This window comes from Sceloporus occidentalis, unplaced genomic scaffold (genome assembly GCF_023333645.1).
Source record: "Sceloporus occidentalis isolate IW3139 unplaced genomic scaffold, rSceOcc1.0.p SCAF_4, whole genome shotgun sequence".
NCBI classification, from domain to species: domain Eukaryota; kingdom Metazoa; phylum Chordata; class Lepidosauria; order Squamata; family Phrynosomatidae; genus Sceloporus; species Sceloporus occidentalis.
In genome coordinates this window covers 44443124-44731481 of record NW_028316984.1, presented here as the reverse complement: position 1 = coordinate 44731481, position 288358 = coordinate 44443124, and the positions used below count along the sequence as shown (strand labels likewise).

The following is a 288358-nucleotide window of genomic DNA, read 5'->3' as shown; positions in this document are numbered from 1 at the left end:
GCTCCATATTTAAATCGACCTGTAAGCAATCCCGAACTCAGGTCCCAAGAGGCGGATTAGTTGGCTGAATCCGGGAGGGCCTTTGCAAAACTACCTACCGGCTCCATTCCCTGAGCATCGTAGGCCGCCTTTCAGGGGTGTGCCGTTAGAGACCTTTCGGCTGCATTCGCACTGAAGAAACTATCCAGTTTGATACCACTTTAACAGCCTCGGCTCAATGGTATAGAAATCTGGAGTTTGTAATTTGGTGAAACATTTAGCCTTCTCTGTCAGAGAGCTCTGGTGCCCCAACAAACTACAGTTCCCCCCAAAATTGGACTATGACTCTAGAGGCCAGGGAAGCGCTGCCCAGCTGGGCCACGAAAACCCACGGCTCCCAGCCTCAGGGGAAGGCAGTGGCAAACCTCCTCTGAGCAAACCCCCGTGACAGAGTCGCTTTAGGGTCACCATGGGTCAGAAACGACCTGAGGGCAGCACAAACTGAGCCATGGCAGTTAAAGTAGTGTCAAACTGGATTATTTCTGCAGTGCGGATGCAGCCTTCGAGAACAGAATCAAGGGACTATTCGGAGTTAATTAAGCCAGGATTTTATTTTTCCAAAGGGGTGAGTGTGTATGCAAGCATCTGCTTCACCCATAGAAACCAATAGCCTGATCTCTATTGGAAGTCGCTTCTTCTTACTCTGCCTCGGGCTTGGACTCTCCTCTAAAGGAAACATTCAGAGCCGGCCAGAAATGGTCCCCAGAGGACATTGCTAAAGAAAAGCTGAAAACATACACATTTATCGCATATCAATATACATTCATCCCTTTCAAAACGGAGGGAATTTTTGGAATTGTTTTCCCCCCCTGGAGAGAAGGTTGAAATGTAGGACAGGTCCTGGGAAAGGAGGACGCCTGATCGTAGGTGTTCTTTAAAAACCCCATAACTGTAAGGAAATCGTAAAACTCTGGACAGGGAGCGTTTCAGACTCGTTTCTTTGGAGCTTTATTCAAAGGAAGCCTTTTTAAATACATATTATATATCTATTTAAGGGGAGGGGGAACTGGAACGTGTGACTTTAGTGAACCTGACATAATCCAATCTTTCCTTGTCTGGGTTAGTTATCAAGCAGATGAGGACTCAGTTGATTGGATTCTGGGCTCCAAGCCAGGCAGCGACCCTCTTCCCCTCTGGATCTCCAGGTGCGCTGCCTTGTCTGAAGCTCTAGGCTTCTCTGAGCGGGATTTGGCTTTAAAGGGGGGCAGGAATGCTGTCTTTCCGAAGGGGGAGGAGGAGGAGGAGGAGGAAAAGGGGGCGGTGGTGGATGGTTTGCACTGTTTTGGGTCCCCTGGATTCCCCCCCCCCCTTTCTTTTTTTAAAGAAGTCTCCCAATGTATGTCCCCTTTGCTGGCTAACCAGGAGAGAAATGGAAACTTTTCCTTGAGTGTTGGACTAGGACTCTGAGGACCAGGGTTCAAACTTGGCTCGACCATTTAAACTCATTGGGTGGCCTTGGGAAAGACACACTGTCTCAGCCTAAGGGTAAGTCAGTGGCAAACACCGCCTCGACGAAATTTGACAAGGAAAGCTCATGGTATGGCCGTAGGTATGGTATGCTAATGGCCCCATGGTATGGCCTTAGGTGAGCTATAACATGACCCCATGGTATGGCCTTAGGTATGATATAATGGCTTCATGGTATGGCCTTAGGTGAGATATAACATGACTCCATGATACGGCCTTAGGTATGGTATGCTAATGGCCCCATGGTATGGCCTTAGGTGAGCTATAACATGGCCCCATGGTATGGCCTTAGGTATGATATAATGGCTTCATGGTATGGCCTTAGGTGAGATATAACATGGCTCCATGATACGGCCTTAGGTATGGTATGCTAATGGCCCTATGGTATGGCCTTAGGTATGGTATGCTAATGGCCCCATGATAGGTTTGCCTTAGGCTCGCCCTAACTCGGAAACGACTTGAAGGTACACAATGACAACAACGAGAACAGACTAAACCCCACATATAGTCTTCCTGCCCCTCACTCCAACAAGGCCTTCTGGAAGTCAGCTGCCCAGCACTGTTAATCCCGGTCCTCTCTCTGCTGGTTCCTAAGGGCGATTGGTTAGAGCTAGACCTAGTTGGGTTCAATGGGCTTTACTTCCTCGGGGCCCCTGCTTAGGACTCCTCAGGCAGTCTAGCGTCAAAGGTTTACATACTGCCCAGTTTCCTGGATCTCCTGGCCTCTGGTTATTTATTTATTCATAAACTATAGTTATATGCACTTTGCCTGCCATGAGTTGCAGGTAGATAGTGAGATCCCTATGAGAGCCAGTCTGGTGCAGTGGCTTGAGGGTTGAACTCTGGAAACCAGGGTTTGGATCCTGGCTCGGCTATGTAAACCCACTTTGGTCGAGTCACACTCTCTCAGCCTCAGAAGGGGAAAAAACCTTCTGAAGAAGCCTGCCAAGAAAACCCAAGGATAGGTTCACCATAAGTCGAACATGACTTGAAAGTTGTACCTCTAGGGAGGAGAGGCAGAAAGAGAGAGGGCGAGAGAGCCTGACTATCGTGGAGTTTTCTTTGCCGTCGGCTTCCTCTGAAGCTGAGAGAGTATGACTGTCCATCCAGCGCGGTTCCATGGCTATGGGAGGATTTGAACCGTGGTCTCTCAGAGTCCTAGACCAACACTCTGGTTCCCAAGGGTTTTGCAGAAGAGGGAGTTGTAGCGGGTTCCACTTGTCCTTCGGGGCCTTAGGCTTGTCACTCAAACAGCACCGGCAGGGATGTCTTTCCTACCCAGACACTGAAGGGGTGGGAAGCCTGTCCCTTATTTTACTACTTTTTAATTCATTTTCGGACTTGAACGCTTGCTTCCCACGAGGCAGCCTAGCCTAGCTTACCTTACCCTCCATGAAGGACCCTCCCAGAGCATCCGAACTAGTCTCGATAGGAAGCTTTTGTACTTATTGGCCTGTTACAGACAGCCAAAATAAAGCTGCTTCGAGTCACAGTGGAGGTATGGTGTTTCAATGATGCATGCGTCCTAAGAGTCCAGAAGTCGCACCAAAGCCACACTCCAGCCCTAAGGACTGGAGCATGGCTTTGGTGTAGCTTCTGGACTCTTAGGACGCATGCATCATCGAAACACCATACCTCCACTGTGACTCGAAGCAGCTTTATTTTGGCTGTCTGTAACAGGCCATTGTAAAGTTTAAAAAATGATTTTTTTATCTTGTGAGTCGCCTTGGGTCTCTTTGTGGGAGAAAGGCGGCATAAAAATGAAATAAATAAATGAAATTAAATGTATGCTTGGAGGAGAGAACCTTATAATAAGTCACCCCCGTCCAATATTCTTATAGCACTTTGCCCAATAATTTTAAAAGGAAGCTTTCCCACATCATCCCTTGAATTCTGTCTCAAGTCGACCCTTCCCATAGAGAAGCCTTTAAAAGAAGCCCAAGAGGAAGACCTTATTTCGGTCCCCAGTTACTGGGGATGAGAGGCGGTTATTAAGCAGCAAAGGGCAACCCCAAATTGGGAGCCAATGTTCTGCCATCTGGGGGCCTTTCTTCCCCTCCTGTCAAGGTGTCACTCAAAGAGTCTGGTTGGGGGCCATGGAAAAGCCAAGGGAACTCAGCACATGCTCAGACGCCCCCTGTCCTTGAGAGCTTGGCCTAAATCTTGGTGTAGACCCAAAATAGGACCTCCGTCATCCCTGACACTGATGGGAGCTGGAGTCCTACCATCTAGAGAGGTACAGGTTTCCCACTGGTGGGCCAGGCAGGGCTAGATGACCCATCCATGAAGCAAAACCAGGGCTAGATTAATAACCATTAAGCAAGATCAGCAAGGGAAGGGGAGCATCGCCGACATTTTCTGATCTGAGCAAAGACTTTGCAACTAGGAAAAAGTAGGAGAAAACTTTTCAAATAGAACTAAAGTGGAAGTGTACAAACATGAGTTTCCGTCTTACTGTAGGTTTGGGTTCCTTTTTACGATTTATTATTCTTTCTATTTCTGTTTTAAATTTATATATATAGGAAGGGCATCAAAATCCATTAAAGGCTCAGGGCCTCTAAAAAAGGTCTTGATCCAGCCCAGGGTTGAGCTCAGCAGGTTTATTAGGCAAGGGGGCACCTATGTCCCCAGCCTGGCCATTTCTTCCTCACAACACCCTTGCGAGGAAGGCTGGGCCCAAAGGAGGGACCACCGCACCTTTGGGCTTCCTGGCTAGCTTACAGTGGGGCCAGCCTGGGGTAGTGGTTTTGGGCCCTAGGATACTGGGAGGCCAGGGTTCGAATCCTGGTCCCAGGGTGATCATTTAAACAACCATGAGAGGAAGGACGCCATAGCTTTGGGTTTTTTGACTAGGTTAGCGTGCTGCCAACGCGTCGGACTAGGAGACTGGGAGAACAGGGTTCGAATCCCGGGTGGGATTAGGGTGGAATTAGGCAAGTCACACTCTCTCAGCCTCAGGGGATGGCAATGGAGAAAGATTGTCAAGAAGATGATAGGTTTTCCAAAAGTCGGAAAGGGCTTGAAGGCACAAGTCAACCCCCCGGGCTGCGTGTGAGGGGCTTGGGGAAGGGGCTGAGGTTGGCCTGTGCCTTGCCCCTACTGACCAGCCCCATTCCTGCCTCTCCCTCTCCCTCCCTCTCTCTCTCTCTCTGTGGGTCCTTCCCCCCTTCCTTCCTTCCTTCCTTCCTTCCTTCCTTCCTTCCTTCCTTCCTCCCTCCCTTCCTTCCTCCCATCCTCCCTCCTTTCCTTGCTGCCTGCCAGGATCTACACGGGCTGCGACATGGACCGCCTGACCCCTTCGCCCAGCGACTCCCCTCGCTCGCAGATGGTGCCCGGGGCCCGCTATGCCATGGCTGCGGCGGCGGCGGCGGGCTCCTTCCTGCAGGACCAGTTCGTCTCCAACTACGCCAAGTCCCGGGGCTTCCACCACCACCATCACCACCACCACCACCACCCCTCGGCCACGGGGGCCACGGCAGCAGGATCGGGAGCCACAGGAGGAGCCAGCGGCGCCGGGGGCAGCCTGGGGGCCGGCAGCGGGGCCGGAGGGGGCTCCGGCGGCGGCCTGGGACCCGGAGGCGGCCCTCTCCCGGAGCGAGGGCTGCCCCACCCGAACGGGCTGCTCTCCCCGCAGCAGGCCGAGGAGCCCGGCGCCCCTTCCCCGCAGCGCTGGTTCGTCACTCCGGCCAACAACCGCCTGGACTTCGGCGCCGCCGCCGCCGCCGCCGCCTCGGCCTACGACCCCGCGGGGGAACTGGCGGGCAACGCGGCCACCCTGCTCTCCTACGCCGCCGCCGGGGTCAAGGCGCTCCCGCTGCAAGCGGCGGCCGGCTGCACGGCTCGCCCCCTGGGCTACTACCCGGACCCCTCGGGATGGGGCGCCCGCAGCCCCCCGCAGTACTGCAACGCCAAGGCCCTCTCCTGCTGGCCAGGCCCCGCCGGCCCCGCCGCCCGCCTGCCCTACCACCTGCCCGGCGGAGGAGGAGGAGGAGGAGCGGGAGCAGCAGGGGGCGCCGGAGGAGGGGGCAGCGGGGAGGAGGGCGAGGGCCTGCCTCCTCCCGAGAGGTCCCCGCTGGTGGCGCCCCCTCCTCCGGCCCCCGAGGACTCCAAGCCCCCCAAGGACCTCTCCGACTCCGGATGGATCGAGGCGCCCTCCTCCGCCTCCATCAAGTCCATCGACTCCACCGACTCTGGGATTTACGAGCAGCAGCAGCAGCAGCAGCAGCAGCAGCAGCAGCAGCAGCAGCAGCAGCAGCAGGCCAAGCGGAGGAGGCTCTCCCCCTCCGCAGCTCCCTCGGCCTCGGCTTCCTCGGCCTCGGCCCCGGAAGGCGCCCCTTCCCCCCTCAAGACCGAGCCGGGACCCCTGGCCCCCAGGGACTGCGACAACAAGCCCTGCGCCGCCGCCAAGGACCTCGGGGGCTACTACGGCTTCTACGCCCACAGCTAGAGGGAGGGCGGGGCCACGGACAGGCCACGCCCACGCCCTCCCCTCCCTGGACCCTCCCCCCAAAGAGCCCCGCCCCTGGACCTTGACCCCTGGACCCTGGCTGGACCCTCCCCAAAAGTGGCCCTGACTTCGCCCCCAAATGGCACTAGCCCCGCCCACAAGTGGCCCTGGCCCCTCCCCCAAGTGGCCCTGGGGTTTTTTGTAGAAGCCCTGGCCCCTCCCTGAAAGAGCCCCCCCCCCCCAGAGGCCCTGGCTAGGCTTTGGCAAATGCCTTTCCCTCTGCCCTCCTCCGGGTCTCGGAGGCGGATGGGGAGTTGGGCCCAAAGCAGAACCCCAGGCCCCGGTGACTCCTCCCCCTCTAGGCCAAGGATGGGTAGCCCTCTCCGGATTCACCTCTCCCCTCCACCCCCCAACTCCCGGGGCCCAAGCCCTGAATGCAACAGTAGTCATCCAGGTTGACATTGCCATGGCCACCTTGTCTCAGGGCTAGGGAAGCCTGGGATTTCTAGTTGAGCTGTGGCCCCCCAGCTCTCTGACAGAGAAGGCCCCCTGTCTCTCCAAACTATAATCCCCAGAATTCCATAGCATTGAGCCAGAGCAAGTTTAAAGTGGGGTCAATCTGGATGATTCTTGCAGTGTAGACACAGCCAGGGAGGATCCCTGGGCCTCATCTTGCCAGTAGAACTAGGAAGCAGGTCGAATACTGGAGTTTTCTTAGTATGGACTACTAGGCAGTCCCCAAGGACTACAGAAACCATCCAGTCTGAGACCCCTTTAACCGCCCTGGCTCAGGGCTAGGGAAGCCAGGGAATTGTCGTGGATTGTGGCCCTACAGCTCTCTGACAGAGAAGGCTCAATGTCTCCCAGAACTACACACCCCAGAATGTCCCTAACATTCAGCCAGGGCAGCGAAATCTGTCTCAAAGCGGCTCCTTTCTGCAGTATGTTTTGGACCTGTGTGTGGAGGACATTTTGCTTCCTAAGACAATCCTTAGACAAGAAGGGACTTCTGTTGTCCCCTCCAAGGCTGAAGGTTTCCCTCTCCCTAGCAGCGAAAAGAGAGTGACAGCATGCGAAACAATCCAACTTCTTGGCCTCTTCCTAATCCCAGATTCCCATGGGTAGCTTGAAGCAGTGACCCCCCCCCCCACCTTGCCCCATGTGGCCTGAGATGTGGCTTGAAAAGGTGCCATCCCACCCCCAGGCCTCCCTTTAAATGCAGTCCGACCTCTCTGGCCCTTGGCAAGCCTTCAGCCTTGGCCTGTTTCCTCTGGAGCCTCCAGCGGAGGAGCTTACTCCCAGGTAAGTAGGGGAAAAGGCACTTAAGACAGTTTCCCAGGGAATGGAGATCCGGTGACTACTCTGTGTTTATTGCTCTGAACGTCAGACTGCAATCCGATCCCTCCTTACCTGGAAGGAAACCTCACTGGGACCAATGGGGTTGCCTTTCTGTACACCTAGAGATGGCTCCCTTTTCCTAGCTATGTGCAAATATGCCTCTCCAAGCCCTCTGTTTAGTATTCTGACCAAGGTTATATAGTACTTCTTTTTCAAAAGGGTCATTGGTTCTTTCCCAAAGAGGCTGACCACAAAACCCCAAAAGGAAACCAAAGGTTAGTTCAGATTCACTGAACAGCCTGCTAGTAACCCTTTTGTGAAATGTTTGGTTTTAATGCTAGTTAAGATTCCAGTCCTAACTCACATTTAACCAACATTAAACCTTATTGACCCCGAATAGGGCTTATGTCTGAGTAGACATGTTTCGGATTGGTTGTACCTTGGTGCAGAGACTGGGATCTGAGGTCCGAAACACACTGTAGAGAAGTAATCCAGATTGAGACCGCTTTAACTGCCCTGGCTTCTAAGGCAATTTGCCTTTTTCCGTTGGAGTTTCTTTTCAGGTATAGTTTTAAAAAGTCATATTTCTTAGCCATATTTTCTTAGCCAGGAAGAGATCCGGAACCCAACCCTTTTCCGGAAGACTTGTTTAAAAAATGGAAGTGAATCCCGTCTGGGATCAATACGAATTAACGCTGTGGTGCATAGGGATTAAATCTGAAATCTCAAGTGATTTCGAATCCCTTTTTGGTAGCCAAAGGGGGTAAATCTAAGCCCCTTGTATCAGAACTGACTTCACATCCAATTTTTTAAATAGGTGGGCATTGTTTTTCAGGCTGTAGTCTTGCAGTTTCATCCGGATCCGACACGCTTTTATATAGAAGTAAAACACATACATTTCCAGATTGTTCACATAATTCAGATTTTTCCCCAGCCCTCGTTTTTTGTGGGGCCGCAGATTGAGAAGGGCCATACATTTAGACGTCGCTAAATAAAAGCAATCCAATAAATTCAATAATAATAATAACAACAACAACCGGATTACTTCTGCAGTGTGGTTGCAGCCTCCGTTGTCACTGCTGGAAAGGGACTTGGCCAATGTAGAAAAATGTAGAAAAGGCATTAAAACAGTTTTCCAGGGAATGGAGATCCAGCGACTCCATGTTTACTCCAACTCTGCATTTCAGGCTGAAATCTGATTCCTCCTTCCCTGGAAATCAGGGTTATTTACAAGTCCAGTTTATTTACGTTAGCCGACCAGGCTTTTGTATCCAACCACAAAACAACCCAATGCCATGTTAAAACCTTGATCAAAAAGGGACAATTAAATTGGTCATAAAACATGCAAGATAAGAGGCTGGTCACTAGACAATTGAAAAGTTTCACTTTTTGCCAGAGCTAACCTGCTGTCCTTGGGCCGTTGGACAGGACACTTAGTAATCCCTTTCTTTCCAATAAGCATACCATTTTGGACCTGGAAGTAAGCTTTACAGTTACCAATGGGGTTGACTTTTGGGGCCACAACAAACTGCAGTTCCTAGAATCGCATAACATTGAGCCAGGGCAGTCACAGCGGCGTCAAAACCGGATTGCTTCTGCAGTGTGGATGCAGCCGTACCACTACGGAAGAGGAACAACAACAATTACAATTCCTCTTTGTAGGCTGCATCCGTACTGAAGAAATAAACCGGTATTATTCAGCTTGTTTCCCTGGGGGCCATCCCGAATTAATGGTAGAAGCTACCTGTCAATCGTTATTGATAAGCAACCAGTTTGATGCTCCATTCGCTGGAAAACTAGCCCTTATGGAAATCAATGAATTTCTTCAGCGGGTGGGAAATATGCTTAGGGCTGCCCGGTATGTTCCCCACCGATTTCTGTGGGTCCTGAGCCCATATTTCGCCCAAGAAGGGCCCCAAGTGAGCTGGGAATGAAGGCTAGGACCCTCTTCCCAGGGAAAGGTCCCTTGAGACCTTTCCAAACCTTGGAGGATGGTTTTGAACACACTGCAGAAAGAATCCAGTTTGAGACCGCTTTCACTGCCCTGGCTCAAGGCTCGGGAAAAAAATTCTGCGGCTTGTAGTTTTGGGAGACATTGAACTTCTCTTTCTGGGGCCACAATCCACTGCAATTCCCAGGATTCCCTAGCACTGAGCCAAGACAGTGAAAGAGGCCTCAGACTGGACTGTTTCTGCAGCATGGTTCGGACCTCGTCGGTTGAGTGAAGGGGACTTTACAGAATTAAAAAAGGGTTTCCTTTTCTGCTGGGTAGTGTCCTACTGTTTGCTCAGAGAACCCCCCCTCCATTGCCTAAGTCCCCCAACAGTCTGATTTAAGCCCTTCATAAACTTAGGACAAGCTTGCCGTCTTTGGGCTGCATCCCCACTCCCCACGAAGGAAAAAAAACCCTCGCGTGGGCCAAACAGGCCCAGCCCTTGCAACAGGGACCTTTCTCTCCTGGGCATTCCACGGACCCCCAGCCCTGGGTCCCCCACCCTTTCCCCTCCCCTGGTTCTCCTGCAGGACCCCTCCGACCCCCTGCCCACCTCCCCGGACCCCCAGCTCCTCTCCCCCTTCCCTCCCTCTGGAATGATTTCTATCGCTGTAAATCTTTGTAATGAACAAGCTACCACCGGTAATAGACGACTGACTTGTTGGTACCCATAATAGTGTAGTCCAGTGGAGATGACTTCGTGAGCTGTACAGTTCTTTTCTGTTGGGATTCAATGGCATTTAGTTTGGAGTTTTCTTTTAATTTATATTTTTTTAATGGATAACGAAAGGACACGAAAACAGCCTTCCTCGGGGATAGTCTAGGCAATGCCAGTTAAGAGTGACTTTTCTTTCTTCCCTTCCCTTCCCTTCCTTCTTTCTTTCAAAATATCTTTCTTTCTTTCCCTCCCTCCCTCCCTCCCTCCCTCCCTCCCTCCCTCCCTCCCTCCTGCCTTCCTTCCCTTCCCTTCCTTCCTTTCTCTCTCTCTCCCTCCCTCCCTCTCTCCTTCTTTCTTTTTCTTTCCTTCCTTCTTTTCCCTTCCTTCCTTTTGACTTTCCTTTTTTCCTCCCTCCCTCCCTCCTTCTTTCCTTTTCCTTCAATCCTTCTCTCTCTCTCTCTCTCTCTCTCTCTCTTATTTTCCTTCCTTCCTTCCTTTCCTTCTTTCTGACTTTCCTTTTCCCTCTCCTTCCTTCCTTCCTTCCTTCCTTCCTTCCTTTATCTCTCTTCCTCCCTCCTTCTGACTTTCCTTTCCCCCTTCCTTCCTTCCTTCCTTCCTTCCTTCCTTCCTTCCTTCCCTTCCCTTCCTTCCTTTCTCTCTCTCTCCCTCCCTCCCTCTCTCCTTCTTTCTTTTTCTTTCCTTCCTTCTTTTCCCTTCCTTCCTTTTGACTTTCCTTTTTTCCTCCCTCCCTCCCTCCTTCTTTCCTTTTCCTTCAATCCTTCTCTCTCTCTCTCTCTCTCTCTCTCTCTCTCTCTTATTTTCCTTCCTTCCTTCCTTTCCTTCTTTCTGACTTTCCTTTTCCCTCTCCTTCCTTCCTTCCTTCCTTCCTTCCTTCCTTCCTTCCTTTATCTCTCTTCCTCCCTCCTTCTGACTTTCCTTTCCCCCTTCCTTCCTTCCTTCCTTCCTTCCTTCCTGCCTTCCCCCCCCCCTCTCCCCCTCTCCCGCTTTCCTTTTTCTTTCCCCCTCTTAAACCGTCCCTTTCCTTGACCCCTCATAGATGTAGAGTAGCGAGTCTTCGGACTTTGTGTAGGAAACCTGTATGACCCACCCATTTTGGATAGTGGGGGATGGGATTGAAAAATCAAATAATAAAATCAAATAAAAGAGAACCGTGAAATATGCATCAGACAAAATGATTCATTCTGCGCTCCAGTCGAAGTGGGAGACAGTTCTCCAAAAATAGAAATTCAGGTTTTTTCATCGTGTGTATAATTTTGGGCTCTTCTGTAAACGATGGTCGTGATTTGGGTTTTTGGTTTTTTTAACGAAAACGAAACAAACCACACACACACACACACAAATCTTTTTTCCCTTCCTTTTTGTTCCCCTTTGGTTCGTTTTGTTTCGGTTCCCGTTATGTCTGCGCACCTGAAATGATGGTTTGTACAAGGTGCAGATGCCACGCGGGGGGAAAATGTTTTGGTTTCTTCGCCCGTTTGTATTGTCTGTGTATTATACAAGAAGCATAACAATAATAAAACCTGGCAAAACTTTTGTTTTTGCGGACGGTCTTTCGCAGGCGGCGCGCGGCGGGCCATTTGGCGGAGACATTTGCAAGCCAAGCAAAGGCAAGCAAAGGGGGTTTAAAAACAAGCTCTGTGTGTGTGTGTGTGTGTGTGTGTGTGTGTGATTTCTTCTATCAACACAGCCCTTCATTAAACCCTCCTCCGGTGCTCACTTTGGTGTTTTGAAAAAAATGAAAATTACTCCTCTGTTTTTCCCCCCGGCTTCTGCCTTCTCAGTGGAGTTGGTACTACTTGGGCAGAGAACTGGATTGCTCGCTTTTCCTTACTTAGTCTCTGTAAACAGACGATCAGAGATGGATCTAAGGAATTTTAGGGGGCTTTGGTTCTGGGGGAGAAGGGGGGAAGAAAGGGAGGCTGCATCCACACTGGAGAAATAACCCGGTTTACAGCTCTTTAACTGCCCTGGCTCAAGGCTATGGGATTCTGGGAGTTGGAGTTTGTTGTGGGCCCAGAGCTGAGCGGAGCAATGCCACAGGGGGTAGGTTTATTTCATTTCATTATATAGATTTCCTGTCCACAGACAGGACCAGGGCCACCCTGCCCTATGCCTTGGAGGTTGCAGATCCCAGCATCTTCCCAGGTAGGATCGTAATTGCTTTCGCCCAGTAAAAAGATCCTCTTTTTTTTGGGGGGGGGGGGGGTTGGGTCCGCTTGAAATTGCCAGGGGCCTCTGCCTGAAAACAGGAAAGTTTGAGGAAAGGACTGACCCTCAAAAGCAAAGCGAAAGTCGAGTGATACCCAAAGTGGCCGCTAGGGGGCTCCTCAGGAATTGATGATGATGATATTCGTCCACCTTCATCCGTTTCTTGCCTTTAAGGGGAAAACATATCTTTAATGGGAGATCTTAATACCCCAAAGGCACCAGATCTCTGAAACTAAGCACAGTTAGTACTTGGGAGGGAGCCGGCCTAGGATTACTAGGGACTGCTGGCTATATTTCAGAGGAAGGAACTGGCAAAACCAACTCTGAGTCTTCCTTTCTAGAAAACCCTGTGAAATTCCTTATTGATTGATGGATGGATTCATTGATTAATTTCAAGGATTTCTATCCCGCCTCTCTCCCACAACAATTTAAAAAAAGACGTAAGTAAAAGCATTCATGGGGTCGCCTTAGGGCTACCGCCAGCTTGAAGGCACATGAATTACACCTTCTTTTAACGAGAACAACAACCGGATCTTTAATAAAGAAAGAGTTTCAGTTGATCAGCCACCAAATATTCTACATCAGTGTGCTTCTGGAAATTATTATTATTTTGATCTAGGGTAGAAACCAATCCAAGAACAGGGATTAGAGGGCGGTCAGTGGGCAGCTGTTCTCTTTATCTGGGATCACTGTTATTACTGATACCTGCTTAACCTGAGCTTTAGGTAGTGAATGAGATTAACACACCTTGCAGTCATTGGGCTTTAATGCTCTGAGGAGGCTGTCACTCTTTTTTCAGGTGCTTTTCAAGAAGCAAGAGAACAAGGACAAATTTCCATAGCCTTCATAGTAGACTGAGATCCTCTGCTTATTACTCATGGTTAGATCTCATAGGATCCAGTGGATTCTCACTTCTGGGTGGGGGGGGACTATTGCAGAGTTCAGTTGTGCCTAATCTTGTCAATGTTGGACCCAGGGAAGTGGGCAGAGGAGCCTCAATGCACAAAAAACCCTCAATGCACAAAACATTTCAATGCACAAAACCAGGCGTTGTCTTGTAGGTTCTCTGTGTTGCCCCCCCTCCCCCCCCCCCCAAGATCTTTCTAATATTTTGGCAAGCAAAGTAACTTTTCTGAGAGTCCCATAATCTGAGTAGACCACTGGGCTCCGGATTCAAGGCACTTCTGCAATGAAGTTAGGTTTGCCCTGGAAGAGATGAAGAAGAGAGCCTGGCCTTTTACTAAGTCAGAGGTGGCCCTCCAGGTGTCTTGGGACTGCAGCTCCTATCAGCCAGCATAGAGAGGAATGTTGGGAGTTGCAGTCTAGCAGCTTGATAAAACCCTTATGAGCAGATGTTGACCTACTACAGACAGCAAATGCATCCCACCTGCCGTAAACATGGACTTATGTTTCTAGAGTGTTTCGAGCTTTCTTTCCCCCTTGGGCCAGGTCCTCCATGGTTCCTCGAAGGTCCTCCATTTTGCGGTGCCTTGTCCTCCTTTGCAGTGAGGACGTCCACTGACCACTCCAGGCACTTGGTGGTCACCCTCCAGCGGAACCCACAACGAAAAGGAAGCAGGTCAGAAGATACACTATATATATGTATGTATGTATGTATGTATGTTCCAGAGCAGTACATCGCTTTTTTTCCCTTTATGAATTTATTTTTGTAGCTTTAAAAAAAAACTTATCGGGTTTAATGATGACCTTTGTGAATGTGTAAAAAAAACTTAATAAAGGGATGCTCCTATAGAACCGAAAATATAATTTTGATTTAACAAACAAACAAATACAAAGTGTTCAGCTCCATGTCTTGTCCGATCCAGCCCCGTAATTCGGACTCCTGAATCCGAAAGAATATAGTTAACATTATATATATATATATATATATATATATATATATAATTGCATTAGGTAGATTTACACATTTGCATTGCTTAATTGCATATTCCAGTGCGTATACGTATTCACAATTATTTCAGTATCTCTTACGCTCTTTTTCCTTCCATATGTCATTTTTTGTGGTTATTTTACATTTAATTTTTCTACCTTCTGCTTCTTAGACGTCCCTTTCTTTCTTTTTCTTTCCACACCCCTCTGCATTTCCCTCATTCCTATTACTCTGTGTCCTCATCCCTCCTTCACTTTCGTCTATCCTCTCCATCCCTACACATGCCTTCTTTTCACGTTCCAGAAAGATTACAGTTAACGTGACTCTCTGTGTCTGCAGTTACCTATGTCTAGGCCAGTGTTTTTCTTCGGAGAGGATCGCTGGATAAATGCTGGGAAGAAATGGCCAAGCTGGGTTTCAAATCAGAAAGAGAAGGAACAGGGAAGAAGTCTCTTGTCCTCCCTGGCTTCTCCTTTTCCCCCTTTTTCAAGGAAACAAATCATTTAATAATGAGCATAATTTTCTGTCTAAAATCCGTATCAGGGCCATGTATTTTTTATTAGTCCACAAATGTATGTAACAACTCCTTTTTGGTCTCTTTTGAGATTACCTCCTCTTCTTTCGCCTCTCCAAGAACTGAGGGATGATGATTTATTTTATTTTATTTTATTTCAAGGATTTATATCCCGCCTTTCTCCCACAGTGGGACTCAAGGCGGGTCACAATAATTTTAAAAAGACAAAATAATTTTTAAAAGGCAGCCGTAAAAGCATTAATTTACAAAAGTTAAAAAATATTAAACATTATTAATGTGGTATTAATATTATTGAGGATATCCGTCCTCCTCCACCCTGGTCTTGCCTTTCAGGGAAAGATATCTTTAATGATGATGATGATGATGATGATGATGATGATGATGATGATGATGATGTTCCCCAAAACTGATTCTCCCATTAGATATCTTTAATGGGACACATACAGACCCGGAAGGCATCAAGTAAAGGATTTGGATAAGGATTTTTGAATTGTAAACCTCCTGCTTGGCTTTCGAAGGGTTCCGCCGGGGAATCAGTTTTGGGGATCATCATCATCATCATCATCATCATCATCATCATCATCATCATCATCATCATCATCATCATCATCTCGAAATTCACAAAGTGAGGAAGGCGATTCACTTGGTTAAAACAGACAGCATGGGTAGCCTTCCTAAACATTCGGCCTTAAAAAGAATTGGGGATCTTTTCCCTGCCTTAGATGGAACAATCCAGGCTGGATCCTCACTGCAGGAATATAACCTGGTTTGACCCCGCTTTAACTGCCTTGTCTCAATGCTATGGGATTTGGGGAATTGTAGTTTTTCTCTCTCGAAGGTCTTGCAGTGCCGTGTCCTCCTTTGCGGTGAGGACATCTGGCCACCCTCCACAAGGGGCAAGAGGAACCTGTGTCCTCACTGGCCGTCCTTAGGGTCTAGAAGCCAGTTCCCACTTTCTGTTTGAATCCTTCAACCCCCATCCCTCCCATAAACTCTTTGCAGATCGTCGACGGCTGGTTGCAATTTCTCGCTTGGGAAGGAGGATGGTTCACTTGTAGCTTTGCCACCAAGTTTGAGCGTTGGACCAGGGCTCTGGAGACCAGGGTTCGAATCCTGGCTCAGCCATGGAAAACCACAGGGTCACCTTGGGGAAGTCACACTCTCTCAGCCTCGGAGGACGGCCCTGGCAAACAGGGAGGGCGGCCTGAGCCCCACCGAGTCCCCCATGGCGATGGGGGGAGTTTGGTCCAAAACACACTGCAGAAATAATCCAGTTTGAGACCGCTTTCACTGCCCTGCCTCAGTGCTGGCTCAGAGTTTGCTGTGGCACCAGAGCTCTCTGATAGAGAAGCCTCAATGTGTCATAAACCTACAGTTCCCAGAATTCCCTAGCATTGAGCCAGGGCAGTTAAAGCGGTCTCAAACCGGATTATTTCTGCAGTGTGTTTGGGACCAAATTGGTTTCCTCCCTCTCCCTCCCGAACAGACCCTCTATGGGGGAAAATACTTCTAGTATACTAATAGTATGGAGGCACAGGCAAGAGTCAATCCCTATAAAGATATTGAGCTGGAAATTTCCCCATGAGGGCCTGATCTATAGGCCTGGGTTCCTTCTACGCTTTACTCTCAGGGAAGTTTTGCAAAGTGACAGAATGCCTCTTGGTTATATAAGGAGTCTGCTAGTCTCTTACAAAACAGTAAACTCCAATCCGAGTTCCTGCTGTTTCTAAACATAAGCATACACTTAGGGCACATCTACACTGCAGAAATAATGCAGTTTGACACTGTTTAAAAAAAAATCTTTATTCAAAGTAATCAATAACAACAAACCAACAAATAAACAAAAAAATATATGTTTATAGCTAAAGCAGCATGAAAAAACCCCATAAATCATTCTCAGCTTCACATACCTTACATACAACTGAACAAATCACGAAAGTTATCAGCTTCAACCATAACATCATAATGGCTTGAACAGAAGAAAGAAACATCCTCTACAATACAATAAAATCAATAGAGTAAAATACATAATAATGTATTTTATTGTATTGATTTTATTTTATTTTGTTGTACTGATTTTATTGTATTGTATTTATGTATTGATAAACATTTTCATTCCCCCAACTTTCTCTTCTCCCTTTTCCTTTCTTATTTCACATTTTCTTATTTCTCTCTTACAATCCTTCTTCCCCCTTCTACTAAATCTTTCCTTATTCCTTCCAGATCTTAGTTTGACACTTACTCTTTGCCAGAGAAGGCTAAAGTTCTTGCGAAACTACAAATCCCAAGGTACCCTAGGATGGAGCTGCAGCACTTAAAAATGGTGTCAAACTGCATTATTTCACCAGTGTCGATGCACCCAGTGTTTACATTTTTTCAGCACAAGAGAAAGACTATTTGTGGGAAATGGCTAGAAGAGAGATATCAGCCTACCAGAAAGAAGTCCTGGGTAATTTAAATGATGCCTAATGGACATATCCAGGACTAGCCATGTGGGCCATATAGCAAAGCACAATGTTATTCCGAACCCACAAGACAGTGACACTTTTATGGTGGCCAACCAAAATGCATAGTAGATACATTGCAAGCTTTCGGAGCTCCACTGGCATCTTCATCAGGCAAAGGTGTCTAAAATCATACAGGAGAAAGAAAGAAAATAACTAAACAATGTAATGTAACGTGCATTTCGTAGACCCAATAAAGGTATCACTGCTCTGTGGATTTTGGATGATGCCCAATGAGTTTGCCTACTTCCCATTGCTGTGGCAGGAATTTCCTTTTGCTACCTGTCCTGAGTTTTATAGAGGTCTGTGTCTGCAAAACTGTATTGACAACAGCCAGTAGTTACTGCTGGTTTAGTGGACCAACAATTAATTCCTTTACAAATGTACTCAGAAAGAGATCCTATTCTTGGGACTTAATCCCAAGTAAATTAGGATTCATGGAAGTAAATCCTGATCAGAGTATGTGCCAAAACACATTGCAGAGATAATCCAGTTTGACACTGCTTTAACCGCCTTGGCTCAATGCTTGGGAATTCTAGGCTTTGTAGTTTTGGAAGGTATTTAGCCTTCTCTCTCAGAGAGCTCTAGTGACACAACAAAGTACAAACCCCAGGATTCTCTAGCAGCTAAAGTGGCCTCAAACTGGATTATTTCTGCAGTGTGTGGCTCCTTCAGCTCCTGGATGCTTTCAAGTCAGTGAGGATAAAGTGGGGGAGGAATTGACTGCCTGCCCATTGAAGCCTGGAGAGGCAGAGTGGCTTAGTGCTTTGAGTGTTGAACTACAGCTCTGGAGACCAGGGTCTGAGTCCTAGCTGTGCCATGAAACACACAGGGTGACTTTGGGCAGGTCACACTCTCTCAGCCTCTGGGGGAACTCCCTTTGAACAAATCTTACCATGAAAAGTCCATGATAGGGTCACCTTAGGGTTGCCATAAGTCAGAAATGCCTTGAAATCACAATAAGAACAACATTGAACCCTGAGAACCATTGTGGTCTAGTGGATTGAATGTTGGCCTATGGTTCTGGGAGTGCAGCGTTCAATCTTCCTCACCCATGGAAACCCATTGGGTGACCCAAGTGGAGGAAGGTAATGGCAAAGCTCCACTGAAGAAACCATGGCCCATGAAAGGGTCTCCAGAGGTCAGAGTTGACTTGGAAGTACATACCAAACATTTCATCTTGAAGGTGGGATTTCTGAGGCAAGAAATGAGTTTTGCTTGGGGTTATCAGTTCCTGGACAAAGCAAGCCTGTCATGTTCAGCTGAAATGAAAAATGAAGCTCACTCCCTTGTAAGAATCCAAGATTGCTGCTGCATCTGTACTGCAGAATGACTGCAGCTTGACACTGCGTTAACTGCCATGTTGGGATTTGTAGTTTTGTGTGGCACCACCACTCTTTGGCAGAGAAGGCTAAAGACCTGGTAAAACTATACATCCCAGGATTCTGTAGCACCAAGCCATGGTGGCTACAGTGGTGTCAAACTGCATTACATCTGTGTGTGTGTATGAGAGAGAGAGAGAGAGAGAGAGAGAGCAATGGTTCAAGCATTGGACTATGACTCTGGAGAGATCTGGGTCCAATTCCTGCTGCAGCATAAACACCCATGGGCAAGTCATGCTCTCTCAGCCTTAGAAGATGGCCACGCAAAAACCCCTCTGAAGAAGGTTGCCAAGAAAACTCTACGATTTCTTAGGGTCACCACAAGTCAAAAATGACCTGGAGGCACACAACAGCAACAAAACAGAGTCCCCCCAGGTCTATCCATGATGTAGAAATACTGCAGTTTGACACTGCTTTAACTGCCATGGCTCCATCCTACAGAATCCTGGGGCTTGCACTCTTTGGCAAAGAAGGCTAAAGGTCTTGCAAAAGTACAAAGACCAAAATTCCCTCAGATGCAGCCCTCCAAGTGCTGTCAAACTGCATTATTACTACAATGCAGATGCACCCTTAAGTGTTGGGTCTCCAGGAGGCCTAAACCCAGTTTCCAATCCCAACTAGAGCAGGCCCATTGAATCCCTTACAGAATGGCCAAGCAACCCTTCTGTAAATCCTATTAAGTCTATGGGTTTACTCTGGTTGGCTCTGGCCATTGGCTCTGTTAGGCCCTGGTGCAGTCAGCCAAAGAAGCCTAGAAGTTGCTGGTCTCCTGGAATGACACTGGAGGCTCCTTTTGAAAGTTTGGGATTGTTATTTAAAAACAAAACAAAACTCCAAACATTCATTTTTTAAAATTTCCCCCCTTAGAAATAGTCTCTGGTGTTTAAGCAAAGGATGGGAAGCAGGAATGGATTCTGCTTCCATTTTGAGCCTGCAGCAGGTTTCCTGGTATTTTGGAAATTACCTCTTTGAACACTTCAAGGCAGGCTTAATATTTTTTAATATGAATTAGTTCCCATAGAGACAAAAGCAGCAATGCCAGAAGAAATCCTATCCTTGGAAGAAGTTCTATTAAATGCAAAGGAGTCAGGCAGCATGGTGTAGTGGTTTGTGCATTGGCCTATGACCCTGGAGACCAAGGTTCGAATCCTGGCTCAGCTATGGAAACCCACTGGGTGACCTTGGGCAAGTCAGCCTCAGAGGATGGCAATGGTGAATCCCTTTGGAAGAAACTTTCCAAGAAAATCCCACAACCTTAGGGTTGGCAGAAACTACTTGAAGGCACACAACAACAACAGCAACAACAGTCTATAGACATGCGTAGGATAGTAGCTGAAGCTGAATAAGAAGGTGTCTTATTCCCAAGTAAAGTTTCTTGTTTACTCCCAAGTAAGTGTGCATAGGACTGCAGTTGCAGAGCACAGTGCCTACTCAGAAATAAGACACACTGAATTTAGTGGGATTTGTTGTTGTTGTTGCTGTTGTTGTTGTTGTTGTATGCCTTCAAGTTATGCCTGATTTATGGCAACTCTAAAGTGAACCTATCATTTTCTTGGCTTTTCTTGGCAGGATTTGTTCAGAGACCGTTTGCCATTGCCTTCCCCTGAGGCTGAGAGAGTGTGACTTGAATGACTCCCAGGTAAATGTCAAATACCATGAGAGTGCTTGTTGGTGATATACAGGGTTTAGGAGTGGACCCAGTGTGTAAATGTGTCCAGGATTGTTTGGGTGTTGCTGTTTGTAGAGTAAAAACATATTCAGGAGAGAAAAAGTTCCATTGTTGTGCTAGCATATCATCATCCTCAGATCAATGATGCAGTGCTATTATAATAGTTTTCAAACAAGTAGCGTTGTTAGTTTCTTGTAGCATAAAAAGGAGGAAGGGAGGGAGGGAGGGAGGGAGGGAGGGAGGGAGGGGGAAAAAATCAAAACTGTGGCAACACTTTTCATGCTATATATGGGCTTCTTTATGAGTAAATCCGAAGGAACTTGGTGGGGATGGCTTCTGAGAAGGTTCCAGAGCAAAGGGGCTTCAGTTCCAGGGGGTCCCTATTTCACTGGAAGAAGGATCACAGTTGTGGCAATGGGAAGGCAATGGAAATCTTGAAATTCAGTCGAGGCAGTGACAGTGGCGTTGATAGGGTTGGTGTCACACCGCCCTCCACTGACCTCCTCCCATTTCACATCACATAGAATTCTTTGTAATACTTTTTTGCACTAATGTTACTTGTAAATCCTAATTCCCATATACCATTAAATATACTAATAGTTGTGACATTAACAGCTAGCAAAATTGAAATGATACCTGTCAAATTACAATATCATATGCACAACCTAAATGTATTTTCATATACATAGTGAAGATGTGGTTAAAATGTAATGTTTTTAAAGAAAATTTAAAAGAATGATTTTGTTTTAAAAAAATAAATTTTAAAGGATGTTTTAATTTTTTAAAAAAATTCTGGGGCCTCTCCTTTCTCCTCCCACTGAGCTTGACTCCACTTCCACCATCTCTTAAAGGATTTTAAAGGGAAGCAGATGAATGTCACATCCCATTTCTTCCAAAAGGTAGGTGTTTGAGGAAAAGTGGTGTCACCCCCCTCTGTTAGGGTGTCACCAGGTGTGGTCCATGCCCCCTGGACCCCCCTAAGTGATATCACTGGGCAGGGAGCCTTGGAAGCACTAGACATGAACAGTAACTTGTGCCAGCATGTGCCACTTCTACTCAAAAGCGAGTCCCATTGACACCAGCCAATGGAGACATGGCTCCAGAATTGATTGTATACAGGTGTGTGTGTGTGTGTGTGTGTGTATCTCCGATATATATCACTTAGATTTTTCAAAAATCTCTTAACCCCTCTCTTAACCAAGACCATCAAAACATGAATAACTAGGTGGGATTTCAGTAGCCTCGTCAAAGAGGCTGCATCTGCACTACAGAATTAATGTAGTTTGACCCAACTTTAATTGTCATGCCCCCATGCTGTGGAATTCTTGCATTTATAGTTTTGTGAGCTACTTAGCTTTCTCTGTCAGAAAACTCTGATGTGACCACAAACTACAAATCCCAGGATTCCATAGGATGGAGCCATGACAGTTAAAGCAGTGTCAAAATGCATTAATTCTGCAGTGTGACAGCTTTCCAACCCAGGCCGGTTTCAATCCGAGGGCAGTCCTCCCGACAACAGACCTGCTGAAAACAGTGGGACAAGTTAATTGTGACTAACATTCTTTTCAATTGACTAGGTTTGGATTTAGTCCCCAGACACCTCATGTAAAAGCCTAAGGCCTTTACGTTGCTATAGGAGAGAATAAAACAGAAGGGGTAGAGTCCAACATGGTTGTGACCCTCACTTCACCCACTGCTAAAGTCAACTTTCTGAAATGTGGTTTGGTGAGAAGAGAGAATCATATGGTCAGTGTGTTTTTACCTCTGCATTTTTCTAAGGATTCTAGGAAGGTCCAGAACAAGAAAGGTTGTTTACTGTGGACTACTTGTAGATGTAAGCAACCAACAGAACAAACAGCTTGTTTTAATATACACTACCAAAACACAATTGAGCCAACACAGTGCAGTGTATCAAAGTGGAATTCTTCTTAAAAAATGAATGGCACCAAAAATGAATTGACTACATGGCATCCAAGAAACAACTATCGAATATTTCTGTAACAATGGCGTTGTACAGACCGACGAAAGCGCTGGCCTGCATACGTACTAGGGTTGCCTTGGGACACTGCTTATATATGCCTCGCAACCCTAGTACATAATCTGTATGTCAAAATGGCGGCACCCAGTACACATGGGCACCACCATTTTGATGTGGCAGATGCTTAGCGTCCGCACATCCTGGCGCTATTGTGACGCTGCAATGATGTTGCATAAAGAACCCGATTTGTACGGGTTCTTTTTGCTCTGCGGGGAAGTCCCGTGGTCTGGAGGCTGCAGCTTCCTCGCGGAGCAAACTAGGGCGACGGGATCCCGCCATTGTCTGAAAGTGCTCAAAATGCATCAGACACACATTTAATAAGAAAGTAAGACATTGCAATTTATACCCATTTCCTAGTTAGGAAGGCTGAGCCTGAGTGAACAGTGGCTGGCCTAAATGCCATGAGTTCATGGCTGATCTGAGGCTTGACACTCTAGCTCTCAGTTTTCATTGATAAAGTCACCAGCTTTGGGTTCAGGTTTGCTCTTCTCCTCTATATTCCCTTTCACACTTATGGCGGAAGCTACTGTGTACTTCATGTTAAGGTCTTAATTGAATTTTTAAAGAAGCAATTTGCTATTAATTCCATGTGTGTAAATAACATTGACTTTGCTTGGAGTTATGCATGAGTAGTTACTGTGACCTGCATTTTGGCCTTAAATGGGTCTTGCAATCTCCAGTATTTTTTTTCTCCTTTTTTGACGTGGTGATGACTTTTGAAAAAACTGTATATTCACTATTGAAGCTGATGTTAGCAGTCCTTTTCAGTGTTAATCACATGCCATTTAAATGTGTTGAAATTTTAAGAAAAATAAAGTGTGTGTGTGGGAAGCTGTTTTTTGTGATGTTTGTGTGTGTGTTATACTGTGGGTTAAGGAGTGTTTTATGATGCTCTGGATTTGAAGGACACGGTGGATTATGAACTAACAAGAAATAAAAGCTCTCTCAACTGGTGAAGAAGATTTGGAGGCAGGAATCCACCAAAATCTGCTACGATCACCTCAGCTGTGAACTCCCTAAGACTAGGAGTATAGAAAATCCTTGCAGTCTTTTTTAGCACCTTAAGTGTTTTATTGAAGTGTTTTATTAAGCAAAGAAGATGGTACTCTCACAACTAACAGAAGCCCTGCTTCACAGATATAGGGCCAATGAATATTAGGATCAGCAGTAGGTTTCAGTTGAAGGCTCTGACTGCAAGAGACTCTAGTTCAGGAGTGAGAATTGTACAAATGTTCAGATGTTACTAGACTGCAATTCCCATCAGCCCTAGCCAGCATAGCCAGGAATGCTGGGAGTATATATGCAGGAATAGTATAAGGAAAGCCAAAGCTCAGGATGGCCTGAATCTGGCTTGGCAAGCATGGAGGAACAAAAAGGCTCCCCTACCCCAGATACATTTGGGACAAGAGAATGACCAAGGAGACAGTGGAGTGTCTCTTCAGTAAGAATGGTAAAATGCTAATGGATCATAATAAAAAGACAGAATACTGATTTTGCTTTACTTTTCAGCCAAAAGGGAAACTATGTGCTTCCTTGCAGCAGCAGAGACATTGGCAAAGGATCTGAATTGCAAAACATGATTGATAAGGAATTGGTCAGGAATAATCTAACTAATCTAAATGAGTTTGGAACTGCAGGGGCAGACCAATTGCATCCCAGAGTACTGAAGGGATTTACTGATGTACTCTCCGAACCACTTGCCATCATTTTGGGAAATCATGGAGAATAGGTGAGGTGCCAGGGGACTGGAGAAGAGCAAACATTGTCCCTCTCTTCAAAAATGGCAAAAAAGAAGATCCAGGAAACTAAAGGCCAGTAAGACTGACTTCACTAACAATACAAATATTTTCCCCAAGAGGAAAGAATGGCCAAGGGGGATCAGGAGGAAAAGCACAGAGAAAATCTCTCAGCAGCCACTGCATGAAGCTTTTCCTTCCCATGGTAGGCTCAGTTCCAATCCTTTCTGTACCTAGTTTGTCTAAAATTCTATTACCATCTTACCTTTACTTTTGTTACACCAGAGAGTTTGCCCACCCAGCACCCACCACCTCAGGTTGCTACCTGACTTTGTCTAACGACAAAGACCAATCTTTCTTCCTAGCTTTAATAAGGATTATTGAGATACAAAGAATTGCACACACTCTAAATCAATAAAAAGTGACCCTCCATGTGAAGTTGGGCTGCAGCTCCCATGATCTTTCACCATTATTATTATTATTATTATTATTATTATTATTATTATTATTATTATGTTTTATTTATATAGTGCTATAGATTTACACCATTGGCAATGTTGGCAAGGACTGCTGGGAGTTGCAGGCCAACCATATATGGAGGGCTCCTTGAGTCCCACTGTGTTATGATGTACAGGTATATTACTGTTCTTTGTTGTGGTGACGATTGCTGCATTTGCCTATAACAGAAGAACAAAAGATCCTGTGACACCATAAAGACCAAGGACAATATTGTGGTATAAATGTCTGCAGATAACAGCCTACTACCAAGAGATTCCTGAATCAGTTCCTGAGCTACAGCAGAAGAGATGTATATATCAGGTTTGCCCCAATGTCCCACTGAATTCTCCCACTGATTTTGCTTTTGGGACTTTCTACACCAAGGATGTGATCTACCACTCAACAATAGCTCCACCTCAAGTCAAATGACTCACAAGAGGAAGAGGAATTTATTGAACAATGAAAACAGAATACTTATTGGACAACATTGTGATCTGATTTCTAAAAAGAGTGTGCAAATTCATTTCTTCACCTGTTTCTAATGAAAATTTGGTACTTCACAAAGAAAAAAAATTACATAATTTGTTAAATAGTGGCTAAAAATAAAACCCAGAATGTGAAACTCTAGTTGAAAATAAATGAGTCTTTTTTTGGCAAAGCAAATTGCAATTATAGTCTCCCCACCATTGCAATCTTGGTCAGAAGCATAGGGAGTTAGAGGATTAACCTGCTGAAACTCTGCTATTAGGATCACAATATGGATTGGTTCCCCTGAGTTTACTTTTGAACTGAATGGCCTGAGTCTTAAAGAGGAATACTTCTTCACAGATCCTGTTGCAGCACCCCATCCCTCTGCCACTGGAACAATACAGCTGAGGGAAAATTATGGGCCAGAGATACACTTCCAAGCAGTTATTCGCACCATCATTATGATACTGGCCCTAGCCAGAGAAGCAATAGGCAAATGAGTCTTTTCTAGTCTGAGGTGAGCCAAATTTCTCTTCACTAGTCAGGCTAAGAGTAACATCTGGAACCGAGACAACAAGAAAGCAGCACAGCAAGAAATGAGGGGGGACAAGAAAGGAGGAGCAGAAAGGAGTGGAGCACAAGATTTTTTTTTAGTTCCCTCTTTCAGATACATAGAGGACTCATTTTTATACTTCTGAGCTATAAGTTAAGATATAATTATTCCATGCAAGGCCAAATTAAGATGGTTGATTAGCAGTTTCACCAAGAGGCTTCCTTTGGTGAAGGTGAATACACTTCCCCACTGGCAGGACGATGGTTTTTTGCAATGCAGTAGATCAGGGGTCCTTTCATAGTACACAGTTAAAATGTTATGATTCCACTTTAACTGTTGTGGTTCCATCCTAAGGAATGCTGGGATTGGAGGGCTATTGAGAATCCTCAGACAGGGAGCTCCTCTAGTGCCTCTGACTAAACTAGAAGCCCCAGGTTTCCATGGGATGTTGTCATGGAATGTGGGTTAGACAAAGTAACTGTTACATGGATTTTTATTGGCTGAACCCAAAGGGTGCTCAACAATGGCTCCTTTTCATCCTGGAGAGAAGTGACCAGTGGGGTCCCACAGGGCTCTGTACTGGGCCCAGTGCTATTCAACATCTTTATCAATGACTTGGATGACAGAATTGGGGGCATACTTATCAAATTTGCAGATGACACCAAATTAGGAGGATTAATTAAGACCCCAGAGGACAGGATCAAGATTCAAAATGACCTCGATAGATTGGAAAGCTGGGCCAAGGCTAACAAAATGAATTTCAACACGGAAAAATGTAAGGTATTGCACTTAGGGCAGAAATATAAAATGCACAGATATAGGATGGGGGACACCTGGCTGAATGAAACTACATGTGAAAGGGATCTGGGAGTCCAAGTAGACCACAAACTGAGCATGAGTCAACCGTGCAATGCAGCAACTAAAAAGGCCAATGCGATTTTAGGCTGCATCAATAGAAGTATAGTGTCTAGATCAAGGGAAATAATAGTGCCACTCTATTCTGCTCTGGTCAGGCACCACCTGGAATATTGTGTCCAGTTCTGGGCACCACAATTTAAAAAGGATGTTGAAAAATGGGAGCGTGTCCAAAGGAAGGCAACTAAAATGGTAAAGGGTCTGGAAACCATGCCCTATGAGGAACGACTCAGGGAGCTGGGGATGTTTAGCCTGGAGAAGAGAAGGTTAAGAGGTGATATGATAGCCCTGTTTAAATACTCGAAGGGATGTCATATTGAAGAAGGAGCAAGCTTGTTTTCTGCTGCTCCAGAGAACAGGGCCCGGAGCAATGGATGCAAGCTCCAGGAAAAAAGATTCCACCTTAACATTAGGAAGAACTTCCTGACAGTAAGGGCTGTTCAACAGTGGAACACACTCCCTCGGAGTGTAGTGGAGTCTCCTTCCTTGTAGTTTTTTAAACAGAGGCTGGATGGCCATCTGTTGGGGATGCTTTGATTGAGATTTCCTGCATGGCAGGGGGTTGGACTGAATGGCCCTTGTGGTCTCTTCCAACTCTTCCATTCTATGATTCTATGAATCGTAGTCCTTGCCAGAGAGAGCCAGAGTCAGAAGCAGCCATTCTTAGGTCCAACAGGTGCGAAGAGGTGGGGACATTATTATGGTTATTTGCTATTGTTCCTCCAGTGAGCTTAATAGTTCTTCTCCTCCCTACTCTGTGAGGTGGTCAGTGTGAGATGGGCCTTCTTGACCCAGTGAGTTTCCTAGTTGAATGGAGACTTGAACCTGGATCTTCTAAGTCCCAGGCCAATACCCTAGCCACTGCAATATCCTGGCTCTCATAATGTGAATTCCTGCCTAAAATGAGCTGAGCAAGGAACAGTGAGGAGTAACCCTCCATTTATGAAGGAAGCAGGTGAGCCATGAATCCAACAATTTTTATGAGCAAAATGGTCAACATTATATAACACGCAATAAGAGTTGAAAAAGAGTTCTGTGGATACCATGGACTGCTAAAATTACAAATAAAGGGATCCTAGAGCAAATCCAGCTTGGACTCTTCATAGAAGTTAAGATGACTAAACTGAGGCTGTAGTATGTTGGCCATATCATGAGAAGACATGACTCCCTAGAAAAGACAACAATGCTTGGTAAGGTAGAAGACAAGATGAAAAGAGGAGACTACATTCCAGATTGTTAGACTCAATCAAGGACGCTAAGACCCTGAGTCTACAAGGCCTGCGCATGGCAGTTAATGATAGGGAGAATTGGAAGTTTCTCATTTATAGGGTTGCCATAAGTTGAAGTTGACTCGACAACAGTTAACAACAACAAAAAGAGATTTGTGCATTGGACCCACACATCTTTACATCATGAAATGAAAAACCTAGAGTCATGAATCCAATGACTCAAAAGTATGCAGGAGAAAGTCACATAATTCAGCATCAGAGGTGGGAGTCTTCATGTAGGCAAAATTTGGACTAATGGCATTGATGGCTGGTGGCCTCCATCTCTGTGGAGCAATGAATCCAAACCAAGGTTTGTGTCTGAACTTTAAAGGATCTGTCCAGTGTGCTAAATCCTATATCACAAATAGATTTCACTCCTTGAATAGCTTTTTCAAAGTCTGGACTGTACTGGATTCATTGCTTCACTGGGTATGGGAACCACCAGCTGCTCCTGATGATCCATCTACAACAATGATAGGAAGGCCTCCGTAGCTGCAGCTCGCAGTAGCTGTAAGCTTGCTTTCCTGAGGCCAATAGACACAAGCACCTGGGATTTGTACTGAGTTTCAAACCCAGCCCACCTCTGGAAATGTTACAGCAGTTGCCATGGCTGAACCACTGTTTGAAATTGCCCTTTCTTTCCTCCTCCTGAGTATCCCATGATATGGGCTGGGAAGAACATAGGGGGACTGGCCACTCTTGTGTATTCAAAGAAGGCAGAACCTTCTCTTGCACTTCCCTAGCCTTCGTCAAATGACATACTATAACTCCCATCATCCCACTGGGTGTTTTCCTGCAAGCCCTTGCTAAATATCTAAACGTCTGCCCTTTGGGGCAGGGAACAAGATCCTTCTGAGGATGGTGGGGCTGTGGCCCAAACCATCTGGAAGATTATGGTTTAGGGAAGGCTGTGTATGAGGGGGTATTGTAACGTTTTAATTATCACCTTTTAAAAAATTTGACAGAAAGTTTGTTTTGATTTGTAGTTGTTAACTTGTGTCTATGTAGTCACCATCCAGATTTACACATTTCCCTCAGAGTTTCTTGACTCTCCGAATACTGTTATTGTAGAAGTCTACAGATAGCACCTTAAATCACTCTTCCACTTCATAAATGATGTCATCTGTGTTGTCAAATCCATGACCCCACAATGGATTTGTCATTTTTTTTTGGGACAAGAACAAGTCATGGTGCAAGGTTGGAAGAATAAGGCAGATGCTACAACATCTCAAAGCCAAATGGCCTTGCTTTGTTAACTGCAACTTGAGAGGAGTGAGCTGATGCATTGTCAGCTAAGAGACAAATGCCTCTGGAAAGCATACCACGGCGTTTTTTTCCCCAGAGCATCTCACAACTTTTCCAGAAGGTTGCTGTAGTATGTGCCAGTGATGGTTTGTCCCTTTGCAATGTAATCTGTGAGAATGACTCCACGACAGTCCCAAAAAACTGAGAGCATGACCCTCCCTGCTAACTTTTGCACCTTTGCCTTTTGGGGGGAGGGGAATCGGCATGCTGCCACTCCATGCTCATGATTTTAGTCTCTGGATCATACTGATAGATCTAAGATTCATCCATGGTTACCAGATGACCAAAAATAAAATAATAATAAAAAATCCTCTTTATCCTGTACCAACAGTGTCAACATCTGTCTCGAAAGGTCACACCATGTTTGTTTCTGGAAAGGGGTTAGCAAACATGGAAGCCAGTGTGGAGACACCTTAGACATATGCAGTTCATCATGAATAATTTTCCACCCAATATCATAACTGAGACCAGTTTCATTCATGATCATTTGGATAGTTGCTTGTCTGTCTTCCAGGATTAAACACTCCACTTTCTTCACTGTAGCAGCATCATCTGTCAATGATGGTCTTCCAGGTCTTGGCTTGTCTGTGAGGGACATGTGACCAATTTGGAAATTCCTTCTCCACCTCACAATAGTGTCATAAGATGGGCAATCGTTTCCATAAACTACCATCATATCATCATGAATTTGCCAGACACTATTACCCTTCATATGCAGGAACTTTATCACACTGCGAGCCTCAATCTTCTCCGTCTTACGCTTTAGTCACTTCTGGCACAACCTGTAACAAATATACAGGACACATGGAGCTGATTTTCTCAACATCATGCACTTAAGGACCCAATGAAGACACTGACAAAATTTCATCAATATACCATAATAACTTCCAGGTGATAATTAAAACTTTATGATACCCCCTTGTAAGCATCCCTATATGCTTTTCAGATGCATGAATTGATTCCCTTTATTGACACTAGGCGTGGGAATGCTTTCCAGTCATTTTCAACCTTTGGCTCTCCAGTTGCTTTGGACTTCAGCTTCCAGAAGCTCCAGACAGCATGGCCAGTGGTCAGGGATTTGTGGAGTTGAGGTCCAAACCATTTGGAGTACTAAAGGTTGAAAAACAATGCTATATTTACTAATGATGAAGATTAGAGAGTTTGATTAATGGCTATAGAGATGCCATTGGATTTTTTGACTCATGAACAAAAATATGTGAGACTGGTACTGTACATATCTTGATTTGGTCCAATTCACCTGATTCCTCCTGCCTTGCTCTGTAATGCTGCCAAATGTCTTTTATCATTGATAACCAATCCCTCTTCATAGTCCACAAAATATCCTTTGCACTGAACATAAAACATGCTTTTTGTTCCACAATGTGACAGCCCCAGAAACCTCAATCCAATTTAAGCAATTCCACTTGTATGTCCCTGATTTATTTACTTTTTTAGTGGGGCTTGGATCTGCGTTAGGGAAAAAGTGTTAAGTTGTTAAGAATTATTTTTAAAACCTTAACGCCTTTATTTCTTTTTAAAAAGGGAAAAATTCTACATATTTACTTTAAAATGCTAATAAACTATTAAATGAACAAGTAACACAATATGCAGCAATTTTTACACCATCCCTCTAGTGCCTAAAAATTGAAGGATAAAGTTGGTGTATACTTGATAACAATTTACATGTTTGTTTTACCATCTGGTAAATGTGTAAATGATATTTTGGGAAGCACATTTCAAATTCACTTTAACAACTTATCCTCGACAATATGCATCCTATCTTATGTATTGACTAGTAGGTGGGGTTTTTTTGGAACTGTAGAGGGGATATCTTGAAACATGAATGCGGGGCGTCGGGGGGGGGACTATTTTTAAAGGATTTATGTATGCAGTATGAGTGCAGAGTTAAGCCCAAGTTTTGTTCATGATGGATGGTTTTTCTGTGTTGTGAGTCTTTCATTAATTGAAGCAGTTTGGAGTGTTTAAGCTTTTCTGTGTATTACAGTTCAGCAGTGATCACATCAAATTTCTAGTGGACATCAAGGAGTACGGTGTGTGTCTAAGATGTAAGTAATGCATCAGACACAGTCATAGATTATTATATCCTTTCCAAAGTGTTTGAGTTGTCTATCCAGACTGTCTAACTATGGGAAGCTTATTATTGGCTGTGCCTGTATTATGTATTTTAGCAACATTCTGACCCTTTAATGGTCTGTCTCCTTTTCCCATCCACTTCATTTTCCTGTTTACTGGTCTCACTAGATTACATGCATTTTCACATGTTACAAACCAGGAATGTGCCTTAACCCGTTTCCCATCACGCTCTTTATTTATTCTTTCCTAGCTGGAGACAATCTTGTTGTTGTTGTTGTTGTTGTTGTTGTGTGCCTTCAAGTCATTTCCAACTTATGACAACCCTATAATCATTTTCTTGGCAAGATTTGTTCAGAGGAGATTTGCCATTGCTTTCCCCTGAGGCTGAGAATATGTGACTTGCCCAAGGTCACCCCATAGGCTTCATGGTCAAGCTGTGAATTGAAACCAGGTCTCCAGAGTCATAGTCATCTTCCTGAACCCAAAGCAGTGGTTCCCAAACTTTTGTCCTCCAGATGCTTTGGACTCCATATCCCAGAACTCCTGCCTGTTGGCCTGGCTCTCTAGGGCTTCTTGAAGTAACAAAACATCTGAAGGATAAAAGTTTCAGAATGATTGCCCTAGACTTCCAACATAGTTTGTCCACTCCAAAATAAGGGTTAAAAGAATTGTTTTTCTACTAGTTTTATTCAGATTTTGGACATTACTGGAAACGGCCCATAAATTTGGCCCAAGAGATTCTACTCGTGTCATTATCTATCACTTTTTTTATTTATTGAAAAATTAATAAAAGTTATCGTCCAAAAATAACTTTTCTAAGCTTTGCCCAAAGATCTTGAGCTGCATCTACACTGCAGAAATAATGCAGTTTGACCCCACTTTAAATGCTATAGCTCCAGCCTATGGAATTCTGGAGTTTGTAGTTTTACAGTGTCTTCAGCCGTTTCTGCCAAAGAGTGCTGGTGTTCTGTAGGATGGAGCCATGGCAGTTAAAGTAATGTCAAATTGCATTATTTCTACAGTGTAGATTGCACTCTTTGAACAATCTATCCCCCTGTAAGCAACCAGGCTGTAGCATTTTCAGTGCAAGCAAGGCAGTCTTTACCTGCAGGCTTACAATCTGAAAGAAGGGATGCAAAAGGAAAAACAACTGAGGAGGGAAAAGCAAACATAGGCGGGATACAGACCGCCCCTTTGGGGTGGCCTGCACCCGCCCCCTTCCCTGACAGCGGCAACCCCAGAGGCCCAGATCTGCCACTTTTCCAGGCCTCGGGGAAGCGGCAAAATGGCCTGGGAAGGGGTGTCCTTGGGGCTTCATGTACCACGGACACCCCGACAACAGTGGGGAGACAGAGAAAGGGGCTGCTTGGCACCTTTATCTTCTGTATTGCTGGCACGGTCATGTAAAGGCCGCACCAGCAATATGCGCAGCAAAAGGAGCTCTGTTTTGGAGCTCCTTTTGACACCGCTGAAAGGGCGCCATAAGCGCCCTGCAGTGGCACGCGTACATCATGCCCACACTGTGCCGTTTGACTGCGGCACGGCCGTGACATCATAATGGCGGCACCCATGTAGGCAGGGCGCCACCATTTTGATGCCGCGGTTATGTGCTAGGGTTGCAGAGCGTCTGTAAAGGATACCCCAAGGCAACTCTAGCACGTATCCAGGCCGGCACAAAGCACCGGTCTGGATACTGCCATAGTTATCAGTTTTTAAGGTTACATTATTAGTTCTTATAATGGAAAGGAAACAGTTCCAAGAAAGGAGGCGTCCAAAGGGGTTGGTCTCTTAGCAAGGGAGATCAAGTGCCAGTACTGCTTTCCCTCTTTCCTTCTATGGATGGTCTCCTCTTGGGACATCTGTTGGAATGATAAAAGCAGTAAGAGCCTGCTGTTAAATATGATGATGAGAATCTGACTGAAGGAGTAGAATTTTCAGCATTTGATGCTGTTAACTTTATGATTTATTTGGCTAAAGTTAGATATTGGTGACAGTATACAAATACTGCACCACTCTGAAGTCCCTTAATTCACAAGCATAATGTTTTTTTAAAATAAACATTTTAATGTCACAAGTCAAACAAACAACAAACAATAAAGATACATCTACACCACTGCCTAAATTTTCTTACAATGGCTAAATAGCTTAACTTGGATACAAAATAAAGTTTATCACAAGAAGAGGTGATCAAAGAAAGATCTTAGATGTGAAGTCAAAGGCCTGTTACAGACTACCAAAATAAAGCTGCTTCGGGTCTCTTTACAGGTATGCTGTTTAAATGATGCATGCATCCTAAGAATCCTGAAGCTGCACCAAAGCTGCACTCCAGTGCTTAGGAATGGAGTGTGGCTTTGGTGCGACCTCCGGACTCTTAGGACCCATGCATCATTTAAATAGCATACCTCCAAAGAGACCTGAAGCAGCTTTATTTTGGCAGTCTGTAACAGGCCAAAGTCTCTGAAGATGCCAGCCACAGATGCTGGCAAAACACCAGGAAGAAACTCTTCTAGAACATGGCCACATAGCTCAAAAAAACCACAAAAAACTAAAGATCTTAGAATTTCATCTGATTTTATCCAGTCAGATCTCTCTAGAGGTTCATGTGAGATGTACTACCAAATAATTCAAGTGTGAAGCATTTGATATCACAAAACATTAAACACTTTTCCATTACTAAGGGCCTGAACAGACAGGCCAAAATAAAGCTGCTTCAGGTCACTTTGGAGGTATGCTGTTTAAATGATGCATACGTCCTAAGAAGCCATAAGCCATGCCAAAGCCATGGTCCAGTCCTAAGGACTGGAGCACAGCTTTGACGCAGCTTCTGACCTTTTAAGATGCATGTATCATTTAAACAGCAAGCCTCCAAAGTGATTTGAAGCAGCTTTATTTTGACCTGTCTGTTCAGGCCCTATGTTTCTGAAAATTGTGACAACAGAAGACCCTGTAATCCACCAGGTTTCTTTAGACAAAATATTGTACAGCCAAAAATAGGTGATGGGGCAGCAATGAATAGATATTGACATATCAGCCATGGTCTTCCAGTAGATGGATGGTTTAATCTAAACTTCAAACAACCAGCTCTTGTCTGCAGAACAGAATTTTTGAACAGTATTTAGAGAGGTGAAAACTGCCAGGTTGGATCCCTAGTTGTAAATGAGAATCTGGATAGCTTATGGAGAGACATGTTGTGCTAACTAGAAGTGTAAAGACTGAAAGAAAACTTCTTTCTTGTTAATATATGGTATGTGTGATTGAGTTGATGTAGACTTAGTCATGTTTAGCATAAATAAATGGAACTCAAGCTTGTCATGCAAATTCCACTGCCTTTAGTGGGCCTACAGAAAACATAACTAAGGCTGGATTCAGTCATATGTTTTTCCCCCGTGAGAAGAATCTGAGGTTTTTGTGTGTTTGTCATAAGTAAATTCTTTTGGAGATAAGTAAAGAGAGACCAAACAGGAAAAAACAAAAAAGTGGTGTGATCAATCTTTCTTTTAAGTCATATTATAGGATCCATTAATAGCAGGAGGCTGTGAACTGTGAGAGACTTGAAGCATTCACACAACTTATTGTCCCATTTTTCTAGGCATCATGAAATGCGTTGAAGTTTTGAAGCACTCTCTTTACATAAGTACAAAAAGACATAGTTTCAGATTCAGAATGGTGAACCAAACTACTACTGTTTTAGAAATTATCCTGAAAATCAGTCTGTTAAATTTATAATATCTGACATGTTCAGAGGGAAAAAACTGTACTAGTTACAAGAAAGAAAAGTCAAAAATCTTCACATAAAGCCATATGGATGAGGAAACAATTGTGTGAGAATCAATGGTATTAATGTTGTAATGTTTTCACTCCAATTTTCCCTTGGGCCCCCAATGCAAGTTCTTACTGAATGTTGTGTTTGTTGCATATATTTTTTCTCAATATGGAAACAGTACAATATTGGAGCCAGCATGGTGTAGTGGTTTGAGCCTTGGATTATGATTACTACTGGGTGACCTGGGGCAAGTCACACTTGCACAGCCTCAGAGGAAAACAAAGGCAAACAATTCTTGCCAAGAAAACCCTTGTGATAGGTTCACCTTAGAGTCGCCATAGCCATACGTTGGAAATAATTTGAAAGCACACAGCAGCAACAGCAGCAGCAGTACTAGCAACAACAACAAAAACAACAACAAGAAATTGTTTCTCAACAGTGATAGTTCATACAGTCTACATTTACAAGCCATCTTTAGAAAGCCACCTAATGCAGGGCTAAATTATCAATTGCTCTAGGCCCCTCATTTGCAAGGATCCCAGTACTAAAGAGGAGGGAAAAGTTACTTGTTTCCTCTTCTTCTTGGGATAAAGCTGTTAAGTCCCATCAAGTAAAAGCAGGGCTTGTAACAATTACTAAGTTAAAGAAGAAAGTGCAAAGGCAGGCTTAATGATGAACGTTAAAAGAGACAAAAATGATAATCATAGAGGATTTACATAAATTCAATCTAGACACTGAAGAAATAGAAATAGTAGAAGATTTCTCATACCTTGGATCCATCCTTGACCAGAACGGAGAATACCATCAAGAAATCAGAAGATTAGGACTGGGAAGGGCAGCTATGAAAGAACTGGGAAAAATCCTAAAGAAATAAAACTAAATACTAACTACAAAAGAACTAGAAAAGATCCTAAAGAGTAAAGCCATACAACTGAGCACGAAAGTTAGAACTGTACAAGGCACTGTATTCCCCATCACCATGTATGGGTGCAAGAGCTGGACAGTGAAGAAAATGGATAAGAAGAAAATAAATTCATTTGAGATGTGGTGGTGGAGAAGAGTTCTGAGGATACTGTGGACAGTCAAAAAGACAAAGAAATGGGTCCTAACACAGTTCAAGCCTGAAATCTCCCTGGAAGGCAATTAAGTGAGGCTGTCATATTTTGGCCACATCATGAGAAGGCATGACTCACTGGAAAATACAATAATGTTAGGAAACGTGGAGGGATGTAGAAAGAGAGGAAGACTGCATGTTAGATGAATGGACTGTATTCGGTCACTGGTATGAATTTTCAGGAACTAAGCAGAGCGGTGGAGGTTTCTCATCCACAGGGTCACCATGAGTTGGGATCAACTTGAAGACAGATAACAACATCAAACAAAGCAAGGGTAGTCCAAGCCACTGCTTTCCCCTATCACCATGTATGGATGTGAGTGCTGGACAGTGAAGAAAGCAGACAGAAAGAAAAGCAACTCATTTGAGATGTGGTGCTGAAGAAGAGTGTTGAAGATACTGGGGACAGCCAGAAAATCGAACAAATGGGCCCTTGAACAGATCAAGCCTGAATTATACCTGGAAGCCATGATGATCAAACTGAGGCTGTCATACTTTGGCCATATCATGAGAAGGCATGTCTCATTAGAAAAGACAGTAATGTTAGGAAAGGTAGAAGGTAGCAGGAAGAGAGGAAGGCCGCACACTGGATGGATACACTCAACCAGGGAGGTCACACACCTAAACCTGCAGGACCTGAGCAGATCAGTTGAGGACAGTCTCAGAGGTGTCTCACTCATGGGGGCACCGTGAATCAAAGTAGATTCAAGGACAGTTAACAACAATAACAACAAGGATTCATAGATGAAGATTTTTTGTTGTTGCTGTCTATTGTAACATTTAACTGCTTTTCCGCCACTCATTGATTAACTCACACATGTTCATGGCCTTCAGCTAAGAAACAATTAAAAACGCATCTATTTCAGTTGGCTTTTTCACTTTAGGTAATAGTGTTTTTTCTCTGCTCCTTGCCCTCTGTTTTTCGACCCCGGATTAGTGCAATATATTGTCTTTTTCTTGCCCCTAGTGAATTGTGATTTGTATAGATTCCCATTCCTACCCCTAGTAATGATGTTTTTAAACTTTTTATATTGTGATGTTTTACTTGTATTTTATCGTTTCTTGTCTTGTAAGCCGCCTTGATCATGCAATTGGAAAGGCGGGATATAAATAAAAATTATTATTATTATTATTATTATTATTATTACAAAACTAAGCTGCTATTGGTCAAACCGATTTCAGCTCCCAGATCTATTCTTCAGTTCATCTATTCTTTCTTGAATCATACATTTACTAGCTCTCCACCCCCTGAAAACTAGCTCTCCACCCCCTGAACACACAAATTCATGAGAGAATAGACCCTTGCATTTAGTTAACCATCTTCCAGTTAGCTGGCATTTTCTCAGTTCCTTCTGAGCTTTCAGATATTTTAATTAAAACCAACTCCCCCTTATTTTAGTTATTCAGCTTGTTGGGTTGTAACTTTTTTTTTTGTTGGCTTGGTGCCTTGGCATCATTTGGTTTTTCTAATTACATATCTTATCTAGGCTCATCAGGAAGCCTTATGACTTCTTCTTCTTTGGGTTTGCATTGGTACCAGCCATGGTGGCCATAAACTACCCACTCAGGTCTCCTTAAAATACCCTCTAGTAGATCATTAGCTATTTTCTTTAAATACATACTGATGTTCTCTTTCATATACGATATTTCCAATCATGCTGTAATATCAGCCTTCAGAAACATCTACTCATCTTTTCATAGAAGACTTTATATGTCAGCATAGTACAACTATTGTACTAATTATTTATCATTGTTATTAACACTGGTTAACAGGAATTATATATATTGGTGCCAAAGATGCCAGGCTGCAAAACTAAAAGATCTGAGTTTAAATTTTGCTGCCTTAAAAAAACCCAAATGTATAGAAAGTGAAAAGAAAAGGCAGGGCAGCATGCCAGAGATTAATGGAGAGATAATTCAAAGCATACAGAGAATGAAGGTGAGAGGCAGAAGAAGCAACCTGAGGCCTTTTGACAAAAGAATTATCTTGAGGAGACAACCCAGTACTCCCTTACATGGAAGTAAGTACTACTGAACTCAAGTAGTAGGCATGTGTAGGATGGTGCTGGGCAAGGAGAGGCCACAGCCAATGGCAAGAACCCAGGACTACTGCAAGTGCACAGTTTCCAGGGATGAGACAAGGCTAATGAGTGTAGGAGGCAGAAGGGTTACAGAGAGCATTCAGTGTAAGGATGACATGGTAGAGTGGGAAGCGAACAGTCGGGGGCAGATGGTAAAGTGACGTGACCTTCTGGAAAAGAGAGCCTTAAAATAAATGAGAACAAATTCATTTCCTGGAGGAAAAACAATTAAAACAACAGTGATGCCTGATTGCCTCCCCCATTGTGCATTTGATACCATATTAATATGATGATTGTTTTGCTGCAGCTGTAGAAATGTGTCTGGAGACAGGTCATCCGAAAAAACGCACTTCTTGTGGTGATGGGATATGCTAGAGAAGGATAGTGTCAGAGCTTGGTGATAGTCTCTATTTCGAACTACAGTTTCTAGAATCCCTCAGCCAGCGTGGACACTGGCCATGTTGGCTGGGGAATTCTGGAAGTTATAGTCCAGGAAGGGGACTAGCTCTAAGCTCTGGTTAGTGCAGGATCAGACTGTAACTATCTTCATGAAGCACTGAATGCATTCAGGTTTTTATTATTTTTGAAGGAAAAATCATATTTTCTTCCACTGATCTTGGTATCACATCATGCCATGGTGAATCCTCTTCAAGAATTGGGAATCTTCCTCTGTAGGATGGAATGGGTATTAAGACTTACTTTTATGGGTCTGAGATCTATAAATGGCCTTTGGCTACTCTTTGTGTGACCCATGGAGCTACAGAATCCCACAGACTTTCTCCCTCAGTCTAGCTAGGCACCAAAGGAGGGATCGAGGAAGGGAGAAGCAACACTATTCTGCCTCTGTTAGCACAACTGAGATGGCAGTTTTGCTCAGGATTGCTAAGGAACTGGAGAAGTGAAAAGATTGACTAACCCTTAGAGGTTGTGGTGCTGAGCAAAATTTCCCCAAAGTCTTTGGGAATAGAAAGCTTTTCCTCTTTACCCTTAACAATTCCTACATTGAGATAATGAGAGAAGAGAAGCTTAAATATCCTCAGTTTTCTACACTGTGTGAATGGAGTCTGTGCATGGGTGCATGCTCTGCCCAATGCCACATACAGCTGGAAAGCTTGCCACAAGTTCCAGTAGCTGCTACTGACTTCCATGATAATATCAGTAAGGAGGGAAACCCTTTAAAGTTGGAAATTTAAAGAAGCTATCCAAGATGATGAACTTATTTTGGAGAAAGGATTTAGCACTTTGGTTCCTTTAAATGGAATGAATTCACCACATTACTGACAGTGGAAGCTCCAAAAGTCATTGAGTCTTCTCCATGCAGTAGATTTCTCTCTTAGGTCTCAGGCTTACAAGGTATTTCCTGGCCTCCTACTTGCCAAAGCCTCATTGACTACAATGCTGTTTTTTCGTAGGTGACAAACTCTTCCAAAGGTGCTGAGTCACCAGCCATTTTCTTCGCCCTTCTCTCTGTGATGCCACACAGTCTTGAGATAATAAGCCTGGGTCCTCTTAATGACTAATGTCAACCTGCTGTTCCACCATTCAGCCAAATCATTGACACTGCAGCTGTCAAGACAGTGGGTTAAGGGACTTACAACTGTGGGGCAAAGACCAGAGTGATGAAGGGGTTTGAGTGCTGGACTCTGAAGACCAGGATTTGATTCCCTGCTTGGCCACAGATCCCATGTGGTGACCTTGGGCAAGTCACATTCTTTCAGCCTCAGGGGAAGGCAATAGCAAACCTCCTGTGAACAAATCTTGCCAAGAAAACACCATGATAGGTTCACCTTAGGGTTGCTATAAGTTGGAAACAGCTTGAAGGCACACAACAACAAACAAAGGATCTGAAGTTGTGACTCAGTTGTATGGCCTCAATAGCCAGTCTAGAACACCCCACGCTAAGGTCATTTAGAACAATAATGAACATATAATATGCTGATAAAGAAACCTCTCTATGCAGGAATCTGTGTGAAACTGTCAGGGGTTGTCCTTGTGCAAAGTGAGATGACCACCTTGGACAACTTATATTAGAAGTCATAAAAGTAGAGCAAATGGTAATCTACTTTGTTAGGGATGAAATCCTGAAACAGCAAATATATCTCAGGTACATAGCTACTGTTGTTTGAATATTTTTTCTTTTACCTTTTTTGGGATAGACATTTCCTGTATTTAAATATATTTTCATGATCACATACGCCAGAATCTTTCTGTTAAAATGATGTTTTCAGGAATCGTTGCTACATCAGATTCCATGTGAAACTGTACATAGACTAAACCCAGGAAAATGAATACCACCACTGAGCATAATGTTGGTTTTCCATACAATGTTAGACAGGAAAACACATACTTGTGACTGCATCTGTTCTGCAGAATTAATGCAGAGTTAAAACACTGCTTTCACTGCCATGGCTTAATGCTGTGAAATCCTAAGATCTGTAGTTTGTTGTGGCACTGAGAGAGAAGGCTGAATATATCACAGAACTACAGATCCCAGAATTCCACAGCATGGAGCCATGGCAGGTAAAGTAAAGTAGTGTCCAACTGCATTATTTCTGCAGTGCAGATGCAACCCAAGATCTGTAGGCAAAGCTTGGAAAACTACTTTTTTGGACTATAACTTTATTAATTTTTCAGTTAATAAAAAAAAACTGGTAGATTATGGCATAAGTAGAATCTCTTGTGCCATGAGGGGTGCCGTCTGGATCCACTGCTCTAAAACAGCCATGTCTTGGGTCAGCCTAGGCAGGAGATTTCTGGGAGATGTTTTGCTTATTACTGGTGCTCTAACACTGAGGCTGCTTCTACACTGCAGAAATAATGCAGTTTGACACTGTTTTAATAGCTATGGCTCAATGCTATGGAATTCTGGGATTTGTAGTTTTGTGAGATATTTAGCCTTCTCTGTCAGCGCACTCCGGTGCCACAATAAACTACAAATCGCAGGATTCCATAGAAATCAAACTGCATTAATTCTACAGTTTGGCAGCATCTATTCCTTTCAGCTCCTTTAAGTTATGAGCATGTTACTTTACTGGTATAAGTTAAGTTACTTTTAATAAATGCAAGTCACCATGCTGGCATTCTGAAGTTGTAGTCCCAGCTCTGTGTTTCCTTTAAATTTACTGCCAGTTTCTTACCAAACAGCAAAAATAAAAGTGGAATTTTCAAGCACTGCACAACTATGCCATAGCAAGGCCCCAATTTTAAAAATGTCAGGTAGAATCACTGACATTGTGATTCTTTTTAGTGCTTCTTATTTGTCTGAGAATTTTAAATGGTTAAGCTTTCTCTGTCTGAATACTTATTCCTCTCCATTTTGAACTGTTGCTTAGTGATTTATGTTGTTTTAATCTATAGTTCTCTGGCTCTTTCCAAGGACACTGTCCTCTCACCTGTTCAGACTTCACCTGCTGAATTAGATTTTTCGGAAGCATGGAAAGCTGCAATGGGGAGGACGAATCAGGTCCCCCAGCTGTGTCCATTGCATTGGTCAACAGACACTGGTGTGCATACAAAAAACAAGGCTTCCATTTATACTACTGTGACATCTGTTCCTTTCTGGAAGAAGGTGCAGTTTCTCTAAACAGATGCACTACACGATGGCAGTCAACATGAAATATGTAGAATAACCAATTCTTCCCTTCAGCCAGGATGTAATAAATGCTTGATATGGGTGATTTAAAATTGCAACACAATATTCTAGAGATCTACCCAGAATTAAATCCTGCCATTTTCAATGCAGCTTCTTCCCTGATAAAAGTGAGGCCTTGATTTTTATATCATGTGTACAAGCTGTTTGAAGATGATCGCACAGGAATACAAAATGAACACTATTTTCATAAAGAGAAGTTTTTAAAAATAGGAAAATACAGCAAGCTAAATCTTTTCCAGGACGTTAAAAAGATTGCTCAATGCGAATAAAACTGATTGGCCTGATTATAGTCAATTGGCCTATTGATCATAATTTTAAAACACTAGAGAAGCTGTATGGAGAAGAAAACTCTTGCTCTTTTTTCTGTCCTTAAACTACCCACTCTTAATCCAGGCACATTCTTATGCAGCACAGTAGCCTGCCCCCTGGTGGATTAAACTATCTTTATATTTATTCTTTCACTTCCAAATTTTGGGATGAGGAGTTCATCAGAGTCTCTGGTACATACAGAACACTGCATGAATGCATTTCTGCCTAGACTTTCAGCCCAGGGGCATCACTTTTCCTCTTGTCTGTCTTTCAAGTTATTTCAGCCATCATGGCGGGTGACTGTCTCCAGTAGTTCCTTCTAAGAAACACCTTCAGTTGCTCCAGCAGAAGAAATCTTGATTCCAGTAATAATAATTAATAATAATAATTTGTTTTATTTATATCCTCTGCTCACGTATCCTCTGTGTGCTAGTAGGGAAAAGATGCCTGTGTAGCATGGGCATTTCAGTGGACACCACAAAGCAAGGGTAACAACTGCCATCAGTCGCATTGAGGAGGTGCTACTTGGCATGTACTTGATATGAAGAGGAAAACAGATTGATCAGAGACAAATTACCTCCATACAATTCAGAGTTTCTTCTGAATAAAGAGCATAAGAAATGCCATGCTGGGTAAGACTGAAGGTCCATCTAGCCTAATATCCTCTTCCTACATCAGGAAACCAGTTGCCACTAGCAGTGGTTCTAAACCTTTGGTCCCCAATTTGTTTTGGGCTTCAACTCCTGGAAGCCTCAGCCAACTTGGCCAACAGTTAGGGATTATGGGAGCCAAAATGACAAAAGGTTGGGAACCCCTGTCCTATGGGAAGACCCACTGCAGGACACAAGATCATCTGCTCATTCCATCTTGTGTTCCCTAGTAACATCATCTGATACTGGAACTGATAGCAGTGACTAGTAACAATTAATAGTCTTATCTTCCATGAATTTGTCTCTTTTTAAAGTTCTTCAGGGTGGTGACCATCACAACATATGATCAACATTCACTAAAGTAGCGTGGGAGTCACTGCTGGATGAGTTCTCCTGTTACACTTCTGGAATTATCTATCTTCCCTTATCATGGTGCTGCCTGGAGTATGTCACTTCCTCCTGGCATGTGCTAGGGCCAGCCCAGCATTAAACTAATGTCTGAAGAGGTCCCACAGAGTCCACCATAATCTTACATACCTCTTACCCTAAATGGAAACTGGTGTTTGCAATCATCCACAGCAAATCATCAAATAGGTTTACTTATTATTAGAGGAAATTACGTGTCTGGAAGAGAACAAGAGAGAGATGTAGAACCTGCTACTCCTGTCTATACAGCAAAGGAAGAGAAAATATGACATGATGTGGTGGAAGTCAAGCCTGAGGAAACAAAAAGACAGTCAAGGCAAAGAGGGTGCCTTAACTACTTGCCTCTGCTTCTGTTGCCTCCTGGAGAAGAGGCACATAGTCACTTGCACAACAGTGGGTCCACAGGTCCACCCTTCTAAGATTACAGAGACATTTCTATGACTCCTTCTCCCTAAGAAATCTAAGGATAGATGTGACTTTTGCTATAAAACATGACCCAGGATATTGCCCACCTGCTCTGGTACTGCTTTCTCTTAGCCAATCCCTTCCTCTGTATAAAACTAGAAAGCCCATCATTCTCATCTAGCATGTCCAGCAACTTTTGATTCCCTATGAATGATGGAAGTTCTAGTCCGACACATCTGGAAGGTATCAGCCCAGGAAGGGCTGCTCTAGTGAGTAAAATCAAGAGAAAGAATAGGGAAAAACTCTCTCTCTGTGTGTGTGAGAGAGAGAATGTTTGTGAGTATGCCTGTATGTGCACATTCATGTGTGCATAAGAAGTCCAGGCACTTTACCATTTCCCTTTCATTATCTGCTCTAAGAGTTTTTAAAAGTTTAATTAATTTGAAGGCTTTGGGCTCCTCTTCTCCATCACCTGGAAGCCATGAAAGGACTTTGTCAAAGGATAACTTTGGGAGGTGGGCTCTGTTTTTTTCCTCTTGTGAGAGCTGTCTCTCTCCATCCAAAAGCTACTTCTGTCAACCCTTTCCAACTGGATACAGATTTTCCTTTGTTTGAATTAACACTGACCCTTGGTGACCTGAGTGAGCTGAAACAGTTGCCAGTGCATATTAATAGCAGTCAAATTCATTCAGTGCTAGTAAAGAGCCTCATGCGTGAATTTAAGTCCAGTTGGCAAGGTAAGCTAGAATCTGAAATGTTGTTGGCTCTGCTGCAGCTGTCATTCCGTGCCAATCCGCTCTATCCGATAGTAAGCAGGTGGCTCACGCACACTGTTTTTACTACATATCATTTTAATTTTGCAAAGTCTCACTGAAATAAATAGGGCATTTGTGCTATTCATCGCAGGGCATTTTTTCCCCCAAAAGGAAATGCAAGGACCACATTTGAATGTGCAGAAATATTACTTCCTATGTAGAATATAGCAGCTGGTGAACCTGCTTATTCCCTTTGGCTGCAGTTGCATACTACCCTAAAATATAGCTAATTAACTTGTATTAATTAGGAGGGGGTTTACACAAATGTGCTCAAAGAGAAATACAAGTCGAAGCCTGTCTTCCTTAATGTGTCTTTCTAATTGCTTATTGGAGGGCTCTTGTTTCTTTTTTTATGAAAGTATAAAATGTTCCAAGGCTATATGCATCCTTGCTTTTCTAAATCCTAGTGTCTTGTGAATATTGGGAGAAATACATTGATTAGAAAATTTCACCATACAGAATAGCAATATCTGAAGAACTTGCTGTTCTTGTGTTGTGCCTTCAAGTTGTTTCCAACTTATGACAACTCTAGGGATACCCTATCATGGGTTTTTCTGTGGCTGAGAGTGTGTGGTTCACTCAAAGTCACCTAGTGGGTTTCCATGACTGAGCAAGGAATCAAACCCTGATCTCCAGAGTCGTAGTTCAGTGCTCAAGCCACTACATCACACTGGCTCTAGTGTGAGAGGTATCTGTATTATACTGAATAAATGGATATTGATGTTGTAACATTTCATCATGTTTCATCAACAGACAGGTGCATGGCATGCAGTTACATTGGATTTAATGCACAAATGTGAGCAGTGAAATGGGAGATGCTTATTTTGCTGTTTGGCTGTATAAAGAGACCAGATTCACAGTAGTAGCTGAAAGGAGTGTTTGAATGAGATTGGCCATATGTCCTCCTTTCAGAGGAGGGTCCTCTCTTTAGTAGTCAATTTCAGTTCAAAAGATTCTATTTATTTATTTAATATTTCCCATTTTTACCAGTATTGGGAGGGAGCCCGTGTAATGTAATGGCTTGAGCATTGGACCAAGACTCTGGAGACCAGAGTTTGAATCCTAGCTCACCCATGGAAACCCACTGGGTGACCTTGGGCAAGTCACACTCACAGCCTCAGAGAATGGCAATGGCAAACCTCTGAACAAATCTTGCCAAGAAAAACCCCATGATAGGTTTGCCTTAGGGTCGCCATAAATTGGAAATTACTTAAAGGCACACAACAACAATAATGAAATGGCTGCACCTGTTCCTTGAGAAGTCTGGCTATAGTGACACATGCCTTGATTACATTCTGTTTGGACTATTATAATGCACTTTACATGGTGCTGCCCTTGGAAACTGTTTGGAAACTCCAGCGGGTGCAAAATACTGTGGTCAGGCTGTTGACTGGGGCTGGCTACAGGGATGATGTGACTTCCCTGTTGAAACAGTTGCACTGGCTATCAATCAATTTCTGGGAAGAATTCAAGGTGCTGGGTTTGACTGTTAAAGCCCTAAATGGATGGAGTCCAGACTATTTGAAGGACAGTTACCTCCCTATATGAACCAGCCTGAGCGCTAAGATCGGCAGGACAGGGTTTTCTCTGAGTCCCACCACCTTTGCAGGTGCAGCTAGTAAGGACTCAAGAGAAAGCTTTCTCAGTGGCTGCTCCCAGACTATGGAACTCACTTCCATGGGACCTCAGGTTGGCCCCCTCCCTGCTCTCCACCAGCAGCTGAAGACTTTTTGGTTAGGCAGACATTCAGTGGGTGAATTTTACCTGTGTGCTGTAAATGCTTTTTACAGTTTTACTAGTTTTAACTCTGTGTTTTAACTTACTTTTTAATATTAATAATTTTTAATTAGTTTTTTGTGGGTTTTTCAGGCTATGTGACCATGTTCTAGAAGAGTTTCTTCCTGATGTTTCGCCAGCATCTGTGGCTGGCATCTTCAGAGAATGCTTGCCTGGAAAGGAGTTGGGTATATATAACCCAACTCCTTTCCAGACAAGCATTCTCTGAAAATGCCAGCCACAGATGCTGGCGAAACATCAGGAAGAAACTCTTCTAGAACATGGCCACATAGCCTGAAAAACCCACAAAAAACTATGGATGCCGGCCATGAAAGCCTTCGACTTCACAATGTTTAATTATTTTTTAACTTTTGTAATTAATGTTTTTACTTGCGTCTTTTAAAATTATTCTGGCTTTTTTAAATTGTTGTAATCAGCTTTGAATCCCATTGTGGGAGAAAGGTGGAATATAAATCCGTGAAATAAATAAATAAATAAATAAATAAATAAATAAATACATAAATAAATGCCAGAACAGATTAAAATGCTATTGAATGATAACTCTTAGTATCAATCACCACTGGCAAGGTTGGTCAGTTTCCTTGGGTTCAAACCTCCTCTAAGGAGATTCCTTCTGCTAAATGTACCATAGTGATGCCAGCATGGTATAGAGGTTTGAGTGTTGGACTCTGGAGACCAGGATTCAATTCCTACTTGGCCATGAAAACCTTGAGCAAGTCACATGCTCTCAGCCTCAAAAGAAGACAATGGCAAACCCTCTTTGAACAAATCTTGCCAAGAAAACCCCAGGTAGCTTTTGGTTTAATATATATATATATATATATATATATAGAGAGAGAGAGAGAGAGAGAGAGAGAGAGAGAGAGTGGTCAAGTTGCCTGTCAATGGTATGACCTTCACACAAAACGGCGGCGGCCGTTCCACATGGCTGCCGCCATTACAACGTCACGACCGCGCTGCCTCTATACGGGGTGGCGCGGACGTGACATCGTCACGCCGTGCCAGCGTGCATAGTACGCCCCTTCCCTGGCCACAAAAGGAGCTCCGTTTTGCCATTTGCGTCGCTGGGCGCAGCCTTCAGACAGCTGCGCCCAGCGACGCAGAGGAGAAAGGGGCCAAGCGGCCCCTTTCTCCTCCTCCCCGCCACCGCGGGGTGTTCTTGGGGCTTGAAGCCCCAAGGACACCCCTTTCCAGGGTGCGGGGAAGGGGTCTTTTGCCGCTTCCCCGCAGCCTGGAAAGCGGCAGATCGGGGCCTCAGCGGCTGCCGCTCTGGCCGCTGAGGCCCCGATCCGGCAGGGAAAGGGGCGGGTGCAGGCCGCCGCTTTTCGGCGGTCTGTAACCCACCTGTAACTCTTTAGACCATTTAAAGTTTTTGAGCACTTTTCAAAGGCAGCTTCATGTATATTCCTCACAGGAATATAAATGGGATGTAACCAAGGCATGTATTACCATGGCTGTATCCATCTTCTCCAGGAATGGGCACAGTTGGTGCATTAGCTTTAACTGTGCAAATGAACTCCTGGTCACAGCTGAAACCTGGGTCTCCAGTTTCAGGAGTGAATGCAGGAATATCCCCAACTATGAATCTGTGTTTTCAGGGGGAGTGTAATTTCATCTAACACAGGCTGAATCCCTATTCCCTGATCTGGCTTTCAACTGACCAAGGACACTTGTCTAAACATGGAAGTAAATGTGCCTTTAAGATTTTAAGATTCACATGAGTTTATAAGTGCAACAAATAACAAGAGAAGAAAATGAGGTGATCTAGTGCAAGTTCTGATCAAACAGGACAAAAATGATGGCATGGAAAGAATACCTTTCAGGTTATACACAAGACCATTAAGTGAGTGGAGATTCCAGAAGGGTGGGAGCACTTTTCCCACAAAGCATAGATGCTTCCTCTCTAGATTGCTTTTGCCAGTTTGGAAGGATGCTATTAATCTAGCAGGCTTTTACATTCCAAATACAGTGGGACCTTGTTATCTATTGGGGTTTGGCTCCAGGATCCCCCCGTGCATAATAAAATCCATGGATGCTCAAGTCCCATTAAATATAATGGCAGAGCAAAATGGTGTCCCTTATGTAAAATGGAAAAAATCAAGTTCGCTATTGGAATTCATATTTCTTTTGAATATTTTCAAACCGTGGATGCTTGAATCCATGGATAAAAAATCTGTGGATAAGGAGGGCTGACTGTATCTGTTTAAATGTAGTTTCTGCACCTCGTGGCCTTTGTTGCATTTGGATGTTTTAAATTTAATTTTATATTTTATTGTATTTTATGAAATCATTATTTCAAATTGTTGTAATTGACATTTTACTTATGGTTATACTAGGAGAGGGGAACAGAACTGTCTAAATAAATAAATAAATAAATAAATAAATAAATAAATAAATAGTTTTAAACAGCCTACTCAAATAATTACTTTGCATTTCTACTTGCTGACCACAGAGTGGCACTGCAACCATGTTACTGAAACCGGAATACAATGCTCAGACTGAATTTTTCATTTGATCATGTTAAGTGGCAAACTGAAAACAAGCACTCCTTAAGCCAAGGCAGATTCAGTATAATAAAAATGCTTCTTATATACTCCTTCCATATAAGTACAGCTATTTGAAATAACAATGATGGTGGTGATAATGATTTACGTGATTCTTTAAGGTTGTGTTTAATATACATAAAATGTAGTAATTCTTGCACCTGCTTTTCAAGGCTATCGTCCTCACTTTGCAGATGTGGGCAGTGCACAGACAGTTGTTTGCACACGGCTTGGATACAGAGTAATGCTATAAGTGTAATTAGGATGGAACAAATTAATGGAAGATCCAGCTGTAGATACTTTTCATCCATAATGCTAGATACTGAGGAAGAACAACGTGCTGTTACCTTCTGGCTCTGCTTCTAGATGGAGCCCTGATCCAATCCAGTAGATATTTTCTTCTGTTTCTGATATGCAGAGCAGCATAAATGCTGGCAGGGAGACATTGGGCAGTAAAGGCTTGCAGATGTCCAGACCTGCTGGGCAGAGCTAGCTTTGCATATACTTTGTTAGGTGAACTACAAGTGGTACTTTGCCATGGGAACCAGTGACTTAGGTAGTTTCTCCTTAATATAAGATAATGTGAAGGATGCAAATTTGGATAAGAAAATCTATCAGAAAACAAGGCAGATCCACATGTCAGCCAAGGGGTCTATAATTTAGGTCTCTCTGTGAGAAGAAGTGAAAGAAATATGCAATTTGAGTTTTGGATAAAGCAGAGATTCTTAGAAAGCAAATAATTTTTTCCTTCTGTCTGTGAGAAACTTTGGCAGGATGGGTACCAATTTTATATCTTTAGAAAGACCTATGAATTGGGGGGGGGGGGGGGTAGGCTCAACTTCTAGGCAATGTTTTGGCTTGGTTTTCAGTCCTCCTAATTTGTCTTGTGCTACAGCCCAACATCTTACTCACCTTTACTGCTGGGAGCTGCCTTGGGCAGGAGAGGGAGGAGAAGTCAGTGACTTTAGAGGTGACTCAGTATGGGGCTTTAGATAGCAGACTGCAGCTCCCAACATCCCTCACTACTACCTGTGATGGCTAGGTGTGATGAGAATTGCAGTCCAATAACATTTGGAAGGCCACAAGTTGTCTGTTCCAGTGTGTATGAGCAGAAGGCTTTTGAAGCAGTTAACTTGAAAGTGTGTGTGTGTGTGTGTGTGTGTGTGTGCGTGCGTGCATGGGCATGTGCACTACAGGAAAAAGAGGGGGATATCTCCATTGGTGGCATCAAAGAGATTGTTGTTGTTTTGTGCTTCAAGCTGTTTCCCACTTATAGCGACCCTAGTGTTACCACACCCTGCATACCCTGTGTTATTTTGGGGTACAAATATTTTGTTGCATTTTATTATAGTAGCAGTTACAGAGAGGCCATAAGCATGAACCTGAAAAAGTCAGATGACCTTTAAGTGCACTTCTGACTGGTCATAGACCTGAGAGCATGTGGAAGGGACCCCTGTAGCTTTATGGCTGTGAATACTGCTGCTTCCCACCCCTTGCCATGTACATTCCCACTTGAAGGTCACAGAAAAAGGTTTGTCAAGCCTTAAGCCTTAAGCAAATCTTTCTGCTAGCCTCCATTTTACTTACCGACACCTATCCTATCCCAGACTCCCTGAGGTTGCCTTGATCTTATTCTTGCATGATTAAATCAATGTTACTGCCATCAACCAAAAATATTCCTTTTGAAACTCTGAAGTTAAAACCATCAACCAGATGGGAATCCCATTGTATCTGGGATTTCTGGAAAATTCGCCCAACTGCGTGAAGACTATAAAAATCCTGCCTTGTCACTCACACATTGGTTCAGTGTGAAATCAGGTAGGAATGCTGCCAGAATTCATATTGGCACCTCAATATAGGGTGCCCCCCTCATTTCAGGCAGCCTTCTTAAGCCACTATCATCGCCATCATCCCTTGATTGGAGCTCTGCTTCTGAACTGGTAAAGTTTTGTCTTACCTCAATCTTGCTAAAAGCTACTAACTTTAATTTCATTAGTTCGTGTGTGTGTGTGTGTGAATGCTATTGCAAGAATGGTGATTTTCTCCTTTGCTGTTAACCAATAAAACTGAGTTGTACTTTGCAGTCTGAGAAGTGTACTTCTTGGACCTGATATTGATAGGCAAGATCCCAGCTATCATTACCATAGCCCTCTTACTGCTCCCAATTGAGCTAAATTAATTTTCCCATTGTATACAATTTGTGGGTGCCCTCTTGGAACTCCATGCAATTTAGGTGATCCTATCATGGGGTTTTCTTGGCAAGATTTCTTCAGATGGGGCTTCCCATTGCATTCACCTGAGGCTGACAGGGAGTGCCTTGACCAGTGGGTTTCCATGGCCAAGTGAGGTTTGAACCCTGGTCACCCGAATCCTAGTGTTACACCCAATTCACTACACCTTGCTGGATCTCAGAGTACATTTTATTAAAATTGGCTACTATGCCTGCACAGCTGCCTCTTGCTTCTTAGTCATAAAAGCCTGACTCAACATGTTTGCCATCAGTGTATTGCAGCAGTGGGGATGTGAGTCTCAAGAGAAGGACTCTGCAATCTTGGGAATATTTTCTTTAAACCAGTGATTTCCTGGAAATGTTACCCAAACACTAGAACCCTGTTTTACAGCTTGGAGAAGGTTTTAGTGTTGGACTCCAGCTCCCACAATCTTCCTTGCCCGGATGGACTTGGAAGAGTTGCAGTTCAAAGAAATAACTTCTCCAAGTTTTGCTCTTTAGGAACATGAAGGACTGCCATGCTGAATACAAATTGGTGCCATCTTGACTTTTGCCTCAGGAAAAATCTGCAAGCCTTTGAAAGGCTCAAGTCTCAGTGGAGATATTCCACAAGACAGAAGGAGCAGCAGCTAGGTAAGTCGTCCATCAGAGATGCTATTAAGCAGTATAAAGGAAAAGTACAATGAAAAGTGGCTTATATTCACCTGATTCTGTATTTCAACAGCCATTGGTAAGGGCATGCATGCAAATTGCATCTTAGGCCTCATGCATGCAGTGCCCTTGAATTTTTATTTATTTATTTATTTAATTTGTATGCCGCCTTCTCCCAGAAGGGAACCAAGGTGGCTCCCAGATAAAAATGTTAAAAAATAATTACAATAAAATAGAAAACAATTAAAATAATATAAAAACAGTATAAAATTGCATTAAAATATAGAAAAGTTAAAAGCCACATCCTTCAGCTGACAGCTTTGAGGATGAATTTCTGCCACTCAGGGAGTAAACAAACACCACTGAGTTGTTTAAAGACAGGGAAAATGAAGTGATGGAATAACTTTGCCTCAGACTGGAGTCATTCCAATATATTTGGTTCATCATGAAAGCCAGAAACATCACGCCTGACTTTGTTTAGAAGTGTGGGATTATACTGTATTAATACAATACAGCAGAAAGTATAACCTGAAAAAACCTGAGTAAAAAAGATACAGATCTTCCTCAGTACAAACCAGGGATCTGAACAGCCTGGCTGCTGCCTGACACAGCTCCCCTCAAAGTGTTTCTGTCATGGTTGTTGTGAAACGCAGAGTAACCAGATGTGATAGTCACAAAGAAGGACAAGGCATTACAAAATATAGGACATTCAAGAAAAATGTAAGGCACCACAACCTAAAAGCTAAAAATGCTTTTAGGTTATGCTTGAAATGGAGGACCTTTTTGAATTCCTCCTGGACAGAAGGTTAAAATGAAACATTTTAAATCCTCACTGATGTACTGCAAACTACAGAGATCTACTGACACATCCTGTTCTAGAAAAGTATGGGTTCAGCATAGTAGCTTCAGCACCAAGCAATGCTTAAATAGAAGGAATGGCACGATCTTTCATGGCTGACTGACCAGATCTTGCTTGTATCTTAAATAAAATCTTGGTTAGAACTGCTCCACGTTCTTGGCATATTGCTGCCAAGGCACTCTCATTCATCTCTTCCCAACTCCTCAGCCCTGCCTTGCCAGAGTAACTCATCAGAGCTGCTCACTCAAGCAGAGACAGTGAGTGATGTTCAGGCTTTGATATGCTGGACAGTACTTGAGATACGATCAGTTCCACATTCAATCAGGGCTTAGAATAGCATGGGAATATGACATTAAAAAATACAGAGATGGAATGGGCTAAAATGTATTCTTTAGTTCTGTCAAACTCAGTGTCCTTAAATATAAGATAATCCACAATAAAACTCATATATAGATGGCATTAAACAAGAATAAGTAAACTTTATTCTAATGTAGGCCCATTCTGTTGGAGAGGTTGTAATACATCACATGTGGGTTTCATGTAAAAAAAAAAAAATCAAGCAGTTTTGAATGGGTGTGATTAATTTCATTATGCAAAGGATAGAACAAAAATGATTTTTGTGAAAAGCTGTTATTTTTCATCTTCACAAAGGATAATTTTTAATCAATTATTTTATTTAGAATATTTATACTCTGTTCTTCAGCCGAAAAGAGCAGCTTACAAATGGTTAATTAGATAGTTCCCTGCCCTCAGGCTTACAATCTAAAAGGACATGACACAAAAGGAGAAGGGGTCAAGTCTAACGATTCTTCTCTCCTTCTGAGGCCAGGGTGATGGCAGATGGATTAGAGGGAGGGCTCTTCTTCTTACTCTGGCCTGCCGCTCTCTTCCTCTGAGGCCAGATGATGGTGGATGGAGGGAGGGCCTTCTTCTTACCCTTACTAGGTTCTTCACATACACACACAGGTAGAAGAGAATTAATGGTACATTACACCTGTGCATCTGGAGCTGAATGGCAAGGACTGCGAAGGTGGGTCAATATACATCTGTCCATCCTCCTCTCTCTCCGGCTGACAAGAGGGCAGAAAAAGCAATGGAACTGACACTTCTTATCCTCATCCTCCATCTTTTACTTTCACTTTTACTTTCTCTTTCTTGCTGAGGCACCACTGTGTGGGTGCAACTTTTGAGTGGGAAAACAAAGAAGCCTGGCTCAGTAAGCAAAGTGGGAGGCTGACGACAACCAAATAATCGAAACAGACCCAACCAATCCAATCAAATGCCCCACAAAGCAGAGGTGCTGCTGCACAATTGTCCATTTCCACTTAGAGTAATTCAGAGGCGAACGCAAAAGCAGAATTGTTAATAAAAAACACAACACAGAGCGCATAAAAATGATGTTGATATCAGTGAGACAAGAAATACATTGTTGGTAAACTGCAAGATTTATGTGTTAACAAATGGTTGAGTTTGGCATATCACTTTCATGAAAAAGATAATAATAATATTTATTTGTATCCCGCCTCTCCCTTTTGAGGACTGAGGTGGGTAACAGCAAGAATTAAAACAAATATAGAAAATAATAACAAGAAAACAATCCCCCAAACCCTCACCCCTTCAACCCACTCTCCCTTCAATACAAAATTAAACAATAAAATCCATATAACTACAGAAATAATTAAAAACAGTTTAACAAAAGTTGCAATACCTAGGGGGGCAGATCAAATGGGCAACTAATTCAGTTCTGGGCAGAGGTCAGTCTGGGAATGCCCTCCGGAAGAGGATTGTTTTTATCGCCTTTTTAAAAGCATCGAGGGATGTCATCTGGTAAGTCTCCTCCAACAGGTCATTCCAAATTTTTGGAACGGCAGCTGAGATGGTCCTCTGGGAAGTCACCACGAGTCTAGTTTTTCTTGACTATAGTACTTCCCAGAGGACCTGAGTGTGCGGGAAGGATTATATGGGAGGAGCCTTTCCTTCAAGTAGGCTGGGCCCAAGCCATGTAGGGCTTTATAGGTAATAACCAACACCTTGTACTGTGCCTGGATGCTGACAGGCAGCCAATGTAAAGATTTTAGAATCAGTGTAATCTGTTCGAAACTAGATTTTCCTGCAACCAATCTGGCTGCCATGTTTTGCACCAGTTGAAGCTTCCGAATGTGGCACAAGGGTTTGCCCCATGTAGAGCGCATTGCAGAATTCGAGATGAGAGGTTACCAGTGCATGTACAACCATTTCTTCACACATGCACAGAATCAGTTCATTACAATTCCTTGTGAATTTATTGGAAGATCGGAACCCGCATATTACCAGGCTAATTATAGCTTAAATTTTATAATAATGATCTTATTATTTATTGTAAATGTATATTGTTATGTGCTTAATAAAGGTTGAATGAATGAATGAATGAATTCTTTGTCTTGATTTCCTTTTCTCAGTTCTTTTTACAGGAATTAGTCTGTTAAGCATGTTTGACATTATGGCAAACTAACAGAGACAAAGGACTTAGTAACATGCACCTTTTAAACCACAATAAAAAATAAATAATAGCTCCTTTGGTGTTACTATCACATGATGCTGTCTCCCTCTCCTTGCTGTCTTGTCTTTCAATCACTGAAAACCTGCAGATTGTTATTGACAGGGAACAACAGTCAATAAACTCTTAATCTTATCAGGTGCGGTAAATTATCAGGTGCGTTAATTTATTCTGTTGCAGTTCTAGGATTATTCTGCTCTGTTGCTGTTCTGGGATTGTGAGATCATATGGTGTCAGTGTCTCCATCTCTCCCCCACTGCCATTCCCCTTTGCTATTCCAAAATAGCTAGTTTTTTTTTAAAATCTGACTTTTATTTTTTAAAACCATGGTGTTTAAAACTGTGGATTTAGCATAATTCAGGAACTGCATTAAGAAAAACAACCTCCTACAAATGAAAGGCTTGCTGGGTAAGGAATAGGGTAGGGAGGTGGGGTGAAGGACAAGTGTGGAAGAGAGTGTAATGAGGCCAGCAACATTCCGATCGCACGAATGGAAGGAAATGTGGTAGGGATGCTGCTAGTCCAGTATGTATGCACTTCCCTTCATTAATGTGATCATGGTAAGGGTGGGGGTCCTCATTCTCACACAACGAGAATGTACATATTAGTTTTCTCTGTTTTATGTTGATAGTTTCTTCTATTTTTTATTGTTGTTTTTTGCTTGTTCTTCAAGTTGGCAAAACCAAAAGAGGTTTGTTACAGTGCCTGATCATCACATAGCTTTGTTTTTAACAAAAACATTGTAACAAAGTAAGTGCAATTTGTAATTATATTTTTAATAAACTGTTCTTTTAATATATCAATTTTAGGCCAAAACTGAGCCAATTAAAAAATTTCTGCTCCTAAAGTAACATAGTGATTTTCAGTCAGCAAAAGTGCTAATATTGCATTTCTCAATTTTTCTGAAAATACCAACTTCTCCCCTTAAAAAAAAACATTAATGAAGAACTATACCCCACTCCCCATGGCTTCTAAATTTCTGGAACCTTTATATCTCTACTTACTATTAAATCCACAAGCTGTAATATCAAAATACATATAAACAGATTCAGCCAAATCAAAAGGAATTTAAACTGAAATAAAATAGAGAATCTCTCCCATTGAGAAGTCCTGCAGCACCCGGTCTGATGGCTATCTGAACGAAAACATATTTTTGTGTAGTGTAGTGTAGTGCAGAATTTCACTATTGCTTGTGTTTAGCAGGATGATGTCATCAGAAGGGGACACCTTTGTGAATTAGTTGCAATTGGCCTTGCCAGGTGTCAGGCTTGGACATCTTTGGGTTCATACTCAGGCCCTAAAACAAAGGTGATTACAAAGTATGGCCTCTAGGCCAAATGCACCCCAAAGCTGTGTTTGTGGCCTTCAGTTCTTCTTGACCGTCCTTCTTTCAACAGAAAAAGGCAAAAAGGGCCTCCAGAAACAGTGATTCAAGTTTTAAATTCATTTTTAAAACAAAGTTGCTTTTTGACTACGATTCTTAGAATCTCCAGACAGAATGGCCTCTGGCTGGCTGGGGAATCTGGGAAATGTGTCATCAAAAGGAACTTTTTCAAACTCTGAAAATGTGTTAGCCCATGATTCAGTGTCCATGACACAGTGTGTCCTGCAGAGAACAAGAAATGTGGTTTCCTGTTACTTTTAAACTAGCCCATATTTTTCTCTTTCAAAAGCTGAGCATAAGAACAAGACAGGATCTATGGCTAGATTTCTCCTTTGGGATACAGCTTCATTCATTTCTGACTAAACTTTTGTTCTTGCAGCAGGTCAAATGATATTAATAGCCTGGCCAATTACCATACCCAGGCACATTCGAAGTGCCCTAGATTCACATACCAGTCTGAATTGGTTACAAAGCAGATGTTCACTGTTAATGGTTATTAATTTCCTATAAAGCGACACAGCCACAATGTCCATGCTGTGCTTGTTAGATTTCTCTTCTGCCTTCTAAGTACTGGCTGAGAGAGTTGATTAACAGGCTGTCACACCATCCAGTGATTGCTGGAGACACTTGGGATTGATTCCCTTCTCTCAATGAAATAAAACAAAACTACTTCCTGTGGAATTGTACAAATAAATGAGATGTTTTGGTCTGTAGAGATACATTAAAAATACCACTAAAACTTAACATTTATTTCTGGATTCCATGCTGAGTTTTAAGAACACTCACAGTAGCTGCTACCAGTTGCTACTGCCCTGCCTTACAGCAATACTTATGTAACATTAAGGATGTACAGCTGGCCCTCTGTTTGCGTGGGGGTCCATTCCACCACCCCTCCTGCAAAAACAGAGGATCACACGTATTCAATCCCCATAGGCTTGAATAGGGCACGCCCCTGTGTGCGTGGCCCGGGAGTGTGCGCCATTAGAAATAATGGAGGTCGCCCCTCCGCACACAATTTTGGTCGCGGATCTCAGATCCGCAAGGTAGGAGAGGTGACTGTACTTTCATTTAAAAAAGACCAAGAAAGGGCCTGTATCAAAGGTTAGCACTGAGGACTTTATCACACTGGACTGCTAGGATTTTACAATCATGAGCCTCTACAGACCAGCTTTATATACCAGCGTGGGGGCATGGGTATGCATACCAGCCACCCCCCATGCTGCCCTTCACACCGTGTGCCCAACTGCACAGCGGGGGGCATCATGATGCTCCATTGGTGCAGCATTTAAATGTTCTGCACCAAAGGAGCATCAAAAAGCCAGGGCGGTGGCTGCTAAGGTGTCCTTTCTGTGGTATGAAAAGCAGCCACTTTTTGCTGTTTCTTTTTGTGCCATAGAAAGGCCAAATTGGGGCCACGACATGTGGTTGCCATGGCCCCAATCTGGCAAGGAAAAGGGCGGCATGGAGCCGCCCCTTAGGGGCTGTCTGTTAAGCCCCCTACATTAGTGTAAGAAACACAAACATACTGGTTTGGGTACAGTCATTTTTTGCACAGCTCTTCAAAAGTGCTACAGTGCTGCTATATTCCCAGGCTCTGTTTTCTGCATGCCGACTTTCATTACCCTGCTTTCCTGTCTTATGCTCTTCCAAGCATACCTTGCTGTCTGTTTTTTAATTACTTTTTTTATTTTCAATTGCTCAATCACAGCAATTGATTAAGTAAAACAGAAATGAAAAGAAACTGGAAAAAAGAAAACCAGCTTGCTTGGGAATAGTGAGTTACAGGGGTGAGAGGGGGTGAGGAGCATAATCATGCCCATTCCTCATCACCTGACTGCCTGCATATCAAAACTGCAGTGGGAAGAAGTTATCACTATCACTCAGTCATGCAAAAACAGTGCAGTTGAGAGGTCTCAATGGGTTTTGGCCATCAGTGAAAAGGAGAGCTCCAAGAAGGGATGGAAGACAAAACAGCTACAGCCGTGGTTCTCAAACATTTTACCCTTGTGATCTCCTTTACATCTACATGTGGCCATTCTCCCTCCCCCCCCCCCCAACATAGTACAGGGTTAGGGTTAGGGTGGGCTCTTGAGATTCGCAGGAAGCAGTGTACTTTCACTGCTCCTCTTTAGCTGGGTAGTCCAACATGCCATTTGCCCATGAGCACAGCCACTGAGGCTGCTTCTCCTAGGCCTCTGAGAGGGCCCAGTCAGAAGCAGGTAATGGCAGCAGCCTTGATCAAGAAGTGCTGCTAACCTCTCCACTATCAGGGGCCATCACAGATGCTGGCTCTTCTTCAGACACTGTGCACCTAGGGCACACTAGACTAAGCAGGCACATCGATTGAGGCTGCAGCAAAATCTTGTCTTGAGTACTGGGGCAGTGATGGGACAGGTAGGGGAAGAAGAAGCAGTGGCTTGGGATGGGTCATGATCCAGTGACCTTTCCCATTCTCCTCCTCCCTCAGGCAGAAATGGCTGCTTCAAGTGGGATAAGTGTAGTTGGGGTCCAGGCTGCATCCTGGTTGCACTTGTCCCACCGTGGGCACGTGCGATAACACCTGATTTTGAGTTTTCAATCCTGCATTTCTCCATGTGATAATCCCCTTAGTTTCCACTTTTTATATTACTTTTGAAATGCAATTTCATTATAGTCTCATTTTATTTAGTAGTAAATCGTTACAGGTAGCTGTATTACTTGTAACTCATTATTCCTAAGCTTGGGGGGGGGGGGGCTAGAGGGGACTGAAGAGGTTGCTGGGGAGCGTAGAGGCACATCTTCAGGGATAAGATGTACAACACAAGTTGTTAGACTAATTGGGTAAACTATAGCTGACTTTTATGTGCTAAGCCTTCTAGTGTTTACTTAGCATGTGCGTTGTTGACTCTTGGAGCATCTTGCTTATTTATTGCCATGAGAGGTTGGAAAGTGCCAGTGTGATTTTAAGTGCCCAGCAATGACATCTTCCATTGATTTACAGTGGAGACACACCTTGGTGAGGTTGTGTTAGTGGTATGATGGTTAATTGCTACTTTCCTTCTATAAATAAATTATCAGGATATCTTATTAGTTTACACTCACCTCAAGCACTACGTCAAGGAGCTGCTAATAGTATAGCTGTGAATAGAAGTGCCATGTCAAAAGGCATCAAACAATGATTATAGCTTTCTGGAGATAAGTCTTTAAAGAGTAGAGTGCAGTTTCCTTTTCCTGCACCCCCAGGCTTCAAAGACCATATATGTGTCTTTTAAAAAAAAAAAATCTGCTGGGCAAAACATGGGCAAACTGTTGTTAATCACTGCTTTAAAGCGGTGTATTCAGCCCTGTGTCTGTACAGGCCAAAAAACAAACAAACAAAATCCTCTCCTTGTTTTCTTGGCAGGGAGTCTGGATGTTGCATGGCCCAGACTGAGGTTCTGCTTCAAACATCCAGCCCATTAATCACCAAGCCTGGGGTATTTTTGTTTGTTGTTGTTGTTAACCACCCTCAAGTAGATCTTGACCCATGGAAACCCAGTGGATGAGAAATCTCCAAGACTCCCTATCTTTGAGTGCTCTGTTCAGTTCCTGTAAATTCATACCCCTGACTTCCCTAATAGAGACCATCCATCTAGCATGCAGCCTTCCTCTCTTCTGCTTCCCTCCACCTTTCCTAGCATTATTATATTTTTTTTCCCTAATGAAGCATGCCATCTCATGATATGTCCAAAGTACAACAGCCTTAATTTAGTCATCTTGGCTTCCAGGAAGATTTCTGACTTGATCTGCTCTAGGATCCATTTGTTTGTCTTTTTGGGATCCTCACCACTCTTCCCCAGCACCACATCTCAAATGAATTGATTATCTTCTTATTTTCTTACTTAAGTTACTGTCCAGCTCTCACATCCATACATGGTAACAGGGAAAACAATGGCTCGTATGATTCTAACTTTTGTGCTCAGTTTTATATCTTTGCATTTTATAATCTTTTCTAGATCTTTCATAGCCAGTCTCCCCATTTGTAATTTTATTCTAATTTTCTAGCTGCAGTCCCTGCCTCAATCAATGTTTGATCTCAGGTATGAGAACTCTTTTACTATTGCTATTTCTTCATTGTCTAGGTTGAATTTATGTAGATTCTCCATGGTCATTATTTTTGTTTTATTTATGTTTAACAGTAAGCCTGCTTTTGCACTTTCTTCCTTGATCTTAGTTCCAATTCTTTGAGGTTTTCTGCAAGTATTAAGGTGTCATCGGCATATCTTAGATCACTGATATTCCTCTCTCCTTTTTTTATTCCTTCTCTGTCCAAGCCTCCTTTTCTTTCATGTTTTGCATATAAGTAGGGTGATAAAGATGCAGCCTTGCCTGACCCCTTTTCCAATTAGGAACCCTTTGTTTTTCTGTGTTCTGTTCTGACAGTAGCCTCTTGTCCTGAGTACAGATTTCTCATCAAGACTATCAGATGTGTTGGCACTCCCATGTCTTTAAGGACGTTCCATAGCCTATCAGACTGGCAAAAAAGATGAGAGCATAGCAGTATGCTCCCATTAATATCATGCAATAATGCAAAGACTATCACATGACGTTGTGCCATTATCCCATGAATAAACAGGCATTCTGTTTTCAAAAACCTTTTGTTTCTTGGATTGTATGGACAACTCTTTGTGACCTGGAAAGAAAGACATATAAATGTTTATTATAAAAATGTACTAAATGGAAATGAAATGTATGCTGTGAAACTATAATGAATAAGTAAGCAAGATTTTTAAATCTAAAGGAAGGGTGAAAAATTGAGCAAAAGGTTTTTTTATACTGGGAAATTTATCTATAAACAATTGGACAAAATTCACCAAAACTAAATCAAACCTATAACCTATAGAGAAATAATTAAGGGAAAACTCTTAGTGAACGTAGAGGAACATACTTCTAAGTAAACATACATATCACTCTTTGGCGTCTGATGAAAGGTAGAAGAAATACACATTTCTAACATGAAGTTACAATAGTTCAGCTTAAGTGCCACTGAAATGATTCTGTATAGCAAGCAACAAGGGTTAGCAATGGTGCTATTATGAAGTCCTTTTTATGGACTGGATATTTAATTCAATGATGTGTACAATGCAAGGAGAATAGCGCATAGCGCTGGGCAGGCCACACAGATGGTCACATTCTGTGTCACCCAAGTCACTCACCTACACCATGATCCATATGTCAGAACTGTTTGATGAATTGAGTAATGTAGGTTTGTCTTGTGAAAGCAAGAGGAAGGTCTGACCAATGGCAGGGAGCCATTGCATACAAAAACCAATGAAAGATGAGGGCAATTTTTTTCATACACTTTGATTAAAATGTGAGAGGGTTGTCAGGCATTCTATCAGAGACTCACCAAAACAGAAGTGAAAATTGGATCAGCTCCATGGATTACTTCTTGTTCATCTGCAGGTTAGATGATAGCTGTAGTTGTTGGCTCAGTTTGGAAGTAGGCATCTAAGGATGGTAACAAAAAAACCCAGAAGGTAGAATCAATGTTTCAAAGAAAAAAAAAAAAAAGGGGGGGGGGGAGGTAGAAGATCAGAAGACCTATTTACTCCTTCTCTCTACTCATCCAGCTAGCAATGTTGTTGCTGTTATTATCATTATTAATTGCCTTTATTTATATCCTGCCTTTTCTCTGAGATTGAGCTCAAGGTGGCTTACAAATTAAAATAATCAAAATATAATTAAAACATACAAAAAGTCAGCCTTCAAATAGAATTAAACTATTAAAGACATTAAAATAATTAGAGGCATACACTTACAAATATTTTAAAAATTGAAACAATACAATTTAAAATACAGTCGGTACTCCTAACTCATGGATCTGGGATCCGTGCCCTCGATTACCCATGGAAGGACAATACCTGCTGTCTCTAATGGCGCTTGCACCTGGCATGTGTGCCCGGCTGCGCACATGGGGGTGCACCCCATTCAAGCCTATGAGGCTTGAATATGTGCAACCCTTCATTTGCATGGGGGGGGGGGGGTCCAGACTGGATCCCTACAAAAATGGAGGGCCAACTGTAACAGAGCACATTCTTATGGTCCTTTCTTTAAAAGCCTTACATTCTAAAGACCTGTGTGAATGAAAAAGTCTTCTCCTGTTGATGGAAGGACAGAAATGAAGGGGCTGTTCTAGTCTCTTTAGAGTTTGGGGCAGCCATGGAGAAGCCCTATCTCACGTTCGCACCAACTGTCCCTGTGAAGATTATGGGACTGAAAGAAGAGCCACTCCTGTAGATCCCAGGGTCTGGTGGACTCACACAGGGAGATATAGTCTGTCAGATAATCTGTACTCATATCATCCAACTTTTCACAGATCAAAATGGGAGACTTGTGGCCAAATAACATCAGACTGTGATCAAGATGGCAAAAGTTATTAATGATGAAGCACACACACACACAAGCTAGGAGGGTCTGCAGCACTTTGCTTTTGCCTGAGCCTACTGAGAAGAAGAAGAAGACTTTGTCCTTCCTCATCTCTCCCCATGGGTGCAAAATACTTTTACACTTTTAACTCAGGGTTTGTCCACAGTGACAAAGAAAAAATCCAGCTTCACATTGCCATTTCCTGCACCTCAATGACCCCATAGTGAACCTGGTAACGCCATACAAACCACACATGAAGTCAGATCAGCTTATCCAGCCACACACTCTCCACTGAATTTACTTTGGTGCAAAGGGGTGGCCCACATCTCTGTTCCTTGGCATTATTTTTGGCCACACAGCTGTGTCTGCTCTGCATTTTTCACCTTCCAATATTCATCAACCTATCAACCAATAGCCATTATTCTCTGCCTGTCAATCTGCTGTGCCACCTTGCTCTCAGTTTTAATGTCTGCCCCATCCAATCCCCTTTCCCCCTTCGTCTCCCAGTCAGTGATCATAAGTAAGGGAGGGAACTTTGAATGTCTCCCCCCTCCACACAAACACTCGCAAAAGAGGAAGAAAACAAAATAAAATGTTTTCTTCTCCTTCTTAGGAGAAGGGCCTTAGGGCTTTCATCTTCATCCCAGCTGAGCCCAGCTATGAGCTCAATGGTGAGGGTTGATCAGGCTACCCCCTATTACTTCCCCCCACCTAAGTGAGCAAGCAAAAAGTCAGCAAGTGAATACCTCTTTCCTCTTCTTTACCCACACCCAGCCCCCCATCAGCCTTGTTTTGATATTTGTTCTACTTCAGTGAATGTCTGTATGCAGATCGCTGCATGAGTAAGTGAGTGAATAAGCGAGCAAACAAATGAGCCAAGAAGAGCACACACCTTTCTTCTTCATTTCTCCTACCCAATTTTCTTCCCACCTGAGTGAGTGGCTAATTGGAAGATAAGAGGATTAGATGGTGGGAAATAAAGGGAGAGGGGCACTTGCTGGTTGGATCAGTCACTTGCTTGCTCATTCACTCACTCATGGAAAGATCTACATTTGTCTGCATACATACACTGAAATTAAAAAAAGAATGGCAGTGCATATCATGCTTGGAAGAACTAACCAGTTCTGCCCACCCAAACCTCCTCCCCTCAGCTCCACACTGATGCCCCCTGAGAGTGCTGACCACATATAAGATTATCCCAGATTTTCTAGAAAAGTGCTGGGTAAAAGGTGAGTTAAAGAACTCAGGCACCCCATTCCCTATGAATTGTCAAGAACACTGTGTGCCCAGCTCATGGTGACTGTGAGGTGAGTATTTATTTTGTCAGTGCAAACAAGCCCCCAGTTTGCAGCGATGGAAGTAGTCTGAGGAAAAAGTGGGAATCAGAGAGAAGGCAGGACATTTTAAAAGTAGCTGAAAAATTGGGACAATGGAGAATTAATCAGGACTGTCAGATTGGGTCAGTTGGAGGGTATGGACTTTTTCCTTTTCACTGCCACAAAACTTCAATGGCACATTGTGTCAACAGTTGTGAATCTGATGGTGGCCTTTCAGTGGTGGGCAGTGGCAAACACAGAAAGCAGGGATAGCCAGAATGGGTGCATGTTGTCCATCTGTCTTCTGGAGCTTCACATATTGTGCTTGCTTACAGTTTAGCCTACACACACACACATTTTCCCTTGGTTTTTAACTCCCAATCCTCTTATTATGTAGATTGGATGACCAGATAAAAAGGGAATTATGATTCAACCTACTTCTGTAAACTCTGCACTACAAAATGAATTGTAATCTTGAAATGTGCGAGACTATTTATTGATCATCTGTATTGTCTGTTAAGCCTTTGGCATTGACTGGATTCTGGGTCCACACAAATATTTGTATACAACAAGCTCATTTGTATAGGTACAGCATCCTAACCAGCCTGCTGCTCTTCAAATGTTTTTGGACTTCAATACCATGAAAAATGTATATGATTTAATTTAGATGATGAAGAAACAGAAACAGGAAAATAGTTCCTCTACCTTGAATCAATAACTGTAACTGATCAGAACAGCTATTGCAGTCAAGAAATCAGAAGAGGACTAGGACTGGGAAGGGCAGGTATGAAAGTAGACAAGATCCTAAAGTGCAAAGAAATAAAACTGAACACTAAAGTAAGGCTAGTCAAAGCTATTGTGTTCTCCATCACCATGTATGGATGTGAAAGCTAAACAGTGAGGAAGGCTTATGGAAAGAGAATCAACTCATTTGAGATGTTGTGCTGGAAAAGAATGCTAAAGACAAACAAATGGGTCTTAGATCAAAGCCTGAACTCTCCCTGGAAGCCAAGATGGCCAAACTGATACTGTCATACTTTGAACGCATCATGAGAAGGCATGACTAATTAGAAAAGTCAATAATGCTAGGAAAGGTGGAGGGAAGTAGAAAGAGAGGAATACTGCATGACAGATGGCTAGACTGAATTAACAAGGCCACAGAACTGGGTCTGTAGGACCTGAGCAGAGTGGTTGAGGACAGGGGGTCTTGGAGGTGTCTCACTCAAAATGTTGCCATGAGCTGAAGGTGACTTGAGGACAGTTAACAACAACAACAATAACATTATCAACAACATTATTCCCAACCAGCATAGCAAATGGATAGTAATGATGGAAACTGTAGTTCAAAATATTGAGATCCCAACTACATGCATTTGCTGACAGCCAGTTTGCATTAGTTTCCCTCAATCCACCATCATCCAGAGGGAGAAAAAGGAGGCCAGCTCCATCAGGCCTTGCCTGAAAAGAAGAAGGTCCTCCCTCTATCCACCATCATCCAAAGGGAGAGAAAGGCAAACCATCCGGCCAGGAGGGAATGAAAAGGCAGGCCCGTCTCCATTGGGCCTAGCCTGAAGAAGAAGAGCCCTCCCTCCATACCATCTGTCATTATCTGGCCTGGGAGGGAGTGAAAAGGCAGAGCCAGCTCCATCAGGCCTGGCCTCGATTAAGAAGCAAAGCCCAGTCCATCTGCTTTGGTCCAAGCCTCAGAGGGAGAGAAGAAATGCTGGGCCTGATCCCCTTCCCCACTGCCATTCCCTTCTCCTTTTGTGTCATGTCTTTTTAGATAGTAAGCCTGAGGGCAGGGAACCGTCTTATTAAAAAGATCGTATGTACAGTGCTGTGTAAATTTACAGCGCTATATAAATAAAGCTTTACTACTACTACTACTACTATTATGGTATCTTCCTGTTTCCTTGTTTTACAATACTCACTTTCTTTTTGCATCACTCTACAGCCATTTTCTTTTCTCCTGTCTTTTCCCCATAAGACTGTATTTGATTATGTACAAATAATGTACTACTTTGTACTAAATGAAGCTACTTTTACATGTCCTTCCCTCCTGCTCAGAAGACTAAACTTGTTTCTTTCTCTCCTAGACCTTCTCTTTGTGTTTGTGTCAGCATAACACTGGTTGCTGCTGTTCAGCTTCTGTCTTGCAGTTTGATTACTCTGCTTGAAAGATCCACTACTATTTCTCACATTTCCCAACAACCATTTAGAGGCTGCTCTAAATATAGTCTTGCTATAACATGTTTTCTAGTTGGAAGCATGTAATGAGACTGTACACTGAATTCACAGTGCCTAAAAGACAAAACACTGCAGGCCAAGCTGTGGAGAGTGAGGAAAGGAGAACTATCTATAACTCAGAGTGGTACAGAAAATCCAGGTGAAAAGGTGAAGTGTAAAGGGAGAAGTATGGAGACAGAAGTTAGCCCAAAGACAGAAAAAAAAGATAGTGATCAGAAGTGTGCATGACAAAGACTTATATAGCTGAGAAAGATTACATGGAGAAATGTAAGGTACTGCACTTAGGCAGAAAAAATGAAATGCATATAGGATGGGGGATACTTGGCTTAACAAGACAACATGTGAAAGGGATCTAGGAGTCCTAGTTGACCACAAATTGAACATGAGTCAACAGTGTGATGTGACAGCTAAAAAGGCCAATGTGATTCTAGAACGTATCAGTAGAGGTATAGGCCCTGTTAAGGTATTAAAAGTGGAAAATATTCAGATGTGGCAATGTCTGCAGAAGCCTAGATTGGCTACACCTGGAGCCCTGAGCAGCAGCCAAATGCTCAAGGTCAAATGTGCTGGAGAGCATGTACAGCAAATGTAAAAATGCTATGTCATCACACGGAAGAGGAATTGGTATCCATGGTACATAGAAACATGTACAGGAAGAGGTTGGGCTAAGTGGTGGCCTCATGGCAATTGTGTATATAAGCCCAGACACTGTTTATACTGTGTGGGGATAGTGTGGTGTGATGGTTGGTGTGAGATTTGCACAGTGGTGTTTAGTATTAGCTCGTGTGTTTGGAACTAAGAACAAATAAAGCCCTCTTGGGAGTGATAAGCTGGAGAGTGCTGTTTCTTTGATCTGGCAGCTGTTTCTCCAGGCATTCTTCCAAGCAAGCCAGAGGCTTCTGTTTGAGGCTTCGCTCTGCTTCGCCGTGGGGAGATAACCGACATCCGTCTTCATCCAGTTGACACCGGACTAGATTCATCAACAGGCCCGGTACAGATTAGAAGAAAGGGGCGGCCAGAGACCGCCCCTTTCTCTACCAGATCGTTTCCATTGCAACTGCATGGCCGTGACAATCATCCACCTCAAAAAAGAGCTCTGAAATGGAGCTCCTTCAGGCGACGCTGCCAAACTGCCATTATCGTTCTGTGGTGCATCTATGATGTAAGTGCGGCGCCCGGACGTCTGGACATTGCGCTGTGCTTAAATCATGGATACGTGCCTCATTTGGTTGGGGCTGCGCAGTCATGTCATCTCCGGCACAAACTAGTTTTCTGGAGCGTGTGGTTGCTGCACGCTCCAGAACCCTAAAATCAGTGCTGCTATGCCGCTTCTCACCGTCTGTATCAGGCCATAGTGTCTAAATCAAAAGAAATAATAGTACCACTCTATTCTGCTTTGGTAAGGTCTCACCTGGAATCCTGTGTCCAGTTCTGTGCACCACAATTAAAAAAGGATGTTGACAAGGTGGAGCATGTCCAGAGGAGGGTGACTAAAATGAAGGGTTTGGAAACCATGCCTTATGGTGACAGCTGGATATGTTTAGCTTGGAGAAACAGTTAAGATAGCCCTGTTTAAGTATTTGAATGGGTGTCATATTGAGGATGGAGCAAGCTTGTTTTCTGCTGATCCAGAGAATAGGACACGGAACAATGGATGTAAACTACAGTAAAGGAGATTCCTCCTCAACATTAGGAAGAACTTCCTGTTGGTAAATGCTGTTCAATAGTAGATCAAACTCCGTCAGAGAGTGATGGAGTTTCCTTCTTTGGAGGTCTTTAAACAGAAGCTGGATGGTCATCTGCTGTGACCAATTTAACAACTTCTTCATGGATAAAACCTCTCGGATAAGGGAAGGTCTCGATGCCAGCGTTAGAGCAGAAACCAGAATAGAGGTGTCCAGAGCCTCCGTGGTCTCGGTTATACTGGATCATTTTGAGTCGGTGAGTACCGAGGATGTGGACAAGATCCTTAGAAGTGTTAGGAAGACAACCTGCTCCCTCGATCCCTGTCCCTCATGGCTAGCGGCTCAGAGGGGACCGGTAGTAACTCAAATGTTACACCGGATTATTAATACATCTCTGAGGGATGGGCAATTTCCATCGAGCTTAAAATTGGCCACAGTAAAACCTCTGCTCAAAAAGCCATCCCTTAACCCCCTGATGCATAACAATTATCAGCCAGTTTCGCTATTGCCATTTTTAGGGAAGGTGATCGAGAGGGCGGTTGCAATCCAGCTTCAATCGATCTTGGATGAAACGGATTATCTAGACCCATTTCAAACCGGCTTTCGGGAAGGTTACGGGGTTGAGACTGCTATGGTCGCCTTGGTCGATGATCTCCGTCTGGGCATGGACAGGGGGAGTGTGTCCCTGTTAGTGCTCTTAGACATCTCAGCGGCTTTCGATACCATTGACCATGGTATCCTTCTGGAGCGCCTGGCAGAGTTGGGAATCGGGGGCACTGTGCTCCAGTGGTTCCGATCCTACCTCTCTGGGAGGTTCCAGATGGTGCAGCTGGGGGACGTGTGCTCCGACAGGAGGGCCCTTACATCTGGGGTCCCTCAAGGAGCCATTCTGTCTCCCATGCTTTTCAACATTTACATGAAACCGCTGGGAGAGATCATCCGGAGACATGGGGCGCGGGGTTATCAGTACGCTGATGACACCCAAATAGTCTTCTCTATGTCTCCGACTGATGCAGTGACCGGGGATGGCATCTCTCCTCTCGTGGCCTGTCTGGAGTCGGTAATGGGCTGGATGAGGGAAAACAGACTCAGCTTGAATCCAGAGAAAACGGAAGTACTCGTGATAGGTTCCCCCGGTCCGGGAATGGCGGTGGTTCCACCTGTCCTAAATGGGATCACGCTTCCTGTGAAGGACTCGATACGCAGTTTGGGGGTGCTCCTTGACTCGTTGCTTCACCTTACATCTCAGGTGAATGCGACGGTCAGGAGCACCTGTTATCAGCTTCGGATGATACGCCAACTGTGTCCCTACCTGGGCCGGGCTGACCTAGAAACGGTAGTACATGCTCTGGTAACCTCTCGCTTGGACTTCTGCAATGCGCTCTACATGGGGCAACCCTTGTACCATACCCGGAAGCTACAATTAGTACAGAACATGGCAGCAAGGCTGGTTACTAATACACCTAGAACCAGCCATATAATACCAGTCTTAAAAGACCATTGGCTGCCTATTCGCTTCCGGGCGCAATACAAGGTGTTGGTTGTTACCTATAAAGCCCTAAATGGCTTGGGCCCAGGGTACTTATAGGACCGCCTCTCCCCGTACAATCTGCCCCGCACACTCAGATCAACTGGGCAGCAATTGTTAAGGGTTCCAGAGGCCAGATTAGTTGCCACCACTAAGAGGGCCTTCTCCATCTCGGCCCCCAGCCTCTGGAACGCGCTGCCCTTTGAGCTCCGCTCAGCCACCTCCCTTACCCAGTTCAGGAAGGGGTTAAAAACATTCTTGTTCGAGCAAGCTTACCCCTGATTCCCTGACCCCTAAAGTATTCTCTCCTCGCCCCCTTCGTCAGCATGTCAAGCTGGCACAAATTGTGGTGCTTATTGTTTTATTGTAAAAGGTTTTTAATGCTATGTTTTGATGTTTTTATATTGCTGTATTGTTATATGTATGTTGGAAACCGCCTTGGTCTTATAAAGGCGGTATATAAATAAACTTTTACTTACTTACTTACTTACTTACTTACTTACTTACTTACTTACTTACATCTGTCAGGGGTGCTTTGTGAGTTCCTGCATGGCAGGGGTTGGGCTGAATGGCCCTTGTGGTGCCGTCCAACTCTATGATCCTATGATTCTATTTCAGATTGAAAGAACCCACTCACCTTTGGCTGGAAGTCACCTATTTGTATGAAAGGTTCTCGCTGCTGTGAGTGGATCTGTTAAAATGTCATACAACAGAAGTTTGCATGGTCAGGCTCTTGAACATTCTTGCTTTTCTTGCTTTTAATTCCATTCCACCCCCCCCCCACCCCCAACATTTAGTTGGAATGAAGGCAGGCTTGCTCTAATTAAATTGTGAAAGGATTACCTACTTGTGTTTTCAATCTTCCTTAGTGAATAAAAGAATTGAGGATTTAACCTCTAAATAAGCTATACTCAGGATAAACAAAAACACACTGTGTGATCCAATGTCCTGCTTTAACTAAAAACAAAATACTGCTTAGGATCACAGGAATCATAGTGGCAGTCCTGTGCTGTCATAGATGATATAGTGGACCTGAGTTTCTTAGCCAATACCATTACAAAAAAATATCAATTTGGTATTATTTTTCCATCTAGTCTCATGGTGGGGGAAACGTGAAGAATATGGAGAAAGTATTGTCATGATGAATTTTATACATATAGTTCAAGTGAAAAAAAAATGAGAAGACACAGATGGAAGCTTGGTCGTTCTTCCTCACCTCATCCAGGATTTTAAACAGCCCCCACCCCCACCCCCAACTGTGAGAGTCCATTATATTGTGCATATATTTTATTTTAGTTTCTTGCACACTGTTTAGAAGTCTGTTTTAACTGTACTCTATAAATACAGTGGGTTCTTCATATCTGCTGGGAAATGTTTCTAGGACTCCCCCCCATACCAAAATCTGTGGATACTCAAGCCCCATTAAATACAACAGCGTAGAGAAATGGTTCCCTTATATAAAATGACAAAAACAAGGTTTGTTTCTGGAATTTATATTATTTTTGTATATTTTCAAGTCTTGGATGGTTGAATCTGTGGATAAAAAATCCATGGATACAAAGGGCACACTGAGGAGCCAGAGACGTAGCCAAGGGGGGGGAGTCCTTGGGGTCCGGCCTCCCCTTCCAATAGAGAAATGAATGGTGTGTGCTGCTGCGCCGCTGCACCCAAGCCCCATTATAATGGTGGCACTTAGTCTGGACCCCCCCCCCTTTCCTAAAATCCTGGCTACATCCCTGGAGGAGCCCAGGTGGCATAGTGGTTAAATGCCTGTACTGCAACCATTCACTCAAAACCATAAGGTTGCGAGTTCAAGACCAGCAAAAAGGCTCAAGCTTGATTCAGGCTTGCATCCTCCCGAGGTCACTAAAATGAGTACTCAGATTGTTGGGGGCAATTAGCTTACAGTTGTAAACCATTTAGGGAGTGCTTAAGTGCACTGATAAGTGTTATAGAAATCTACGTGCTATTGCTATGTATGCAGTATTGTAAGCACTGGTTATGCTGCTGCTATATAAAAGGTTTTCCCTCATTTTTACATGTATAGCTTTTTAATTTAATTTCTGCAGTTAGAATACGGATCTGTGTTCCTTTCTTTTTGAATAGAGAAGAAAAAACAATTAAGGAAGTAAAAAAAAGTTACAGTCAAGGATAACTAAGTCTGAGAGATACAGCCATGTTTTAGTCTGGAATATCAATATGCAAAGAGATCTTGTAGCACCTTTGAGTCTAATTTGGCAAAAGAAGTTGTAGCATAAACTTTCATAGACTTGGTGTACTTTAGATGATGGAGTCAGCTGCTGCCCATTCCAACTAGAGTATACCAGAGGTTTTGGAAAGTAGTGGTTCTTCCTTTTTCCCATCTACAAATATGAAATCAAATCATCTTTAGGATCCCCCCTCCTACTTCCAAAATAACTCAGTCCTAATCTACTGCCACTCACCCATATGTCTAGTCACCCTACAGTTGCTGAAAGCTTTCTTTGTATCAGCCTTTGAAAATTATGTCAGTCTGTGCGATGATGGTTTCCTCTTTCTGGAAGCAATGGAAATTTTTCTATTCTAGGCCACAGATGTAAAAATGATAATTCATTATGAAATTATTAATTTCAGGTTTCTATACATTGAATAGCTTTTTATAGCCTCAGGGATTTAAGCCTAAAACTATGTGGATTCTGTCAATTAGCCAATCCTTTATTTGTAGTTATAAGCTTCATTTAAATCGATAAGAAGAATAACTGAGTGCTATCCAAATATTTTCCTTTATTGAAGAATCAGTTTTAATTGTAAAAATCTGATTAGTTGTGTGCCATTTTTGTGCACAATGTTTAAAAGGCTTAGTTCAAGTGTAACATACATGGCATGATATTTGACATTTTATGAGACCTGTCCTGAACGGGATCACACATTTTATGAGACCTGTCCTGAACGGGATCACGCTTCCTGTGAAGGACTCAGTACGCAGTCTGGGTGTGCTCCTTGACTCGTCGCTCCACCTAACATCTCAGGTGGATGCGACGGTCAGGAGCACCTGTTACCAGCTTCGGCTGATACGCCAGCTGCGTCCCTACCTGGGCCAGAGGGATCTTGAAACTGTAGTACACGCTCTGGTAACCTCTCGCTTGGATTTCTGCAATGCGCTCTACATGGGGCAACCCTTGTACCATACCCGGAAGCTGCAACTAGTGCAGAATATGGCAGCCCGACTGGTCACTGGCACGTCCAGGGCCAGTCATATAACACCAGTGCTTAAGGATCTGCACTGGCTGCCTATTCGCTTCTGGGCGCAATACAAGGTGTTGGTTATTACCTATAAAGCCCTAAATGGCTTGGGTCCAGGGTACCTAGAGGACCGCCTCTCTCCATACAATCCGCCCCGCACACTCAGAACATCTGGGCAGCAATTGTTAAGGGTTCCAGTGGTCAGATTAGTTTCCACCTCTAGGAGGGCCTTTACCACCTCGGCCCCCAACCTCTGGAACTCTCTGCCCGTCGAGCTCCACTTGGCCACCTCCCTGGCCCAGTTTAAAAGGGGGTTGAAGACCTTTTTATTCAAGCAGGCATACCCCTGATGTGCGCCCCGAACACCTCCCTCCTCTTCTTCTCGTCAGCAATGGCAAGCTGGCTGGAGTTGTTTTACTTTTATTTTAATTGAATGTATTTTTATTTTATTGTTTGTATTATTGTATTGTATTATGAAATGTTGTACACCACCCTGATTTTTTAGAAGGGCGGTATATAAATAAAGCTTTTATTTATTATTTATTTTTACAAATGCTAATGTGCATATTTCCATCAAGCTGACGGTGGTAAAAATATGTTCAAAGAACCTTAGTAGGATAGGCTTATGTGCAGGTGACAGCTTGATCTATACCGGACATAAACAAGACAAACAATGTTAATTATTCATGCAGTTTGAAACATCACTTTTTGACATTCTGTTCACATTTCCTATGTAATTTTATCTTAAAAATAAAACACAACACAATATACACTTTACAAAAATCAGAAATATATAACAGAAAACAAAGGCCCCATTCCCACCTACCCATTTAACGTGGGTGGAACTGGGTAGATCCGGATGCCCCTCCCTCGAATCTCTCTGTTAGCGAGTGCCCACTAGATTTGAGGGGCATTTTAACTCGAATGCCTTATTGACTTTAACTCGAAGGTGCCTGCTGTCAATCAAGCGATCCGTCATAGGTGACGTTTGCAGGGGCATTGGAAGTGTGGTTCCCCCCTCCTTTTTTTTAAAAGAGCCATGCACAAAATGCCCCAAAGTGCGCACATTTTGTCAACATTTAAAATCTGTGTGTGTGTGTGTGTGTGTGTGTGTGGGCATTTGGGTCAGTGCAGGTTATGATCTGCCCTTGGCCCCATTTTCAACCCCAAAATACAAGTTAATGCATCCTGTATCCCCCACTCCTTGCCACCCCAGAATGCCTCTTACACATGTAATAATAATAATAATAATAATAATAATAAATTCATCACCTCAGAAATGCCAGAAAAGGATGCGATTGTCATGCATTCTTTTTTGCTTTTAAAAGCAATTCGGGGCTACCCCTGAAGAGACAGTAGCAAAAGCATGTATCATTTTGCCAATTGCCTAATTTACAAGAGCAACAAATGTAACATTCGAATTGTAGGATTGATTCGCAAAGGAAAAAAAGTCTAGTCCTTTTGCAACATTTCCCCTTTGCTGGAAGCCAGCAAATAGAAGGGAAAGTGAAAAAGCAGCTAGCCATGTTCTATGCATCTATATATCTGCCTCAAGAAAAAAAAATGCGCATATTTTGTGAAAAATAATTTTAAAAAATAAAAAAGGGTGGGGAAGGTGCCTGATGGGAGTTCCGTTCGTGCCCTGCCTGTGACCTGACCTGACCCTTTTCCTCCTGCTAGAGGAGCTTTGCCATTGCCATCCACTGAGGCTGAGAGAGAGTGACCTGTCAGTTTCAACTCACCCATGGAATCAATTGGGAATAAAAGGGAAATGCAGCGCAGGCATCTGACTGTAGCATCCGCATATAACACAAATAATAATAATAATAATAATAATAATAATAATAATAATAATCCAGGAGCAAGAGGAAATGAAAGTAGAACAAGCAAGCAGCCAAAAAATCATGCACATAAATTGTCAAGAGGCTGCTTCTGCTGCATCCATTTCCCTACATCCCCCAGCTTGGCCCCACAGCCCTATTTCACTGGGCAATCCTCCTCCTCCTCCTTCCTTCCAAACCTCACCTCCTTCTGAGCTGCCCTGGCTCCTTCATCATCCTCCTCCTGCTCCATTATAGGATGCCATCCATGGCTCCCTTCTTCCCAGGGCTCCTTCCTCCTCCTCCTCCTCCTCCTCCTCCATCACTTTCTCCACTCCCCCCCACCTCCCTCTGACAGCCCTTTGCAGCCCAAAAGTCACCCTGATTTCCCCTTTTTGCCTCCAGTCACCCTTTCCTCCAGATTCCCCCTTTTCCTTCAGCTCTTTCCTCCTCCCCCTCCCCCTCCCCTCCAATGAGGGGAGGGAATGCTCTGACCGCTGCCTGCCCTCTGACCTTAATCCCTCCCTGGATTTGCCCCGAACATGATCGAGGGCAAGTTCATATTTCGTGGAACCCGGGTCTTTTGAGAAAAGACGGATTTTAGCCCGATTCTGGATACCCCGGGGTAAGGGGCATTTCCTTGTGCAAGCCTCGACATGGATTGTGACAGAATAGGGCCCAATATGAACTTCACGTGGAAGAATCGATTTCAAAACTGGTGTAAAAGGTAATGTGAATGGCCCCAAAGTGTGTATACATATCTTCTCCTGTGACAGGCCAAGATGGTCCTAGCAGTAATAGTGGCCTTAAATTGCCTTCTTTTGGAAATGGAAGCAAGGCTAAGCTTTCTTACAAATTAAGGAGCTGACAGTAAAAGAGATTCTGGTCATTGAATTTGGCTGTGATCTCCAGTGGAATCCTATAATGTAGATTAAAAAGGATGATTCCAGAAGAACTCAGTGGGAATTAAAATGAAAGAAACACACCACTCTTAATACCTGAACAATACTATTGCCTGCCCTGGTCTGTATCCTCTGTTCACATGCCTATATGCTAGCCCATATGGAAGCTACTTTGGAATCAGCAAAGCCTGGTCTTCTAAAGAAGATATTTATCAGAGAAGTTGATATTAGGGATAGGTGAGAGAGAGACAGTAAGATGACTACTGTTGCTGGCTACATGATAGAAAGCTAGCGAGAAAAGAAAGCCTAGCTTGGAAAATGTTTATCTGTAGTTAAGGAACAACAGAACAGATAAGACAAAGAGGAAATATCCCAGAGAACCCTTGTCTGCCCTTGGCAGCTACATAAGGTCCTTTTACACTACACGCATATAGCACTATAATTTTACTTTAGCTTCCCTGACAACTTCTTATGGAATCCTGAGACTTGCTATATAGGAAAATGCATTTGGAATTCTCAGCTAGCCTCTCACCTAACTACAAATCCAAGGATTCTATAGGCTTCAGCCATGACAATTAAAGTGGAATCATAATGCTATAACTATGTAATGTGAAAGGGCTGTTAGTCACTTATTCAAGTGTGGTTGTATATTTCTCTACTTCCAACAATATGTTCATCACAACATGACTGCAACAGATGGAACATTGCTGATAGAGGTTTTATATTCCTAGTGAAGACAATTCTCACATTCAGTTGTGTATCATCATAGTGTGACCAACTAAGTTGTGCACTTTGCAAGTGTAGAGAATGCAACATTTATTTAAGTTCATGCTCCATGACCCTGTGCATTCAGAAGCCCTTTTCAGTTCAATGGGATTGGTTTTTTAGTAAGTTATTTTTGGGGGATTGTAGCCTTAGCAGAATTTTTCTGGTTGTAAGTGGCCCATTTTATTTGTGTATTTGTATTATCATTATTGTGGTCTTGCTATTATTGGTCTTGCATTATTGTGGTCACTATCACACCTTCTCTGGAATTGCTCAGTGGTGCCACTTTGAAGATGCACATTCCCACAGTCTTCTGTGCTGCCTCACTCACCTGCTTTCACCCTATTTGGGGATAGGAAGGAGAGAATAGTAAAGCCAAACCTATTCACACCACAGGATTGCTGGACTATTGGATCCGCTGTGGAATGAAACAACCACAGCAGAAGCAGGAGTTGAACAGCAGTGATATTGGAGCCATTAATGGGTTTTTCCTGTCAATGAAAAGATGCAATCCGATAGCGATAGCAATGGAAATGCAATTCAACAAAGGAAGAGTCATTGACATCATGTGATAAGAAAAGATCAAACATGGAACAAAGTCAGTGAAATCATGCAAGAAAACTATTAAAGCCCACACACATACTTCTCCAGTAAAGCCTACTTGCAAGAGAAAATATCATTTTGAATGTTAGATCATTTTTGAGGCTCCCTTTGTACCAAAATGAATTTTGCATTCAGATAAAGGGCCCATGGTTGTGTATTTATATAATACAAAGCACCTTTCTTATTTCAAACATTTACCCATTTCTAGTGAAGGTTAGTGATTATCTTAAAAGAGCCAGACTTTCAGGGGTGTTATATTCAGCCAGAGTAAATAAAGCAGTTTGACACGATGGCTCCCTCCTATGAAATCCTGGAAAATGTAATTTGGTGGGGCACCAGAGCTCTATAACCAGGAAAGCTAAATATCTCCCCAAACGACAAATCCCATAATACTGTCACATGGAGCCATAGCAGTTAAAGCAGTGTCAAACTGCTTTATTTCTGCAGTGTGGGTACACCCTCAGTAGGGTTTTGATTTTTCAGGGCAACATGAATGGGAGAGAGGAAAAGGAAGTGAATTCAGGTACACACCTCTTCTTCTTTGAAACCCCATTGAGCATGTGTGTGAAAGTGGAAGCCAAATAAGAATCAGATTTAGCCAGAATCCTTCAAAGCAAGTTTAGAGTTATCAGTAAAACAATAAGGCTTAGACCACTGGAACATATCCTTTGCTTGTAGATTGGTGGATTCTGGTTGGTTACTGGTAGTATTGCAAATACAGGAATCCTGAAGTATAATAACATCCAAAATCCACAAAACAGCGATATCTTTACTGACAAACCAAAATGTACAAAACACATGTTGCAAGCTTTGGAATCTCCACTGGCTTCTTCATAAGGCAAAGATGTTAAAAATAATACAGGAGTGGGAAAAATATTATAATGATGTTAGTCCCATGCCTGCATTTTGTCAAGATGTTGCTGTTCTTGGTTCAGGTGTTGTTGTAGGGGCATTCATGCAGGCCAACCCCTCCTCCTTCTGGCCAGGATTTTTTTTAAAGTTCAATTAGTAAGACAAAAAGAGATGCTCCTCTTGGGATCCAAGTTGCCTCCATCCATTGTGAAGCTACAAGCTCCTTTTTTAGATAAAGAAAGGGCCTGACCATAATGAATGTCCTTCCAACAATACCTGAACAGCAACATCTTGACAAAATGCAGGCTTGGGACTAGTCATGATAATTCCCCTCCCCTCCTCTGGTGTCAGCATGGCATAGTGGTTTGAACATTGGACCAAGACATGGGGAAATCAGGGTTTGAATCTTGGCTTAGCCATGGAAACCCACTGGGTGACCTTGGGCAAATCACACCCTCTCAGCCTCAAGGGAAGGTCATGGCAAACCCCCTCTGAAGAAGCTTGCCAAGAAAACCCTATGACAGGCTCGCCGTAGGGTCCCCAAGATTTGAAGGCATGAAGTGACAATATTTTTTATTTTAAAAACCTTTGCCTGATGAAGAACCAGTGGAGCTTCAAAAGCTTGCAAACATGTATTTTGGGCATTTTGGTTGGCCCATTAAAGTATCACTATTTTGTGGATTTTGTTATTGTACTTTACTATATGGCTACTGCTGAGAGCCAGTGTGGTGTATGATTTGAGTGTGGACAATGACTCCGGAGGCCAGAGTTTCATTCCTTGCTCAACCATGAAACCCATTGAGTGACCTTGGGCAAGATCCTTGCTCTCACCCTCAGATGATGGCAATGGCAAATTTCCTCCTAAATATCTTGCCGAGAAAACCCTATGACAGGCTTGCCTTAGGGTCACCAAGACTTGAAGGCAAGCATCAACAACAGCAACTACAATGATTTTTAATACCTTTGCCTGATGAAGAAGCCAGTGAAGCTTCAAAAGCTGCAAACATATATATTTGGGCATTTTGGTAGACCAATAAAGGTACCCCTGTTTGGTAGATTTTGGAAGTTATTATACAGTGAACCCTTGGTATCTCCTGGGGTTTGGTTCCAGGACCCCTTGTGGATATCAAAATCCATGGATGCTGAAGTCCCATTCAATACAATGGCATAGTAAAATAGTGTCTCTTAGATATAAGAAGTTGGTAGTATAATAATAATATAAGCTTTCCTAGACTTGAGCCTCCTTCCTCAAATGCATACTTGAGATTAACTGAAAGAAAGAAGTCAGGCGCATGAGCTTTGGTAGAATTCTAAAATCATAGAGTTGGAACAGACCACAAGGGCCATCCAGTCCAACCTCCTGCCATGCAGGAACTCTCAAACATACCCGACAGATGGCCATCCAGCCTCTGTTTGAAGACCTCTAAGGAAGGAGACTCCACCACCCTCCGAGGGAGTTTGTTCCACTGTTGAACAGCCCTTACTGTCAGGAAGTTCCTCCTAATGTTGAGGTGGAATCTCTTTTACTGGAGCTTGCATCCATTGCTCTGGGTCCTCTTCTCTGGAGCAGCAGAAAACAAGCTTGCTCCCTCCTCAATATGACATCCTTTCAAATATTTAAACAGGGCTATCATATCGCCTCTTAACCTTCTCTTCTCCAGGCTAAATATCCCCAGCTCCCTGAGTCGTTCCTCATAGGGCATGGTTTCCAGACCCTTCACCATTTTTGTCGCCCTCCTTTGGACACGCTCCAGTTTCTCAATGTCCTTTCTGAATTGTGGTGCCCAGAACTGGACACAATATTCCAGGTGGGGCCTGACCAGAGCAGAATACAGTGGCACTATTACTTCCCTTGATCTAGACACTATACTTTTATTGATGCAGCCTAAAATTACAACTTGTGGTCTACTTGGACTGCAATATCCCTTTCACATGTAGTCTCGTTCAGCCAGATGTATTCCATCCTATATCTGTGCATTTCATTTTTCCTCCCTAAGTGCAGTACCTTACATTTCTCCGTGTTGAATTTCATTTTGTTAGCGTTGGCCCAGCTTTCTAATTAAGATCATTCTGAAGTTTGATCCTGTTCTCTGGAGTATTAGCTATTCCTCCTAATTTGGTGTCATCTGCAAATTTGATAAGTATGCCCCCAATTCTGTCCTCCAAGTCACTGATAAAGATGTTGAATAGCACTGGGCCCAGGACAGAGCCCTGTGGGACCCCACTGGTCACTTCTCTCCAGGATGAAAAGCAGCCATTGTTGAGCACCCTTTGGCTTTGGCCGGTCAACTGGGGGGAGAGAAGAGTTGGCAACCTGTGCATCCACCTCTTTCAGCTTCCTACCCAGGAATGGTAGGCTCTGCCTTGCAGTATCATTGGTTCCCAGATGGAACAAAAGGAAAGGGTAATGGTCAGTAGGCTTAGCAAGTCTTGTCAGCTTCTCTGTCATATCACGGATCTCTGCCCCAAGGAGACAACAAAACTCCCCAAGTAGGTGTGAGCCTCCTTCCTCAGATGCACATTTGTGACTAATTGAAAGAGAGAAGTTGGAAGCATGGTCTTTGGTAGACTTGAGCCTCCTCCTTCAGATGCATCCTTGAGCAGAAAGAAGTTGGAAGCATGGTCTTTGGTAGACTTGAGCCTCCTCCTTCAGATGCATCCTTGAGCAGAAAGAAGTTGGAAGCATGGTCTTTGGTAGACTTGAGCCTCCTCCTTCAGATGCATCCTTGAGCAGAAAGAAGTTGGAAGCATGGTCTTTGGTAGACTTGAGCCTCCTCCTTCAGATGCATCCTTGAGCAGAAAGAAGTTGGGAGCATGGTCTTTGGTGGACTTCCTCAGGAGCCTAGGGAAGCTCCTGCTCCCAACTTCTTTCTTTTAGTCTCCAAGGTGCTACAAAATGGTAGTAGAGGGAAGCTCCTCCTCCTCCTCCTGCGCCACCAGCATCCCGGAGGTGGGCCAGGCAGGAGGAGACAAGGGCCACCTCTGAGGCTGAGAGAGTGTCACTTGCCCAAGGTCCAGGCAGGAGGCCTCTCTCTCTCTCCCTTTCCTGGTCCTGAATCTGGGGTCCTCTCCCCTTGGGGGTGTCCAAGGGAGTCCCTGCTGGAGGTGGGATGAGAGGAGCCCTGCGAGGAGGGACTGTGAGGCGGGAAGGCATGTGACTTGGCCGGTGAGGCTGCCTTTTCCTCCTCCTCCTCCTTCCTCCTCAGAGCTACCTGAGGCGAATACTAAGCGGAGCAAGACAGAGGCTGCTTGGTCGGGGAACGACGCCGCCACTGCGGAGAAAGCGAGAGGCACCCTCCCCAACAAGAAGGCGCCGAAGATGGAGATGAAGGACCAAGGCGCGCAAATGGAGCCTCTGCTGCCCACGGTAAGGACGCACAGCCAAGCCAGACGGGTCTCTCTCTCTCTCTCTGCCTCTGTTTTGTGTGTGTGTGTGTGTGTGTTGGGGGGGGGGGAGACCAGGCATCCCCCTCCCCTCAAAATGGAGGACCTTCCAGGAAAGAAGAAGGAAAAGGGAGGACCTGCCCAGAGCCAAAGCTCCAAAGGCGCCCTGAGCAAATGTCAAGGCAGGCGTAAAATGGAGGAGCGTTTTGGGGGGCTCCCTCCTGGAAAGAGAAGGCGGAAATGGGGGACAGGTCCCGGCAGAGGAGGAGGAGGAGGAGGAGGACCCCCTCTGGGCCCCTGGACACGTGTCTCTCTCTCTCTCTCTCTCTCTCTCTCTCTCTCTCTGTGGGGTTGTGTGTGGGGGGGATGCCTGTAGTGAGCTTTCCGTGTCAGGTGTCGGGAAGGCTGCGCAAATAAACGATTGTTGTTGTTGTTGTTGTTGTTGTTGTTGTTATTATTATTATTATTATTCCCCCAGGGCGGAAAAAACATGGCTTTTCCCTGTGTGTGTGTGTGTGGGGGGGGGATGCAGAAGAAGAAGAAGCCGGTGGTTTTGGCGTCGTGAGGCGCCCAGCGTTTCTCTCCTGGTCTTGTTCCTCGGCCCCAGAGAGGAGGGAGGGGGGCTGGGGGTGTATGGGGGGGTGTCTCTGTCCTGTGGGGGAAAAGGCGGGAGCCCTAAGAGGAGGGAGGGAGGGAGGGGAGGGCAGGGCAGGGCGGGGGTCGCGCCTCTGCTGCAGACAGAAAGAGGCGAAGGGCGGGCAAGGCAGGCAGTCTGCTTGGGAAGGAGGCTGGGCTGCAGCAGCTCCCCTCCCTGGACCTTATCAGACAAGGGAAATGGAAGCATAATGCAATGGCAATGCAAACGCAATCATGGCGTTTAGCGTTATTGCGTGATAGACTACCACACGCAACAAGTGCAATAGATTACCACAAAGTCGGGCAATGGCATGCTATTTTCAGGCAATGGGAAGGCAGTTCGAGCGCAATTCGCATTCACATAAATTCACTGAACTAGCGAATTCACGTAAATGCGTTCTGTCCCCACTTTCTTTTCATTCAAAATTAAGAGAAATTCCTCCCGTGTGATAAAGCCTCCCCTTTAGGCTCATTTGTGGCATCTCTGTGCAGCTGGGGGTGGGGGGGTGGGGGGGTGGGGGTGGTCTCCCTCTGGCACACCAAAGGTCTCCCATGGGCATGGCAGGCCAGGGGTCTCTCAGGGATCTCTCTGCCATCTTGGGAGAGACAGGCTGCTGGGGGTCGTGTCTTGGTGCAGTGGTGTCCCCAGGGCTGGTGTCACCCCACCCCCCATTCACCTCCTCCCATTTCACCCCATACAGAATCCTTCGCCATGCTTTTTTGCGCTAAGGTCACTTACAACTCATAATTCCCCTATTACCATCGAATGTCATGCTAATAGTTGTGACATAACTAGCAAAATTAAAAATTAGACCTTCAAGTTACAATATCATGTGCACAACCTATATGTATTTCCGTATAAGTAGTGACAATATGGTTAAAATTAAAGAAAAATTTTAAAGAAATTTTTTAAAATCAATTTAAATTTTTTTTAAAATAAATTTTATTTCTTACCAAAAAAAGGCAAAAAACAATAACAAATGCAAACAAAAACAAGCTAAAATACAGATCCTTACAAACCAACTTTTTACTCTTGGAGACCATTTTTAAAAATTTTAAAAAATACATTCAAATTTTGAAATTTGACATTGACAAAATTCTGAGGATGGGGCTCCTTTCTTCTCCCACTGAGCTTCACCTCACACCCACCATCTCTTAAAGCATTTCAAGGAGATATAGGCAATGTCATAGTGTTTGAACAGCACTGGTGTCACCCTCTGCAGAGAAGCCCTTATGGCGGTCTGTTGGGGTTCTCTCTCTCTCTCTCTCTCTCTCTCTCTCTCTCTCACACACACACACACACACACACAAACAGGTCTTTTGGTTTGTGTGGGGGGCTTGTTTTCTCCCACCTGCGAGGCAGTGCGGACTGGTTGCTATCATTCCCCCCCTCCCCTCACCTTGTTGTGCACCTTCAAGACCTTCCTCACTTGTGGCCACCCTAAGGAGAACTGATTCTGGGATTTTCATGGCAAGGTTTGATCTCAGAGGGTTCGCCATTGCTTTCCTGTGAGGCTGAGAGACTGTCACTTGCCTAAGTGGGTTTTCTTGGCTGAGTGGGGATTCGAACCCTGGTCTCCAGAATCAGAGTCTAAGAATCAAACTACTCCACGTTGGCTGTTTACACTGTGCTGGTGTTTACTCATGTATGTGTGTATGTGTGTGTTGTGTGCTTTCAAGTCATTTCTGACTCATGTTGACCCTAAGCCTACCCTGTCATGGGGTTTCCTTGGCAAGATTGGTTCAGAGGAGGTTTGCCATTGCCTTTCACCGAGGCTGAGAGAGTGTGATTTGCCCTAGGTCTCCCAGTGGGTTTCATGGTGGAGCTGGAACTCAAACCCTGGTCTCCAGAGTTGTAGTTCAACCACTAAATGCCATGTTCTCTCTCACACACGTACAAATTGAAGACTAGGGTTTTCTGGAGCTCATTCTCACTCAGGTACAGGTGGGCCTGTGAAGCCACAGGTTAGGCTTCTTTTTGTCACATACAAACTCTCTAGTGAAGGATTTCCCCCCCTTTCCCACAGACACACAGCCCTAAACTACCCAGCTCTCTGGTTGTGAGGATTTTCTCCTACCCACACAAACACAAGGAGATGAGCTCCCTGTTGGAGGTTTTCACTCAAACACATATGCTTCCTTGCATGTAAAGGTTGCCTGTTAGTCTTTCCCTCCTTTCTTTCCTTTGAAAATCTCTTGCCTTTGAGACAGATGCTATGTTGACTTTTATTCTCTGGGAGAAATGCTTATCAGTGCACCCACACTACCCTGGAGTATTTCTAATTCACAGAGATGCAGTCCAAATGAAAATGGAAGTGTTGTGCCCCTTTCCCCTTAATAAGGATGCCTAGAGGAAGAAGTGTTTGCTCTCTGAACTTTTGTAGCACCGTGAACTGATGTTTGCCCTGTATTATACAAGCACAACAGCATCTGTATGCTGAGAAATCAAAAGGGCTTCCTCAGAGTTCTTCCTTTCTAACAAAATGCTTTTCACTGTAAAATCAAGATCCCATCCTCTTTTATACAATATGTCAGTGAGGGTTATAAGCTCACTATATATCTCACTATATATATAATAGAAGACCAAATTTCTGGAAAAAAAACTGATAAGTACGGTGGAACAGAAGCAGTTTAAAGATCTTCACCATTCCCAATATAGGGTCTTGTCATGTTGTTCTGGACTCCACAACTCTTGTCATCTCTGTTCACTGGTTATACTGGCTGGGGTTGAGGGGTGTTGTAGTCTACGGATTTCTGGAGGGCACCAACTTAGGGAAATTTTGTCTAGAATTTCTCAAAAATGTAAGAATACTGTAAGGGTTGGACTGGCTGATACAGTTTGGCGAAAAAGAGCTCTGCGTTCATAGAAATGCAAGATTTTTAGGTATTATAATAACCAGTATGGTGGGTTATTCAGCATATGCACATTGGAAACCTGACATTTCCCCTATGGACTCTCTTCCCCAAAGGGAAAAACAACAACAACATGGATGCCAAATTGAAAGTGTAAGGTTGTAGAAACCAATGAGTGGTAGAAATGGTAGAAGAAGAAAGGAGTGACTATATGTGAGAACATGAGTATTTGTGTGTGAGAGAGAAAGGCTTGTTGTTGTTGTTGTTGTTGTGTGCCTTCAAGTCATTTCCAACTTATGGTAATTCTATCATGGGGTTTTCTGAGGCTGAGAGTGTGTGAATTGCCCAAGGTCATCCAGTGGGTTTCCATGACTTTCTGGGGAACCGAACCCAGATTTCCAGTCATAGTCCAGCACTCAAATCAGTACACCACACTGGCTCTCAAGCTGAGAAGGGCTGCTTGTGCATATTTGTGCTATTGTGTATAGAAACATAGAATAATAGAGTTGGAAGAGACCACAAGGGCCATCCAGTCCAACCCCTGCCATGCAGGAACTTTCAATCAAAGCATCCCGGTTTTACATGGCTGAGACAGAATTCGAATCTTGCTCTCCAGAGTTATGTAAAGTGTGGGTCTGTTGCATACCGTATGTGTATATGATGAGGGAGATAACAGATAGAGAATGCATATTAGTCAATTTATCTTTGCTTCTTCTTTCCTACCTGTATGTTTCACACATATTTGATTTTGTAAGTCATATTGTGACTTCAGGTGTAGCCTGTAGTTTCATTCACTGTCTTCCTCAAGTGATCCCATCGATCTTTTGTGTACTATGTGGATTTTATACCTTTTGATGATAAGAGATGATTGCATCCAACCATTGTTGAAAGCCACTCCATCTTGGCTTTATTTCCCCACTTCTTCCTTGGGGTCGCAGAGGAATGATAACAATAGATTACATTGTGCCCCTAGTAAACTTCTTGAACCACTGGATAAACAAGTAAGATAAAGGCAGAGATAATGTAGGAATCTAAACACAAGTACCTACCTATTATTGCTCAAGAATTACTGAGAGAGAGAATGTGTGTGAAATATTTTTGAAACTTTAAAATTTTAAATACTTATGTACTAGAGTTTCAGTGAATTTTTATCCTGTTTCCTCCAAGAGGGTTTACATAATTCATTGAATTTGTTCTTTAAAATTATTTTTAATTCTCTCCTTAAAAAATTAAGCAAAATAAAAATCTCCATATTAATGGCAGAGTTATAGCATTTATAAATTAAACCATGCACCAAAAATATGGAAGTTGTCAATTGAGGCCACTGCCTTTTGTGCTTATGTGGTGCAAAGATTAACATGTTCTACACAGGTTCTATAGTTGGGTTCATTTATCTACAGTTTGTGTGCCAAGAATCCACATGTCCCTTTGGTTTTGGGGCAGATGAATATTAGCAAGAGGCGGTAGAAGTCATATGTCATGCACTTGACAAGTTCCTTGTTCTTGGCTCTTTTAAAAGCCTAAATGAATCAAAATGTTAGAATTTACGAAGATTGCACAATTAGGTAGTGAAGAAGATTAGGATTGAATGACCATGGGAGAGTATGAGCAAATGGAGGTCTAACAGTATGTGATGGTATACAATGTGTTTACTGTTTAAGTGGTACAAAGTTAAGGTTGTGGGTCCCTTAGCATTCTCATTCTTTTTAGTTTCGGAGATTATCATGTGGGGAAAAAGAGGGGAGTGAAGCAGATCACTCCCATCCTTATTGCATGATTGCATGAAGATTATCAGACGTCACATTTATTCTGTCCTTCTCTCATCCTTATGCCATCCTTATCGTGCGATCACGCAAAGTTTATCAAATGATGTTGTGCTTATCCCGTCCTTCCCCTGTCAGTGAAGTGGAATGATCCCCTCATTTCGTATTGACGGAAACTCCCACTAATACAAAGTGACGGGGCCATTCCACTTCACTGATGGGAGAAGGACAGGATACGTGTGATGCGATAAGGACAGGATAAGGATGGGAGTGATCCACTTTACTCCCCTCCTTTTCCCCGTATGATAATATCCATTGTGAGTGAATCTGCAAGTGCCTAAACAGCCTTCTTAAGCCAAAATTTTTTTGGGAGGAGTGGGGAATCCTTGAAACATTTTTCTGGATTTAGAGTTTCTATTTCATTGAGGCATGGTGAAAGAACATGTGGGTTTTCAGAAGGTGTTGATCCATACTTCCCTTCATCCCCTGGCCATTGGCCATCTGGTTAGGACTGGTGAAAGTTGCAGACCAGTAATATCAAGGAGCCACACATCTTCCAACATTACCTTAAAACAGAGGATCACTAGCATCCCAGCCATTCGCATACACTTTTGAATTTTGAGAAGTGCTGTTTTTAGGATGGTGTTTCCATTCTAAAGAAGAGTCACTGAAAGCCTTGTTTGGCTATTCAAGCATTCTGCCTGACTTGGAAGATACTCTCAGTTCCCAAGAAAGTTCCTTTTGTTTGCAAACTTGCGCAAAGGAGTTTGTGGACCACTCTTCACCACCACATTGTAGGCCAAGAAATATCAGGTAAACAGTTCTATAAACCAGGGTCATCTGCCTCACTGTCAACCAAGAAGACTCAGGCAAAGAGTTCCATGAGGCACTGTCCTGTACGCCAGTGTGAACCAAACTATTCCAAGCCAGGGGCTCTGAAAGGCACTTTCTCCCATTTCCGTGAAGATGACTCAGGTAATGGGCTCTGTAGGTTGCTCTTCCTTGCCACAACAAGAGCCAAGAAGTAAGTGTAGGGTGCCAGGAAAGCCTCTCTTGATGTTGCACAGTGGAGAAGGGGTCAACATACCCTTTCTTTTTGTGACTACCCTCTTGGGAGATAACCAGTAGAGAACAAAAGTGTTACAATATCTGCCCTTCAATATGTGTCCAAGTCAGAATATGTCCTTTCAAAGTTGTCAACTGTAGAATGTATCTCTGAGCAGAGGTAAACTATATTACTGTTAATGACTTGTGAGCATTTGTGGACATTTCCTGTGAACCAACAGCTCCATGGCAACTCTTCCAAATGAATGTGATTTTAATTGCCTGCAATTTATACCGAAAATTAGGTTTCCAATGTTGTATAGTGCTTCTATTCAGATTATTTGCTTCTTATCAGTCCTTGCACAGACATATAAGTTATAGTCCCTTGTTCCAGGTTATTCAAATTAAATTTTACAGAGAAGGATGAGCCTCTGGTAGTCTTGAGGGCAGAAAACAAACAAACAAACACCATGTTGGATCACAAGAGCAATTCTCGAACCGTTCCAAAACCTATAGTTGGACACTACCTTTTACAGTCAGCCCTTCTTATACACGGATTTGTTATACACAGGAGGTCCAGAACTTCACTGAGTTCTGAAGGAACTCCAAGAGGCATTCCTGTGGGTGGTTGCAGAAATGGAGCCAGCTGCCCATCTGCCTGCTTTTTGTCTGCCCCTATCTTCCTCTGGCCATTGGATGGATGTGTCATGTATGCTCAGCCAGAAACAGGCAGAAGGCTCTGGGAGTGAGTCAGATGGCAGGGCTGAACTCCTCTGTTCACCACAACCAATACACCCCCAAAACACACACACACACACACACACACACACACACACACGGGTGTAACTTTCAGTTATGCCTGCATGTTTTACTAACAGGATGCCAGCCATTATATGAATATTATGTGTATAGGTAATGAAAGTAGAGATTTCTCATTATGTGCCCTGATCATTTTGACTGTGCATGGACTCATTTTCTGGAGCCATTATTTTCTCCTCTCAAATACATGATGGGAGCATATGCATTCAAAATGTATCCGTATTGATGGAATGCTCTGAATATTGCACTTAGAGAGGAGAAATTTGAATGGCAACAATAGCTTATTTTAAAGCTTTTCTGTATTGTTATGTGCCTTTAAGTCAACTCTGACTTATGATGACCTTATCATAGGATTTTCTTGGCAAGATTTATTCAGAGAAGATTTTCATTGTTTTCCTTTAAGGGTGAGAGAATGTGACTTTCCCATGGTCATTTAGTGAGTTTCCTTGGCTGAGTAAGGATTTGAACTTTGATTTGCTGAGTCCCAGCCCAACGTCCAAACCACTATAACCCTATTCTAGGGTTTTCTTGGTAACATTTATTCAGAACAGATTTCACACTACCTTCCTACAAGGTTGAGAGAATGTGACTGAAGGTTATTCAGTGAGTTTCTATGGCTGAGCAGGCATTTGAACCCCGAGTTCCTATGGTGCTAGTTCAACACTCAACACACCATGTTTGCTCTCATTTCTATTAGTTCTTCTACATTGTTTCTCCAATTTCACTGTCTTGCTTCAAATAATGGCCAAGGCCTTATAATGTAGCATAATTTTTAATGTAGCATAACAATATGCCAGCATCCTTATTCTAGATTGCACCGTGGCATAACTGATTGTGAAAGGAGGACCAGCCAGTTTAGCTCAGCTGATGCACATGTCAATTTTAACATGCTAGTCAGTAGATGTGTTTGCAGAATGATTGGCTGCACTAAAGACTTTGCATACACAACCCCTGAGAAAGGGCAACGTCTTGAGCAACTTTTTTAATGCTGGTTTGTTGTCCAAGCAAAATTCTAGATATTTTGTTAAGCCATAATTTAACACTACTTGAACAGATCTGATTCTCCCCTCCTCCTGATGTTGTCATGTGGGGTACATTGTTGTTGTTAACTGCCTTTGAGTTGACTTTGACTCATGGCAACGCCATGAATGAGATGCCTCCAAGACCTCAACCTCTCTCCTCAGGTGCTGCAAGCTCTGTACCATGGCCTTCTTCATTGAGTATCCATCTGGCATGTGGTCTTCCTCTCTTTCTACTGCCCTCCACTTTTCCAAGCATTATTGCCTTTTCTAATGAGCCATGCCTTCTCGTGATGTGGCCAAAGTTTGACAGCCTCAGCTTAGTCATTTTGGCTTCTAGGGAGAGTTCAGGCTTGACCTATTCAAGGACCCGTTTATTTGTCTTTTTGAATGTCCATGGTATCCCCAGAACTCTTCTCCAGTACCACATCTTGAATGAGCTGATTTCCTTTTTATAAGCTTTCTTCATTGTCCAGCTCTGGCATCCTTACAAGGTGATGGGAAATACTATGGCTTGGATGATCCTAACATTAGTGTTCAGTCTTATATCTTTACACTTAAAGATCTGGTCTAGTTCTTGCATATTACATGGTACATACAGTACACAGAAGCATCAATTTTCAGCAAAATGTGATCTGTGCTTTTGTCTAAACCTGGAAGTGCCATTAATTGTACCTGTTGGTTTAACCTGAAAAAGCCAGGAAGTGGCTTGTTTGGAAAACTGTACATAAAACTAATCATTGGTTGTCCTAGTTTGCAAAAAACAACAAGCTTCAATAAGTGCAAAACAGATGTGGAAACTTCTAATCGTCAGCCGATGACGGTGTTGGGAGAAGAGAGGTGAGTTCATGCTTCATTGTGCTTTGGTTTCAGTGGCTGGTGAGATAAGTATATAATAAAGTGAATATTCTAGCACTTTCATGTACCTGTGACCAGAGATGATTTATCTTATTGTATCATACTGATGTTAAGTAGTGGGATTATTCATCTCTGGTGAACGCACAACACATTTCACTGTTACAGCTCCTGATGTTCTCTGTTCTTCATACATCAACTTACTGAAATAGTCTTCCATCTATTCTGAACTGCTCCTCAGAACTTGGAGAAGTAAGGCTCATATAATGTCTGCTGGAGTCCTCATGAGATTAGTTATGGCCTCTCCATACCCTTTACCAAGATATTCATCCTCCTCCTTGAGAAAGAAGGAGACAATTCTGCTTCTAGAGCATGGATTGATTTTAGATGGAGGAATTACTCATGACTGTTTGTCATGGGACATCATCAATCTAAGATGACTTTCTCCTCCTCTCCTAGTGTGATTTTAGCTCACTGCGTTAAGTCATATCATATTCTGGCCCCACACTGAAGCTTTTATAACGCTGCTTCAGATGGGAAGTTTACAAGTAAAAATATATTGAGATGCCATATAAACTAGTTGCTAGAAGTATAGAAAATAGAAAAGCAGATAAAAGAGGGTAGGAACAATTGGGTACTTTTTCATATTTGCATCCAAAGTATATCTACTCCTGCATAAATGGTGCAGTCTCCACTAGTCCTATTTGAGATGTGGATGGGTGGACGTGAAGTGGACATTCTTCTTAACATGAGGACTGCAGTTGTTGAAGAAGAATGAAAAAATCATTTCAGGGCCACAAAATTGTCCTGTTCTTTCTTATCATCACCATCATCACTATCTCATACTATACTGACCCTTCCCTTTTTTTAAAAAATAAAAAATAACACTGTCTTACTCTGTTCAGTTGAAATACTATATGTTAAAAAGTGTCCTACCCTTTCTTTAGACAATCCTTCTTCACATGGTAGCTGTGCATTGTACACATTTAAAAAACTGTTCCATCTTATTTCTTTATTTTTAGCAAAGCTTAGTAGCATTGAATAGGCAGAAACTGACCAGGATTGCCAAGGAATATTCAGGAGTAATGATTATGTAGACTTCAAAAGTCTTTATGCAGACTTTTTAAAACTAACAATGGCCCATTATAGATGGGCGTAAAGTACATCCTGGGGATGTACTAGGGTTAGGCAAAGTGCGTGCCTTATGCACACACCTAACCCTAGTACGTCCCCAGGATGTACAAAATGTCAGCGCCCTATACACATAGGGGCTGCCATTATGACGTCACGAACGCGCTGCCTCTAAACGGGGTGGCGTGGACGTGATGTTGCGCTGCATGAGGGCACCTAGAGCGCCCTTTCCACAGCGTGAGAAGGTGCTCCGAAAAGGTGCTCCTTCCGCAACTTGTGTCGCTGGCGCAGCCTTTAGTTGTATGCATTTTGTTTCTCTATTTTTGAGAAACCGGTTATAAGTGTCCCACCATCCCAGAATAAAAATCTATGCTAGTACATGATGAAATATTTATGTCATGTTATGATTGTCTATCATAGGAGCATTCAAAACCATGCATAAAACTTTAGAGTCAGAAAAAATACCCCTTTGTCTAATTGCTTGCCCTAATCTAGGGAAGGGATTCTGGTATGTGTTTGTCTCACAAACCGGTGCCCTCTAGGTATGTTGGACTGCAATCTCCAGCACTCTGACCAGTAGTACTATTGCCTTGGGATAATGGGAGTTGTGGTACTATACATCTAGAAGTTCCAGTGGAAGGGGCTTCGGCTGTTTTAGTGTGATGAATGAGACAAAGCTGGAATGTTCACTTTTGAGAAAAGAACCAAAGCAATCCCTCCTTGGAAGTACAAAGTGATAAGCCCTCAAAGTTAGACATTTGGACACAGTGAGGTCATGGTATATAGCAGTGCTACTCTAAGAAGTGGTCCATGGACAAATGTAGATACTGAAGCCATTTAGCTACCAGGCTCTGGGGAATTTCCAAGAAAGAAAGAAAGAAAGAAAGAAAGAAAGAAAAGTAACCAATGGACATAAATATGGTGCCGGTTCCTGGCACACTGTGGAAAAAAATTGATGGCTCCCCACATCAGAAAGTTTAAGAAGCAATGACATATATCTTGCCTGCATATCCTTAACATCAGAACAAAAGTATATTTACAGTAAAAGAGCTGGGATAGATCAGACCAAAGGCCTATCTAGTCCAGCATTCTGTTTCTTACAGAGAGCAATCAAAAGTATATCTACATTATACAATTATATCAATTTGATAATACTAATTTAACTACCATGGCTCCATCCCATGGGATGTATTTGTAGTTTGATGAGGCACTTGAGGTTTGAAGTTCAATGAGGTACTTGAACTTGTCTGCTGTGAAGGTTTTATGTGCACATTCTCTTAAACACCAACACTAGGGCTCTAGCAGCAGAGAACTCTTAAGTTCCTCACCAAAATACACATCCCAGGTTTCCATAGGATGGAACCACATACACTTAAAGTGGTATTGAACAGCAGTTATTGTATCATGCAGGTGCACTCCAGATTATTTTGTTAAACATGTAGATTCTATACAGCCCTTATGACTAGTGGCCTTTGATCATGCTACTCTCCATGACTTTGTCCATACCCCTTTTAAAGCAATCCAAGCTGTCACCAGAGATTGCAAAATTCATCAGTTGCTTTTGTATTGTCCTAAGTCACCTGCCAATCAATTTGATTAGATGACCCCAAGTTATAGACAAATGTGCTGTATGTGTTCTAGACTTATGTGATCCTTGCTGTATCCCATCAATCTCATCACATGCTGGTTACATATCTGAGGTAGGATTGGATGAAGCCCATCATATTTGGAATGAGTGCCTGCAAAAACAATCAGCAGCGCCACAAGACCTTGCCAAGAGAAAGAACAGAGATAAGTACGCTGTATGAAATTTCAGAATGCAAGTCAAATTTGAACATTTACATTTCACATTTATTACTTATCCTGTATATCTTGGTATAATTTACAGTTTCTTTTTGCAGTAATCCGATTCGCCTTCCACATCTTTCTGCTTAGTTTTTTTGTATGCCTAGTTAGGCTGGTGAAATAAAGAATTACAAACAGCAGGCAGGGTGGGAAGAGAGAATATGTGTTTCAAAGAGGCTTTGTTGTTCAAATCATTTCAGCTTTAAAGACAAGAAAATAAACCCTTAGTTGTTTATCTTCAGTGAGGTGCCCCAGTAATATGTTAATTAACAATCTATTTTTTGCATGTTTTTTTTTAAAAAAAGAGTTGGTTAAACCATATAATAATATAGTTGATTCTGAAAAATAATCAGGGTTTAACCACAATATCTCTTTTTGGTGCCAGAACTCTGAGCATGGCTAGAATGCACTTCAGCCATGAAATGGTAATTATAGTGCACATACACATGAAGGTATGGTATAAGTGTTTGGACATGCCATGCAAAGGAAAGCCTAGATGCTTGAAATCTGTCCTGTGCTTTGCTCATTCACCCCATCCCTCAAGATCTATGTTGTTCTGTCAGTCTGTTGCTGAATCCCAGTTTGGTTCACAAGAAATCAACAACCATTTGTGACCTGGTTGTGGATGAAAGGTTTGACTTGAGTGCATCTGTAGTGTAGAAATAATGCAGTTTGACACCACTTTAAGTGCTGTGGCTCCATCCTATGGAATCCTAGGATTTGTAGTTTTACAAGGTCTTTATCCTTCTATGCCAAAGAGTACGGACTGGTGCCTCACAAAACTACAAATCTCAGGATTCTGTAGGATGGAGCCATGGCAGTTAAAGTGGTATCAAACTGCATTATTTCTACATTGTAGATGCACTCTGAGTTTGTATTCCTGAGACCTGACACCTATATGGATGAGATGAGTGTTGTGAACCTGTCTCAGCTTTGTCTACCTTGGTACTCAGTATAGCTCCAACCCATATTGGAGGAGTGGAAGGGGGTTGCTATCATCCCTAAGGCTTTCATTTTCCTCACAAGGAAATCATCTGCCCTGGCATTCATTTTGAGGGTTTGTAGCTTGTTTTGGGCCAAATAGAACATCTGGCTTTGTTGCAATCTCTCTGTCTGAACTGGTGGGGTGGTCTTGGAGGTGATGCTGGAGAACCCCAGGACAGTTCTTTTAAGACTTCAATATCCATGCAGAGACTGCCTTAATAGTCTTTAAGGGCCCTTCTCAACATCCCACCAGTATTTCACACTGAGGGTATGGGAGAGGGCCTTCACACCTGTGGCACCCAAGTTGTAGAATGCCCTCCTCATTTGGGCATCCAGTTAAAACTTGGCTTTCTATAAAAGCCTTTGGGGCCTAATGACTTCACCCAATGTGTAGACATATATGACTTTATATTGTTATAACCTCAGCTTTTTAAACTCTGCATTTGATGTATATGTTTTTAGAATAGTTAAATTGTTTCTATTGCAAATGTTATTGCCTTCCTTTTTTAAATTGTTCAGCTAAACTTTTGTAAACTGCCCAGAGAGATTACTATCTGGAGGGTTGATCAGAATACTATAAATGCTGATGCTGATCTTGATGATGGCCAGAATTGAGGAGCTACAAATGCATATGAACAGTAGTTAAGGTGGTATGGAATGAATCTTGTCCCAATCCCCATCTATTGAGCAGCAGCCGTTGTGATTGATGTTTCCCTGCTCATTGGAAAACAGTTGACTGCTGATCCCACACCTTGCTGTAAGCATTCTCCAGTGTGATAAGCAAACATGGGGTTCCTATTGCAATTCACCCTTGTGCTGGAGATTGTGTGCATGTGGGGTGATGGTGGAACCAAATAGGCTTCTATCAATCACAGTGTCCACTGCCTCATAATTGGAGATTGAGGAACTTTCACAGTCCCCATGTAGCTCCTAAATTAGTGACTACCAAAAAGTCATGAGTGCATAATTCTTGGGCACACATTCATAACTGCACATAGATTCTAGTCAAAAATAATAATAGCCATGATTCTCTATTGAAGTCTACATTGTGTAAGTTTATGCATACTTAGTTATGTGGTAAAGGGGCTACAGAACCATCATAGTGAATTGTGAAGATGTATATCAGCACATCAGCAAGTGTCCTGATGTGCATTGGGCTCTACCAGTGAGCATTGGTAGCCCCTAGCCACTGTCCCTATCCTCCCTGAAGACCATTCTTGTTCAGTCTTTTCCTGATTGTTGAGCCAGTCTTCACTTTACTGAGGAGCAGCTCCTGTGAACGATGGGGGTCTGTTCCGTTGTTGATCAGGAAGCAGTGGCTGATTCTGGCACAAGAGAGAATTGCAACAGAGGTTTTGTTTCTTCCTGCCACAATGGAGATCACTCATGGGAGAGGATGAGACTGTCATGGGAGGGGGTGAGACTGAACATCAGCTCCTTCCCAATTGACTGGGCAGTGACTGCTCCTCAGTAAGTATGTATTGGGGGGGGGGGATTGGAACAGGGTTCACTGCAGAGCACCATCACTACAGAATTTATGCTTATGTGTGTCCCCAACAATATTCTGGCCTCTATGACTGACAGTAAATTGGTTGAGCACAAAAATGTGCAATCGTCACTTTGTTGGCTCTCCTATATACTAACCTCATAGTAGCCATTTGCCGAATATGAACATTGCAAAACTTCTCAATTCTGGTTTCCTGCAGATGTAGACAATTTCCATGCTGAAATTCAGCGGATAATAATAAACAGGAAAAGACTATAGTTCAGCACTCAGGAAGGCCAGTTCAGTCCCTGGGATTTCCAAACAGTATTGATGAAAACCTCCCCATGGAGGGCTGTTGCCATTCAGAGAAGATAATACTGAGCTAAATGGGTCAGTGTCTAGCTTGGTATAAGGCAGTTCCATTTCACTGTCTGTCTTTCTGTCTCAATGCAGCAACTGTCTCTGTACAGTCAGAGCTGTGAAAATTGTTGTTTTATGAAGCATTTAAAGAGATGCTGCCAGGAACTGCAGTTCTGGGAAGGATGTTCCCAAAGTCTCTAGTACAATATCTGTGTCCCATCCAGGGAAATGTTGACTGCAGTAGATCCCCTGAACAACTAGTTCCTTGAGAGAAAAGAAAGATTGCCTAAAAAGAAAGCCTGATATGGCTGGAAATACAAACATCTATAGATAACTGCTGGGAGAAATCTTCCAGAGGTTTGTACTGTAGGCTGATGGTAGACTGTGCTACATCTCATTCCCATTTGCTAATATCTGGGAAACTGGGGAAACAAATGACTAGAGACAGTTCTCAGATGCATGAGGGATAACAGGGTAAGATGGAGGTTCTGCATGCAAACAAAGTACTCATCTGGATAGGGAAACCAACAGTTAATCCAGTCAAAGGTCAAGTAAGCATCTTGGAGTTCTCCTGTCCTTGATGTTACCAGTGGTTGGGCAAGGGGACATCAGTGCTTATGCTTAGTTTCAGGTGATTCCTTAGCGGTGCCCCTAAGACAGAAAATAGACCTTGCACAGTCAAAGGAGCCCTGGTGGCGCAATGGTTAAATGCCTGTACTGCAGCCATTCACTCAAAACCACAAGGTTGTGAGTTCAAGACCAGCAAAAGGGCCCAAGCTCGACTCAGGCTTGCATCCTTCCGAGGTCGCTAAAATGAGTACCCAGACTGTTGGGGGCAAATTAGCTTACTTGCTAATTAGCTTACTTGCTGTTCACCGCTATGATCTTTGGAATAGCGGTATATAAATAAAACAAATGATGAATGATGATGATGATTTATGCCTTAATTGCATCCAGACTGGACTACTGCAATGTGGTTTATGTGAGCTTGCTTCTAAAGAGATTGTGGAAGCTTCAGCTGACACAGAATGCAGCTGTCTGTGTGGGATAGGTTACTGGAACAAGTAACACTGTCTTATGACCATACAGGGAACCATTACCATATCCTCCAAAATTCACAGATGAATGTGTGGCCAAGAAACATCAGAGTGTGGTCAAAATGGCAACAGTAATTAATGAGAAAGAAAATACATGCAAGTAGAAACTGTAGCAATTTGTTTTTGTCTGAGTCTAACGGAAGGGCAAGTCTCTGCCCTCTCCTCTCCTAACTTGAGAGTGGAAACTCATCTGGATAGGGAATACTGGATACTTTGAACTCAGTTTGCAGCAGTTGAAATAAGCAGAGGACAAAGAGGACAAAGAGGGAAAGGGGAGGACAAGAAAGTAGCTGAAAAAGTAGGATGACAGAATTAATTAGGACTGTCCCTGCCAAATCAGGACAGTTGGAGTATGCTGCACAGTTTTAGAGCCAACTCAGAATGCTGGTTGTTATTGGAACCAGTTCACACACATATAAAAAAATGCTACCTACCTACAAGCCTGCCTAGCTCCTAAAAGAGTTTCTGGGAGGCTGGTGGGCATAGGAGACAGGGGGTTCTTGGTGGTGGCTCCATCACTATAGAACTCCATTGTATGAGAAGTTTATTTAGCCTTATGAGTGAGTGTTTTTGAACAGGTTTCAAATAAAAGGTTATTCTCAAAACAGGAGCTATCAAAGGATTGGGGGAAAATGCTTCTGTACCTGATTAAAAATGGGGTAATATTGCAACAACTGGAGCAGAATTAGAACAAGTGTAATACAGAAAATGTTTACATAGACTATAGATGTTAAGATCACTGCTATACCTGCTATTTTAGATTGGGGTATCATCACTAACTCTTCTTAAACATAAAAGAGAAGGAGGAGGAGAGTGAGCATTTAGAATTGGTAGTATTAATGGTTAGTAAAGAAAAGTAGAGTAAACAAAATTGGAAGACACAAAGCAAGATAGACTTAGTAATATTGGATATCAAAATAATTCCTAATCCTGTTTGCATGCTGGAATGTTTGCATGCTGGAATGTAATCAAAATAGTTTGCAATGAATGTAAGTTTGTATGTTTCAATTTTTATGTTAAAATGGAAATAAACAGATTTTTTAAATAAAAAATTCAAGAATGGGTTATTTACATTTTCTTTGCTATATCTGAAGATGGCCTGGACAGCTAAGTAGAGAATTTTTAAAATATTGCTGTTTTTTGTATATCTTATTGATTTGTACATTATAAATATTGTAAGCATTATTATCGTTTATTTTATAGTGATTTTTGTGTGCAAACCATCTTGGGAAGGCTGCATGGCCCTTAAAGGCAGGCTGCTAAGATAATGAAGACCAACCTGGAATATCTGTAAAAGGGAAAGAGCAATGTGATTTCCATAGTTTAATTTGGAGATGCTGACATTTGCAAAGGTTTCTTCTGGAAATGCATTTTATCAGCCAAATGATCATGCAAACCAGAGGAAAATGGCATGCTGAGTAGTCTGCTGGAAGGGTGAGCCAATTTGTTTCCTTTAACATTTCCTCCCTAAAGTCCAGTTTCTCATTAAACACTTTCTTCACTAAAATAGGGGGAAAAATTGTGCTGGGACGTTTTGCAACTGACTATTCATTTAGTTACCATTCTAAACTCTGCAACAAAGGCTTATATTAAACCATACCACAAGTCAGAGGATGCATCTAAACTGTTTGACCCCACTTTAAGTGCTGTAGCTCCAGCCTATGGAATCCTGGGGTTTGTAGTTCTACAGGGTCTTTAGCCTTCTCTCCCAGAGTACTGATGCCTCACAAAACTACAAATCCCCTGATTCTGTAGGATGGAGCTGTGACAGTTAAAGTGGTGTCAAACTGCATTATTTCCATAGTTGTAATCCAGGTTCCCCCTGGAGTATCCTGGCCAGTGCAGAGAAGGCCTGTGTCCACAGGAAGAGGCTGGGTAAACAGAAACCCAAAGGAAGCAGGCTAGTGTAATATCCAGTGTAATAGGCTATGTGGAAATAATAAGAAATGTATGAGCCCTCCCTCACACATCCTTCTATCCTATGGCTTCTTTCTGTTTTCCTTCATATCAGCAGTATGTTAACAGAATAGCTGACAAGACTGATGCCGCACTCCTATGCATGTTGTCCTGAGAGTAAGATTCATTGAATTCAATGGAGTTTATGTTTGAGTACATGTGTGTCGGAGTGAACAGTAAGTAACATATTAAAATATCTGAATGAGCTCTGCTTCACCAGTTGTCAATACTATGGGCCAAACAGATTGACTAAAGTTTATCAGCCTTGGGATGAGGGTCTCATAACTCAGCTGTGTCAAAGCAGAATGCATTGGAAGATTTCTATCTACAGGACATAGAAAGCAAGAACATGTAAAGTAGTACCAGTCCAGAAGGTGCAACATTTAACGTACTCCAAACTAAAGGATCTGTTTCTGTCATACAGGGAACATGGAGAGATGCAATAAAACAAGGTGCCTCATAGGCCTTCTAATACAGGGATTCCCCCACAGGTGCCATGACAATTTTAGATGTTTCCAATGGCAAACATCAAGTTTCTCTGCCCATCATATGTTTGGTTTTAGAGTTGTTTTTTTAAAATGTTTGTATGCCTGGCCAACAAAGTGCCTTTCTGTTTTGCAGCCACTTACTACCTTCGTTTTCTTTCCCCGTGATGGTTCTGTGTCCCATGTATTTTTACAGGTAGCCTTAGGGACTAGACAACTAGGCCTGTTTGGTAGGAACAAGGGAAGAGGCCTTCATGGTGGGTGATCCCAGTCTTTGGAACTAATTTCCTAGGAAAGTAGGATGCCTCCCTTCTTGCTCCCCTTCTGTTGGTAACTGAAAACATTCTTGTGCCACCAGACTTTTTGAAAATGAATAGGATGGGCTTTTAATGTGCTTTAAAATGCTTCATGGTACATATAATATTTTAATGAATTTTAATGTTTTTATTGTTTAAGGTTTTAGATATAACTTTAGATAACTTTATATTTATATTTTTATCAACATTCTTGTATAGTTCTAAATATGTTTTAGATATATTAGCCACCTTGAGTCCCATGGCTGGGAGAAAAGTGGGATATAAATGAATATAAAAATAAATGGGAAGTGGCAGAAAGATTGATATTTTGCTTTGTAGTGCACTGGGTTTAAAAACAAAATGCTAAAAACAAGGAAACTAGAAAAAAGAAATAAAAGGTGATAAAATTCCCTTGCTGCTGCGCGGCTGGTAAATTTGGGAAGGGCTGTCACCATATTTATTTATTGATGTATTATTCCATCCTATATCACAAGATGCCTGGATGGAACACAAAATCAATTTCAGACAACTGTGTAATCTAATTTAGCATTAAAATAATGTAATAAGTGCAGTATAATAGAAAGAAAATAAAAGCACATTCAACAAGTTCAAACAATTTAAAGCCATATGCAGCTACACCAGATAGTCATGTAATCTTTAGGCCCTCCCAAGAATTGAATAAAAAGCCACTTTTTAACTGATGCCAGCTGGGCCTCCAAAGGTGAGGGCATTCTACCAATTGGGTTCCACAGCAGAGAAGGCTGCCTTGCACGTTCTCACAGAATGAGTTGCTTCTACTGATGGGACACAGAAGATCACCCCTCTGGCAGACCTTAGTCCTCCTTCATCAGACACATCAGGCACACCTCTAAGTACTGAGGTCTCAAGCCATTTAGGGCTTTAAAATGTTCTTACCAGTACAGTACTTTAATTTTAGACTGGAGGCAAGTTGGCCAGCCAATGCAATTCCTGTAAAACAACTGTCATATAGTTTCTACAAGATGTTCTTGATATCAGTGTATTCTGTATTAGCAGCAGCTTGTGAGTCATCTTAAAGATTAACCCTGTGTGGAGTACATTACAGTCTTCTGACTGTACTGTAACCAGCTGAGTGCAAGCTGTGCTCTGTCAGCAGTTTTTAGAAGTTGGAAAGCTTACCGATTTCTAAAAAGTTCTGGTGGAGTGCGGCTTGGACCCAGCCTGATGGCGGCTGGTGATTCAGCAGTGATTTAGTGTGCAATAATCCCCGCCTCCATCCTGTATCCCAGCTGCAGCCCGGGAGGCTGGAGCCAATTTAAAATGCCAAGAGATAAGCTCCAAAGTTTCAGTATTGGGTTGCAGCAGTGTGTCTGCAGTAAGCAATGTAATACTGTAGCTGTGTGTGCCTGCCTCCAACAGGCAAGTTAAACAGCAGCTAACTCCAGATTTTCTCACTGGGCATGTGTGAACAGCAAAACAGAGGGAGAAGGGGGAGAGTGTTTAAGCCTGCCTACTTCATTAGCTGCCTCCTTCTTCAAAAATGCATGGATTCATAAATCTGGCTAACAAAATAGAAATAAGGAAAGTGGATTAAAAATCATCTCTGGATGCATTTTGGAAGAAGGCTTCAAGTGGTCTCTAGAAGCCTGTTCCATCCGGTCTCTAGAAGCTTCAAAATATTTTTGTTTACTTAAGCAAGGCTTACCTGACCTTGTTGTTTCATATTATTTAGTTTAGAATAAAACACTTGCTGAAACATGTTGAACTGCTCATCTTTTTTTCTTTTTTTATTGTGGTATAGGAACCCATCCCTATTCTTTCAGTGTTATTTCTGCTTCTGATCCTAAATTTTCTATTGAAAAAGTGATGCCCAGAAACGTACCTACTTCATAAACTCAGACATACTTGTATCCTGTGTAGCAGATATACTTAGCCTTGTGCCCCCCACTATGTTTTACAGTATAGTCTCTATATCCCTAACCATTGGCTATTCACTCTGGGGTGATGGACTTTATAGTACAAAACAATTACCTGGCACCAGATATGGGGAGACAGCTTTTTTCTGAGAATAGGTGCTGCAAAATAGGGCATTATGGAACAGGCCTGAGAGATGCTTCATTCCCTTTATTGCCCTCTTTATGCTACCCTGAGAAAACCCAAGATACCTTGGGTGGAACAGTATATTTTGCTATTTTATAATATTTCTATTGGATCAAAATGTTTTCCATCAAGATGTAATTTGCTCTATAAACTTTTAAAAACTGGGCTGCTATTTTTATTGCTCTTCCAAACATTCCATGTATCAGGTGGTAAAAACAGAATACAAATTCACATTTAATAGCTCATAGTGTGTAATCAGCTAGACTAATGAAAACAAAATGGCCAATTCTATACCCTTGCAAACTTTGTATGTTTGAACAGCTCTTCAAATGAAAGTTACTGTTTTGAGAGTTTGCTCAGTGCTGTGAAAATCAAGATTATTCCGAACATTCAGTTCAGTTCTAGTAAGCGTATACTTTCCCTGCTGATTCTGTTTACTCTGGAATTGTCCTATTGGGTATGATATGAAAAAGAATAACTCATCAATTCATAATTGCTATCAAGTTATAACTAAGAAAACGATGGAAGTTAGGGAGAAGTCAAATCACAGCTGCAATTCAAATGCCATTAAAATCTTTTTGCAATGCAGCTCTCCCTGTTATTTTTCTAACCCTTTAAGTTCTTGTGGGCCATTATTTAAATCTTTCTATTTTACTTAAATATTTTGGGGAGTGAAGTTACATTTATTTGGGTGTTTAATATTTGTGCTAGAACTTTGGATTTTATTTTATTTTTAAAATTCAGTATAATTTGTAAACGGAAAGGTTGCTTTTTGTTATGCTTTGTTTTGTCTGCTCATTATTTGTGTGAATACAAAGACATGATGTGTTGTAATAAAATTATTCCATATCCTCTTCAGAATGCATCATATCTGTTTGCGCACTGAGTCTACATTGTATCGTATATGTCTTAGTACTTGTTTCCCCCAGCTTTGAAGGAATGAAACAAAACCTATGGTCCCATACACCCAAACAAGAACAAATCAGATAAAACTGGCAAATCACATCACAGCTGATGCTAAATGCAAGAATGTGACACCATCTAGTTACAAGATTGTTCTCTGTTAAAATTGCACTAGCCAATCCCTCTAGCAGTGGTTAGTTTATAAAAAGATAAGGCAATGTTCCAGTCTGTATTTGGTTCAAGAACATTGACCTGGAAGCTTTGTGTCTTCATCCCGTGGATCTGTGAAGTGTGCAGTTGTATTATTTGAAGAAGACTGTGCACTGTGGAGATAGGAGAGAATCCTTTTGTGTTGTCAAGAGACCTGTAGGCTAGAAGTGAGAAATCTTTGGTCCTTTGGATTTTTTTTTTTTGAACACACAAACATAATTCCTCTCAATATGGAAGAAGTTGGTTTATTACATAGATTAATACAGAACACAGCTAAAGCCAATCATGGTATTAAAAACAATTAAACTTATGATACTAAAAACATTAAATAGCAAAAGTTTAAAAGCATTTAAAATATAACAAAAGAAAAAAAGGACAGAACTCTTCATTAAAAAACAACTACACCCTTCTGAATCAATGAGTGCTCAAAGTGTGTCTGAATAAAGAGAGCAACAACAAGGACGACTGAGCTTCCCTTGGGAGAGAGTTCCACAATCTGGAAGCAGCCACTGAGAAGACTGTCTCATGTCTTCACTATACATGTGAAGGTGGTGGGACCAAGAAAAAGGCCTCTTCTGAGAATCTCAAAACTCAGACAGGGAATCTCAGAGGATGTTATGTGATAGAATCCTGTTTGTTTTTTTACCCAGGGGCAAGTTCTCCTTAAGGGATGCAGTGGCTCAGCAGTTAAGATGCTGACCGTGACAATTGCAAGATCGGCAGGTCAGCAGGTCAAGACCCAAGCACTGCATGATGGAATAAGCCCGTTATTAGTCCAAGCTTCTGTAAACCTAGCAGTTAGAAAGCATGTAAAAGTGCAATTAGGTAAATAGGTACCACTTCAGTGGAAAGAAACAACATTCTGTGCAGTCATGCTGGCCACATGATCACGGAGTTGTCTTTGACAATGCTGGCTCTTCAGCTTAGTAACAGAGATGAGCACTGCCCCCTAGAGTTGATCACAACTAAACAATCTTGTCAAGGGAAAACTTTTACTTCTTAAGTTCTACAGAGGCAGATGGACCTTTTCCCCCTGACATTGAGTATTGAATTTCTGTATCAATTTCAAGGTTGTGGAAGTGGAGTTTGTGTTACTGTGGTGCATAAGAATGCATACACTGGGTTGTTCAATGCTGCCATTTAGCAGAAGGATTGCACGACACAGTTAGTGTACAATCCCACATGTGAGATCTCTGCCACTGTCTTTCAGATAGTCTGGACCTGAGCTCTGCAGGGCTTTATAGGTCACCACCAGCACTTTGAAGTGTGCCCAGAAATGGACTTGTAACCAGGTCAACATGTTACATGTTCCTTGTCTTATTTCTGTTATGACTGAACCTCATGTTGATGTAGTTTGTTATTGTTCATATCTGCTGTCTGGCTTGATTTCTCTTAAGATTGCAGCTTGTCAACTGTTTATTGAAGAATTATCCCATTGATGGCAAGGATATTTGTCACTTACCTGGAGGATAGTGTCCCAAGAGTTATATACTGAATTTTAAAAATAAAATAAAATACTAAGTTCTAGCACAAATATTAAACACCAAATAAATAGTGTGTACAACAAGAGGTTGACATAATGTACTGTTCTTTATAAGGGAAAACTTCTTTATTACAACAAGAAACAGCATTAAAAATATCTATTGTAAAACGAAAGAGAAAGAGTTTGCAGTGGAGAGAGAAAGAGCATGCTTTGGAGAGATGCTACTTTATGTTCTTAATACTCAGACACTGAGTATATTAATGTTAAATTAAAATGTATTCATTACAGTAGGATTTACTGCTTGGTATAACCAAATGCTGTGGGCTGTATTTCAGAGGAAAGTAATGGCAAACCATCTCTGAATATTCCTTATCTAAGAAAACCTGTGAAATTCATGAAACTAGACAGGTGATTTGAAAGCATTCATGCACACAGGCAAATTCATATATTAAAATACTTACATTCTTCCCCATCCCATTAGAATGTGTTGTTTACCAACAGTTTTTTGCTATCTGAGTGCTTATAATTAAATAAAAAGTGGAATCCCCTATGCAGGCAAGACATAATCTGCTACCGATGCTCTAAATTAAATATATTTGTGTCAGATAATCCAGATGTTGCAATTATTACATTCTTCATTATGATGTCACAAGTATTGTTCATTTAGGCATAATGTCAGCTGGTAACTTCCATGTTGGTGGGACACTGAAACCACTTTGGCTTTTGGGCAACATTATTATTATTATTATTATTATTATTATTAACCTTTATTTATAAAGTGCTGTAAATTTACACAGCGCTGTACATACAATCTTTTTAATTGGACAGTTTCCTGCCCTCAGGCTTACAATCTAAAAAGACACGACACAAAAGGAGAAGGGAAAGGTGGTGGGGAAGGGGCCTCTCTAGTAGGATAATACAAATAAAATACATAGCAATACAGGAAATGATTCAATAAAACAGACAACAAAAGAACATCAAATAGCCAGTGACATTTATGCAATGCCTGGGAACGCTTCTCTGAACAGGATGGTTTAAGGAACTATCCAAGATAGGGCACCTGTTTTGGGGTAAAGCCCAGGCTCTTGGGTACTTTTTAAAAATTTCCTCCATAAAAAACATAAAAGATGTATATATGATAAAATCATATACATTGTATACATACAAAACCAATTGGTTGATTGTAAGGTCTTGGGTACTTTTAATGTTTTCACTAAAGCCTGGAGTATATTCACCACCTCACTGACACAGGAGCCACCAGTTGCCACCTGTATAATCTTTTCTGGGCAGCCCTTAATGCAGTGGCCCCCAAACTGTGCCCTTTAAGAGATTTTTGACATCAGCTCCCAGAAGCCTCAGCCATGTTGGGCAATAATCTAGGATTCTGGAAGCCAAAGTCCAGATCTCCTGAAGGGCACGGTTTGGGGACCACTGCCTTAATGGACTGAAGCCTTGGATGCAACAAACAGGCTTGCAAACTTTCCATTAAACAACTCCTCTAATACACATGTACCACAAATGGACTTAGTGCCTTTGTTTAGGAATTGCCAGTTATTCACTGTCCCTTTATGACCTGGAAGATACTGTTCCCTCATTTCTTTCTCAGTGCTGTTCCCCAGACGCACTACTGGCACTCTGACAGCTCACCGACAAACCTCCCACTACCGTCTGTCAAGCCCTAACCATCATTTAAGAATTTCTCAGCAAACCCATTCCAATATAGGCCTTTATTAATAGGCTTGGTACCTCTGCCAATACAAGAATTAATTAGTTCTGCATCGAGTACATTTCAGTGCGAACAAATATACCATATGGTAGTATTAGACAGTAAATGTTGGGGATACTTCTGGAGTCTAGGTGATTCTACTTTTTAAGAAGACTTCCTCTTGCTTCCTGCTTTCCTCAGATGTTCATGAAGGAATTTATAGGTTGTGTATTATAAAAAAAATGGGTTGGACAAGGCAGAAAGCAAGCAGTAAGACATATGTGGGCTTCCATCTTTGTACTTACATCTACTTGAAACACCCCCCACCCCCAATCCCTCACCCTTGGAGGTATGTTTCTGGGTTATAATTAGGGATTAGGAGTACAGACAAGGGTAGATTATGTCCACTGAGTTCTCTGGGCTTCCTTCAGCTTCTTGCATCCCACTCCCAATCCACTCTGGGATATTGCAAGATCTAACCTTTGATGGAAGTGGGCATTATCAGAAACCCCCAAGTCTAGATTGCAACCTTGGGTCTTATTATTATTATTTTTTGATGGGGGTGAGCAATTGCCTCAGGCCTCACATGTGAGTTGACTCTCACAGATTGGGGGGGGGTACATTAACACTAGCATAAGTGCATTGTTGTCAACTAATTTCAGAATCCCATTATCCAAGCTTTATAAATATAATAGAACAGGAAACACTGGGAGCGGGTCACATATGAACATTCTGCCCTGGGGGCCTCTCAGTGTCTTGAAAAGGCCATGTTGCAGTCCCGTCTGTGAATCAAAAGGATCCTTCTGTTGATGGAAAGATTATATAGGGGATATTTCCCCTATATACATACCACTTGTTGGGAGCATTAAAAGCTCTGCTGGAGAACCAGTATTAATGGCTGGAACTTCATGTTAACAGGCAGACTTGAACCAGTATTATTTGGAGCCTTTTTCTTACCCTGAATTCCAGAATCCTTTGATTAACTGAAGTTTAATATCTTTCCAGCAAAGAAGTCTAAAAAACTTTCCTAAAAATATGGATCTTCCTTAATATAAACATACATATTCATCTACATGAACCTAGCTCATGTTCATGTCCCGATACCCATAATTAATATTCATAGTTTTTATTTGTATCTTAATATATATAGTTTTTATTTATATCTTAACTTTGTGTATGTTTTTAGCTACAGAACAAAAAACTTGGAAAGCATGTACAGTCGACCCTTGACATTTGCAGCTTTGGCATTTGTAAATTTGGTTATTCGCGAATTTTGGAGGGGAGGTGGGAAGGCTTTTGTATGGGCTCCCCTGGCCCCTCCCATTCCCTTATCTGTGAATTTTCCACATTCAGGGGGTCTTGTTCCCCTAAAAGCTGCGAATGTGGAGGGCCGACTGTATTTACAGTAGAAGAATGAAAACAGACTATGTCTCACATGCTATAACAATAATGGCAAACCTTTTAGAGACTGAGTGCCCAAACTCAAAGATGTTCCTGCACTGGGTGTTACCCGATGCCAGGGGTGGGACTTCTGGGGGGACAGGACTTCTGCCCTCTGGGGGCAGGACTTCCCCAGAAACAGCTAAAGGCCTGGGAGGGCGGGGAGAAGAGGAGGAACAAGCGTGCACCTGTTCCTCCTCTTCCCCATCCTGCTGAGCCTTTAGCTGTATCTGGAGAGGCTTCTGTTCCTACTATTCCCCTGCCCTACCGTCTCTCTGTGTGCCCTCAGAAATGGCTTCGCATGTCATAGGTTTGCCACCATGGTGCTATACAATAGTCAGAAGCCTTTATCTCTTTAAAAGCCCAATGAGTTTTGTCATTATCACCAAATGACCTTCTTCAGAGGCAATTCCCAGAAATTTCTGGAGTTGTGGCCTGTACTCTTTGCAGAATGGGACCCTTGAGTATTATTAGAAAGGAAGGTCCTTAGCACAGGGGTGGGTAATTTGTTGCCTTCCAAATTTCATTGGCCTGTAACTCCCATCAATGGTAGCCAGCATAGTCTCTGGTGAGAGATAATGGGAGTTCCAGTCCAGCAACTCATTTCCCTGTCTCTTGTATAATGACTCAAATGCCTAAGGCAGCCCATGGGAGAATAAATATCATCCCAGGCATAGGTCAGCAGCTGCAGCCATTCAGCCGAAGGGCAAAAAAGCCACCTTTCTGAAATGAAATAGCCAGTGATGGCAGCAGCCTAGCAACGCCAAGCAGCTAGCTTCACTGCCTCAGTTCCTAGGGAGGGCTTGGCAATAAGAGAAGAAATCATAGCTCTGCAAGCTTGAGCTGGAAATTCAGGAGTCGATGCAAATAATTATTTTGTTTGGTGCAATGGCACAAATGAAATAAAAGCTCCATCACAGGAGAACTCAAAAAGACTGACATCTGTTGCCTGGCATATGTGAAGCTTTATTCTGTGTAACACCAACACATACATTGTGGAAGTATGTGGGAATGTGTCAGGGACTCTGGGAATTGCAAGGGACTTAACTTTGTGTACTACCACAGGCTCTGCTGTGGCTTAGGGTGTAGACTGAATTTGGATTAGGAGGCAAGGAAATCTGGATTCAAATCCTCACTCAGCTATGAGACTCTTTGGGACAGTCCTTCTCTCCCAGCCATGCTGACTATTTCACAGGGTTGTTGTAAGGATAAAATAGGGAGGAAGGGAGCCATGTGTGTTGCCTTGAGCTGCTTGGAAAAAGGGTGGGATATACATGTAGTTGTTAATAAATAATAACAATAAGAAATGACAACATGAATATAATTCCTGAGAAGATGATTCAGATGAATAACCATAAATATTGTGTCCACATAAAACTGTTTAACTGAGCAACAAATACACACACACACACAACATTTCTCATTGAGTTGGTGTAAATCCTGCTTGCTTTGAATACAGGTGATCATAATGGTCCTCCCACTCCTTTCCCCCCACCATGGATGAACAGTTATTGAGCCTTGTCACGTTTGTTGTTATGTGCCTTCAAGCTGTTTCTGACATAATGGGATTTTCTTTGCAAGACTTTTTCAGGGTGGGTTTGCTCTTGCTGTCCTCTAAGGTTGAGAGAGTGTGATTTCCCCAAGGTCACCCAGTGGGTTTCTATGGCTGAGCAGGGATTTGAACCCTGTTCTACAGAGTTCTAGTTCAACACCCAAACTACTACTCCACACTGGCTTTCAGTTAGGTAAGGAAGATCATCCTTGTGTCTTGTAAAGCTCCGCTAACCTGGTCCATTGGCAGCTAGTAACAACTTTCCTTTGGTGTTGCTTAGACTTGGTGTAAATCTAAGCCATTTACCTGTTCCAAAGAAAATAGTTGACAGGAGAAAAACTTTCTGCCTGCAGCTTCAAGTCTGGCTTACTGGCCAAAGGAACCCAGAGGTAGAGAGTATAACCTCCAGGCTTGAAATTGGGAGTGGATTCACATTGGCATAGTCCTGCCAATATTGTATATTCAAGACACTTATGCTGGGGGTGGGGAGCAACTGTACTGGGAGAATGTCCTAGGTTTTGCCCCTACACTTTCCCCCAAGCAGGCCATCCTCATGTTAAGACCAAAGCTAAAACAGCATAGGAAGCCACATTTGGATCTATTTTTGCAGTGGTTTGGGTGGTTATTTTTATACCCGGATTTTTAATTCTAGGGAGGGTGATCTAGGAGTTTGGGATGTGTCCTAGCAGAGACGTAGCCAAGGGGGGGATTCTTGGGGTCTGGACCCCCCCTTCCATTAGAAAAAAGAATGGTGTGTGCTGCTGCTCTGCTGCACCCAAGCCTCATTATAATGGTGGCACTTAGTCTGGACCCCCCCCCCCCTTCCTAAAATCCTAGCTACATCCCTAATCCTAGGAGGTTTGAAGAGCTGTGAAAAGCAGCTGGGGCCCACAAGCAGCATGAAGTCACCGTTTCCCTAATCGTGACAAGGTGTAGTTTTTTGTTTTGTTTTTTAAATGTGCCACATATCAAGAATTCCTCTTTAAGAAAAAGAACAAACACGTAAGAAACCCAGTAAAGGATATTGTCTCTGTTGCTGCAGTGTACTGTATGTATTTATGTATGCGTGTGCATATCTGTGAAAATTCCCTTGGGAGAAATACTTTCAGCTTAATAGCCAAGCCTTTTAATGGGTCAGTGAAGATACTGCAAAACCTCTCAAGAGACAGATCCACGTTTACAAGAAAGTGAAATTGCAGCAATGTTCTATTGCGTAGTGAGATACCTTTCCAACATATATCTATGTTGTGTGATCACAGGATGAATATTTTTTCACATGGGCATGGCAATAAATGTTTAAACCTGGTGTTCCTTTTGAGAATTTAATTGAGGCTCCTGGGAGGCTATGAGATGTTCAATATTAATGTGACTAATATCTTTTACCAGGTGCATTGTTCCTTCCCATAGTGGTTCATTAAAAGATTTGTCACTAACTGTGACTGAAACTTTTAAGAGTTCTGTGTTTTCTGGCTGATGAGCCATCTTGATTGGCACTTGGGACTTAGTAAGTAACAGTTCATGCCTAAATATCCTGAAGGCACCAGATTCCATCTGAATTTGGTAAGTAAGCACAGTCAGGTCTGGGTAGTACTTGGATGAAGGACTTACCAAGGAATACCAGGTACTGTAGGATATATTTCAGAGCATGGCAATGGCAAACCACTTCTTAGGGTTCCTTGCCTAAGAAAACCATATCAAATTTGTGGAGTCCTCTGTTCGTTAGTTACAGTTATAGCTGCAGTTTTAAAAAGTAATTATTTACTTTCCTATTTCCCTGACATAACTGAAATATATACTTGCAGTTACTTTTAAAGACCTCTGATTGCTGTGATTTGCTGGCCTTTGATACAAAACACACCACTTTCTCAATCACCTCATCATTCCTTTAGCATCCACACCAGAATTTGAGGCTGTGGAACAAGAAACGTGATATTCCCAGAGATAGGAGCTATTGAAGTAAAATCAATTAAATTGCAAATTATCTAACAGAAAACTGCAATTTAATTGAATTTAGTTTTTAACTGAATCGATAGACTTTGTACAGGAATCTTAACATTAATCTAATTTGAGAATTAAGTTACTAATTAATTAAAATGTGAGACAGTACTAAGGAGCCAACATTTTTCACAGCAACCAGCTGGTTCCAAAATCTAGTTCTGTTGGATTTTTGCAAAACAAACAAACAATACAAACAGCTTCATTTATATATTGCTTCATACTGAACTAGCAGTGTCTGGTTTACAACTGTAAACTAATTGCCCCCAACAATCTGGGTACTCATTTTAGTGACCTCCTCGGACAGATGCAAGCCTGAGTCAAGCTTGAGCCCTTTTGCTGGTATTGAACTCGCAACCTTATGGTTTTGAGTGAGTGGCTGCAGTACAGGCATTTAACCACTATGCCACCATTTTCCCCAAGCTCAAAGTGTGGCAAATGTGGTCAGGGGAAGGGGATATAAAATGGATGGAGTTTTTAGCTGGTAAATTAGTAACTTGGATAGGGGATTGCCAATGAATATCAGGCTCTGTTGGCTATATTTCAGACAAAGAACTGATGAAAACCACCTCTGAGTAATCCTTGCCTAAGAAAACTCTGTGAAATTCAGGAGGTCACTATAAGTTGACAGGTGAGTTGAGGGCACACACACAGAGTTTATAGCGAAGACTTAAATTCAGCAAACAAATTTAAATGGCAATTTAACATGAATTTCTTAGTTGCCTTTTTTGCCTTTCTAACATAAATGTAATCAAATTAGATTTATTTACCTTCTTAATAATCAATGAAGCACACTAATAATTTTTCTACTGACTTCCTCACCTTTGGATATTCTTCCTTCGCCATTTAGTGAGATCACAACTTTGTAACTATAAAAGTAACTAAAAGGTACTATTACACCACAAAAGAATACACCACTATATTACAGTTGTAACTAAGGTGGGGTACAGACCACTCAGAAGAGGCGCCTCCTTGGCACCTCTCTCTGCTAGACAGCTGTGCCGCAGCATACAAAGAAAAGGAGCTCAAAAAAGCGGCTCCTTTTTGCTGTGCCGCAAAGCACCAAAGAAGCAGCTGCAATGTAACAATTACACGCGCCGTGTGTAAGGCGCTGCGTAACGGCAGTGCATGCATGGCATGCTAGGGTTGTGGGGCATGTGCACATGCCACCCCGACACAACCCTAACACGTCGTGGACGCACCACAAAGGGCCCATCTGGAGAGGGCCATAGTTTTGTTGGGAAAAATCCTCTATGACAATTTATGAATCCATAACCTAGACTTACGTAATTGTGACTGTTACGTAGTCACTATACCTATGTAGCCCATAGGTTACTGCCCCAAATCATACTTAGTGGGCACAACTGCTGCGATTGACAGAGGGTTTGTTCCCATTAGTTGAGAAGCAGCTGGCTGATGTTCTCAGCCTTCCTTGTGCAAGCATTTTCCAGAATGAGGGAGAATTGCAACAGGGCTCCTGTTTCTGACAGTCACACTGGAAATTACTCATGGGGGGGGGCATGGCAGTCTGCTGCTTCCTAGGCAACAAGGAATAGCTCCACATTAATCACAGCTGTGGCTTCTTGTTAGGTGGGATGGGGGAGGTCAGACTAGGCTCCCTGTGTAGCATTATAGCTACAGTACTTACACATACATATCTCCGATGTAGGATTCTGGCTGTTATTCCTTAATTATTGGGGGTGGGTGGGTGGGGGAGAATTACTTACAAATACTTCATTGTTCGAAATAAGTTACTTCCAAGTTCTGCATACCAGTGATCTTGATTTACTTGGACTTAAGTCAGACTCATGTTGCTTCAGTGACTCAACTTGGACTCGATTCTGCAATAAATGACACAATGACTCGACTTTATTCACGGCTTGTATATTTTAGTGACTGACTTGCTGGACTTGATTCAGTAATATAACACACTCATCCAGAAACATTATTGAATGAAAATGGTCTGCTGAGTAGACCTAAATCTCTGCCTCAAGTCCAGAATGCAAGGTGCATTTCTTGGAGGGGGAAGATAAAATGTGGCAGTGGGCTTGAGATGGAAGGATTCTTCTAAAGCTTTTTAAAAGTTTTAGAAAGCTCTTTCAATATGCAGTGGGGACAGACTGCTGAGTAGACCACAATCCCTGCCTCAAGCCCATTGCCTAATGTATTTGCCTTTCCGCTTCATGCTGTAGGTTATATTTTTCAAAGAAGGCAAAACCACCTCTGAGTCTTTCTTGCCTAAGAAAACACTATGAAATTCATGAGGTTGCATAAGTTGACAGGAAACTTGAAGGTGTGTGCATGTGGGTGCGGGTGCTTATAAACACACACACACCACACACACACAATCAATCTTAACTGTGCTTTATTGAAACTACGGCCCGTTACAGACAGCCCAAAAAGGGCGGTCTTGGGCCGCTGCCAAACCGCAGCAGCCAAACCGTGCGACTCCTCCATGCTGTAAAGAAGGAGCACGAAAATCGTGCTCCTTCCGGCAACCTGGAAGAGACGCCACAAGTGCCAAAGCGCGCACTCGTGGCGTTACTTCCGGGCCGCGACGTGCGGACGCAGAGTGTCCGCTATGTCAAAATGGTGGCGGCCATGTGGAACGGCCGCTGCCATTTGTTACGGACTCTGTCTGTAATAGGAGTAGGGGCATCTAGAAGAGACGCCCCTTTTTCAAACTGGGACGTCCTGAGGACATCCAAAATGGCGGTGTGTAACGTGCCTACAATTTGATTTAACCCTTTTGAGTAATTTTGAGTGCTATTCTATAAGGTGAAAAAATAATATAAAGCAACTGTCATGAAACAAAAAGTTCATTATATTGGTTTATTTCAACAAAATGTAATCATAATCACAGTTTAGAGGTCAGATATATGGCTAAACTGAGGCTAACTTAAGATATACCTCTACTGAAAGAGGAAAGGGGGAGGGAGGAGTTGGAAATGCAAGAGCTCCAAGCTCTTCTGTGTTTTGCTCTTGTAATGCTAAGCTATGATTTAGGGGCTGTGCAAACAGCCAGATCGAGTCTGTGGCAACCGCACGCGACAACCCAATCTGGCCTTTCCAGGGCTCAAAAAAGAGCCTCAAAAAGTGGTTCCTTTTTGCACCCTGGAAAGGGCATGATAGCTGCAGCACCGCAGCCATACAGCAGTCCTTCGACGCATCGTTCTGCTGATGCAGCGTCGAAGGAGCACTGTGACACTGTGCGCCATGTGGTGTGGCATGATGCATCACAACGCCCTGGGGCAGAGCCAGGGCATATGGCATGGAGATTTTATGCCCCGACTCCGCCCTCCCAGCCATCCTTTCAGGCCAGTTTGAAGAGCCCCTTAGTGTCACTGGAGGCTTCCTTGCTAGTGGGACAGTGAAATCTCTCTGGGTTAATGGAGTTGTCCAAGATGCTGAGCCTATTTTGGATACTGGGTATCCAGCACTTTGGATAGCTCCTTGAAAGTTCAGATTACAGCTTGGAGCCAGTAACATGGAAGCCACCGACCACCACTGTTAACATCCAAATACAGCTGCTGCCGCTGCTGCTGTGTCCACACCCTGCACATAGACATAACCCTGTGTGCATGTGTAGCGTCCATACCCTGGAAAAGAATTATGAGGTGGAATATTCTAGAGAATTGTCTTATACAGCTGAAACAGTCATGCAAAAACATTGTTCATTTGCCACCTTGTGTTATGTTTTGCCAGCCATGTGCAATATCAACTACAGTGTATATTCGACTATAAATTGACCTCATGTGTAAGTCAAGGGCAGTTGTGGGGGCCAAAATTATTGATTTTGACATGACCCATGAATGTGGGTGTATGCAACAAAGGATGTAAAACTTGAGGGCATATAACAAAGGATGTAAAGAATGAAGAAAAGGAAAATGATGCCAAAGAACTACAGTAAGTGGTGGCTGTGTGATATATGTGGGAGGAAACCAGGCATAGGCAGAATCAAGACATGTCACATATGTCAAAAAGGATGAAAAGGCAATGCAAAAAAGGCAACTGTGTTAGCAATGATTACAGACTTTATCTTTAATGTGATAACTTTGCCTAATTTTAATCCAGAAAAGGTGACCAACATACAGAAACGTCTTATTCAAAACCTGATTCCTCTTGGTCCACTTTTGATGGAAAGCACCAAAGAGCTGCCACCATTGCCATTTTCCCTCCCAGGCATTCAAAACGGTAAAAAGTGGTGCAGCAACAGATTAGAGTGAGTTGGTGCTTCTTTTAAGTGCTCCCATGACAAACTAAGCTCTTGACTTTGGCTGCTCTACTCAGTTAAGGAGATGGTTCCTTTTTTTGGATAAGAGTTGAAATACAGTATTTACATTGAGCCATGGTAAAGTCGAATAAGGTTTTTTTGGGGTCAATTTTTGGACTAAAATTTCTAGATTTATACATGAGTATATACAGTACTGCCTATGAACTTAATTGTGCTTGAATGTGATAGTTTTATCACCTGAAGCAAAATGTTACAATGACACCCCTCCTCCCATACAGGAGCACAGAGAGGAAGACTGGAGGCAGGAAAATTATGCCTCCTCTGGAATCAGCTGCCCAAACTCTACATCATCATGTCACCTCATGGTAAGAATGACCCTGAGAATAATAACGTTTTATAACTGAATGGTTAGTCTTTTGGTCATGCAACAACCAGTGTGTGTGTGTGTGTGCTCCTCTCCACTGGAGCCCCTGGGCACCCCAAAAAAGTGAAGGAAAAGAAAGTTCCATCAATAGACTAAAATCATATTCAAGTAGTTGTGTTGATTATTTCCCAAATGTGAGTCATTTTATATAGGATCTGTGTTTGTGTGGTCGGCCATTTTTCTTTCTTTCTTTTGATCTGATATATTTATTAGTCACCTTTGCAAGTCCAGGTCTCTGAAGGCACTTTGCAATATGAAAATAGGAAAATTCCATATCATATTATAAAAACATTTTAAATTTAAAGAGGTAATTTATGCTTTAATTATCTTTCTTTTAGATTACTATAATGTACGTTATGTGAGGCTGCCCTTGGAAAGTGTTTGGAAACTACTCTAGTGCAAAAATTCTGTGGCCAGACTAGAGATTGTAAGCCCCCCACCCTCCCACCCCCTCAAAAAACCTGGAAAAAATCAGGGGAAAAACCTGTTTTATCCCGTTTTTTCCTGGAAGATTTTTTTCCCCTGAAAAATTGGAAAAAAATGAAAATGGAAGAAAATCAATTATGGAATGTTTTATTTTAATGTGATGAATATTATCTTTAAGACAAGGTGTTCATCTATTCTCCAGATTATTTCTAAAAACTATTTACAGTATCAGATTATTCTAATGCCTGTGCACTGAGTGAGGGGAAGCACTGAGTGCATTTCTTTTCCACTGAGTGAGAACAGACCTAGATTACAAAATGAACTCTCCAGTGCAAGAACAAGATGCATTTTGTAGACAAGATGACACCTGAAGATCAGGAAAAAATTGATCAAGCTCTTGCAAGAGCAATATGTTCTTCTGGAACACCATTTTCAATAACTGAAAATACATATTGGCAGGAAACTTTGAATTTATTAAGACCATCATACCATTTGACCAGCTGACATTCTTTGAGCAAGCCTCTTTTGGAGTCAGAATATGAGTGTGTAATGGAATCTGTTCAAGGAAAAATCAACAATGTGCTGTGTTTTGCACTACTTACAGACAGATGGACAAATGTGAGAGGAGAAGGAATTACAAATTTTGTGATATCAACACCAGTTTTTGGAAGCATTGAAACAGGAGACAACAGACATACTGCAGAGTATATCAGTTGTAAAATATGGGAAGTCTTACAGAAAATTGGGAGCAATACAGTATTTTCCCTTTGCTGATTGAAAAGGCCAGCAATATGAAAGCAGCATGGGAGATCATGATGGATAAGTATCCACATATTACTGCAATAGGATGCACATCTCATAGGGTAAACTTGCTTCTTAATGATATTATGAAACTGAACACCCTTCAAATGATCTATTGACAAGCAAAAGAAGTTATAAAACATGTCAAAACTACTCATATTGTAGCTGCAGTTTTCAAGAAGAAGCAAGTAGGAAAAAAAGCAAATAATAAAATAGTGACACTGAAGCTCTGTAGTAAAACTCAGTGGGGTCGAGTTGTGATCTCCTTTTAAAGTTGACTAAAAAATAAAGAAGCTCTTCAAGAAACAGTAATAGTTAAAGATCATAAAGTACCCAGGTGTGTTAGAACATGTCTTCTCGGTTCAACTGCAGAATTCCCTAAAGATTCTAAAGCCAATTTCTGCAGCAATCACTGCATCTGAATCAGACAGAGCATTTCTGTCAGTAATTCCTTGTCAAATGGCCAAGATAAAAGAGAATCTCAGTGTATCTCCACTTACAGCTGTAGAAAAAAAATAAAGTGAAAGATTTTATTTTAAAAAGAGAAGAATTTTGTTCGCATCCAATTCATGCTGCTGCAAATCTGTTAGATCCAAGATTCAAAGGTGGTAATATAAGTGACAATAGCACTGCTACTGAATTTGACTGGATTACAAAAAAAGTATCACACTTAAGGACTTGATTTTGGGAAGGTACTTGCAAACATTGCAGGATATATTTATATATTTATTTATTTTGAGTATTTATACTCCACTCTTCAGCCACAAAAGCTCTCAGAGTGGCTTACATTTTTTTTAAATTAGACAGTTTCCTGCCCTTAGGCTTACAATCTAAAAAGACATGACCCAAAAGGATAAGGAAATGGTGGTGGAAATAGGATCAATTTATAGAGTATCTTCAGTGATTTGGTCCAGGAATGCAATCTGGGATTCTGCCAAACACATCCCTCCTGCAACATGGTGGCAAGGTCTTTGCACATTGAAGTCTCTGACTCCTCTTGCTTCTTGCCTTCTTCAGATTCCTCCACCTTCTGCAGCATGAGAAAGAATCTGGTCTATGTTTGTAAACACTCACACTAAATCAAAAAATAAACTGACATATGAAAGGGTCGAGAAACTTATTTCAATCCGGGCAAAACTTTGGTTTCCAGAAATCCATGATAACTGTGATCATGACAAACGTAACGAAGCAGAAGAAGAGATTGAAACTGATACTAATAACTATAGCTAAGAAAACAAATCTGATTAAATTTCGTGCCTATTCATTAAATCTCAGTCCCTCCTCTTCCGTTCCACACACTTCCCCCCTCTCAATTATTTTTATGGGAATGGGTGCTTTATGTCTATTTAATACCATGGAGAAGAAATATATATATATATATATATATATATATATTACTAATGTTGATGATTTCTTCTGTGTCTTTCTTTCTTTTTCACTACTCCACGTAAACTAACAAAACCAAAGTTCAGGAGATTATTATTCCATTTGTGTATGTGTATACACACACACACACACACACACACACACACACACACACACACATATATATATATATGTAAATTCTGTTTGTATAATTAAAATCTACCACTGATACCTTTATTGGCCAACCGAAATGCACAGTATATTCATTGCAAACTTTTGAAGCTCTTTGGGCTTCTTCATTAGGCAAGATATTACAACAGGAGAAGGTAAAAAAACAACAACCAACAATTAGAGATGTTAGATGCCTACATGTTGTTTCAGTCCTTAGTAAAGATGTGATGCTGGGGAGGATATCTTTTGAAGGCATGCTCCTCCTCCTTCTGAACATACAGCAATAGGGAGATTTTCAAAATCCAGGAAATTTAAAGTCCATTTGCATCTCAACAGGAAATCCTCTTTTACAGTCCAATATGTCTCCATACCAGTGAGTTTGAATATAGTGTATTTTAATATACCAATTGTGATAATTTATACCAAATCAAATTGTACATACAGCCAGCCCTTCTTATACATGGATTTTTTTATACATGGATTCAAGCATCCACGGTTTGAAAATGTTCAAAAAAGTATAAATTTCAAATATCAACCCTTGATTTTCCATTTTTTATAAGGGATGCCATTTTGCTTTGTCATTATATTTAATGGGACTTGAGCTTTCACAGATTTTGTTATCCATGGGGGATCTTGGAACCAAACCCCAGCATTTAACAAGGGTCCACCATAGTCACATTTTATGTTCCTAAAGTAACAGAGTGACTTTCAATGTATAAAAAGAGCTAATGTTGCATTTTTTCAATTTTTCTGAAAATTTATCATTTTTTCTGAACACATTTGGACATGTTCTGAACATGTTTGGATGCTGTGTTTGGTGGTCCCTATGTAGCATGCAGCTGCAGACAAGTCCACCAAACGCAGCATCTAAACACGAATCAAGTAACACAAGAGACACTGCAGACTGGGTCAGCCAGAAAAATCAGCAGTGGCAGAACACATTACAAACCATCCTGGGCACAAAATGCTATTTGAAAACACTGAAATTCTGGACCATGTCAACCACTACCAGGTCAGGATGCACAGGGAAGACATTGAAATCCACAAACACCTGGACAATTTCAACAGGAAAGAGGAATCCCTTAAAGTAAACAAGGTTTGGCTACCAGTCCTGAAAGATAGCAAGATAAAGACAAATGCAAATGAGAAATCTCCCAGGGTCAGGGGTTTTCCCAGCAGACAATGAGCACTAATCAAGCAGACATTAGTCCTCTTGTGCAGACCCTCACACCCCAGGACTGCTATTAGCAACCAACAATACACATGCAAATCACTCCTGCCTTTCCAGATCACACAATATATATAGCCATGTCCTTTCCAGGCAAACATTCTCTGAAGATGCCAGCCACAGATGCTGGCGAAATGTCAGAAAGAAACTCTGCTAGAACATGGCCACATAGCCCGAAAAACCCACAAAAAACTAAGTTTAAAAGCCTCTTCAGAAGAACCTCAGCAGTCGTGAGTGAACCTCTATTCGGGAGCAGGGGTTTTTGTCTCCATCTGTTTCCAGACTTGGCAGTAGCATTTGCTTTCTTGGCTGGCAGTCTTCTGCATGTGGACTCAATTTTCCCCTAGCACTAACACAGCTAGCCATGGGGGAAGGGAAGGGGGCAGGCTTTTCCTCTGTTCCCCCTTGTGTTGGATACTGTCAATGTTCAGGCGACTCTGGGGCCACCATAGAAAATAATGGGATTTAACTGTACACGTTTTTCCCCATACGCACGGGATGTGTGTGTGTCTAGAATGGATCCCCTGCATATAGGAAGGGGCCACTGTATTAAAGTTAGAATTGTACATGCCATAATTTTCCCCATTTCTATGTATGAAAGTGAAAGCTGGGCAGTGAAGAAAACAAATAGGAAGAGAATCAACTCATGTCAGATGTGGTGCTGGGGAAATGTTCTGTGGATATTGTGGATTGCTAAAAAGACAAAGAAATGGGTCCTACAGCAAATCAAGCCTGAACTCTCTCTAGAAGCCAAGATAACTAAACTGAGGCTGTCATTACTTGGGACATATAATGAAAAGACATGACTCCCTAGAAAAAACAATAATGCTTGGTAAAGTAGATTGCAGTATGAAAAGAGGAAGACCACTTTCCAGATGGAATCAAGAAAGCTACAGCAAGACTTGAGCAGCGTGGTTGAAGACAGGGGGACTTGGAGGTCTCTCATTCATAGTGTCCCCAGAAATTGAGGTCAACTTGACAGCAGTTAACAACTAATTTGTTTCATACTTGTGATTCATTCTTTGTTCCAGAATGAAATCTCCCTGGACAATGCTTTTGCTAGGGTCAGAGTCCCAGTGCACTTCCAGAAAGTGGCTCTTTCTGAATGTGGAATTGCCTGTAGCCTGAGCTCCCTTTTCCACAATCTCCAGCAAGATTGCTGTCCCAGTGCCAGTAACACAAGTCTTGGGACAGTGGGAATTGGAGGTAGTGAAAATTGAGTGGGGCCACATCTGAAACGACCAAGAACTGCATGTGGTGCCCCAAGTTGTGCTCCTTTCCAATAGAATATTTCATAGAGAAAACAAAACTACATGCCAGGGGCTGTGAGGCAACTTACATAACCCTTTTTATAAGAAGAGACAAAGGCATAGCTACAGAGGAAAATATCTGTTATAGCCTTGTATAGAAATGCAAGCTCTTATTGTGTGAGGGCACTTCTATTTGCAGGTCTTTGGATCCAAATAGTGGTGGGCAAAGCGTGGTGCTTCACATGCTGTTGTGCTGCAACACTCATTTTTCTTCACTGCTGGCTCTATTGGCAAGAGCTGCTGGGCATTGTAGTCCAATCATGCCTAGAAGTCCACACTAAGCTCACTCCCGCAATCAAAGTTTTCTGAATTCCTGTGTTATAATTTGTATTTACTTTATCAAATATGGCATATTTTGTAGGAACGTTAGTCTCAGATTATTAATCCCAGGAAGGGGGGCAAAATGCTTGTGACATTTGTTTGGTTGGCTTTGGATACTGTCTACTTCTAATTATGGGTGAGGGTGGTACCATTTCAGGATAAGGGTAGCTCTGCCTTTTCAGCAGGCACTGCATCATCTTAGCTTTGATGTTTTGACCCAATGGCATCCCCGCACCAGGTGACACCGGGTGGGAAGGGAGGGCAGGACCTCTGGGAGGGGCAGGGCTTCTGGTCCCAGACTTCTGGTGGAGTTTGTGGAAATCTAGGGCTGGAAGGACATCCGTGAGGGCTGCGGCCACATCACCGCGGACCCGGGGAGAGTGAGTGCAAGTCTGGGGAGAGTGGGTATGGGCCCAAGGGAGTGCCGGCATGGCCCAGGGAGAGAGGACATGGCCCAGGGAGAGCTGTCACATGCCACAGCAGCTCTTGCAGGGGGGGGCAGAGGAGTCCCATGTGGGCCAAAACAATTCCTGAGGCGGTGGGGAGATGACTGGCTATCACCCTCCATCCTGGGGTGTCACCCCCCCTTCTAGTGTGTCACCTGGTGCGGTCTGCATCCCCTGCACCTCTCCAGTGACTTTATTGCTCTGACCTCTCCCAATGAAAGATACGAAGGGATATAGAAATGGATTAAATAAGAGAGATTAATTTATTCCAGCACAATATGCCCCAAAGAAGAGGACAACATTTTACTCAGGCCTAAATGTGACATCATATTAGTGTTTGTATGTACAGCACTGTGTAAATATACAGCACTATATAAATAAAGTATAATAATAGTAATAATGGAGAAAAACAGTATGCCAGGGAGTTTCCATTGTTCCCCCACTTGCACAAGCAACATTACATTCTGCAGTTATATGGACATGTTCTAGGGCCAGTTGTGCAATCTGTTGTGCATCTGGAAACGGCATTAGATTCTGTCCATGCGCACAATATGAAACTATGTGCTCATGGATGCAATGGTATTTGTATTTAATACAATGTATTACCTTAGTGTTCAAAAATAGAGAAATAATGCTGGATCAGTCCATCTAGTCTAGCATCTTGATCCACATACCAGAAAATTGGGGGGAAATAGTAGGTTTGTGAAGGGTCTCCAACAAGTCTTTGAAATCCTTTGGCTTCAGATTCATTGCATTTTGGAACCATTATGGTATAGTAGTTTGGGTGTTGAATCCTCAATTGGTCTTAGAAACCCACTGGGAAATTCACATTCTCTAAGTCTCAGGGGAAGGCAATGGTACCCTCCCTCTGAACAAACCTTGCTAAAAAAACCCTGTGATAGGTTTGCCCAAGGGTTGTCATAAATCAGAAATAATTTGAAAGTGTACAACAACAAAACTCATTCATGTTCTCCATGTTGGCTGTGCTGAGTAACAAACTGGCAAACATCTGGAATCAAGTGCTGATGGACATGTAGATGACTTGAGAAATTCAGAGGCTCCTGAATTTAAAAATGGCCTGGACCTTAGATGAACAATGAGGAAGGAGTAGACTTATTTCACCATTAGCTGCATCAGGGAGGATCCTTGCAATTGTTTCATTCTTTCTATTGACTGAGAATTAGCCCTCTTCCACTTTTGCACTCTTGTAACCTGAAGGTTATATATTAATGCTGAGCAAACATTAAGTCTGGGGTATGAGACGCTTCCTTTATGTTGTTTTTTTGAGTTCTCTGTCGTTTTTCTTAAGAAAGCTTTAGCTTGTTCTGGATTCGAGATTTTATTTCTTTTCTGACTCCACCAGAAGGTCAAATCTTCTGGTGTTTCCCATCTATATGGAATGTTTTCTTTTCTTAGGAATGTTGTTAGGGGAATATATTCTTTTCTTTTTTTCAAGATACGGCCTGGCATATCTTTCAAAATTTCAACTTCATGATTTTTAACAGTAAAAGGAGATTCATTATGCGTAGCCAGAAATAAGTCCTGTACCCTTTTTCTTACAAAATAGATGGCCACATTGCGAGAGAATCCTTTTTGTCTAGAAATCATAGAATTAATCCGATAAAGTTTATCAATTTCGTCATTGAAAAAAATAGGGTCTTTTTTCAAAAAATTTGCAATTTCTGGTATTAATTTTTCCCCCAAATCTTCATTTTGTTCTTCTGGGATTCCTCTGATTTTAATACATTTCTCTCTTAATTTTTGTTCCCAGGCCGCTTTTTCGTCTAATTCTTCTTCTTTCTTATTCATTAATTTTGCAAATTCTGACTCAAGTTTCTCAGCTCTGAATTCCACGATTTCCACTCTTTGTTTTATCTTATGGTTATCTGCTATTAAAGTGCCTACTTTCTGATTAAGTTCTCTCAAATCTGCACGTATTTCCTGCTTAATTTCTTTTTAAAAATTATTCATTTCTTTTGCTAGATTCTGGGAAAGACTAATTGATAAATTGTCTATTTTGTCCATCAAAAGTTGATTCATTTCTAGTATTTGTAGTTTGTCCGTGGAGAGTTTCCTTTGATTATTTACTTTCTGAGATTGTTGTCTAGTATTCATAGTCTTTTATCGCCCCACCTGTAAAACAGTAGGGGTACAGAACCTCTTTTCCCCAACAAAAGGAAAGATTAGTTAAGAACAGCTTATGCAATTTCACAAGGTAAATTACAATCTCTTGAACAATAGATACAATTTTATCCCTCTGTAGTTATCAATTCAAGAACCCATAAAATTATTAATTAATCAATAATAAAAATCACCAATATAATCTACTGTAATCTAACTGCTTAGATACAATACACTTAATCTATTTCCTCTTAATATATATTATTCGATGACCCAAAATCACAATATAATACTTTAAGTCTCACTTTCTGCCTTTTTGTTTCTCTGTCCTTTCACTGTATGTTCAATTAAATTACCATACTATATCTACTAAACCCTAGTGTTTTCAAACTCAATTTTCCCTCCCCTGTTCCCTTTGTCCAAATATCCCAAATATCTTCCCTTCTTCTCAAGAAAAAAGGCCCTTATTAATAAGTCCTCAGTTTAAGTTCTTCAATTTCAATCCCAGTTCAATCTATGTGTCTATTGTCTCCTATTATCTATACCTCCAAATCCTCCTTTCACTGTTCCCCAGTCTTTACAGACCCGTCTGCTCTTTCAAACTTTTCTTCTGCTACTCATCTACCTTCCCGCTTGACTCCTCTATCTTGGTCCTTCTGTTGTCTTCTTTCGTCGCACTGTCTTGCAATTTATCATTTCCGTCTCTTTCCTCCAGCTATTCTTCTATCGTTACACCTTCCTTCCCTTTATTCTCTCCACCTCAGTCTTCCAGCTCCACTTCCGTCATCACTCTATCCTTCAATTTGTCTTTCTTTGTCTCAATCCTCCAACTCTAGTTCCGTTGTCACTCTATCCTTCGCCTTGTTATCTCTATCTCAGTCCTCCGGACTCTACTTCCGTCGTCGCTCTATCCTTCCCCTTGTTATCTCTGGTTCAGTCCTCCAACTTTACTTCCGTCGTCATTCTATCCTTCACCTTGTTATCTCTGGCTCAGTCCTCCAACTTTACTTCCGTCGTCGCTCTATCCTTCGCCTTGTTATCTCTATCTCAGTCCTCCGGACTCTACTTCCGTCGTCGCTCTATCCTTCACCTTGTTGTCTCAGTCTCAGTCCTCCACCTTTACTTCCGTCGTCGCTCTATCTTTTGCCTTGTTGTCTCTACTGCAGTCCTCCAACTTCACTTCCATCGACACTCTGTCCGTCAAAACTTTTTCTTCAACCCTTCAATCTATTTTCCGGCAATGCTCTATCCCTTCACTCCTCTTTCCTTCCAGATTCCTCCACGCTCCATGCTCCATGCTCCACACTCCTTTCTCTCCTTCTTCCTACCCCTCCCTTCCAGAGCACCACGCCACCCCAGACTAGAGACTCCTCCACTTCCAACCTTTATCCGGAGGGAGTGCTTCTTATCTTGACACAGGTGGGTTCTCAGGGACAGCGAGATTAACTATTTCTTATCCGCTGAGTCTCCTTGTTACTAATAAAAATTTCTAAGTCCTTTGAAGGTATCCTTTAATTTATTAATTTAATTTATTGTGTCCATCTATAGTTCGTTTTTGTTCTGCTTCTTGTTGAAGAAAGTGCTTCAGGGCTGAAATTGTATTCCTTATATTACTGACTCTATTTTCTTAAACTACACAATCCATTCAAACAGTATTTTTTTTCTTCTTTCCCCGGTCTAACGTTTGTAGTGAAGTTGTTATTCGCCCGGATCCGGTAGCCTTATACTTTATCCAATTCCTACTAGCAAGCCAAAAGTTGTCTTAATTGGTGGTGTCTCTGTGCAATAAATCACTTTTGCCTATATATCGAGCGTGAAATGCTCAACAGACCCCTGCTCTGGATCTTCCATTCTCCCCACTTAGCGGTTTGAACTTACTCTCTTCCAGCCGCAGTTGGGTCTTCCGAAGAGTCCCCTCTGATTCCCCCAACCGTCAGGGGAATTTCTCGGCTAACCAGAAATCCCTTTCTGGGACCGAGGCTTGACAATGGTAAAGACGTCTCCGCAGCACCCTCGGAGTTCGTCTTAGCGAGGCGCCATCACAACCGGAAGTCCACAATTCAGAGTTTTAATATGTACTGTTTTTAAGAGCCTTTATCTTTTTAATTGTATTTTCTTTTAATGAGTAAGTGATGTGTTTTAATACTGTACTAGTTTAATTCTATTTTAATGCTTACTTTTGTATATTTTTAATTGTATTGTTCTTTTAATTTGTAAGCCACTTTGTGCCCCAATTTTGAAGAAAAAGCAGGGTATAAACAAATTCATTAATAAATAATTACCATTATGTAAGACAGGCCCTACTAAGAATTTGGTTAAAATTTAAGCCTAGATTGTGCAAAAAACATCCTTCATAGGCATCTCCACACAAACCATTATATAAAAGAAAAACAATTAAAGAATTTGGCGGGGCAACATATAAAGAATTATTGGTAGTGGATGGGGATTAAAAACAAGAGAAGAATTAGCAGGATAGGGGTTGAATTGTACCTTGTATTTGCATAAATAATTTACTGAAAGATTCAAAATGGACTTAAAATTAGAGGGTTTTGAAATTAATGTCAGATTTTGATAAGATTGCGTGTTTAGAAAACAACCACACTATTGTAAAAAAAAGAGAGAGAGAGAGCGAGTAAAACTATTGCTAAGTATTGAAATGGAAGGATAACTTGTTAAAGATAATATGATTAAATTGGCCCAGAACATTGGTCACTCAGTTCAGCTGGAAAACTAGGAAAGGGCTGAATTATAGATTAAAGGAAAATTGGTATAAAATGCTTCACAGATGGCAGCTCATTGCAGTTAAACTAGCAAAGATGTTCAAAGACCAAAGCAACAAATGCTGGAAAGGTACAATTAGTGTTGGAATATTTTGCCATACCTGGTGGTCCTGTTCTAGGCCGAAATCAACAAATCAATGTCAGATATCCTAAGGATCAAACTTCAGTTAAGTCCAGGATTTTACTTATTAAACATGATTGATGAGCACATTGAAAAGAAGCACGAAAGAATGGTTTTATACATGGTGTCTTGCATTTGCACAGAAATGGAAAGACAGCATTCCCTCTCTAGCGGACTGGTTTCTTAATTTGTAAGACCTAGGTGAATTGGACAAACTGTCCTGTCTACTTAGACAAGGATCAACAAGCTTTACTAAAGAATGGGAACCGTTAATAACTTAATTACATGAAAAGCGGGGTGTTGCATATACTCTGGGATTTGATGATTAATGTTTACTTTATCATTATGTTCTTTAAGATTTCAGTGTATTTTATGTTTGGATAAGATAATGCAGAATCACCATTAAGAATTTAATAGATAATGATACAAAAACTGGCTTACCAAATTGTCAAAGATTTGTAACAGAATTAATGACATACTATGGAAGTATTAACAGTAGGCATAATTTGATAGGAGATTTTGTATATAGGTAGAGGTCTAAGTACGAAAACAGAAATGAAAGCCAGATTAATTAGCACCAACTCGTTGAAGATAGGATGTAATTAATGAATGTAATCGTACATTTGTAGATCAAGAATCTACTTTGTATATTTTAATACTGAAATTAAGAAAAATAAAGTAAAAAAATGGTTAGTGCAGGCCCTTCTTGCAACATTTCAAAAAGGTGAATCACTCCTCTTGGAAGGATAATTTATTCCATTCCCATGAAGAGGGTTCTGGGAAGTGGGTGTAGGAGAGTTAAGGACTGAATAAACAGCCTCAAGGGTGACTTGTAGCTGCAAGGCTTCATTTTTGTCCACCGCAATCCAGATTCACCAAGAAAAAGCCAGAATGAAGGATGTCTTTGTATTAGCTAATTTGCAGACTTAGCACAGAATTTAATCTGTTTTTAATCTTTAAAATGCAGCATCTTTAAAAGAGGTAAGACAGGAGCAAGACTGTTAGAATAAGACCCAGAATGATTTAAGGTGACTTTGAATGTTTAGTGCACTCATACATGCAAGGGACCTCATGGAATCCCATGCCTTTGTCCATGCACATCACATGTCTGAAATGGGACTCTCACACCTTTGTAGGATCAGAGAATATGTGAACATGTGATCCATATAATTGACAAGATGTATTCTCTTTTGTATGGAAAGGAGTAACAGATAGTTTGTTATCAACTCATAAAATTGAGAGAGGGAGGAGATGAAGGGGACTAAGTCACAGCTGGTGCATTTGAAACGATTAGAAAGCAAGTAATGCAGTCATCCAAGTACTTCAGAATCTATGGTGGAGGAAGGTAGGGAAGGCATCTCTGCCCCTCCCCACTCCCAAGAAGCCTAGAATTGACAGTTTAGGAAGGGAGAGGAGGCAAGGACCATCTCTGCCCGCCCCCCCACTCCCAAGCAGTACAGAATCAATGGTGGAGGAAGGGAGGGAAGGCAAGGATCAACTCTGCCCTACCCCCACCCCACCACAGTGCAGGAATTTCAAAGGGTAATAGAAGGGAGAGGGAGAGGTAGACAAAAAGAGAAGGGTAGGGGACATCAAATCAAATAAAGGGAGGTGGACACAGAGTGACCAACAGCTACTGGGCAGCAGCAGTAGTGATGGGTGGCACTGATGTTTTGAGAACAGCAGTGACACCATAGCTAATACTTGTTAGTACTGTGCACTGGGAGGTGAAGGCGATTCTCCTAGCAAGACCTTCTCACCAAGAAAACCCTAGAATAAGACAACCCCAAGAAAACAAAAAGAAAGGCCAGAACATGAACTGTGACATAAGAAGGAACAACAGAGAAGTCACAACAGACAGATGAACCGAACACATAGGAAAACTCAAAAGATGAGAAGGCAAGCAGCAGACACATTCAGTAACAAACACTATCTGAAGCAGAACCAAACATATTATAGGAACATGGATTGTGAGCCAAGGAAAGCTAGAGATAGTAAAAAAATGAAAAAGAAATGGAACACATCAACATAGCAATACTAGGAGGGAATGAGCTAAAATGGACAGGAATGGGTCATTTTGAGTCGGATAACTACACAGTGTTCTACTTAGGAGATGAAAACACAAGAAGAAATTATGTGGTCTTCATACTAAGGAAACATATGGCAAAAGCAGTCAAAGGATATAATGTTAAATCTGACCGAATCATGTCAATAATGCTCCAGGAATGGAAAACCTATAAATATCACCATAATCCAAGTATATGTACCAACCACAGAGACAAAAGAAGAAGAAATTGACATATTCTATGAAGGCGTCCACAATGAAATTGATAACATATCAGCATGGGACATCAAGCTGATCATAGGTGATTGGAACACCACAGTAGGAGGCAAAGAAGAATCAAAAGCAGTAGGAAGATTCGGATTAGGCATAAAAAATGAAGCAGGTGAGCATCTGATTTTTATGAGGCCAACAGTTTATTCATTGAAAACACCTTTTTCATACATCCAAAGAGAAGATTATACACATGGACATCACCAGATTGACAACACAAAAATAAAATAGATTATAAAATAGGAAGCAAAAGATGGAGAAGTTCCATTATGGTGGCCAAGACTAGATCAGGTGCTGTATATCCAGAGTAAGAGTAATGCTGAAGAAGAAACAAAAACCAGCCATTTTACCCAAATATGATCTGAACAACATTTCAACAAAATTTACTGATAATATAACGAAAAGATTTGAACTGTTAAACATAATCAACCAGGAACCAGAAGAACTATGGTCAGAAGCCAGAGATGAAATAAAGGAAGAATGTGAATACACACTTTCTGTGGGCAATAAGAAAGGGAAGAAACAATGGATGACAGGTAAAACATTTCAAGCAGTAATAGAAAGAAGAGAAGCAAAACAAAAGGGTGATAGGAACAAAATTAAAACCGTGAATGCAATTGTACAGTGTGCCCGCGTTATACGCAGGCGTGCCATACATGGCTTCCAGCATATGCTGGAAGCCTGCGCCGGAAGAAGCCTCAGAGCACCTGGAAGAAGTAATGGGGTGTGTGCCTGTGGTGTGCATGCTTCGCGTAAGGGAAGGGTGCACTGTACTAGTGCAAAAAGATAAAGACAATTACTATAATGATCAATTCAGAGAAATAGAAGACAACAACAAAAAAGGAAGAGTGAGAGACCTCTTCCACAAAATCCGAGAAATCAAAGGGAAGTTCAAACCAAGGCCTGGGAATACTATATGACAATAAAAAGAGCATAATTCAAGACCAGGAAGAAATAAGTAACATTGGAGGCAATACACAAAAGTCTTATAGAAAAGAGATGAGAAAATGAAAGATACATGGAATGAAGAACCATACAAAGATGAACCCTGAATTCTAAAAAGTGAAGTGAAAACTGCAATAACACTTGGGAAAAATAAATCACCAGGAACAGATGATATTCCTGCCAAACTGCTACAATCTACACTGACAGAATTTACTCTAGTGCTAACCAACATATGTCAACAAACATGTAAAACAAAAAAGTGGTCAAACTTATGTAAAACGAAAAAGTGGCCATCAGACTGGAAATGTTCAATATACAGTCAGTTCTTCTTATACACAGATTTTTTTATACACGAATTCAAGCATACACGGTTTGAAAATATTTTTAAAATGTATACATTTTCCAATATCAAACCTTGATTTTCCATTTTTTATAAGGGACACCATTTTGCTATGTCATATTTAATGTGACTTGAGCATACACAGATTTTGTTATACACGGGGGATCTTGGAACCAAACCCCAATTTATAACTAGGGTCCACTGTACATCCCAATTCACAAAATGGATCCACAAAAGACTGCAGCAACTATAGGACCATAGCATTAATTTCCCATGCAAGCAGAAGTATGCTAAAAATTCTGCAACACAGACTCCAACCATACATGGAGAGAGAAATCCCAGAGGTACAAGCAGGGTTCATAAAAGGAAGAGGTACTGAGACAATATTGCAAACAGAAGATAGCTAATGGAGCACACAAAAAAAATTCCGAAAGTAGGTCAGTGTTTGTAGACTATAGCAAAGCCTATGGCTACATAGATCATGTGTTTCCCAGTTGGCAAAGGGGTCAGGCAAGGCTGTATCCTTTCACCCTATTTGTTCAACTTGTATGCAGAATATATCATATGAAGAGCAGACATGGACACAGAAGAATGAGGAGTGAAGATAGAAGGAAAGGGGTATCAATAATCTGAGATATGCAGATAACATACTACTAACAAACCTGCAACAACTACTGAAAAAGATCAAAAAAGAAAGTGCAAAGGTAGACTTAATGCTCAACATAAAGAAAACAAAAATAATGACCACAGAAAATCAACACAGATTCAACCTAGACAATGAGGGAATTGAAATAGTAAAAGAGTTCCCATGCTTTGGGTCAAACATTGATTGGAATGAAGACTGCAGTCAAGAAACAAGAAGAAAATTAGGAATAGTGAAGGCAGCTATGAAAGAATTAGAAAAGACCCTAAAATGTAAAGATATCCTACTGAGCACAAAAGATTGAATCGTACAAGCCATTTCTCTGAAGATGCCAGCCACAGATGCAGGTGAAATGTCAGGAACAAACTCTTCTAGAACATGGCCACATAGCCCAAAACACCTACAAAAACCTATGTACAAGCCATTGTTTTCCCTATTACAGTGTACAGTTGTGAGAGCTGGATAGTGAGGAAAGCAGATAGAAGGACAATCAATTCATTTGAGATGTGATGCTGGAGAAGAGTGCTGAGGATACCATGGGTAGCCAAAAAGACAAACAAATGGCTTCTAGAACAAATCAAGCCAGAAATCTCCCTGGAAGCCAAGATGATAAAGCTGTGAATGAAACCAATGAAAATTGTGGGAAAATTCTAAAGTCATGACTTTCAGGATCTATGCCTGTTCGTCTCTTTGACCCACATATAAATCTGAGAGCAATCAATTCATTGTGATCACAATTTAAAACAACAGTGTGATTTATACTACAATATTGTGAGATGTAATCGGGTTGCACTTGCGTCTTGTTAATAAATTATTCACAGCTCTTCAAAAGAGAGCAATAAAATGCTCTGATGAAGTAAAATATGTGGCAAGGACTGAAATTCAGACATGTGATTGTTCTGTTTGGTTTGTCCTGTCATAATACTGGCATGTTTACAAGCTCTGTTGATTTCTGGGTTACTACCAGGGAACAGTGCAAAAATGCAATGAGGATACAGCTTTTTTGAAAATGCGCACACATACACAAACACACAGAAAATATAAATACATATGTAGTAGATCTGCCTTGTTAGATTGTTGCACTAGCACTTCCAGAGTACCTTAAATATCTACCTGCTTTCAAATTCCTTATAATTTCTTTCTGGTAATGTGCTTTTGCCTTACAATGGAGAGCGTTCTGTTCAGAACAGCAGCATTGCATGTTAAGAAGTGGTCATGCAAGGAAAATTGGATAACCTGGATATGTCATTTTGCCTGGCACTGTGTGTGTGTGTGTGGGTGCGCATGCATGTGCCTCTGTCTATGTCTCTCAGTTATCTGTCTGTCGTTCGCTCTCTGTTTCAGTCTCCCTCAAAGTGATCTGTGTTGTATAATGGCTGTTTTCACCTTTAATTGTCTAGAGATTAAGCAACAACATCATCATCATCCATTATGGCAACCCAAGGGTTTATAGTAACGCCAGTGAGGAGCTGAAGGATGTGGCTTGCTCTGTTTGGATGATGCAGGATTGCTTTAAGCAATAAGCTTAGTGTTTTCAGATAGCATTAACAGCATCACTGATGTAGCTCTGCCAGTCCAGTTTCGCTAGTAGATGAATGTTACTGCACTGGGAGGTGAGAGAAGTATATTGAAGATCTGGTTATTTTGAAAGCAGCACACTAATTCCTTATCAATGGAGAGACCTGATGTTTTCTTTGCCAGCCCAGAAGATGCCTGAGAGATAGCTAGCTGTGTGTGATGTTTTGTTGTAAGGCAGGGGATGCTCTCTGGGAATAAAAAGGTCATGCAGCTTGGAATCGGTGAGCCATTCCAGTCTCTAAGTCATCAGGTATGGCCTTGTTGTTTATGTTGCTTTTTCCAATTTAGTATTTCCAGTATTGTCTTTTGGATATCTTTGTTGGTTCATTTTAAAACAGCAGAAAGTCAGTGGACATCTTTATTTCTAGATGTCAATGCAGAATAGCAACAGCTTTTCTAAAATGCAAGAAGGTGTGTGTAGTTTAGATGTAAAAAAAAACCATAGCATTTTAAAAGAGGGAAAATATTTTAAACATTTTGAAATATTATTATTAAAAAGGTATTTAAAAAAAAGAAATCAAAAATGTTTTGTGTATGTTCATGTCTGTTAACGCCTATCTATCAGCAGCATAGCACAAAATATATACTATGTAACATGGTATAATAGATGAGAACCACAGGACAATGAGTAACATAGGCTTGGGACTTAACCCAGCATATATGATTACCTTTACAAAGTTCATTCACACAGTAGTATGTTAAATAGGGCTGTACCTAACTTCCATGAGAGCCCATTGTGAGCCATCCCTTTGATGAAAAAGGCCTGAAAACAGCTGATTGCACTCAGTAAGAGGACTAAGTTATTTGCAGAAGCCAGACCTTTTTCTCATTTTAAAGCCATAGCCAGAAACCTATTTGTTTCTGTTTTGTTTCATCATGGGTTGCCTTGCTCCACAGAAGAGAACTGGCATTCTCCTGCCTCTCACTGAACTGCTCAGAGAGAATTGCACATGCAAATGGCTGGTCAAAAAGGAGTCCTGGGTGATTTTAAAATATTAAAATTTTTGCCCTTTTGGGCTATGCATGTGAGCAGATTACTGTAATATTCTTTATTCTTTTACATGTAACCTTCTTCAGTACCGTTGTTATTACAGGCTAGGCTAACTGAGGCAAAGTTTCCGAAATAGTAGGCAGCTGGGTCTGTGTTTTATGTAACCTTTAAACCACCACTGTGTCAATAGCAGACTATTTTTGTGTGCTGGTGGGGGTGGAAAAAGAAAATTGGAAACACTGTAATCAGCTTAACCATTTGCATTGCAAATAGTGCTGAATTGCCAAAGGAAGAGGCTGTCGTTTGTGCATCATGTGTAACGTGTAAGGAGATTATATTTGAAAGTAGGCACAAATGTGTATGTTCTGGCAACAGTTTTGTATATCAACTTATTTGCTTCTGTCTTGTTTGCTGGACATTTCCATGGTAACTGATCAGGACAGCTTTTAAAGTGGAGAATAATATTGAGGACAACATTACCCATATCGATGTACAGCTGATGCTCAGTTTGTATAGCTGATGTTCAGACAAGTCTATGAGGTGAACCCTGAAGCCTAAGGATAAAAAATTAAGGGTTTTTGAAAGCTCATCTATATTTATAATTCAGATGGAGAGTTATATTGAAAGGGCCCTTTACTTGAACTGAAATTTAAATTTTGGATGTTTATTGCTTCCTTGGCCACTTATGTGGTCTGAAGCCATGGCTTGCTCAGGAATCTGGTTCATTCAAGTCAATCATTTTTAATTAATATATATATATATTAAAACAATATTTGGCTTGCTGCTGGTAACTATAATTGATGTGATGCCTAGTGTACTTATCCAGCTTATTTTTTTTTATTAACAGTAGGGGTGATAGACACATTCTTAATCTTGATTAGTTTTAGAATGGTTTCAATGTTACTTTTTCAGTTGCTACAAAACCATGTTTAATCTTTCAGAATTGAGTTTTGGAGAATTTTAATGCAAGGAGTACATTCTGTTTCTTGGCAGCAAACTGAAATTCCTGTAGGTTCAGGTATTTTAGTGATTTATCAGGCTAGCCTTGCTTCCCTCTCATAAAATAAGGAGCACATCGTTCTTTTGATCCCTCATAAAATCTTGTGAAGAGCTGTTTTGAGATTACTCTCAGTTCCAGCAGAAGAATATCTATGCTGTTGAAAGAAATAATTACTTTCTTGGCAAAGTTGTGAAAATGAATGTCTCTTCATTTACCTTACCCCCTTCTGTCCTCTCTCTTCCCATTTGCTTTGTTTGTCCTTAGTGACACCATCAGACATGATCTGATTGTTTGTGTGGTTTAATGACATCATATCTCAACAACATGATCTCTGATTGGCTTGGATTGCCCATGCAGGAAGATAAGAATGTCATTGAAACTGTAATAGCACAGAACATGCTTGCAGAAGAAAATATGTTTACAAACAGGGATTTACTTGAGATCATTCCCCCTCCTACTTTTCACCTGAGAACTGAAACAGGAAAAGGTCCACTATGGCCTTGGGCCATTAAGATATAATATTCTTAATCCATCAAATCATGGTCTGAAGGATGAAGAGTGTTTGGTTCATGCAATTCCTTTTTGTTTCCCCACTCTAACAAACCAGCAAACAAACCTTAGTTTATTATTAACTTGCTTGAACTGTTTTTGAATTCTGGTTTGAAAGCAAACTAGTTTTGCATAAGCCATAGGTTCCTTAGTTCAACTAAGTGGTGGCAAACTACATTTTCCTGTTGACTAAGAGGCTAAACAGACCAGCATGTGGCATGTTCACAGCATCTGGGAGGTGTGGTGTACACACAATGCATGCCCCAAGGCGCTGGGAACACCCCATGAAGCAACCCCACTGCCACACAGCAGCAGTTTTTTTGGTGCTCCGGTGGCATGGCATTTAGATGCCGCACACTGCTGGAGCTCCAAAAAACCGCCACAGTGGCGGTGGCAAAGGCACCTTTTTCCTGGCGCAAAAAGGAGCAGCTTTCTGTCCCTTCTGTTTGCGCTGGGAAAATGCCGGGTTGGGGGTGTGGTGTGGGGTTGCTGTGGTGCCGCAGCTTGTGGCTCTGTGGTGGTCCAAATCTGGCATTTTTGGACCGTCTGTTTCAGCCCTAACTAAGGGAGGCAATTGTTGCATTTAAAGGAGAAATAGGACAAGTCCCATGTTTGGCATTATGTTTGAACAAAACACATCTCTGGAATATGTTGACATTTTAAAATTTATCCATACCATCCTTAGAGATGAAGCTTATGAACTTTGGTGCAGTTCTGATATCATATAAGGATAGAAACCAGTGTTGGTAGAAGGAGTGGTTCTTTTCTGCTATTACTGTTTGCTATGGAAGAGATTGGAGTGAGTTTTGTTGTTGTTGTGTATCTTCAAGTCATTTCAAATTTCTGGCAACCCTACCATGCAGTTTTCTTCTCAAGATTTGTTCAGAGGAGGTATGCTGTTGCCTTTTCCTGAGGATGAGAGAGCGTGACTTTCATGACTGAGTGGGAACTCAAGCCCTAGATTGGAAAGGAAAACAACGGAACTGGAGTTCATTCAAAAACTACAGTCCCTACCAATGGATTGAACAAAGAAAATGGCTTTGTAAATGGTGTAGGGTAGCCTCTTGAGGATAGGGTCAGATAGTGTTGAAACACACATTTCAACGCTATCTGACCCTGTCCTCAGGAGGCCGCCCTACACCCATCTATTTTCCCTACCTACAGGCTAGTTTCCAAAGCCAAACTGGTCTTGCCACTTCATTTCCATACATAAAGGCTTGTTCCCAATGCCTTTGTTCACCATAGTTAAAACTGGTTTTGCTATTTCATTTCTATACACAAAGGATTTTTAATTTGAATTGACATTCTCACATACCAATGGCATATATTTCTCTGTCCCTGGTTTCCACTCCACCAAAATGCATCTGAGGAAGTAAACTGAAGTCTATGAAAGCTCATGCTGCCAGCTTGTTTCCTTCAGTTAGTCTCAAAGGTGCTACAAGATTTCTCTACATATTGATTTCACAGAGTAATATAGCTATATATTTGAATCCTGGTCTCCATAGTTGAAGTCCAATACTCAAACCATTATGCCACAGAAAATGGAGTGGTGTTATGACTGTAGATGGGCAAGAACATCAACACTGAGATTAACATTAATACTGACAAATGTCAAGAGAATTCTACCACTGACAAATTTCATAAATTTTGGACCTTTTGTCTAGGCAGCACTCTGAGAAAACCATATAAAAATGATCTTATGTAGAAAATAGCTTGTTATATATTTATTTTTTGTTCATAATAGTGAAAATGTTTTTTGACAGGAAATGACAATAAAACAGTGACTACAAGTTAGATTGTTTGTTTGATGATCAGTAAAAATAAGAGAGCCCTTGTTCTCTCACTAATGTTACCACTTTGAGAGGAAGTTTTGAAAGAATAAACACCGTTCAGTAAAGTATTGATAAAGAAATCAATTAATCCATTGGCTATGATGAGTTGAGTTTAAAGATGGTCAGCATATAGGATTGACTTTTATTTCTTTTTAAGTCTTGTACCTTATAGAAAATTTGAAAGGGTTTTTGGTTGACTTTCCCCCCCATGGAACCTCAAGATTAAGTTTTGAGACCCAACTAGAATAGATGCACTGTATCAATGGGATTTGCATCAGTGTTGGCTTACCAAGTTTCCATTGATATAATAAATTTAGGCCTGAAACAGACAGGCAAAAAAGTCCACTTCCTGGCTGCTTGGGGGCATGGCAATCACATGACGCACATCACAAGCCACCACCAAGTCACCCCAATCTGGAAGAACCACCCTGGAAAGGAGCAGTAAAAAAACTCTTTAAAATAGCAGCACTGGGCTGGATTGGGGCCATGTGGTTGCCGTGGCTCTGGGGTGGCCCTTATTCTCATTGAGACTAATAATTAGATTTAAGTCTGTATCTTTCCATTGTAAGGTCCAGATGTGGCAGGTCAGTGCTCTTGAACAAGGTACCCTCACTAGCAGCATTTGGAAAAATTGCATTCTGGCCATGGTGGATGGGATGTTTTGAGAATTTTTGTCCAAAGATATAATGCTTCCAAATTTTCCTCGGTAAATACCATTGATGGCTGACAGGTTCTAGTCAATGGGGACAGTGAATCTGCTCAGCAGTTTGGTCTGAACCATAAAGGGGCTATCTGAAGTGCTACATCTGTTTGGAGTGTAGGTTGAAACACCTTGGAATAAAAGTGAGGATGGATTTCCTGCCATACTGACAAGGGAGCCACCAACTATCATGCATCGATGTTATGCCCACCACGCATTGGCATACCTCCACACAGGCCTTGCCACTGACCAAGAAGAGGCGCCTATTGAAGCTGAATGGGGAAAGATTCAGGACACACAGAAGGAAGTATTTCTTCATATAGCACATAGTTAAAATTGCCATGCAATATAGTAATGGCTGGCAACTTTGATAGTTTCAAGGAGTGTGTGTGTTAGATGAGCTGATGTTAGAAGAAGTGGGAAAAGTGTAGAAGTGTATTGATTTGTCTGTACTAACAAGACCATCTTTGGCTTCAGGTTTATTACATCTGCCATGTGTCTATTTTCTCCCCTGAGCAACAGGATCGCTTCATCTCATAATCTATATCTAAAATAAAGGAAAATTTATCAATGTGTATTCCTGTAGGCACTCTGTTGTACTATACTAGTAAACTGTCCATGAACATTATTAAGCGTGAATTAAATTTGTGGCATTTGTGAGCGTTAAATGTTTTCCCAGCATTTCTAGGGGGAAACAAATGGTAGTAAACAGAGCAAAACGGCCCAGAGCAAGAGCATACCATCATGATCCCTTTAAAGGCAGTTTGAATATTGGTACTTGTGTTAAAAACAGGTTGTAGTTTCTTAGGACAAGAAGCTACTGTTAGAACAGAATATGGAGAAGCAGAATGGTTCCCAATTGGAAGGAGTTCAGGCAAAGCTGCATGATATCATTTTACATGTTTAACTTGTATGCAGAAAATATCATATGAAGACAATGTCATATGGAAGAAAGAGGAGTGAAGATAGGAGGAAGGAACATCAACAATCTAAAATATGCAGATGACACTATACTATTAGGAGAAAACATCATAGACTTGGAACAATTACAATGTGCTGAGGGTTTTCCTCCTCTAATCACAACATGCATGGGATTAGGGGATTGGGTTTCTAGATCAGAAACAGTAACATGGTTTCCAGCTGTTATTTTAAACAGCTGAGGAGACACAAAGATGCTACTCTAATCCTTAAAATCAGAATATTATTCCCCCCACATGTGTTCTGCTAGATCAAGACCCCCAGTGGTGACATGCTTGGTAGTTTCCAACTTTTCTCTTTCTTGTAGCTTTAAATGCCCTTACAAGTGAGGCATTAGGACTGAAGTTAAATGGGTCCTAGAGCAAATCAAGCCTGAACTCTCCCTAGAAGCCTATAGGATAGCAAACCACTTCAGTGTATTCTTTGACTAGGCAAACTTGTCCTGAGGCTTGTGCTGGGAGTAAGGCAAGATAAAAATAAAATAAACAAAAAACCTATCATAAGTAGTCAGGCAACTTAAAGGCACATACATACACACACAAAGTGAGGGTCAAGACAAAGAATGACTTCCCTACTGCTTTAACCATTTCCCCCACTGTCATCCTTGTTTCCTCATCTTGAACCAAATCCAAAACATTCTCATCCAATTTGCAACCATGGAAGCAGTCTTCTACACATGCCATACCAGAGTGAATCACTGGGTGGTTGGATCAGGCCAATAGGCATAAATTGGGAGCTTTATACCCAGTGAAGAGCTTTGGACATTACTGTTTAAACGTTTTGAAAATAACTCATTGTCACTACTTATAGTAGTGATGAAAAAGTAACTTATTATGCTCCTTGTGGGGCTGATTATTTTACTCTTGCTTTCCACTACTTTTTTGAGAGGAAAAAATTGTTAGGTTTGCAAGGCGTATAAACTAATGGCATAAAATTTGAGAAAAATCTGGTCTAACTACATCTAAAAATGCCCTTTAGAAGTGACTTTTAAACATGATTAGATATGGTTACTCATCACACCAATAAAGGGACTTCACTCTTAATCATTATATTAGTGATCTTACTTATATACTATCCCAGCTTATGATATGCTCATATGCTATCACTGACTTAAGATACAAGTCAAGATCTACTACTACTATTACTACTACTAATATACTTTTGAATGCTAGAGCCCTGTTTCCCTTGAAAGTAACTCATTACAAGTAACTTTGTTATCGGTTGCTGCTTACTTTCAAAAATTAGTTCAGTCTTACAAAGCCCTGTCTGATGCTTAGATGTGTACCTGTCTTGATCTTCATCTATTCAAGAAGTGGGAATCATGTTGCCGTCCAGATGTTGCTGAACTGCAACTCACAGCTGAACTGCTGAGGTGTAGAGTTTGACAACATCTGGAGGACTACACAGTTGCATGCATAATAGGAAATGTTAATCATTTTGCTATTCATAAGTTGAATTCAGTCTTTGTTACTGTTTGGTCTTGCCACTCTGACTGCAGGGTCTATTCTCTGTAGGGACAGAGTTTGCCTCAGAGTCCTTTCTGTAGGCCTTCTTTAAAAGAGCATCTTGAAATCTTTGGGTCTGCATTTTGCATTATGTCTTATGCCTGGCAGAACACTAGTCCACTCACTTGAACTTCGAATTCAGTACCATGTCATCAATCCAGCTACAGTAATAGGCTATTGGCATTCACATCAGCAGAGTTTAAAAAGAACAAAATGAAGATTCAATAAAGAAACACCAGGAGCAGCAGTATTAGTTTACTATGTTAATGAAGTTTGGCAAGCAGGCATTTGCAGTTCTTGCCTTTTACACATAAAGGGGAGAAAATAGGAAATTATGAAGAGCAGATGTGTTTGCAATAAGATTTGTTGCAATTCCAAAATCAGTATTACATTAATATCCTATTTAATGAGCTACTTTTCTATTGCACATGCTTATATTGTGACCCGGTGTTTCCACACTCTGCAATTTTTGACCCTGCTTTAACTGCCATGGCTCCTAATGAAATACTAAGATTTGCTGTTTGGTGAGGGACTTTGAATCCTCTGCCAGAGGGGCTGTCATGTGTGTTGTGTGCCTTCAAGTCATTTCTGGCTTCTGGCAACCCTAATGCAAACTCATCATGGAGTTTTCTTGGCAAGATTTGCTTAGAGGTGGTTTGCCATTGCCTTCCCTTGAGGCTGAGAGAAGGTGACTTGCCCAAGGTCACACAATGGGTTTCATGGCCGAGCAGGAATCGAACCCTTGTCTCCAAAGTTGTGGTTACTCAAGCCACTATGCCATACTGGTTCTCATGAGAGGCTGGAGCTCTAGAAAATTGTAAGTACTGCAATAGAGGTTACAGATCCTAGAATTCCACAGGATGGAGCTCTGGGGCTGAAATGGTGTCAAACTGCTATTAATTGTACAATGTTCATACCACTATCCTTAATTCTTATTGATATTGTGGCGCAAAACAAATAACCCCGAAAGGGTGGGCTGGAGGTGGCCGGTTTTCCTCCAGAGGGATGCTGCAGCAGCCAAACTGCATGGCGTCCCTCTGCCCCAAAAAGAACCTGGAAAAAAATTGGTTCTTCTTTGGATTCCGTGTGGATGTCACAAGTGCGCCATTGGTGCAGTCATGATGTAAGTGATGTGCAGCAATGTCTATAACAGTGGTCCATGCCCTGGTAACCTCTCGGTTGGATTTCTGTAATGTGCTCTACATGGGGCAGCCCTTGTACCAAAGCCGGAAGCTTCAGTTAGTACAGAATATGGCAGCTAGGCTGGTCACTGGACGCGCCAGGGCCGACCATATAACACCAATTTTGTATAATCTCCATTGGCTGCCTGTTCGCTTCTGGGCACAATACAAGGTGTTGGTTATAACCTATAAAGCCCTAAATGGCTTGGGCCCAGGGTACTTGGAGGACAGCCTCTCCCCATATAATCCGCCCCGCACACTCAGGTCATCTAGGAAGAGTTTATTGAGGATCCCTTCTACAAGATATAGGTCAACCTCTCAAAGGGCATTTTCCATCTTGGCCCCTGGGATCTGGAACACCCTCCCCGAGGAGCTCCGCACCGCCACCTCCCTGGATCTCTTTAAAAAGAGACTGAAGACCTTTTTGTTTCATCAAGCCTTCCCTGATGTTCCGTGATATGTGTGGCCCCCCCATATGATTAACATCTTTGAGTATATTGCTGGCTTGGTTTAATGTTGATTTTATGTATACTGTACACTGTTTTGTAAGTTTTAATTATCTATTGCAATTTTTATCTTGTATTATATCGTTATTGCAATTGTTGTACACCACTGTGATCGAATGGAATAGCGGTATATAAATAAATTTTATTATTATCATCACTTACGTCATGATGGCAGCCCCCATATGGATGGGAGGACGCCATTACGATGCTGCCGTGACGTGCTAGGGTTAGGGACCCTGTTGTTGGTGCACAGTTCCTAACCCTAGAATCACTGCCTGAACCTCTTCTTGGCGGTGTGTACCAGGCCTGTGTGTCTTCAAGTTGTTTCCATCTTAGGATGACCATAAGGTGAACCTGTTATGGAGTTTTCTTGACAAGTTTTGTTCTGAGGCTGAGAAAGTATAACTTGCCCAGGGTCAACCAATGAATTTATGTGGCACAGCAGGGATTTGAATCCTGGTGTTATCAGAGTCTACTCATACGGCTATACCATGCAGGTGTCTCCCTTATTTCTTATCCCTAATATAATCAAGATGAAAAGATTTAAAATGGCTGTATGTAGCAACAAAATGGGAGGATTTATGCTCACTCTACTTCACAAAGGATGATATGGGGGAGGGGGTGGGGTCCCAGGTGCTTTCAGTCACTGTGTCCAGTACTCAGAAACAGCACGGTATCTGTGCACAACCTGTGTTGATTCCTGGATAGGGTAACCTTCCCTGATAGGGAAACATGGTTGCTTATTATGGTCATCCTTTGAATTTGATCTTGCAGAATAGCTTTAAAGAGCTTATTTTAATTGCCATTATATTTTCTAGCATTCTTGGGGGAGCCTATGTTTTTCATGCTAGAGATCCCAAGTTCAAGGAAAGAATCAGACTGCAACTAATGTGGAGACATGTAAGTTAGGATGTTGGTGGTCTACAGAATTGATGCATGCAAACACTGAAATCCACATCAGTATGTTTCACAGTGGTTTCTCTGTGACTCTCAAGACAAGCAGATGGGAACTATACTTATTGCTGGATTTTAATCAGATGAAGTTCAGATCATAGTTCCTATGAGAAAGCCTTGGGCAAATTTCTGCCTCTCATCCATAACTATGCATTATTAAAGGGAATGATACAGATCTCTTTCCAAGGATGCTCATAAGATAACAAATCAGCAAAGCACTTTCTCCAGTAAAAGTGTTGTATGAATAATGGTTGAAAATCTGAACTAGGAGAATATTCTTCATTTGTGAGAACTGTAGTGAAGAAACAAATCACTATTTTTGAACTAGCATAAGCTGCACAAAGTTGCATTCTCCTTGTGCAGTCAAAGCATTTTAATTTGAAATTAAGATAGCCTGGAGTGTATGACTCATACTAGTTTATTTTTAAACTGTAGCTTGTTCTACAGGCACTGAGTTTTGCTGCTCACTCCAGTGTATGAACTTGTGCATGCAGAAATCAGGAAAAAAACAACTCCGAACCCAACAGTTTCCCCCTTGAAACACTAAACAACAGTTCTGTGAATGAAATCCTAAACTCACTTTCCTGGGAGTAATCCCACTTATTATTATTATTAAACTTTATTTATTTTGCAAAACAAAAACTGCAGCAGCAACAAAAAACAAACCTCCCCCATGGTAATGATTAATGTCTGGCCAGTCTCAAATATTCTTTTCTTTGGAAAGGTTCAGGAGCACAGGGTGCTTCTCATATTCAGGGGTGTTTGAATGAAGAATACCCAGTGCCACTTCACTCTCTTATGTGGCATTAGGGAAAGACATGGATGTGGAGAGGGAAATATAACCTTACCTTCCTGTGTACTGTAACCTGGATTGGTGAACTCTCCATTTAATTCTGGCACACACACACACACACACACAGAGAGAGAGAGAGAGAGAGAGAGAGAGAGAGAGAAACACACACATAGACATAGCTGCATGCCATATATTAATAGCAATGTGCAGTCAGGAGCACAGTTGTGGTTGCAGCTGATTTTCCATGCATAAAAATGGCAGTGCTATCCCAAGAGCTAGAAAATGAGGGCTTGGTACAGATTAAGGACAACTGTTTTGGAAAGAAAGCTTGACTAAAACAATTGAGAATGAAGCCTGGGGTTGTGCCAGAATGTAACACTGAGAAGGAGTCATCTTCACAGTGACCTTTCCCTCTGACTGAACAAATTGATGCTGTTGGCTGTTTACCTGTGGCTACTCCTCGGAGTCTGGAGATCAGAAAAAACCTGCCTCCTAGCATGAGCAGGCCACTGAGTCAGCACATTATCTCAGGGGCTTCCTACTGCTGTAAACCACCTTGTGTCAGCTCAGATCAAGGCAAAGTCCATTTGGATAGGAGGGCTGTTTCTTGGCAGGGCCAGCACAGAAAGGATGATACCAAGAGGTAGGTTCTCCTTTTGGTAGTCTGTGCAAGTAAGGACTGTTCTTGTTGGATAGAGAAGAGGAAAGCATGATTTGTTTATTCCTCCTTATTTGTGTATGTCTGCCTGCCTGAACAGTATTATCTTTGCCAGCCATAAAAACTGGAGTTATTATTTTCCTAGGAGATACTGTGCTTTTTTCAAAAGTTGAGGTATATGTGGGAGGGAGAGGGAGCAGCTGCTGAGGGCAGAGCAAGAAGATGCAAGTGTGTGTTGTGTGTGTATGTGGGAGCAAGTTTGCCATTGTGGAAGAGGGGCATGCAAGAAAGTGTGGATTGCTTACAAAACCATCCCCTACATAGTGGCAGCTGGTGGCTCCATTGTCAGTATGGCAGGGAATCCACTCTGGTTTTCAGTCTGAACATTAAAGGAGTTGTCCAGAGCACTGAACCTTTTTCTATGGATTAACAGAATTATTTTGACACTGATTTTGGATCTGGTAGTGACCACTTCTTTCAACCCAGTCCTGTAAGTCTTTATAACTTTGAGGACAAGCCCCCTCAGTTGCAGATGCACCTACTGATAAATAGAAAAGTAAGTGTAATAGCCTCCAGGATTTTATCTTGTTCTGGCTGTATTACCCAAATGTGGTTGGGTGAAGCAGGGAAGAGGGGATATCTCCTATATTTGCCTGGTGGGGATTCATTGTGGTACAGCAGGTGAGGCCTAAGCTGGAGAGATGGAATATAATTGTGGGGATCTAATGTGATTCCAGAAAGCCAGCATGATTTATTGTTTTGAGTGTTGGACTATAACTGTGAAGACCAGGATTCAGTTTCCTACTTGGCCATGAAAACCTATGGGTGATTTTGGGTAAGTCGTATACTCTAAACCCCACAAAATCCTGTTACATTTGTCTTTGGGCTGCCATATATTTAAAACAACTTGAAGGCACATAGCAGCAGCAGCAACAACAATATAGTTCCAGCTCCCTTAAACAGCTAAGTATCTCTTCATTTTCCTATTTTGACTGTACCTGAGGGTGGGTCCCCAGGAAAGAACTGAAATTCTGGTTATGATCTGCTAGCCAATAGTCTCTTTGCTGATTTAACAAGAAAGGTCTGGTGTCTCCTGGAGTCTGTGCAGCCCAAGAATGTAGACAAGATCCTTCTAGAGTTGTGGCCAACCATATTATGTTTGACTCTTTCCATTCCCAGCTTTAAAAAGCAGGGAAGGGGATTGGCCTAGTCGTTAAGGGTAGTGGTGAGCATTACTTTGTAACAAGGCATGGTTCCATCATGCTCCAAAAAGGTGGCAGTGAAACTCTTTTAAAAACAAAAACAGCAACAACAAAAAATCTCCCTCTAACCCTATGGTAACATCTGGCCAGTTTCAGTGTGTGTGTGTGTGTGTATAGATAGATAGATAGATAGATAGATATAGATATAGATATAGATATAGATATAGATATAGGTTTCAGATCTGCTTATGGTCGGTTATGAAACTGTTTTAGTCACCTTTGTAGAAAACCCAAGCCAGTACCTGGACTGTGGTTGAGCATGCTCTATTGGCTCTACTGGAATGCTCAGCAGTTTCTGATACTGTTGATCATGGTATCTTTCTGTGTTGCCTGTTTGGGATAGTTCTTGGAGGCACTGCTTCATGGGTTTAGTCCTGGAGGGTCAAATTCAGACGGTGTTGCTTCTGAGGAAATCCTGTTTAACACCAAGAATATTCGGTCCATGTCTTATTTCTTATGCTATTTAATACATGCATAAACAGCCTTTGAGGTTTTTGAAAGTTTGGAGTTAGGGCCATAAGGATAGTGTGGATACTCAGTTCTATCTATCTTTTACAAGTTTGTCATGAATGGGCAACATGTGATCCCCACAGACATTTTATTTATCTGTCCTCAGATTGGCTTGGGCGATTTGTGCAAATGGGAATTGCAGCTGAGCAATATATATGTGGAGAGAGAGGGGTCACATGTTAGTCTCCCTGAATAAAATCCAAGGAAGTTGTTTTGGTTGTAAATCAGTACCTGATATTAATGATGTCCTGAATGAGGATGAACAAATTAAAGCTTAATCTACACAATACTTTACATCCTCATCCTCCTTGTCATCCCCATACCTATTCCATTTACCTAATATCTTCCCCTTTTTTGAAGATTCTGGATTCAAGACCTAATAGTGGTGCCATGAGAACAGGGATTTTAACTTGTCCTTTGAGAGGCAGGCTGAGCTCATCCTAAAATTCAGTCCTGAAACTGGCTGTCTAGACTTTGGTAGTGGTCAGAAGTGGATTTTCACAGTTACAGTCAGTGATGGTGAACCTTTTAGAGACTGAGTGCCCAACTCAGTGGCATTCCTGCACTGGGTGTCACCTGATTCCAGGGCAGGACTTTCCCAGAGACACAGACTTCCAGAGGCAGGATTTCCCTGGAGACAGTTAAAGGCACTCAAGGGTGCGCACCTGTTCCTCCTCTTCACCTGTCTTCCCATGCTTTCAATTGTCTCCGCATGCCCTCAGAGATGGTTTCACATGCAAGAGAGGGCATGTGTGCCATAGGTTCACCACCACAGGTTAAGGCTATTGGTGTGCCAGCTTCACCTGTTCCTGGAATGTCAGATTTGACTATGGTGACACATAGCTTAGTTCATTTAGTTTTGACAGAAATGCTTGTTGTGTGTTACTGTTTTAGAATACTTTGTAAACAGAAACTTTAGCTGGTCCATAATGCTGAAGCCAAGATGGGGTTGGTTAAAATGAGCATGTAAAAGGACAGTCTTATTCTAGGCATAATTTGAAGTGTTGGCTATAATCTGTAAAGCTGTATACAGTTTGGGACATTTGGCCAGGTTATTTGAAAGATATTTTCCACTCTTCTGGTTGCCCAAGTGTCAAGTTTTTCATGGAGGCCCTTATTTCAGGTCAACCACTTCAGAGACATGTTTGGTGGAGATGCAAGACAGGGCCTTCTTGGTGGCCTGGAATTCTCTGCCAAGGGAGACTAGACTGGCCCCCTGTCTGTTGTTCTGCTGGTAGGCAAATTCAAAGAAGACTTTCACATTTAAAATAATCCACAGCTGAAGAGGTTGTTGTTTCTTTCTGTTGATGTTTTCATTTGTGTTTGATCTCTTTTTGAATTTTAACAAATTTTAAAGTTTTTATTTCAACTTCATTGGTTTTCAGCACTTTGAATGTTTGGGGTTTTTTGGCTCAAGGGTGAAATATTAAATAAATCAATGAAAGAAGGAAAGATACAACTCTTGAAAAGCAAAGCTATCCTTGAATTTTGGCAGGTTCCTCTGTGTAGGAAAAGAATGCTGAGTCATAGAGGAGGAGGAGGAGGAGGAGGAGGAGGAGCTGTTGGTGTCCGGGCAATCTTCCCTGTTTCTTCCATCTAATGGCTATGGGAGATTATTCATGATGAGACAGAGAACTGAAAGATAAACAACAGAAGGGAAAAGATGGCCTGTGAACATGACTTTCAGCCCCTTCAGTTTTCATTGCTTTGAGGGATGATGCTTTCATCTTTCTGAAGAGGCAGAGCTGCAGTGCTGTTCACATGGCAAGCAAGCTCATTTGCCTCACTGATTTGAACAAAACTTTTTCCCCCAGTACGTTTGCCAAGGTTTGGAGTCTTTCATTTAGTGAATGTCTTAATGATGATAATAGCAAGAAGGAGCAATTCTAGATTTAACACTTGTTTCTTACTTTCTAATAAAACAATCAAATTAAACCTTACATGTAAAAATATTAAGCTATTACACATATCCTAGATTTATCTTTTCAGTTTAAAAATGTAAAAAAAAAAGAGAGAGAACAATTAAAACACGGCCCTCAAACAATATCATTGAAACTATATTACTAACCACAGGTGGCTAGTAGCTCCATTGCTTTGGCCCAGTGAACTCATTGTGGGCTTATCCAAGAGCCATGGAGCTGTCCAGGGTGCTGAACCATATTCCCAAAACAGATTGAGCACCTTTGATCGCTCCTGAAAAACCAGAATAGTACTTAGAAAACCCAACTTGGGTTCATTGTATAAATCCAAAGCCCTGATGGCTTCTGTAAAACAACAAAAGATGTAATCTTAGCCTGTGCCAAAAGTACATATGTGCTAGAATAAAGCATTCTTAAGAGCCTATTTAAAAACGGGGAAGAGGAATCAAAGTAAAACTTTGAACTAGAATACCCCAGCCAACATGGCCACTGTGTGCAGGATACTTGCAATTGGTTGGGGGATTCTGGGAGTTTTAGTTCAGAAGTGTAACAATGTAATGCTTTGCTTCTTTGGGAAGGCTATGAAATAACAGGACTAAAATTGTTGTGCTCTGCTGCTCACCAACTTCATGTGTCTTGCAGTTCTTTCACTTCATATTTCTTCCTTTTAAAACATGGAATATTACTGATATTTAACACAAAATTTAGAATGTTATTAAAAGAGGTGGAGTACAACTTCATAATACAACAAACAGCACCTTGGAAATGAGAATCAGGGAAGATAAGCAAGAATATATATCATGCATTGAAAAGTACAGTGTATTCAGACTTCTATGGCAATATATGTTGCAAGTCTCCAGGTTAGTAAATGTGCTTCTAACATGGCCAGTTCCATTTTGGAGTGGATTTTATTAACAGTACATAGCTCTAATCTGCTCTGCAGAAATGATGCACTTTGACACTGCTTTAATTGCCTTGGCTCAGTACTACGAAGGGATTTGTAGTTTTGTGATATATTTAGCCTTCTCCGTCAGAGCTCTAGTACCACAACAAACTACAAATCCCAGGGTTCTGTTGAATGGAGCCTTGACAGTTAAAGCTGTGTCAAACTGCATGCAGATTAGACCTAAATCACACTCTGAAAATTTAATTATTCCTTGAAGGAAGAAGCATAGATCTCACCCAGAGCCTTGGTTCTCCCTCCCTTAAAACCATGTTATGCGTTATCTTGTTCTTTTTAGATGTAGTATATCTGTATGTAAAAAACAATCACCTTTTAATAAAAGTTCTGGAAGTTTTCCAAAGATTAGTTTTGGATGGAGTAATAGAAGGATTTCCCTTCTTTTTACAGTTCAACTGACATTGAAGAAAATCAATAAAAAGCAAAAAAATGCTAGCTCACTTTTGGTTATGAAATAATCAATAAATTAGACCCAAAAATTTATATTGTTTCATTATGAGTTTTTGTGCAGAAGCATTGGTGTGTCAGTATGTAATGGAGTTAAAGAATGCTAAGAAGTAACATAATATAAAATATATGGATTTGCTGATAAGATTATTTAAAAATAGTAATTTCTAGCTATAGCACATCCAGTTTCTTACATGTATTGGAGGAATGTATGATCCATTTTTGGAAGATAAATATCTCTGATAAAATATTATTATTACTTTAGGATGGACGAAGGAAATTATATCTCAAACATCATGATGTAGATACTCATTGAAGTCTCACAGTTGCAAGACACTTTGCCTGAATTATGGAAAATTTAACAAACAGTGTATGGGATGGATACATCACTTTTGCCAAATCTCTTCTTATCCTCTGTCCCTTCTGTCACTATATTCCTTTCATTTTCCATTCTGCTTCCACTTTTTGTCATCATCTTAGTACAGTTAATCTTTACTTTATGATTCTTATAAAGCCCAAAGCATTTTATGTGTACAGATTTATTTCTGTATGGCTGGTGTCTGAAGGAATCTATTTTTGTAAACTGGCAAATTATTTGAGTGTTTGTGTGTGTGTTAGTGGTCAAAACATTACCAGTCAAGGGCCTGAGTTCATTTGTTAGTCCCAACCAGAATTTTCAATACAGAATAGTATAGTGAGCCCTTGGTATCACCTGGGGTTTGATTCCAGGAAACCGCGCCCCCCCCCCCCCATGTATACAAAATCTATGGATACTCAAGTCCCATTATATACAATGTCATAGTAAAATGGTATTCCTTATATAAAATGGCAAAATAAAGGTTTGCTTTTGGGGTTTATTTTTGGACTATTTTTAAGCCATGGATGGTTGAATCCATGTATGCAGAACCCGTGGATATGGAGGGCCAACTGTATATCAACATGTATACAAATCCCATTGATTCAATAGGTTTACTCTAGTTGGAGGTGTGCATGTGTACATGTCTTCCAAGTTGCCTGTCAACTTATGGCAACCTCATGAACTTCATAGGGTTTTCTTAGACAAGGAGTATTCAGAAGTGATTTTACCAGTTCCTTTGTAGCAAATGGGTTTAGCACATGGTATTTGCAGAATTAAACATACATAATTTTTGAAGGATATCGAGGTTCATGTGTGAAGCTGACAATCAGCAGCGTAAGGAGATAACTTCCAGAATTCAAGGAGCCATATCCATTTTTGGGACTTTGGAGGGCTACCCCTCCCATTGTCCTCCTCCATCTCAATTCTGGTGACTGAAAATGGCAGCTTTGTAGGTGTCTTTGGATTCCAAGGTCTTTGAGCCCTAGCCAAAATGGCCAGTGATTTAGGATGAGAAAGGTGAAATCTGGGAACATTTGGATGACCACCCATGGCCTCCCCTTGTCTTAGAGAAGTGTATTTGGATCCCAAATTTCCTTTTCAGAATAGCACAGAGTTTATATCCACAGAATAGCCTTTTCTGCTATCCGTTCCTCTTTACAGTCACCTGAAATTTCACAGATTTCCAGGTGTTAGAGGAATTGTTGGCAGGCTGGTTTCAGAGGCATAGGATTGGCCCTCTAGTACACACAATGTTATCCTCCAACAGAAGAGAATGACCAAGGAACTAAGAAGAAATGAGTTGCATGCATGTCTCTCATAATCTGGTACCAGGGGTAAAATAGAAATATTTAATTAACCAGGCAATTTTTAGAAATGTGTGGAATCTAACAAGCACCATCTACACCAATAATTCTCAAAGTCTGGCCTTCCAGGTGTTTTGGACTTCAGCTCTCAGAATCCCAGACCACGGGACAAGATGAATGAGGCTTCTGGGAGCTGAAATCCAAAACATCTGGAGGACCAGACTTTGGGAATCACTGATCTACACTGTACACTGGGTGGAGTCTTGTATGTAGTACAGTGTCCTTTTATGGGGAGTTCCCTAACTGTAAAAGTAAAATTTTCTGAAGGCTGACTAGAAATACGTGGAAAGAGAACAGGAGACAGTGAGTGTGAATGATAGGTAACTGCAGGTGCATAGCATGGCATTTGTTGAGTAACCCCTAGGTCCAGCTGACTGAGACCTACCTCATCTACATTGTAGAAATAATGCAGTTTAACACCACTTTAACTGTCATGGATATGGAATCCTAGGATTTTTAGTTTCTTGTGATACCAGAGCTCTCTGACAGGGAAGGCTAAATATCTCAAAAAACTACAAATCCTAGAATTCAATTGAGCCATAGCAGTTAAAGTGGTGTCAAACTGCATTATTTCTGCAGTGCAGATGAGGCCTGAGACACAGTACATGGGGGTGGTCACTGTTGCCATGGAATCCTGGGCAGCGTATGCATGTACAAGTATTAGTTCCCAACCATTTGAAAGGAAAGCGTTGGAAAAAAGCAGGGTGCCATTATATGTTCAATATATATATTCTTGCAAGGGGAGATTTTAAGAAGCCAATCAAACTGTGACTGTCGCATCTTCTCTCCCATTTAGGCTCCTGGAATGTATTTAGGTTCTCATGTAGCCATCCCAATTTACCAGCTGAGAAAAGTGCTGCAATGAATACAATGAAGCCTTAGTGCTTGTTAGATACCAAGGCCCAGTAACCATGGAAACAAAACTGAATTGGACTATGATTTCAGGCAAGATTGCTTAGTCATATGAACCAAAACATTATTAACGTCCTATAACCAAGTTATATTCGAATTTCATCAAGTCCAGGTATCTCAGCATGGGTGCCCCCCGTTCCAAACGGATAGGCAATGAGAAAAGCTGATCTTTAAATTAATATACGAATGACATAGATTCTACACTGTAAATCTCTATAGAGCCAGTTTGAAATAATAATAATAATAATAATAATAATAATAATAATAATAATTTCTTACTCACCACCCCTCAAGGCTCAAGGTGGGGTACAACATAGGACCTTATCACACTAGATGAATTCCTCTCAGGAACAGGATTTAAAAGTAGAAAAAAAACTAGAAATACAGGATGATTTTCAGACGCGTTTCTGCCAAACTGATATAATACGAAAATAAAGCAAATGAAAAGTGGACAAAAACATCACCTTTTTACTTTTGGGAACTTCCTGAAAGTAAACAAAAAAGTGTATTTTTTGTCCACTTTCCATTTGCTTTATTTTTGCATTATTTCTGTTTGGCAGATGTGTCTGAAAATCATCCCGCATTTGCGTGTTTTTTTCTACTTCTAAAATCCTGTTTCTGAGCGGGATTTGTCCAGTGTGATAAGGCTCATATATCAGTCTTCCCCAAAATGTGCTCTTTAAGGGATTTTGGACTTCAGCTCCCAGAATCCAGACTATTGGCCAACATGCCTGAGGCTTCTGGAGCTGAAGTCCAAAATCTCTTAAAAGGCACAGTTTGGGGACCACTGACATAGATTAAAATACAGAAAACCTTTTAAACAAACAAGCTAAAGCACACAAGCATTGCTGTTGTTGTTAACTGCCCTCAAGTTGATCCTTATTCATGGTGACCCTGTAGATGATACAGCTCCAAGATCATTTGCCCTCCCCTGTTTGCTTAGGTCCTGTAAATTTAGACCGATGACCTCCCTGATAGAGTCTATCCATCTAGTATGTGGCCAGGCCTCTCCTTCTGCTTCGCTCCACCTTCATTGTCTTTTCTAATGAGTCATGCCTTCTCATAATGTGGCCAATAGCCTCAGTTTTGTCATTTTGGCTTCCAGGGGGAGTTCTGATCTGTTTGATCTGTTCAATTACTTGTCTTTTTGGCTGTCCATGGTACCCTCAGAGCTCTTCTCCAGCACCATATCTCAAATGAGTTGATTTTTTTTCTATCCATTTTCTTTTACTGTCCAGATCTTGCATCAGTACATAGTGATGGGGAATACTATAGCTTGGGTAATTCTGACTTTAGTGTTCATTTGTACAAACATAGGACACATAGGATGAGTAAAACCATCCAGGATAAAATTAAAATATGCTAATTTAAAATTCATAGTTTAAAATTGACTGGGTAGGCCTGATGGAAGACATAGGTCTTTAATACTGTTTAAATTCAGTCAGCATGTTTAACTGTCAAATCTCTTCCATAGTCTAGGGGCAGATATAGTGGTTAGAGCATCAGACTGGAACCTGGAAACCCACTGAATCATGAAACTCACTGGATGACTTTAAGCCAGTTACTTTCTCTCAGCCTGATTACCTTGAGTCCAGGGTATGCATTTAACTAATAAATAAATAATAGATATTAAAACATTGGGGAAATGTTGAGATCCAGTTTTTTACAACTTCCAAATTTTGACTTGTGTTGTAAAATTTGATGCAAAAAAATGATGTCTGCAGCACAATCTTGGTTGTGGACTGTGGCAAGAACAGGCAACTGGAGAGATTCTGCAGGGTGCTGCAGAAACTGCTTGTCCCCATGACTGGGAGAGTGCTGCAGAGGTAATTTCCCAACACTCCAATTTGCAGCACCTCAGAATCCCTTCAGATGGGGCACAGTCAAGCTCAAAAGGTAGATTTTGGGGTCATGTTCAGGAATTAACAACTGGAAATGCAAATCTCTAGCATTACAAGATCATGGGTCCAATTTGCAACCTCATAAGTACTTAACAGGATGCTGTTTGGTTCAGTTAGAGCTTTTTCTTCCAGGCTATTCCAGTTTCTAAGAAGCCCCCAAATGTTTAAAAATTAAATATTAAAATAGTATTTTTGTTCTGTTTTGCCCATTTGAATGCATGGCTGGTTTTCAAAATAGCTTTAGGGAAGAAATCTGGTGTCAGCTTGATACCATATAGGTTTGGCTGACAGGGAATCAATCCAATCCAATCCAATTGATTATACATTAGGCATGCATCTGTTCATGCAGTGCCGAAGGTATCCCCTAGACAGGAACCACTGCTTTTTTGACAGTGTAGCTTATAAGAAAATTAGAATGTTTTAAGCCTGGATTCATTTGTAACAGTTATGCTTTGGGTTGATTTAAACTGTCAGCCCTCCCTTTCATTCTTAGGCTTATTTTGTGCCATCAAATTTATTATGTTGGTTTATTACTTTAGAATTAATGAGAAGAATGATAATCTCTTTCCATCTATCAAATTAACTGTGCATTTGCAATATTAACTATATGTGTGATTGGAATTCAGTGGCACATCAGTTTCCCAAAGCTAAAGTTGATTTGCACAAATTTTAGCATTGTTACAGAGGAGGGTATTTGAATGTTCTCTTAGCTATGGGAGAGGGGAAATGTGGAGCTGTCCTTATGCATATGACATGCAGCCCTGGGGAAGATATAAATCTGGAATGAAAACTAATTGCTTTCTACTTTGTTGCACATCCTGTACTATGTGGTACAGGGCTGGCCAAAAGAAGCACATCCATCCATTGACCTCAATACAGAAAGCTGTCGCAGTTGGGTCCTAATTAAAAATAAAAGCAGTTTTAAAACATTACTTTAGACAATCTTGGCTTAATTGCCTAACCCAGCCATCCTGGACCCTCCACCTTTGAAGAGAAATGGTGTATGTTAGGTAGATAAAATGCAGAGTGCTTTATTCAGTTGTTGTGTGTTGAATGCAATAACACATTCAAATGCATGAGGATAATATAGAAGAAATGAGAGTAATTGTGGCACCAAATGTGTAAATAAATATTAGCCACAGTCAACCAGTTTTGCAGCATTCTGTCCTTTCAAGGACCCTTCAGATGGTGGAGCTGAACAAGGCAGCCATTAGGGATTTCTTTTGTCTCAGCAAACAAGACACACTGTTAAGCACTGTCTTTAAGAAGATGCTTTTCCTCATATGCTCTTATGTCTTCTTATTTCCAAATAGCATGCTGATCTTTCCTTGACGCTAGTACAGCCACTTCTTATAAATATCAAGGTGAATGTGAACAAAAGTCTAGAGTACAACTAATGCCTTGAAACCAAAAAGGCAGGCAGGACTGTGTTCAGTTAGTACTTGATAGTATAGAGTCTAGAAATGTCATATAGTTTCTGAAATAAATGTTGTGTGGTTGTTGGGTTTTTTAAACATTGTGTTAATCTTTAAACATACAGAGCTAAATCCAGCGGCTACTTCCAGCTAGAGTAAACTCACTGACAGTTGCTGTACAGCAAGTCAACATTTATGTAAATCCTATTGATTCAATGGGTCTTCTCTAGTAAGGATTAGTTTTATTTGTCTTAGGTCATAGTAAATTCAATGGAATGGCTGGGGTTTTTGGAATAGGAAAGGCAGAACAGTCAGCAATCCTGCACTTCTTACTAGTAGCATAGTGACTGTTCATTCTGAACATAAAACTGTGATTTATCCTATACGTCTTATGATTAATAGTATCTCAGTCAGCACCACCACTTAACACGCAAAACTAGTATTTTGATTTCTAATAAAAATGCATGGCTTGTCTCATTGAAATCATTACTTCTTGTCTGTCTATCTATCTATCTATCTATCTATCTATCTATCTATCTATCTATCTATCTATCCATCCACCCACCCACCCACCCACCCACCCACCTATCCTTCAATGCCTACATAAAGGTTTTCCCCCACTGAGAGATGGTCTTATTAGAAAGTAAGGATGTAGTGAAGGTTTTCCAACTGAGCTTGTTAGAAAACCTCAGATCCTTCCTCTGCACTAACTGCACATGGGACTGAATGTAGTGAAAGCCATCCAGTTACTATCTAAAATGAAGGCTTTCCTATGCTATAATGATGTTTAGTGATCTTATTCCATCCTTGGATTTGGAGATATGAAAGGGAAGGAACAGAACAACAAAATCTTTTGCTTTATCATTATAAATTCATAAGTGACAGAATGCCATATTTAGACATTGCAAGAGATTGTGCAACATATTCAGGGGCAGCCATGTTAGCCATGAAATAATTACAGCAAAATGCAAAATCCTCAAAAATGATAGCTTTATTGACCAACCAAATTCAACAAAATATATCATGCAAGCATTCAACAGGCAAAAATGTTAAAAATTATACAGGACAAGAAAACTGATGATGTCAGAGACACAGGCCTACATTTTGTCTCATATGTTGCTTTTGTTTTAAGTTAAGATGGTCTGAAGGGATCTCAGTACAGGCAGGGGCACTCCCCTTGTTGTCCATGTGCGGACTCGGGACAAAGAGCAACAGGGGAAAACTTTAATGCCATAAGTTTTCTTGAATGTATATGGAGGATAAGGCTAACAATGTCTGTTAGTCATGGTGTTTGCATGCTTCATGTGGGAACTGGGGAAGCAAAGGCTGTGGCCTGCCTTAGCCCTTGCCTTTTTACCTGGCTGTGATCACTGACACCTTTCCTTGCTCGGACATAGGCATTCCCCCCCTCTCCTCATATTCATTGAACATGAGCATCATAAATTCTAAGGCAGATTATATGTCCTATGAAAATACATGGGCTCATGCAAGCCTTTCTTTTACAGGTAAACGCCTTTTGGAAAGAGGCAGCTGGAAGAGAAGTGACAGCTATCAAGAGATTTGTCAAACACATACTTCTAAATTTTCTTTGCCATGAAACTAGTCAACAGCTACATAATTAATTTATTATTTATTTATTTCATTTGTATGCTGCCTTTCTCCCAAAAAGGGCTGAAGGCAGCTTAAGGGACTTTTGAGACTCTTCTGAGAAATGTATTTCCCCCCACAAAAGCCCAAGAGCCTTATCACATGAGAAAAGAAATCCAAAATAGAACAGGAGAGTAATAATTGCTTTCTGTGTGCCTCTCCGCATGCTGTCACATTCCTCCTTGAAATAAAATGGAAACATTTATCATCATTTTACCAGAACTATAGGCATGTACTGTAACCTATGCATGGCTGTTACAAAGAAAGATCCACTGCACTTAATAGTATTTAATTCCTCATTAAAATGTGTAGGACTGAAATAGAAGAACACAGATTTCTGTCTTTTCAAATCCTAAATTGGACAGCTGCACACTCTGTTCTAAAGTGTGTGCAGTACAGCAATTCACTGTTCTGAATGTTACCAGTCCTAATGTTGCTTCTGATTCATACAAGATCTGGACAACCAGTATGTAGAAAAAGGGAAAACAAGCTTTCAAAATATTTTCAGCTGTTATTTATAACTGAGCCTCATTTGAAGACCTGGACGTCCAAAACCCAGTACTCACCTTTCCTTCCTTAGTTGGGGCCTGGTGAAGACAGTAGCATGAAAATCTAATACATGCAATTGCTTTTATTTTGTAGAGAAACGATGAAGAAGCAGTGGTGGACAGGGGTGGAACACGCTCCATTCTCAAAACACATTTTGAAAAGGAAGACTTAGAAGGTGAGTGGTTATTTCTGATTTATAGTCTTTTTCATTTTGAAAGCATTGACCTAATTTCATCTTCAAAAATATATGCAAGGCCACCACTATTTGATGAAAATAATTTGCCAGCTATTGAAAGTCAGTTCCTGCTCTTACAGATTATCCTGAATGAAAATACATATATTAATACCCATTGTTGGATAATTGGTTAAATATGCATTATTTAAGGACTGGTAAAAATATGCAAAATAAAAACAGGAATGGTCATTTCCTGAATCAGTTAATGTCTTCACCTTTGCAATTTTGTATTTCAGATAAAGGAACAGAATTAAAAAAAATATTAGAAATATTTTTGGTGGGTTTTTAGGACTATGTGACCATATTCTAGAAGAGTTTATTCCTGACGTTTTGTCGGCATCTGTGGTTGGCATCTTCATTCTCTGAAGATACCAGCCACAGATGTTGGTGAAATGTCAGGAATAAACTCTTCTAGAAAGAACATGGTCACATAGCCTGAAAACCCCATACAAGACTATGGATGCTGGCCATGAAAGCCTTTGACTTCACATTAGAAATATTCATTCTTTTCCACTTTCTACTATGCTCAGACGTTTGGGAACAAGGACATGATACAAGGACAGTGATGATACTGATATCATCTCAGGGCTGGTCCTGTCTTTAGACAAGGCGAGGCAGATATTCTTAAATGTCGGTAATGTTTGGAAAGGCAGAATTTTGTGTGTGTGTGGTTTGTGTGAGAGTGCTTCCTTAGGATTCTTTATCCACCTCTCCCCAATAGGAAGGAAGAAATGTTGGCTCTGTTTTTTTGTTTTCACCTCAAGCTGTAAGAGGAAATAGATTGAGCTTGTCAAATTCTACTGCCTACAGAGAAGTAATGTTTACCATTCTTTATTGGTGGCCTTCCCAGCTCTTCTCCTCCTTTAGAAATGTTGGACTGTATAGTTAATCCAGTGGGGTAATAGTGGCCTTGGTTAATTAATTGCTTTTGCTGAGTGTGTGTGTGTGTGTGTGTGTGTGTGTGTGAGAGAGAGAGAGAGAGAGAGAGAGAGAGGTGGTACCTTAAATGACTAATAAATTTATTACAGCATAACCTTTCACATCCTGTATGTGTCTAAGTGTATAACAATACCCTACACATAGTGTTGCTTATTATTTTTCTGAGTTTTCTTTGCTAGAAGAAACAATTCCTTTGTTATTAATGAAGATCTTCAACTTCTGAACAAGCTCATTGTTTAGAAAATTGATCCCATTTTTATGGATATTCATTATATACATACAGACACAGTAGTTCTCTTTTTTAAAATAATAGTTTTCAGTATCTTTAAAAACATAAAACATATGTAACTAGAAAACCCCACTCAACTACACACATGACACAATCCTACACTAAACTAAAAACACCCTAAACCATACTAATCTCCATTATCCCCAGCCCCCCAACTCCTTCCTCTTATACAGAACTATAACAAGTAACACCTTAATAAAAACAAAACTGACACAGTAGTTCTCAACCTGGAGATCCCAATTATATATGTAGAGACTGTATTTGCAGGACTTTTTGATTCTGTTTTAAAATGTTTGACTCTTTTAGCATGTCAATGATGCTACAGCTGTATTACATAATACATAGATGATTTTTTGGCATATGCTTTTAGAGTGTCTCATCATTGAGCATAATAGTACATTTGTGTACACGGAGCTCTAGATTCATTCTGGGCCATTTTATCACAAGCACAAGTCAAAAACTATGCTCAGACATCTGTCGTACAAGTGTTGCCATGCACAGTAGTACAATTTCAATTTCATAAGTTAAAATAAAATCATCAACACAGTTAAAACACTTTAGAACATTTTGGCACTGATCACTTTTTGATTGGCACTAATCACTTTTTGATTGAATGAAAGGCTTTCAAACTTAACCTCTTAACAGGAAGTTATAGGCACTAACTGTGCCAGTCATTTCTTGGGTATACCAGTCTCTTTGTTACCCCCTTTCAACAGCAGTTGCACATACAACACAAGGGCTATGGTCATGTATACAGAGCTCAGAACAGTTTGGATTACTACTTTCAGAATACCCCAGCCACCATGGCCTTTGACAATGTTGGCTAGGGAATTTGAGGACCTGTAGTCCTCCAAGTTAACTTTTCTTCAGTTATGCATGTATCTAAAATTTTTCTTGATCCAGATAATTCAATCTGTATATGAAAACACATGCCACATACAGATTGCACTTTCTCACATGGCGTGGGACAAGTCTGTGTCAGTGCTATAATAGCCATGATAGCAAAATTTATTTGGTTTTTAGCTACTGGAAATTTATATAAATTCCCTGTTATTTTATTAATGGAATCTAAAGTTTCAACACTGTCTTTGATCATGAGTGCAGTGAATATTAAGTACCATTAAACTAATTTATAGTAAATTTGCTACCTGAACAGATACATAATTTAACTACAACTGCTAGTCTGTAACATTTGCATTGGGTGTAAATTTAGATATATGGGTCAAATTATCACCCTCAGTGCACCTACCTTTCATTTACATTTTATTTTAATTTCCATTGCAGTTTTGGTTTGAGTTTTGTTTTCACTTCTCCAGTTTACAGACCCAGAGGACAACATTCCTCTCTGCTTACATGTTTAATCTGGCAGTTAATATTTTGTGTCTTTGACTCCTGTCCTGTGGCTTTCTTAGCAAGATTTGTTCAAAGCAGCATTGGTCATTGCCTTCTTCTGAGGCTGAGAGAGTGAGTCTTGCCCAAGATTATTCAGTGGGTTTCCATGGCTGAATGGGGATTCAAATTCATACCTCCCAGGTAGGGTTGCCATAAGTGAGGACCTCCAAACCGGGACAAATGTAGGACAAATGCAGGACAACATTTTCAAATGTAGGACACATTTAAAAAAAATGGAGGACACGCAAAAAATTGAGGCTTTTTTAGAAATGTTCATATAAATGCATGTTTCTTAGGCATGATCAAAATGGAGGACATTTTGACATTATTCGTAGACAGATCACGGAAATGTACTTCCCTTTCTGGCCACCCCCCTCTCCCCATTCCAAACAGCACATTTGAGCATTGAACATGGCTTTATTTTAACATTGCCTCTTGCATATTTCAGAGGCTTATTCCACAACCAAACCCTTTGGTCAAGGGACTTTGGTTTTTCTTCATTTTGACTTGTTTTGTCTGTATTCCTCCCCACTAAATAAAGAAGATATGAAATGGAGTTAATGGGTACAAGTTGTTAAACAAAAAAGTCTTGTGAGACTCTGTAGGCAAGAGGTGCACCATGTTAAGATCTGCATTAAGCACACTTAGGCTGCTGCCACACTGCTTTCACTCTCATCGCTCCATCCTATGGAATCCTGGGATTTGTAGTTTGTTGTGGTGCCAAGGCTGGGCTTTGAAATCTCAGGCATAAGAGAGGCAAAAGGCTTGGGCTGCATCTACACTGGAGAAATAATCTGGTTTGAGACCACTTTAACTGTCTTGCCTGAATGCTATGGAATTCTGGGAATGGTGGTTTGTTCCAGCACCACAGCAGAATGGCAGTTAACCCCTGGAAAGCTCTCTGACCAAGGTGACCAATGCCCTCACCCCAAAATGTAGGGCACCCAAGCAAAAAAATGTAGGACATGGCCAAAAATAAAAGCTAAAAACACCCATGTAATTATAAATCCATGCTTCTTAGCCATGATCCAAATGGAGGACCTTTTGAAATGTGACAGAAGAGGACATGTCCTGGAAAAGGAGGAGGATGCCTGGTCACCTTGTCTCTGGTCCAAAATACACTGCAGAAATAAAACAATGCTGGACTGAAATGCCCAGAGTTCCTCACCAAAGCTGCATCCACACTGAGGAAATAATCCAGTTTGAGAGTGACTTAACTGTCCTGGGTTAGTGCTGGGGAATGCTGGGAATTGTAGTACATTGTGGCCCCAGAGCTATCTCTGACAGGGAGTCCCATAACCCTCCAAATGTAGTTGAACTGCAGCGCCCAGAATTCCTCCCCAGGTGCATCCACACTGAGGAAATGGTCCAGTTTGAGACTGCTCAGTGCTGGGGAATCCTGGGAATTGTAGTCTATTGTGGCCTCAGAGCCATGACTGACAGAGAAGTCTCAATGTCTCCCAAACACTCGCATTCCCAGGATTCCCTAGCATTGAGTTAAAGCAGTCTCAAAGTGGGTTATTATTCCTGCAGTGTGTGTGAGAGATATAAAAGCTAGGGACTGGATTCATTTGGAGGATCTCTGTGTCCAAAACACACTGCTTGGACTGCCAGGGCTCAGTGCTATGGAATCCTGGGAATGGTAGTTTATTGTGGCACCAGAGCTCTCTGACAGAGAAGGCCAAATGCCTCACAGACCCCAGAATTCCAGAGCATTGAGCTTTGGCAGTTAAAGGGGTCTCAAAGTGCAGAGGGGGGGGGGGAGAGAAAAGCCAGGGAGTGTGAATGAGCTCTGAGAGGAGGAGGAGAAGGAGGAGGAGGAGGGAGGGAGCCAAGGGAAGTGGCCAGGACCACCAGAGGAGCCCCTGCTTTTCCTCATCATCGCAGCCTTCTCACTGCTGGCAAGAGGCTCTGCCCCCAGCCAGGCAACGCCTCCATTCAGTCTCCTTTTGTCAAAAGAGCTCTGGTGCCACAAGAAACTACAATTCCCAGAATCCCATAGCACTGAGCCATGGATGTTTAAGGGGGGGGGGTCAAACTATTTCTGCAGCCTTTGCTACCCCAAAGCCTTCTATTATTTACCAGCAACTTGCAAGGCAAAATCTCTTCCTTCCAAGCCCTTGAAAACCAACCCAAGGGGAGGGCTGATTGCTTCTTTCCCATTGGTCAGCTTCGGGAGAAATTTGCATATTACAAGGAAAGGTGTTTAGGGCCTCAAAAACGACCCTGTGATAAAGAATTACAACAATACTGAGTGGTAGACATTTAAAAGATGAGGCATTTAGACTCCCAGGGAAACAGGAACGATTGATGGCCTTTTTTTCTTTGCTCACTGTAACCTGAAAGTAATGCCTTTTGCAGGGTATATATACCAAGTGGGCTGGCAATAGCTCTGAGTGGCAGATGTCTTTAAGACCTGCTCTCTAGGCTGAGCCAGGCAGGGAGGCGGGGAGGGTGGCACACAGCCATGGGGAGGGCTGGAGCTGCCTCCAGGGCCTTGCTGGGGGGGGAGGTCCCGGGGGAGGGGCCAAACTGGGGTGGGACCATGTGGCCCCGCCCCAAACCGGGAAAGTCCCGCCCCCAGGCGGGATATGGCAAGCCTACTCCCAGGCTACTACCATCACTCAAACCACTACCTCATGTTGGCTCTCACCACTATGGCCTAAATACAACTGTTACTCCCAACTAGAATAGACCTATCAAATCAATGTAGACTTTATATGTTAACATTTATGCCAGTGGCATTGCTTTTATGGGCTTACTCTGTTTTGAACTAGTAAATAGATTTAGGCCTATGCACTCTTCAATTCTCTCCAAATCCATTTGGCTGTGTTTATTGATCTGACAGTACTGGAGATCTGTTCGCCAACATTATAGCTTTACTATATATATATTCTTCTTATTGGTAACTCCTTTTTTCCTCCTGTCATTTACTCCAACCCTATCAAATGAGAGAGAAACACAACTTTCTCATTATATTGGTTCTTTTCACTGTGAAAAAGCATTAAGAGTATTTTTCTTGGCTTCAGAAGACTTGCTCAGGTATTTATACTGTGATTTATGCTAGCTATTTCTTTAGATTTGTTTGTTTTAAAGAGCTGGGTTTTACAGTATTCTGAATGTTTTTAGTGGAAGTACTACCAGCCTCCTTAATTTTCTTTTACAGTCAAGTGGGAAATGTGTGAATATTAGTATTTAAATATATACATTCTAAAGTGCAATTATTTCTCTAATCCTTTTTCAGCTTTGAGGATCAGGCACAAATTGTCAAATGCCCCAGTGCTTCTTATACCTTTGAATAAACCATATGGTGTTGTGGTCTTCTTTTTTCTCTAGCATAGGAAGGTTAACTTTAAACTTTGTTTATAACTTCTCCAGCTCTGCCCTGTGACATGATATGTCTGTCATGCTATATGCTGCCAGAAGCTTGGAAAGTTATTTAAAAAAGTAATTCATTTCTGTTAATTTTACACACCTAAATCCTGTTATTAATCCCAACTAGTGGGGCATTGACTCAATGGAACTCACATAAATTTTAACTTAATTCAGTAGTTCCAAGTAGATTTAGGTAATCGTGTTAAAAAAAAGTTTGTTGGTGATTGTGTTGTTGTTAGTAGTACTTTCCATTAGTGTTTTCTTAAAAACACACAGGGTGGTTAAGAAAATGGAATAAAAATGTGGGAAATTCTTGTCCAAATGCCTTGGAAACAGTGCTAAACTAACTTTTAAAAGTAATGAGAAAAATATAGATGAATGAGAAAATAATGCTTGTTGAAGCAATACAGCAGATGTTTTATATCATAGGATGTTAAGATGGCTCAAAGTAAAATCAGTTCAAGCAATATCAACAATATAAATGGAAAATATAATTTAAAGAGACTGAAAGCATATTAAACAATTTCATAAGTTAAAATAAAATCATTAACACAGTTAAAACACTTTAGAACATTTTGAAACTATAAAACATGCAGATTTTGGTAAACTGAAATAGGTTCTACAGGGGTTCATATGATTTACTAGCTGCCATTTAAAATACAGTTGGCTCTCCATTTTCACGGGGGATCCGTTCTAGACCCCCATGAAAATGGAGGTTCGCACATATTGAAGCCCCATAGGCTTGAATGGGATGTATGCCCATGCATGGGCCGCATCCCATTTAAAACAGCGGAAGTTGCCCCTCTGCAGATTTCCAATGTTGTGGATCCGAGATACGCAAGTTAGGAGAGGTGACAGTATTCCAGACCACAGAAAGATAATGAGGAGAAGGCTAGGTGACAACCCTATCCCTTGTCATCTAGTTGTCTATGTAGTTTGATGGTTTTTCTTTTTCTTTTTTGATACTGTGTCACACTTGCTCATAGAAGCTCCTACCTGCAGTATGCAGTGATTTAGACATAGGCTGAAGACAAACAGTGCTGGATTAGGGCTGCGGCAACTGCATGCCGCGACCCCAAGCTGGCCTTTTCCCCATGTAAAAAGGAGCGGCAGAAAGTCACTGCGCTTGGAAAAGGGTGCCCCTTTCACCACTGCCATGGCTCTTCTCTGCTCCTGCAGCATGTGGCATCTAATCTCTGTGCCCATAGGAGCATTCCCAAATCCCTGTCTGGTTGGACAGGTAGTGTGACTCTAACTTGGGGGCGTAGTCGGGGCATGCACTGTGTGGTCACCATGCCCCCTTGCCATCCCCAAGCCAGCTCTTGTTGCCAGTCTGTTCTGTCCCAGAGTTTATTTCCTCAGTGCAAATGCTACCTCATCATTCTTGTCTATTCTTCAGCTTCTATTCTGTATTTTCATGAGTAGTGATCACATGTTACAGTCTTCTAATGTCTCCCTTTTTACCCCAAATTATTGGTTTCTGGGCTGTAATTATTCGTGGATCCAGAGATTGAATAGTTGCTCACAGATGTTTGCTTTCCCTCCCTACTTGCTTTTTATCCATTCTTCTTCAGCATGTGGCTGCCTAACTTTATAATTCTTAGGGTGTTTTCTGATCCAACATTTTTATTTTGAATTCTGCCATGGATACAATGTGATCTTGTTAGTAGCATCACCCACAATCAGTTTTAATCCAAATGTTTCCAATTGTATTTCCTTTGTCCTGTTTCCATGTAAGCAGAATAAAACAAGATGCAACCCATGTTCAAATCCCTTCCCAGCCATCAAGTAGATTAGGTGTCTTTGGCCAAGTCATGATCTCTTAACCTATCCAAGAACAGTTGGCACAAGAATTGTTCCATCTCAGGTTCTGTAATGTGAATTGCTAAAAGGGGATTTCTGACTTCTGGCACTAAGGAGATGGAATAGATTAAATTATTAAATAGAAACACCTTTCTCCTTCTGGAGACAATTGGAAAATATAGCTTATAATATAATAGAGCTCTCCCCCACTTAAATTTCCTTTATTATCTCAAATAGTTAAATTAGTTGTAGTTATCCCCAGTTTGACATACTCTGTCTCCCTCTGTGACTCTGCTTATGCCATGAAATCCTCAGGAGACACCTTTTTTCAGTCCTACCACCTTCATATGTGTAGCTTATGAAGAGGAATGACAAAGCCTTCTGCTGTCCTTGTATCACCAGGAAAATACTTTAAAAAATTACAGGGTTTTAGAAATGAAGGTTTTTAATAGAAAGGGCCTTCAAGAGGTTGCAGCATTATTTTAAGTGTGCTTTTTTAAATTGCTTTTTTATTCATTTCAATTCTATGTTGAAAATTGTTTTAATGTTGTCAGCAGTTTAATACTTTTTAATAACAGAACTTTAGGTATATTGTACTTGTTTTAAACTGTAAACAGCTTGGGTCCCAGTTTTGAGAAAAAGGTGCGCTATAGATAAAAACAATGATGATGATATTGGGAGCAAAATGGGAGCAATTCCAAATGGACTGACATTTCATTCTCCTGGCTGAATTAAATTGTTGTAGATGGGATCACAATGGCACAATTACTTAAAGTGATATTACTTGGAATATGTTGCATTATCTGACAGTAGCTCACTAACTCTTACATTCTTGGATAGAATCTGAAAAATTAATGGGCCAGCACTTCTGACGTAACACTTGATGGACTATGAAACCATTACCACCAGCACCAGCACCACCACTACTACTATAGTGAGCCTTTGTTATCTGCTAGGGTTTGGTTTCGGAACCCACCCACCCCCTGCCATGGATACCAAAGCCTGTGGATGTTCAAGTCCCATTATATACAGTGGCATAGTAATATGGTGCCCCTTATATAAAATGATAAAAATCAAGGTTTGCTTTTTAGGTGAAAAATATTTTTTCAAGCCATAGATGGTGGAATTCATGGATATGGAGGGCCAATCATATTATTCTTATAGTTGAAAAATGAATAGTTGTTTGGTTCAGTTACTTTTTTTTTTTGCCATGCACTGCCATTCTGTGTGCTATGCCTCAGGGATATTCTAACAGAATTATTTCTTACCCTATTTTATAAACAATCAGTTTTTAAGCCAAGTCAAGGTGGATCCACATCCAGTGAGGCTGGAAGGGAGGAATGGTTCAACACCCCCAACCAATGTTAAAATATCTTAAATGAAAGTTTCTGTAAGAAAGAGGGAAAATTATGTATACTGCCACTACACTTATTGTCCTCAATAATCTCTCCTTCTTCTCCCTCTCTCTCCCCTTCTTTCCTTCCTTGAAATACGACTCAATAGTGCCAATATCAGGATAGCAATATCAGGTTGTTTTTTGTGGGTTTTTTTGGGCTATGTGGCCATGTTCTAGAAGAGTTTCTTCCTGACGTTTCACCAGCATCTGTGGCTGGCATCTTCAGAGAATGCTATATCAGGTTGGCTCACAAGGACAGGTACAAATAAAAACAGAGATAAATATGTGGAGGTAAAATCATAAAAAACAGTTATAACGCTAAATCAAAATTTAATAATCATACATGGAGAGAGAAATTCCACAGGTGCAAACAGGATTCAGAAAAGGAAGGGTCACTAGGGATCACATTGCAAAGATGTGATGGCTAATGGAGCACGCCAAAAAATTTCAAAAAAGAATCAGCATGTGTTTTATAGACTACAGCAAAACATTTGATTGTATAGATCACAAAATGCTATGGAATGCCCTCAAAGACATGGGGGTGTCACTCCATCTGATAGTCCTGATGAGGAATCTGTACCAAGGACAAGAGGCCACTGTCAGAACAGAATTTGAGGAAACAGAGTGGTTCCCAATAGGCAATGGGGTCAGGCAAGGCTGCATCCTATCACCCTACTTGTTTAACTTGTATGCTGAAAACATCATAAGAAAAGAAGAATTAGAATCAGAAAAAGGAGGAGTGAAGATAGGAGGAAGCAACATTAACAACCTAAGATATGCAGACAACACCATAATATTAGCAGAACACATTCAGGAATTGGAACAGTTAATAAGGAAGGTCAAATATGAAAGTGCAAAGGCAGGTCTGATGCTGAACATAAAGAAAACAAAAATAATGACCACAGAAGAAATACACAAATTCCATCTAGATGACGAGGAAATTGAAATAGTGAAAGAATTCCCATATCTAGGATCAAACATTGGCCAGAATGGAGACTGCAGTCAAGAAATAAGAAGACTAGGAATGGGAAAGGCAGCTAAGAAGGAACTGGAAACGGTAGTGAAGAGCAAAGACATACATCTGAACACTAAAGTCAGAATCGTTCAGGCCACTGTATTCCCAATTATTTTTTTTAATATTTTATATTTTGTTCTATTTCATCACTACATAAAAACATACCCTTTGTCAGTTATATACGGGAAATGTGGTTATTACAAACATAACCCCTAAAAGAAACTTAACATAAATAAATAAATAATGAATAAAGTATTCCCAATTACCATGTATGGATGTGAGAGCTGGATAGTGAAGGAAGCAGACAGAAAGAAAATAAGCTCATTTGAAATGTGGTGCTGGAGAAGAGTACTTAGGATACCATGGACAGCCAAGAAAACAAACAAATGGGTCCTTGAACAGATCAGACCAGGACTCTCCTTGGAAGCAAAGATGATCAAATTGAGACTATCATACTTTAGCCACATAATGAGATGGCATGGATCACTAGAAAAAACAATAATGCTAGGGAAAGGTAGGAGAAAGAGAGGAAGACCACAAACCAGATGGATAGACTCAATCAGGAGGGTTGTGGGCAAGGGTTTGCAGGATCTAGGTAGGGCAGTGGAGGATAGGGATTCTTGGAGCTGTCTTATCCCCAGCATTGCCATGAATCGAAACCAACTTGAGGGCACCTAACAGCAAGTATTAGAAAGCAACTGAGTTAAAGGTAACGGTTTGAAAGAACAATGGGTTTTTAAAAGCTGCTTTCTTAACAGCTAAGGCTACAGTAATAAAGCAGTTTTACACCATTTTAACATGCATGGCACAGTGCTATAGTATTCTGGGATTTGTAGTTTGGTGGGGTACCAGAGCTCACTGACAGGGAAGGCGAAATATCAAAACTACACATCCCATAATTCCATAGCATTGAGTCATGACAGTTAAAGTGGCGTTGGACTGCTTTATTTCTGCAATGTAGACACATCTTTTCTCCATGTTATAAGCTAGAAAGTCTGCAGTGGATTTCTACCCCTGCTTGTTTGACAGTGAATGGAACCTTCAGGAGAATAGATAAAGCAAAGATTGCTTGTGAACGGATGGTTCTCCTCTCATTCAAGCAAACAGAAGTAGACTTTGCTGCTTAACATGGGGAAGGTCAACACCAGTGGAGCTGGAGAAGAGTCATGTTGGAAGCACTGGGAATGTGCACATGACAGTGTCCCATATGGTTTGATATTTCCTATTCAGGTGGCACATCTGAATACAGCTCAGTTTGTTTCCAAACTCTGATGACAATGCAAGGACATTGCAATCAGCACTCCATAACCACAGATTTTTTTATCCATGGATTCAAGCATCCACGATCTGAAAATAGTTTGAAAAAATATAAATTCCAAAACTTGATTTTGCCATTTTATATAAGGGATGCCATTTTACTATGCCATTGTATTTCATTAGGAATTGAGCATCCATGGATTTTTGTATCCAGTGGGGGTGCTGGAAACAAACCCTAGTGGGGATACCAAGGGCCTGCTGTATAAAAATTAAATCTGAAACCGTCCCTTTCAAATCCCTCTTTCTGTACAATACTATAGTATAGTATAGCAGGGGGAGGGGTTGAGAGTGAGGAGGAGGAAAGAAACCAGGACTTTAATAGCGTGCCAGGAGCTTGTTTTCTTTTTCTAGAGAGAATTCCTGTCAGATCCAAATTTCTTTGATGTTTTGTGACAAATGATGCCTTGCTGTTTTCTACTGTTACCAGAGTCTGCATGGGATTAGAGGTCACGTGAGGTTTCAGCTTAATGTACTTGACCTTTCTTCTCCCCCACTCTGTGTGTGTGGTGGATGTGTGATACTGACATGTCTGATTCAAGCAAAGCCATACTATTTCCTTGAGACATTGTGGCTATTACAATAAGTAGTAGAAAATAGAGCTTGCTGACTGAAATTGGCCAAGTCCATTAGGTAGTTAATCCTTAAATGAAAGATGCCTTTTATAAAATATTATTTTTATCATAATACCAGTTGGTGTAATACTGATATAAACTACTAATCCAGTTGTGTCCAAGAAATGAACTAGTTACCTCGCTTCACCCCACAATATACTTCCCTATGTTGATCATGATAAATCTTGGTGGTCCAGATGGGATGATGTCCCGTAACAAGGAGCTATAGGCCAACAATAAGGGGTCCACTGTAGTCTAAATAGGATGTCCCTTATCCCGTGATGAAGTCTCCCAACCTGAAATATGACTCACTAGTGCCAAAAACATCAGGAGAGCAATATCTTATACTTCACACAGTGTAAATCGTAGGGAGAAATAATCAAATCAGATTAGCACTGAATGTAATCTGCATCATACTCATTTCAGCTGCTTAATTACTACAGTAGGTATTTTATTTACCTTAAACTGATATGGGAAACCTTTGGATGGTAGATATTTGGGAGTTTAACTTCACACTGGTAACGGTAAGAGAAATGTGGAAGTTGTTCAAAATACCAGGAGGACAAAGTATTTCCCACCATGCCCTAACATAGATAGTAGGGTGGTTTTCGGGGTCCTTCTGAATTTAATTCCAGATTGTAATTTTTTTCTACTTTATAAGGACCTGCATGCATATGAGACTAATTTGTTGTTGTTTTTGTTGTGTGCCTTCAAATTGTTTCCAATTTATGGTGAACCTATCATGTGGTTTTCTTGGCAAGATTTGTTCAGAGTGTTTGCCTTTGCCTTCCTCTGAGGCTAAGAGAAGTTGCCCAGTGTCAGCCAATGGGTTTGCATGGCTGAGTGGGGATTTGAACCTTGGTCTCTGGAGTTATAATCCAAGGCTCAAATCACTATGCAATGCTAGCTGTCTCATGAGCTTTACCGACTAATGAAGATTTTCAGATATATTCTTATTTTGCCTTCCTTCTACTCCTTAGGCCACAGGACTTTGTTTATTGGTGTTCATGTGCCATTGGGAGGAAGAAAAAGCCATCGACGTCATAGACACCGTGGACACAAACACCGAAAGAGAGACAGAGAACGAGATTCAGGACTAGAAGATGGCAGAGAGTCTCCTTCATATGGTGAGATTTGTTTCAAACCTGCATATAATATCCTAGTAGGTTTCTGTATCCTATTGGAGAATGCATGCCAATGACACGTTGCCACATTCTGACGCAGGTTAAGTTTTTGGACTATTTTCAAGAATTTGCAGACAAGTCAAGAAGAAACCAGAGAATGCACTATTGTTCACTAGCTGCTTTGGTTCCAGGAAGCAGTGCACCTGGTGTAGCAGCTAGTGTATCCAGTAACAGTACTGCGTCCAGGAGCATTTAGACTTTAAAACCCTGCTCCCTAAAGGGGAGTTTAAGGAGAACAGTTTAGTTTGGCTGCTCTATTTTTAAAACCATACTTTGTTTCTCAGGATGTATCTGCACTAAACAGTTATTCCACTTTGGCTGATGTAGCTGCTAAGGGTCCCAGTGCTTAGGAGAAAGTGCACATCAAACTCACTGTAGCAAAGTGATACAGGTCCTGACCAAACTATGAATTCCAGAATTCTGTAGGAGGAAGTCATGCCAGTTTAATAGCATCCAAGTACTCAGGGACGTAGCCAAGGGGGGGGGGGGTTCTTGGGGTCCAGACCCCCCTTCCATTAGAAAAATGAATGGTGTGTGCTGCTGCACCGCCGCACCCAAGCCCCATTATAATGGTGGCACTTAGTCTGGACCCCCCCTTCCTAAAATCCTAACTACGTCCTTGAAGTGCTGTAAAAGTATATAGTACTGTGAATGCATTATTTGATATTAGTGGGAGCTTTATTCTCTAACTGTTTGCAGTATGGAAAACCATTTGTTGGGCTTAACAGTCTCATCCCTTGTGCACTGCAGTCCCAATAAAAATCCAGAGGACCTCAGAGGTCAAGTGTTAAGTAAAAGTATAGTGCTGTTGTAAACTATACATTGAGTGTCATGGGATTTGTGTTAACATGGATGTGTTAAATTTGTTTGGGTACGGTTGAAGTACAGCTCGATCGCTTGGCTAAGGTGATCTCCTCTCAGCAGCATGCATTGCTACAGGAAGCAATTGGTATTAGCTCATGCAGCAGAGTAGGCAACACACATCAACGGCCACCATCATGGGACTTGGCAGTCACAGGCTTAAGAGTTTTATAAGGTTGGTACTCCCATTCTGCACCTAGACATAGGTCTTTACTAGGCTGTGCTGGTACTAAGATCTATAATTAGGCTATTGTGCTCTAGGTTTCTATGCCACTTAGAGTGGGAGGCATGCATGGAATGGACATTTCCTCCATCTGTTTTTTTCTTGTCACAGCTTGCTCAGTGTGATGTGATATTTTGGTGATCCCTGACTCATATTCTTCTTGGGAGCTATTCCTGGGAGCATTTTTGTGGCATACATGAGTATTCCTTCTTTTTCAAAAGAAGTCTCTCTTTGCTTTGTGTATTGTGTTTAATGTATCAGCTTCAAATTATAAGCATGATGTCTTGAAAATGTGTCCTTTTTACTTGATATTTTTTCTGATTTCCTTCACACTTGGGTGTCAATCCAGTTGTTATTGTTGTTGCTATACCTTCAAGTCATTTGCAATTTATGGTGATTCTTTCAGAGAGGTTTTGTCTTCCTTTGTGACTGAGAGCGTGTGACTTTCCCAAGCTACCCAAGGATTTTCATGGCTGAATGGTGATTTGAACCATGGTCTCCCAGAGTCCTAGTCCAACACTGAGACTACTGTACTACATTGGATCTTAATCCAATTTATAGTCCCAGCTAAAATAGACCCACTGAATAAATGGGAACTGCTTTATACTTGTATAGAGCATACAGTTCACATAAGCATGGGTGGGGGGTACTTCATGCTAGTTTGTCTACCAGCTTTTGGTAATAAGTTCAGCAGCTGAAGGAATAGATTGTAAAGCTGTCTCATGCTACTTTAGGTGTATTGCTTCCAAGGTGAAAATCCTAGTGGCCTTTCCCTATAGCAAATATTTTCCTGCTTGAGTAATAGTGTGACTTGCTATTCTCCAGCAAAAGGTACATATAAGATGAAAATACTTTCAAACTTAGAATAAGCAGAGAAACTATAATGAAAACACTGGTAGGAGGCCTTATTGCACTACACTACAGTACAAAAGAATATTTTAGGTTCTTAGAAAAATGCAAATGCCAGTATAATTTTGGGTTCTGCAGTAGTTATTACAAAGCCTTTTATTTTAAATTGGATTTAAAATTATATGTGTTGAAAGGGTGGAAGCATAGTGTCATGAAGGCTGCAGCTTTAGAAAAAGCCTTGAAATCCTTAAGTATAAAAAATTAAAGGTAGAAAAAAATGAATGGTGCATCTTTAGAAATATAACTTCAGTAAAAATAAGATGAGAGAGCCAATATAATGTAGGGGTTTGAGCATTGGAGTTTGATTCTGGAGATCAGGGTTTGAATGAGGAATTAACCTTGGAAACCCACTGGGTGACCTTGAGCAAGTCACATTATCTCAGCCTCAGAGGAAGGTGAAGGCAACCCCTTCTGAATAAATCTTGTCAAGAAACCCTATGATAGGGTCACCTTAGGGTAGGCAAAAATCAGAAATTACTTGAAGGCACACAGCAACAACAGCAAAGAATAAGAGGATTAAGAATGGGCCATAAAAGATGAATACGAAATGACTTAGCTGAATCTATTTTGGACAAATTCCCATTAATCCAAAATCCTAAAGCAGAAACAGGAACAGAAACATATTTCCACATATCATATTGAAAAGCAGATGCTGCTAATTCATTTTACCTGTTGTTAATTTAGCACATTTTATCTATTTTTTAAAGAAAGAGAATTACAGAAACAAATACCAAACACTAGAGAGTAAATAACAGACATGCAAGTATTTGAACAGTTTTTTTAAGAAGGCAGACCCTGCCATTAGATTTTATTTATTTATTTATTTATTTATTTATTTATTTATGGTATTTATATGTCGCCCTTCAGCCCTAAAAGCTATCCGAACGGCTTACAATTATAAGAGTATTTTTTTAAATTTAAGGATTAAATTATTTTTAAAAGTTGCCATATTGAGATGAAGTAGAAACAGACACCGATTATTATTATTTTTTAAAAAGCATATTATCTCCCAGCATCTACTGACAGGCAAACCAAGTCCCTAATGGGCAACCAATTCAAGAAAAAGGATATTTTTTTTAAAAAAAAAATTGGTTTTCCAGGGCGGGGGGAGCCAAGTTCAGAAAGAGGTGCCTGCCTAAATAAAAAACTAACAGCTCTTGAAGGCCACCAGGAGCACCATTTGTTAAGACTTTTTCAGCATTGAGGAAATGGTCAGAGGTTTCTGAAGAGTTATGTTCAACAAAAATAGCCTTTGGGACAAGATACCACATTTGGACCACACTGTCCACATCCCAGTATAGATACTTGATCATAAATAAGTTCTGTCAGTATTAGAGAGATGTAAACCTCGAATACGCTTTGCTTTGCTGAATCCACAAGTGATGTAGATTACATTGGGCCTAAGCAGATGGGCACGATAGCACCCGCAAAGCTTATTCTATCCTACCTCTGGTTCTGACCTGGATCAGTCCCTGGCCAATGCCCTCTCGCTGCCATACCATGGAGCCACTGCCGCCATGTGCCCCTTTCCTGCCTCCACTGTTGCATCTTCTCAGAAGATCTCCATCACGGCCCATAAGAAAGGAAAGGAATCACTTAGCTATACCCACATGGCCATGCACCCCCTCCGAGGGCACAGGCTGTGATGGGGGTCTTTTGCGAAGATGACAGAGACATGTAAATGGTGCACAGGCACAGCAGTGTGCTGGCTGAAACTCCATGGCAAACAGTGGGGTTTTTTGCTCCAGACTAAGGCCCCTTTGGGGCAGGGTTGGTGCAGAATGGCCAGATTAGCATCTGGATGGCTGATTCCAACCCAAGGCTAATGACCTGTACACATGTGCAGGACGATGCTAAGCTGAAAGGACAACGGGCCTTTTGGCTATTAGACATGGACACCATTAGATCAGTCTTGAATAAATGCCATCATCTTAATGGTGCGTCCTTTAAAAATGTTTAGGGCCACTAGGGTTCATTCTATCTTATCACAGCTTTATAGCTGAAAATGCCATAGCCAATGCATGGCTTTCTGCCTCTTTTGAAGGAAGTGTTCCGAAAACAGTCATTCTCAAACTTTGGTCCTGCAAATACTTGGGACTGCAACTCCTGGCAGCTGTAGCCAATGTGGCCAATAGTCAGGAATCCTTGGAACTGAAGTCCAAAACACTTGGATGGCCAAAGTTTGAGAACTACAGTTTTGAAAATATAAGACAGCATGCATTTGTAGTGGTGAAGATGAAGAACAAGCCCTGCAGGCGGCCTGTAGTGAAGGCAGCTTGGATGGGGCTTGGGGAAGGCTCTTCATGCAAGAGAAAGAATGAGATATACCTGTAATTAGGAGCCTAAATACCCTGAAGGCACCAGATCCATCTGATCTTGGAAGCTAAGCAGGGTCAGTCCTGGTTAATATTTGGATGAGAGACTACCAACAAAGACCAAGTCCTGTAGGCTATATTTCATAGGAAGGTACTGGCAAAAGCATCTCTGAGTATTCCTTGCTTAAAAAAAACTATGAAATTTATGAGGTCATTATAAGTCAACAGACAATCTGAAAACAGGTGTATGTGCATGTATACATACACACACACATCTAGGATACAGCACTCAGCATTCATTTCTAATGCTAAACAGTTGCTGCAGAAATGACCATGTAGTTTGGCCATTACCAATATTAGTATTCTTGCTGTGCTTCCATCAAAACTGGCCTCGTAAAAGAACGGACTTCATCTTTTTTATCTTTTGTTTTTCATATGCTCTTCCATAATATCTGGTTTATTCCCATCATAGTAGTCACTAATTCCCCCCCCCCCCCCGTTTTGTGTTCCAAAGCTCTATTCATGGTATTTTTCATTTTTCTTTATAGATACATGTACAAAGTCTTTCTCCTTGACAGTAGCAATTCTTGGAAGCTCTTATTGCCTGCCATCCTTTATAATAAATCTTTTGCTGTTAAGTAGAAATGCATTCAGAGGTGTGGGGGAGAAAAGGAACAGTCTGTCCCTGCATATTTATTTAGTCATGAGTCAGAAGCTAAGATTAATTTTATACCTGGCAGATATTCTGCCCTGATCCATGATTTGTTCTCAGGATCACACACTGGGTTTATTACATAGGTTGTTAATTTGTTGGTGGCTTTCTGAATCACTTACTTTCTTTTAAATCTATTTGTGAATCTGTTTACATGAGCACTGACTCACTGGGTATTGTTAATAGCACACAATTGATTAGTCTTTCTGTCAAAGGACACCATCTGTGTAGCAACTGACCCTCTTAAAGTTGTGCTAATGATTTTGTTTATATGCTAGCTCGAGATGCAGGTGTTACTCACCTAGCTATACAGACAGTATCGATTCAGCTGGGTCATCCAGTGTTTAGCCTCCACTCCTGATGTGATCAGAGTAAACTTCTGCATCAGGCAGACTTGTATTTGAGGGGGCTGCATGTGCAGCTTAAAACTGCCTGTTTCCAGGCTTCTTATTTGGGTTAGTAATGCCCAAATTGGTAAATTTCTTTAACACAGAACTTGGAAATAATTACTTTTATTTTTTTACTCTCCAAAATTCCTCAACTCACACGACCATGGACATGCTGATTGGGGGATTTGGGGATCTGCAGCCCCATGTTATGTATGGGTGTGGCACGGAAACAGAATGGACAGAAAACTCACCCTGATTACTCAGAACTTCCCACTGTATGGTGCACTCAACACATGGGAATTCATCATATGCCCCTCTGTTCACGCAACATTTGTATATTTTCCATTATGAAAGTGATTTCCTTATAACACTGTCCTTGGTGACTCATTCTTCATTTATCCTTTTATTCAAATCAATAAATTCAAAAGGCACAGCTTGCTTATCTTTCCAATATCAAAAGTGGAGGAATAAAAATAGGAATTTAATGGTTTATCCTAGTTCAAGAAATTGACCCAAAGTTGACATTTTGGGACTTTGTGGTACCAGAGAACATGTGACTGTTATTACAAAGGCTGGATGGAAATTGCAAAGCCTTTTTGCTCACACCAAAATGGCTTTTTTAATTTATAGTGTTTTTTTTAGGGAGCAAAGCTGGAAAATAAATAAGACCTTTATTCATCCTAAAATTTAAAAAGCATTCCATGTGAATGGACTGGGGTAGGAGGAGAGGAGAGTGAAAATTAACCATACAATCCTGTGTTTGTCTGATCAGAAGTTATTCCCTTTGAGTTCAAAGGGGCTTACTCCAAGTAAATGTGCCGAAAGATGAAAGAAGCAAAATATATGTAGGGTTGATGGGGCAGGGAGTCATTTCACAGAACCATTTTTTCTCAGCTACTAAGTCAATTTCATCATTTTTATCAAATCACTGTTTCACTAACTAGAGCTATCATTAGCATTGTGATTTTGTAAAGTAAGCCAAAAGCCATGAAGATTGCTCCTTCTTTACATCTTGGCCTGTAGAACTTTCACTCAGTGTCTTTATGTAATAGGCTATGTTGCACTTTTACAGATTAAATCTAGGAAGCCCTGTTTTTCAGATGCACTTTTTGATGGCAGCAGATCTCTTTTGAATGTTGAATATTTGAGCACAATCAAGGATACTCTGCTCTTTAGTTATACTCTAAATTTATTTAATCTTCTTTCATGCCACTTAATGTTAAGCTTCCCTTTCATAATCAAATCTACGTCACTTGGAAGCTTGGGTATTGACTCTTGTTTTTAATATTTTAATTAGAGTTGTCCAGTATTCATTGTGAGTGTTTGAAGCATTTGGGTCTGGAAAAAAAATCTGAACCTGTCAGCTAAATTTTAGGTTATTATCTGCATATACAAGCAGGCAGATTTCTGTGCATATAAACTCAGGGTCACAGGAAATGTGAAGCCATTGTCAGCATCTGACAACCAAGTGATGCAGCTCAGCAGTAAAGCTGTGGTACTCAAAATGGAGCAGTTATACAGAGAACAAAACAAATAGTACAAGAACCCAAGAATCGGAGGGAGCACTCCCTTAGCTAGGGGGAATTGCCAGTGGTCTTAGATGTCTCTACACTATTACACAGACCATGGGAAATAAAGAAAATAAAGAAAACTCTTAACACAGCAAAGAAAATATGATATACGAGGCATCACTGAAACCTGGTGGGATGAGACTCATGACTAGAATGTAGTAATAAAGGGGTATAGCTTATTTCAGAGAAATAGACCAAACAGGAAAGGAGGAGGAGTGGGAATAGTTTATGTCAAGGATATTTCCACCTGTCAAGAGATTGATGACTTAAAACCTAGGAGCCAGGTTGAAAATCAAAGGAGAGGGAAGCAACTTGATATCATTGTGGGGGTCAACTGCAGATTCCCAAGCCAGACTGATGACTTGGATGATGCCTTCCTAGAAGACATGACCACACATTCAGAAAGATGTAGTAGTAATGTGTGATTTCAATATCCTGTTGTTTGTTAGAAGTGAAACTCTGACAAACATATAAGGTCCAACAAATTCCTTACTTGTCTTGCAGACAATTTAATTGTTAAGAAAGTGAAATAGGCAGCAAAAAGATCACCTATTTTAAATCTGATCGTAACCAACAGTGATGGCCTGATTAGTGGGGTGGAAGTGGCAGGATCCTTAAATGGTAGTGACCATATTATTCTGGAGTTTATTATACAGTTGAAAGTGGAAGCCAAACACAGTTAGATACACATTCTAGACATTAAGAAGGCTGAACAGGGATTTAAACCTTGGTCACTCACAGTTGTAATCCAAGCTCAGACCATTACATCACACTGGCAGTATGTAAATAGATCTATAGTTTAGGACTGTAGTTCAGGATACGTACCTTCATATGCACTAGAGTCTTGGAGTATATCGACACCACACAATTGTAACACTATGTTACTATTTTAACAGTCATGCCTCCATCCTAAAGAATCCTGGGGTTTATAGTTTGTAGGAGTAGTATTTAAGTATTTTCTTATCACCTCCCAGTTCATTCCTGAGGCAATGAACAAATAAAAACAATTAAAACAATACTGAGACTAAAATATTTTAAAAACATATTAAAATACTCTTTAAAAATCATAAAAGCAGTCTAAAACAATTGTCTAATCCAGTTTTAAAACAGTTAAAATGTTGATTTCAGACATCCAATGCTAGGTGGAATATTACCATTTTGGCTGACTGCTGGAAGCGTAAAAGAGATGGGGCAAGCTTAACTTCATTGGGTAGGGAGTTCCCTAGTTGAGGTGCTGCTTCAGACAATCTCCTGTTATGTGTACCCACCAACCTATGCTCATGAGGTGTTGGACCCACAACAGGGCCAACTCTGAAGATCTGAAATTTCTGGGAGGCTCACATGGAAGGAGGGTGGTCTTTCAGATATTCTCATCTCAAGTCATTTAGAATTCTGTAGGTCAACACCAGCACCTTGAAAGCAAGTTGGAAGCCAGTGCAGTTCTTGCATGACTGGTGTTATATGGCTTCTAAAATACACATGTGGTACCATTCTGGCTGTTGCATTTTGCACTAGCTACAGCTTCCAAACACTTCTCAGGGGCAGCCCTTGGTTGAGCAAATTACAATAATTTAATCAGGAGGTAACTAAAACATGAACTACTGTGGCCAGACTGTCTTCCTCAAGAAGGAAGGCACTTGCCACACCAGCTGAAGCTGGGCAAAGGTGCTCCTGGCCACCACCACAACCTGGCTTTCCAGGAGCAGTACTGGGTCCAAGAAAGCCCCAAGCTACAAACCTGACCTTTCAGAGGCATTGCAACTCCATCCAGAACAGGTTGCAGTCTTAATCACAGGCTGGTTTTCCTATTGACCAGCATACTTCCATCTTGCCCTGATTAAACCTCAGTCTGTTCATCCACATCCAGTCCTTTGCTGCATCCAGACAACGTCAGTACTACATCCTCCTTGGCATCAGTTGTAAAGGGTGTAATCAGCATTCTGATTACACCCAACCTCAAACTCCACATGACTTCCCCCAGAAGCTTCATATAGATGTTGAACAGTGTAGGGGACAGTATTAATCTCTGTGGAACTCTGCAGGCTAATATCTAAAAGGCTACACAACAGCTCATCCAGCACCACCCTTTGGGAATGCTCAGCCAAAAAAGACCAGAACTACTGCAAGGCAATGCCCCAGTTCCCATGTCAGCCAGATGACCCACAAGGATACAATGGCTGATGGTATCAAATACTGCTGAAGGATCCAGGAGGAGCAATGGGAGCTGGTGGACTCCATGTGTGTGGAATGCTGAATCAGCTTTTAATTGATGTTTTGATATGACTTTTAATATGAATTTTAATATAAATTTTAAGGAACTATAAAAGGGGCTGAATTCTAGCCCTCCCGTCCGACTGAACAATTTGGATAGCTTTGTTAAAGTCTGGAATAAAAACCAAAGCAAATCTCTCACTGATATGGAAGCCATCAACTACCATTGCTAGGATGGTAGGAGGAGTCTTCAAAAATTCAAGTTTAGCAAAGGGTTTTGTAAAATATATTGAGTATTGTTGCTCCTTAATATCAGTTGTTTTGATGTAAAGGAATAGTTTTTCAATTTTGAAAATTAAAATATTGGATTTCCCCCCTCTCACTCATGCTTTTTTATCACAAGATGTAGTAAGAACAAGTACTCAGTGGGCATCTAAAGACCTGAAAAGTAATTAATACATTTCAATAGCTTTTTGCAGGGTTACTTTGACCCCAGCATGGTTTTCTGGTTATCTCAGTCATTCCAAAAAGGTATAATTTACTCTTAAAACTGTAAAAATACTGCAATCTACTTCTTTTTCACAAAAAGGTTGTGTTTATTTGTGCCTGTAACACCTAATTCCCATTTATATCTTGTTATGGTTGGAGACCACCTGGAAGGTAAATAGAAAAGTTTAAGGATTATTTCCCCCCACTGCTGTCCTTGGTGCATTCGATCCACTTGTTGATGGAGGGTGAAATAATATGCTGTGCTATACAGTATTAGTAAATGCATATTTTTGATATTACGTGGAAAGTAAAGGTGCCATAAACAAGCGGAAAAAAGTAGGATTTATACAATTCACTTCAGAGTCTTGGCAGTTGGTGATGATAGTTTTGAGGTATAAAATTTTGTCGGAGAATTGACAACTGAAAACATTCTGTTTTTGAGTTTTATTACATAACAAGGGGAACTGAATTCGTATGTTATTGAAATTTTCATTTTAAAAGGTTCTGCAAAATTTCAAGGTCCAGACATCACTGTTCAGTGTTAACTAAATGCAATTAAGCTAAATTGTATTGTTCCTGCATATTTTGTATTTGCTGGCTTTTTTCATAGTATCTCTGAGACCAAAGAAACACCTTTAGAAGTCCCAATAGGCTATGAAACTGTGGGCATTCTGGCTGAATGAATGCAAACAGTATGCAGATGCATGGTGCCTGATTGCTCTGCCTTGTGCCAGGTGCAGCTAAACAAGCCACAAATCAAAGTTTGTTCTATGGTTTCCCTCTCTGCCTGTTGTAAGGAGGTGGAGTGACAACAAGCCAGAGCACTGACTAATTCTGCTTTTGAATGGACTAACCATCTGTGGCTTATTTACCCACTTGGCTACAAGTAGGGATAACTGGACAGCCTGAATGAGCACAGTATTTGTTCTTGTTAAGTCAAAGTGTCCATGGTTTCTTGGCTGAATCATGATGCCTGAACATGGCCAATGTCTATATCAGAGATTCTCTGGTAAAATAACTCTAATTTTCTGAATACTTTAGAAGTTTCTCAAAATAAGAATTTCACTTGCCCTTACTTAGGCAACCTGCTTCCTCAATTTTGTGATTAGGTCTCTTAACCCTTTTCTGTGATTTATGAAAGTAGCCATAGATTAGGTGTGTGTGTGTGTATCCTAGGCCAGTCAGCCACTTATTTATCAAACGCGCGCGCACACGCGCGCACACACACACACTCTTGATAAATAAGTGGCTGACAGTTCTGACTGGACTAGGTTAAAGCCCTTAAAATGACAGCAATAGATTTAGCAACATGGATTAGATTTTACACCATGTTAAATTTAATTGCTTAGATTGATTTAACACATACTTCTAAGGATTCTGTTATAATGGGATTTTAATTTTTCTTTCTTTCAAAAAGGGCAGGATATTTCAGATCCATAATATGAGGCTGCTTCTTAGTTTTCTTCTTTCCAAATTCCTCATTTGATGTTATCTGTGCAAATTGAAGTAGGCAGTAGGTATGCCTCTTTTCATTTTGGATGCCTCACTTAATTGAAACATAACTCAAGAACTTCATCACCTACAGCCTGAATTAAAATAATAGGTTTTTATTTTATTTTGCCACAGATGTTAATTAAGGTACCAGTGCCATAATGTTCATTGTCATCAGTGCTACTTTGTGAATAGTGACTAAACTGATTTTAAATATATTTACACTTTTATACAATCATCACAGTCTGTTTTCCCCCCATATCATTTCATTCTGATCACATTACTTATATTTTTCTTTACACTTACATGCGTTTGTGCCTCCAGAGGATACAACATCATACACTTGATGAAACAGATTTTAATCCATTAAAGTGTATACATTTGTTTTGCTTGAAAAGGTGCCACAAAACTTTTATTTTCAGTACATGACAGCCTATGCCATAATAACATTTGTGTCTGGTTTTTTTAGGGTGCCTCAAGGCTTTATTTTTTAAGTTTTAACTGCAGTCTAAACATGGCTACCCCTCTGGAAATTGACTTAAACTGAGGACAGGCATGATTATTGTGTCACAGATCCAAATATAGAAACCAGGGCTGTTCTATCCTCCTTATATCTCTTCTCCATACATATTAACAGAAAAGTGGAATTGTCAAGATCTCAATTGTATATCAACTGTTCTTTGAGTCTACGGCCATGTTTGGTCAAGGTTAATGCAATGCTGCTTTGGACAGTGCAATTTATTTACAAGTTAGATTTATTCATTTATTTAAAATATTAATATGCTGATTTTTATCCAAATATTTGAAAACAATGTAATGACATGTCTCTTTGGCTCCATCTGTGTAGCAGAAATAACCCAGTTTGACGCCACTTTAACTGCCATGGATCAATGGTATGGAATTCTGGGAACTGTAGTTTTCTAAGACATTTAGCCACCTCTGTCAGAGAACTCTGGTGCCACAACAAACTACAATTCCCAGAATTCCATACCCTTGAGCCATGGCTGTTAAAGTGGTGTCAGACTGAATTATTTCTGCAGTACAGATGCAGCCCTAGTGAATGACACTGCCTGTACCAGAGCTCATCTGTAGTTCCTATTACAACTGTGTCTTGGAAGGCAATGTTTCTGTCAACAAATCTGTCTTTGTTGACAAGGTTTATTTCCTCTATCCATGGCTCTCATTCTCCTGGCTCAGGGCCAGGAAACCCTGGGAACTGTAGTTTGTTGTGGTACCAGAGCTCTCTGACAGAGAAGGCTGAGGGTTTCCCAAAACTACAGTTGCCACAATTCCCTAGCATTGATCCAAGGCAGTTAAAGCGGTCTCAAACTGGACTATTTCTGCAGTGTGTTTGGGACTTTAGTGAGATTTCTTGTCTGTTGTTAGCTAGAAAGTTGTTACTTTCAAAAGCCACTGCAAAAGTATTGTATTAGCAAGAGTGCTATGCAGGCACAGCTGACTGCTCCTGTCTATTAATCCACCTCTCCCCTTTAATGACAGTATGGCCTCTATATGCACTCAAGAAAGATGTTCTCAGCAATGGAACAGAGTGGTAGAAAGTGCAGGCATCATTCTGCATTTCTCAGCAATAGAAATTTTGTTTGAAGTAGAAGGATGAAGGAGCCCTATTCAAATTCCTAAAAGCAAGGGGTATTCTGAAGACTGTTTGAATTTATTCTGTGGCTTACTACCACGCAGCACAATACAGCAGCGATGCTTCCCTCATATAACACAACCCCAAATGCCCATGTTTTAAAGAACTTACATAATGGTAATTTCTTGCTTAGTGGAATCAGAGCGCTGGAAGGTGCATCAAGGCTCATCTAGTCCAATTGGTAATGTTGGAAAATTGTTGCTACAGCATCCATCATTGATGAACATCTAATAAAGGAAAATTAGGTCTTGATCCAACATCATGGGAGTGTTTGTTTCTTCTCCTTTCTCCTTCAGCTCCCATTTGCTTTTAGGAAACAATAGATTTTGAGGGTGTGTGGAGGACTGTATCCTTCCCTCTTTTTGCTGGCAAGAGCTGTTAATTGAATCCAACCAGTAGTATGCAAGAAAAAAATACCATTACTTATCCCAACTTATAAAAAACTTGTCATAAATTTAACAGCTCTGGAGACCAGGGTTTGATTCCCAGCTCGGCCATGAAACCCTTGGGTAAGTCACATGCTCTGGACCTCGGGGAAAGCAATGGCAAACCACCTCTGAACAAATCTCGCAACAACAACAAACCATGATAGGTTTGCCTGAGAGTTGCCATAAGTCGGAAATGACTTGAAGGATGAAGGAGCACTCTAAATTCAAGCAGTCCTCAGAATGCCCCTTGCTTTTAGGAATTTGAATAGGGCTCCTTCATCCTTCTTTGCCTCAGCGTTCTCAGAAAAGGCAAAGGGTGCTCAGCCTCAGGAAAATGGAGCAGAGGACAGAACAGGGGAAATTCAGCACAGAATAAGTAAAGGGATAGTGCAGGAATACCTGTTTAATCTAAACGAATATAAGTCTCCAGGACCAGATGAACTACATCCAAGGGTATTAAAAGAGCTGGCAAATGTAATATCGGAGCCATTTGAGAACTCCTGGAGAACAGGAGAAGTCCCAGCAGACTGGAGGAGGGCAAACGTTGACCCCATCAGAAAGGGGAAAAAAGAGGATCCCAACAATTATCGTCCAGTTAGTCTGACATCTATACCAGGAAAGATTCTAGAGCAGATCATTAAACAGAGAGTCTGTGAACATCTAGAAAGCAATGCCATAATCACAAAAAGTCAACATGGGTTTCAGAGAAACAAGTCATGCCAGACAAATCTAATCTTTTTTTGATAAAATTACCAGCTTGGTAGATGAAGGGAATGCTGTGGATATAGTATAGCTTGATTTCAGTAAGGCTTTTGACAGGGTTCCCCATGACATTCTTGCAAATAAGCTAGTGAAATGTGGGCTAGACAATGGAACTGTTACATGGATTTGTAATTGGTTGACCGGCCAAACCCAAAGTGTGCTCAACAATAGCTGCTTTTCATCATGGAGAGAAGTGACCAGTGGGGGTCCCACAGGGCTCTGTCCTGAGCCCAGTGCTAGTCAACATCTTTATCAATGACTTGGATGACAGAATTATCAAATTTGCAGATGACACCAAATTAGGGGGAGTAGCTAATACCCCAGAGGACAGGATCAAAATTCAAAATTACCTGAACAGACCAGAAAGCTGGGCCAAAGCTAACAAAATGAATTCCAACATGGAGAAATGCAAAGTACAGCACTTAGGCAGAAAAATGAAAAGATATAGGATGGGTGACACCTGGCTGAATGAAACTACATGTGAAAGGGATCTGTGAGTCCAAGTAGACCACAAGTTGAACATGTGTCAACAGTGCAATGCGGCAGCTAACAAGGCCAATGCGATTTTAGGCTGCATCAATAGAAGTATGGTGTCTAGCTCAGGGAAGTATTAGTGCCACTATATTCTGCTCTGGTCAGGCCCCACCTGGAATATTGTGTCCAGTTCTGGGCACCACAATTCAAAAAGGACATTGATAAACTGAAGTGTGTCCAAAGGAGGGTGATTAAAATGGTGAAGGGTCTGGAAACCATGTCATATGAGGAACGACTTAGGGAGCTGGTGATGTTTAGCCTGGAAAAGAGAAGGTTAAGAGGTGATATGATAGCCCTGTTTAATTATTTGAAGGAGTGTCAGATTAAGGATGGAACAAGTTTGTTTTCTGCCTCTCCAGATAATAGGACATGGAGCAATGGATGCAAACTACAGGAAAAGAGATTCCACCTCATCATTAGGAAGAACTTCCTGACAGTAATATCTGTTCAACAGTGGAACACACTCCACATGAAAGGTGGTGGAGTCTCCTTCTTTGGAAGTCTTCAAACAGAGGCTGAATGGCCATCTGTTGGAGGTGTTTGATTAGGTATTCCTGCATGGCAGAAGGGGGTTGGACTGGATGGCCCTTGAGGGCTCTTCCAACTCCAGGATTCTATGAAAGGTATGTTTGCCATCAGTTTAATACCAGGGATGTAAAGAATATTCTCAGGTGTTCGTGTTCTTAGCGAGAAAGGGTATCTCAACATACTGAAACACACTATCAAAAAAGTGGTTTACTGGTATTCCATATATTAGTAATAAACCACTTTTTTGGAAGCTCTTGGAATATATGGAATTGGATAAACTCACCTGCTATGTGAAAAGTCTTGATTGGGAAAGGACGAAGAAAGTTTGCGAGCCCTTAATGTCTTTTATTATAAAGGAAAATATCCTCCAACTTCGTTTGTTAAATATGTATTTTGTTTTGATGGATATTATGGTTGAAGGTAGATTTAAAACACAGAGTAAGTACTTAAGAAAGAAAAATGGGATGATATTAGATAATTCGTATGGTGATACTTTAAATGTGCATGAAGTAAATAGTTCTTAGGACTTTATTGTATTAAGGACCTTATTTTGGCTGTATCATGGCTCATTCTCCTCTAGGAAGTAATGGATGTTGATCTGTCTTTGTAGTTTGTCCATGCGTTATTATTTGTATGTATGTATTATTTGTATATTGTATTTGTATCTGTAGTTGTGTGGTGTTGTATCTTGTGTGTACTCTGTACTATGTTGTGTTTTTTTAAAATTACTAATAAAGATTATATATAAAAAAGTGGTTTACTGGTGTGAGATTTTTCACATAGTGCCAAAAATTGTATGCAGAGAAACATTGGCCCATATTTTACATCACTGACTTAGTAATGCATACATAAGTAACTTCCCCTGGGACACTGCACACCAACTTTCTTCATCAGGCATCAGCTGCACCAAAAGAAGGAGGTCTGTTCTGATGGCCATTGGTATGCAGGAGGATGACATTTCCACCCCTTCCCAACAGCAATCATAGCAACAGGAGTCATTCTGATTGCCATAGCCTGGGAGGTGGCTGGAGGAGTTACCCTCCTGTGAGCAAACCAGACCTCCTCCTCTCAGTACAGCTGGTGCCTGTCAAAGTAGGTTTAGGAGACCCCCCCAGAAATTAGAAAAAAAAAATGATTGGAAAATGCAGAAAAATACAGTGGGGAGAAAACTTTTAAATAATAATAATAATAGGTGCACATTTAATTTGATTTTTTAAAAACAAACCTGCTAAAGCAACAAAGCTTAATCCATGCCAAAATGATGTGTTAATGCATGACTGGTTTGGAAAGATGTGATTATTTTACTTACAGGGTATGGTTACTGGCTTGTGAAAGTTCATTATAGGGATAACAAAGGGTTGGATAGTCTTACTATATTTGTACAACATTTTCCTCTTTGACACAAAAGAGCATAGCTGCATCCAATAACACTGACTTTTAGTTTCTTTCTAAGTTTCTGTGCAACTAACACTTCTCATTGAATTCCTGCTCAGGCTCCTTAGCCATTATGGTACTCTCATTTTGATTTTACTCCCTTTCTTTCTTTCTTTCTTTTTTTCTAGATACCCCTTCACAGAGGGTACAATTTATTTTGGGAACAGAAGATGATGACGAGGAGCACATTCCACATGATCTGTTCACAGAACTTGATGAACTTTGCTGGCGTGAAGGAGAGGATGCTGAGTGGAGGGAGACGGCCAGGTGAATGCATGTGTTCATGATGTTCTCTGCTTAGCATTGAAGAATCTGGCAGGACCATTCAAAGAAACAAGGAAAAACTGCTCCCCAAATGACCATTTAGATTTGAACCAAGAGTGCTCTTTAAATCCTCGAACGTCAGTGACATTTCTCTTTGAAGCCAGATGTTTTCACATCTGGATTTAATATTTTGTAGGTCAGAGTGTGTTTGGAGGAAATTAATGAAAATGGCAATGAATAAAAGTATTAATATGAAATATCTTTAACTAGACCCCCCACTTTTTTCTGATGAAAATGGTGGACATATTTTAAATTTATTTGTGGCGACAAGCAGATTGAAGTAAATGTGAATGTACTCTGGATTTGAACTGATACTCCAACAAATAGCAAAGTTAGAAATATAGATCGGCTGCTCACAAGTCTTTTGATTGAACTTACATTTTTCTGGTTAGATAACATAATATAGTGAATGACTACTATTTACTGTAATGAGGTAGAAGAAGCATTACATAATGCTTTTTGCAGCACTAATCCTGAAGTAATAGGCTTTCAGGGTAAATCCTAAATCTAACACAGTTCCAGTAAAGCGGGCATTGATCTGCGGATAACTCCTGGGAATGTGGAGGGAGGCATTCCTTACCCTCAGCTAATAAAGATATTCTCAGAATGTTGTTCTCCTTGATTGTCTGTGGCAGACCATTATTTTGCATACTAACCTACAGGACTGTGGTGTATGTAATCATTGTCAGAGAGCTTTTTATTTGGGGTGTGTGTATCCTATTTATGTTTTTTAACTTTTGCATTTTAAATGAAATTTTATGCTGTTTTAATGAGATGATATTATTTTTAAATTATCTGCTTTGGAAGATCCAACACTAATACACACACACACACACACACACACACACACACACACACTAAACTAGTTTTATTTGTGAGCTGCCTTGGGTTCTACTCCGGGAGAAAGGCAACATAGAAATAAAATAAATAAGATAAGATAAACAAATTATGTATCCAAATTCTCATTCTGATTTTCTTGGAGCAATGCTGTAATATGAAAGCTATAAATAACAAATGTCTTTTAAAAAAAAGAAGACAACATTATCTAACCAAAAGAAATAAAACACAAATAGACCCATGGGTCCAGCTTTAGTTCAGTTAGACTTCTTATTACACTTGCTGTGGGTTTTACCTGCAGCAGATAGACCCATATTTACTGCAAGTCTTAATATGATGAGCACAGTCATATTCTCAGCAAACGATGATGGACTGATTGGAGACATGAGCCATATTCATATTTGTATTTGCTCACTTTCCAGTTGTATTTAGCATGCTTTTCCATGGTATATCTGCTGTGGAAGAGCCAACACTTACTAGGAATGGTATGCTATCTGGAATAAAAATAATGCACCATTTATGATGGCCATTTGACTGCCTTTTACATAGTACAGAAATGAAGAGCACACATGAGTACACAGAGATGAGTACACATGACTAGTGTAGGATCAATTCATTGCTGAGCCATGAAGCTTCTTAACTGCCATCTTCCAGCTTCCCTTTACTCTCAGCTCTTTGTGGAGGCAATAGGACATCAACAACATTGACAAATGGCAGCAAATAAAATAACATATGCCTTATACAGTCTAAATCCAATTTCTAATTCAAATTAGAGAAGACCAATTGAATCAGTGGGATTTAAATGAGTATCATGTTACTATCTGGCAATTGATTCATTGAGTCTGCTTTGGTTCAAGCTGTCAATAGCTCAAAGGTGAGGCTTGTGTCCCTGTAATACCCAGCAGTCCTAACCAGTGTACTTCCCAAAGAGAAATTGCTATGTAAACTCTTTTTCTTTTCTCAGGTGGCTGAAATTTGAAGAAGATGTCGAAGATGGAGGAGAGAGGTGGAGTAAGCCATATGTTGCCACTTTGTCACTTCACAGTTTGTTTGAAGTGAGAAGTTGTATCCTCAATGGCACAGTGTTACTAGACATGAGAGCAAATTCTTTAGAAGAAATTGCAGGTAAGCAAGAGTACCACACAGTAAAATATAAGTGATGGTATTCCTTCATACCATCCTCAGAATAAATAGAACCATCTCAACTTTGTAACAGGGAATAGCGTTTTTAAAAAAAGTGTTTTATATATAGTCTGTCCCTGGTGATCATATTTCCAGAATTATCATGAAGGCACAGAGGGTTACAGGTTGTGGGAAGGAATTTTCAAGGTGAAGAAATTCTTGGTAGGGTGTGATTGTTCTTGAAGGGAAGATGCTGGTTACCAGAAGGGCAGGAAGGAAATTGCAAATCAGGAGAGCTGTTGAAGATGAGTGCTTTTTTGGTGTATTTCAAATACATAAACATGACTGGGACAGGCCATGAAAGAAGCATCATTAATGAATATGTTGTGAAGGATGTGATTTTTATAAGGAGAACTGTCTTGAATGTTTTAGAGCAGAACCAGGAATTGTGCAGCCTGCCTGATCCTTTCAATCTGCACCTCCCAGCCACTCCTTGCTGGCATTGCCCCGGAGTTACAATCCAGCAACTTCTGGAGGGCTACTAGATCAGTTGAAAGCAAAAAGGCATCAATGCTTGGATTTTTAAAAATTAATTATGGGTAGAGGGAAACTCTGAAGTGAATGCTTGCTTTCATCTTGTTTCTTGACCTATGCATTTCAAGCCTTTTCTGCTTCCTGACTACAGACATCACTTCCTCCTTGTCTTCAAAGCATTAGTGTTATTTTTTTTCAACCCTTTGTTTGACAAGCAAGAATCCATGAGGCTTTTTAGCTTCTCTCTCACACACACACGAGAGTCAGCATTGGGGACTGTTCTATTGAAGTATAGGTAACTTTCTTTTGACTATCTGATGGATTTCTGATGGATTTCTTGCAACAATAAACATAAGTTTTATTTTTTAACCCTAACAGAACATCCTTCATATTTTTTATTTTGCTTTATACTAGAATCTTATATTACTCATATACACTACACTCTGCTTAACAGGAATACCAATATTTCCTACAGGATTTTCATTCCTGCTTAAATAAATAGAGGGGGAAAAATGTTCAAAATAAGAAGCACATGGGTGATGTGAACATAAGAAACCAAAGTAGTCAGTTAAGCATTAGTAAGTTGGGCAAAACATTTCAATGAAGTATCTTTAATCTACTACTGGAAGATTTCAGCTGATAGACTCATAGGCAAACACTCATCTGACTCATTGGAGATTATCAGATGGGGGGGGGGGCAAAGGATGGGATTACTCCCGTCCTTATCCCATCCTTTTCATGCAATTGTGTGAAAGACTTTCAAACGGTGTTGCACTTATCCTGTCATGAAGTGGAAGTGTCCTGTCACTTTTGAATAACAGAAATTCCCATTAATACAAAATGACAGGAGAGATTCCCATGTAAACACTGTGTTCAAACATTTGAGTTAAAAGAATGTCAGAAAAATATACAAATATATATTTTTAAAAGTGTGTTTTGGATAACTGGTCTTTGCCAGATGTATCTCTCCCTTTAGTCTGTCCCTCTGTTGTACAGCTGAGTTAGGTTTGTCCACACAACAGAGTGTAACAAGTGCAGTCTTTGACTTATATTTTATGAACAACAGATCTTTTCCAGCAAGATCTATCACAAACTCCTCAGTTTTAAATGTAGTTTGTCATGTAGCTGCTGTTTGAGAAGCAAAACTCCCTTATGAACAGAGACAGTTGAAAGGGTCTATCTAGATTTTATTGGCTATAGCCATATTCTATATAAACTCTGCTTCATTGTGCAGATTATGCTCAGTTCTCTTGGCACTGCAGTTCTACACACATATGTTTGAAAGCCCAACCAAATTGAACTCAATGAAACTTACAGTCTTGCTTTTCAAGTACAGGTTGACTATCCCTTTCTTAATTCTGAAATCCTCCAAAATCCAAAATTGTCCACATGGAGGGCTGAGATGGTGACATCTTCACTTTCTGATGGTTCAGTGTGTACAAACTTTGTTTGGTACACAAAATTATTTAAAATATTGTGTATAAAATTACTTTCAAGCTATATGTATAAGGTTTATATGAAACATAAATGAGTGTCATGTTTTGACTTGGGTTCCATTTCCAAGATATCTCATTATGTTTATGCAAGTATTCCAAAATCTGAAAAAAATAAAAAATACTTCTGATCCCAAGGATTTTGGATAAGGGAGAACCAAACTGTCCTGTGTCACTGGATTAGATGTTCCAGCAATTAGCTCATATTGGAGCAGGGCAAAATGTTTGGATAGTTTGTGAGAAATAGGTGGTATAGTTATTGGATGATTTCAAATGCAGAGTTTGGAAATCAGTTTTTGAACACCCTGTGGGCTTACTGAATAGCATTTTGGTGGCAGGACCTAGATGTAGTCTAACTTATCCCTGGTGCTGGAAGATCGCTAAATTCAACATTAAGAGTCCTAATGGTAATAATCCTGAGTTACAGACAGAAGATTCCTGGATGATTCAGTGATTACAGGACCCAAGTAAGTTTTTTTTAAAAAAAAAAAAATGATGAGAGAAATATTTGCACGGCAAGGGAGTTTATTTATTTATTTATTTTGGAGACAACACCTCAAACTCCTCATTTTCTGGCTGGGTTTTTAGTGCTGTAGTGCCCCTGCCCCCACCTCAGAATTGGGAAATCTCTCCCCCCCCTTTCCCCCCCTTGCTTGGGTCCTGTAATTGCTGAACCACCCAGGAATCTGCTGTCTGTAACTCAGGATTACCGTTAGGACTCTTAATGTTAAATTCAGTGATCTTCCAGCAGCAGGAATGAGTCAGACTACATCTAGGCCCTGCCCATTCTCTATTGCTGCCAGGCAGCTGTCAGTCAGTGTCAGTCAAATAAGAGTGCTGTATTTTCATTAACTTTACAAAACATTCTTCATTTTGGAATCCCTATTCCCTGAAACTGTGTGACCTACAAGACAGATAGACAGACAGGCAGGCAGGCAGTGTTTGTGATCGGTTCATAGTGTCCTTTGGCTGTTAAAAAAGTTACTTCTTGATTCTGACAGCCTTAGGCTTCTTCCTCCACTCTTCCTGATTTTAGTGAAGGTGGTTTTAGTAGCTTCTACTTATTAGAAGTTGTTCTTAATGTGTATGGCTTTATCTTTTTTTAAAAAAAAAATACTGGTTTTACAGCTGTAAAATATCTTGAGTGATTTGTATTGCTTTCTGTTCAGCTGTGTTACAGATGTGTTAATTAAATTTACAAAATTATATGTGTGATTTTTGTAAATCACTTGCATGTGTGCTGGTTACAGATTCTACTATTATAATGTGCTCTCCATGGTGACTTGAAAACTGGTGTTGAATAGAACTGTTGTGGGATAGGGGCTTTCTAGTTTTCATTGGGGCCAGAAGACCAGAAAATATTGTCAAAACTCTGTACAGTTGCCCATGATATCATGAGATCTGGTGCCTTTTCACAGTACACAACTATAGCACTAATATTACAGTTTAACTCCCACATTTCAATCCAGTGAAATCCTAAGACTGTCTGCTGAGGGAGTGGTTCATGGATATCTCTATCAGGTAGCCCTAACCAAATTACAAACTCCAGGAATCTATAGGATGTAGCCATGACTGTTAAAGCAGAATCATAGCACCATTACCATGTAATGTGAAAGGTCCTTTAGACTACTGGAAGTCTTTGATTAGCGAAGATGAGGCCGGCAACTGCCATGTCCTTCAGATTTCCTTGTTTCTTCTGACTTTAATTCAATGGCTATGCCAATCCTTTCTGCTATACTCTAGTTTACTGTATGTGTTGCCAAAGCACTCACCTCAACAGCACACATACTAAAACTGGAATGAGAAAACTAGAGTGGCTTTTAAGTTTAGCTACCATTTTCCCAGTAAGAAGGGCAAAAATTTATTTGCAGCAACAATGTATTATTGTGAGCTGTTCTTGTACTGTTGAGTATTTTCAGGAAACTTGGATGGGCAGTTAAGACTATTTAGCTTTAGAGAAGAGATGTTTGGAGGGGATGGGAGAATGGAAATGACTCAGGCTGTCTTGTATTCTTTGAGATTATGGACTTTGCCGCACGAGGGAAAAAAGGCAAAATGAATCAGGAGAGTAGCGTGACATCATAGGACTTCTGTTATTTTCCTGAGGGGACACAGTCAACAAAGCATGCCATTTGTTGCACTAGAAAAATCTATTTTGCAAAAGGCATGCTTTGATGACCGCCTCCCCTCAAGAAGATAATGGAAGTGCTACAATGGCATGTGGAGCGGCATAGAGAAAGCCACTACTATCTCAATTGGTTTCACCTTGCTTTTCTCATGCAGTAAAGTCCAATGTGTTTCTCCATAATTCTAGGAAAACGTATACGCTAGGGTTTGGTTCCAAGATCCCCTGTGGATAACAAAATCCATGGATGCTCAAGTCCCATTAAATATAATGACATAGCAAAATGGTGTCCCTTATAAAAAATGGAAAATCAAGGTTTGATATTTGAAATTTATACTTTTTTGAACATTTTGAAACCGTGGATGCTTGAACCTCTGTATAAAAAATCCGTGTATAAGAAGGGCTGACTGTACAGTGGTGTAGTAAAATGCTGACCTTTATTTAAAATGGCAAAAATCAAAGGCGCATTATAGACCGCCTGTTTGGGGCGGCCTGTAACTGGCCCTTTCCCCGCTGGATCGGGGCCTCAGCTGCCAGAACGGCAGCCTCTGAGACCCCGATCCGCCGCTTTCCAGGCCGTGGAGAAGCGGCAAAAGGCCGCTTCCCCGCGGCCTGGAAAGAGGTGTCCTTGGGGCTTCAAGCCCCAAGGACACCCCAACAGCGGCAGGGACTCTCAGAAAGGGGCCACTCGGCCCCTTTCTGATTTACGTTGCTGGTTCAGCCTTCACATGGCTGCGCCAGCGATGCAAACCAGGAAGGAGCTCCATTTCGGAGCTCCTTCCTGCTCCGCCGAAAGGGTGCACTAAGCGCCCTTGTGCGGCATGACGACGTCACGTCCGCGCCGCCCCATTTGGAGGTGGCGCGTTCGTGACGTCGTCATGGCGGCCCCCATGTGGAAGGGGCGCCGCCATTTTGTACGGACTCAGTCCATACTAGGGTTAGGGGCGTCCGGAAGCGATGCCCCTTTTTAACCCTAGTACGACGGACTGAGTCCGTAGTTTAAGGCCCGTCTGTAACGGGCCTATGTTTGCTTTTTGGAATGTATATATTTTTTTAATATTTTCAAGCTGCAGATGGTTTAATCCAGGGATATGGAAGTCTGGCTGTAAAGTGAAAATGAACAAATACAATTGTAAGGGGTACTAGATGAATAATTGTAAACATGGTATCTTTATACAACTGTTTTGAACTGAGCAACAAATACACCAGAAAAACCAGTTGTTGCATCTCCCATTGTTGAGCTAGATTGCTTTCTTTGAATCCAGGTGAACATGGCTTTCCTCCTGCTCTATTTTGGTGTTGGCCATTATTCACATGCCCATTTCTAGGCCTGGAACTCTTTCCTCAGCACAGGTTCTACCCAGCTGAGTTCCTATTGGAACTCAGCCTTCTCCCTTCCAGCCATCTTTTGAAGAAGATGAAAGCAGAAATAAATAGTATAGTGAGAATGCAGATCTTGAGAAAGATACTTTTTTTTGGATAATAACTCCCAAAATTTCTAATGGCCTGAAAAACTGTTTTTACTATGTTTTGCTTAACTGTGCTAGAGAGGAAAAATGTGTATGACTGAATAATAAAATGATACAAAACAACAATAATAGTAATACCAACAACAACAACAACTCAACATGACTATTGAAAATGTTTTTTTTAAGAAGCAGTTTTGAGGACTGTTTTTGATTTGGACATACATCCTTGTGCAATTGGTATTATTAAACGTTAGCACTGACTGTAAAGAAAAGAAATGATCAGAAGATTCTGAAGGAGTGCCTGAAAGTAACAATGAAGAGTGCTAGGAATTTAGAACTGCAGATGAACTGGACTCCTATACCAAAATGTGGGTTAGCATAGTACTGTTAGAATCCTGTAGTATTCTACCAGATGTATTCTGACTGTGGATGCTGGGGGGATGGGTTGTGCTTCGCATAGCTTGTAGAGATGGTGATATGTAGTACTAGGCTGGACCAGGTGTGAGTTATCTAGTGTCCTTGAGAGGCTGGCCTGCAGAGACTTGGAATGCAGTTTCATTTCTCAGGGGATAGGGATGGAGGATGGGAACTAGTGCTGGGAAGGAGGGGTCCTGTTGCGCGGGCTTTTGCTGGGGGTGGAGTGCTTTGGCTTCGGGGGGCCTTATGCATTGCTTTGGCTGGGAGGGGTCAGTCTCAGCTTAGAAGCTGGGTGATGAGACATGGCTGATCTTGGAACCTTCAATAAAGTTCTGTTGTTTCAATAAACAAGCTGACTGATTGATTGTCCAGGATTCTGGTCCTCACTCTGACAGTAAGCTCTGGTCCCACACTCTGATCTGAGTAAATATGAGAGAGCGCACACAGTCTGCCCACCTACTGATCTACTTACAATCTGTACTTTTCATGGACCATGTTAGCAGGGAGGTCAGACCTTTGCTATCCTTATTAACTTGTTTTACCAACAAGTTAACTGAGAGGTCATATACATGGTCATTTCAGGACAGGAGGCTTGGAACAAAACCAAATACATTCAGCTGCCTTGCCAGCCAGAATGAATCTGATGAGTCCATCAGATTATTGAAGCTGTTTGTAACAATAGCTGTAAAACCATTTGGCAGCCAGTACCCAGACTGGATAGATCTTGGTCTCAGCCCAGATATATGCTGTCTAGAAACTTCATTTGGAAATGTTTCATTCTTATGGATGCTGAGAAGTTAATGGCATTAGCAGTTTCTTGCCATCAGTTTTTTTTATGAGTAGTTTACAGATTTGTGTACTGCAAAACTATTTTGAAGTTGTATGTTTAATCTGGGCAATTAAGAGAGATTAAGTGTAGCTCCAGTTTTAGTTTGCATTATAACATCTCCTGGTTGCAAGTTAGCTTCTGAGCAAGGTACTAAGTTGATTGTTACCTTTAAAACCCTATGCAGTTTTGGTCCGGATTACTTAAGGTATTTCCTTCTCCTTTGTAATCTGCCCCAAACACTGAGGTTCTCAATCAACCAGGACTAGGCTGACAACTGTTACCCAGATGATACTTTGTTTAGCAGCCCCCAGATTGTGGAATTACCTAGCAGAAGAGATGCAACAGTTGGATACTGTATCTTAATTTAAAACAATACTAAAAACCACTTTTTTAGCAGGTTTATGCATATGATTTTAAATTATGAATTTTAAAGTTTGTATTGATTGTAGAAATAATAACAATAATAACAACAATATATTGAATGCTAATTATTATTGTTGTTGTTTCCCAAGTGCTAAAAGTAAAATGGCAGGAGTGGGGAATTGTGAAGTTTACAGGACTAATATCTAAGGCTGAAGGGGTAGCTTCAAGCTGCCGTGAAGAAAGCCAGATCAAGACCATGGCAACTTCATGCAGCAGCCCCGATCTGGCTTTTTGCCAGCCCAAAAAGAGGCAGCAAAATGCCGCTTCTTTTTGAGCCAGCAAAAAGCTGGCTTTTCCACCGCCGCTGCGGCTTTGTATCTCCCCATACAAACCTGCTAGAGCCTGAGAAAGGCTTTCTTTTAGTCCCTCCACCATCACAGGCTCGCCTGGTGAGGACAGGAGAGAGAGCCTACTTGGTAGCTGCTCCTGCCCTCTGGAATGCCCTTCCATAAGAGGCAAAGTTGGCCCCCTCCTTGCTTGCCTTTCATCGGCAGGCAAAAACGGTTCTGTTCAGGCAGGCTTTTAATGTGTAATCATGGGATGGGGTTTATATGGGATGGTTATTGTGATTTTATTGTGGTTTTAATGTTTGTAATTTTATAGTATTTTACCTGATATTTTAATTGTTTTATTGCAATATGTTTTTAGAATTTTTATTTGTGAGCCACCTTGAATCCCTTTGGGGAGAAAGTTGGGATAGAAAATAAATAAATAAATAAATAAATAAATAAATAAATAAATAAATTTATGACGCTCCTGCGGCATGCAGCATATAAACACTGCACTGCCAGAGCACTGCAAAGCTGCCTGCCATGTGATCAGGCAGTCGGCATGATGCCAGCTTGGGGTCAGCGTCAGAGCATGTGGCGTCTAAACACTGTACCAAAGCAAAGGGGCCATCTGTTTGCCCCTAAGTCATTTGGGCAAATAACTTAACTACAAGGTCTACCAACATAGTTCCGTCAATCATAGTGATAGTTCAGGAGGAATAAAATGGAGACTCAGAGGGTTGTAAAATGGAAGCACTGAGTGGCTTACTCCATTGTATGTACCTAACATTAAGCTGGCAGATACATGCAAATACCAATCTATATCTAAATTGCTACATTTCATGAATTCTAACTGCCCAATTTAGAAAATGAAAGAACATTTTAATATTGACTCTTGCAAAGCAACCAAGTGTAAATCTAGTGTAAATCTTCCATATACCAGTAGATTGCATTCTGTTTTCTGCCTACCCCTGGGATAATGCTAAGCCCATCTGCAGTCTCTCTCTGTAGCAGGCAGTGCCTTTATGGAAGTTCATGCATGGTTAAAAGGGAAGATTTGACTGAAACTAGTTAATACAAAGCTTTTACAGAGCAGTGGGTGCCCAGGAGCATATACACTGTAAGAGAAAGTATATAGGAGAGACAGAGACTTTGGTGATGCTACAATGAGGGAGATTCTTTTTTTTTTTTAATGCCCTGGAGACATCCCACAGAGAAGAGATGCACCAGCATTTCTATGAAGAGAAGGATCTCTCAGGCAATGTGTGCTGGATTGTAACCATATCTTTTATGTAACTGTTCACTTATCTGGATTTTCCTCCCACCAGACAGTACCACAAGCAAAAGTGAAAAATAAAAACAGACTCCACAGATGCAAAAAAACATGTCAGTTCAATGAAGTCTAAACACTCCTCTTTCCCTTCTGTGGTGTATCTCCAGGTTTTCTACTGCATTTTGGAGGAATTAATGGGAGACTGCAGTCCTAACAAGGTTGTTGGGGTTAATAATTGACCTTTGCCCTGGAATATATGAAATAGTAGTATGTCTTTGAGCATATGCAGAATGTAACCTGGCAAAACCACCTCACACACGATGGAAGTGATACTTCAGCAGCACCTGGAGGACACACATTCCCACTCCTTTCTAAATGCATAAATCCTATTCTTCTGTGCATTTAGAATAGGAGTGGGAATGTGTGTCCTCCAGGTGCTGTTAAACTGTCACTTCAGTCATGTCTTGCCATAGTCTTTTATTCTTATGTTTATTATGGTTTTTATTCTTATTCTTATGGTTTTATTCTGCACATGTTAGCCTTAAGAATGCAAGGAATACCTTGGCTAGATTGTTTCAGGATCCCCCCTCAATGGCCCACCACATGGTTCTGGGCAGCCAACAAGACTACTGTGTTTTCAAAGAGCTGTTAGATGGTATTTCAGTAAAATAACATGGAGAAATATGTATTGCCTGCCTCTATTCACCCACTTTGCTTGTTCATGACATGACATGTGTTCACATGAAGGTGTCCATATCAATAAAATAATTGTGAGACAGGCAGTTGGGTTGAACTGTTCATCTGCCTTGATGTCATGCAGCTTTTTCTCCTGAGTCCAAGTACTGAGTGTGGATTGTATCTATATGGGGAGATCCTATCGGCAAATACTTTTTTGCAACCTGGATCCCTGTGTCTCTGGGATTTCTACAAATACTTCTGCATGTAGGCTCTTCCCTTGCATGCATCCATGATCAAGGCATGGACACCAATGGGGTGAGGGACATCATCATAGCTTTTCTGCCCCTTTAATTATGTGTAGAACTTCCATATGGTCAACAAACAAAAGGAGCTCCTATCATACCCTTTTGTGACCAGCTGGTTGGTTCTAGTGACGTTGTTATTGTTACGGTTATTGTTGTTTTTGGTGTTGCATGCTTTCAGGTTCCCAGCTTATGGCACCTATAAGATGAATCTATCATAGGGTTTTCTTGGTAAGAATTGTTACAGAATTATACAATCTTGAAAGAGTCTTCATGGACCATTTAGTCCAACCCCTTGCTCAGTGCAGGATATCCAGTTAAAACACCCCCAGCAGGTAGCTGTCCAGCCTTTTTGAAGAAATCCAGAGAAAGGGAACCCAGCATCTCTCTAGACACTTTGTTCTGTTGTTGAAATGCTCTCACTGTCAAGAAGTTATTTCTAAAGTTGAATCAAAATCTACTCTCTTATAACTTCAAACCATAAGACCAGAGAACAGGCCTGCCCCCTCCTTTCTGGGGCAGCTTTTCAGGTATTTAAAGAATGTGATCATGTCATCCCTCAGTTTTCTCTTCATCAAGCTGACCATGCCCAACTATTCAACCTTTCCTCATTCATTTTGCTCTCCATACTTCTTATTAGCCACATTGCTCTTCCAGCTCGTCTGTATCCTTAAAATGAGATACCCAAAACTGAACACAGATGAAGCTTGACCAGTGCAAAATATAGTGGGACTATCACTTTCCTTGACTTGGAAGCTATGCTTTTATTAAGACAGGCTTGATTAGCATTTACCTTTTTTGCTGCAATATCACACTGTTGGTTCATGTTCAAGTTATGCTTGCCTCTAAAGCTGAGAGAGTGTGACTTGTCCAAGGTCACCAGTGGTTTTCCATGCCTGGGTGGGGATCTGAACCCTGGTCTCCCAGAATCCTGGTCCAGCACTCAAATCATTGCACCACACTGGCGCTGTCAGCATATGCTCATTCTGCACTGCAGAAATAATGCAGTTTGACATTGCTTTAATTTATTCATTTTTAAAATTCATTTATATCTCACCTTTTTCTCAATAATGGGACTCAAGGCTGCTAACAACATATTTATAAACAACACAGATTAAAACTATATAAAGCTGTTAATGAAGTACAAATGTGGAAGTTATTTAAAAATTAATTAGACATTTTTTAAAAATGAAAACATTCAACATTAAAAATTTCTCAAAAGACCATTTACAAACCCTAAAAACAGCACCACACAACATTAAAACACTTTAGTTTTTAAAAGCCCAACACATAAAAATGTTTTAACTTGCCTGCAAAAAGAGCATCGTGACCTCCTTAGGAAGGAAGTTCCAAACTCTGGGAGCAGCCACAGAGAAGCCTTGTCTCCCACCAAAGTAACCTGGGAAGGTGGTGTGATGGAGAGAATGACCTCTCCACTATAACTGCAATGACTTAATGCTATGGAATCCTGGGGTTTGTAGTTCATTGTAGTTCATTCAGAGACCTCTGAAAAGAAACACCTTGTAAAATTACAAATACGAAAATTCCATAGCATTGACCCACTGCAGATAAAACAGTGTCAAACTGCATAATTTCTGCAGCCATAATAAAGTTAAAATTGATCCTAAATTGCCTTTTAAAAAATAGAAAAACTGTTCCATTAATCCTGATAGTTATCAAAACTTTGACTCATCCAGTCTGCTTTGGCATGCATGTGCTGCTTCTTTCACGACTGAGCTTGCTGGATGCTGTGGGATGGCTTGGAGAAAAAGATCATGAGCCACCAGAATATTCCTAACAAAACAGTTCCATGACTCACACAAAGGTTGTGAGAAAGCTTCAGCATGGCACCACTTCTTCTCAGGAAAATATAGTGACACTTGACGCTCAGCTAATGCTGATTCAGTTGCTGTTGTTTTTAATCCGGCCTGGAGATATTTCCCTTTATTTCTTAAGAAAAAAAATCTAAACACTCAACACTATGTAGTTGAATGCTATGTGAGTAGCTTCTGTTTTTAGTCTTCCCTTTTCTCTCCAAGTCCCCAGATTTTAGAATGTCATATCTTCCTCTTCTACATTAGGGCTGGTTCTGCCTTTAGGCAGAGTGAGGAAATTGTCTCGGGCAGCAGATTTTGAGTGTGAAAAAAAGCAGCATATTCTTAAACACTTAACTGATGCCGTTAAAAAATAACAGGAAGGGGAGGAGGTTGTTCAGAGATTTTTTTCCTTACAGGCTGAAATAACACCAGTGTTATCAGAGGCTACTGACTGTGCACCTTGACTTGGAAGTAGGTTTGGGGAGGAAGGCATTTGCTGCTATGCCTCAGACATCTTGGACTGGCAGTGCCCTGTTATATAAGAAAGCAGTTAGAGAAAGTGAATCTGTTTATCTGTTTGTCTATCATTCCTTAGCTGAATTTTATATATGCATTACTAGGTTCAGATGCTTTCAGCTCCTAAATGTATTTGAGCCTATGAGCACTTTTAATTTTCTAGAGGTTTGAGAATTCCTGGTTTAGGCACTTGTTGAAAAAGTCTGATTATAAAGGTCCTTCTTGGGTACCATGATTCTTGCACTGCTTAGACCAATATCCTTCCATTTTATGCTTTGGCATTTGTAATGCAAATGACCAACCTAACCAGTGTAAATCCTACATTTGAAAAACAAACAAAACACTTTGGAGTAAATATTGCTTAAAACATTAATCAGAGTACTGTATTTGACCAGCAGGTGAACGACTGCCTTATAACCGTGAAGATAATTTCTCTGGAGATTTTTGGGCTACAGCTCCCAGAATCTCTCAGCCAATTGGATGGGTGACAGTGGGAGTTTGGTGTTCTGATGAATTCCAAGTAATTTTATTTGGGTTAAATGTTACTGGCAGTGCTTTCATCTCACATTAGTCATATACATTGGCTTTTAAACATAAACATGCACCATACGGAACAGATAAGCCTGGATGTGTGGGACATAATTGTAGTATAAGAACACATTTTTGCATTGCAGGTGACATCTGTGAGAAAGCCCAAAGCATTTTCATATTGAGTACTTTATCTATATACAACATGGATTTTTTCCCCATTTTTCATAAGAGTATAACAATTGTAGACTGTAAGAACCTTTGTGGCTGCATGTAGAGATATGTGTATTAATAACAGGTTGACTTGAATTAACAGTTGAGCTTTAAATAAATAATAAATACTGATTTTCTTATTCAGTCTAAAATTACTTTAAAAAAACAGTTGAGCTGAGAGATTCTTCTCTGATTCTCAAATTCTAGATTAGCCATACGCAAAATATAGTATATCAGTCGGCCATACTTTCTATTGTACTGATAGACACCCATAAAACATTATGTGAGTTGTGGATGTAATCTTAACAGGACATTTAATCTATTTTCTATTGGGCTGTGGCATTTTCAGCCCTGGAGTTAGCAGTTACGGTATGTGATATGTGATATACCTGTAATGGTTGACGTTCCATAACCTGCAGCCTAATTTGTCAGATATATGAACAAATCTGGATGGCAGTGGCTTCCAACTTGGGTCCTGCATATTCCACATTCCACAGCCATTTTGATCAGTGGTCAGGAATTCCTGGAGTCTATCATTCTTAGTCCAACAAGAAATTTAGAGATCACTGGTGTGCCACAACAACCTCATGTCTCTGCAGTCTTTATTTAACCAATTGTGGCTTCACCATTTGTTTCCACAATATTTGCACAGTAGCTGTAAGATACTATAAAAATCAGTACTACTCAAAGTGGTGCTCCATGGTCTGGTGTTGGTCCCTGGCACATTTCCAGGAAAGAAAGAAACAATTATTGGCAATGGGCACAAATACACTACCTGTCCTTGGCACATAAGGGTGTGTGTGTGTGTGTGTGTGTGTGTGTGTGTGTGTGTGTGTGTGAGTCCTTCACATCAGATAGCTTGAGAAGCACTGATCTAAATTACTATCAAATTTGCCCATTGACTGGTAAAAGAACCCAAAGGATTATAAATTTTCTCAAAGTGGGGTTTCATGTAATGCAAGTTAGTCATTACTTTTATTGCTACAAGGCAATTGCAACATGCTGTGCTAATAAAATTATTATGTTTTATCTTTTCAGACATGATTCTTGATCAACAAATAGGCTCGGGACAGCTCAGTGAAGATGTCCGACACAGGGTACATGAGGCTTTGCTGAAACAGCATCATCATCAGAATCAGAAGAAGCTAAGCAATAGGATCCCAATAGTCCGGTCCTTTGCTGATATTGGCAAGAAGCAGTCTGAACCACATTCCATGGACAAAAATGGTAAAGTGTCATATTACTTTTGGCCATTCTTTGCAAAATATGCCAGATTTAACATACGAGATCATATCCCTTACCTTTAAAACAGCATAAAAAGTGAACGCCATCCCAGTCTTAAATGGCATAATGTCATAATTTTTATATAATATTATAATGCAATTCAGTGTGTCAGAAAGCACTCAGCTCCATAAGGTATTCCTTATCCCACTGAGATCATAGGGAGAATAGGCTGTGATCCCTTCACTTTGGGAAGCTACAACTGTGAGATATGGGCATGGGAATTCCTTGGCAATGGACCTGAAATGATGGAATGGGATTCTTGATACAACAGGAGCAGGAAACCTTTTACCCTCCAAATGTTTTGGATTTCAGTTCACAGAAGCCTCACCCACCATGACGAATGGTGGTAAGGGATTATAAGAGTTGTAGTCCCAAACATCTGGAAGGTCAAAAGTTTCTCACCCCATTGATAAAAGAGAGAATACAAGCACTCCTGTTATTTTCAGATGTCTAGGGATGAGATTTTGTTTAATTGGCTTCTCTGCATTTACTTGTTTTTCCTACTTCTTTTAGAAGTATGAAGAAATTGTATATATTTGTGTTTATTGATCAGTTACACATGACCTTTGTGCAATCTTAATTGATTTCAACTGTAAACCACTCTTGGTTTGAGATGAAATGGGGAAGGCATCTATAAAAAGAAGTGAAATTAATATATGGTACTTATCCAGTGATGGGCACTCTTATTGAACTTCCTAATCCATTAAAAGCAGGCACAGTCTGTGGAAATGATGTGGATAAGAGCAATCCTTTCAGATCAGGCAAGTCTGATCTGATATGCACGTATAATAAGACAATGCTAAGGTGAAATCAGTGGGCATACTCTAGGAAAACTGTTTTAAATTAAATATCTTAAATGTTTTTCAGGCTTCTTAAAGCATATGAGTCTAAACCTACATTTCTTCTCATCAGTGGTGTTTGTGCCTAAGAAAATCAAAACAGGTGTAGAAGATAAAGTACAATAATCCCTTGTTAGCACCATTAAATATGTGTGTTGGCTTTAAGGCAATTGTAAATTGTTATACAAGTTAACAGATCCTGGCTTAGTAGACAAGAGCAAATCCTTTCATTGTCAGAACAAAATGATTTATGTGCTTTTCAGGTTACTGTCTGGTAACTCACTGGAAAATCAGCCGGATGGAGGTGTTGCACGTTATAGTCTTGCTAGGGCAGTGCTCTGAGCTGTTTGGATGGCACACTCTAGACCTTTTGAAAGCTTTGAATACTTTCCTGCAGTGCAAAGCAATCATCATAGCATTTTAGATTGCATCAGAGATGGCAGTGAATCTGGCAGCTTCTGTGATGAGTCTTCTTTGAAACAAAAAGATTCTGGAGCTCAGTTCATACTTTTCTGAAATGTTCAGTTCTCATCTGAAAATCATTGTAACATGCTGTTTTTTAAAATTGCCTTACTGGAATCTTTGTTATATTGAGTAGCTAAACCTTGTTTGGACTTAACTACTTCAGATTGCAGGTAGGTGGCTCAAATGACTGAGTCCTGGACCACTGAAAATAATTTTCTTTACATACAGTAGAAAACGGCATGAGGGAGAAGGGTACTAGCTTTGCCCCTGGGACAGTAGTTTTCAGTATGCAGAGGATCATGTGACCTGTAATGTGAAGCCTTACATTTCAGACACAAGTTCACAGTTTTAATGAGAATTTGTTGGTAGTCACTTCTTAGGATATATCTATATGGAGGAACACATTTTCTTCCCAAATTAGTATAAAACCATTGTTAGTGTTCCCCTTCAAGGCCATGAGACACCCTCATAAGGGTGGCATGGCCAGTGTTATGTCTTCTGTGCATTACCAACATGAAACATATATGACAAGTCTAGGGAAAGATGTTATAGAGTCTCAAGACCATCACCATTTTTGTCTTCTCACTTCTGAGGACATTTTCTCTTGTTCAGCCTTCATTCATTTTATTTACTCATAAATGACTGGGAGCACGTAGCAGTCTACTTTTCATTCTAAGCAAACAGTGAGAGTCACATAATTGTCTTTAAATAAGTCACCACCATGAGTGGTAGGCAGGCAACCTAAATTTCCAGGCACTAAACCATAATATATACCACTGAAATAAATAGGATTTATTTTAGTACAGTAATTTTAAATGGAATGATTTAAATGGAAATGTGGTTTCCAATAACCACTGTTCATCTATAGGATATGTGAATAAACAGAATACTTTTGAACATGTACAGAGTGTCACCTAGAATCCATGGCCTGTTATCCCACATATTTAGATGCCAAGCCTTTCTGTGTAAAATGTATGGCTGGAGTTATGTCAAATCTTTTCTTAGAATTTATACCAGGTTAGGATTTAATGCATATAATCATGTATAATGTGGGCAAAATGTGTAATTTGCCCCTCAATATTCATATTCTGCATTCCTGGAAGATTTAAGGCACCTTCTGAGTACATAATGTTTGTAGCAACTGACCAAGTTGGAACCTCTTTTCTCTCAGTGAAGTGAGATTTACCTGTTGACTCTTTTTGTTTTGGATGTACAGTCATCCTTTTTAATTTTACTGCTTCTTCTCATGAGAAATGTGATCAGCCCACAATCTTGAAATAAAGGCCATGTAACTCTTGATCATTTCCACCTCATAGTAAACCTTTCCTTCTCCCTATGTTCTTGCATCCATGAGTAAACTGTATGTATGGTAATCTAATCTCTGCTGTTGTGCCAGATTCATCTTCATGTTTCTTTATTTTGCTCTGTCTGTCTTTGTTGTTATCTGTCTCTAACAGGCTCATCTCATCTCTGTACCTCCCTCATCTCCTAACCTTTGGGTTCTCTATGCTCCTTGAAAGTCCAGAGGTAGTGTACTACAAACCTATCTTGCATGACCTTTAGGCCAATTCAAATGTTCATTCATGTCTTCACATCACTTTCTTCCAGCATGACAGTTTTCATTGGTAATCACCTGATCTTCAGGTTCTCCAAGAAAATCTGAATTTGATTAATACTTGTACTGTCATAGATAGGCTCTTTTCTCACACGCAAACATACACACACACATTCTTTGAAGTACACACATGTACTTTGGAAATAAAGTCTTAACACTTTTCTGTTCTGAATATAAAAATCATAGTTGTGTTGGGCTGATTCCATTTCTAGCATAAAATATACTTGAAAGGAATAGCTTAAGTTTAAATGAATATGTACAGATAGTTTTGAAACCACAAGTCCATTTAGCTTAACACTCCACAGAGCTGTATGGCTTTTATGTTAGTTCTATTGCTGTAGCTTCCCCCAAGGATTGCTGGGTTTTGTAATTTTTTTTTTAATATACTAAGATATAACCCCGCTACCTGTCCTTGCAGATCTACAATTCCTGGAACTCCATGGGGGAAAGTAGGACAAGTAAAAGTGGGAATCCTTAACACACTGAATAGGGAGTAAGTCCCACTAAATGAAATGAGACTTATTTCTCCAGTGGGTTGAAACATAAGTTTATAATGTAAGTATCCCTTTTGATAATGGTCAGCTGAATGCCCTTGGAAAGTATACTTCCTGCAATAGCAGTTAGCCACCTTTCAGTTCATGATGGTGATTTAAACATAAGCTGAATTTTGGGCTCTGATGAAGCAATAAGACAACAACTTTACCAAATATGTAATGTAGTGTTTACAGGTTCACTCAGGTTGTGTTTTCTGTTCCCCTTAGATTCTTTCAGTTGCTGTTAATTCTCCCACCCATAAAGGTTTTGAGTAGGAAAAAATATATTAATCTGTCCGTAGAAGCAAAGGTTTGTCTTGGGAACATAATATGAATTTTTATTTTTGTGTTGCATTTTATTCCATGCTACATGTGGATAGAATATGAAATATCTCTGGTTTAAAGCATCTCTTCCATTGAGTGATCTTTCTTTTACAATACACATAACTGTTAGTATTCTGTAACAATATTTTTTTCCAGCAGGTCAGATTGTTTCTCCACAGTCTGCACCAGCAAGCATTGAAATAAAAAATGATGTGAGCAGAGAAAACAGCACGGTTGACTTTAGTAAGGTAATTTTTTACTGCCTGTATGCATCGTTGGGTGGTAAAATATACTTTAGTTTTGTGCAATGAACTGCATGTCTCATTTCAGAGTTATCAGTTGTTATTGGTCACTGTCTCATACTACATATAATCTACCTACAATAAGGGGGGGTGGGGTGAATTAAATGTTAAAAAGTAAAATGTTGGTTCATTTCATTTCATATCACTGTGGAGACATCATAAAACTTTAGAAGAGATTTTAGAAATATTCAGCTTCTAAATTAAAGAATTTTTGAGGGCTAGTGAATGATTTGGGAATGCTCTCGAGCCAATTCCATCACTGAAAATGAAACATGGGAATGACAAATCACATACAGTGTGAGGCTTGGACATCTTTCCACAGTATTCACTCTCCACAGTTGTAGCTGCAGCCACAAAATTTATAAAGCAGGTATGGGAATCATGTAGTCCTCCAGATGTGGTTGAACTAGTTTCCAGCATTCCTTACCCAAGCTATGATGGCTGTTGGGAGTTGCAGTCCAACTACTTAATTGGAGCACATAATCCCCACCCCTGTTATAAATGATAAAAACAGCTTTCTACCTTTGCAAGAGATAAGATCCAAATAGATCCATATTTGGTTCAGTTCTGGAATATTCAGTACTGGAATTCAACAGTTTCTCTGGATAAGGATTCCACAAGTAAGCTCTGCACAAATAAATTTTCTTTTCTTTTCATTTGTGTAAGGAAGACTGGTGACTGCTCATCCTTACAGGAGGAGGCAGAAGGAAGGAGGAAGCAGAAGACTCAGTGCCAACTAGACCTCGTGTGGTCTAGCACCTTCCCACAGCATAGTTTTCCAGGAGGTCACCAGGAGTCAAGAATGAGGTCTAACACCTTCCCACAATTAAGGAGATTATTGCATGGCCATTTTTGCCCAAGCCATGCACCAATGGGTGATATCACACACAAAATTGCTGCTGTGCTGCCACCCAACAATTGCCCATCCCCCAGACTGTGCTCTGCATCAGTACCACCCAAATAGCTGGGAGAAGCAGGGCTGGGAGACGGGTGATGGACAGGTAGCAATGCAGCAGCAATTTTGTGTGTGATATCATCCGTTTCTCCCTGTTCTGCCCTGATCCCAGCTCATGCATGGCTCGGGCAAAAAATGGCCATGCAATAATCTCCATAGTTTCCCCATGAATCAGGTCACGTGAGCTCAGATGAAGCCTATTTTCTGTTTGAGAGCATTTAATACCCAGTGCCCAGCTGTGCTATGGACTGAGGCTGGAAAAACATACTGGGCCCCTTTGAGAAATAAAAACAGTGGCAGTAAAGAGGTGGATCTAAGCAGCCTCAAAGAGGCTGGCTTCCTATTTAAGGCCTGTACTGATTCTTATGGAAGGACTATGAAGGCACCATTGCCCAGCTCCAAGCTGCAGCATCTCTCAGAGATATCCAAGATGCTGACTATTCTGTCTTGGTTCTCCTTATTAAAAAGTGAGCTACCCTAACCCTGTCATATACTGAATTTCTGGCAGATCCTGCAGGCTAGACCATAACAGCCTTGCCTGGGCTTCTAACTATAGCAGCACTGAGTAGCACCAGACCCTGCAGCCTAGGGAGATACACGTGCCAGTCCAGTGGCCCTTGAAGTGCTGCCAGTTAATGTTATAAAGACCTGCTTCACAGGCAAGAGATCTTATATGAATATAAGACCTCTTGCTTGTGAAGCAGGTCTTTATAACATTAACCTCAGACTTCTTTAGGGAAGGCCAGTGACTGAAACCTTGGAGAGCCACTGCCAGTTAGCATAAATGATACTGAGCTAGATGGAACTTTCCAGTTCCACTTCTTTCCTGGGATTCATCTCTGCCCTAAGTGTGCTCAGGACTAGCTAGGCAAACAAAGAAAGTGAACTCTGTCATGATTAGATCCCCTCACCCAAGCTTTAAACAGCCTTAATCTCAGAATATCCATGATTTATTCTTTAGAGGGAGAGCATTTTTGTTCCAGTAAAATCCATCTCTGTTCCCAATTTTTAGTCATAGCTAAACCCAAGGACCTGTGTTACATTTGCAGAGGCAGCAATTGCTTGCAAAGGCACTCTCAAGATGTAAAATGGGAAGAAGTGTTCTATTGCCTTTGTAGTCAATGGACTGTATCCTTTTCCCGCCACTGAGAATGCTGTGCATAAGCCTTCAATTTAATTTAATTTGTGCTTGCCTGCAAACTAGTTGACAGAAAAATAATATGAAGAACAGATTTTTAACCATCTATGGAATCCTTGTATTTGTGCCATGCTATAATAATTGATTGCTTATTGCATATAACAGCATGGCAGACAAAAGAACTGCAGGGAAAAGGTGGAGGTTTAGCATTTGACTTACAGAGAATATCTGCAGTTTATTGCAGAATATCTTTGGAGTGAAAATTATCTAAAGGGTGCTGCTAAAGCATGTTTACACTAGATGTAGGTTTGATAGTTGTGGTAGTTGACCTCAGCTGAACCTGGCTGGGTCAGATGAGTGAGTAGGGATATTTTTAACCAAAATTCTCTTCTAAGGGAATTGATGCAATCAGTGCTTTGAATCTGTGGTTGAATGTGACATCCAGTCAGTGAGTGTAACTGAGACCGAACTAGTTATGTGCTTGCTCCATCTGGTGCCAGACAGAATATGAGAAGCAGCATTTTGTACCAGCTGAAGTCTGTTAATTGTGCGTGCAGGGACTAGGAGACCAACAAAAAGGGCATAACAATAGTCTATTTGGGATGAAACAAAGACATGAAAAAGGACATCCGCATCAGGAGGAGAGAGAGAGAGAGGTGAGGACCTACTCTGACTATCTTTCTATAGTTATTGCAAGCAGAGCCTATTTTGAAATGTCAACACAAGTTGAAAACCATGTATGGCAGGCAAAATCTTCAGAGCACCCTTCCTTGACATTATTGAACTCCACCTCCTATTACACCCCCCATGAGTCAGTTCATCTGGAGGGTACCAGGTCGAGAAAGGCTGCTCCAGATGTATGCCTACAGATTTTACTTTAAAGAAATAACAGCCTCACAACCCTTCACCTATTCTGAGGTCTCTTATCACATCTTTCAAGCGCACACAAAAGGGAAGGGGGGAACTTTGACAGTAGAAAAAATATGAAAAGACTTGGAAAAGTACCCATAAAATGCTTCAATATTTTGACTGCCAAAATATAACCTTGCTTAATTGTACTGTACAGTTCAGTTCTATAAAAAAAGTCCAATCTGAAAGATATTCAGTGATATTTAAAGTCTGAGGAGTCTTTCCTATTGGGAGTGAGACAGACATACAGACAGAGTGTTGTTTTATTTTCTGTTCAAGAATGATGCCAAACTCTGTCTGGGTCTTTGCCTCCATACACATCATTAGTTGTAGACATGTGTATTATAAAATATGGGCCAGGTAGAGGAAGTTGTGAATCTAAAGTTAATGAGACAATATAAAACAAATGTGTATATGTCGTATCAGAGAGACCCAGGTTCCAATCCCAACCAAGCTGCAAAGCTGAACTGATTGGGCCAGTCCTCCTTTTAGCCTGATGTACCTCACCAGGTGGTTGTAAGGATGAAATGGAGGCATGAGAGTCAGGTATACAACCTGCTCAAGGGCTGCATCTGCACTGTGGAAATAATGCAGTTTGACTGCTTTAACGGCCATGGCTCAGTGCTATCAAATTCTGGGATATGTAATTTTATGCATTATTTAGCCTTTTCTATCAGAGAACTCTGGTATCAGAAAAAGCTACAAATACCAGAGTTCCATAGCACTGAACCATGGCAGTTAAAGTGGTGTCAAACTGCATTATTTCTGCAGTGCACATGCAGCCAAGGCCTTTGGAAAAGAAGCACTTAAGTTAGCATAAACAAACAAACAAACAAATTCTTGCAAACAACAAAAAAACCTAATGGTGACCCATTAAACAAAGCATGTCCAGAGAAAGGGCAACCAAAATAATCATAATAAAATTTATTAGTATCCCGCCCCTCTGAGAACAATCGGGGTGGCTAACAACAAAATGATGAAGGATCAGGAAACCATGCCCTTTGAGGAGTGACTTTGGGAAATAAGCATACTTAGCCTGAAGAAGAGACGGTTAAGAGGTGATTAAGCAAGGATAGCCCTGTTTAAGTATTTGAAGGGGTGTCATATTGAGGCTGGAACAAGCTTGTTTTCTGCTTCTTCAGCGAATAGGACCTGGATTGAAACTACAAGAAAATAGATTCCACCTAAACTTCAGGAGGAATTTACAAACACTACAAAACAACAAACAAACAGCTTCATTTATATACCGCTTCATACTGAACTAACAGTGTCTAAGTGGTTTACAACTGCAAGCTAATTGCCCCCAACAATCTAGGTACTCATTTTAGCAACTTCGGAAGGATGCAAGCCTGAGTCGAGCTTGAGCCCTTTTGCTGGTATTGAACTCGCAACCTTATGGTTTTGAGTGAGTGGCTGCAAGTACAGGCATTTAACCACTGTGCCACCACTGTTTGACAGTGGAACACACTCCCTCGGAGTGTGATAAAATCTCCTTCTTTGGAGGTTTTTAAACAGAGGCCGGATGACCATCTGTGTGCTTTGATTGTGTATTCCTGCATGGCAAGTGGTTGGATTCTATGATTCTGAGAAAGCAATAAATATTAGAATAGCTCTCCTTTGGCTTTTTAACCAGCATGAGTAGAACAGTTTTAGGGAGTTGCACAGTCACATCCAAGCTGGTGAAAGGCAATATGGCATACTCTCTTTTGCCCCAGAACACCTTATAATTGATGCCTCCTCATCCCTACCACATATTTGTATGGGAAAAACATTCACATCTTTGCACCTATCTGTTGCAAGGTCTAGCAGCTATATGGCAATTCTCTCTTCTCTAGCAGGACACACGACTGCATAGCTTCTTGTAATACCCTCACCACACTTAGATGGCTAGATTTTTGGACAGATATTGATTCCCCAAACTTAGTAATAAATTATCAAGAGCTTATTTCATTTGCTGACAAATTATTTCTGTATACGGTGGAGGATGACAATTAGAAAATTCCTTTTAAAAAGTGATTTGTTCTGTAACTCAGGACAAAATGAAACAATCACACTGCAGGATTTTTTTTTGTGGAGAGGACTTTATATTATTCACTACATTACTCATTACTTTGCAAAAAAAAAAAAAAAAATCTTAAAAAAATTATTATGGAAAAAATGTCCTCTAAATTCTCCCCAGAGCATTTTTCCCCTCCTAAAAATTAATGAGAAAAAATGCATAAATATTACTTATTGTGCAGGAAAATTAACTGTTATATTATTTTGCTAAAGAAGTAGCAATGTTATGCCCTCATTACCCTGCTGTGACAGATAATGTTGTTACAGTACTTTTAATACAAGGAGGAATTGGAGATTTGTTGGGAGGGAAGACCAGTTTCTTTTCTATCCAAAGTTCTTGGTTGTCATAACAAAAGGAGGTACAAACTGACATAAAAGATCCTCACTGGTCTTTTATGTTGTGGTATTAGTGTCACAATACTGTGCTGACCCAAATGCTTTTCCATTTGAACAACATCTTGGACATAACTAACTATCTGCACAGAAACCACCATGCACAATACAGTAAACAATACACACATGCTTTGTTATCTTCCTCCACACTTAATTGCCTAGGACAAACTGGACATTCTTTTGATCAGTAAAAAAATTGTGGAAAAGAGAACAGCACACTTTTACACATTCATACAAATCACATTCACACATCATGATCATCAACAACAACACAGTAAATTTTTCTTTTTAAAAAATTCTGACATGACTTCCTTTTTACCACTGTGTATGAGGCCTCAATTACAGTCTTTCAATCAAAAGTCACTCTAAATCCTTTCCAAACGTGTACATATGCTATCCTCCATCTGTGGTGTAGCCTTCTTCAAGAGTACTGTTATATTTCAAGCGATCAGTGGTAATTCCTTGGTATTGGATCAATATGTAAACTAAAAATTATTTTTCCATAAGGAATATGGAAATGAGATGGCAAAACAGCCAAAAGAAGCTTTGTTTGGGCTGAATTTTTGGAGATGTTAAAAGTTTTTGAGAGTGATTTCATGACACAGACAACTCCATTATGCTTAAATTCTGTCTTTGTGCCAGAGCCATTTGCTAGAAAACAACTTCATAAACACTGCTGAAGACACAGCACACTGCTTCTGACAGATGGCTCTGAGATAGACATTAAAATGGTCACTTTAACAGTTTATATTGGATTTGGTCACTGTTTTTGTGTTTAGAGTGGTTATAGGAAAGCAAATGGGAAAAAGTACCGTAGATTGAAATTCTCAGGATATGTAGCTGTGATATCAATTTGAACATGTTTTGTGAATCACTTTATTTTCCTCTTCATAACATTTAGTAAAGTATTATGGGAAGAATGCAAATAAAATATGTTTATGAACGCCAGACCGTTAACCGGTGCCATTTTAAAATAAGTGGAACAAATCATAGAGAAAGATAAGAGCCTTTAAATGTTTTTAACTGTTATGCTTCCAGGCTTACTTTAGCATTACATTCTTTTGAGGGCTAGAATGCACCTGGTGAATTGCTATGCAGGAGGGCTGTTGTTCTCTGACTTTTATTAGACCTAATTTTTGACTCAAGTTTTGTCACAATCAAAGTGGCAGTTGTTTCAGAATATGGGTTAAATATGTAATTTGACCTTTGCAGGCCATATTAACAGTTTGGCCAGAAGATCATAGAATGGTCTAGTGATGGCTTAACAGATGTATACTTCTGGCAGGAGATATTCCATTAGAGCAAGATTAGAAACTGAGTGAATCTCCAGAAGTTGTTGAGCTGTTGCTCCTAGCACTCCTCACCACTGACTGTATGGGTAAGGTTGATAAGAGATGCAGTGCAACAACAGCTGGAAGATTATGCCATACCTACCACTGCTTTATAGTTTTTAAGCTTTTAAGTTGTTTTATTATTAAAAATCCAAACCAAATGGGAAGGACACAGCTTTAAATAACTATGGACTGGGATGAAACAAGGGTGGGTTATAGACCGCCGCTTTGCGGCAGTCTCCCGCCGGTGCCATTTGCTCCGTGAGGGAACTGCAGCAGCCACACCGCGCGGCTCCCACACGGAGCAAAAAAGAAGCTCCATTTTGGAGCTTCTTTTTGCAGCGCCTCTATGACGTCGCGAGGCGCCTGGGGCGGACTCGCGACGTCATAGATGCCGCGTGACGTCTGGACGCACAGCGTCCGATACGTAAAGATGGCGGCGCCCGTATGAATAGGGTGCCGCCATTTTGTACGTATTCTATACGTACTAGGGTTAGGGGGGTGCGGAAGCACTGCCCCTTCCTAACCCTAGTACGTATAGAATACATACTAAATGGCGGTGTGTAACCCGCCAAAGACATCAGACAAGCACTTAAAGTCTCTATATCTCACCATTGCATAGATTTTGTTTTAAAAAGGAGGAAGACAGGAGAAAATAAATCCACTATGTTGCAATATGCATTCACATACATATAATAAGAATAATATATAATCTACCTTACCTTTTGTATTCACTTAAGTAGTATGCCAACATAGAAATTCCTTTCTATGAATACATCTTGCCTTCCTTCCCCTTTTCCCTATTTTCTGCTAACCTAGCAGTTCAAAAACATGCAAAAGTGCAAGTAGACAAATAGGTACCACTTCAGTGGGAAGGTAACAGCGTTCTGCGCGGTTATGCCAGCCATATGACTACGAAGTCATCTTTGGACAACACTGGATCCTTGGCTTAGTGACGAAGATGAGCACCACCTCCTACAGCTGGTTATGACTAGACAGACATGTCAAGGGAAAACCCTTGCCTTTACCTTTTAATGGTGGATCCTCCAGATGGAAGGCACTAAGTTGGAAAAGGCTGTCCTCAGTGGCAGCTGGCAGTTCTATGCCATGTGAACAGAGCATTTACTCTGGGTTTTAGACAAACTTTAAAAGGAACTATCCATGGCGCTGGCCCAATTTGGGAGATAGAGATCAACACCTTGAATACTTCCTTTAAAGTTTCAACTAAAACCTGGAACAGATTCACCATCCCACTGATATGGAAGGCACCAGTGTCTGTTGACTACTGTACAATGTAGAAAACCAAAAGGAAACAAGATTCATGTGCTGCTAGATGCTCAACTGTTCATTCTTTCTTTTTAAAGTTCTATGGATTTTGGCCTATTTAAAGCAGTCCTTCTTCAAGGGCATTCTAGAAAAATCACTGGCATTGTGTCAACAACACTATCCAGCGACTAATATTTATTGGTCCTTCTTGTTAGGCTAATTGGTCCTGCCCTTTGAAGAATGTTGTTGACTCAATGCTATGAAATTCTGGGATTTGTTGTTTGATGAGGTTTCCAGTCTTCTCTGTCAGATGGTTCTGGTGCCACAACAAACTACAAATCCCAGGATTTCATAGGATGGAGCTATGAAAGTTAAAAGCAGTGTCAGATTGAATTCTGCAATTTGGCAGCAATCTAAGATAAGAGAATCCTTTGTTTTCTCTTGCACTGCATTTCATGACTGAAACAAACAAAAAAACAAAAAAACAACCCCACCACCAAAAGGTGTCTACTTCAGATGGCTAATGACATAATTCATTGACAGTCATTCTAAGCTTGCAATTACATTTTTAATTGACTGAACTTTGCAGTGAATTTATTAGAGCTTGTCTAGTTACTAATTGTGCCTATCTAAGTAGTTCTGTGTTTGGTGATAACATTTTAAAAATACTAAGTCGGTCAGTGAAGTGGAATGCAAAAAGTTTTTAGATCTGTTAGGTTCTCTTGCTATTTGCCATATACTTTTTCCCTTGTGTGATTTTCTTTTTCTTTGAATGATCAGGTTGACCTGCATTTCATGAAAAAGATTCCTCCTGGAGCTGAAGCTTCAAACATTTTGATTGGTGAGCTTGAATTCTTGGAACGTGCCGTAGTGGCTTTTGTCAGACTGTCTCCAGCCGTACTGCTTTCAGGACTAGCAGAAGTTCCAATCCCAACAAGGTAATTTGTAGTCAAAGCTAAGAAAAAAAAAACCACAAGATACTAATGTTGATTCAAATTCTGTACTCAAATGAAAGAGAGAGAGAGAGAGAGAGAAGAATTGGGGCCTGCATGGGTGTTACAAAACCTCTTTGAATATTTTATATGGAATCTATGCTGCTGTAGCCACTCATTTGTGGGCACCAACTCACCATGCAGTTGGACAGTGCTTTGTCCTTGCAGAAGCTGAATAGATCTGTGGTCGTTGGAGCAGAATTTCCTGATTTGCATAGCCTGCTGTTTCATACAAAAAGTCTTCGCAATGAAAGACGAGATTTCAAAAAGTGTCACTTTAACTGCCATGGTTCTGCTTTATGAAATCCCAGGATTTGTATTCTGGTAAAGGATTTAAATTGGGGGTGAAACAGACAGCCATCCAGGAGTGGCTGGAAGCTTCTCCTGGCCTGATTGCCCCTGGGCCATGGTGAACACATGCTGTGGTCCTGATGGTGCTTCCTGCCATGGTCCCAAATGGACTAAGGCAAGGAGTGGGGGGGAAAGCCACTCCTACAAAAACTATACTAATTGAACAACACAATTTATACTATGGTTGGCACTCTTATGCCTGGTATGACAGACACAAAATAGATAAGGAATTTAGTAAGCATATATTAAGAAAAGCTTTGCTCACTAATTGGTTAAAAGTAAAATCAAAATTTTATAGGGGAATTTCCCTATGGGTATCACCACAAGAGGCTTTCATAGGCCAATGGGACAAAGAACAGGACTGGCTCACTTACAAAGATATTTTGGACTATGATATTGAGGGCAATATTATTTTAAGACCCAAAGAAGAGTTAGAGAATAAAACAGGGGGGAAAATACAATGGTTGAGATATTTGCAACTCAAAGAGATATTTAAGGAGGACTCGGTAACATTAGGTTTGGAGAAAGAAGAAAACGAGCTTGATCTAATATTAAAAAAGGATGAAGGAAAAAATAAGGTCGGTAAAATTTATAACGTATTACTAAAAAGATATCTAGAAGAGGAAGAGATAAAAGACTCTATGGTAAAATGGGCACAAGATTTGGGACTTAATAAAGATATTGACAAATGGGCCAAAGTGAGAGCTAAAACAAAGAAATTTACCTTAGCCCAAGACTTAAAAGAAAGCTACTTTAAAGTAGTTAACAGGTGGTACCTTACTCCATGTACACTAAATAGATTATCTAAGCAAAGTAACAAAAATTGCTGGAGATGCCAAAACGAAATTAGCTCTTACTTGCACATGTGGTGGGAAAGCCCAATTATAAAGACCTTTTGGACAAAGATTCACTCAGAATTGGAAAAAAAAGAAAAGAAAAAGAAAAGCTAAACTTAGAATATGATATGGACCCAGAACTATACCTTTTAAATATAACTTCAGTATTAGGTGTGGAAGGAGAAAGGAAGTATTGGAGGATAGGTTTGTATTTATTAACTGCTGCAAGATTGATAGTGGCAAAAAACTAGAAATCCCCAGATACGCCATGAATGGAGGATTGGGAAAACAAAATATGGAAACTGAAAGAACCAGACGTAGCTGAAAATGATTAGAGATTTATAACACACGAAACAGACCACCCAAGTTTCCCCCCTCTATTATAATGTTTATTATAATGTTAATAATGCTTGCTTTTCTCTTTCATCTTTTTTTTAGAAAAAGTCATTACTTTGACTTATTCTTAAGATTTTCATTAGGTGGTTGTGCCTGTTAACTGGAACTCTTTGTCCCAGACAAGGGATAACCAAATTCTCAATACGTTTAATAGAAGAGTGGTAACAGTAAGAGGACAGGGAAAGATGCAAAATTGAAGCTGCTATAGACGGAGTACATGTTAAGCTGATATAATTGTGTACATGTGCAATTATTGTCATGTTGTATTTGTCAGATTTATGAATTATAATTTAAATTTTGAAAAAGGGCAAAAAAAAAAAAGCCACACCTTTTGGGACCAGTTTTGAGATACCTTAGGCAGCCCCTGAGTGGCTTCCAGGTACCCAGGGGTATACATTCTGTAAATACCACATCCCCTGGAGTGCCTGGAAACCGCCTCATCTGCCCGCATGTTTCAGGCCATTGTCTGTCAGAGGGCTCTAGTGCTGTAATTCAGAAGATCCAATTAGAGCTTTCTAACAAACAATTCTCAGTAACACCAAACTACATATCCCAAGATTTCCTGGAGTGGAATTGTGGAATTTAAAATGGTATCAAAGTGCTATAACTGGGCTGTGTGGATACTTTCTACATATGCGCATAATACTTCAACACTGAAGAATGTATGGTCCCAAACCATGGCTTATGGGACTGATAGGCTTGGGTGGGCTGTCTGCTACCATCTTAGTTTTCCTTTGTAATAAAGCTGGGATCAGATCTCAGGCTGATATTCTTCCTTTCAAAGCTACTACCCTGAATGTGCAGAGGAGTTAAGAGCCGGACAGGGAGATCTGATGATATTTGACTAGCCCTTTCACTAGAAAAGGGAATAAGAATCTATCCATCTGTGTCCAGTCTTTGTGAAGTCTCATACATATTAAATCCTTTTTTCTTTTTATAAAAAATAAAATTGCATTTACATTTTAAAAAGTCTAGTTCCCACTTGCTGCATTACTTTGTAAATACACTTTTGATATCTTCTACCAAATAACTTGCTAACAGCAACAGAGAAACATAGACTGTATTACTTGTAACTGATGGCTTCCAGGCTCTAGCCTGCTTGAACATAAATAAAGAGAATTGATAGCAGATAGTGAAAAATCCAAGAACCAAAAAAGCCAGTCTCTCGGTTCCAGTGTAGGATGACACTCCTTCAACTCATAGGGGTTTATTTTGCAAGATAAAATAATAAAAATAAATTGAGAACTGTACCCCCAGAAGCTTCCAGAACACAAGTCTCCTCTAAAAGAAATATGTTCCCTAAATGTTAGTTTAGAAAAGTAAATTGGAAGACACTGCTACTTTCAGTATCTCAGGAGAGACTAGTATGGTTTCTGTAGGGTCCAGGTAGTGCTGTAAAGTTGCCCCTCACAGTTTAATGCTTCTTAAGAACATGTGTTTTGGAGAGGTTTTCTGCAGTGTCTCACCTAAGCAGAACCATAGATATGCTCCAGCTGCAAATCTGTTGGAGAAACTGCATCTACTTGTACAGCAGTCCTTTCTGGTTTAGGAAATCCCTCAGCCTGCTATCAGTCTTACTTATTTAATGTGTATCCTGCTTTTTTCCTGAATGGGATTTGGCAAGTCTTGGTGTACAACCAGGTAACAAGCAGCATCTTCTGCACAACCATGAAAGATACAGGAGCTCTTTCTAGTTTTCACTATGACAAGCCTAGTTGGAAAGGCATTCTTACTTTTCATCAGAAAACACAGTTTAGCCACCATCCTATTAGTGGCTTACAGTGCACTTTCGTAAGTGCAGCTTATATACAGCAAATCCTATTGTGGATGGCAAGCAGATGGGTATTCACATGGCCTTGTGCTTTGGCCACTGCAGCTGTCACTTACAAGTGAAGCAGGAAGGGAGAAGCTATTCATACAGTAAAGATCTGAGTGCTCTGGGCTCCCAGGGGAAGGAAATATAGATGAAACTCATTTGAGAGTACACACTCATTTCTTTCACCACCTACAGACCTGACATAAGCTACTTCTCCATGATCTGAATTGCTCCTCCTTCTCTTTTTCACTCTTATGAAGAAGTCCCTTCCAAGGCTTGACAACTTCCAGTTGTTGGGAGGATGTGAAACTGGGGAAGCTGAACTATGTGTCAATAAAGGATCTCGGATATGGTCATTCTTAGAAAGGATCTGATGTGTCAGATTTTGAAATAAATTCTTACACAGTAGTTTGCTAATTTTTAAAATACATCATATAGGTTTGTAAGGTAGGGGGGAAACTCAGGATAAGCATTGTTTCCTGTAGGTTTATTTTGGTTAAAATTTTAGGGTTCTATGAAATAAATGTCCTCTGAATATTTTTGTTTTCCATTTGTTTGTAGATTTTTATTTATTCTTCTGGGACCTCTAGGAAAAGGCCAACAGTACCATGAGATTGGCAGGTCAATTGGAACATTGATGACAGATGAGGTACTTATCTATTAACAGAAGGTGGTGAAAATGGATTTAAAAGTAACCTGTTTTAAACTCTCTTGTGTTAAGATTTAGTTTTACTAACTGGTGTAGTTGAAAAGCTTATATTTTAAATAATAAATGGTACATTTTTGTTTAAATCAAGCTTTGGGACAGTTTGAAAAGCAAAAGCAAATACAAATCAAAGATAAAGTCATTATACTAAAGTACAACTTCCATAATCGGTTACATTGAAAATTTGCAGGGAAATTGGTTGCAGGCTTTGCTGAAAACCACTAACCATTTATTGATTTATTTGTTTTATATTTTAATCTTGTAAAACAGTGGTTCTCAGCTTTTAGTCTTGTAGTTGTTTTGGGCTTCCGTTTCCATGGTCCTCGACTTTTGACAATGAAAGCTAGGGCTTCTGGTGCTTGGAGTCCAAAACATTTGAGAACCACTGTTATAAGCAACAACTCATGTATTTTTTCCATTCTTTGGCAGGTATTTCATGATGTTGCATACAAAGCTAAAGATCGGAATGACTTGCTTTCTGGAATTGATGAATTTCTCGATCAGGTGACTGTTCTCCCTCCTGGAGAGTGGGATCCAGCAATTCGTATAGAGCCCCCCAAAAATATTCCTTCCCAGGTGGGTGTACAGTTCATGTTTCTCAATATAGATGTATCTACTTTAATAGCAAGGATATAAAACAACAAAATGGTTAATTAATTTGTAACAAGAGTAGTAGACAATCTATGTTTATTGTGCAAATTTCCTAAGCAGTGAATTTCATCTTCAACACAATCAATGAAAAAATTATATCTTTTACAAACAATTGTGATTTTAGATTACAGAACTGACAGTTCCATAACCATTCCTGCTGTTGTATGACAGCACTTGAAGTTGGTTGTTGTTGTTGTTGTTGCTGCTGCTGCTGTTGTGTGCCCTCATGTAATTTCCGACATATGGTGATCTTAAGGTGAACTTATCATGGAGTTTTCTGGGACTGAGTGCACGATTCACCCAAGGTCACCCAGTGGGTTTCCATGGCCAAGTGGGGAATTGAACCTTGATCCCCAGAGCTCAAACTACCACACCATGCTGGCTTAAAGTTACCACATGGAAAATCAAATGGATTTAGTTGTACAGTGGACCCTTGATATCTGCTGGGGTTTGGTTCCAGGGCAACTGTGGATACCTAGATGCTCAAATTCTATTAAATACAATGACATAGTAAAATAGTGTTGCTTATATAAAATGGCAGAATCAAGGTTTGCTTTTTGGAATTTATACATTTTTAATATTTTCAAGTTGCAGATAGTTGAATCCATGGATAAAGAATCCATACATGTGGAGGGCCAACTGCATTGGTGCTTTCCAGTTGACCTTATGCTGATAAATCCTTTCAATCTATTCCCACCTCGAATGTCAGGCCTGCTAAAACTGCAGTTCCCATCATCTCTCATCACTGGCTATGATGGCTAATGCTGAAAGTAGTTGCACTCCAACAACATATGGAGTGCCACTGATCCCTCTTACTGAGGTATCATATGCAATAAGGCAATTTCATACTGTTTTCCAAATCCCAAATATATGTATACATTTTCCCAATTCTTTCTTGTAATATTCATGGAAGCTGCTGCGAGCACAGTATAAAACAAAATGTTAACATATTTTTATTAGTAGTTTTTTTATTGAAATGTATCATAATTTTGTTGAATTGAAAGTTTCTGGAAAATTATCAGCAATGTAATGATTCAGAAGAAAGTCCCATTGTGTTTATTTAGTCTTACTCCTGAGCAACAGATTTGGATTGCAGCCAAAGGCTTGCATATCAAACACATTTACAAGGAGCTAGCTCCACTGAAGTTTGTTTTGAGTAATAAGCATAAGATTATGCTTCAAGCAAAATAGACATACTCAATAAATAAAATCTGAACCCTGCGTTCCAAAGAACTGCAGAGTCAGGTCTGCATATTCAAGGTTTGTCTGAGTATGCATTTCTCAAGCAGGCAGCATCCCATATTGCCTAGCACTCTGCTATGCAGTGATGGGCCCTTAAAATCAAATTTGGAATAAGTCATAGGAGATGAGGTGTCAGCTATTCAAAAAGGCAAAGAAGCTAAAAAATCTGACTTGCAGGGCTAGAAGCAACTCTTTCAATATTCTATAACTAGTGGTGGTGATATACTAAAATGTTGAATTTCTAAGAAATGTTTATGAATAAAAATACTGCCTAGTTCTATTTTCATTAAGTTGTAGCTCAACTTAAGTGCCCAATTCACACTAATTAGCAGTCATATGAGAATCAGTTGCATGTGGTAAGATTTTTTTTTAAATTACCTTTTTTCCATGATCACTTAACAGTCAATCAGTCAGCATGGCAAGTGTGTGATTGCAACAGACAATCAGATTCATGGATGGATGGAGATGGATGGGGCTTCCATGCCAGTAGAACAATGAATTCTCTTTGGCACTCCCTTTGAACACTAGAGAGGCTCACCATGGTGATCATCATAGTTTGGTGCTAGTGTGCAGCACCATGGATAGCTCATTAAGGGGCTCTCATTAAGGCCGGCCTGGGGGCATGGTCGGGGCATTGTGTCCATATGACGCATGCCTCAACTGTCACATGGCACGCCGCATCATGGCACTTTCCTGGCGCTCCTTTTTATGCCCTGGAAAGGCTGAATCAGGGCCATGGCATGTGGTTGCTGCAGCCCAATCTGGCTAGGAGAGGGGTGGCATCATGCCATCTCTTAGGGGCTGTCTGTACAGCCACTAAGTGTGGCTCTTAAGGCTTATGGCAGGTCTTACAACATATGGCCTGGGGCCACATGCAGCCCACTAAAGGACTTTGGGTGGCCCACAGGGATGTGGAATGACTTCAAGGCTCCTCCTGATGAGAGGGCCATACAGAGTAAGAGGAGAAAGGATGAACGCTCACCTTGCAAGGCTCCCCCACCTCCTGGCTTTCTCTTGAGGAGTCCAGGTGGTGGAGGAAGAGGAGGACAGGTGAACACACACTCTGCAATGTTCCTCCACTGCCTGGCTTTCTCCTGAGAAGAAGGCCAGGTGGCAGAGAAGGAGTATAGGCAAAAGCTTGCCTTCACCACCTTGCTTTGTCCTGATGAGAAGGCCAGGTGGTGGTGGTGGAGGGGATGGATACCATGGTAATTGCATTTGGCAATGTTTTCAATAAAACCCAAATAGCTGTATTTATAAAGTGACAGTGCTTTGTAATTCTTTCGTCTCTGACAGAGCCATCAGCAACATCCCAGATAACATGCTCCTTCTGGAGTCACAGATGACATGCCTCTTCGGGAGTCCACCTAAAATAAGTTTTTCCATAAATTCAGAAAGCCATGCCCCCATAAATTTGGCTCATAGGGACTTGTATCTTATCCTTGAGGACATTTAATTAAAGCTGTGACATCGATATGCTCAGTATTTTAATGCCCCAATCCCACGTTATATCCTTGCTTATAGGGTTCTCTTATATGGATCTTCTAATGAGAAATGTCTTCTGAACCAACATGGACAAAGGGGTTGGGGTGGCAACAATGGTGGACCTGGGTAATAGTACTAAGCTTATGAAGTGTATTCTTTTTGAAATTTATCTCTGGGGATTCTGGAAATTCTAGTTCAAAAAAGTAATTGTTCCAAACTTTGGTAACATGCCAAAACCCTGAGGACCTACTTCTTCCTGTCTTGTGCTCTTTCAGCCCCCCAAATTTTGACTCAGTCATAGTACAGCAGTTTCTATATGCTAGGAACTCACGAGGAGCTGTGGAGGAGGGCAGGCATGACTAAGAGTGTATTTGTACTCCCACTTTAACTTCTGTGGCTTCATCCCATGCAATCCTATGGTAGATAGCATAGAATTCCCAGAGGTGCATTGTATTTATAAAATGACAGTGCTTCATGACTCTTCTGTCTCATATTTAGCAGTATGTGAGCCATCAGCAGTGTGCCAGCTGATGTGCTCTGTAGTATGCTCTGTAGTAGAGAATTCTAAGTTACTCTGCACACTACAAATCCCAGGTTTCTATAGGATGGAAACATGGCACTTAAAGTGAGATGATACTGCTATGACTATGTAGTACAGATACATTCTGTAATCTTTTTTTTTTTTTTAAATTCTAGATGCCACTGTTTCTAGCTAAGCTGCCAAGTGTCAACAAAGACTGGTGCATTTCCTGTGGCAGGGCTAGTGCTAAAACTGAGAGGGGTGTTATTAATTGATAAGCCGGCTCCTCCTGTCCTTGCTGTTTTCAAGCTGCTTCTGTCAAACTGTGGATAGCCTATCCAGATGCCAACAGTCCTTACAGATTAGACACTCTGTTGTGTGATTTCTATCATTTGTGAAGCAAAACTGTAAAAGGGTTTTTGAAGCATGAACAACCTGCTAACTGACCTTAGCAGTTTCCTTTCCAGTCAATGATTTGAAATGGGGTGGGGAGGGGAAGCACAGAAATAATATCCACTTTTCTGCCTGTGTAGGAGAAGCGTAAGATTCCCAGTGTGCCAAATGGAACTGCTGCCCATGGAGACCCAGAGCCACTTGGAGGACACTCAGGGCCAGAATTACAACGTACTGGAAGGTTAGTAAGAAGTAGGGATGGAAAGAATGTATGAATGAGAAAAGGGCTTTTCAAGTGTCTGAAAATTACAACAAAGAGAATCCTCCTCTAGTCCTTTTCTCAGTCTTCCAGTAGACTTAAGGAAAACTACCCCCTCCTCCAAGCTCACATATTTCCTGTCCTCACAAGCCAGAAGGGTAGAAGCGACAGCTCAGCAAGAAGGATCGTCACAGGCTGTGTTGTGCTACTTGGTGCATGACAATGATGTCTGCATTGCTGTGAACACAGACGATGAGACTATCGTCCCCCTCTCCATGCCCTATGGGTGGGGGCAGGTGGATGGCCATCCCCTCTTCATGCCCTATGGGTGGAGGCAGGTGGATGCTGGAAGAGTCAGAAAAGGATCCTGGAAGGCTATGACTTTTCTGCCACCCACCCTTTCAAATGTCAAACAGATGGGGAGCCAGAACAGATCTTGGGAGTCTGTAGCCTGTGGTCTGCAGCTCCTGATGTTATATAGGGTTAAGCTGGGGGAAGGATCTTTTCCCCTGCTGCCAGAGGCTTTCTGTACCCTGCAAGAACTCATTAAACTTTGATGAATAATCTAACACAGTACATGCCTCACAAGAGCATAATAACAAACATGATTTCAAATACAATATTTTGTTTTTACAGATATTATAGATTATCTATACTATACTATACTATACTATACTATACTATACTATACTATACTATACTATACTATAGATTACTGGGATGTGGTGGCTTAGTGGTTAAGATGCCAATTCTGACGATTGGAAGATCAGAAGGTTGGCAGTTTCAGGTCCAAGTGCTGCATGATGGGGTGAGCTCCTTTCACTAATCCCAGCTTCTGCCAGCCTAGCAGTTCAAAAGCATGCAAATAAAATTAGATAGATAGGTACCACTTAAGTGGGAAGGTAACAGCATTCGGTGCAGTCATGCTGGCCACATGACCACCGGAGTAGTCCTCGGAAAACCCTGGCTCTTTGGCTTATTAGCAGAGATGAGCACTGATCCCTTCAGGCAGTTATGACTAGACATTCATGTCAAGGGACTACCTTTACCTTTACCTATATATTATTTGGGGATGCCTATCTGATATGCCTATCTGAAGTGCTGTTTCTGATGTGATGTACAGAGATAGCACTTTCTTGAAATGAAGAGTCTGACCAATCCATGATAAACAAGTGTGCTCTAAAATAATTTTCCCTCATTAAAGTGGAAGAGTTGTTTGGTGCATGTGCTTGTGCCTTATAAAAACAAAACTCATTGTTGAAACTGACATATACCCATGATTACAATAGTATGAATTATAGTAAAGGTGGACAAAATAAGCCTCTATCAATGTTCTTGTATTGCCTCACCATTGATTAAGGTCACAAGGATTGCTGGAAGCAGCAGTTCCAGCAACACCTGGAGGGTTGTGATCCCATTATGATTTACAGCTATACAGGTAAACCAGCAGATTACTGAAGGAATGGCAAGATGGGGAAAGGGGGATGGCAGCAAAGTCTTATTCTTTCTGTTGCCATTGATATTTTTAACCCAACCTGGTAAACCTCAGGGTTGTAGTGAAAAAGAAGTGGATCCTACAGTTTTAACATCTGTCTATCTCTGAATGATGCTGAAACTGAACAAGACACCATCTTGTCGTTTCTCTGATGTTTCTGTGGCAATATGCCTATTACATCAGGTGTTTGAAGCATTTGCATATCTGTGGCCATGAAATGTTGGCATCTAGGTGTAGCCTGCTTAGAAGAATTTATTGAAGTTAATTTGTTAAAGAGTAAAATGCAAAGAAAACTGTTCTCTCTCACACATTTCCCCCTTTCTCTTTCTCTCTTTTATGGAAGAGTTTTTTGGCCATAGTTTTTTAATATATATAATTAATAAAAAGGTAAAAGGAATAAGTTAAACATATATCTCCAAGATTAATTTTCAGGTCATTGCACCTACTAACATTGAAGTACTTCCAATCACTTGAAGCATCTGCAAAGAAAATTCAAGGCTGTTACCAGAGAAGAAAAGGCCAGATTTTTATACATGGAACACTTCTATTATAGGGAGAGCTGCGGAAATAATTAACAAACAGGAAGGAACAACTGAATTTCCACCCTCCATGTATTAGAATGTTAATATAATTTTGAGAGAGGGCTCATCTGTGTCACAATTTTTAAAAATAAAAGTGAATGCCAAGAGCTAATTCAAATGGTTATTTAAAAAGTGAATGTGATATGAACTACTGTTTTGTTATGTTTCAAAATTAAGAAGCAAGTTTTGACTTAAAGCATACCTTTGTTTTTCATTCTTGTAGGCTTTTTGGGGGCTTGATTTTAGATATAAAGAGGAAAGCACCATTCTTTTTGAGTGACTTCACCGACGCATTCAGTTTGCAGTGTTTAGCATCATTTCTGTTTCTCTACTGTGCTTGTATGTCTCCTGTTATCACGTTTGGCGGTCTTCTGGGAGAAGCGACGGAAGGTCGTATAGTATGTGTTGTACTTTAATAAGCATTCTTATTTTGCATATTTTATCTGTTTATGGTAGATGATGGCCATTTTCTAAGCATGAATGATTAATTGAAAATAGCAACAACATTTGGAATGATTCATTAGCTAAAACAAACACAGGCCCCTACTCAAAATTACAGCTGTTCTCTTATTACTGAAATAATAGTTCTAACCTTCTCATTATGTTTTTTACTTCGTATACAGAGTGCAATAGAATCTTTGTTTGGTGCATCTATGACTGGGATAGCCTACTCACTTTTTGGTGGGCAACCTCTTACCATACTAGGTAGCACAGGACCAGTTCTGGTATTTGAAAAGATATTATTCAAATTTTGCAAGTAAGTTGCCATCTTTTTAACAAATGTTTCTTGGGGCTTTTCATTATTTCTGTCTTGATTCCCTTCTATCCTAGAGATTACCAAAGCCAAAAACAGTAGTAAATCTTGTATGATGTACAGCATTTTGATTATTTTTCTGTCTTTTGTTGGAAAATATGCATACATTAGCTTCTGTCTGCTGGTTCATGGGCCCAGGAATATGTGGCTTGGCAGATGTGGCTGGACTTGCATAATCCCAGCTAGTATAACCAGTGTTAAGGGATGATGGGATTTGTGGTCCAATAACATATTGCAAGCCACTGGTTGTCCTTTCTTACCCTAGAGTATTCCTTTACATCTCAGGGAAACATATTCAGGAGTTGGTGTGTTGGCTATTTAGCAAAAATACAACAAAATCCAAAGTCCACAAAAGAAAAATAACTTTATTGGCCAACTGAAATGCACAAAATACATCATGCAATTTTATGAAGTTCTGCGGGTTTCTTCATCGGGCAAAAGATATTAAAAATCATACAGGAGAAGATAGATAACAATGGTAGAGGCCTACATTTTGGATCAGATGTTGTATCTATACAACACCTAAACGTTTTTGCTTGTGTTGAGATCCATCCAGAATGACTGAACTACAACAGAAACAACATCTGCTACAAAATTTAGGCTTGTGACTGTACCATCATCACTTTTATTCTCCTGTATGATTTTAAAAGCAACTTTTGCCTGATGGAAAAAGCCAGTGGAGCATTGAAAGCATGCATGATGTATTTTGTGCATTTTAGTAGGTCAATAAAGGTGTCACTCTTGTGGATTTTATATTTTGTTGTACAATGGGCACTCTAGATTTGCAGAGGATATGTCCTGGGGGTAGGGCCCGCAAATCCAAAATTTCGCAAATATTCAAGTTCCATTGTCCCCAATGGTGTTATTGGGGACAATGTGACTTGACTATTTGTGAAATTCCCTCCCTCCCTCCCTCCCTCCCTCCCTCCCTCCCTCTTCCCCCTAGCGATGAGAACTTTAATTGGAGCCTGGATTGCTGGGATTGTAATTAGCTCCAGCAGCCATCAGGACTCTTTTTCCCAGCAGTGCTCATGGCCCAGCATTCACTTACCCCACCTCCTTTGCCGCAGCCAATGGGCACACGAAATGTCAATTGGCTGCAGCGGAGGTGTGTGCATGCCAGGCCCTGAGCACTGCTGGGAAAGAGAGTCCTGATGGCTGCTGGGGCCGATTACAAGTCCCAGCGGTCCAGGCTCCAATTAAATTCCCCAGTGCTGGGCAGAAGATGCCGGTAAGGGAGGGAGGGGGGAGGGAGAGAGCCTTGGCCTTGCAAATGACCAAAACCACAAGTGCCAAAGCCGTGAATCCAGAGGGACCACTGTACTTTATATCTCAAGTGCCACATGAAGGCAATGGAAGTAGGTGGCAGAGTTAGCAGCTTATTCCATGCATCACTTTCTTGAGACTCTTTGACAGACCACAAGTCACAACCCCTTGTACATTTGGATTTGTATCGTATGACTTACTCAATTTTATTTAAAATATATGTGCATCATCCTGCTTCAAAATTGATTCTCCATTCCAGGTCTCCTGATTTCTGTGGTAAAAGCAGAATGGGCAGCCCGGGGGGGGGGGGGGGAGGGGGGGCGTCTGCTTTGACAGAGGAAACTGTATGTGAACATTTTTTTAATGTAGAGAGGGCAGCCACTCTGAATGGGGGATTCCTAGTAGGCAGAAGAGTGCCATTAGTATATTACAATTCTTAATTTGAGTAAGTCCTTCTAACTAATTAATTAGTTTAGGTAATTCCAGGAATATGTCCACAATGCATTCTCACAGCTCTAAAGACAGTAGATGGAGTGAGATGAAAGCTAAGCAACAGAGAAAGCATCAGAAGACTTGGTCATTTTCTAAGCAGCAAGGACACGTTGCAACCTTATTACTGAAACACGGTTGATGTCATTCCATTGGTCATATGCATCACAATCAGAAAGGATCATATGTAACTATTTTCATTGTTGTACACTCCTAAAACAGCATTTCTTTTCTATTCTTCTTATTATTAATATTCACATATGTTTGGAAGATGATATCCTTCCCCACATGTTTTTACAGGGATTATGGACTGTCTTATCTTTCTTTGAGAGCGAGCATTGGCTTATGGACAGCAACTTTGTGCATCATTCTGGTTGCAACTGATGCAAGTTCCCTTGTGTGCTACATTACTCGCTTTACGGAAGAAGCTTTTGCATCCCTTATCTGCATCATTTTCATTTATGAGGCCTTAGAGAAACTCTATCATCTCAGCGAGACATATCCAATCAACATGAATAATAATTTGGATTTACTGACACAATACTCGTAAGTATGATTGCATTGATTTTTTATGGTGCATTTCCTTAGTGTTTCTACTGGGAAGAATGGAGCAGTGGAGTGCCCCCAGTGGGATGAAGACTTTCATATGTGCTCATTGTATTGCCCCTTTGTCCATCTCAGGTTCTGACATGAATAACCTAATGCCATACAAAGTGAAATGTTATTGCATCAGTGGCGCAGTACAGACCTCCCAAAAAGGGAGGCCTACTGGTGCCTGTTTTTCCTCCTCAGGGAAGCCGCAGCCACCAAACTGCGCAGCTTCCCTGCAGAGGAAAAAGAACCCATGAAAAGTGGGTTCTTTTTACTGCGCAGCAGCGGCGTAACGAGTGTGCCAGTGGCACACTCAGTACGTAAGAGCAATGTGGTGCTTACATAACAATGGTGGTGCCTATGTATACAGGTTATGCCATTGTTACACTCTTGTCACGTGAGAGGGTTGAGGGGCGTTTGGGTGCTCTGCCCCCAGGCAACCCTAGCACGTGACGAGGGCATCACAAAGGGGAGTATGTACTGGGCAAGTGTAATTGTAATAGCAATGACTCACACATATTGGATGTGAATAAATAATCAGAGACAGCATCTGTTTCTCATCCCCTTTCAGAAAAGTGGTGTTTTATTTTTAGATCAATGTTTGTTGAGTAAAAATACCCCTTCCATTTTCAAACAGAGTGAGTCTGACAGATAAGAGACTAAATTGTAGAGTTACTTTCTCTGAAACATAAGAACAAAAACAGAGCCTGTTGGATGAGACCAAAGGTCCGTCTCACCCTAATTTAATGATTTTTTTTTAGATCACAATAAAATCAAGGCAACTTAAATGTCATTTTGATTTCAGTGGGACCTAAGTTCCACTAACTTGACACTAGGGGTTGAATCCAGAGAAAAGACCAATCAGTGTGCATGCAGTGAGTGGAATGATAATTGACAATAAAATGCAATTTTTGTGCAATGGATAAACTGCTAGCTGAGATTGTTTTATCAGATCCTTTATTTTCTCCAGTTCTTGAGAAGTTAACAAGAAGCTAAAATGTAGATTTATGGTAAGAGATCCACAAGAGTAGTTTCCCAAGAGTCACATGAATTTATCAAGGTTTAAGTGCAGTTACATGGAAAAACTGCAGTACACCACCACTAAAAGTAATTTGCACTTTGATGAGCAATGCAAATCCTTGAGAGAGTCACGGTATTTTTCTGTTAATATCTGTTAAATACCATTAAAGCCACAGCTGGATAAAGTGTGCTGAGCTATCAAAAAGTATGTTTCTTTAGATTCACCTAATGTGAACAGAGAAATATTCTCATGGGTAAAGATGAGATTCTCTTCCACTCAGAAGCAAATGATGATCAACATTTCATCAGCAATAGAGACAGGTCAGAAAAGCACTCTCAGGCTAGAAAGTCCCTCCAGAATATATAGTTTTTGTGGATGTTTTCAGCTCAGATGAAGTCCTGGCTCAGGGAGTTCATGTCCTGGAAAAGGAACAAGGCTGTCAACAGCTCCTCCTGTTCCCTGAGCAAATCAGAAAGAGCTAGCCCAGCAAAGCAGTTGCATTTGAGCAGCTACATATAATTTATTCTAGAGAAAATATATACATGTGCGTACATGCAGAGTAGCCCACTTTCCTCAATCTTGTGTGTAAAGGGGAAATAATGCACACATGTAGCTTGTCTTATATTAAGAATTATGTTTTATAGCACTTTCCTCCATTTATGGCTGCTTCAAATATGTGAAGAAGGAATTGTCAGAGTCCAATGATCAGAAACCCTAGAAGTTGCTTTGTACCACCTCAGGTATACCACTATTTGTCTAGGCCAGTACTATCTGCTCTCACTGGTAGTTGCTGTCCAGCATTTCAGACAAGGTGTTTGTCATCTCATGTTTTCTGAAAACCTCTCTGGAAATGCTGGAGTCTTGCTGAGGCAGAGCATGTGCTCTCTCTCTTTGCTGTGGCTGCACCCCAAACAGTTTGTCTTACTTGTGCCTGTTTTGAACTATGCTGATTAGTCTGTTGTATGAGATAACCCTCTGATTCTGCATTGTAAAGAGGAGATGGTGTCCAGTTTTCAGACATTTTTAATGCAGAATCAAAACTGGGCAAATGGAAGGCTTGGAGCACAAACAGTGGATTTTAAAATATTTTCCTCTCTTGTGGAAACTGGCCCTCCATACCACATCACAAACTCTTTTGAAACTCTAAGTAATTTTGAAAGTGGTGCATATGGGTATGTAAGTTTGTATGTATGTATGATAATGCACTGGATGAGGGTGAACAAATTAAAACTCAATCCAGAAAAAAATAAGGTGCTCCTGGTAATCTGAAAAGCAGATTAGCGAATAGGGATTCAGCCTATGCTGGATGGGAGTTATGCCTCCCCTGAAGACACAGGTCCACAGCTTGGATGTGTTCCTGGAACCAGCTCTGAACCTCAGGTTTCAGCAATGTCCAAGAATGTACAGTGCACCCTTGGCTTACGCGGGGGATCCGTTTTGGACCTCCCCCCCACATAAGCCAAAAACCACGTATGCTCGAGCCCCATTCACTTGATTGGGGCTTGTGAGCATGGCGGCACGGTGGCATGCACGCCACGGGCACATGCCCCATTCATTCGAATGGGATGCGCCACCCTTGCGCCCTTTGCACTTCTACACGGGGTTGAGTATAAGCTCAAATCTGCATATAGCGCACCCATATATGACGTGGGCATGCTGTATTTGCATAAGGGTGCCATCGGTTTCTGTTCCTTGGGTTGTCAGATCTGGCCACAGTGGCATGTGCCTTAGTTACATCCTGGCTGTATTACTGTAACATAGATTTTGTTTGGGCCTGCCTTAGAAGAGTGTTTGGAAACTTCAACTGGTCCAAAGAGCAGTAGCCAGATTGCAAACTGGGGTGGCTACAGGAAACACACGCCTTTGTAATGGCTTCACTCACTGCCGGTCTGTTCCTGGGCACAGTTCAAAGTGCTAGTTGTGACTGCTAAAGCCCTATACAGCTCAGGTCCAGGTTATTTGAAAGGCTGTATTTTCCCTTATGAACTGGACCATGATTTGATGTCTGCTGGGGAGGCCCTTCTCTCTGTCCCACCTCCCTTATGGATACATCTGGTGGGAACACTGGAGAGAACCTTCTCAGTGGCTGCCCCCAGGCTCCCTTCCCAGAGAGACTGGCACCCTATCTACTTTACATAATAATGTGCTGGATCTTGTTGTGCTGGTGTGTGTGTGCATTTTAGTGATATATATACGTTAATCTGGTTTTAATTTTTCATGGCATTATCTCATTTTAACTTTTGTATTTTGTGGGATTTTAATGTAATATTTTTAAATCTGTTGTAAACTGCTTTAAGTTCCACACTGAGAAGGATGGAAGGATAGAAATTAAAATAATAATAATAGCAATAACAACAGCAAACAGCAACAACAACATGCATTGTATGCACCTCTCTGAAAAATTGTCACTTTTGAACAATTTGTATAGATTTTGGAATGTATATATGCCAAAATCCAGTTTTAAAATTTGTAGATTACTGCACTACATAGTGCTGTATAGTGCTGCTATTCCACTTTTTCTGTTCTGACTGCCTTCTGTCGCATTCTGAAGCTTGTAGTTGTGAAAATCAGACCATTTCTTTTGCATCCTGCCAAGATTCTGGTCCATGCAGTAGTGGTTTCATGACTGGATTATTGTAACCTTCTTTTGACGGGGCTTCCTCTTTCCCACCTTCATCTGTTTCTGTTCAACATTCAGCTGCACGCATCATCATGTCCGCTCACCAGATCAATCACATCTCTCCTTTACTGTCATCCCTCCACTGGTTCCCTCTCCCTTTCTGTATTCGTTACAAACTTCTGTTAGTGATTTTTAAAGCTCTGCATGGATTGGCCCCTCTTACCAGTCGGAGTTGGTGTCTCCTTACCTTCTGGTAACCAAGGACTATTGTCCCATCCAAGGATTTCCACTTCTTTGGCTCGGATCCTCCCGCTTTCACTTGCCACCCCCTACTTGTGGAACCTCCTTCCCGCACAAGCATGGTCCATTACCTCTTTAACCAGTCTCAAAGCTGAGTTGAAGACAATCCTGTTTAGGGAAGCATTCCCAGGCACTACATGATTGTTAGCCTATGCTGTTTTTAACCTGTTTTAACCTGTGTTGTTTATTTTATTGCTGCCAATTTAATATTTATTTTTTATTTTATTTCATTTTATTTTTATCCCTCCTTTCTCCCAAAGTGGGGCCCAAGACGGCTAACAACACATATAAAACACATTAAAACAAAAATTAAAATTGTAGAATTAAAATCAAAAAAATATTAAAAATTAAAAATATAAAATAATAATAATAAAACTTTTATTTATGTCCCACTTTTCTGTGACAGGACAATCAAAGCGGCTTACAACATGTTAAAATCCACATTTACAAATTTATATCCCAAATTCCCCCCCCCCCCTTAAAACAGGATTAAACAAGTTACAATTAAAACATCTGTTAAAAACACAATAAAAAACACAGTGAGGACAGAGCGGTGGGCTGATACATGATGTGAGGGGCAGTCATTCTGTGGCCAGGCACTTTTATTCAGGAAAGGCCTGCCGGAAGAGATCCGTCTTCACAGCTTTTTTAAAGCGGTCTAAACTGCCAATTTGACGGATCTTGTCTGGCAGACCGTTCCATAGTTTGGGAGCAATTGAAGAGAAGGCCCTCTGGGAGGTAGCAGTTAGTCTGGTTTTTAAAGGCTGCAATAGATTCCTCCCAAGAGGACCTGAGGGTGCGGGGCGGATTATATGGAAGCAGGCGATCCCTCAAATAGGTTGGACCCAAGCCATGTAGGGCTTTAAAGGTTATAACCAACACCTTGTACTGTGCCCGGAAACTAATAGGCAGCCAGTGAAGAGATTTTAAGATGGGTGTTATTCGGTCACTCCTAGTTTTTCCGGCGACCAGCCTGGCTGCCATATTTTGCACTAGTTGAAGTTTCTGGACTAGGCACAAGGGGTAGCCCCATGTAGAGTGCATTACAGAAATCAAGTCATGAAGTTACCAGTGAATGTACAACAGTTTCTAGGTCCTTTACTTCCAGGAAAGGGCGCAGCTGGCGTATCAGCCGAAGCTGATAACAGGCGCTCCTGATCGTCGCATTCATCTGATAAAGTTTAAAACATATAAAGTTAAAAATAGTAATCCAAAACCAACCCCCTCATCCTCCAATAAAACCAAGCCTGCAAGATCTTAAAAGGCCCATTTAAATAAAAATGTCTTCGCCTGCCAGTGAAAGATCAACAGTGAGGGGGCCAGCCTAGTCTCTCATGGAAGGGAGTTCCACAGGGTGGGAGCAGCCACTGAGAACACTCTCTCTTGTGTCCTCACCAAGCAAGCCTGAGATGGTGGTGGGACCAAGAGAAAGCCTTCTCCTGAGGATCTTAGGGCTCTAGGTGGTTCGTATGGGGAGATATGTTCTCTCAAATAGTTTCGACCTAAGCTGCGTAGGGCTTTATAGGTCATGACCAGCACTTTGAATTGTGCTCGGAAACAAACTGATAGCCAGTAAAGCTGTTTCAATACAGGAGTTATACGTTCTCTGTAACTGGCTCTGGTCAGCATTCTAGCTGCGGCATTTTGGACATGCTGAAGTTTCCGAACAGTTTCCAAAGGTAGCCTCATGTAGAGCGCATTACAGTAGTCCAAATGGGATGTAACCAAAGCATGTGTCACTGTAGCCACATTTCACGTCTCAAGGAATGGGCACAACTGGCGCACAAGTTTGAATTGTGCAAATGCACTCCTGGCCACTGCTGAAACCCGGGCATCCAGGCTCAGAGTGGAGTCCAGGAGCACACCCAAGCTGTGAGCCTGAGATTTCAGGGGGAGTGTATCCCCATCCAGCTCAGGCATAACCCCAATTCCCTGATCTGCCTTCCAGTCACAATGGGAAGAAGGAAGAATCAGTGGAAACAATTGCCTCTTCCCCTTTCTACAATGGGAAGAAAATGCTGCATCATAGGAATTCATCACATGGAGGTCCTTCCGTGTGCTAAACGTCATGCAAGTGCCCCCCAAACATCACGCAAGCACCAGGAGTGTGATCCCCCATGGTTCTACGGAAGTGTAATCACAGCTCCCGCTCCGTTCCCATCATGCACTTGTAACCGGAGGAGCCTCCTGGAGCACTTTCTTATTAATGGGATAGGGGACAAAGAGCAGAGGTGCCGTGATGCTCTGAATGGGATCAACTTTTGAGTTCCCATTTTGCTGCTGCAAAAAAGTACTTTTGAAAAGAACCACAGAAATCCCCATTACAAAAACAAACAAACAAACAAACAAAAAACGGGTTAAGGCGGATTTGCACCACGCGCCCCCCCCCCCCCCCCCCCAATCTAGGTCAGAAAAACCCAGCGCAACTGTGAATGACATCCTAATTAAGGTAAAAAAAACCTGGCACAACCTAATTTGAGTCAGGAAAACCCAGCACAAGTGAGAATGACACCAATTAAATCTGGTTTGGAGACCAGTTTAAAATGCAGTGTGAACAAAGCCTGTATAAATCTAGATCTGGCATAGTATTTTACACAGTGTCAATGACCATGGTCCTATTTTCATGAGATGGTTTGTCCTCATTAGGCTAGCTAATTTTCTCTGATGATCTTCCTTCTGGCCCAGCTATTATATCTTCTCTCTTTGCATCATCTTTTATAGTTATATGTCTAAACTTAATTGGTTATAGAGCATGCTGCTGGATCAGGAGTTGCACAAATTATCTAGCAGAGAGAGCTGAATGAACACAACAAAACCATTTGGTACCTTCATTTTAATCCTAGAAAGGATATATATATGCCTGCCTTTGTGTTTGTGTACATGAACTTTTATGTACCTTCCTTTATGATACTTTTGTTATTGATAAGAAAGCTCTTTTAAAATAAATGTATTCTACATTAAGACACTGGTGTAATTTTATATGATCTCTTTGAAACTGGTATGTAGGTGTGACTTGTTCTTTTAATCTAACCTTGATGAGTAATATTCCCCATTTCCCTCATTGCCTTTTATAAAATACACAGTCTAGAGAGTCCTATTGAAGTTGCACTTGTCCCTCCAGATATTCCTTTGAGGCAGAACTCTCTTAAAATAGTACTGCCATATTAGCCAATTAATGTCAGGACTTCATCAGAATCCCCTACAAGGCATGTGCCTTTCAGATGGTTTCCCCAGATGTTGTAACATCACCTGACAAGTTATAATTGTACTAGGTTATGTAACTCTTCATGTCCTCCTGTGTCATGCCTCCACATGGAAAACCATATATCTCTTGCCCCCCCCCCCCCCCAATTGCCGTCTGTTTAGCACAAGGGATTGCAAAACTAAGCCTTGGGGATGCATACCCTTCACCCTTCAGAATCCACAGCCTGCCCCTCTGCCCTGTTGAATAAGGGCCCAAATGTCCTAAAGGTGCCAGATCCTGTGTAACCTTGGAGGTTAAGCAGGGTCAGCCCTGGTTAGTACTTGGATGGGAGACCACCAATGAATACCAGGTGCTGTTGGCTATATTTCAGAAGAAGGAACTGACAAAACCACATGTGAGTATTCCTTGCTTTAAAAACCCTATGAAATTCATGGGATTCCCATAAGTTGATAAGCCACATGATCATGAAGGTGCACACATACATACAGAGTGTGAATTGCCTCTCCTGGTAATAGCAAGGAACAGCCATTCATTTTTAAAATAAATTGCAGCCCATCTCCCTCCACTGACTTTTTGATATATATATTTAAAAACCTCCCCCCCCCCCCCCCCGAAAATAAAGTTTTCTTCCTGTTGTTTCTGGCTTTCTGTTTTGGTTTTGGGTTTTTTGGTGGCATTTATGACAGGAAGTCTTCATACTTGCTGAAGCTGTTCACCTCTGACTGAGGAGGAAGCAAGAACTCTATGCCTACTATCTATATGTCTATCTGAATGATGCCTGTCAGAAGTAAGTCAATATTCCACCTGTTGGGGCAGTTTATGAAAATATGATTAGTTAGTTATTTGCCTTCAAGCACCAGCACTGAAGTGTAGACAAATGCTCCTTGGGGTTTGTTCCAAATATATTTCTGTGCTGTTGCTGAATAAACTTGACTTGTTGCTTAAGATTAAGGCTAAAAACCATTAAGAAGAATCACAGTACAGTTTGGTGGTGGTATTTCTGAACATTCTGCTTGACACTAGCTAGAGAATTTAAAGGCACCACATATTTTTCAAGTATGCAAGCAAAATGATGCACAAGGTTTTACAACAAAGACTTTTATCATGTATGGGTCAAGAGAAGCCAAATGTACAAAGAGCTGTCAGAAAAAGAACAGACACTAGAGGTCATACTACCAACATACACTGGCTAATGGAACAAACCAAAGAATTGCAGAGAAAAACTAATTTCTGTTTTGTAGATTATAGCAAAGCCTTTGACAGCATAGATAATTAAAGAACTGTGGATCACTCTAAGAGAAATAAGAGTGTCACAATATTTGATTGTCCTGATGTGTAATCTATACTGTGAACAGGAGAAGCAGAATTGTTTCCCTTTGGCAAGATCGTAAGGCAAAGCTGCATTTTATCCCCCATCTGTTTAAATTATACACAAAATATATTACATGGAAAGCAAGATTAGACTCAGTGAAAGGAGGCATGGAAATTGTGAGGTGGGGAAGGAACGTGAACACCATATTACTGGCAAAAATTAACAAAGAGCTGGCATAACTACTGATTAAGTAGTTAAGAAAGAAAATTCAAAAGCCAGGTTACAGTCGAATATTAAAAAGAGAAAAATAATGACTCCAGAAGATTTGCATAACTTAAAACTGGGTGATCAACTTAACAAATTTGATAAAGCTTTCCTATACTTTGTTCAAGCATCAGTAAAAATGGAGACTGTAATCAGAAGAAAAAAGACAAAGACTAAAGCTGTACCACAAATGCTGTAGCTCCATCCTGTGGAATCCTGGGATTTGTAGTTTTACAGGGTCTTTAGCTTTCTTTGCCAAAGAGTGTAGGTGCCTCACTAAACTAGAAATCCTAGGATTCTGTAGGATGGATCCGTGGCACTAAAATGGTGTCAGACTACATTATTTCTGCAGTGTAAATGCATCTTAAGATTTAGAAAGACAGATATGAAGGAACTAGATAAGAATAATGAACAGATGTAAAGTAGTTGCTACTATTCTACAGTTCTGCAAACATGATTCAAGAGTTTAGGAGATTTGGAGATAAAAGAAGCGAGAGATAGTGCAGCGATCCTTTTGCTTCCATACACCTGTTTGCACAAGTTCTGATACTAGCAGAAGACTAACTTTATCACCCCACCTCTAACACAGAAATTTTATGTGTTTCACAAACCAGACTATAGATGCATGAGAGCTTCAGAAGTGCAGCCTTTGGATTGTAGACATGATGGATAATAGAAGGGTGAACATGGAATGTGTATGCAGCATTTCTCTTGCCGTCATTGTAGGCGCTTCCAATGGAAGAGAGAATGTTTTAGTATTCAAATGTTTGGCTTGTAATCCTGCTTAATTTTGTAAACATTGTACAACTACTTTAAGACAACTACAAAATAGTATTGGGTGCAGCATTCGCCAAAGCAATCTTTATGCTGCCATGCTATAACCATGAATATTTTTTAAGAAAGTAGGATAAATGCAATCACATTTTCTAGGCCATTGGGCTACATAAACATTTGCTCTATTTAGTAAGTAAGCAAAACTTGCTTCCTGGACTATCTCTTTTTGGTGACCCTTTTCTTTCTGTCTTGTCCTTGTCTATTAAATAGGTTGTCATGGCAACTCCCTTTTATTTCTCACCATTCTGTCTCCTCTTTGTTCCTCTGTCTTTTCCCTCCTCTGTGATTTGTGAAAAATATTGGGCATTTGTAATGTAGATGCTGAACCAAAGGATATCTTGGCTGCAACTGCATTCCCATAATTTTCATGCATACCAGCAAATGCTGATACTTTCTGAAAGGCAAAATAAAAAAACACTGCACTGTATGACTATTTGCCTTCTCAAAGTAGGATTCTGAAATACATGTATGTACAGCACTGTGCAAATCTACAGCGCTAAATAAATAAATAAACAAACATCCATGGGACAGATACCCACAGTTTCACTTACCTGCATCTGAAAAAAAATGTTTTGTAACCATGTAATCGATCCTCCAGCCCAATTCTGTGATATGTTCCTGGTGGATGAGTTGTACTGTAGGTCCTAGAAATGCCTAGAGAGGTATTCTCTCTAGGAGTCTCTAGGGCCTCTAGTGTGAGTCTATGGTCAACTTCTGCCAGAAACAATTCATTTTAATAGTACTGTTACCCATGATTTCACATTACCATGGTAAATCCAGGAATGTATCCTCCATTTTAATTTTCAGTCTTGACCATTTCTTGTGTTAGAAGCACATATTCTCTGATCAGTGTAAAGTCCAGAAATTAGTTCATCACCTGTCTTTCTTACCTTTCTGGCTAAGCCATTTTGTTCCCCCAGAGCACTGAATTTCTGTTTTCTGACATTAAAAAAAAAATCTTTACCAGAAGTTACTCAATTATTAACAGATCATACTGAATAATTTTAAGCATTTTTGGCATGGTAATATGCATATTACAATCTGTCCATGACATGCATTTAGGAGCATAATATCCCACTCTCGGAGGTATTCAAGGTGCCAAGTTCATGTCATTCTGACATGTTGCTCAGGCTGAAGGCATCAATGTATTCTGTCGGCCAAGTCTGACAACTGAGTTTATGTGAGAACCCCCTGCTAGGATGGAATGGAATGGAAAGTGCCCATCAGCCGTGAGTGTTTAAATGTGTGTTGCTCAATGGTTTTCAATAGTGAGGAGGCTGTTTCTTACCCAATGTTTAAAACATGCAGATTGTAATGCAGCATTGGCATTCATTGAACATTATATACCCTCCAACATTTCACAGACTGAAACCTTGACAGGTAAAGAACAGACAAGCTAGGAGAGGCTGCTTTTGCCTGAGCCTGCTGGAAAGGGTCAGATTCTGCCCCCTCCTGTGGTCTTCCCTTTGCTGAGTTAATTTAGTACAATCTGCTTTTAAATTTTGTACTCAGTTTGAAGCAACTGAAGTAAGCTGAAGACAATGAGGGAAAATGGGAGATGGAAAGAGAAACTGGGACATTTAAAAAAAAAACAGTTGAAAAAGGGGAATGACAGAGGATTAAATGGGGCTTTATTAAATCAGACAGTTGGAGGAGAAGATACATTCTTCCTATATTCAAAATTACAGGTGGCTTGCTATGTCAAATGAAGTAGCTGAAGGTTTTTCTCCTACTGCTTAAAAAATGAAGAAGAAGAAGAAAAACCTTTGTTGCTAAAAACAGAGTTGCCTAAGCAGCCCAGTTGTGTTATTTTACTTCACAAATTTCCACATGGGCCTAACAGTGTCTAAGACAGGTCTTAAAGGCTGGCTTGGGGGCAGAGTCGGGGCTTAGCATCAAGGTGTCACGGCGCTCCTCTGGTGCTGCATGCATCCACATGATGCAGCGTCAAAGGAGGACTGTAAAGGTGCAGCACTGTGGCTATCACACACTTTTCAGGGTGCAAAAAGGAACCTTATCACACCCTAGAAAGGCCAGATTGGGGCTGTGGTGTGCGATTGCCACAGGTCCCCCTTCTGGCTGGCTGTACATCCCCTATGTCACCTCGTTTCATGTCATATCCCACTTGCTGCCAACCTCTTAAAATTGTAGAAATTTGCTCTCACTGCTAGAAATGATTGGGGATCTTCAGGGCCTGTCCATTCATGGAATGCTAAAAACAAAGTCTGGAGTGAATATTTCAGTACAGATCTATTTTTTATATTTATATATAGAGATGGATGGTTACCTCAGGTGGAAGATTTAGATTACCACTGAATGGTAGTAAATTGCCAGTTATTGTTATTTTATGAGAGTAATATGGATCTTTTTTTCTGAAGAAGCAAAAGAATCTTGGAGAAGACCTGTTTGTTCAGATTTTACATTTTTAAATCCCAGTCTAGACAGGATCCTTGTTCTGTGGCATTTTTTCTTGGTACTTCCATTTTCACTTTAACAGATCTCCTAGCTGGGGATCATGAGTACATGGAGTACATGGGGTTGGATTCTGCAAGTTCAGTGTCAAAACACATTTTTTGTTGTAAGGTTCTATAGTTACTCTCAGTTAAAAGGATCAGAGTTTAGTTTTCTGCCAAAGAGCTTTTTCTGACAAAGGCCTTGGACAGCTATTGCCTGCCAGAGCATACACTATGGGTCTAGAATTTAGTCACCGAATACTCCAACACTGTGGCTCCATGCTGACAGTTTTATATGTGTCTGGTGCTCATTATGCCTTAATTTATGTAAATTGCTTTACTTTACTTTAAGAATCAAGTTTAAAAGCTGATTGTAAAATAAATTGATCATCTGACTAACCATGGGGGCTAAGAGCTGGCCTCAGGGTTGAGCAGCTGGTACTCTGGGATTATGCATTGGGCATATCATGGTTACCACATTGTTCGCCTGGGTTGAACATAAAACTAAACAGTTTAGTATTGTGTGTGCAGCTTTGTTTCTGTCTTCCTGTGTGGTCACAGAGAAAAGACCAGTAGGATCCACTTCTATTTTAACTAATATAGTTTGTTGTTATATCACTGTGGGAAACTATCATTAATTTTAACTGCAGTTTATCCAAACAGGATCAGAATCAATTAACAATAGTCACTGTTTGTCCCAAGCAACCAACTGGGTTACTGAAAAGAAAGCAAATGCTTTCTTGACTCTTCACAGTTTTGGGAAGGGAGATGAGAGGGAAGGGGAGGAATGGAGTACGTGAGCCTAGGATTTGTTCACAAAGCAACAAACTATATTTCTGTCATGGGATGTTCTATGGTTTTAGTCCAGGGATTTACTTTCATTAGAGGCATATCTCAGGGAATTCAAGGTAGGTGTGTGTGTGTGTGTGTGTGTGTGTGTGCGCGCGTGAATCAGTTAATATAATTAATGGTATAGAAAATAATGATGGCCACTGTGCAGAAATCTTGAGAGTGTATAAACTTTATGACATGTTAGAGTTACTGACTTTTTGTTTCACAAATTCTTATGAGCCACACTGATACACCCCTCACACTCTAAGGAGTGTGGGGAGAAACATAATCATGTTTTGGGCTTCCAGATGCTGCTTAGAGGAGGGGAGGGGTCCCTTTTATTTGGGAAAAAAACTGATTTCTGATCATTTCAAGTGATTTCAAAAGCCAGTCCCAGGGCATAAAACAGACCAGGGAGGGTGCAAAAACACAAAGAGAAGAGCCCCACATCCCACAGAGTGTGGGTAAGGCTTTTAAAAGGTAAATTGTAGAATTTGAGGAGTTATCAGAGCATGTGGGTATAATTGCAGGCGTTAGGATTGTGGTCCACTAATATCTGGGGGAGGTTTGTTTAGTCCTGGAAGTTTTCCATTGTAAAGGTACATGGACATTTTAAAGGAATGGGTTTTTATATGTTATTAGCCATAGCCTTCTTAAGGAATTTTGATGGTGTAGCTTTTGCTTAAAAGATATCTGTTTTTATACCTATATATAATCTATTTGTTTTCCTTTCTAGATGCAGCTGTGTGGAGCCAAACAACCCCAGCAATAACACTTTGCAATTCTGGGCATCCAAGAACATGACTTCATATGATATACCTTGGGGAAACCTAACTTGGAAAGTAAGTGTACCACTAGAACACACAGCATAAGGAGATCCAAGGAGTGTATATGGAATGTATGTTGGAGGAAGCATGAGATAAATGTTAAACATTCTCTGCTCTTCTAGATAATTGTGTTTGTTTAATCAATCTGGACAGTGTTCATACAGGTCTATGTATATGAGGTTTTCCCTCTAAGAGTCAAATTCCCAGAATCATAGAATCTTAGAGCTGGAAGGGACCACAAGGGCCATCTCATCCAACCCCCTGCCATGCAGGAATACACTACTAAAGCACTCCTGAAAGACACCCATCCAACTTCTGGGTACAGACCTCCAAAGCTGGAGACTCCACCACCCTCCAAGGCACTCGATTTCACTATTCCTGAAAAAGGTTGGTTTTACTGTAGCTGCTTCATACACTGATTTTGATGGAAAGATAAATACATGCATCACAAAGGTAAATATATCATCACAAGGAGAGCAATTTACATACATAGAGTCACATAGTCTTGGGCTCTTATAATTTCAAATGACTATGTGAGAGTCAGGAGCTGGGACATGACCCACGGTACCTGTCCCACTTGTTTTTGTCATTTCATTGGGAAAAAGGACCTAGATACTAAAAATCAGTATTAACTTATCAGTACTCTAATTAGAAAAACTGAACTTTAAAGCAGTATCTAATGTAGAATAAGTGGCTGAATGTCAGTAATTGGTCTTAGTAAACTTTTTCAGAAAGCGTTCCTTATTGGTGCATATTTTTAACAGCAGCTACATATGTGCACTAGTCTGAAAACATATTGGTGTATCAATGGGGAATATTACTGAGATTAAGCCTACAATCATAAAATAGCAGCAGATTTGACCTAAATTCTACCAGATGGTAAATCTGAAGCTGCAGTGTGTAAAAAAGCATATAAGCTCCATATTTTCCCTAGAATACTCTTCCAGGTGTTTGGACTATAGGGAAAAGTTAAAAGCATCAAATTGCTGAATTGTCAAATAGTTAAAATTGTTGCAAGTATTCTTTTATACATACAGTCTTCTGTTGTCAGCAGTGTAGATTGTGACCAGGTTAGCAGAAAGCATGTTGAAAACAGCAGCAGATGTACTTTAAATTATAATGTTCTGTTTTTTTCATGCTCTATTTTTTGTTTTTAAAATTGCATCTCCATGGTGGAATAATGTGCTTTATATTTACTAAGGTTTGCTGATACTTGGAATCTATGAACAGTTAAAGGAACTTTCTCTTAAATGATCCTGTTATACTAAAAGCATAGTGTATATCTGTTTTTCTTTCATTATAGACATGCTGAAAATACAGCATTTAAGGGACTTGTCTTTTCCCTCCCGACCCATGTTCAAAATGAAAATCCCTCCTGTCTATATCTAAACCATTTACCAAAAAAAAAGGAAAAAAAAGAGTTGCCATTAGTGGAAATGGGAACTCTTCCCCACAAGTCTTCCATTTGTGTAGGGTGGATTTTGGTTCTAGTCATGGCAAGAGAAAGGAGAAATACATGACCTTTAGTTGTATTCTGTGTTACCAGTAACAATAACCAGTGCCACTTCCATAGCTATCATTAATGAAAGAGCATAAAGAAGTACGTTGTCGGATGCCATATATTCACTTTAAAGTGCACTTTGGTCCTCCGAGGCATAAGAACTATGGCCAGTTACAAACCGGCACTTTAGTGCGTGACGAGCACGCACTAGGGTTACAAAAGGGCGGTGCTTCCGCACTGCCCTAACCCTAGTGCGTGCTCGTCACGCACTAAACGGTGGCGGCCCTTCCATATGGCCGCCGCCGTGAGGACGTCACGTCCGCGCCGCCTCTAGACGGGGCAGCGCGGACGTGACGTCCTTGCTCCGCGCCAGGGCGCTTAGTGCACCCTGAACACAGAGCAGGAAGGAGCTCCGTTTCAAAGCCCCTTCCTGGTTTAGTCCGCTGGGCGCAGCCTTCAGACGGCTGTGCCCAGCGGACTAAAAGAGAAAGGGGCCAAGCGGCCCCTTTCTCTTCTCCCCGCCGCCGCGGGGTGTCTTTGGGGCTTGAAGCCCCAGGGACACCCCTTTTCAGGCTGCGGGGAAGCGGCGTTTTGCTGCTTCCCCGCAGCCTGAAAAGCGGCGGATTGGGGCCTCAGCGGCTGCCGCTCTACACGCTGAGGCCCCGATCCGGCGGGGAAAGGGGCGGGTGCAGACCGCCCCAAATGGGCGGTCTATAACCCGCCTATGACAGGGCTGTAGCTCATGGGTAAAAATCATCTTCCACAGAGAGGTGAATGTGAAACAGAAGGTTTCCATATTCTATACCATTCCCAGCTAGTGCTTTTGAAACCCTAGAGAGTTGCTGCTGGTATAGGCAATATGTTGAACTAGAGTGGCCAGTTGTCTGTTTTGTATAAGACAACATCCTTTATGACTTACTTTTTGATGGATCATATCATGGTCTGTCTAATGTAATGTTGTCTTATGCAACATTTTCTAGTATGTCACTAACCAGCACTATTATTTATTAGACAGGGGCAAAACAGACTAGCAGTAAGAGCTATTGGGGTTCAGAAAATGCACACCCCCAGGCCACCGAAAAGCTGCATGGCTGACCACATGTGCGGTGGCTTCATGGTATTTCTGAAGAGTGATGTTTATACATGCCACACCACAGAAACATTGAAAAGCCACTGCCATGGCAGCAAAGCCGGCTTTTCCCCGGCTCAAAAAGGAGTGGCTTTCTGCTGCTCCTTTTTGAGTCTGGGAAATGCTGAGTTGGGGCTGAGGTGTGTAGTTGCCATGGCTCTGATCCGATGCTCAAATGGGTGGCCAGAAGCTGCTCCTTTGGGGCCGTCTGTTTTGCCCCATAGTTTATTTAAAGTATATTTAAATATATTCAGACACCCGGATTCCTGATGCACAACAAATAAAAAATATATTTAAAAAAAAAAATTGTCGTAAAACACACAGAGACAATAATACACACACTTAAAGATGAATGGCCATATCAATTGGTGGTGTTATTTCACTTGCCAGAGAGTCCACTTGGACCACATTGCAGTCCTTTGAGATAGGGTTGCCCATATTTGGGGCATATTTTCCAAGTTATATGTCCATATGTTTATGCAACATTTGCACATTTGGGACAGTTTCATCGCTCATAGGATCCCCCACAAGGAAGAGGATGTGCAAATCAAAAGCAGGTGGCTCTTGGTTACAGCAACATCTAACAAGATCCGCTTGTGGAGACCATGAAAATTGACTGCTGTTGCCAACAGCCATAAACTGCTGGTGGCCACATGGCTTTACTCACACAAATAAATTTATGTTTTGAGTATGAAAATCTGTCCTGATTTCAATATGGAATTATTATTATTTCTTTGTGTCACAAGGAGTCACAAATACTTTCCTTTTTTTAAATGTCTGACTTGATCTTTAAACAGTATTGACTGTGTCATTACATGGATATAATTTTGCTACTGATATCTCTATATACATAAAGATACTTTTTCTTGAAAACCTACATCTACCAAACCAACCCTTCAAGAAAAAGTGTGTTTACGTGTTTTCAAGGAAACGTAATTGTGCCTTCCTTAACTTACTAAAGGGCATGCAACATATTGTGAAATGTATTTGATATACTATGATGTTTGTGTGTGTGTATATCAGTAATTCAAACTGAGTTCAAATGCTCTTGAACTGAAATTCCTAAAGACTTATCCAGCATAACCACTGGTGGGGAATGATGGGAGTTACAGTCCAACCATATTTAAAAAGTTGTCAAGTTCTCATCACATAAGATGTTGAGCAATATCCTACTGTAAGCTGCTTTAACTACAATTTGGAAAAGTAACACACAAATAAAAATAATGGTGATGGTGATGGAGGAGGATATAGGGCACTGCTCTTTCACATATGAGGTGTTTCAATGGCTGTCCGCATTATTAGACTGATTAATGTGGCCACATAAAGCTGGAGGTTTTGGGGTGTCATGAAAGGGAAGCAGATTTGCAGATACTCTGTTATTGTTGTATTTTTACTGCCAGGACCAGGGGGAGGTGCTTGTGAAAGTAGGGTATTGCTGTTTATCCTTCAGGAAACTATGGCCTGTTACAGACTGCCAAAATAAAGCTGCTTCGGGTCTCTTTGGAGGTATGCTATTTAAATGATGCATGGGTCCTAAGAGTCCGGAGGTCATGCCAAAGCCACACTCCATTCCTAAGCACTGGAGTGCAGCTTTGGTGCAGCTTCCAGATTCTTAGGATGCATGCATCATTTAAACGGCATACCTCCAAAGAGACCCAAAGCAGCTTTATTTTGACAGTCTGTAACAGGCCTATGAGTTTTGAAATGTAATTTATTCTGAGACATTTGATCATTTCCATTGTTCTAACATGGCAGCCTGTATGAAGATCCTCCAGAGGTCTATGCTGCTATTATTAGGGATATGCTGAATCTTCACTAAGAAATTTTGCTAATTTTGTTGAAACTTTTCACACTTTTCATGCATTTTTCTCTAAATTTGTCTTTAAACTGCATTCTAGGCAAAATGTAGTTCTAACCCTAATCTCATCTCATCTCAAATGTGTCTACTGATTAAATATTTTCTTATAATCCCACATCCACAAAGGATTCTGACTAAAAGTCAACATTAATGTATCTTCAGCTTCCAGACACAGAAGTGAGGCACGCTTCTGAGGAATATCACAAATTATATTGGAACTCTTTTGTCTTCTCTTATGATTCTCAAGATAATTTAGCCCCTCAAAAAACTCAACAATTTCATCAAAACTTTCACTGCAAACAAAATTTGATAACATTTTTAGCTACAATATAAAGAGCCAGTTTTGGTCATGAATCTAGCATACATCCAATTTATGCAAGTAGACTGCTTGCATAATCAAACTTTCTGCTACCCTTTTACTTCAGTCCTCCACCTCTCCATCCAGTCTACTGCTGGGGGACCCTCTGTGTGTGTGTGTATTTACATAAACTTTAAAAGCATTCTTTTTATGTGAGCATGGTATGACTCAAACTTGTTCTCAGGGGGAAAGGGAAGGGACTGGGAAGAACCTCTTCTGCCTTTCCTGTTATGCTTGAGTGTGAGACACAAGTGATAAAAGATAGAGATGCATACATGCATCATGCTCAGCTAAATCATTCCCTGTTTTTGCTGCTTGTTCCAGCCTATCTACCCACAAGCTTCTGGCTGCTGTGCACATGCACTGAGAGTCTAGCTATTTCTTTTGTAAGGATTCACAGTATAAACTAGAAGTGGGCAATGTGTGCTCCTACAGGTGTTCCTGTACTGTAGCTTCAATCATTGCTAGCAAGCCTGGTTACTGATGAGCAGGTTGGGGGAGTTATAAGCCAGCAACATCTGGAGGGCCAGAAATTACCCACCCCAGTGTAAATAAAGTCAGTCCATTCACAAATCCTGGCTTGTTTTGCTTGTTTCACAAACTAAAGCAGATTATAAACCACAATTCCTGGTTCATACCTAGTAGCAAGCCAGGAACCAGGGAAAATGTAATTAAATTCTAGTTAGGTCCTCTTCCTACCTACACAAGAGGAATAGCTGACTGCTGTTTTCATTTTATTGCAGATATTTAAAATGCGTGATTTTTTAATTTTAGATCTTTTCAGTTTATGATTTTAACTGTGTGTTTTTACTTAGATTGTTAACTGTCCTGAACTGTTATGAAAATGGGTGGGTTATAAATAAAATCAATAATAATGTGATGATGTAAGTGTAGGGGAAGAGGAAGGTCAGGTGCTAAATGGATGGACTTCATTAAAGAGACCACAAATATGAGTTTGTAGGAGCTGGGCAGAGCAGTAGAGGACAGGAGCCTGGAGATGTCTCATCCATAGGATTGCTATGGGTCGAGATCGACTTGAAGACAGTTAATAACAACATCAGAGAAGACTATATGAGTATAAGTTATATGCTCACAGTATTTCTGTTCACCTATGAGTGTGAGGCAGCTGTTTTTTCTTTTGAAAGGAATTCAGAATTTCCTCTTCTGCAGGGAATTATGGTCCACTGACCCTAGCTTTTTAGAAAGCCCAATTGGGTGCAATTGGGAGAAAGAGAGATATGAAATAGCCCCAGTATGCATCTGGAATTTCATACATGCCCATTTGGATCCATGTCGAAATATGTAATTAGTCTCTATGCTAGATTTTACACTTAATGATTCCTAGTATAATTAGTTTTGATTTTAGTTTCAGTACAAACAGTTTTGTGGAGTCTGTTGCCACCTTGTGGAAAAGGAAGCTACTTTTCTGATTGTAGAACCACAAGATTTTTCTAATTCAGTCTTTCCCATCTTGCTTCCCTCCAGACAGGGACATAGCCAGGAATTTAGGAAGGGGGGGTCCAGACTAAGTGCCACCATTATAATGGGGCTTGTGTGCGGTGGTGCAGCAGCACACACCATTCATTTTTCTAATGGAAGGAGAGGTCCAGACCCCAAGAACCCCCCCCCCCTTGGCTACGTCCCTGCTCCAGATATGCTCCAGATTCTAGAAGTTGCAGTCCAGAGTACCAGGCTGGGGAAAGCCACTCTGAACTGACATCCCTGTGACATAGGACTTGGTTATGCCAAGTGATTTTAAATCTTAACTGAATTTCACCCAGCTCTACTTGTACCTATACTTTTTATGTAAGTAAATATGTCAGTTCATATCAGACTTAGTTCTCAACAAGTTACTTCTAAAATTAGTAGCATGTTAAATCAATCAAACAAACAAAAAATACAACAAAGAAATGTAAAATTTATTTTGCCAGGAAAAAAATAGAGGAATCAGAGGGTAAAATGAAAGGTAACTGGCACAATATAAGTGCTGCTGGGGGGGGGGGGGGGGGGCACTCACATGAGATATATGTGTTATGTAGTTTGTGACGTTTTCTTATGCTTTTTGTTTTTACTGAATTGGTTGGACCACTCTTATATGATAAATTGATAGTTGCGGCTCTGATCCAAGTATCCTTATAGAATGTCATGGAAGCATCAGAATCTATCAGGAAATGGCATTAAATGAGCACTTGCTGTGGTTCTGAGTTAGTACATTCAAGACATCAATATTTGGGGCCTTTCTGTAGTTTTCTTGCAATAACCACATTCACTGGCTAGCAAGAGTGAACCATGGTGGCCTAGTTGAGACATATATTTTCTGGATTGCTAAATGATTGGGGAGCATCAGTGAGTTGATGATAGAATCATAGAATCATAGAGTTGGAAGACACCGCAAGGGCCATCCAGTCCAACCCCCTGCCATGCAGGAAATCTCAATCAAAGCAAACCTGACAGATGGCCATCCAGTCTCTGTTTAAAGACCTCTAAGAAGGAGACTCCACTACACTCTGCCCTTACTGTCAGGAAGTTCCTCCTAATATTGAGATGGAATATCTTTTCCTGTAGCTTGCATCCATTGCTCTGGGTCCTAGTCTCTGGAGCAGCAGAAAACAAGCTAGCTCCCTCCTCAATGGGACATCCCATCAAGTATTTAAACAGGGCTATCATATCACCTCTTAACCTTCTCTTTTCCAGGCTAAACTTCCTCAGCTCCCTAAATCGTTACTCATAGGGCATGGTTTCCAGGCCCTTCACCATTTTAGTTGCCTCGAACTGCCAACCTGCTGATCTTGCATTCAAAACAGTCAGCCTTTTAACCACTTGAGCCACAGCTTTAATTAAATCAGGGTATAAACTTGTCTAAAGAGAAAAGGTGTGAGGCAGGCCAAAGGAAAGAGCATGTGGATTCACAACTTCATCCTGTCTGTTCAGTTTTTATTTAATAATGCAGGCACTGAGTGTCTCAATTGGCCCAGTGCATGTAGGGACCAAAGATTATGGATAATGACCTAAGTATTCAAAATACTTTAAATGTGCAAGGTTTCATAAGGAAATATATTTAATGTCAAAGCACTTGAGGTTGATGGAGGTAGGATAGAAGGTGAACCCAGTTATAGTTGACTTGGGCTTAATAACTGTTTCTATGTGTAGGATTTCCTCTTTCCTCTTTCTTCTGAAGCCGATTGTAGTTTTGTCCATTTACAATACTTCCAGACATGATGAACAGAAAGACATAATAGTTCACATCAAATATTGGGGCTATATTATGCATTATGTAGCAGCAGTATAAGCATTCTACCATAAGCCTTCTGTTGCATACTCAGCAGAAACTTGTAGCCAGTTTTAGCGCTTTGTCATGAAGACTTATACATAGTATGTGTTTTCAAAGGGATGTTACATTTTTAGGTGTGTACCTTTAAAAACTTACATGTATGCTTGTTTAAAATATGTAGTGCAAAATGTGGCTTTGAGTGTCAGGATTCCAGTAGTTTAAAGGAAAGCCAGTTGGGTCAGGAGTGATAATAGAATGTACAATCCAGTCTTCTGTTTCTCTCTGGTCAGTTGCAAGAATATAAAATGTGCCTTTACTTTCCATGTTAGGAATGTGAGCATTGGCAAGGGACATTTGTAGGACGAGCCTGTGGACATCATGGTCCTTACGTCCCAGATGTTCTCTTCTGGTCAGTCATCTTATTCTTTTCTACAGTTACACTGTCATCCACTTTGAAGCAGTTCAAGACCAGTCGATATTTCCCAACCAAGGTAACCTGTTGCATCTTTTGAAGCTAAAAATAATACTCACTTTATTCCAAACACAGGGTATAGTTCTGTCTCTATGGATGTCAATGACCAATGGATGTCATTGGCATCTATCAGTTCCTGTTTATAATGTTTTATAGCATTTTTGTATCTTTACTATTAATAATATGTTAATATTTGAGAGTGAGAAGGAGAAAAAGTGTGTTTTATTCTGCCTCCATATTTAAACTGGAACATGCAACAGTTACAGCAAAACACATCAAACAAAGTCAGTGCAGTTAGCCTGAAATGTAAATCTACACACAACAGACAGGAATAGTCAATTCCTCAGAAGGCATCTTAAACTGACTTAACCACTTAGTCAACCACTTAATTGCTTAATTAAGTGGTGATCATACCTGCCTTGGATAAATCTACATTGTCTTAGTTGGAGGTACTGATGGGTAGTTATGTACCAGCCAAGAGTGTGCATCAGTTACACTTGCAGAACTTCACTTATGCAACTGTAAACTGAATGCGGATGATATACTATGGCCAAAGGAGTACAACCACATGTGTAAGGGAACTTACATGTGTGCAGGATGTTAACTTCAGTTAAGAAGAGTGACCTAAGATGTTTTTGCACCTGCCGTTCATAGTCAAAATACTTCTTTGTACTTTGAACCAGTGCTCAGTTTGTAATGGTTCGCAGAGACAGGCAGTGTTTCATGTTACTTCAGCTAGGGGTGGTATTTTCAGATACTTTAAACCACTTACATGGCCTAAAACAGGAATAAGCAGTTTCTCTGGGTCAAGGAAGGGCTGCATTGTACCCTCCTGACCCACCAGGAGGTAAACTATGGTTTAATTCCCTGATCCCACTCCACAAGTTTAGCAGCAGTTGCTGCAATTTTCTGTTGCACAAGAGGTTGCTAGGATCCTCCAAGAGTACAGGGCAGAAAGTCCACTTCCTTTCCTGCAGTATGGTCGGCAGAAGTCATGCAGCAGTGGGTAGGGGTGCAAACTCTACCTGCCCACAAGGCATAGGTGGCCAGCCCTGTCCTAGTGAACCCAGCGCTTTGCTTCAACAGAACAGTAGAGTATTACCATGTACTACAGTGCAGTTCATTCAGCTGAAATTTGGCAAATGTGTTTTCTGATAGTATGCACTAGATAATTGCAAATATTAATTGTTGCAGCCATAATTCATTTTATTGGAGTGATAGGGGGGAGCCACACCAGCTATAATAATTAATCTCACTGGTTATTTGTTATTCACTTATATGCATGTGAAGAAAAGTGGCACTTTGTTCCTTCTGTTTTTCCAAATGGAGCTTCATGAGATTTCCTGGGATCTTTAGAGTTGGGAGAAATGGAGTGTTGGGATCAGCATGAAAATCTCTTACTGGGAAAGAGTCTTTTTTTTTAAAAAAATAGCCCTTGTTGATACTGATGATTTTCTCACTATATCTTTAGGTGCGGTCTGTAGTGAGTGACTTTGCTGTCTTTCTCACCATTCTGTGCATGGTTCTAATTGACTATGCCCTTGGGATTCCATCACCAAAACTTCAGGTTCCAAATGAATTTACAGTAAGTCCTTCCCCAGTTGTACTAGGTTTCATTAACATTAAAAATTGCTGCAATAAGTGTGTTCTAAATTACCTGTACTTACTGTATGTACTCGACTGTAGGTTGACCTCACGTATAAGTCAAGGGAAGGTTTGGGGGCCAAAATTATTGATTTTCCCATGACCCGTGGATAATTCAAGGGTAAAACTTGGAGGCTCTTTCAGTGTGTGTATGTGTGCCCACAGCAAGAGACTGAGGTTTTTTGTTTCAGCCTTTGTTTCATCCTTCACTCCCCAAACAATGGCAGAGTGTGCAGGAGAGGGACTCTGTTTAAAAGCAATTAATCACCCAGGACTTTGTGCTTAGCTCAAAAGAGAAAGAAACTGTTCTCCTAACTGTATGGGGGAATCTGAAAGAGCTGCCATCACATTACCATACTGACCCATAAATAACTCAACCTGGGATTTAGGGATCAGTTTTTGCGCATAAATTTCTCAACATATAGATGAGTATATATAGTCTTTATTTCAGAAACGTATTATAATACCATGAATCTGAATGTATCTCCAGTTTGAAATCTTTGCTTCTAAATGAAAAAAAAAATTACACTAAGGCCCGTTACAAACGAGCACCCTAGTACACGACGAGCTGTACTAGGGTTAGAAAGGGGTGTCACTTCTTGATGCCCCTAACCCTAGTACGGACCCAGTCCGTACAAAATGGCGGCACCCTATACAGATGGGCGCCGCCATGACTACGTCACCACCGCACCGCCTCCAAACGAGACGGCGTGATTGTGATGTCGTCGCACCGCGCGAGGGTGCCTAGAGTGCCCTTTCTGCGGTGCGAGAAGGAGCTCCGAAATGGAGCTCCTTCTGTGGTTTGCGTCGCTGGTGCAGCCTTTAGACGGCTGCGCCAGGGACGCAAGGGAAAAAGGGGCCAAACAGCTCCTTTCTCCTCCTCCCCCCGCCATCAGGTGTCCTTGGGGCATGAAGCACCAAGGACACCCCTTTCGAGGCCGCGGGGAAGTGGCCTTTTGCTGCTTCCCTGCGGCCTGGAAAGCGGCGGATCAGGGCCTCAGAGGCTGCCGTTGTGGCAGCTGAGGCCCTGATACAGCGCCCAAAGGGGCGGTCTGTAACACGCCTAAGTTTCAGAACAATCAAATAATCATTGATTAAGATGACAGATCTAATGAGAATAGTTCAGTGTAAAAAGAGTCTTTTTGCTCCAATTCCAATTGTTTCCACATTATGTCTATTTGCAATTCTAACAGCATAATCATAGACATTGGGGTGAGAATTTGTGTTCTTCAGGTGATTTTGGCTCCAGATCCTACCATTTGATCCTAATAGCCAATGGACAAATATTATGGAAACTAATTAGTCAAACACCGGGAAGAGGCCTGCAGGTTCCCCACTCTGGCCCTTCTTGATTTCTTACATTTCATTGGGGCTTACTCAATGCAAGTATAGTTAGGATTGCAGTTTTAGCTACTCTTTGGCTGATGATGTTTGCACTGATGTTCTCTGGCTTTCTCTGGGTATCTCTGGTATCACTACACAGTGTACAATGATATTAATGTGGTAATATACAACTTTTAGTATTTACCATTACCTTGTACTTTTTCTTTTTTAAAAGTGGAGGGGGGAAATTTGTTAAGCTCTGATCCTGAAAAACCTTTTTAGATACACCATAAAAATACGATTTAATAAACCCTAACACTTGGTAATTTGCTCTTGTCCTCTTAGCCTACCAGAGATGACCGTGGCTGGTTTATCACTCCTGTGGGTCCCAATCCTTGGTGGACAGTGCTGGCAGCAGTAATTCCAGCACTTCTTTGTACTATTCTGATATTTATGGACCAGCAGATTACAGCTGTTATCATAAACAGGAAAGAACATAAACTAAAGGTAAGATAATAATGTTACAATTATTATTTTGATCTTTCTGATTATTATTCCGGAGACTCCATCAGTAAACATTTTGAAAAACACAGGTTATCTGTTCTGAAGCTGACTAGAAAATAGAAAATTACACATTTTACCCAATTTTGTGTTTTTTGTGTCTCTCTGGCTGAGCCGAGACTATTTCCTAGGTCTTCCACACCGTGCAATTATAGATATCCCCTGGGCCCCTTTAACTGCCCTGATTCCATCCTGTGGAATTCTGGGACTGGCATTTAGAAAGGAGCATTTAGAGTTATCAACCAGAAAACTCTTCTCAAGGTTTCATAAAATGCAGCCATGCATTTAAAGTGGAATGTTGTGTTGTTTGCCTTCAAATTGTTTCTTACTTATGGCAACTCTAGCGTGAACCTGTCACAGGGTTTTCTTGGCAAGTTTCTTCTGTGTGGTTTGCCATTGTCATCCTCTCAGGCTTAGAGAATGTGACGTGCCCAAGATTACCCAGTGAGTTTTCATGGCCGAACAGGGATTTAAACTTTGTCTTCCAGAGTCATAATCCAACCCTCAAACCACTACACCACACTGGCCGGAATATAACACTAAAATTGTGTAGTGTGAAAGAGGCCTCAGGTTCAGGCAGTTTGGGACATGCCACGAACCACTGACTGTTCAGTAACACGAATAAAGAAACCCGTCAGTGAATGAATCTCATGTGTGCATTGAAGCGAAGGGTGCAGGCAAATGGAAATGCAAAGTATAGGATGCAGTTGAAGAAACTAAATCATTACACTGTGTCCTATTAAAGATATAACCAAAGGGAATTACACAGAGAGGAATCCTGCTTCAAAGGGCCATCAGCTTCTCTAAATGAATATATATTAAATGGCCTTCATCATTTATGCAATGCTTGAAACAATAAACAAAAATCCCCCCAATATTCCTATTCATAAATGTGTTTTCTGCTTGGTTACCTGGAGATTATTTTGACATATAACATGGCATAAGGCAAGTGGCTGGTTTCTAATGGTGATTAAAACATAGAATATAGAGCTAGCATTTGATCTGAGAAATTTAATGCATTGAATGCCCATGAAAGTGCATTTCACAATAAAAATGTTAAATCTTTTAATTTTTGTTTGTCAACTGTCTCTCTCTTGTGGTGCATATTTTGTTGTTTTTGCAGAGGATGGAAAACTGTCACAACCAGCCTCAGAATGACTCAGTCATAAAACAGGGATGGTAGATTCCAGCAGAACTGGGAGTGGGTGATTCCCCCCACACACTCTGCTGCAGCCCCTTCATGTGCTCCCAAAATCCTGGGAAACTCTCCAGAACTGATTTTTGGGTAGTAGAAGGCTGGAGGGGGAGGGGAAGAAAGGTTTGTGGTAACTGCCAGCAAAAGGTTGGATTTAGCTCAGTGTTTTTTTTCCATTCCACAGATGGCAAAATGAAACAAGGTTCATGACTTTTCTGAAAAAAATAAAAATAAAAGGCTAGATGAAATTTCAGGGATAAGCCTATCTGAATGGGTGCACAATTTTTTATTTTATTTTATTTTTTGCTTCTTTGCCTCTTTGTAGTAAACTGAAACCACATTACGAATGCAGTTTCAGCCTCCTCTTCTCACAAGCTGCTGCAGCTTCTTGATAGCTCTCAATGTTTCTTTTTCTGTGTTTTTGCTTCCTGCCCTCTTTGTCAGTCAGGCTCCTTGTGTCAATCCCCGGTGCTGCATGTGGTTAACTTGACAGATGTAGGGAGTTGCTGCCAAACTTGTGTGTGTGTGTGTGTGTGATTTGATTCCCCCCACCCCTTTTCTCTTTCTTTCAGCCCTCTCAGCATGTAAGAGTCAGATGGTTTCCCTGGCTGCCCTCCTGCCTTAATGCATATCCATGTTCTTTATTATTTATTTATTTGGTGGGGTCTGATGGAGCATCATCACCTGTTGCCACACTTCTTTTCTCCCGTATGTCAGTTTCTTTAGGCTTCTGCATGTGACAGAGGCAAACACAAATCCACGTACTGCTTAAATGACATCTTTGCCCTTGTGAGGCTTTTGTCCCTTTTGATGTTGGAGGACTGAAGAGACGTAAGGGCTTATGTTTGAATGAAAAATAGATTACATATTTTCTTAGGAATATACACCTGGATGTGGCTACAAGGGTCATGTGACTCAGATTCTATATATTTATTCCTTCCCTCTGCTGTGGTGGTGCTGATGAACAAGCAACTACAAAAACCATTTAAATTGGCAATTCTTAACTTCATGTGATATGGATCCATCCAGTGGTACACAATCAGGCTTTCTTCTCTTCACACCTGCATCCCCCCCAAATCTGCTTTAAGAGAGCTAAGAAAGGAGGAAAGATTTGCCAATAATGTCTATTCTACAGGTGGGCAGACATTATTTGATACACAGGACACATGTGAGTACACCAGTGGTAGAAAACCTGTAGCGTTTCAGATATTGTTGGACATCTGTGCTTATCGTCTCCAACCAGCAAAACCAAGGATGATGTGAATTTCAGTCAAAAAAACATCTGTAGGCTCAGAGGTTATCCAGCCTTGGCTTATTGCTGGCTCCTAGAGTACATTTTTGCATATTATTTCATTTGTTTTGAAATTTTGTACAGTATGAATTTGATAGTGATAACTACGGCTGAAATCCTGTTGGGGACTTATGTCTCTGTAAGTCAACTTAGATCTGTGGGAATTAGAACTGTGCAGTTGTGGAATGCTTATATCCAGTAGTCCTGCTGTTAGGTTACTATGTTGTGGAGCCGGCAAAGTGCCTGATACACACTGGAGTGCAGTGCACATCGGTATGTGATCCACATTGGTGTATATAGCATTCCAGTGTTCATTGTGTACTGATGTGCTTTGGGTCCAATGCTCATTGGGTTCTGTTGCTGGTGTCCTGTTACGCACTTTCACAATTCAGGAAAAAAGTTTTCTTAGCACCTCTGCTACATAGCTAAGTATAAGTGAAATTATGTAATGTGATGGGTCATACAGGCTTCTGGCATATTATTGTTGTTCTCATTTCTTAGATGTCATTTTTCTAAAAAGGACTCAAGACATCTGACAAAGTTTACAAAAACTCTAAAGAAAAAATGTAAAACCAACGTACAATGTAAAGCAACACTTCTTCTCTAAGAAGGAAGCATAGGAATAATGGAATGAATCAGCCAGTCACTTTCCACCAAATATTGACCATAAGGCACTGAAAAGATCATAATATCAGGGTCAAGTGAAACTCACTGGGGGGAGCATTTGAGTAAGGGGGGCTGGTGGTTCCCTTTTCAGTGGGGTGATAAGTCCAGATATTAGTTTAAGTTAGTTTAATTGGGGTTATCTAAAATGCTGAACCTTGTTATTCATGTAGGTCCAGCACCTTGGACATCACTTTAAAATTCTGGATAAAAATCCAGAGTTGATTCACCATTGCACTGATATGGAAGCCTCCAACCACAGCTGGGGAGCTCCAGCTCTGCCTTGTTACCACCCTTCAAACCTCTCCCTAGAATAATCTCTAAAATACAGAATGCTGATAAGACAAGTGATTCAGCAAGCAATATTATCCCAGTAGGAATTAGCACATCTTTGTTATAACAGTGGGGAAATCTTGTCATGTCAGGGAGCTCTGGTTGCTCACCTGTGGACAGGATTTTTGTTGTAGTTGTTGTTTTGCTTGTTTGTTTCTTTAAAGTACAGATAATTTGCAAGGATAAAATCCAGTTGTATAAACTATATATTCAAAGTGCAGGTTATGACCTATAAAGTCCTATATGGCTTAGGCACTACCTTCAAGGTATGATTGGTGGGCACATTAAATAGGACCATCTCAGTGGCTGTTTCTAGACTCTGGAACTCCCTTCCTGGGCAGCTAGAATGGCCCATTCATTGTTGCCCTTCTTTCAGCAGATGAAGACTTTTTTGAAAAAAAATCAGACAACCTTTCAGAACTAAAGGCTTTTAACAAAAGCCCCATTCATACTGAGCTATTTGCGCTGGATGGAACTGGGTAGATCCAGATTCCCTCCCCCTGAATCTCTCCGGAAGCAAGTGCCGACTATTTACCCTGAATGCCATTAGCTCTGGGAAGAGTTCTAATTTGCTGAACTGGTTTAAAAAAAGGCTCCTTTGCTGTCAATCAAATTCTCTTCCGCTTTCGTCAAGGTGATGTTTCTTACAGTGATTGGGCAACTGAATGGGTGATTTTACCCTTCCCCGCCTCTTTTTTTTTTAAAAAAAAACAGGCACCAGTATGCGCATATTTTGTCAAATTTAAAAACCTCCTCTGTGTGTGTGTGTTGTGGGTATTTGGGTCACTGCAGGTTATTGATCTTCTCTTGGCCCCGTTTTCAACCCCCAAATGCAATCTAATGCATCCTCCCTCCTTGCCACCTTAGAGTGCCTCATACACATGTAATTATTATTATTATTAATTTCTCACCTCGGAATGCCAGAATAGGATGTCATGCATCCTTTGCTTTCCCTCAGCTACCCCTGAATTCCTTACAGACAGTAGCAAAAGCATTCTGTATCAATTTGCCAAATTGGAAAGAGAAATATTTGTAACATTTGCATTGTGCATTCACAAAGAAAAAAGCCTCCTGCAAAGTGCCATGCTGCTGGAAGCAAGGAAATAAAAGGGAAAGTGAACAGGCAGACAGCCACATTCTATCTATATATCTGTCTACCTGTAGCAAAAAACATGCGCATAGTCTGTCAAAAATAATTTTAATTTTTTTTTTTAAAGAGAGAGAGAAAGCTTCCTGGTGCAAGAGTGGAGGCTTGCTCCATCCTGTACCCTCCCTCTGACCTACTCTGAACTTGACCCTTTATTCTGCTCCTTCCTTCTCCTCCTCCTGCTCTGTTAGCCAGATTGCCCTCCATGCCTCCTTCTTCCCCCTGGCTCCTTCATCCTCCTTCTCCTCCTGCTCCTCCTCCGTCACCGATTCTCTTGGCACCCTTTGGCTCCTACCTTCTCCTCCTGCTCCTGCTCCGTTACCCCGATTGCCCTCCATTGCCCCCTTCTCCCCTTGCCTGGCTCCTTCATCCTCCAGCCTCACTCTTGGCACCCTTTCTCCAGTTCCGCCCTCTGGCCTAAACCCCTCCCCTGAACTTGCCCCAATCATGATCGGGGGCAAGTTCATATTTGCCGAACCCGTTTTTCCCCCAAAGATACAGCTTTTACCCCGCTTCCAAATTACCTGTGCTAAGGGGCACTTGCCCCAAAATGGGCGTGGAAGCCTCGGATTCTCTTGTGGGAGATTTGGGGGAAATATGAACTTCACATGCATAATTTGGTTCCTGATCCGGGGTAAAAGGTAGTCTGAATGGCCCCAAAGTGCTGCAAATGCTGTATGATTTTGAATTGCATTGTGTAACTTAAAAAAAAAAGAGTATATGTTTCTAATAAGGCTAATAGTTTAATTTGAATTTTTTGGTTGACTTTTGTATGTTTTTAATTGTACATTGGGCCCTTGGTCTCTGCTGGGGTTTGGTTCCAGGATCCACTGTGGATGCCAAAACTGGTGGATGCCCAAGTCCCATTATATATAACAGGGTAGTAAAATGGTGTCCCTTATATAAAATGGCAAAATCAAGCTTTGCTTTTTGTATTTTCCTTTTTTTTGTTTTGTTTTTGTTTTTGTTTTTGTTTTTTGTGTGTGAATATTTTGAAGCCATGGATGCAGAATCCATGGCTAGGGAGGGCTGACTGTAATCTTTTAAATTTGTTTCCTGTCTTGAGACCCTATTTTGGGGGAAAGGCTGGATATAAATAAAGATGATGATGATGATGATGCCACTGCCACCACAAGGAAGTGAGAGAGAAGGGCCAAGGTAACCTGAAATACAGGTCTTGCCAAATGGTTCATGTGCTTTTCATTCAGTCCTGTGCATTGCTACACAATCTGCACATTAGGGATGCCTGCTGCACAAATGTTTACCCAGGCCAAAGCCAGGAATAACCTTATATCTGTGTAACATTTTCCCTTTCTCTGTCTCTTTTTTTGTTTGTTTTTACAGAAAGGCTGTGGCTATCACCTGGATTTGCTGATGGTGGCCCTCATGCTTGGTGTCTGCTCTCTCATGGGTCTGCCATGGTTTGTTGCTGCCACTGTCCTCTCCATTTCTCATGTAAACAGCTTAAAGCTGGAGTCAGAATGTTCTGCTCCAGGGGAGCAGCCCAAATTTCTTGGCATACGTGAACAACGGGTCACAGGGCTCATGATATTTGTTCTCATGGGATCATCTGTTTTTTTGACCAGAATTCTTAAGGTAGGTTCATGATTTGGAAGCCAAGGATCTTGTAGATCTATTTGGTATATATGATTTTAAATCTGAATGTGTTTATCTGTTTTGTCATGAGAAAATCTTTCTTTCTTCTTAGCTGGCTAAGATTCTATCCTGTTCATACCAATGTTGGATCATTTACTTTTCCTCTCTCAGATCCCTAGTTCAATTCTTGAAATCTCTACATTTTAGTTAATTACTTAAAGTTAACTAACTTTAAGTTAAGTAAAATTTTAAGTTAGTTTTTAAAATCTCAGTAGAGTGATGATAAAGTCCTTTGTATAAGATCCTGGGTATCTGTTGCCCATTTGAGCTGGCAGTACTAGATGGGAAGGACTGATAGTCTGATTTAAAATAAGGCATTTCGATTCTTTCAAGATAGGCACTTTACAGCACTAATAGACTAATTCAGTCATCATAGAAATGCAGTAGGCTGCAGTCTCCTGCCAGTTACAACCTGCCATCATCTATGGGCTGAACAAACCTTGCAGATGTCCCTTATAAAATACACATGGCTTTTGTGCATGTCCATATGGGTGATTTTATTTCCTTTGCCACACAATTCTGCTTTGAAGAAGACCCCAAGATGAGCTGCTGCTTCACTCTAGCCTTCTTCAACTTGACAGCCTTTACATGAGTTGGGCAACAGCTCATGTCCTTGCCAGCCAGCATAGCCGGTGGTGAGGGATAGTTTAGTTTAAAAGACTGTGAGAACACAGCTTGGTATCCCCACACTTGCTTTGAAGAGGGATATCAGTTATCTATTCCACTCTACTGTTGGTATTAGGTTCATCTCACAATCCAGAGATGCATGCTTGTGACATTGACCTACACATATGTGACCATACTGTTGTAGAACCAGTGTTTGGAAAACTCTGGCCTACAGTTTCCAGTTGCCAAGATGGTTGGGGGATTTGGGGAATTGTAGTGCAAAATGGTTGGTGTTGTGATGGTCTGGGCTTGAAGCTGCACTGAGTTTAGCAGAAGGGCATAAATGCCTATTTTGGGAAAACTGGGCTGTTTGTTTGTTTAATTTGTATCCCACCTTTCTCTTGCTATGGGATCCAAAGTAGCTTACACCTTTGATTAAAACAAAGTATGGCTAAAATTGGATGGTAAAAAGGTTTTCAAAAACACCACAATTTAAAACAGCATTAAGGCATTCAAAAAGTAAAAATGAAAGTCACTATCTATATAAGAACATGATAGTCAGCATGGTGTAGTGGTTTGAGCATTAGACTGTGACTCCAGAGACCAGGGTTCAGTTCTTCTCTTCGCCATGGAAATGCACTGGAAATGACTTGAAGGCACACAACAACAAAATATCAGGACATAACACAGTAACTACAGATTTGGGGTGAAATAGAGCATGAAGAAATAATACAGCATGCTTTCCTATATGCCTAGTCTGCACTCCTGTTAATTTCATATGTTTTGCCAAATGTATATCTCCTTTTTATGATTATTCATGAACTGATAACCAGTTTGTTCTTTTTCCTCTTCTTTGCAGTTTATTCCCATGCCAGTACTTTACGGTGTATTTCTGTATATGGGTGCCTCTTCCCTAAAAGGAATTCAGGTAAAGTATTGTATGTAGAATATTTCTTCCTCTGTGGTTCTTGTAGCCCCTTTCACCTTATTGATGGTTGTGACTCTACACTATGAAGTTTTACACAGAAATTTTAAAAAATGTGAGATAAAGATTAAATGAATCAATTACAGTGCGGCCGCATTATATGCGGCTTTGAGCTTATATGCTCAAGCTGCTCGGGAGTGTGCAGGGCGCAAGGGGCAGCACGTCCCATCCGGATGAATGGGGTGCACGCCCGTGGCGTGCGCCCATTGCTGCACACACGAGCCCCATTCACTTGAATGGGGCTCAAGCATAGGCAGAATTCGCCTTACACCGGGGTGTGTGTCCGGAATGGATCCCCCACGTAAGGCGAGGTTTGACTGTATTTTAATTATGGAAAAGAACCCTTCAGTATGAATACTGCAGGCAAAACTCATCAGTACCTGAAATTATGGTAGTTTTCTTCTCATAGTGAGAGAAAACAAATATTCCTCTGCAGTATTCTCCCATTATTCAAACATTTTGAAGTGTTGGAGAAGAATTATGCTGCATAGGAAAACACATTTTTGTGCATAAAAACCTGTTTTCTGTGCAGAGTGGGGGTTTGTGCAAGTAACAGTCACTGTCACAGAAACCTGTGGCATGTTTTGCTGCAAAAAAATGTGTTTTTCTATACAAAATAGTTCCTCCACAGCATTAGAAAATTTGAATATTTGGGGAAATTTGCACACGATTTTCACTACTCTATTATTCCTCCTGGCCAGGTTTCTGGACTTTCAGGAAACCCATTTTTTGACCTCAGAGTGAATAATAACAATGAGTATTCTTTCCATCCCACATCTAGACAGTACTAGATAGGAGAAGCAGGGCTCATAATCTGCAGTGAGATGGTAAGGCACATCTATAATATTCCCTGTGTCCTGCCTCTTCTTCAGAACCCTACCCCATCTGCTTATCAGTCTACAGGCCAAACCACTGTAAGACATTATGCAGCTCTGTTCTGTAGCACAGATTATTACAGCTTTCCCTAGACTTCTGGAACCTTCTAGAAAAGTTGGGCTCTAAATGGCACCATCTCAAATTAGCCCAATTAACATAATGGTTTGGATGATGAGATTTGTTTTCATTGTAACTGAAGTGTCATGTTGAGTAAGGCTGAGCTGCTTTAGATTTGACTTGGGACACACTTACCTAAAATCTTGCCAGTCTATGGTTTTGACTTCATAGTTGGAATCATGTGGCCCTCCAAATGTTGTTAGACTAAAATACCCAGCATTCCTCATCACTGGCTATATTGGTTAGGGCTGCTGGGACTTGCAGGACTAACTGATCCGTATCCCTGTTTTAAAGTTATGTGTATTATGTTTAAAGAAACTATAGTCATATTTTTAAACATTTTAATGCAAAACTGAAACATAACTGCACATCACATGTATAGATGGATTAAATACAGATCATCTTGTTTTCCCTCTTTTTCCTTCTCTCCCTTCATTTCTTCATGGTCTGATGGTATCATAAGATCCACTGCCTGATGTAAACACTTATTTGTAACAACAAAAATGCTTTTTGTACTGGAAAGATGAAATCATGGCAGCCTCCTTAAAGTTGTGGCCCATGGCAGCCACTGTAAATGGCCACTATTTGTCTTTTGAGTACCATTTTGAGATTAAGGTTACCATCATTCTTTTTAAACAAAGGTGGGAATTATGCACCCCTCTGAAGGTTGCATTGCACTTCCAATCACTTTTCACCATTAGCTGTGGTACTCAAGGCTGTTTGCATTTGCAGTTCAACAACATCTGGAAAGCTGTATGACCCCGTTTTAAATGTTTCATTTGGAGAACTCTTGTATATATGTGGGGGGTGGGGTGGCAACCTGCAAACAAATGTGACCTATGGGGTCCACATCTGTGGGCGGTTGTAGATACCTGCTCACACCATCACCTCCTGCATGATGCTGCCACTAGCTCTAGTGAGAGCATGCAAAGAAAGGTACTTTGTTTAGTTTGTTCCCCATCCAAACCAATTCCTTAGGCCTAGTTTTCCAGCATAACCAAGCGTATGGGGAAAGAGCATACATTAGGTGAGTCACCTATTATGCCTTCTTTCCCAGGGTGATTACTGGATGGATGGCAAGTTTTAAGGCCTTTCCTTCCTCCCAGGGATCTGGATTAGAATGTGGTGTGTGGATGTGTGTCTACATAAATAGGGCACATGTCCTGGCTGTCAACCCCACATCTGACTGTCAGGCCCATCAGATTCACCACCTATGCTCTAGGTCATGTCGGTGCTGCAGAAATTTAAAGTGTGCTTTACCCTTTGCCAAGCTTTTTGACAGAATCAAGTTATTCTGGATGCCTGCCAAACATCAGCCAGACTTCATCTACCTGAGGCACGTTCCTCTCAGAAAAGTCCATCTCTTCACAGTAATCCAACTGAGCTGTCTGGTGCTGCTGTGGGTGATCAAAGCTTCAAGAGCTGCCATTGTGTTCCCTATGATGGTATGGATTTGATTTCTGTAGCAGTCACATTCTTCCTCAAAGCAAAATTGGATGGTTGGTTGAGTGAGAACCCTATTATTAGATAATGTTACATTGCTAGAAAACAGAGATAGGAAGAGTCAAGTCCCTGGGATATGTAAAGAGCATTAAAAATGTTTTTAGTGTATTTGTAATTTTCAAAATTGGTTTGCAGCTAGAATTTTAGCTAAATGTCACATAGTGAAATGAAAAATGAAATAAATGCACTATAATTCCATCCAGGGCCTCTCTTGCTGGAAGGAAGGGACCTGGCTGGAAGGAAGCTCTGAGGGCAGCAGTCTGGAGTCCCCATTCCTGGAGGGTGCTCTGGGGCCTGGCTGGATGACCTCACAGTCCATTTTGGCTCCAGACCTGCTGAGGCTCCCCTGCTCACCCAGCCAGGCCCCAGAGCCCCCTCCAGGAATGGGCACTCCAGAGCACTGCCCTCAGAGCTCCCTTCCATCCAGGTGTCAGGCTTGGCCCTCCCTTGGCTGGAAGGAAGGGACCTGGAAGGAAAGAAGCTCCAAGGGCAGCTCCTGAGTGCCCATTCCAGGAGGTGGTTTGGATAATTTTGAATAATAATAAAATAAAAATAAAAAAAAACAGGAATAAACTCTTCTAGAACATGGCCTCATAGCCTGAAAACCCCACAAAAAACTATGGATGCCAGCTTAGATTTCACAAATTAAATAGCATTACTGATAAAAGCAAATTCAAAACAGTTTAAAATACAGTGGAAACATTATTTTATTTATTCAATTTGTGTTCATTGGTGGTACATGAATGGGATGCATTTGTCAAAATGATTGCTGGAGCAGGTCTGTGGAATTTGTGTATCTGTTGGTGCTATCTTAACATGTGATAAATGTTCTGACCAGGTCTTGGCATTGGTGTTCGTTAGAAAACTCATGGACTTATTTTTTACCAAACGGGAGCTGAGCTGGCTGGATGATTTGATGCCAGAGAGCAAGAAGAAAAAACTTGAAGATGCTGAAAAAGAGGTAGGCATCCTTCATTCCCTTATAGAATTGCTATCCTGGGCTTTTCTGTGTGGAAAAAAAAACTCCAGTAGGAATCTCAGCTTTGCCTTTTAGGTTTGTATGTCTGTGTAACTTGTTTTTTGGAGTTTATTTTTTAAAAAAATATTTTCAAGCTGTGGATGCGTTAATCTGTGGATAAATAATCAATGGATATGGAAGGCTGCCTATATGATGTTTTCTGCACAAAACAAACATATGCAAATTTTGCACAGAATAAATCCCAAACTACATGGAAGATTTCCATACCTAGTGTAATCTCTGGTAAAATGTCCCAAAAACATCCCTTAAACGTGGAGGAAGTGCACGTGTCTGAATGCCTGGTACACTTCCTCAATCGTCATGGAATCGTCGTTCCCTCTATCATCCCTGAATTGTCTCAAGGGGAGTGGATTTCCTATGAACACAAAGTTTCCGTTCATAGGAAATCCACCCCCCTTGAGATGATTCATTGATGGTAGAGAGAGCGATGATTCCATGAGATTGCACAAGGTATGGAAAGCTTCAAAAGTCTTAGAAAAATGCCCTTTATGAAGACTATCTCACAGTGAGAAGAAACTTACTTTCTTAATCTTTTGATCAATTTTTCATGTGAATGGTGTGTTTTTCTCCATTTGGAGCAAGGAGAGCTGGATTAGGGGTCTGATCTGAGGCTGTACTCCTTGTGGCTGATGTAATTGTGCCAATCTAAACGGCAGCATCAGCATAAGCAGCAGGGGTAAAATGACCACAGATGCCCTGGCATAGGAGAGGATGGCATAGGAAGTCATTTCTGTCAAGAGAGAAAGCTGCCCTGCTCGCTTCTGAGCTGCTGACTTTTGAGATAGCTTTCTCTTCCATTTTCCTGCTGCCACAAAAATGTGCCTCATGCTTGTGTAATGGAGTATTACCTTGGCATAAACCATGGGGAGGGTTCCAGCCAGAATGCTATTTAACCCATTAAAGGCCCAATCCATCCATAGTTAATCACCTACTTGGAGGGATGAAGTTGTTGGTGACTCTGGTAACTTCTTGTGCATTGAGTAGGAAAAGCTTGAAAATGTTAGTTTAGAACACTTCATATCCATCATTCCCTAGCCAGAATAGCTAGTAACCATGCCAGCTGGGGTTTCAGGCTCTTTTCCAAGCTCTTCCATAGAGAGCACATATGAGTTGCCTGTTTTCTGTTTCCCATTCACCTTTTCCCCAAGGAAATTGTTGCAGTTATGCAGTCCATGCCCAGCTTAGATATGACTCTCTCACTGATACCTTCTCTCATAGTGCAAAGAAATAAAAATAAGACCTTTTTATCCTTTGTAACTGTCATAAAAATCCATTGTTTTTTGGCCTGTTTTTATTTTCATATATCATTTATGTCTGTGTGTGGTTCTTTCTAGACCTGAAAATGACAGAAAGCAAAACTAGAATGATATATTCCTTTCCCATCTAGTTTGATTTTTTTTCATTTTGTCTTTTTGAGGATATTTTTAAAAATGTCATTGCAAAATATTTAAGGCTATTATTAAAGCAGCTCAGTTGTCAAAAATCTGGGAATCTGTGAAGCTTGGAAATGACAAAATTAACTAGGAATAAAAATGGTGACAGAGTCCCCGGGATGTAATTAGAAAGGCATAATTATTCTGGCTTTAAAAATAGAAATGGGTTCTACGTACAAATAGAAACGGAGGTGAGAAGATATTTTTAGAAAGCTGATTTGACTGGATCCAGATTCTCATTCTGTGACATGCTTTTCAATATATGAAAAAAAAAATGTCCCAGCTGTGATGAGCCTGAAACATCAAGGCAAGAAACAACATTTAATTCTTGCAATGGTCCATGTTAATTCCTAATGTAAATTTGAGCTTCTACAGCCACACTACCTGACAATGGAATTTCTTTGGAAAGGTCAGCAGACATCTCTCAGCATAATGCATTAGACCTGGTCTAAAGGCGCATCCAGACTGATTAAAAAGACCAGACAGTCCCAGATTTTGCTCCTGTTCTTTCCAACTTTATATTGGCCATACATAGATATTTTGTTTATCACTTCCCATGACTCAGCACTGGTGAAAATGCCTTGTCATAATGGCTGACAGTGACCCTTTGTTGTCCAGTCACTATTTAATTGCACATTGTGTATTTCCTCAGGACTCTATTTCACAAGAGAACTGAATGAGATCAGTGATATAATGGAAGTTAAGATCAGCTTGTTCTGTTGAATCCAAGGAGGCCTACGTTGATCTCACAAGTCTGTATCCACCCTGGCATTTTGAAGGCCTGGTTTCACACAAATCAGCTTCATCATAGGAGTTTATTACACTCCTTACTCTCTGCTCTCATCACCCCAACATCACCGATCTGCGACGGGAGCCTCCTGGTGGGATCGCGGATGGCGCTTTTAAAGGGGGACGCTTCTGTTTTCGTCATGGAAGCATTATCGTAATTGTTAGAAAAGGGGCCCTTTTTAAATAATGATTTGATCTGTTATTTAAAAAGGGCCCTTTTCCTAACAATTATGAGAATGCTTCCATGATGAAAAGAGAAGCGTTCCCCTTTAAAAGTGCCATCCGCGATCCCACCAGTAGGCTCCTATCGCAGATCGGTAACATTGGGGCGATAAGAGCAGAGCGGAAGGTAAGGAGTGTGATAAGCTCCATAGTGTCAGTAGTTATTACCTGCCAGTGGCTGTTTGCAGTGATTCTTGCTTGAGTGAGAAGAGCTCGTGAGGCTATCCTCGCACCCTTTCCTAGTATGTGAGAGCTGGTAGTGCTCTGCAGTTGTGTACAAGTACTGTATCTCCCCTGCATGAATCTGGATCACCCAGTTGTTCGTTTGGATTGATTTTTAAAATGTCAGTACTGTTTTAAATAGCAACTTTACAAATTAAGAAAGCAAATGCCCCTGATACGTTTTTTTAAAAGGCAGGTGGCCCTGCAGTGAGTGAACTGGGATGTATTTCTATGTGCATTAGGCATGCAAACATTTCAGTATTTTGTCCTTGCAAGTGAAGATGCATACTTTCCACAGTTTTCTTCCTGCTGTGAATTTTCTGTGCAGTTCTTGCTCAGTATTCACACATTCTCAGTTATAAGGGGAAAATATTATGCACAAAAATATATGGCCGGGGGGGGGGAGGAGGGGGGAGATTACATGAAAACTGTGGGGTTTTGTGTGAAAAGCACTACTTCTAAACAAATGCATGGTATTTTGTGTGTGCAAGATTCCTGTTCTCTGAGCAAAAAAACATTGTGCAAAAACTCTTGCACCTAAATGGAATCTTTTACAAAAACAATCTTGCAAACAAACATTTTTGTGCAAGATTGCTCAGTTTTGTGCAATACTGTATATTTATTGTGCATTCTTTTAGTAAGAGGTTTTTATTTTTTCTGTAGAAAACAGCAATCTTGGCCCCAAAAATGTGGCTATCTAGAAACAATGGCCACAATCCTGCACTGTCAGTGTAACTATGATAATAGGGCTTTGTCTCCATAGTTATGCTTAAGGATGCCACCCCCAACACTACCTAAACAGCCTGACAGCACCCCCCCCCCCCAACCAAAGTGTTTCTGGAGCACTGGAAGTTGGAGTGCTGGATAATGACATCCACATTGCTCTCCTGGATAAACTTCCTTTGAAGAATTATCTTTTAAAACTTGTTTTCTCATTTTTGATGCTTGATAGTTCACTTAAAAAGGAATTGTTAAAAGCAACTGTCTTTGAGATGACATGTTGTTTGTGTTTTTTTTTTTCAACCTACAGTAAACATATTTTTTGTGGGTTTTTCAGGCTATGTGGCCATGTTCTAGAAGAATTTGTTCCTGATGTTTCGCCAGCATCTGTGGCTGGCATTTTCAGAGAATGCTGGCATGGTGGGGTGTGTGTGTATATATAGTATACTGTGTGACCCTGGGTTCGGAGGAGTGATTTCCATGTTAATCTGTGTATTGTTCTGTTATTGAACGGCAAGGCCTCAGGGTGGGAGGATATGCAAAAAGGATTTGTGTCTGTTTAATTAGTGATCCATTATCTGCTGCAAAACCCCCTGATCCTGGATGGTTTTTATTTGCATTTGCTGGTTCTTGAGTTTAGTGTTTTTCAGGATTGGTAGCCAAACTTTGCTAACTTTAAGAGTTTCCACTTTGCTAATTTTAAAAGTTAGCAACATTTGGCTACCAGTCCTGAAAAATACTAAAATCTAGAGCCAACAAATGCAAATGAAAACCACCCAGGGTTAAGGGTTTCCCCAGCAGACAACGGATCTCTAATTAAACACACAAATCCTCTTTGCATATCCCCCACCCTGAGGCCTTGCCATCAAGAACAGAACAATACACAGATTAACATGGAAACATGGAAATCACTCCTTCCAACCCAGGGTCACATAGGAGGTATGTATGTATATATATATATATATATATATATATATATATATATCCCCCTCACACTGCCATACCAGCATTCTCTGACGATGCCAGCCACAGATGCTGGTGAAACATCAGGAACTAGAACATGGCCACATAGCCCAAAAACCCACAAAAACTATGGATGCCAGCCATGAAAGCCTTCGACTATAGTGGACTATTTGGGAGAGAGAAGAAAATAAATGATGCCCTTGTTTTATTTTGTTTTGTTCTGTTTCCAATATGGAAACAACTGCAAGCAAGAACAAGTTTGCTTACCCTTCTGTGCTTTTATCCTAGGAGGAGCAAAGTATGTTAGCAATGGAAGAGGAAGCGACAGTGCAGTTACCACTTGAAGGACACTACAGGTAAACCTTTTAAATCTATACTGCTTTTCAAAAATTAAAATGACTTCCACTCATCTCCTTGGTATGTTATGGCTAAAACTAGTGTGATGTAATCAGGACTTAGAAAAGTTACTTTGTGGAATTACAACTCCCAGAATCCCCCAGTCAGCATGTAGTCCTGAAAGACATTGTTTCCAAACTCTGCATAGAACTGATATAATATAATTGTGATTGGTTCTCCCAACTTTTTAAAAAGAATTTTAAAAATAAAAATCACACGATTTATTGAATTAGGCTGGTTTGAAACAGGTAACTTGGGGATGCTGTCTTTTTTTTTATTTTTTCCAAACAATATCTTCATTCATTATATATATATATATATATATATATATATATATATATATATATTCAAAACACAACATCCAATACAAAGAAAAAATAAAAACACAACATACACCCATATACCATATAAAATATAAGCTAATGACTAGGGGAGATGCTGTCTTTAAAACCTCTCCCTATATTATTTCTGCAGTTAAAGTCTGCCTCTCAAAGCTATTAGCCTGCTTCTGATAGCCTTCCCTGGTATTGACATCTGTGGACTTCTTTCAGTTCATTGATCTCACCAGAATGTAGATAACAATATTTTGTTGTATTTGTTTGTGTTCTTATTTTATTCTAGAGATGACCCATCTGTAATAAATATTTCTGATGAAATGTCAAAAACAGCTGTGTGGAAGACACTGTTGATATCAGAGAATGCCAAGGATAAGGAGTCCAGCTTTCCTTCTAAAAGGTTTTTAAAATTTTTCTACTTATACCACATCCTTGAAAGAAAGCTGCTGTCAAAGCAGCTAAAGATAAATAAAAATGTCACCCTACTAGTAAATGTTCGGTATTTAAACTCAGGTTAGCATGATAACACAGCAGCCTCATTTTATCATAGACTCACTTTTCTCACAAATGCACAAACTCAGCTGCTGCATCAGGTGAACCTTTTGAATCTTCATACCAGCCTCATCAGTATGAAATCCTCTTTCTTTGCCTCCAACAATGCCAACCTGAGTTCTGAAAACAGTAGGGAAAGGAACTGTGGATATTATAGTAGTATCCATTTAGGCTGCACAAGTGGGGTCTATGGTGGAAAGGTTTCACTGTATATTCCCATCTTTTTGTAAGTGTGCTCCTATTCAGGGTCCCTGCTGCTCAGACTTTCCTTCCTTTGTGATGCTATAAACTATAAGGAGCTCAAGCAGTTTGAAAGCTCAGAAACATTGTGTTTGTTTGTTTTTTTGTAGGGGGCGGTCACAGCAGCCAGAATCCCCTAGCAATTATGACCACTGGCCAAGTTGACTGATGTATTCTGGGGGCTGTAGGCCAAACAAATGATTTTTTCTCAATTGCCATGCACATACTTTCTTTTCCATCAGTCCTCCCCATTTTCCAAAGTGTTTGTATACTAGCTGGCATGGTTTTGTTGGGTTGCTGTTGTTGTTTTTAATCACAGCCAGTGTGTCCTCCAAACTGATCTGCTAGTCTATTTGGACTAGCAAGGATCATCATGGGAATTTAGAGTAAGAACCGGAACAAACTATCTGTGGTGGTTTATGCCCATAACTGGTAGAAATCTCTATATGGAAGCAACTTCAGAAGTTGGTGGGATACAAAAGAAATCCTTACCTCTGTCTCCTCCCCACCCTCTTTTTAAAATTGCAGAAGGAGAACTCTACATTTTTCAGATAAATTATTCATTCTGTCCTTAACCCTGTTCTAATGCTGTGATTGCCTCCAGATTCTATGTTTGTGGTCAGGGATTGCTCTTTTTAACTTGATGATGACACAACATCTCCTATGTGGGGTGCTTTATCAATTCTGCTCTTCTTATTGCTAGTACACAAAGCCTTGCCACTAATGATACTATAGGATTTGGGTTGTCTGTATATGTTTTTCTCAAGTTGTCAGACAGTAGCACTCCCTCCATCATTCATCCTGGTGGGTCTGATGAATCACTGCTGTCATTGCACCCTTTCAAAAGCTGAGCAAGGCAGGGAAACCACAGGGACTCAGAATGCTTATTTGAGGTAAGGGTTGAGTTATGCCTTCCTCTCAGCACAAAAGTATCCCTCATCTGTTCTCTTCTATTTGGTTGAGTTAATATGCTCAGCTCATGTTCATGAAAGGATTTTACCTTACTCTTCAACCAAAGAATCTCCCAGAGTAGCTTACAAAGGAAGTTTTTTTTTAAAAAAAAAACACAACAACAGTTGAATCCAGACTACTGCCTTCAATCTTACAGTCTAAAAGACAGAATGGAAAAGGAAGGGGAGGGAAGAGGGGGAGAAAGCAACTGTGAAGACATTTCCCTCTATTCTAGTTTGTAGAGTGAGCCACTGGTATGGAAATAGTCCAGGGTAACAATTGAGACCAAGGGCAGCTGATCTCTCAGTTATAATAAAATAAATTACCATGTTTCCATTTCTTCAGAATAAAGGCTTGGTAAGTGTAGCCAGAAATATTACTTAAAGCAAGAGTAGGGGATCTGTGGCTTTTTAGGTGTTAGACTGTTGCTTCCATCAGCTTCCAGTGTGTCCACTGGACAGATAGGATATATTTCAGCAACATCTGAAGGGGCACTAGTTTTCCACTATTGATTTAAGAGAACCACACAAGCACTAAACCACAGAAAGACTGGCCTAGAACTAACCAAAGGTTGGCTCTCCTTTCCCTATGAGAATATGGGCTCCAAGTAGCTTGAGTCTGGATCAGGAAGGATGGCTGGGTAGGAAATGCTGAAGGTGTAGGTGTTGCAATGTGTGTTGAGTGAAGGGGAGAAGAGCATGCTAGTGAGTCCTTATCCCATTTCTCCTCTGTGCAGACTATTGTGTCTAGATGGGGTCAAGTTGCATCTTAGGATAACTGGGAAACTATAAAAGTAGACACCCACTTTTCTTGTGACATCTATATTTACTACCTTTAATCAAGCATATATGCAATCGTGTTTAACTGCTGATTTCCTCCAGATGCCCTTCATTTTGAATTGACATGATTTTCTACTTAATTGTTTTACTATTCACATTTTTACCCTAAGCTCCCCTTCCTAATCTCTCTCGAAGCTGATTCCCCAAAGGTAAGACCCTCTTCCCAGATCTCTCCCTTGTTTGCTACTGAATGGTGTCTTTTGGAAAACTTAGCTGACTTAACTGTGTGTAAATTTTGGGGAGACAAAATTTACAATAATGGCATGAAAAGCACATTGGGAGAGCTGCTTGCATTGGTTTTTCTATTATCAACAAACAAACACATTCATCTACTCAATGTTGTTGCTCACCTCAAATGTAAACTGTAACAATCTCTTCCAGATATCCAATATACTGGAAAAATTATCCACTGTAATCTGAATTCAGTGACTGAACTGTGTGAAGGGACTCCTCTTGTCTCCTGGCATTTTGTCCCCCCAAAATGGCATGTTGCTTCTGCAGTGTTTTTCCTCTCCCTGAGCAGCATAAACAAGAGGATCAGTTCAGGCAGAGAAGCACGGTCCAAGTTTTTACCTGCAGCTCGGGGGTGTATGTATGTGTATATATGTATTATGTGAAGGTGATTCTTAGAGCAGTTGGTGTCCAAGCTCTTAGGACTTATATCATTATAAAATGTATACATGCAAATATATATCTACAGTATCCCTGTAAGAATAAATATATATATATATATATATATATATATATATATATATATATATGCCATATTTAGTGCAGGGCTTCATGGATCCAGGCCAAGCAATGACCCTGCCAACAATATAGGATGCGTGGCATGGTAGTCTCCTGCTTTTTTGTGAATGGAAGACAACTTTTCCCAATATGGGGTTTTCCCAAATGTTGCTGAGCACTTGATTCCCTGACATGGGTCATGTGGGGTGGTTTGAGTGGTGGACTAGGACTCTGGAGACCAAGGTTTGAATTCCCACTCGGCCATGAAAACCCACTGGGTGACCTTGGGCACACTCTCAGTCCCAGAAAATTCCATTATACGCTCACCATAAGTTGACTTGAAGGCATACAACAACAACAAAGGTACAAAGAAGATCCAGGCTTTTGTACAAGGTGTCAGAAAATTATCTTTCTATCTAGAAAATTTAAGTTTTATATAGAATTCAATGCTATATATAGAATTTAAATTGTAAAGATAATTTTCAGACACCCTGTACTTAACATGGGGGCTGCACAGCATGTGTTTAGTAACAACAACAATAGAACAGTCTGCCCCACTAGGGAGAGGAGAAGCTAGGCAGTGGAATTTGAATCAAAGCCTTGGCAAAGGAAAAGGAATTACTGCTGAGCACTCAGGATTATGCTTCTCCCCCCTTTTAGATCGGGAAAGGGAGATTGCTGTAGGAACCTGAGAAATGTAACAGGAAAATTGCTCCCTATTCATGTTATATAATAACCTGTGCATTAAGAGTGCAGCAACAACTATTGTTTGCTTAGTTGTATGAAAGTACCTGCAGGGCTGGTGATATAAAAGCAAGGATGACCTTCTGGGCAGCAGCATTCTTTAGATGATTGCCTCCCTGTTAGAGGCTGCACTAAACTGAACAGAGTGAATTGAGAGAGGCCAGCTTTGGTGCCCATTTTCCTTTGCTGCGCCTGGCAGTAAACTAGACAGTGGCTCATGCCTAATGCTCAACATAGCAGCAGAAGGATAACAGCTCCATCTGATCTTAACAAAAGACCTTGACCATTTTGCCACATCCCTACATATGAATGGATTATAGACAGGAAGAATGTAATAGGTTGGATCCATACAGTAGGCCCACTGAAATAACAGGACTTTAATAAATTATTACTTTGTTTAAATCAAAGAAATAGCCATATTAGTCTGTAGAATCAGTATGTGGAGAGATCTAGTAGAACCTTTGATACTAACTTATTATTATTTATTATTAACCTTTATTTATAAAGCACTGTAAATTTACACAGTGCTGTACATACAGTCTTTTTAATTAGACGGTTCCCTGCCCTCAGGCTTACAATCTAAAAAGACACCACACAAAAGGAGAAGGGAGTAGTGGTGGGGAAGCGGATGAGGTCCAGCAGTTCCTCTCTACCGCCAAGGCCTGGACTAAGGCAGATGGACTGGAGGGAGGGCTTGGCTTCATAATGGATGGTTAATCTTCATCCAGGGAGGCAAGCGACAATTATGCAAGGCCTGGGAACACTTCTCTGAACAGGACGGTCTTCAACTCCGTTTTGAAGCTGGTTAAAGAAGTGATGGCTCTTGTTCGGGGGAAAAGAAGGTTCCAGGAGTGAGGGGCAGCAAATGAAAAGGGCCGAATCCGAGATGGGGCAGAGGAAATCCTGGGCTGGGACAGTAGACCTTGACTACCAGAACGGAGGGCCCTAGTGGGAAGGTGAGGAGAAAGAAGGTCTGATAAGTTAGGAGGGGCCAGCCCATGGAGGGCTTTAAATGTGGACAGCAAGAGCTTATACTGAATGCAGAAAGGGAGGGGGAGCCAGTGAAGGGATGCCAGCAAAGGAGAGATGTGGTCAGAGCGGTGAGCGAATGTGATAATGCATGCAGCTGAATGCTGGACAGAAATTAAAGGACGGAGGTGAGAAAGAGGAAGCCCTGCCAGAAGGATGTTACAGTAATCAAGTCGTGAGATCACTAAGGCATGGACCATGGACTGAAAGAAAGAAGTTGGTAGCATGAGCTTTTGTAGACTTCAGTCTACGAAATGCATATGAGGAAGTAGACTGAAGTCTACGAAAGCTCATGCTGCGAACTTCTCAAAGGTGCTACAAGATCTCACTACATATTATTACTTTGTTTGGTTAACTGTCATCAAGTTGACTTCAGCTTACAGCAACCTCTTTAATGAGAGACCTCCAAGTCACCCTTTCATTATAAGCCTATTCATCTGGAATGCAGTTTTCCTCTTTTTCTACTGCCTTTACCTTATCAATAGCAATAGTAAGTAATTTCTATACTGCTTATCAGTGAACTACCACTCCTTAAGCAGTTTACAGTGTGTAAGCCAATTGCCCCCAACAAGCTGAGCACTCATTTTACCAACCTATGAAAGGCTGAGTGGACCCTGGAGCCCTGCAGGATCAAACTCACATCCTTGTTGCTGTGAGCACTGCAGTACTGGCATTTAATCACTGCACCACCAAGGCTCCTTTTCGTTACTGTATTTTCTAGTGAGTCGTGCCTTCTCATGATACAGCCAAAGTGTGACAGTCTCACTTTAGTCATCTTGGCTTTTAGGGAGATTTAAAGCTTGATGTGCTCTAGGACCCATTTATTTTTCTTTTTAGCAGTCCACAGTGTCTGTACAATAAGTTGTTAGATTAGTTATTGGATTCATATCCTATAGTTATTGAATTTATAGCCTATCTTCCTATCAAAAATAGAACTCAGGATAGCTCACCATAAAATTGAATAGAAGGAACAAATGAAACGTAAAATGGAGTTCAGATGTTTAAAACACAGTTACACTGAAACACAATTTAAAACATACCAATAAAAAAATAAGAAAAAAAACATAGCAGTCATTCATTTTTTTAAAAATCCCCTTCCTCAGCAGCCAATTGGTTGCCAAGTACTACCTGAATATAAAGGTCCCTACCTGCTGGTAAAAGAACCACAGGGAAAGGGCCACACAAGCTTCCCTTAGGGAGTTTCCCAATCATTTCAGAGGTTCTACTATAAGTGTGACTGAGTCAAGATCCAGCTAATTGCATGTACATACAAGACTAGATATTCTTGCAAGAGAACATCAAACCAAACCATAATAGTAAAACTTTTAGAAAAGCATTAAAATGTTCCTCTTCTATGGAAACAGCATAATTTCATGATAGAAAGGTTTATCATATCACTCCTTTCTTACACTAGTAAGAATCTTTGCCTAGTGTCCTTAAATTCTTACGGTTAGGTCTGTAGACCAAATTAAAAACCAAATAAGTAGAAAAAGGTAGGGGCCTTTGTGTTGATATTCTGCAATTTTCCGCTGACTAAGGCTTCATTGTATATACAGGTTCGAGTATCCTTTATCCAGAATTCCAAAATCTGAAATATTCTGAAAAGCAAAACTTTTTTTCATGAGTGGCTGAATTAGTGACACCTTTGCTTTCTGATGATTCAGTGTGCACATATTTTGTTTCATGCACAAAATTATTAAAAATGTATTGTTTATAAAAATCAATATATATATATATGGCCCAATGGGATTTCTTAGAACAGTACTTCTTAAGCTATCTGATGTGAGTGACTAACAGGGTTTATTTCCCAATGTGCCAGAGATATTTGCCATATTTATGGTCACTGACTGTAACTATTTCCTTCTTTCCTGGAAACTCTCTGTAGATTAGTAGCCAATAGTTCACAGACTACACTTTGAGTAGCCCTGTCCTAGAGTACTGTATGCTCCAGGAAGTCTGTATCTCATTTCCAGGAAAAGGAAGTTCTTCATTAACAATACACTGTGCCTTTAATGCTTCCTGAGTTATCTTGATACAGATCACAAGAAGAACCAAAGGCTCAAAGTTTTACTTAAGACCAAACTCTCAAAATCACCTGGCCATTCTGGTCACTGGCCATGATGACTGGGAGTTGTTGACTTTTCCACCTTCCTTCTACTCCAGCCACCCTATGGCCATCTATGTGCACAATCCCCTGACAGCAAGGAAGTCAGTCTGCCATTGCAACCAGCCAACTGACAAATTGTGATATGGTCCATTTCATTCATAAGCAAAGAAAACACTCTTTATCCACAGGCAGTTCATGGACTGGGTGAAGGGGAGCACCTCCACACCACCATTTTGGGATGAGACACTGCTGTCCATTGCATCATGCATGAGCCACTGTCTGACTCCCTTACATATAAACAAACATACATAAAAGGAGGGGAAAGAAGCTCCCTTGCCCATGGTGCTGTGCCATGAACTTGTGTGACTAAAGCTGGTTGGAATTTGTGCAGTTCTTCAGACACTGTTAGACTGTAATTTCTAGCATTCCTCACCATTGGTCATGCTGGTTAGGCCTGCTGGAGGCTGCTGTCTAACATCTGGAGAGCTTCACAATTCCCACCAGGATCAGAAGCAATTATTTAGATGGGGCAACTAATAGCAACCCTCTTCATTTGATCTGCATGCTCCTTTCCAGCAGAGGATGTTGATGGAGTTGGAAGCTGCTGTTGTTGGCTGGCCTGGAGCCTTCTGGCTCCACTCACACATGCTACACTGGAACATGAAATTGTACCCTTCTGAATAAAGTTTCCATGTGACGTGTGAAAAGAGCCTGACTAAATAGCCCAGCTACCTTTTAGCAGTAGAAGGATGGAGACTTGTTGACCTGGCTGTGTGCAAGTGTCCTGGTCTACCTTTTGACCCTGTTGTTAAGTGGATCCCTGATAAGTAATTTGTGTGTTGTACTTTGTGGTGGAGTCTGTAAAGCTGGGACAAGGAACAGAGGTTACATGCAAAGACCAAGAAGTATGACTAGAAAAGAGAGTGGTTCGTGCAGGTGCAGCCTAAGACTTTACTATGCTCCCACACCCACACCCAGCATGATGAAATGTACAAATCTTACGCCGATACTAGGTAGTGAGAAGTGCATCTTCACCATAGTGTCTGTGCTGTCTGGCTAAGAGAATTGACTAAGTGAGTGAGTCCACGAATGCCTTTGATAGAAAGCAGAGAGGATGGAGATCATAACCACTCAATTATTCAGCTTCTTGTTTGTGCAACTGAAAATGCCAGCATTAAAAAATATGACCAGTTGTCATTTGCAAAGCAAATAGTTGCCATTTAAACCCTGTGCAGTGATCTTTTATTATTATTATTTTGCTTGCATGCTTGCAGATTTATATGTCAGTTAATTTTGCATTTCACTATAGTTCAAAAATGATGTTCTTTGCCTTCCTCTTTACTGATGCTGTAGACTGATGTTCTTCATAGCCATACATTACATACATGCATACACAGCAATGGCATTTCCGCTCTGCCTTATCCAGACTGTGCCTTGCAGCATGAAACGCCAAGGCAAATGATGTTGCTTGGCAGATGGCTCCCCTTCCTTTAAAGATGTAAAAGCAAAAATGGATGGGTTGTGTGCTGTTCAACAGCAAGACTTCTTCTTCTTTTCTCCCATCATAGCACTGAAAGCCGAAAAGAGAAGAAAGCTGACTCAGGGAAAGGTGTGGACCGCGAGACTTGTCTATGACGTACTCTTCAATTTGTTGTTTTTTTTATATAAGCAACTGCGAGGAGTGCCACAATCATAACTGTACCCGGTTTGATCAATTTATTGTGCAACCTGTCCTTCCTCTACAGTAGCACTGGTAATGTAAGTAGTGCAATATGTGCTTCAGTTCACTGTCTTGTTTATCCACAATGGCCATAACCCTTGCTGAAATTGACCATAGCCAGTGATGAGATCATGTGCTTTCCTTGCTGGGGTACAAGACCCCTTTGAACTTGTGTCATCCATTCCAGAAATGAGGAATGTTTCTGTTCAAACTTCTTTCACAAGAGGTTTGGACTGTAGTTGTCCTACTTTGCCTGTGCAATGTATGGTTATAGCTTTCTCCATCTCTGAAAGCCAACTTGAAATAGCGCCCCATTTTTTTTCCAGCTTAGCTTTCAACCAGCTATTTCAAGAGACCCAAGGTAACAAAGAAATATTAGTTTTAGAGCTATTTTTAAAACCAGGAGCATTTCAGTCCTGCAAACTTAATCATAAGAATGACTCCCTTCCCTGCATTTAAATAATGGCTTTTATGTATGTGTGTATGTGTGTATGGGACTGTGTGAGTGCTGGTGTGTGTGTATGTGTGTGAGAGAGAGACTTACAGGATCAGACCCTATATTTGTGCAATTTTCCTTGATTTAATACTGGATATTTAATATTTAAATTTATATGTAACTGGAAAAATAAAGTATTATAATATATACATAGACTATAGTTAAACATTCTCTCATATTGTTTGGAAGAAAAGCCACATCCATTGATGTGCAATATTCATACAGTATTTGTTGTGAAAGCAAGCTGTTATTACAATATCTTATACTGTACTGTACTAAATGTTGCAGTGGTGAGTTTAACAGCTGCATTGTGGCGGTAAACAAGCCACATTTTTTTCCTAGCTTTCCAGCTTAAAGTCCTTTACAGAACAGGGCAGTAAGATTTCTTCTGTTTCTCCCAGGGTTGGTCAGTGAGCCCATGGATGCTTAGAAATCTCTGAATACTATCTTTACATTCCTTCATGATGTTCTGCACTTATCTGGTTATAGATAAGTGCTGATTTGATCCAGGTATAAATGCTATGTATATTTTTATTTCATTAATAATGTCTGCTATTTTTAAAAATGCTTTTGCATTTAAATGCATTTGTAGGTTGTCAATAAACTTTGGAGAACATCTAGCCAGAGTTAAGCATTTTGAATTGCATGGATTTTGGAGGAAGTCACTTGGGCATGTGCTTAACTCTTCCACTGATATCAGCAGGACTGAAATATGTTAGATCGTATTTTGATTGTATTTCTTAATGCAAATTCATCTTGGAATCACAATTCCACTAAAATGAATGGGAGTTCTGAAACAGAATTCAGGGGCCATGTTATTGACATAAAGCTCTAATTCTGCAAAACAAAGCAGAATTTCTACATGGCCTTTCACAGGAGTTTATCACATGGAGAAAATTGGGGAGTTTTAAACAGGCATTTTCTGGGGACAGTCACACGATTGCAGCAAATATTTTCACATGATATTGTGGTTAGAGAGGATTTATCCCAGGGGGAACCAGGAATGCTCCAGCAACAGATCATTCACAGGGAAATCCTGTGAATGATTTGTTCCTGGAGCATTCCTGGTTCTTCCTGGGATAAGTCCTCTCTAGGTGCAATATGTGTGAAAATATTTGCCATGGTTGTGCGACTGTCCCTGGAAAATGTCTTTTTAAACCCCCAATTTCCCCCTGTGTGATAAAGTCCTTAGAGTTTAATTTTAATTTTAATGTGAAAGCCAAGCATTCCCACAGAGGTTGGAATTCAGGCCCTTTTTGTATATGTCATATAGATTGTATTGTCATGCTAAGAGTATAATATTAGCCAAACTGTGGTTTTTAATGGTAGAAAACAGAAAAACCATCCTCTGTACAGGATTTCTCTCTAGTTTTTCTCCAGTAGGGAACTGGGAAGAATTCTGAGGAAATACAGTGAAACCCTTTTTTTTCCTCCTTCATTTTTCCTTTGGCCATTTTTAGCCAAGGCATACTGAAGTAGTGTACAGCAAAGCACCAACCACCACCTACAGTAGGAGGGTTGAATACTGTGATCTAGCCATACTGTTTCTCCCCACAATCCTCATACACATGAGCTTGAAATATGCACAACTAATGGCTGTGTGTAGAATGTGATGAAATGTGTACAGGAGGGAAACAGTATAGTTGGATCTTTGCAGAGGTACAGTTGGCAATCCCTTGGAAGGTAGCAGTCAAGAGCTTTGTTGTATATCTTGGAAAGGGATGAGGGGAGAAATGGGCACCCTGTGTGGGCGGTAGAGGACTGGATTGTAATTAAAATAAAAGAGTCTATATCAAACATTTTACAGTTTGCTTTGGTAAGTTTTTAATTGGTTTTTTTTTTTTGAGGGGGTGTTAATTAGTTTTTATTTTTGTTTTTGAAAAATCAGATTTTACAAAAGTGCATTAGAATATCAAGGAACTGACATTGTTTCAGTGTCCAGGGCTGTGCTTCTGATCTCATAAAAGCAGCTTGTGACTTTTCAGAGTTGCCCAATGGAGTGGGGGGATAATCCTTAGCTAGTTTCTACAGCCATGTACAGTGGGCCCTCCCCTTATGTGGGGGATCTGTTCTGGACCCCCCTCCCACATAAGGCAAAAAATGTGTATGTGCACACCATTCTTTTTAATACAGTGCAGCTTCAGCATAGGCTGAAACCCGCGTATGGCGCAGGCACACTGTACAGCCCTAATAGCAAATAGGGTGGCTTATGCTGGCATTGCTAGAGGGGGATTCTGTGCATAGTCAGTGAGGTATGAGCATCAGCCTAGCTGAGAGACCTATTTGCTGGTAATGGTGTTAGAGGTCCTTGCACATGTTGAACTGACCTTTCCATTGAAGTGAGTGATGCACATCAGGTTCTGAGCAGAGCTGTTCTCTCCTTCATAAATCTGGCAAATTCATATATTTGATATGTGTAGTCATGCAGGGATTTTGTAGGAAAGAATGGTTTCTTGGATAAAGGAAACTTGGAAATGCTTTAATTGAACCCTTTTAACACATCTAATCCAAGATTGTCCAATGGAATGCTTTAGTCCCTTTTGGTTGGTTGCTTACTCAATTTCAGACTGTCCGTCTGACGCTGAGTAAGCAAGAGACAAAGATACCCAATGATTGCAGCCAGTGGGGAGATAGTCAATGGAAAACCTGGTTGCCATCAGCCCAGAATAAATGCCAAGGTGCGTCTCTGAAAGGCACTATATAGTTTTGCCATCCTCCCTTGTAATGGCAGCTGCAAAGTAGCTGCCAAAAGCACAGCACCGACAGCAGGAGCTGGACTGGGCCTTCCTTGGGCCCTAAAAAATGGGCAACACCCATCTGCACAGGTTGCTTCCAGTTCTGGACTAGCAAAGTATGAGCCCAGGCTAGCCCCTTTTCATATGCCTTGTTGCTTTAAACACAACATCCCACCAGCTGTTTTTGTGCCAAAACATAGGCTTAATCAGATGGATGGAATGAAAAAATCAATTGTTTCTAGCGTTCCTTTTTGGTCTACAGAGGTTTCTCTTAGAAAATTCTTTTTAGCATCATCCAAATTGTTCAAATTCATATGATGCAAATGCTATTATTGTATTTATTCAAAGAAATAAAAGTGCAGGATAAAAATATATGTATAAGTTTAGAGGAAAGTACAACCGCACTAAGATTGAAAATTTTTGTTACTGTGTACTTGAAGATCTGTTTGTAACATTCCAGTTGTTTGAAGGTGAGTATGGAATAGCAGTGCAGTGCACATTTGGGCCTGGAATGAGACTACTGTTGTGTTACATAAATTGCTGATGTTCTGTATCAAAACGAACAAATCAAATAAAAAAAAAACCTCACCTATCTAGGTTTCTGGATCCTACAAAATCAGTGTATTGAATGACACTGCATTATTTCTGCTCAGTATTTCTGAGGTTTTTTTAAAAAACAGTTATACTGTTTTTTGTTTGAATTTCATTGCTACTCCAATGTTAATCTCAACATTTTGAAATCACAAAAAAGAGAGAGTAAACTGCAAATATTAGTACTATATTTACTTTTAATTTCATATTTCTTGGCCACAAATTGCTGAATTTCTTGGATGTAATTTATTACGAAAGTTTAAATAAAGTGTACCTGTGAATAGAATACTGTGTTTTTCACATCTTAAGAGCTGTTATGTGGAAATAAAATATTTATCCTAACTGTTCTTCATGTTTATATTTACACATCACCTGTCCTGGGGTTTGTCTTTTCTGCAAGTAGAGTGCAGTTTTTCTGATCCTCTGTGATGAAGCCATGAGTGCGAACAGGTGTGTGTAAGGGGAGGGCAGGTCCTGCTGTTAAGTCTAGTTGGGCAGCCAACACAGGCAGATGATTTTGGTTGTCATGAAAGGGCAAGTATGTTGTTAGCTACTTAATTTGTAACTGACTGAAATCCTGTTGGTTAGTCCCAACTAGAATAGACACACAGAATCGATTGTTGAGTAGTGAGTCAACATAGAAGTAAATTCAGTTAGAATCATAGAATCATAGAATCGTAGAGTTGGAAGAGACCACAAGGGCCATCCAGTCCAACCCCCTGCCACGCAGGAAATCACAATCAAAGCATCCCTGACAGATGGCCATCCAGCCTCTGTTTGAAGACCTCTAAGGAAGGAGACTCCACTACACTTTGAGGGAGTTTGTTCCACTGTTGAACAGCCCTTACTGTCAGGAAGTTCCTCCTAATGTTGAGGTGGAATCTCTTTTCCTGCAGCTTGCATCCGTTGCTCCGGGTCCTAGTCTCTGGAGCAGCAGAAAACAAACTTGCTCCCTCCTCAATATGACATCCCTTCAAATATTTAAACCGGGCTAAATATTTGAAGGGATGTCATATTGACAAGGGAGCAAGCTTGTTTTCTGCTGCTCCAGAGACTAGGTTGATCCTTTGGGTTTTCTCTAGTTGGCACTGACCATGGAATTTAAGGGGTTGTTGCATTTTTTTTAATTGCTGGGCATGGGGAGGTTGTGCTTGTTGGGTTTGAATGACTCATGTGCCAAAATAAATTAATTACCTCTTGCAGCCAGGAGCGCCATTTTCTGATTTGCTTCAGGCAGCAAAATTCCTTGACCCAGTCCTGGCAAACAAACTTCTCTTCATGGGTCTTCCAACTGGGTTGGCCACAAAAGTGCACAACATGATCACACAGTGTCAACAGCAATTACTGCAAACTTCCTAGGTGGGTGTTGCTGGGGATGGGTGAATCAGATGCCACCTTGGTTCATACCCTCTTGTTGGCTTAATATATAATGCAAGGCATTTATGAATATAGGGGACAGACTCTGCAAGCCAGCAACAGACCTTTCCTATGTCACCAAATTTCCTGGGTTATGACCTATGGTGGTTGATTTCAAAACTAGTCAAAGTGCTGAAAACAATGTCCCCATCCCCTGCTGCCCAATAGGTATAGTACTCTGAAAGCTGTTTTAATGATTGGATTAAAAGCTGGAACAGGGTCACCATCCCCTTTACAAGAGAGTGGCCACCCATCACCACCAGTGTACTGTTTTACTGAAGGTATAAGATGCAAAACTGAGAAAACATTTTTTTTAATCCCTACTCACAATGGTTTGAGTGAAAAACCTGTACCTGGATTTAGATTATTGCATATAGGGTTTTGAGTGTACATGTACTTGTGCTTGCAGGCAGCCAAAATCTATATCTAGTTAAAACTTTCATATAATGACTTTGATACCAGCATGGTGTAGTGGTTTCAGTGCTAGACTATGATTTTGGAGACCAGGGTTCGATTCCCCGCTCAGCCATGGACACGCACTGGGTGACTTTGGTTGAGTCACACACTCTCAGCCCCAGAAAACTCAGTAATAGCTTTGCCTTAGGGTCACTATAAGTCAAAAACAACTTGAAGGCACACAGCAACAAAAAAGAAACTAGCAGCATCCTAACACATTCCCGCCAAATGAATGAGAGGAAACATGGGAGGATGGAAACCTCTGTCAGCAGTAAAAGGACCTGATGTGTAAAAGACCAAGCACAATTTCACACACACACACACACACACACACACACACACACACACACACACGTAGATTAGAAGCCTAGAGAAAAGGGGGAGGAATTAAGAGAATAAGGAAGTCCATAGTATTGTTCCATATATAAATCAAAATAGATTATGCTGTGACACACTAGATTTGTGTAATATTCTTAGCAACTGTCCTAAATGTAGCTGTTCTTTGTCCTAAATTTAG

General features: G+C 41.1%; 2 protein-coding genes across 9 annotated transcripts in view; both read left to right on the top strand.

Moving 5' to 3' along the window:
• TBR1 (T-box brain transcription factor 1) overlaps positions 1-7484 on the top strand; it is a 19873-nt gene extending 12389 nt beyond the window's left edge. The window contains exons 6-7 of one of the 2 annotated variants that reach the window (XM_089519893.1): positions 1104-1184; positions 4768-7484. In XM_089519893.1, coding sequence (XP_089376019.1) covers positions 1104-1184; positions 4768-5953 — 1267 coding nt within the window. In that variant the 3' untranslated portion in view covers positions 5954-7484. The remainder of the gene's footprint in view (positions 1-1103; positions 1185-4767) is intronic. The other variant, XM_089519894.1, reaches the window with a different exon arrangement.
• Positions 7485-80723: 73239 nt separating this feature from the next.
• SLC4A10 (solute carrier family 4 member 10) lies at positions 80724-283585 on the top strand. Of its 7 annotated transcripts, XM_089519888.1 has the most exons (28): positions 80724-80936; positions 115462-115548; positions 157524-157605; positions 170783-170929; positions 187626-187764; positions 189623-189783; positions 203705-203893; positions 207883-207974; positions 210679-210777; positions 216859-217016; positions 221031-221118; positions 221605-221751; positions 225607-225707; positions 228025-228199; positions 228425-228558; positions 230671-230916; positions 244538-244643; positions 253075-253236; positions 254689-254802; positions 256530-256691; positions 262719-262970; positions 264496-264564; positions 266886-267059; positions 267956-268078; positions 272794-272861; positions 273523-273636; positions 275929-275967; positions 281996-283585. In XM_089519888.1, the coding sequence occupies exons 1-27, from the start codon at positions 80889-80891 to the stop codon at positions 275939-275941; spliced, it is 3450 nt and encodes a 1149-aa protein (XP_089376014.1). In that variant the 5' UTR covers positions 80724-80888; the 3' UTR covers positions 275942-275967; positions 281996-283585. The 7 variants fall into 7 exon arrangements, with proteins under 7 accessions (XP_089376014.1, XP_089376012.1, XP_089376011.1 ...); XM_089519886.1 differs by lacking the exon at positions 275929-275967 and having other exon boundaries at positions 207886-207974; XM_089519885.1 differs by lacking the exon at positions 275929-275967.
• Positions 283586-288358: the final 4773 nt, after the last annotated feature.

Excerpts from the sequence above, each read along its gene's own strand:
- SLC4A10 (XM_089519885.1), top strand. The coding sequence starts at position 80,889 with ATGGAGATGAAGGACCAAGGCGCGCAAATGGAGCCTCTGCTGCCCACG. Across the intron at positions 115,549-157,523 it reads CATCATCATGTCACCTCATG|AGAAACGATGAAGAAGCAGT; the intron begins GTAAGAATGACC and ends TTTATTTTGTAG. Across the intron at positions 268,079-272,793 it reads TTGAAGATGCTGAAAAAGAG|GAGGAGCAAAGTATGTTAGC; the intron begins GTAGGCATCCTT and ends CTTTTATCCTAG.